Source organism: Ranitomeya variabilis, chromosome 3 (assembly GCF_051348905.1).
Source record: "Ranitomeya variabilis isolate aRanVar5 chromosome 3, aRanVar5.hap1, whole genome shotgun sequence".
NCBI classification, from domain to species: Eukaryota; Metazoa; Chordata; class Amphibia; order Anura; family Dendrobatidae; genus Ranitomeya; species Ranitomeya variabilis.
In genome coordinates this window covers 103,002,050-103,290,407 of record NC_135234.1, presented here as the reverse complement: position 1 = coordinate 103,290,407, position 288,358 = coordinate 103,002,050, and the positions used below count along the sequence as shown (strand labels likewise).

General features: G+C 44.5%; 6 protein-coding genes across 9 annotated transcripts in view; 2 read left to right on the top strand and 4 right to left on the bottom strand.

Annotated features, from left to right (window-relative positions):
• LOC143817983 (uncharacterized) overlaps positions 1-42,185 on the top strand; it is a 64,988-nt gene extending 22,803 nt beyond the window's left edge. Inside the window, exons 2-8 of the mRNA XM_077299442.1 lie at positions 6-66; positions 753-882; positions 2,022-2,105; positions 6,944-7,028; positions 13,390-13,508; positions 40,222-40,379; positions 42,012-42,185. Of these exons, the coding sequence (XP_077155557.1) occupies positions 14-66; positions 753-882; positions 2,022-2,105; positions 6,944-7,028; positions 13,390-13,508; positions 40,222-40,379; positions 42,012-42,159 (777 nt within the window). The 5' untranslated portion in view covers positions 6-13 and the 3' untranslated portion in view covers positions 42,160-42,185. The remainder of the gene's footprint in view (positions 1-5; positions 67-752; positions 883-2,021; positions 2,106-6,943; positions 7,029-13,389; positions 13,509-40,221; positions 40,380-42,011) is intronic.
• A 2,675-nt stretch (positions 42,186-44,860) lies between these two features.
• Positions 44,861-86,337, bottom strand: YWHAE (tyrosine 3-monooxygenase/tryptophan 5-monooxygenase activation protein epsilon). Of its 2 annotated transcripts, XM_077294449.1 has the most exons (7): positions 86,026-86,228; positions 53,486-53,685; positions 52,499-52,605; positions 52,093-52,299; positions 51,154-51,290; positions 50,794-50,836; positions 44,861-45,850 (listed from the first exon to the last, which is right to left on the bottom strand). In XM_077294449.1, exons 1-6 carry the CDS (start codon positions 86,087-86,089, stop codon positions 50,829-50,831), a joined length of 723 nt encoding a protein of 240 aa, XP_077150564.1. In that variant the 5' UTR covers positions 86,090-86,228; the 3' UTR covers positions 44,861-45,850; positions 50,794-50,828. The 2 variants fall into 2 exon arrangements, with proteins under 2 accessions (XP_077150564.1, XP_077150563.1); XM_077294448.1 differs by lacking the exon at positions 50,794-50,836 and having other exon boundaries at positions 86,026-86,337.
• Positions 86,338-158,502: 72,165 nt separating this feature from the next.
• Positions 158,503-179,780, bottom strand: CRK (CRK proto-oncogene, adaptor protein). 2 transcript variants are annotated; one of them, XM_077294445.1, is made up of 3 exons: positions 179,120-179,780; positions 172,123-172,655; positions 158,503-159,537 (listed from the first exon to the last, which is right to left on the bottom strand). In XM_077294445.1, the coding sequence occupies exons 1-3, from the start codon at positions 179,331-179,333 to the stop codon at positions 159,400-159,402; spliced, it is 885 nt and encodes a 294-aa protein (XP_077150560.1). In that variant the 5' UTR covers positions 179,334-179,780; the 3' UTR covers positions 158,503-159,399. The 2 variants fall into 2 exon arrangements, with proteins under 2 accessions (XP_077150560.1, XP_077150562.1); XM_077294447.1 differs by having other exon boundaries at positions 158,541-159,537; positions 172,293-172,655; positions 179,120-179,531.
• Positions 179,781-191,404: 11,624 nt separating this feature from the next.
• Positions 191,405-222,357, bottom strand: NAGPA (N-acetylglucosamine-1-phosphodiester alpha-N-acetylglucosaminidase). Its single transcript, XM_077294444.1, has 11 exons — positions 222,042-222,357; positions 218,043-218,525; positions 216,424-216,563; positions 216,097-216,205; positions 215,772-215,900; positions 207,786-207,991; positions 207,648-207,695; positions 206,639-206,767; positions 200,366-200,497; positions 200,185-200,266; positions 191,405-192,074 (listed from the first exon to the last, which is right to left on the bottom strand). Exons 1-11 carry the CDS (start codon positions 222,245-222,247, stop codon positions 191,843-191,845), a joined length of 1,896 nt encoding a protein of 631 aa, XP_077150559.1. The 5' UTR covers positions 222,248-222,357; the 3' UTR covers positions 191,405-191,842.
• Positions 222,358-232,697: 10,340 nt separating this feature from the next.
• On the bottom strand, positions 232,698-273,790 carry LRWD1 (leucine rich repeats and WD repeat domain containing 1). Of its 2 annotated transcripts, none has more exons than XM_077294441.1 (16): positions 273,487-273,790; positions 266,813-266,901; positions 265,881-266,115; positions 265,683-265,802; positions 265,345-265,497; positions 264,374-264,478; positions 263,534-263,935; positions 263,300-263,426; positions 261,406-261,491; positions 259,506-259,713; positions 258,520-258,592; positions 258,214-258,354; positions 257,292-257,395; positions 242,399-242,560; positions 241,321-241,439; positions 232,698-233,266 (listed from the first exon to the last, which is right to left on the bottom strand). In XM_077294441.1, exons 1-16 carry the CDS (start codon positions 273,748-273,750, stop codon positions 233,126-233,128), a joined length of 2,529 nt encoding a protein of 842 aa, XP_077150556.1. In that variant the 5' UTR covers positions 273,751-273,790; the 3' UTR covers positions 232,698-233,125. The 2 variants fall into 2 exon arrangements, with proteins under 2 accessions (XP_077150556.1, XP_077150557.1); XM_077294442.1 differs by having other exon boundaries at positions 266,813-266,939; positions 273,487-273,588.
• On the top strand, positions 273,582-284,540 carry ALKBH4 (alkB homolog 4, lysine demethylase). Its single transcript, XM_077294443.1, has 4 exons — positions 273,582-273,715; positions 278,889-279,013; positions 280,877-281,071; positions 283,775-284,540. Exons 3-4 carry the CDS (start codon positions 281,012-281,014, stop codon positions 284,426-284,428), a joined length of 714 nt encoding a protein of 237 aa, XP_077150558.1. The 5' UTR covers positions 273,582-273,715; positions 278,889-279,013; positions 280,877-281,011; the 3' UTR covers positions 284,429-284,540.
• The last annotated feature ends 3,818 nt before the right edge of the window (positions 284,541-288,358 follow it).

Below are 288,358 nucleotides of genomic sequence, written 5' to 3'. Positions count from 1 at the left end.
TCTAGGTCATAAAATGGCCCCTGGAAACAAAGCTAAGACCTTCACTGCAAGTTCTCTGTCTAGAAGGTATTGAGAATATGAAAGGAAAAAAGTGTATGTGACATTGACCCTAAAATTGAAAATCTCTTTCAATGGTGGTTCATTATAATAGGCAATTACCATGGTAACTTGGCTCTTGATGGTTGTCATTACCTTGACAAGATAGATAACGTGAACTCTGTAAGAAGAGAATTCTCCATAACACAATGACATTGGGGAAACATTGTAGAAATTACACGATGCATTTGTTGTTACCTAGAGCTGGTAGCATGTGATGATGTTTGTTTCAGCAAAGGAATTTAATTAACCATCAGTGACTTCAATAAATATAACATATTCTTTCACATGTACTGTTAACATGTTTAGGGATTACCTATTGTCCCTTACTCAATTGTTTCATGGATAAAATCAGGTGGTTTATGTAGGAAAAAGAACAAACAAAAAAATAAGTTGTCTTGTTTTGAAAAATGCTCTGAGTTAAGAGGGTCTTGAAGTTCTGAACCTTCATCCTCCATCTATGGCAGTGAGTGGCTACAAAGAGCATCCTATTCTATTTCTGGCAAATTGGTATTATATGGAATACTTTACCCTTTAAGAGACTCAAACTCAATTGTTCACTCAAATGCTGTCAGGATTATCATCTTCTAAAATAGTTGCATATACCAGACTTCCTCCTGCAAAATTGTGAGATTAAATGTCATCCATTACTGTAGGACAGAAATACAAAACTCAAGTTCCGAAGCCAAAAAGAAAAAGAAAAGGTTAAAGAAAAGTGCTCATGGGAAAAAAGTCAACGAACCTGAACCATTGCGTTGCTACAGTCCTCTAGTCTACGATCCAGAGGTAATGATGATAATTTACTTTTCACGCAATGCTGCCTGTGATCATATTGAGATAACCATTTATTAATTGATGGTCTTTGAAATTTTTATTGATACTGAAGTAATTTTTTTTTCAATTACCTCAATATCATTGAGCCACTCTGGGGAGATCTCAAGCTCGCAGTCCATCCTAGACAGCCCAGGAATTTACAGGAACTGGAGGCTTTTTGCTAAGAAGAGTGGGCAGCTTTACCATCTCAAAAAATAAAGAACCTCATCCACAACTACCACAAAAGACTTTAAGCTGTCATTGATGTTATAGGGGGCAATACATGATATTAAGAAATAGGGTATGTGAACTTTTGATCAGGGTCATTTCGATGTTTTGGGTTGTCATTATGATTTAAAAAGAGAAAACACAGTAGTTTGACAATAAATGGCTTCACCCAACCACTAACCGTGAGTGGAGAAAAAGTTTTGGTCTTATCATTCATATCCTCTGAAAAAAATGCCAAGGACGCAAAAATTCTGCTGGGGTATGTTAACTTTTGAGCACAACTGTATATACAGTATATACACTTATACATGATAGGACAAAAATCCATTTAAAATTAAATACTGATTTAAGTCGTATGTCATTTTTTTAATTAAACATTACCTCTAAATCGGGACCACATCAACCACATATAAGAGAGTTGTCTGCCCATGGATATGGCCCTCTCCACTAATATCTAAGTGAGTTGAAGAGACATCTAAGTCACTGACTTTCTTTGACTCAACTTGCAGCCGCCTCTTCTCGGTTAGAACAACAAAATGGTCATAAAAAAGGATGGGTGCTGATGACTATTGGGTTCCAAAGGTGATGACGGCCCACTAGGAATGTGTCTAAAACACAGTCATTCATTCATTCTGGCCTAGTCCATAACTGATTTAAGAGCAATAGCGCAAAAACTGATAATCATTTTCAATGGGACTGTATATCCTATATATCAGTGTGATTATACTGATCCTACATAGTGTAGACTTTTATTAATTACAATGTAAATTGCCTACAAGAAGTATAAATGATTTTTAATTTACCGTAAGTAAATATTAAAGTAGCATACAAAGTTACATCTTCTGGAATCTTAATCATTACATTTGGTAATTATCCATTCTCAGGAGAGTCTACGAGAACTAATGCAGAAATATGCGAAACAACCAATGTCTTATAAGATAAGTGATCTCCAGGAATGTGAGAATAACGTAAGTAAATAAATAAATAATACAAGTTGTTGTCAAATGCATGTGTTTAGGATCGAGTAATGTTACTTTTTTTCCCCCACACAAAAGCCCCCAAAATAACATGGTCTTGCTGCAATCATGCCCTACTTTTGATACACATACCAGTGTAATATGTTCAAGATTTGCCCCAATTTTCATGCTTTAAAAAAATCCTTCCAGAGGCATAACATACGCAAATGCGTGGTAACTTAAAGTGCCTTGAAAAAGTATTCATACCTTGTGAACTTTTCCACATTTTTTCACATCACACCCACAAACTTAAATGTATTCTACTGGGATTTTATGTGATATACCAACACAAAGTAGCAAATATTTGTGAAGTTTAAAGTTAATGATGCATGGCTTTCTAATTATTTTAAAAATATAAATTGGAAAATTGTGAAGTGCATTTAGCCCCCTGTTGTCTGATACCCCTAAATACAATTCTGAGTGACCAATTGCCTCTAAGTCACATAATTGAGTCCATCTGTGGATAATTTATTCTCAGTATAACTATAGCTGCTCTGTGAAAGTGTAAAGGTACCGTCACATTAAGCGACGCTGCAGCGATAGCGACAGCGATGCCGATCGCTGCAGCGTCGCTGTTTGGTCGCTGGAGAGCTGTCACACAGACCGCTCTCCAGCGACCAACGATGCCGAGGTCCCCGGGTAACCAGGGTAAGCATCGGGTTGCTAAGCGCAGGGCCGCGCTTAGTAACCCGATGTTTACCCTGGTTACCAGCGTAAAAGTTAAAAAAACAAACAGCACATACTCACCAGCGCGTCCCCCAGCCTCTGCTTCCTGACACTGACTGAGCTCCGGCCCTAACAGCAGAGCGGTGACGTCACCGCTGTGCTTTCACTTTCAGTTTAGGGCCGGCGCTCAGTCAGTGTCAGGAAGCAGAGGCTGGGGGACGCGCTGGTGAGTATGTGCTGTTTGTTTTTTTAACTTTTACGCTGGTAACCAGGGTAAACATCGGGTTACTAAGCGCGGCCCTGCGCTTAGTAACCCGATGTTTACCCTGGTTACCAGTGTAAAATATCGCTGGTATCCTTGCTTTTGCTGTCAAACACGGCGATACACGGCGACCTAGCGACCAAATAAAGCGCAGACCTTCTAGCAGCGACCAGCAATTTCACAGCGGGATCCAGATCGCTGCTGCGTGTCAAATACAGCTATATCGCTATCCAGGTCGCTGCAACGTCACGGATCGCTGGCGATATCGCCTAGTGTGACGGTACCTTTAGGTTTTTTCCAGAACATTAGGGAACAAACAGAATAATGAAACCCAAGTAACACACCAGACGGGTCAGGGATAAAGTTGTGTAGAAAACTAAATCAGGGTTAGGTTATAAAAAAATAGCCCAAGCTCTGAACAACTGATGGAGCACTGTTCAATCCCTAACCCAAAAATGCACCTATGGCACGACTGTAACCCTACCAAGACATGAATGTCTACTTAAACTGACATCCGAAGCAAGGAACGTACAAATTAGAAACGTAGAAAAGAGGCCCATGGTCACTCTGGAGAAGCTGCAGAGATCCATAGCTCAGGTTGGAGAATCTGTCCACAGGAAAACTATTAGGCCACAGTCACATGTTCAGTATTTGGCCAGAATTTTACATCAGAATTTGTAAGCCAAAACAAGGGTGGGTGCATGTGTTTCTATTATACTTTTCCTCTGATTGTCCCACTCCTGGTTTTGGCTTACAAATATTGATGTAAAATACTGATCAAATGCTGAACACATGAACGTGGCCTTAATCGTATACTCTGCGTTTCTTGCCTTTATGGAAGAGTGTCAAGAAAAAGGCAATTTTTGAAAGCAAGCCATAGGCAGTCCCGCTTGCAGTTTGCAAAAAGCCATGTAGGGGACACTGCTAGCATGTGGAATTAGGTGCTTTTGTCAGATCTGACGAAAGTAGAACTTTTGGAGCTAAATGCAAAACGTTATGTGTGGCTAAAAACTAACACTACTCATCACCTTGAAAACACCATCCTCACAGTCAAACATGGTGGTGGTAGCATCATGTGGGAGATGCTTTTCTTCAGCAGGGACAGGGAAGCTGGTCGGAGTTGATAGGAAGATGTGTGAAGCTAAATGCAGGTCAATCCTAGAGGAAAACCTATTAGAGAATGCAAAAGACTTGAGACTGAGGCATAGGATCACCTTCCAGCATGACAACAACACTAAATATAATGGCGTAGCTATGATGGAATAGTTTGCATTAAAGCATATCCATGTGTTTTCAAATTCCAGACCTATATCCCACTCAGAATCTGTGGCAAGTCTTGAAAATTGCTGTTTACAGACTCTCTCCATCCAATCCTTTGAATGCTTTTTCAAGGCACTGAACTTGCCTGTTCCCAGAAACTTGAACAATTTAATGAGTTGGTTAGGATCAGTCATGATTAAAAGAATGAGACTGAGAGGCCGCCCCCTCCTCCCTATTTCAGATTATAGCCCTGGGATTGACATTTACAGTTAGCCATGATCTTGCTCTCCTTTGCCACTTCTCCAGCGTAGGCTACTCGAGAAAGACATTTCAAAGTCTCCTAACTAATGTATAATAGTATTTTTTGTTAATTATCTTTGCGAATCCTAACTTTTGGAAAGATTTGTTTCCTGAAGAGGAGTCTCCAAGTTCATAAATGCTATAGGTCCTCTTATATCCATGACCCCCTGGAATATTGCATCCTTTTCCTAATCGATGACTATGATTGCACAACAGTTTAGCTGTCTAACCTGTCTTCTAAATACGAATTACAAATAATGCTTTCAATTTCAATTTGTATCCCTTAGAAGGATCTGTTTGATTCCCCCCCAGCGAGATTGGTCATTTTTTAGTGTAGGTCTTCTCTACCATTTTTCTACTGTTTGATTCTATTCACCCAGTCTATTCTTTTACCCAGTGGTGTAACTAGAGTCAGATGGTTCCCCGTGCAAAATTTGGACATAGGCCCCCCACTGCATGTTGGCCAGATGTATGGACCCTTGTTGCGTTCTATGTGGTGCTCTGCTTATATATGCATTTGTATGGCTTTTGACAGGTCCCTGATCCCTCAAAGACTTGCTCACTATTTTACATACTGCATATACTATTGTGTGGTTAAAATAAAAAAAATGAACACTCATGAAAATGGCACCAGCAGTGGTGCATTCGCTGTAGCAAGATACATGCTTAATATGCCTACATTTATCTATGCTTTATTACTATAGTATTGTGGGGAAAAGTTATCTTCATCAAAATGGCGCCCGCGGCGCCTGTGCAGTAGCATCTATTGAGGACCAATAGGTGCTACTTCGCAGGTGCCACCATCACTATCTTGATGGAGCCAATTTTTTTTTATAGCAAAATGGTGTCGGTGGCAGCGCTTGCACAAAAGCATCTATCAGAGCGCGGTAGATGCAGGTGCTGCCGGCACCATTTTGATAAAGCAACAGTAATTTTTTTCCCCACAATACTATAGGACTAAAGCATAAATGTATATAGGCATATTAGGCACAGCCACTAGCGCCATTTTGATGAATGTAAATTTTTTTTGTAACCACACAGTATTCTATGCAGTATGTAAGATAGGGGGCATGTTATTGAAGGTTCAGTGACCTGTCATAAGCCATACAGACTCCGGACTAACTGAAAACTACTAATAAAGATTAAACAACAACCACAAGATGGATTTATTCAACCAAGGTATCATTTTAATCAGTATGTACCACAAGACAAGAGAAAATACCAGCACCAGATCCCCTATTTTCTGCCACTGCAAATTACCTCATCTGTCTGCATGAAATCACCAGTTGGCAAAACGAGTTTGAGTGCACACCAGAAAAAAAGTTTTAAAGAAATGTCCAGAAAGAGAAAAAAAGTGGCACTCGCCCTTCATGTAAAATGTTTCTTTATTTCATTTTATAAAAAAAGTTGCAGCGAGAGAATGGTGGGACACTTTATGGGACAACGGCTGTTTTGCGCTGTCTGCGCTTCAACGGGTCCTGCAACTTTTTATAATATGAAATGAAGATATGTTTTACATGGAGGGTGAGTGCCACCCTTTTTTTGTCTTTCTGGACATTTTAATCAGTATAACGGTGCCGACCTTACACTGTCTGTAGTTTACTGAGCAAAATCCTGCTGACATGTTCCCTATAAGTATGGTCAAGCCCATCGTTGTCCATCATCATTGTGGCTTATTGTTCCTGTATACAACAGACCACAAAAATAACTTGTCCTGGGTAGATTTCTAGACAGAGTGGATGCAGTGGTGTTACCTCAGGATCAGGCAAACCTGCAACAGGCACCCGAGCAAGTGAGGACTGTGCCTATTAGGCCGGGTTACAATTGCGAGTTCAATGCGAAAAAACGTGCGCATCAATTCCCGGCACTGCCACCAGCACTCGGGACCGGAGTTTGCGGCTGCATGTATTTCTCTGCAGCTGAACGCTCCGGTCCGAACCGCCGGCAGCAGTGCCTGGAATTGATGCGCGAGTTTCTCGCATTGAACTTGCAAGTGTGACCCCGGCCTTACAATTAGACTTGCTTGCATGCTACCCCTTTCCTGCATTTTTTTGCAATAAAAGTGTTTTTTTTTGTCTAAAAGAGCAATATGCTGAGAGGAACAAGGTCATGGCAGTCTTAAGGCATCTATGTTCTGAATTGCAAAGCTTTGTAATACAACACATTAAGGTCAAAAGGCTCAAAATGTCTTTAAATAGTGACTACGTGAAGCATTAGCAGTAATATCCTATCAGACGGTATGTTTTATTATGTATATAATAAATTGTAAGTAATAAATCTGATGTGACCCACCCCCATACAGGTGACCCTCTATGGAATAAGCAGGATGGGTGTTTCCAATCACATTAGTCGATTCGAAATACCAATGGATATCAGACAGCTCGAGGGTGAGTGAAGCAGAAATCATGTAAAGTTTATTGACAGATAATGAAGTGGAAAAGCTGCAGATACCAATCTAGTCAATGGTCGTAGAGAGTTCCAAATGTGTATGTATGTGAATGGTGCAACAGTTTTCAGTTCTTTGTATGGGGTCTAAGGGGCAACGTTTCTCCTTATGGAGAGTGACATACCAGCTCTGGCTTGTCAAGGTAAGGAGGCTTATTCGCGGGGTTTAAGTCCTCTTTTTCTCTGAAGAGGCAATTTGCATATTACAGTCCTTTGTAAGCATTTATGGGAAAATTTAAATGTTTCTTGATAGAAATTCCCGCTTTGGCGCTTTGATTCAATTTACATGTCTTCATCTTACAAAAGTCCATATTGCTTGTTATGTCAGAGTATATTTATCGCCCCATTATGTTGTACACACCTGTGGTCTACAGCTAAATATGGGTACAGGTTTACAAAAACACATCAAAAACAGTGAATGTCCAAGTTTTATTTTGATTTTTACACTTCAATTTGTTTGGAGGAACAACTTCAATTCCAAAAAGGTTGGGACACCGTGTGAAATGTAAAAAAAAACAAGAATGCGTTGATTTAGAAATCTCATACAGCCATAGTTTGTTCACAACAGAACATAGGGCACAGATCAGAAATTGAAATTTAGACATTTTATTTGAAAAAAATAACTCATTTGGAAACTCATGGCAGCAAGGGCCACGTCTACCATTGTGTAGCTCCCCTCTTAATTTCCGTCACTCTGTAGACGTCTGGGAAGTGAGAGACAATTGTTTGAGTTTTCAGAGAGGAACGTTGTCCCATTCTTGTCTGATGGAGGATTCTAGCTGTTCACACTCCTGGGTCTTCTTTGACAGATTATTCATTTCATGATGCACCAAATGTTTTCTGTTGGTGAAAGGTCTGGACTGCAGGGGGCCAGGTCATCACCTGAACTCTTCCTATGGGAAGCCATGCTGTAGTGATTGATGCAGTATGTGGTGTAGCATTCTCTTGCCGATATATGCAATTCCATCCCTGAAATTTACATTGATTGATGGGAGTGTATGTTGCTCTTAAACCTCTATGACATGCTCACCATTGATAGTGCCTTTTAAGATGTACAAGCTGTCCAAGCCATAGGCACTATGCTCTTTTCCTTCCTCCCCTGCCCATGAGATGTGATATGATCAGACCACATTCCTGTACGGTCAGACACGGCCATTACACTGTACACAGCAGGGGCACATGTATAAGATTATCTCAGCACAGGAACATTTTTTTTAACTCATCCAATTGTGGAACTTATTATTATTACTACCAGATCTATTGATTAAAATCTTGATTAAAATGAACTTTGTTCATGGGAAAACCTCTTTAAGAAACAGCTAAAATCCACTGACAGCTTACTCAAGTATCAGATTATAGCTACTATTAAACTCTATGAAGCAGTGATGTATACAACTACTGTTAATGGGATTGTCTGGGATAATTGTTGCTTCTGGTTTGGATTCTCTGAAAATAACAAACTCTCCTATATTCACTACTGACAGCAACATCTGAGTGGTTTAACAGCAAAGATCGGTGGCAGCATCACTTAACATCCATTATTATTATTTATTTTTATAGCACCATTGATTCCATGGTGCTGTACATGAGCAGGGGTTACATACATATTACAGATATCACTTACAGTAAGCAAACTAACAATTTCAGACTGATACAGAGGGGCAAGGACCCTGCCCTTGAGGGCTTACATTCTACAGGATGGTGGGGAAGGAGACAGTAGGTTGGGGGTTGCAGGAGCTCCGATGTTGGTGAGGCGGTAGCTCCGGTAGTGATGAGGAGGCAGCGGGGTCAGTGCAGGCTGTAGGCTTTCCTGAAGAGGTGGGCTTTCAGGTTCCGTCTGAAGGATCCGAATGTGGTTGATAGTCGGATATGTTGGGGCAAAGAATTCCAGAGGATGGGGAATATTCTGGAGAAGTCTTGGAGGCGGTTGGGTGAGGAGCGAATAAGTGTGGAGGAGAGAAGGAGGTCTTGGGAGGACCGGGGATTACGTGAGGGAAGATATCAGGAGATTAGTTCAGAGATATATGGAGGAGACAGGTTATGGATGGCTTTGTAGGTCAGTATTAGTAATTTGAACTGGATACGCTGAGGGAATGGGAGCCAGTGAAGAGATTTGCAGAGGGGAGAAGCGGAGGAGTAGCAAGGAGAGAGATGAATTAGTCGAGCAGCAGAGTTAAGGATGGACTGGAGAGGTGCAAGGGTGTTAGAAGGGAGGCCACAGAAAAGGATGTTGCAGTAGTCGAGGCAGGAGATGAGGAGGGCATGCACAAGCATTTTAGTAGATTGACGGTTGAGGAAAGGACGGATTCTGGAGATATTTTTTAGCTGGAGGCGACAGGAGGTGGAAAGGGCTTGGATGTGCGGTTTGAAGGACAGGGCAGAGTCAAGGGTTACTCCGAGGCAGCGGACTTCCAGTATGGGGGAAAGTGTGATGTTGTTAATTGCGATAGATAGGTCAGGTAAGGAAGATCTATGAGATGGAGGAAAGATGATGAGTTCAGATTTGTCCACAATGAGTTTGAGGAAGCGAGAGGAGAAGAAGGATATGGCTGATAGACACTCCGGGATTCTGGACAGCAGAGAGGTGACATCTGGGCCAGAGAGGTAGATCTGAGTGTCATCAGCATAAAGGTGGTACTGGAATCCATGGGACTTTGAGTTGTCCCAGGCCAAGTGTATAGATTTAGAAGAGTAAGGGTCCTAGAACAGAGCCTTAGAGGACTCCAACAGAGAGAGGGTGGGATGAGAAGGTAGTGTGGGAGTGGGAGATGCTGAATGTTCGGCTGGAAAGGTATGAGGAGATCCAGGATAGGGTGATGTCTTTGATGCCAAAGTAGGAGAGGATCTGTAGTAGGAGGCAGTGGTCAACTGTGTCGAAAGCAGAGGACAGGTCTAGAAGGAGGAGTATAGAGTATTGTCCTTTAGCTTTGGCTGTAAGTCGTTAGTCATTTTTGTCAGGGCTGTCTCAGTTGAGTGATGGGGCGGAAACCATATTGTAGATTGTCAAAGAGCAAGTTAGATGAGAGGTGGGAGGAAAGTTCAGCGTGGACGTGCTGCTCCAGGAGTTTGGAAGTGAATGGGAGCAGCGATATTGGGCGATAGCTGGACATAGCAGTTGGATCGAGGGTTGGCTTTTTAAGGATAGGCGTGATTGTCGCATGTTTGAAAGCAGAAGGGAAGGTGGCAGAAGTTAGTGATAGGTTGAAGAGGTGGGTTAGGGATGGGATAAGAGTGGTGGTGAGGTTGGGGAGGAGGTGGTGGGGGATGGCGTCGAGCATACAGGTGGTGAGGTGCGATTTGGAGAGGAGACAATTAAGCTCCCCTTCAGTGATGTTGGATAGGGAGGTCATGGGGTTTGGGCATTGGTCTGGTATACAAAGGGGTTGTGGTGGTTGAACAATGAAGATTTGCCTCGTTTGGTCGATCTTACTTTTAAAGTGTGTGGCAAAGTCCTCAGCAGAGATGAGGGCGGTTGGAGGGAGCATTGGGGGGCGGAGGAGGGAGTTAAAGGTCTTGAATAACTGTTTGGGGTTGTAGGATAGGGAAGATACGAGGGTTGTGAAGTAGGCCTATTTAGCAGTGGTGAGAGCAGATTTGAAAGCGAGTGTTGCCTGTTTGAATGCAGTGAACTCTTGCGAATGTGTTTTCTTCCAACGCCTCTCTGCAATCCTGGACACTTGCCGGAGCTTTTTAGTGGTGTTTTTGTGCCAGGGTTGTTTATTGATACATTGCACTCTGCCATGAACGAGAGGGGCAACCGTGTCAATAGCTGATGCGAGAGTGGCATTGTAGAAAGCAGTGGCAGTGTCTGTGCCGTGGAGTGAGGATATGGATGCCAATGGTAGGATAGAGTCAGAGATAGTGTGGGTGCCTAGGTGTGCAAGGTTTCTGCGGGGGTGCGCATGTTGCTGGACATGGGTGACTGGTGAGGGAGACAGGGATAAGCAAGTGAGTAGATGGTGGTCGGATAGAGGGAGAGGGGAGGTGGTGAAGTTAGATAGAGAGCAGAGATGGGTGAAGACCAAGTCTAATGTGTCTCCGTCTGTGTGGGTGGCTGCGGAGGACCATTGAGTAAGTGCAAAAGATGAAGTAAGGGACAGAAGTATGGAGGCTATTGACTGAAGGGTATCAGTGGGAATGTGAAGAAGCCAGGTGGAGAATTGGTCAATAAAGGCAGTGGCTGGGCCCGGAGGTCGGTATATGACGGCCACTTGGAGGTTGGAGAGAGAGTAGATGCGGACAGAGTGGACTTCAAAAGAGGGGAGGATAAGGGAGGGTAGAGGTGGGATTGGGTTAAAGCTGCAGTTAGAAGAAAGAATACCTACTCCTCCACCATGTCTGTTGCCAGGGAGAAGGGTGTGGGTGAAATGGAGGCCTCCGTAACACAGTGCAGCAGGGGAGGTGGTGGCATAGGGTGTTAGCCATGTTTCTGTGAGGCCGAGGAATGCAAGCCTGTGAGAAAAAGGCTGTGAATCACATGAAGGTTATTGCAGATTGGCTGGCATTCCAGAGTGCTCCAGAGAGAGGGAGCAGGGAGGTGGGAGTCAAGGGCATGGGTTTTATGTTGGAAATATTGCGGTAGTTCATATAAGATAGGGAGCGGTAGGAGGGGGAAGTAATGGGAGGCATGAGCTGTGGGAGTCCAGGGTTGGGAGATATGTCGCCAGCAGGGAGGAGAAGCAGAGAAAGGGAGAGCAGGTGGGAGAAGGAGAGTGGGCGGTTTGTTTTATGTTTTAAAATATATAAAAAATAGAAAAAAAACAGAAAAAATTCCTATAATTGTGCCAAAATAAAGTGCAAATAGTTTTACATTAAGAAAGAAAAATAAAGGGTGGTCTCCATATAGGAGCAATGTGACAAAAACAAGTGAAAAATAAAAAATTAGAGGTCTATACCTTTAAGGTCCGCCTGATCTCTATGGTGTGCGCACCCCGACACGCGTTTTGGAAAGAGTTTTCTTTCTTAATGTGACACTATTTGCACTTTATTTTGGCACAATTATAGGAATTGTTTCCGTTTTTTCTATTTTTTTATGTATTTTTATATATATTTTTTCACCATGGGATCACAATCAATTTGTTGGTCTGGTAGGAGGCACCTTATAAGTGTCCAGAGTGTCATTTTGGTTTAATTATACACATTAAATTCTATTGGTCATTCGTTTGATTGATTTTAATTATGGTATATATCGAAAATGTTCTATGTTGTGTGCACATTTTAATCTATTATCTCTACTGCTATATGTATTAATAAAGAAAACCACAAAAGAAATAGTGTACTAGTCCAAAATCATATAAAGAATAAATTTTTATTAGAAATTTTACATATAGTTGGACTTAAATAACAGCAGAAGCTAAAATTGGCAATCACCTGCAAACTGCAGCGGGAGAACAGAGCGGCACCATTACCCAATCAATCATAATTGAACCCTGTGTAGTACCCAAAAACCAAATGTCATATATTAGATGCATAGCAACAATGCACTATGTCTAAGAAACATTCCACCCCATGCCAGCAACATTATACATTGACCAATGTCAATAGGGCATACATTTGGTATAACAAATCACATACCTAGTAGTAATAAATAGTGAGTAGTGCGCCGTGCTGACTCCCACCCTCCCGACGCGCGTTTCGGATCAACCTTCATTAAGGTTGAGGAAGGTTGATCCGAAACGCACGTCGGGAGGGTGGGAGTCAGCACGGCGCACTACTCACTATTAATTACTACTAGGTATGTGATTTGTTATACCAAATGTATGCCCTATTGACATTGGTCAATGTATAATGTTGCTGGCATGGGGTGGAATGTTTCTTAGACATAGTGCATTGTTGCTATGCATCTAATATATGACATTTGTTTTTTGGGTACTACACAGGGTTCAATTATGATTGATTGGGTAGTTGTGCCGCTCTGTTCTCCCACTGCAGTTTGCAGGTCATTGCCAATTTTAGCTTCTGCTGTTATTTAAGTCCAGTTATATGTAAAATTTCTAATAAAAATGTGTTCTTTATATGATTTTGGTCTAGTACACTATTTCTTTTGTGGTTTTCTAATCCAATTAGTGTGTCCTGCACATGCAGATATTTGGGCTTCAAGAGTCAGTTTGTTGACATTATGTTGATCTGTTATGAACGAAGCCATGTATGTCTTCTATTTTTCAATGTATTAATAAAGGCATATTTTTTATCAGTGTCATCTTGCCTGGTATTTTATGGTCATCCATAGTGTTGGTTCTTTTAATTCTGTGATAGGAAATTATTTTGGTTTAATTTACTATGTTGTTTTTCCCTTATCATTAGATATGACTGTCCATGAATATCTGAGAAGTTACTGCAGGGTCTGTAAGCGGAGGCAGATATACTATAAGAAATTCTTTGATAAATTTGATAAAGATAAAGATGGTCTTCTGTCCATTATGGTATGTATAATAGTTACTGTGTAAAGGAATTGTCTCACAAAGACCATTTATTTTTAAATTAGAATCCAGGTTCCAAATCATGGGAGATCAATGGAGGTTTGCCTCCTCTAACATCTGGTAAACAGCGGTTAGCATTGGAATAAACCAAATTGCAGAACCACTAGCCAGAATCTTTGAAAAATCCTGGAGAACAGGAGAAGTCCCAGAAGATTGGAGAAGGGCAAATGTTGCCCCTATCTTCTAACATGGAAATATATTTGAACAAATTATTAAACAGTATGTATCTAAGTACTTGGATAAGAATACAGTAATTAAGCAGAGCCAGCATGGTTTTGTAGCAAACAAGTCATGCCAGACTAATCTAATTTCCTTTTATAATGGAATCACTGACTGGGTGGATCAGCGAAATACGATAGATATAGTATATCTCGATTTCAGCAAAACATTTGATAAAGTATTTCATACTATCCTTATTGAAAAAAATACCAAGTATGGGATTGACAAGACTACAATGAGGTGGATTCATAACAGGCTCAGTGATTGTACTCAAAGAGTGTTAATAAATAGTTGCACATCCAATTGGAAGAGTGTTTTTCACATGGGGTACCACAAGGCTCAGTCCTGGCCCCAGTGTTGTTCAACATTTTTATCAATTATCTAGATAAGGGAACTAAAGGTAAACTGATCAAATTTGCAAATGATGCAAAGCTAGGAGGGATAGCTAACACTAGAGAAGACAGAGAAAGGATTCACAAGGATCTAGATAAGCTTGAACAATGGGCATCAACTAATAGAATGGTATTTAACAAGGAGAAATGTAAGATTCTACATCTGGGCAACAAAAATGAAAATTATATCTACAGAATTGAAGGAATAGACCTAAGCAACAGCACATGTGAAAAAGACTTGGGCATACTAATAGATCACAGATTGCACATGAGTCAACAGTGTGATGCAGCAGCAAAAAAGGCAAACATAGTTCTAGAATGTATTAAGAGAAGCATAGAGTCTAGATCACATGAAGTAATTATCGCCCTCTACTCCTCCTTGGTCAGGCCTCATCTAGAATACTATCCATTACAGAAATGAATATGCGGCTCCACCCCTATGGGAGGTGGAGCCGCATATTCATGACTGTAATTGGCGGCCCCACGTGACCGCATACAGGAGAAGCTGCGGCCAGGACAGGACACTGCGAGGGAGCCGGGTGAGTATTTTAATAACAGCGGGCGGGCGCACAGGGGGTGGGAGGGGGGTGGGGACAGGGATCTTTATGTTAAACACCAGAAACAAAAAAAAAAAAGGATTATTCATATCTTCTCTACAGCAAACACTGCTGCAGAGAAGATATGAATGGCGGCTTCAGCACCACGTGGGGGGACAGCACTTATCTCTAGCGCTGTCTCTTGCACGGTGCGTGTGGTACCCAGTTGGCACACGTGTGCCGCACGTGTGCCACACTGATGTGCCACAGAAACGCACGTTCACACGGACACGGATAATTCCGGTACCGATTTTTCCGGTACCGGAATTATCTGGACGTGTGAGACTGGCCTTATGCAGGTCATAACTTGGTATGTAATGGTGGTGTGAGATCAGTGGCCCAAAGCCATTTAACCCCTTAAAAACACCAGTTACTTATTAAAATCTGTGAACATTGGCTATTTGCCCACTTCGATGCCAGTTCTCATGCCCAGAACACATTTAGGCCAGGCTGGAGTGTCCTGAATTGGATGTGGGGCATCCTGATCTATGTGTCTGCAGTGTGATATCAGTGGCCCAAAGTCATTTAATCCTTTCAATATTGCCCTTCATTGCCCACTTTGATGCCCATTTTTGTGCCAGTTTTATAACTTTTGTGGCTGCTTTTAAGTGTATTCAGAACAGGGCACCTTGCTGCATTGTTTTTTATTATTGTATTTTTTATTTCTGTCATTAAAGCTGTAAAAAAAAACAGAAAAGAAAAAAAAAGTTGTCTAATAAGAAGCCAACTTCAGCCCCGAATAAGAAACTGGATGAATAAGAAACCAACTTCAGCATCATAACAGATAAAATGACATAGTCCACAATATGAAAATAAGATGTCATAGACAATAAATGCCATTTCTTGATACAATACAGTACCTATAAAGACCAATGAAATGTAAATCAGGGAAACAGTATCACAAAGTAAAAAAATCAATAAGGATCAGAGGAGAATATATAGAGGAGCAATAAGCTCAATGATCTAGATTCTAGAAGCATAACAAGTACAAAATGAGAGTAGTAGTACTGAATATAATGAGGGATACAGACTATAGTAAGCAGCCGCAAAACAAGGGTATGGATGAGAACCTATGGGTACTAAGAAAACCATATTCTGACTCCACACTGCTATCAATATATGTAAATTTAGAGTTAACAGTGTATTTGAACAGTGTTGGGATATAGCCATGATTAGGAGAACTGCTCTTTAAACTGCTTGTGATGTAGGCTATGGGACTGGGATTCTACAAGACTAATAAAATTCTGTCAGTTGAGGCAGAGAGAGGGGGAGGGAGGCACGTATCAATCGGCTGGGAAGGGCTGACTGGGATCTTAAGAGTTAACTCCTCTCCTGGAATGTAACTACTGCTCATACTCAGCCATATTCTGATTAAATGAATATCACAGTACACCCACAGTTGATCATACATCCCCCATATCACATATCAATATATAGAAAAGTGTATATAGAAATAATATAAAATCGACCACCAGGGTGCGCTGTGCAAAACTGCAGTGGAAACCACTGCATAAGAAGAGTTAGAACCAATGCAATACAGTACAGACCAAAATCCAGAAAAATTATATAAGCATGGGAATATTAAAATATAGCTTTATTAATAGGAATGGCAATGATTACAAAATCCCCCCCCCAAAAAAAAAAAAAATTTTATATAAAAACATACAAATTTTGTGTAACAACAGGATTATAAAAGAGTCTATAATTCCCAGCAGAATCCCCACCACAATATCAGGATTTTCAAGTTTCTGCTGTACGTAAAAAAACTGCACTACAAAATTAAAAAGGGGAAGGAGGTGTTACGTATAAAAAACGGTGCAAAAATATATGTAAAAAGCAAATAATTTAGTGCACAAATATAACCATATCACACAATAAAGTGACCAAGTGCACAATATCAGATAATAACTGATTTTGATATATACCACTCAAAATATAAAGTGCAAAAGTGCAGAAACCTATCGAGGTTATTGGATATTGTGTCAGCACACGCTGAAAACATATGACTCAGTGTAAAATAGTACAGCAGGAATACGTTACATATATACCTGGGGGGGCTGAATCCTGTGCCTGCGTACCCGACGCGCGTTTCGGAAAGTATTTATCCTTCGTCAGGGGGTCGTAACTACTGCTCATACTCAGCCATATTCTGGTAACTGAGCTCTTTGGGAAAAAAAAGCTATTTATTATGCAGGATAAAAACTCTAGCAGCAGGAGAATGATACAAAAAGCAAGTCAATTACAAACCTTTTTTTCAGACTGTTTAAATGACTAAATAAATTTAATAACATGAGAACACCGCATTAATTTTATACAGTTATGGCTGAAAGTGTTGGCACCTTTAAAATTGTTCCAGAAAATGAAGTATTTCTCCAGGAAAATTATAGCAGAAACAAATGTTTTGTTATACACAGGTTCTTTTCACTTGTGTGTATTGGAACAACACAAAAAAAAACTGAGAAAAGGACAAATTGGACATAATTTCACACAAAACCCCCAAAAATGGGCCTGCCAAAAGTGTTGGTACCTTACCAAAAATGTCGGTGAACAACCTTGTTTCAAGCATATGACGCGCGATCAAACTCACCTGTGGCAAGTAAAATGTGTGGGCAATATGAAAATCACACCTGAAACCAGATAAAAAGTGGAGACATTGATTCAATCTTTGCATTGTGTGTCTGTATGTGCCACACTAAGCACGGAGAACAGAAAGATGAGGAGAGAACTGTCTGAGGACTTGAGAACTAAAATTATTTAAAAAATATCAACAATCTCAAGGTTACAAGTCCATCTCCAGAGTTCTTGATGTTCCTTTGTCCAAGGTGCGCAACCTAATCAGGACGATAACAACCCATGTACTGTAGATAATCTCCTTGAACGTGGATGGCAGAGAAAAACTGATGAAAGGTTGCAACACAGGATAGTCTGGATGGTGGATAAGCAGCCTAAATCAAGTTCTAAAGAAATTCAACATGTCCTACAGGCTCACAGTGTATCCGTTACAGCGTGAACTATCCACCGACATTTGAATGAAATGAAACACTATAGCAGGAGACCCAGGAAGACCCCACTTTTGACATAAAAATGCTAGACTGCAGTTTGTCAAAATGTACATGAGTAAGCCAAATTCCTTCTGGGAAAGTGTCTTGTAGGCAGATGAGACCAAGTTAGAGCTTTTTGGTAAAGCACAGCATTCTACTGTTTACCGAAAACAAAATGAGGCCTACAATAAAAAGAACACAGTACGTACAGTCAAATATGGTGGAGGTTCAAATATATTTTGGGGTTGTTTTGCTGCCTCTGGCACTGGGTACCTTGACTGTGTACAAGTTATAATGAAATCTGAAGATTACCTGAAGGATTTTGGTTTTGGGTCTTCCACCAGGACAATGACCCTAAACATACCTCAATAAGCACCCATAAATGAATGGAAACAAAGAGCTAGAGAGCTCTGAAGTGGCTAGCAATGAGTCCAACTCTAAATCCCATTAAACACATTAGAGAAACCTTAAAATTGCTGGTGGGAGAAGGCATCCTTCAAATATGAGAGAACTGGAGCAGATTTCAAAGAAGAATGGTCACAAATTCCAGTTAAGAGGCGTAAGAAGCTTGATAATGGTTATAGTATAGGAAGCAATTGATTTCAGTTATTTATTTCAAAGGGTATGCAACCGAATAGTAAGTTGAGGGTGCCAAAAATGTGCCCATTTTTGTGGTTTTGTGTGAAACTATGTCCAATTAACCTTTTTTTCTCTATTTTTTTGTCTTGTTCCAATACACCCAAAGGAAATAAACATAAATAACAAAAAAAAGGTGTAATTGCAATAATTGTCTGGGAGAAATACTCAATTTTCTGAAACAATGTCAAGGGTGCCAACACTATTGGCCATGACTCTACATTCTAATTGTTGAATTTATTCCCATTTATTTATTCCCATAGAAAAATATTTAGAATTGAGAGTCCTCAGTGGTTGATACCTTTTAATGGCTAACTGAAAAGATGGTAACAAATTGCAAGCTTTCGAGGACTCTCAATTCTAAATATTTTTCTATCTACTGGCTAACACGGTACCAAGATATATATCTTTCCTGTATCATATTCCCATATTGAGCTACGGAAGTCATTCCACTACGGTAGGTAAGCTTGTCGCTCCACTGGCAATGATTTATATAGTTTCTAAATATATAAACTACATTTGCAAATTTCTAAAGCACAGTAAAATAAGAAGTAGCTATATGCAAAAATTATATTTGTACCATAATTCTGTAAATACACACAGTAAAAGGAAAGGAGAATTCCTTGTTGTTGTCATTTAAATCAAATATGCCTCACCTTACTTGCTTTCGAGCTCTTTCCATAAACAGGTTTGGCTTTGGTTGTAAGTTTCCCACATTTTCCAACATTTACGATGATTAAATAGCATAAAATGTTATATAAACAGAATAGCTAGATGGTTTGGAATGCGTCACTTCTGGCCTACTGGGCACTTTCCCATGAGAGGAAAAGTAAATCTGGGATATTTAGGGATACAGCTAAGTTTATTTAAAGCTGGTCTCAAAGATTTTACTATTCTGCTCCAACATAGACGTCTATTTATGTTACATTCAGCAAACAGATGCATGCCAAAGTATTTCAGAAAGGCAATCCAGCAAGAAATGCTTGTGGGTTTTTTAGTTTTTTTTTTAGAGGAAGATTTAATAGATGTGTCCTTTTTTTGCAAATTGATTGTTTTTCTTTACTGGAAAAATCTGCTTCAGTAGGTGTCCCAGGAGAACAGCACTGAGCCCCTTCTGCATGTAGTTGTAGGACCACTGGTTGCAGCATGCCCTGTCTGCAATAGGACACAAAGATTGTTAAAGGCTCCCATACACGTTAGATAAAAGTCTGCAGAACCTGTCAATTTTGGAGAGAATGGTCAACGATCTGCTCCGGATTGGGGGGTCTCTTCATTGACAGATGATGAAGGATCGGGCTGTTGAAATTTCAATTCTGGAACCTTTTGTTTTTATGGGAGATGAGCCAGACCTTTCTTATTGTCAGCCTGGTGGTAGGTGTTCTATAATGGCATGATCTTGGGGTACATCTAATATACTGAAAAATTTGAACAACTTTTTCTAGTGGTGGGTGGAAAAAAACAGCATTTTTTCATTTTATTTTTATTGGATGGGGTTAGCTTTCATGGCGTTTACTGCTATGTCAGTGACAAGTTAAACTAAACTGCAGATCAATCCGATTGTGGAAATACCAAATATATATATTTATGTGTTACTGCCTTTGCACTATAAAACTTTATTTTAAAAATAATTTTATGTGTTGCCATATTATGAGGCATAACTTTTTTTTTTTTTAACAATGGAGCTATGGAGCTTTTTTTGCTTTTTGAGTTAAAGGGAACCAGGTCAAAAGTGGACAGTCCTTGTTCCTGTTATCCTGCTGCTCCCAAGTATTCACTTTTTAGTTGTTTGTTATTTTTTTCAAATCCTTGATGCAGTTTCAGAGATATGTGTCTTTTTACTGTGCTTAAAATGCTATTTTTTATGATCCTTACCAAGGGGATAATTACCAAGGTAATTATACAGAGCAAACTAAAGACATGCCCCTGGAGAATCTTGCGAGCAAGGCCCCCTTGTAAAATAGAAATTAGCATACTGAATGTATTAACTTAAAAGGCCCATATGTTTATAACCATATGACAGAAAAAAAAATCCCATTCCCCAGGGGAATAGTCGGTTTAATGTGAACCTGTCAGCAGGATTGTGCTCAGTAACCTACAGACAGTGTCAGGTCGGCGCCGTTATACTGATTACAATGATCCCTGGGTGATGAAATCCGTCTTGTGGTTGTTGACTAATCTTTATTTTGAGTTTTCAGTTAATGAGGTGCTCGTGCTCTGGGGCGGGGCTGAGGTGTGATGTGGGCGGAGCTTTATGTGGTGCTCTGCTTATATATTCATCCTTATGGCTCATGATATGTCACTGATCCTTCACTGACCTGACCCCTGTTGTGCATACTGAATATACTATTGTGGGGTTACAAAAAAAATTAATATTCATGAATATGGCTCTGGCAGCGGCGCCTGCGCTGTAGCATAATACATGCCTAATATGCCTCTATGTATTTATGCTTTATTCGTATACTATCGTGGGAGAAAAATATAATCTTTATCAAAATGGTGCCTGATAGATACTACTGCGCAAGGGCTGCCGGCGCCATTTTGAGAAAAAAATTTGCTCCATCAAAATGGCACTGGTGGCACCTGCACAGTAACATCTATCGGAACGCAATAGATGCTACTGTGCAGGCGCCATTTTGATGAAGATATATATATTTTTTTCCCCCACAATAGTTTATTCAGTATGTAAACTAGGGAGCACGTCAGTGAGGGATCAGTAGCCATATACATGAGCCATATACATGAATACATAAGCAGACCACCACATGAAGACCCCCCACAGGCCGCCCCGGAGCACGAGAATCTCATTAACTGAAAACTTGTAAGGCTGCCGTCACACTAGCAGTATTTGGTCAGTATTTTACATCAGTATTTGTAAGCCAAAACCAGGAGGGGGTGATAAATGCAGAAGTGGTGCATATGTTTCTATTATACTTTTCCTCTATTTGTTCCACTCCTGGTTTTGGCTTACAGATACTGATGTAAAATACTGACCAAATACTGCTAGTGTGACGGCCGCCTAACACTGATTACACAACAAACACAATTTCTTCACCAGGTATCACTGTAATCAGTATAACAGCACCAACCTGACACTGTCTGTAGTTTACTGAGCACAATCCTGCTGACAGGTTCGCTTTAAAGGGAACCTGTCACCACGTTTTTGGAAGATGGGATAAAAATAGCGTTAAATAGGGGCAGAGGTGGGCGTTACATTAGTGTGTTTGTTATGCGTTTATTACCCACCTAAGTTGCCGAAATACCTTTGCAAAGTCTCCGTTTTCGCCTGTCAATCAGGCTGGTCTGGTCAAAAGGGCGTGTTGTCTTCCCCCAGATTTTGCGTAAGTTTTCCGTTGGTGGCGTAGTGGTGTGCGCATGCCCAAGGTCCCGAATCCTCTGCCAGGGGATTTAAAAGAGCGCGCTGTTCGTTATTTCATTGGTGATCGGTGGGCGCGGCCATCTTCCTTTGGCCGCGCGTGCGCAGAAGCGGCGCTCTGCTGGCCGCGGCTTCAGGAAAATGGCCGCGGGATGCCGCGCGTGCGCAGATGGATATCGCGGCGGCCATTTTCCTGAAGCCGCGGCCAGCAGAGCGCTGCTTCTGCGCACGCGCGGCCAAAGGAAGATGGCCACGCCCACTGATCACCGATGAAATAACGAACAGCGCGCTCTTTTAAATCCCCTGGCAGAGGATTCGGGAAATTGGGCATGCGCACACCACTACGCCACCAACGGAAAACTACGCAAAATCTGGGGGAAGACAACACGCCCTTTTGACCAGACCAGCCTGATTGACAGGCGAAAACGGAGACTTTGCAAAGGTATTTCGGCAACTTAGGTGGGTAATAAATGCATAACAAACACACTAATGTAACGCCCACCTCTGCCCCTATTTAACGCTATTTTTATCCCATCTTCCAAAAACGTGGTGACAGGTTCCCTTTAAGGTTTTCACTGGAAAATGTTTAGGGACAATACGACTTTTTAGCACGTTTTTTGCAAATTGTAGGTGGAATAAACAAAAAGAAAAACAGCAATTTTGGCAGCGTATGTACCATGTTCACTGTGTGGGTTAAAGGACAGGGACACATTTGGGGACATTTTTTTTCCTTAATTAAACGCATTTATTTATTTTGTGCTAGCAATCATTTGACAGTTACAGTACCCTGAGTGTCCCTATAATTTAATAATGTCTCTTAATTGTCCACTTAACATTAAATATTGTCCCCAAAGTGTCTCTAAAAATATTAATATCCCCTAAGTGTCCCCTTAGCAATTAATAATGCCGTGACTGCTTCAACAAAAGTAATAATGCCCCCTGAGACCCCATATGTATAGTAATAATGCCATAAAACCCTTCACATATTTAATTAATCTAGAATTCCTGTACACATAGTAATAATGTTGCCCAATGGATAGTAATAATGCCTCGAGTTCCCTCACATATAGTAATTACGTCCTGAGACCCCCACATGCAGTAATAACAGTGCTGTTATACAGTCCCATGAGCCTCCCCAACACACATACTGTAATAATGTCCCTTGAGTCCCCCCACATGCAGTAATAATGTTCTGAGCTCCCTCACATATAGTAATTGCATCCTGAGACCCCACATGCAGTAATAACAGTGCTGTTATACAGTCCCATGAGCCTCCCCAACACACATACTGTAATAATGTCCCTTGAGTCCCCCCACATGCAGTAATAATGTTCTGAGTTCCCTCACATATAGTAATTATGTCCTGAGACCCCCACATGCAGTAATAACAGTGCTGTTATACAGTCCCATGAGCCTCCCCAACACACATACTGTAATAATGTCCCTTGAGTCCCCCCACATGCAGTAATAATGTTCTGAGTTCCCTCACATATAGTAATTACGTCCTGAGACCCCCACATGCAGTAATAACAGTGCTGTTATACAGTCCCATGAGCCTCCCCAACACACATACAGTAATAATGTCCCTTGAGTCCCCCACATGCAGTAATAATGTCCTGAGTTCCCCCACATAGATTAATTACGTCCTGAGACCCCCACATGCAGTAATAACAGTGCCGTTATACAGTCTCATGAGCCTCCCCAACACACATACTGTAATAATGTCCCTTGAATCCCCCCACATGCAGTAATAATGTCCTGAGTTCCCCCAATATCAGGACCCTGTCAGCACCGGCGCACTGCCATGGCTGAGCAGGGTGACTCACCCACACTGCGGGAGAGCACGGGGTCAGATGGCACAAGGAAAGATCAGGCAGACAGGTCCTGCGCAGCGTGCTGAAGGTAGCAGAAAGTAGAAGGACCTACGATCATGTGACCACAGGGGGCGGGGCTTAGAGTCCTGCTACTGGAGATAAGTGCAGGATTCTACAGGCACCCTGAAATAGGGGAAAGGAAAACTCAAGTCGTACAAACGGGGGGTCAGACACGGAGAGGGCGGTGCGGTACAGAAGAGGCGAGCAGAGAATAGTCAGAACGTAAGCCAGTAGTCATACACAGAGATAGCAACACAGTACAAAAGGGACAGACAGAACTCTAAACGGGGACAGAACCAGATCAGAACCAGACAAGCATAAATTAGCGCAGGCACAAAACACAGGCACCACAGGGTCACACACACTCGGCTAAGAGTCAGAGTATAAGCGACAGAGGATGGCTCCACAATGAGGCTATAAAAAGCCTTCCAGAATCCTAGAGCGAGGCCATCCAAGTTAACCCTAAAACCACCTAATCCCAGAAACTCAGCAGACCATGACACCCACATAGAGTAATTACATCCTGAGACCCCCACATGCAGTAATAACAGTGCCGTTATACAGTCTCATGAACTTCCCCCAACACACATACAGTAATAATGTCCCTTGAATCCCCCCACATGCAGTAATAATGTCCTGAGTTCCCCCACATAGAGTAATTACGTCCCAAGACCCGAATATGCAGTAATAACAGTGCCGTTATACAGTCCCTAGTCTCCTCTCCCACACACAGACAGTAATAATGTCCCTTGAGTCCTCCACATGCAGTAATAATGGCTCCAACACATGGTCCCACAGTGAACGATGCGGAGACGTCAGTGCACCAGCTGTCCTGTACATGCTCCTTCTGCTACGTAGGCTGCAGGTCTAAAGTGAACTGCGGATTACAGAGTGGAGAGTAGTCGTGAGGAGAGAACATGGCCTTCTGCTCTACTGCTGAGTTGAAATGTATCGGCAGGCTATATCCACTGATACCGTTGTGTAGCGGTCACTCTGGGTGGGCCCATCTTATGAGCTGGACCAGAGCAACTGCCCACTCTGCTTCCCGGAGAAGAATGTAGCCTGTTTGACTGCTCTTTCCCGATTATAACGTTTGGTGGAAGAAGGCTAATGCCATTAGGTTGATTTTAAGGGTTTGGCCCAGATAAACTTGTTCCAAATAAGATGAATCCTAATGCTTCAGCCTACCAGACATTTTGGACAATAGTTTGCTTCCCACTGTGTTAGAAGAGTTTGAGGAAGGACCTTCTCTATTCCAGCACGACTGTTCGCCAGTAGACAAAGCAAGGAACATAAAGACATGGTTGGAGGAGGTTGTATGGAAGAATTTGACTGTTCGTACAGAGTTTAGACCTCAATCCTATCAAACACCTTTGGGATGAACTAAAGCGGAGATTGAGATCTAGACCATCTCCTCCAACATCAGTGTCTAATCTCACAGATTCTCTTCTGGATGAATGGGCAAATATTCTCAGAGACAAACTCCCAAATCTTGTAGAAAGCCTTCCCAAAGGGTGGAGGCTGATATAGCTGCAAAGTGGGGATCAACTCCATATTAGATCCTGTGGCTTTAGAATGGGATGTCATGAACGTTCTTGTACTTCATGTATAAGGTGGAAGTATCCCAATACTTTTGTCCATTTAGTGGCTATAGATAAACATGACCATTATACATCTTAACAAGCAGACCGAGCAGACATGTAGAGGGAAAGGTTGTTAAGTAAAGGCAGGTCAAGTGAGGCTAGCACGACTAGTATGAATGGAAGCAGTGTGTAACGTTACACGCTGAGGTACATTGAGCACAGTGTAATGGATAAACATTGGACTAAAATAGCTCAGAATTAAATGTAAGAAAATCACAAAGCGTAAAAGTCTGAAATGAAATTAGGCACAAATAATGGAAACATTTGGGATCCGTCTCTGTGTTTTGTTCTCTGTGTTTTAGTGCAGCCATAAAGAAGAAAATTCACATTGTTTTTTTTTTTTTTTTGTGATGCATCATATGTATAACAATACATGGCCTACCATTGCTCTTTTTTTGCATTTTTAAACTTGGGATTAAATTAGGGTACAGCAAAGTAGAGCAAATGCCAGGGTTTACTTTGTTCAATCTCAAGAGCCCATGATCGGCACTCCACGCTGCAGAAAATACACTGAAAATGAAAATATTTCTGCATGTTTCGATGTGGCCTATGGAGAGAGACTGCTGCATTCTGGTTGGGATTGGCGGAGGCCATGCGGATATCGTGCACTGCTCCTTTTGTGATGGAAAGCACCTGGCCATCGTAGGATTATTGCCGAGGTAATAGTACCACCCGGTATGCAGCATATCCCACGTTGTATTGGGCAGAGAGGGACAATAAACAAATCTTTTAAAGTAGGAACGCACAGCTTTTTTTGTATAAAGACCTCATTGTTGGATATTTTTTCTTTAAGCGGCTTCACCAAAACTAAACAAGTGATTTTTTTCAATGCATGTTATAGTAAGAGGGTGACCCATACATGTACTGCTAAGTGAATATGGTGCCTCACTGAAGACCGACTGGTCCATACTGCTGGTCTGTAGTGCAAACCATGGACAAAGAATATGTTTGTTTTTTTGCTGCTTCCTGAGATGTTCAGCAGGATATTTGTCACCCGTCAGTAGTGACTGCTGCTGTATTAGGTATTGTTTGCATTAGGTGTTTACCCATTTTTACAAACATTATATTTAATGATTTATTTCCTTCTACAGTGTCTTTCGTATTCTGTATAGCATGTGCTGCCATCTCCTTTGGCATCTCCTTCAAGACAGTCACATCTAACTTTGGAGCTTTATCCCAAGATGAAGCAGAATCTTCCTCAAAGGGATATCTCTTTTTGAATGATGAAGGAAAAGAACCTGTCCTCGGGTTTCTTCCATTCTCTCATGATAAGGGCTCAGATTTTATTATTTACAGGGAAGGTCTGACGCTTCCTCTGTTCCTGACCCCCAAACATAATATCCTGGACAGATTTTTGGGCTTTAGGATCAACAATGCCCATAGTAGATCTGACTGCCTCAACTAGTCTATCCGTCTCTTCCAATGGAAAGCACTGATGCCCCTCTTTACCTCCATCCAGCGACAAGGCAGAAGAGGATTCCGAGGATATGTATTTCCTTTCCGATCTGACGGATTCATCTGAATCTGGGGATAATGTCCCAGCCTTCTTAGCCTTTCTATATTTATCCTCCTCCCCGTGACTTTGGGATTTTTAGGGAATTCTTAACCTCTGCCCTAATAATGGATCATAGCTCTGAGGCAAAGTTAGGGGATTCGTCATAAACTGCTCAATACAGGAACGGCAAAGTTACTTCTGTCAAGAGCCAGCCCTTTCTTTCGGAGTTCATATTCCCATATTCTATGTTTAGCCTTCATTATACACTTACTAGGTTTTTCTTAACAACAAATGACACCTATTTAAAGTGAACTTTAATGGAGATCACTTTACACTCAGGGGCTAGGTAAGGTACCGGATTTGGAGGTGGAATCATATCTCCCAACAGATCCCCTCTTGAGGCTGTGGATTCATCCATTCTGTCAAGATTCTGTTGGAGCTGTGGCTCTGCTGGCTAGTTCTACTATCACTCCCGATGCCACTCTTCCAATCAGTGTGATTTCCACTGCTGCTGCCATGCCGCCGCTGATGTTTCTGCTCCTGTGGTTGTTCCATTTCCAAACTGGAGGGACTGACAGAGCAAAGGACCCGCTCTGTGGCGGTCTTTACCGCATTTTAAAAGCGGGACCAGCCAGACACAGCACGCCATTTCCCGGACTCTTCTTCCGGCCTCCATCTCCCGAGAGTGAAGAATCACCCTGTGGTTAAATGCCACCAGTGCACTCGTCATCAGCATGCGTCTCTCCTTGGCACGTGTTGACCCGATATGCGCAGTAGCAAGCAAACCAGACAAAATGGTGCCAAACCCCAGCCATGCTGCACATCCAGGGTCCCTGCACAGGCTGCAGCAGCATAGTGACAATATTGATGGTTTATGTTGAGAACAGTGGTCCCTCAATCTCTGTGCCATGTCATGAGGCAGCTACCCATGCATGTACCTGCCTCTCATCATTCAATTCTATGGACATTTCCATTACATGGCAACTGTATTGCACATTGGTGCTAAATGCATTGAGACCATTCACTATCCAATACTGCTCATCCTTATCTACTTAGGCACCAAGGGGGCACTGGTGTTAGGTTTGCCATGGGCAAAGTGGAAATGTCTGACAATTCAGTAAAGAAGGGGAAACTGAACAGAAAGGTTCCAGAGGGGCAATAAATGGATATTTTTCAGAAAAGGCACTAAATGGGCACTGTGCCTACGTGCAATTTTATTGCCACTATAGTTGGCAATTATTTCAATACCCAGGAAGCCCCCTTTAATTACTAGCCTGCTAGTCCCTATTCTACTGCAGCAGGAGATTGATAGAGGAAGAAGATATAGAAAAGCCTCTGGCTCCCTCTCTTCTTTCCTCCTGTTTTACTAATCAGATCAGCTGTCATGTACTGGAAAAGGTGCGGGCTCATCACTGGAGCCAACTTTTTTTTAAAGTGGTTGCTGCTTCATAGGAAGGGGGTGTAGGAAAGCGCGGCCAGGAAATTCAACATCATTTATGCCAAAAATGTGCCTCGAAATAACCCAAGGTGCCCAGGAGATACCAGGCTGTGGATGCCTACCACAGAAGTGAACCCCGGATTGTTATGACCCCAATGGCAGAGGGTCTCAGGAATAAATACCAAGTCTGCAAACACAAAAAACCAGCTCATAGGGCAGTGGTAACTGGGCTGACCATATATCTAATCCTAGCACCACAAATAGCAGCAGCCAGGGAACGTGCCTACGTTGGTTCTGGACGTCTCGCGCCAGCCGGAGAACTAACTAACCCTAGAAGGGAAAAGAAAGACCTTTCTTGCCTCCAGAGAAAAGACCCCAAAAGTTGGATACAAGCCCCCAACAAATAATAACGGTGAGGTAAGAGGAAAAGACAAACAAAAGAATGAGCTAGGTATTTAGCAAAGAGAGGCCCACTAGCTAATAGCAGAATATAGTAAGATGACTTATATGGTCAGCAAAAACCCTATTAAAATATCCACGCTGGATATTCAAGAACCCCCGAACCGACTAACGGCCGGGGGGAGAACACCAGCCCCCTAGAGCTTCCAGCAAGGTCAGAACTCACATTTAGTACAAGCTGGACAAAAATAGAAGCAAAGCAAATAACCCAAAAAACAAAGAAGCAAGACTTAGCTTAATTTTGCAAAAACCAGGACCAGCAGACAGGAGCAACAGAAGGATCTGATTACAACGATGCCAGGCACTGGACTAAGGATCCAGGAAGTTTATATAGCGACACCCCTGGACTAACGACCCAGGTGAGTGCCAAACTGAAGAAAGACAATCCCAGAGTCATATCACTAGTGACCACAAGAGGGAGCCAAAAAGTCTAATTCACAACACCGGATGCAACAGAGGACTGAATAAGGAATTGGGGCCTACAAATCTTATTGTGCACACCCTGGTATGGCCGCCACACGGGAAGCAGTGGCAAGGGTCTGTTGGTGGCCTTTAATGGCTTCAGATATCAAGAAACATGTTGCAGCATGTGGGATATGTGCCCGTTCTAAGTGCTCGAGTTGCTGGCCGGCCGGGGAATTGGTGCCTTTGCCAGTCCCAGGAAGGCCATGGACTCACATGTCCATGGACTTCATCACCAATCTTCCATCATCCCGTGGTAATACGGTTATTTGGGTAGTGGTGGATAGGTTTTCTAAGTTGGCACATTTTGTACCCATGACAAGTTTACCTTCAGCAGAGATGCTGTCTAGATATTTCCTGTCCCAGGTGGTACACTTACACGGGGTCCCCACTAATATTGTGTTTCAGAGGGACTCAGTTTGTGTCTAAATTCTCGGGGGCCTTCTGCAAAAAATTGGGGATATCTCTGTCTTTTTCCTCAGCGTATCAGCCAGAAACCAACGGACAAACTGAATGCACCAACCAGTCGCTTAAACAAATTCTTCGTTGCCTGACTTCTACCCTGCAAAGCGACTGGTCTGATGACTTACCATTAGCAGAATTCGCCTTCAATAACCGGGTAAACCAATCTACCGGTAGGTCACCATTTTTTATTAATAATGGGATGAACCCTCATTTTGGCGAATTTTCTCTAATAGATTCTGGTTGTCTGGGGGGCAGAGGACGGGGTCAATCGTCTCAAGGATCTTTTTTTTTTTTTAAATTCGTTTATTTTCAAACGCAAATAAAGTATAACATACATGTTTGTCCTCATCATTAATCCGCATGGTTACATTTGCAAAGAAAGGTAAAGACAGCACATACATATGCCAATCATTTCACAGGAGGAAAACATATGTATATAATTATTAAAACAATCAAAACATAAAGTTATAAACATAAAACTTTAAACTACAACTAAACTAAGCCTCTGAAACTATTAAGCCGCCATTTAACAATAGCTGAATATTATTTTTCCCCTCCACTGTGCAGTACTTGCAGTACAAAGTCAGAGAAACCATGTTTGTGTCTATCAGTCATGTCACAGGGTGAGATGAGAGGTGTTCCATCTATCCCAGATTTTGTTGAATTTACCCGGGCAACCCCTGTTTTGATAAAGAGTGCGCTCATAGGGAACAACTGCATTCACCAACTCGACCCAGGACCTAATGGAAGGGGGTGAGTTCCCCATCCATCGCAGGGCTATCAACTTCCGTGCCAAAAACAGGGTTTCACGTAGAAAAATCCCCACACAATGGTCCCAAGTCTCCTCGTCCCACACCCCAAACAGGCAGACTAAAGGCTCAAGAGGAATCGGGATTGACAGTATGGAGGCCAATAATGATGTTACCTCCCTCCAATAATTAAGAATAATGGGACACTGCCATACCATATGTACAAAGTCAGCGTCTGGTGAGTGGCAATGCAAACACTCCGACGTCGAGTATCGACCCATCCGAAAGAGTCTCAGTGGAGTCAAATATGACTGGTGAATTATATATAGTTGGGTCATCCGATTATTGACCGACGGGGAGACTTTGAGAGGGGAGTCCAAAATATCCTCCCATTCCTCACTCTGCACATTAGTGATAAGCCCCTCCCATTTGCTTTTCACTGAGTCTATGACAGAATTCGCTCCCGTTGATAGCAGATATGTGTATAGGGACGAGATAAGGCCCTGAGGTCCCTGTGACTTAAGGATACCTATCAAGGGCAAAGATGAAATGTTCCGGTTTGTTCCCACACTCCTAGCAAATGACTGAATGGCAGATCTGAGTTGCAGGTATCGGAAAAATTGAGATCTTGGAAGATCACATCCAACTTGTAGTTGCTCAAAGGATTTAAAGACCCCCTGATCATACAAATCCCCTATTGACAGGACTCCATGGGAAACCCAAAAATTTGCAGACGGGTGATTCATCAGTGCAGGGAAATAATCATTATCCCATAGAGGCATCTCGGCTACAATGTCTCCAAACCCAGTGACCTTTTTAATTTTTTCCCAAGTGGATCGTGCCAATCGTATCATGGGCAACAACCGGGGGGCATTTATTTTTTCCGACTCTAAAAGACCCAGTGGGCACTTAGCCCCAACAGAACTAACTAGGTGGCTTTCAGAATTAGGGAGATAATTATGAGGCATCCACTTACAAAGTGTTTTGGCCTGTCCCGCCAAATAGTATAAAAAGAAATCTGGCAGTGCCGCTCCTCCCCCCTGTTTAGGCCTTTGCAAAGTCGTCAGTTTAAGTTTGGGTCTGCCCTTCCCCCACACGAATGAGGCAACATAAGAGTTTAAGTTAGTAAAAAAGTATTTTGGTACAGTTACCACGCTATGTTGAAGGCAATAGTTGAATTTAGGGAGCAGGATCATTTTTATGAGATTAATACGGCCTGCTACAGACAGTGGAAGTTGTCTCAAGGATCTTTGGACGAAGGTTTGTTTAAATATTTCTAAGGGTCAGGAGAAATATAAACGCTTTGTGGATAGGAAAAGAGACTCTGCTCAGACGCTGCTTTGTGGTAATAAAGTGTGGCTGTCCACACGAAATATAAATCTTTGACTGCCCTCTGCCAAACTAGGGCCTAAATTTATTGGCCCCTATGAAGTCCTCAAAGTAATGAACCCCATAACCTATCACCTCCATCTTCCTCCCTCCTTAAAACTCCATAATGTCTTTCATAGGTCTTTATTTAAACCCTTGGGGGCGGTGAGGGAGGATACTGAAGCTGCTCCTCCTCCAGTCTTGGTTGAGGGACATATGGAGTTTGAGGTACAACATATTGTGGCTTCCAGGCGGGTTTGGGGGTCTTTGCAGTATTTGGTACATTGGAGGGGGTATGGTCCGGAAGATCGATCATGGGTACCAGCCAGATCGGTATACGCTGACCGCCTGGTTCGTGCATTCCATGCCCGGCAGCCTGGGAAACCTGGGGGTCCGGAGGTCCCCCATTGGGAGGGAGGTACTGTCATGATCTGCTTAGTTTGTGGGATTAGGTAGTTCAGAGGTTAATCTGGATGGCCTGTGGGATTCTGGAAGGCTTCTTATAGCCTAATTGTGGGGGTCATTCCCCGTCGCTTATACTGTGACCCTTGGCCGAGTGTGTGTGACCCTGTTGTGCCTGTGTCTGTGCTACTTTATGCTTGTCTAGTTCTGATCTGGTTCTGTCCCGTTTAGAGTTCTGTCTGTCCCTCCTGTACTGCACTGCTATCTCCGTGTATGACTCCTTGTTTACGTTCTATTCTCTGATCGCTCCTCCTGAGTTCCCCTCTCCTCTACTTCAGGGTCCCTGTAGAATGCTGCACTCATCTCCAGCAGCAGGATGCTAAGCCCCGCCCCCTGTGGTCACATGATCACAGGTCCTTGTTTTCTGTCATCCTCAGCACGCTGCTCAGGTCCCGTCTGCCTGAGCTTTCCCTGCGGTATCTGACCCCGGGCTCTCCCGCTGTGTGGGTGAGTCACCCTGTTCAGCGGCGGCAGTGCGGCGGTGCTGACAGGATCCTGATACAACTGCAGTGTTGCTGGGTCAGCTGATATGGTGGTGACCACTCCCACCGTCCTATAAATGGTTTAAATGGTCACCTGATGCATCAGCTGACTGTTGGTGATAGTTTATCTTTGGAGGCCAGCCTAGCAGGAGCAGCTCTCTGGTGTTTGGAGTCCTGTGCTTGTGCTATCTGCAGTGTGGAGCTTGGCAGCAGTGTTTGGAAGCTAAGTGTTGTATTTTCACCTAGTCCCTTTGGTGTTTGTCACTGTCACCTGTGTGGTATTATCTGCAGTGGTGAGGATACTGCCCCTTGCCGGCCAATGCACTAACCAGGGCAGTATTAGGTGACAGCGAGGGACTTAGGTACGTGATGGCAGCAGGCGAATGACCCGCTTTGGGGAGTGCAGAGACAGGCTCAGGTTTGAGCTCAGGTGGTGACCATCTCCCATTTCCCTATCTGTAGGGCCTTCCTCTCCCCAATACCATCCCATTGTGTATTGCGCCGTCCACTGACCGACCACTCGTTGGGTCACAATACATATCGTGACAGTTTGTTATAGGGTCGATATTGACTTTAAGAATTGCTAGTTCCAATAGGTGGTGCTAGAATTCTACAGGGTGGGCCATGTATATGGATACACTTAAATCAAATGGGAATGGTTGGTGATATCAACTTCCTGTTTGTGGCACATTAGTATATGGAAGGGGGAAAACGTTTCAAGATGGGTGGTGACCATGGCGGCCATTTTGAAGTCTGCCATTTTGGATCCAACTTTATTTTTTCCAATGGGAAGAGGGTCATATGACACATCAAACTTATTGAGAACTTCACAAGAAAAACAATGGTGTGCTTCGTTTTAACATACCTTTATTCTTTCATTTCATATTTACAAGTTTCTCTTTGTTTATAGCCATTGACATGTCGCAGAGGTTAAGTGGCTAGAAATTGTGTTGATGTCTGGTGAATGCAGTACCCGGGTCATTGCAGCAGATTTCAAGACACCCTACGCAAGAAAACTGTCACCATTCCCATGTTATGTAGGTGTATCCATATAAATGGCCCACCCAAAAAAGTTTGCCTCATCACTGAACATAATGTTCTGTGTAAACTGAGGATCCTGTTCCAATTTTTGTTTTGCCCATTCTGTAAATTTAGCGCACCAATCTGGCATCAGTCAAACATCCCTTTGGCGGATATTAGCTACTCACAAATGGCACCCTTACAAAATCCAGCTGCTGCAGCATCTCAATGAGAATAACTTTGTTGCAAATCAAATTCCCTTGTAAAATGTGCGCAACTTGGCATGTTCAAATCTTTGCAGCTTTGATCATCTCTATTAACAGATGCATATCTTTCTGTAATGTGCATAAGCTTTTCATCAACTGTTAGTGTCAAAATTGATTTTAAAATGGTTTGTATACTGTATACTTTAGTTTTACTGATACAATAAAAATTTAAGTTGTACTATCCAAGTGTTACAGTTTTCCAGCTACATTGTACCAGTGCTTTTCTGATCCTCTACAAATCCATTTCCAAAGCTGCATAGTCACATAATGTTTAATTATGAGACCATTGAAACATACCAATGGTCATACTGGTGATGTTTCAACCTCACTTACAGTGGCTTGCGAAAGTATTCGTCCCTTGGAATTTTCTGTGTTTTCATACCTCACAACTTTGAATTTAGTTTTTTTTTAAGGGTTTGAATCAGTTCATGTAAAAACATGTCTACAACTGTGAACCTTTGTTTTTTTTATTCTGAAGCACATATAACTGAAAACTTCAGTGTGCATAAGTATTCACCCCCATAAAGTCAGTGCTTTGTAGAACCTACTTTTGTTGCACTTACAGCTGCAAGTCGCTTTGGATAAGTCTGTATGAGCTTTTCACATCTTGCCCCTGAGATTTATGCCCATTCCTCTAGGCAAAACTGCTTGCGCTCCTTCATGTTAGATGGTTTCCTCTGGTGAACAGAAATCTTCAAGTCTAAAGGCCCCGTCTCACATAGCGAGATCGCTGCTGAGTCACTAGTTTTGTGACGCAACAGCGACCTCAGTAGCGATCTCGCTATGTGTGACACGTACCAGCGATCAGGCCCCTGCTGTGAGATCGCTGGTCGTGTCGGAATGGCCTGGACCTTTTTTTGGTCGTTGAGGTCCCGCTGACGTCCCGCTGACAGCGCTGAATCGGTGTGTGTGACACCGATCCAGCGATGTCTTCACTGGTAACCAGGGTAAACATCGGGTTACTAAGCGCAGGGCCGCGCTTAGTAACCCGATGTTTACCCTGGTTACCAGCGTAAATGTAAAAAAAAACAAACAGTACATACTCACCATCTGATGTCCGTCAGGTCCCTTGCCGTCTGCTTCCTGCTCTGACTGACTGCCGGCCGGAAAGTGAGAGCAGATCAGAGCAGTGACGTCACCGCTGCGCTCTGCTCTCACTGTACGGCGGCTCAGTCAGAGCAGGAAGCAGACGGCAAGGGACACCGAAAGGCGAGTAAGTACTGTTTGGTTTTTTTGGTAACCAGGGTAAACATCGGGTTACTAAGCGCGGCCCTGCGCTTAGTAACCCGATGTTTACCCTGGTTACCCGGGTGCTGCAGGGGGACTTCGGCATCGTTGAAGACAGTTTCAACGATGCCGAAGTCGTTCCCCTGATCGTTGGTCGCTGGAGAGAGCTGTCTGTGTGACAGCTCCCCAGCGACCACACAGCGACTTACCAACGATCACGGCCAGGTCGTATCGCTGGTCGTGATCGTTGGTAAATCGCTATGTGAGACGGGGCCTTTACCACAGATTCTCAATGGAGTTAAGGTCTGGGACTTGACTAAGCCACACTAGAACATTTACATATTTCCCCTTAAACCACTCCTTCAGGGTTACCTTTAGTCTCTGCTGCCTCTGATTAATGCCTTCCTTGGTCAGGCTGAGTTTTGGTGGGCGGTCTTGTCTTGGCAGGTTTGTTGTGGTACCAGTTCTTTCCTCTTGATGATATTGCATTTGATGGTGCTCAAGGGGATCATCAGAGATTGGAATATTTTTTATAACCCAACCCTGACTTGTACTTCTCAACAATTTTGTCCCTGACTTGTTTGGAGATCTCCTTGGTCTTCATGGTGTTGTTTTGTTAGTGGTGCCTCTTGCTCAATGGAGTTGTAGCCTCTGTGGCCTTTCATACAGGTGTGAGTATACTGACAGACATGTGACATTTAGATTGCACACAGGTGGACTTCCTTTCACCAGGTGCGCCGAACGTCTGTGGAGAAAATCTAATCTACCCGAAGATTTCATCCATTATAAGTTCATGCTTAAAACATACAACTCTGCCCTTCACCTCTCCAAACAAACCTATTTTAACACCCTCATCACCTCACTGTCCAATAACCCTAAACGTCTCTTTGACACTTTCCATTCCCTACTCAACCCAAGAGTGCAGGCCCCAACCACAGATCTCCGTGCTGACGATCTGGCCAATTACTTCACAGAAAAAATTGACCACATCCGACAGGAAATTATCTCCCAATCCCTTCATACCATGCACTGTCCTCCCTCCCCCACTGCATCTAGTTCACTCTTTGACTTTGAACCAGTTACAGAAGAAGTAATCAAGCTCCTTGCTTCTTCTCGCCCGACCACTTGCACCAGTGACCCCATTCCATCACATCTCCTCTAGTCCCTTTCCCCGGCTGTCACCTCTCACCTAACAAAAATATTCAACCTTTCTCTCTCTTTCGGCATTTTTCCTTCCTCATTTAAGCATGCCATCATACGTCCATTACTTAAAAACCCTCCCTCGACCAAAATTGTGCCGCTAATTATAGACCTGTCTCTAATCTTCCCTTCATCTCTAAACTCCTTGAACGCCTGGTCCACTCCTGTCTTACCCGCTATCTCTCAGATAACTCTCTTCTCGATGCTCTTCAATCTGGTTTCCGCTCTTTACACTCTACTGAAACTGCCCTCAGTAAAGTCTCCAATTACCTACTAACAGCTAAGTCTAAGGGTACTGTCACACAGTGACACTTTGGTCGCTACGACGGTACGATCCGTGACGTTCCAGTGATATCCATACGATATCGCTGTGTCTGACACGCAGCAGCGATCAGGGACCCTGCTGAGAATCGTACGTCGTAGCAGATCGTTTGGAACTTTATTTCGTCGCTGGATCTCCCGCTGTCATCGCTGGATCGTTGTGTGTGACACCGATCCAGCGATGCGTTCGCTTGTAACCAGGGTAAACATCGGGTTACTAAGCGCAGGGCCGCGCTTAGTAACCCGATGTTAACCGTGGTTGCCAGCGTAAAAGTAAAAAAAAAAAACCGTACATACTCACATTCCGGTGTCCTTCAGGTCCCTTGCCGTCTGCTTCCCGCTCTGACTGACTGCCGGCCGGAAAGTGAGAGCAGAGCACAGCGGTGACGTCGCCGCTGTGATCCGCTTTCACTTTACGGCGGCACTCAGTCAGAGCGGGAAGCAGACTGCGAGGGACCTGGCGGACACCGGCATGTGAGTATCTACGGTTTGTTTTTTTTAACTTTTACGCTGGTAACCACGGTAAACATCGGGTTACTAAGCGTGGCCCTGCGCTTAGTAACCCGATGTTTACCCTGGTTACCCGGGGCCTCGGCATCGTTGGTCGCTGGTGAGCGGTCTGTGTGACAGCTCCCCAGCGACCACAACGACTTTCCAACGATCACGGCCAGGTCGTATCGCTGGTCGTGATCGTTGGAAAGTTGCAGAGTGTGACAGTACCCTTATGGTCACTACTCCATGCTAATTCTCTTGGATCTCTCCGCAGCATTCGATACTGTGGATCATCAGCTCCTCCTCCTCACTATGCTACACTCCATCGGCCTCAAGGACACCGTTCTCTCCTGGTTCTCCTATCTCTCTGACCGCTCCTTCACTGTATCTTTTGCTGGTTCCTCTTCCTCTCACCTTCCCCTTACTGTTGGGGTTCCTCAAGGATCAGTCCTAGGTCCCCTCCTCTTCTCTTTGTATACTGCCCCTATTGGACAATCAATCAGTAGATTGGTTTCCAGTACCATCTCTATGCTGACGACACCCAATTATACACTTCTGCTCCTGATATCACGCCTGCCTTTTTGGAAAACACCAGTGATTGTCTAAGGGTATGTGTCCACGTTCAGGATTGCATCAGGATTTGACGTCAGTATTTGTAAGCCAAAACCAGGAGTGGGTGATAAATGCAGAATTGGTGCATGTGTTTCTATTATACTTTTCCTCTAATTGTTCCACTCCTGGTTTTGGCTTACAAATACTGATGGAAAATCCTGACCAAATCCTGATGCAATCCTGAACGTGGACACATACCCTTACCGCTGTCTCTAACATCATGTCCGCCCTCTATCCGAAACTAAACCTGTCGAAAACTGAACTCCTCGTGTTTTCTCCCTCTACTAACCTATCTTTGCCTAACATTGCCATCTCCGTTTGTGGTTCCACCATTACTCCCAAGCAACATGCCCGCTGCCTTGGGGTCATACTTGATTCCGAGCTTTCTTTCACCCCCCACATCCGATCACTGGCTCGCTCTTCTTATCTGCATCTCAAAAACATTTCTAGAATTTGCCCTTTTCTTACTTTTGACTCTGCAAAAACTCTTACTGTTTCACTCATTCTCGTCTGGACTATTGTAACTCTCTACTAATCGGTCTCCCTCTTACCAAACTCTCCCCGCTCCAATCTGTCCTGAATGCTGCTGCCAGGATCCAGTACAAAACTACTAGCCTCATCCACAAAGCACTCCATGGCTCAACACCACCCTACATCTCCTCTCTGGTCTCTGTCTACCACCCTACCCGTGCCCTCCGCTCATGACCTCAGGTTAGCATCCTCAATAATCAGAACCTCCCACTCCCGTCTGAAAGACTTTACACGTGCTGCGCCAGTTCTTTGGAATGCACTACCCAGGTTAATACGATTAATCCCCAATTCCCAGTTTTAAGCATGCCCTAAAAATGCATTTGTTCAGACTGGCCTACCGCCTCAACGCATTAACCTAACTATCCCTGTGTGGCCCATTCAAAAAAGAAAAAAAAAAAAAAACTTAAACCATAATCAGGTTCCTCGCATCATGTTCTCATACACTTTATGCAGTTAATAGCCCTCTGTGTCTGTACTGTTACATACTTAGGCAGTTAACTGGTTCATGCAGCTTTACATGAACACCCGAGCCTTATACTATGGTTGGTCTGAACAATGAAAGCAATTGTTACCATCCACCTCTCGTGTCTCCCCTTTTCCTCATAGTTTGTAAGCTTGCGAGCAGGGCCCTCATTCCTCCTGGTATCTATTTTGAACTGTGATTTTTGTTATGCTGTAATGTCTATTGTCTGTACAAGTCCCCTCTACAATTTGTAAAGCGCTGCGGAATATGTTGGCGCTATATAAATACAATTATTATAAAAGACTGGATAGTTTTTTTTGCTGCTTGACACATTTTTGTCTTATGGAAACAGTATTCAGACATATACATTTTTTTTTGTTTAGCAGAAAAGTGTGTTTTACAGTTAGCAGGAAAAAGTATGCTTTATGTGTATTGCAAAAACATGGTGTGAACCTGGCCTTATGAAGGAGTGACGCATTCTTTTGCTTGACAGTGCCCCATAGATCTTGTGGCAAGGCCTAGGTACACAGCTTAACACCTACAAATCTAATCTTGACTGAATATCTTAATAAGTGAGAACCATTGATCCCCATTTAAAATAAAGCATAAATGGTCTTTGATTAGAGAACTTCATATTTTTAGTGCAGTTTCTAGTTATTTTGGGAATTATCATAGAATCATAGAATGTTAGATTTGGAAGGGACCTCCTGGGTCATCTGGTCCAACCCCCTGCTCAAAGCAGGATTCACTAAACTATCTCAGACGTCTGTCCAGCCTCTGTTTAAAGACTTCCATGGATGAAGAAGTCACCACCTCTTGTGGCAGCCTGTTCCACTCATTGATCACCCTCAAAGTTTTTTCTAATATCTAATCTTTGTCTCCTCCCATTCAGTTTCATCCCATTGCTTCTAGTCTTTCCTTGTACAAATGAGAATAAAGATGATCTTTCTACAATGTGACAGCCCTTGAGATATTTGTGGCCAGCTATTAAGTCTTCTCTCAGTCTTCTTTTTTGCAAGCTAAACATTCCCAAATCCTGTAACCGTTCTTTATAGGACATGGTTTGCAGACCGGTCACCATTCTGGTCGCTCTTCTCTGAACTTGCTCCAGTTTGTTGTCGTCTTTTTTTAAAATGTGGTGCCCAAAACTGGACACAGTATTCCAGATGAGGTCTGACCAAAGAGGAGTAGAGGGTGATAATTACTTCATGTGATCTAGACTCTATCCTTCTCTTAATACATCCCAGAATTGTATTTGCCTTTTTTGATGCTGCATCACATTGTTGACTCAAGTGCAGTCTGTGATACCCAAGACTTTTTCAATTCTACCCATTACGTGCATGTAAAAATAAATCTTAATTTGCGTTTAGGAAATGGAAAGAGCTTTGAACGATGTTTACTTCAATGAAATTGATCCTGGACTTATGGATGAGCTCACGGCTTTGACAAGTGAAGGAAAAATGTTTGATCCCAAGCTCTTCTTCTCAGTGTGTGCACTGTCGGAACGTATGTTTTACTCAAGACTCGTGTAAGTACTTCCAAGTCATGAAATCATGGCACCGTCCATTTTCTCATTCTGTAGTGTGGCAGGTGATCATGTCATTTAGACAGTTCCGCATCACAATTAGATCTACTCCTTACCAGATTGAGATTATCAATATACTTGCTTCCTGCCAGGGAGCATCACCTCCATTCACAGCTTGTATGTTTTGGTGGGCTGTGTTTTCTATGGTAAAACAGCCAAGGTAGACCGTATGTTGTCCAAATAAGTGTAAACCATCAGTGATCCCATTTGTCATTAACAAATCAGCCTTGATCATTGATTACATCTTCATTTTGCTTTTTGACGGTCAACTTCCTTTTGTCCATACCTTGTAACAGATTACTTCAAATAAACAATTTTGTCAGGAAATAGGTCAGTAGGATCATCCATCCTTAGCCATCTATATGGTTATGTAGGTCATAGGAAGCTGAATAAGATGATACCTTGATATCCAATGTCTTCCAGAGAAATCCATGTTTTTCTTATATGTAAATGAGCTCTTCCACACTATGGGGAGGACACCGCCTGGAAGAGAACGTCACCTTTTATTTTAGAGCTCTGCCTCCAGAGGTTAGTGTGACAAGTAACCAACACAGATCAGGAAAAATGTAATTTGTTGCCTTGCAAATACAATACAGCAGGGTTGCAAAAAATGTAACAATAGCACAACCCTGTCTGCCTGTGAGATGGAAGCAGCAGATGTGTCAGGTATAATCAGACAGCTCTGCAGTGAGATCAGCCAATACATATCACACCAGTAACATGCATGTTTACATGCAACACTGGTAATTCCCCTACATGTACAATAATCTCTGGAGGCAGAGTACTCTTCCAGGCAGCATCATCCCCAGAGCCTGGAAGAGGTCATTTAACCAGCGTTCTGTAACCCGTATACCCATATTAATAGTTAGATAGAACATTTGACCTGACAGACCCTTTAACGGGTCTGGTCAAAAGCACATCAAGTCCCAGCCCCATTAATTGACTTTCTAGAGCAAGGGGACAATGATAAACTAAATCTATTTCTTGCAATATGACTTTACTGATCCATAGAACAACTTTACCATAAAAAAGGCAAGACACTACAAACTGGATCAATGGTGTCCCCCCAAAGCTCAGCAGTCTTTTTTTCACATGCAATGGTCTTAAATTCCCTGTCCCATATTTCTCAAAAGCTGAGTTTTTTTTTTTTTTTTTTAAAAGCACCACCTCCAACATTGTTTATTTTCTGCTGGAGTGATGCTTCTAATCCAAGTTCCCTGATCCTGCTCTTATACTTTCACCACTTCTGTTGGTCCAGTTTGTGACCTGCCGGATTGGTCCCAAGTGTCATGGAGCGAGCCGGAGGTCACAACTCAATACAAGTCTATGAATGCCTCATTCTGGCTTCCATAGACTTTCATTCAGAACGTGTGATGCAACTTCTGACTTCCGGTAATTCAGAACTCTGAAGGGTGTATAAGACCAGGGACAGGGACTTTACACTAGAAGCACCACTCCAGCTCTGAAAAAAACCAAAAACCCCAAAACACTTTAGTGGTGCTTTAGAGCAGAATGTGTCATCAGAAAAGGAATAAGATTATGTTTAATGAATAATGTATTATTTTTCTTGAACAGCACAGAAGATATGAGTGAAATAAACGCTGAAAAACAGTGGGTGGAAAATGCAGATTTCGCTACACTCAGTTGGAAATTTGAAGGATGTAACATTAACAAATCGTTAAAAAGACTGTTTAGTGTCCTGTATCCAGATTTGGGAATCTAATATAATGAAAATGACAAGTTTTTGCCTTTAAATTTCAATAGACTTATTAAAATCTTCCTTAGATGAACAAGTGCCAATGATGAGCCGTAGAAGAAGACACTATCACAGTCATGACTACTGTTTAGCAGTTGTCCAAAGTCAACCCAAAGACTTAGGAGGCGTTGTCCAGGTTTGGCCGTAAAGTCTGCAGCCAGGATATGCCCACTCCTGGCCACATTCCAACTAGAAGGGCACAGCCTTGTTCAATACAAGAAAATTGAGCGAGGCCACATGTCTAGTTGGCCAAGTCTCACTGCCAGCATTGGAGAATCCTGGCAGCGTGCCAAGAGAGGATTCACAAGTGACTGCAAACTACTACTAAAATCGAGACAACGCCTGTAAATAAATTAAAGTTATGCTCTACAAAGTGCTAAATACTAGCATTCTCAGGTCTGTAAAGTTTGATCCCCTTTCTGCAGCCATTGTGGATATATTAAATAGTCAATTCTGTTTAAGTTTTATTATGTATACCCCTCCTCACTTGTAAAGCGCCATGGAATAAATGGCGCTATAACAATAAATAATAATAATAAGTTCATAATGACAGCAGCCATCTAGTCATTCAGTAACTGCCCATCTTGTCATATAGGTGGGGTTGGGGTCTGAGAGAAGCAAGTAACTCTTGATTTCACAAGTCGTTCACTTTACCTAACCTGGCACCTGTGATCAGAGCACCAACAAGCCCAGTGATTGGCTGCAGTGCTGTTGGCATAACCTTACCATTGCAGCCTATACAACCACCAACTTCCAGAGCAGCAGAGGTGATGCAGAACTGAACCAAGGGAGGTAATTACTAATGATGAGCGAGCGTGCTTAGATCATTAATGATGAGCGAGCGTGCTTAGATCAGGTGTTCTGCTTTGTTGGCACAAGCATGCACGCTAAAACCTGATCTAAGTACGCTCGATCACTAGTAATTAAGTTTTGATTTTTGTTAAATTATGGCCATGACAAAATAGTGGGAGTTAAAGGGAACCTGTCACCCCGTTTTTTCCGTATGAGATAAAAATACTGTTGTTAAATAGGGCCTGAGCTGAGCATTACAATAATGTATTTTGTGGACCCCGATTCCCCACCTATGCTGCCGAAATACGTTACCAAAGTAGTCGTTTTCGCCTGTCAATCAGGCTGGTCTGGTCAAAAGGGCGTGGTGTCTTCCCCCAGATCTTGCTTAGTTTTCCGTTGGTGGCGTAGTGGTGTGCGCATGCACAAGGTCCCAAATCCACGTCACAGGGGAGTGAAAAGATCGCGATGTGCTGTATTTCATTGGTGATCGGTGGGGGCGGCCATCTTCCTTTGGCCGCGCGTGCGCAGAAGCGGCGCTCTGCTGGCCGCGGCTTCAGGAGAATGGCCGCGGGAAGCCGCGCGTGCACAGATGGTGATCGCGGCGGCCATTTCGCGTTCGCATATCGGCTTCAGGAAAATGGCCGCCGCGATCTCCATCTGCGCACGCGCGGCATCCCGCTGCCATTTTCCTGAAGCCGCGGCCAGCAGAGCGCCGCTTCTGCGCACACGCGGCCAAAGGAAGATGACCGCCCCCACCGATCACCAGGGGAATACAGCACATCGCGATCTTTTCACTCCCCTGTGACGTGGATTTGGGACCTTGGGCATGCGCACACCACTACGCCACCAACGGAAAACTAGGCAAGATCTGGGGGAAGACACCACGCCCTTTTGACCAGACCAGCCTGATTGACAGGCGAAAACGACTACTTTGGTAACGTATTTCGGCAGCATAGGTGGGGAATCGGGGTCCACAAAATACACTATTGCAATGCTCAGCTCAGGCCCTATTTAACAGTATTTTTATCTCATACGGAAAAAACGGGGTGACAGGTGCCCTTTAAACAGGTAAATCCATTTAATGTTGACAACTAAGATTTTAATAATCACCCGTCCTATTAAGCTTGGCACAATAACTTCAGAGCTTTGTCATTTGCACACAATGTACGGACAGCTGCAGTGTAACCTAAATGAACCGGTATCTGTGCGGTGTTCAATGACCCATTAAGGTGTATGGACCAAATCATGTGGTGTTCCAGCAAAATAAAAAGGTAAAATGATCGCTTTATATTATATGGATGCCTTTATTTTAATGAAGCCAATTACACTTGGGCAACATTTTCTCTTGCAAAAGAAAAAAAACAAACAAAAAAAATAAAACAAAAACACACCATTGAGACTAAAAGCTAAACCATTATTATACTGACCAATAGTACCCCAATGCGACAAACTCAAAACTTCAATAAAATTACAGGTTTTGGCAAATCCTCATGATACTTTAAATACCCATATAGCAAGCGGAGTATGTACCTCCAGTTCATGTCTAGCTAATGACACAGCCACACACAAGACTAGTCTTCTGAAGAGTATGGTGGACATAGACCCAGCTCCCGCAACAGTGGAGGATGGACCGTTATAACACTGCAATCTTGTGCAAAAGTGCTAGTGACATCAATGCACCGCGTCAGCCTCACGGACGTCACCGTATCATAGGGAGCAACGGCTTCAGACAAAATGGCTGCCTCCATTTATTCCGGTGACCGGGCCAATCTAATGGCAACTTTTGTATCCTACTAATGGAGAGAAAGCTGGTCCTTAAAGGCTACTTTGACTACCAATAGAATATCCTTACACAGACAAGAAGAGGTCAGGTGAGTAGTATTTGGCATTTTTAATTTAGGTTTTGTTTATTTAAGTTTAATGTTAATTCCATGCTGTGTTTCAGTAAGAACAATGACAGATTCTGTATCTGTGGCTCCAGTCAGATATCCAGTAGTACAAATTAGCTTCAAGTTACACATACTGAACGAAAGATAGGTTGAGCAAGAGAAAAAAAAAAAAGGGCGGAGGAGGGAAAGAGGGAGTGGGGTGGAAGGTAGAAAAACGAAATTTTATTTTTATTTATTTTTTTTTTAACACGCATGCAGGCTATTCAACACCGGCTCCAATGCTAACCTGCTCCGAAGAGGGAAAAAGTAAAAAGGAGGCAAGAATGAATAAACACGGATTGTGACGCGATACCAGCACCAGAGTTTTTCGGCAACATTTTTGCACAGTTTGAAAACACTTTTACAGCAAAACCACTACAAGGACATTCTGAAGAGATCTGCGACGTCAAGCGCTAGCCACATATTAAACAATTCAATTAAGTTCAGTTTCAAAACATTTAAAAATTAAAAGAAAAGGGAAAATAAAGAAAAAGAAAAAAAAAAAAAAGAAAAAAGCCACCACACAAATTCTACAGTGCGATTGACTCTGGTCTGCCCTAAGGAGTAACGTCTTCATTCTACGGGATTCTAAGAGGTTATAGTGCTGGATGGCACGGAGACAAGCTAATGCTGAAAAAGCCTCTATGCAGTCCTGTTAGTGTCTTAAAGAACCTAGGATGGCTGGCAGCAGCAAAATCCACAGTCATTCACTCTTGCCTTTAAGAATTCTTAAACTGTGTAAAAATGATACACCCAATTGGGCAGGAACCTAAATCCTGAGAACCAGTGTAAAAGTCAAATTTTGATGGTCCTCAGAGTGAGACGGGATTTTTGGAGGGAAGGGGCAGTTGGTTAGAGAGGGTCTCTTCTTGGCTTTTAAAGGTCTCACGGATTTTCATCTTCCACATCCTGCAGTGCTTCTTTATTCTGTTCATCACCTGCAAGAGATTTAAAAAATAAAATCATTGCTTGGCCGGGAAACAGGAGGATTTTCTGACTTATGCCTGGGATGTACAGACGGTTGGTTTCTCACGAGAATCGCTTATTTTTTTTTTTTTTTTTTAAAGTGTCACCTGACAAATGGACATTTTTCTTGTTCAAGTGATCGCCAGCCTAATTACATGGCAATGTCATGAAGGCACCTTCACAATAATGTTGTAGGGTAAGTGGACCTTAAAGGACCTTTCTTCCATCATGTAAATAGGGGTGTATACATACACCAGGGGCGTTCCCAGTACACAAGACAAATGTGAAATCATCACTATTTCTATGGAATAAACTGCGATAGTTCTTCCACTCATGCCACCCATGTATCATATAGCCTGGTACCTTCTTCTGAGCTCTTACAGAACTTTGTGGTCATAAATCGGTTGAGAACAAGCTCGCTCGCTAAGGATTCTCTGTGTACTCACTCTGCAGCCAGCAATATAACAGAGGTGCAAACTCACTCTCTCTATAAAAATTATATATATATATATATATATATATAAAAATGGAACAGCACAATGCTCACCAATGGTGGGTGCCTGGCCCCCCCAGACAGAATGGTCCACTCATCTATCCAAGATGTATACAAAAGTAGTAAAAAGAAGGCAGCACTCCAAGACTTTCCAGTAGAAAAACTGTGCAGTTTTAATCGACCCACATCACTGCGCGACGTTTCGGCTCCATGAGGCTTGAAAAAGGCTCATGGAGCCGAAACGTCGCACAGTGATGTGGGTCGATTAAAACTTCACATTTTTTCTACTGGAAAGTCTTGGAGTGCTGCCTTCTTTTTACTACTTTTGTGTATGTGTATATATATATATATATATATATATATATATATATATATATATATATATATATATATATATATATATATATATATATATATATATATTTATTTTAACAAAACCGAATTGCAAGGATGTTTAGCCAAAGGCCTGGGCATAAAAATATATACAGGCCCCAATGTTGTCATTTATAACTGCACACTCCCATAAAGGATGAGGTTTTGGCCTCATCTTATAAAATGATGTTCCATCACCGAGCCCCTGAAATGTACCACTGAATGGGGGCACACCCAGGCGAACCAGCCCCACAGTTCCTCTGAGCATCATTCTCACAATTCCCAACAATGTGCGATGGCGTGTCCTAGCAATACGCCATCACTAGGAGATGGGATTATCCCTATTAATAAGCAGTAGTGAGGAGCGAGCGTGCAGATAAGGTGATAGCAGACCATGCCCGAGTCCCTGCGGTTGCATGTCTCGTGGCTGTTAGGCAATCCTTGCAGGTGTTGCGGATGTCGAACAGATGTGAGACATGCAGGCGCGGGGACCTGGAACAGATTATTTGAGCATGCCGAAGTCACCCAGCACCTGAGCATGGTCATACAAAGCACGCTTGCCATCAACATTCATGAGCCCCCACCGATTGTGTATAGGTAGAAAAGAGCCAGTGAAGAATAGGGTCAATGGTGGTGAGGATAACTAGAACTTATGAATATCAAGGAATACATAAGGAAGGGGAGCAGGAGCTCAATACGAGCACAAGAAAAAACTGCAGGGGAAAAATAAAGTCACGAGTTCAGCAAAAGGCCTAATAAGTGACAGCACCAGATTCCAGGTTTCCCTCAGATTAGAAAGAAATCCTGCAGAGATCATTTTAAACCACACCTTGTAAAAGGCACATCTCAGGATTTTCAGGCAGACAAGAATTAATATCTATCTCCCCCCGATGCAGATTTTAATTCTAAGAAATCTTTATCTAGGTCCAGACTATACTATACTTTGAGAAAAAAAAATAGCCATCGATTGCAAATATCGATCATCTTGGTGCACAACATGCAGTTATTTCTCCAGGTTTAGTAGACAAATTCCAACTTAAAAAGGTTAGTGAATAAAAAAGGGAAAGCGTGAAGGACTAGTAGGAGCTTTATACAAATGTAAGTGTTACTGTTAATGTTAGTAATTACGTTTGAAAAGAATAAAAAGCCAATCCACCACACAAGTAACGTACCCAGTGACTGGTTACACAATACTATGAGCCAGTCCGATATCTGTAAGGTAACCACACATCTACGTGTCCAATAATGGCAGAAGCCACCAGCCAGCCATGCACACCACCCCTGCATCAGCCCATCATCCTGATCTCTAGCATCGTCCATCTCACATGAGAATAATGGAAGTTACGGCACCAAGAGGCCTCGTACAGGACGGACAGCAGTCGGCTACAATGGCTCAGATGACCACCGGCAGCTCTTCTCATGGCGCTACGCTCACATCTCCTAGGCTAATGCGTCGACCCGACGTACATTGTGCAAATTTGGCACAACGTGGGCAGCAGATGCAGTTTTTCAATGCATCCGCTGCCCCATTCTATGTCCCGGGGAGGAGGGGGCGCAGTACGGACCGCACATGCGGTCAGAAATGGTGGACGCAACTTACGAGAAAACGTTACATTGAACGTTTTTTCTCGCCGACGGTCCGCCAAAACACGACACATCCAGTGCATGACGGACGCGACGTATGGCCATACGTCACGATCCGTCGGCAATACAAGTCTATGGGCAAAAAAACGCATCCTGAGGGCACATTTGCAGGATCAGTTTTTTCCCCAAAACGACGCATTGCGACAGATTCCAAACGACGCAAGTGTGAAAGTAGCCTTAGCAAAAAAACCTGGTGACAATTTTTCTTTTTTTTCAAACAAAGGTATTCTAATTGGCAATGTTTCCCTTCATCTTGCCATTTTCACACTAGATACTGGGGCTATTTAAAGGGGTCATCCCATACTAGGGCACTACCTTTTTGATCTGAATGTTTGTCCCGCGTTAAAGAAAAAAAAAAAAAGAAAAAGCTTATACTCGCCCTCCCAGCAGTGTCAGCACTCGCGTTCCTGGGGCTCACATGCCGTTATGATACGTGAGCCCGGTGCCCAATCACCCTGGCGTCTGTCCTCACCTTCGGATAGACAAGTAATCCAGAGACAGCGAGTGCCAGCCACGGCTCCGATGTCCTCTTGATTATACACACATACGTCTGAAGGCAGGACAGCGATGCCAGGGCTGAGTGCAGGACTCCTATATGACCACATGTGCTCACAACGCTGGAACAGCGCCAAGACGGGAGGCGAGGAAGTGTTCATATTGTCACTAGGGAAAGCATTCAGATCCCAGAGGGGTTTTCCTAGTGGTGGGCAACCCCTTCAAACCTTTCAGAAGGTTTTCAGCAACGCCCCTTATTAGCAGAGGCAGGAACACCTGTACACGCAGCTAATTACTAACTGTGAATGGTGGATCCTGTGTAATGTCACAGCTGGCCCTGCTCCATCCTCCCTTCACAATAACCTTGCACACGCTCATTAGACACTTCACTACAAAGCAAAGGATCGGAGCCAGTTCATATTGGCCAATATTCATGCGTTAAAAAAAAAAAAAAAAAAGCCTTAGCCAGTGTGGAGAAAAATTGCAAGTTTTTCTTTCCAGATTGATGGAAAAGGAAAAAAAAAAAAAAAAAATATGAATAAAGCCTGAAATTGAAAACATTTAAAAAGGAAAATGTAAGCGAGCTTTTGTTATGTAACCTTATAGCAGCAGAGCTGAGACTGTCTCTATTGATGCAACACTAAGAATCAACGTTTTCAATGCTGCAGATCTAGCAGTTCTCCGAATGCTGAGCTCTGTATAAGCCCGCCCACACCACTGATTGGCTGCTTTCTTTCTATATACAGTTCACACAGAAAGCTGCCAGGTTGGACCAGAAGGCACTGGGTCACTTGTCCTGTAGTGATAATGCCCTGCTGATAAAACACTGCTTGTATTGAAACAAATAGCCCACTAAGGGACACATCACTGGAATCAGGCTTCTCTCAAATTACATAGCAAATACCTACTGACAGATTCCCTTTAAAGGGGGTTGTCGATTACTATAGCAACCCCTTCTCAAATCCCCACACTTGGCCTCAATAAGAAAAAAGGACAGTGATGCCAGCACTGATTGGGCACTGGGCTCACGTGTCACCATGCATCAAAACCAAGGAAGAGCGGCTACATCGAAGGGGTTCTTTTAGTAGTGGACAAATTATTTACATACATATATATTATTTTTCTGAGTTAAATAGGTGATTTTCTATTGATCACTTCACTTTGTACCCAAGATTTAAAAAATTAAGTTGCACTTTTTAAATGCATGCATTTTGGATAAAAAAAAATTTGGCAAATGGGTGTCAATCAAAATTTTGCACAAGAGGCAACAGGTAAAACTGTACACTCTTTAATGAGACCAATTGCCATAAGTAGTTTCAAAGAAAAAGTGCTCCTGAATGTGCCCGGTCCATTAACTATCGAACAGCCTGCTCACTCTCCCCCACTGCCGTGAAGTTCATAGATGGGGTACTACAATACATATTAGATGGTCAGCTGGTTCTGCCAAAATGTTTGTGTCCGACATTCATCTCATGGGCATTCAGTGACGATTGACAGCAGAGAACATCATTCCTGCTCTAGTTAAAACCCAGCTTCTACCTTTATGGCACATTTCTGCTGCGTCTGCTCGGACATATGGATGGAGCAGCTCTCACAGCTTTAGTGTCCCCAAAGTTGTGGCAATGTTGGCCAAGTGGGATCCACATCAGACAAGTGCACGCTCCCGTCCTCCAACGCTGATCGAGAGATCGCCCAATCAAAGCAACGTTGGGACATCAGATTTCATAGCATGTACAACAAACAGCATTAATGCAGCATTAGAGGAGACCATGCCAAAATATTAGTACAATCAACATCTGCTACTGCGGGGGCCACACAAGTTGTAAAACCACAATGAGCAATCAGATGCAAGGGTTATGATGAACCAGAAACACAAGCCTGCTATGTCAGGCAATCATGACAGCAACTTACAAAGAATATTTAGGAAAGGGACACTTTGGTTTCCTTTAGGAATCTACATAAAAAAGGGAAGAACAGGATCATGAAGTGACACAGTGATGTTAAAAGCAAGAGGGGTAGGAATCAGCCAAAGTTATTAATGTAGTGGACACTGCTTTAAATGAAAAAAATAAATCTGCAATTTTATATAACTCAAGTACATGAGGCCATAGCCTTGAGAAAGTATCAGCCATAGAGTGGCAACCATTGCAAGGAGGTCAAGGATACAAGGACTGTCCGCTGCCTACAGCTACTTGCAGAAATAGTCCACTTGGGTGGGCATCTAATAGGTTAGACTTGTAGTAGTAAAGGGTCCTGAAAGCTTCTACTTACCATCACCTTGCATATCTGAAGTCCATAGTGTCAGATTATCACGTAACAATTGCATGATAAGCGTGGAGTCCTTGTAACTTTCTTCGCTCAGTGTATCCAGTTCTGCAATCGCATCATCGAATGCTGCTTTTGCCAACCTGAAATAAGCAGACATTGGTCAGCCAGGAGGTTGCCATTAGGCTACATTATAATAGCCATTTCATCAATCTTACAAGGGTCAGAAACCGTTCTTTCTACTTGACAGAATGGACAAACTGAGTTCTTGGAAAGTTAGTTCTAGACAATGTTCTTCTGGTATACCACAAGCTTTAAGAGGCCAAGCTAACCTTTAGGGGGAAGCATCAACCAAGGCAGAACAAATCACAGGAGCCCAAAATGTAAAGTAAATCAACCCACTGCAGCCTTCATTAGAAATGTTCATGCATTTCCCTGCTGCAGGATATAGGCACGTCCTTTATCTAGAAGAGTGCCTTTCCATAAATTACAAACCCATCAGAGTTCATGTAGCCAACAGGATTCTCTTATCTCCCACTCCATTCTCTGTATGTGACAAACGAGGGAGTTTTTCCACAACATGGAGGGGTAGAGAATGTACCCAATACAAGGCAGAAAAGAAGCATCATGAGAAATGCACATGGAGAAAATAAGCGCAGGATAGAAGCTGAGCCAATATAGGAGCCAATAACTGCAGCAGCCGACTTTACATTCAGCCTGTATTACAGAGAGGGACACTCCCACAAGGAAAATTTCTATGAGGCTGTAAACTGCCTAGAATATAAGAGTCCTAAAGTGAATGACGAAAGAGTGCATAGCGAAGTTTTATTAACTAAATTAGTAAAATTACCAACATGTATTTTTTTAATTTTAAATGTCAAAGTCCATAGCCATTAACTCATTAAAATGTCCACCTTTGAAGCAAAGAATTTCCCTATAACGTACCTGCATGCACGATCAGGGGAATTAAGAATTTCATAATAGAACACAGAGAAATTGAGAGCGAGACCTAAACGAATGGGATGTGTTGGAGGAAGTTCTGTCATTGCGATATCGCTTGCAGCTTTGTAGGCTACCAGGCTGTTCTCTGCAGCCTCCTTTCGGTCATTGCCTATGGCAAACTCTGCCAGATATCGGTGGTAGTCTCCTTTCCTAAAAATTAAAATATAAATAAATAAAATATACAAAAAATAAAAAAAACAGTAAAAATGAACATTAGGTTATTGCTTTATATGTAAAGTCCATCCCTAGATGAGTTATTGCACTAAACGGTTTACGCCCTTCCCCATCAAGGGTAGATCTTAGCAATTCTCTCTATGGGCAGGAGCGGTGGGCTGAATACGTTACTTACATTTTATAATAGAAAACCTTAGACTCCCCACTGCTTGCAGCTGGAATGAGGTGCTTGTCCAGTACATCCAGAATGTCATTACAGATAGATTTCAGCTCAGTCTCAACCTACAATACAAAGTCATCACATAACGCGTCAGTTGTCATGAAATAAAGGGACACTTCTGCCACATCCAGTCACATAACAGGTGATTAATGAAAACCCTGGAGCGTTACTGCTGAATGCCGGATTCTGTATAGACACATGTGTCATTCATTTCCTGTAAGACTATTCCCTTTTCAGCACCCCATTCCTTCCATGCTTAGTCATTCATGATGGCACACCCCCTTCCAAAAACAGTAGCATATACCAGAACCTAGAGCAAGGACCGCTGCCAGATCGGAATGTCCCCAGGAGAGCAGCGCCTCAATGATACAAGGTCCAAACATACATACTCCTTGTAAGTAATCTAGGGACGGCAAGCAGGATAAAGTAATAAAGACTAAAGCCAGATTAAGATTCTCAGTGGGATGCCTCTGGAGTACAGAGCATATCAAGTGATGGCTAGGTAGGAAGGGGGTCTTACAGAAGTCATATATAGGGGTGTATTTACAGTAGAAGAAAAGATTCACAGGACCCAGAGACTCTTCTGGACCAGGGCAGAGCATCGGATTAGGCCCAGCGTGCTGTAATCATTGATATGTGACACATGACGCCTAGCTGGGTCTATCAATCAGCAAAGGCATCGGGGGTCCCGCAGGAAGGGGCTTCACAGGGCTCTGGTGCGGCAGCCATGGACTAACACCACAGCATCTGCACCAGGGTCCTGATATCTTTTAGTTTATACATAATCTACAAAATGTCTGCATCTGTCACACTCTGAAAACCTTCATGTACGTGAAGGCGATTCTGCAATAAGCACAGATTTCTGCAAGTCCCATTCATGTAAAGTGTAGACTTGTTACCGACGTTCCTGCCAGTCTGGCTATAAAGTCTGAGACGCCTTACCGTTGTCCGATAATCCTTGATCATTTTCAGTTTATCTTCTCCGCCTTTGTTCTCTTCCTTCTGTTCGATGCTGCTGATTATCCTCCAGGACGCTCTTCTAGCTCCAATCACATTCTTATACGCCACAGACAGCAAGTTCCTTTCTTCTACCGTCAATTCCACGTCCATTCCGGCCACTTTCTTCATTGACTCAACCATTTCTAGAAGGGCAGGAACAACATTTCATTAAGAATCAGCAGCGTAATATTCGGTCTTACAGCGTGGGGGATCAGACGACCTGCACACAAACTACATTTTCTTACTAAAATAATCTTCGGCCGAGTTCACATGCCCAGTAATCACTAGTACGAAACGGATTGAATAAAGAAGAAAACTGGATCATTTGCAAATTTATTCATTTATGATGACTTGAGAAACTTTATTGATGGCCTTTTTTTAGGCTAGGCCATCAATATCTGATTGGTGGGGGTGCGACCCAGTCACTCTCGATCAGCGGCAGCTGACCATTCTTGAATACTGTCAAAAGACCACAGCTCCATCTATTATAGTGGCCGGGTGGCACAGATCCAATCGCCTATTCATGTGTATATGGGGTGGGTCTATAGTACCGATCCATGGCAGCTACAGTTCTGATGCAGTAGCAAAGTTATTTTTTAGTCTACATAAAAAGAAAAAACCTGATTAGTGCCTTATGTTAAAGCATAAACTGATCTTTACTGAACATGTGAACTGGGCCTGGAAAGGACTGTCGGCGTCTGCGCACTTCATAGATGGGTATCATTGTGTGCCATGAACCGGCCTTCAGTTTAGCATCTCCCATTCAGAAACCGCTTATCTACACTTGTAGCACAAATGATGAATGGCGGCTTTACAATACTTGCCAGAGTAAACACTGAATCATTCACACGCAGAACCAGCAATCTGGAAGAGATGACTGGCTCGCATCATAGGCATCAAGCACTCGGCTTCGGTGGTCAGCTTTCCAACATACTGATCCCTACAGCCAGCTTGACGCGAAATGCAGCAGTACGCAGATAACTGGTAGAAGGACACGGGCACTAACATGCAGCATTACGCAGATAATTGGTAGAAGGACACGGGCACTAACATGCAGCAGTACGCAGATAACTGGTAGAAGGACACGGGCACTAACATGCAGCATTACGCAGATAATTGGTAGAAGTACACGGGCACTAACATGCAGCAGTACGCAGATAATTGGTAGAAGGACACGGGCACTAACATGCAGCAGTACGCAGATAACTGGTAGAAGGACATGGGCACTAACATGCAGCAGTACGCAGATAACTGGTAGAAGTACACGGGCACCAACATGCAGCACTACGCAGATAACTGGTAGAAGTACACGGGCACTAACATGCAGCACTACGCAGATAACTGGTAGAAGTACACGGGCACTAACATGCAGCACTACGCAGATAACTGGTAGAAGTACATCGGCACTAACATGCAGCACTACGCAGATAACTGGTAGAAGTACATCGGCACTAACATGCAGCACTACGCAGATAACTGGTAGAAGTACACGGGCACTAACATGCAGCACTACGCAGATAACTGGTAGAAGTACATGGGCACCAACATGCAGCACTACGCAGATAACTGGTAGAAGTACATCGGCACTAACATGCAGCACTACGCAGATAACTGGTAGAAGTACACGGGCACTAACATGCAGCACTACGCAGATAACTGGTAGAAGTACATCGGCACTAACATGCAGCACTACGCAGATAACTGGTAGAAGTACATGGGCACCAACATGCAGCAGTACGCAGATAACTGGTAGAAGTACATGGGCACTAACATGCAGCACTACGCAGATAATTGGTAGAAGTACATGGGCACTAGCATGCAGCAGTACGCAGATAATTGGTAGAAGTACATGGGCACTAACATGCAGCACTACGCAGATAACTGGTAGAAGTACACGGGCACTAACATGCAGCACTACGCAGATAACTGGTAGAAGTACACGGGCACTAACATGCAGCACTACGCAGATAACTGGTAGAAGTACATGGGCACCAACATGCAGCAGTACGCAGATAACTGGTAGAAGTACATGGGCACTAACATGCAGCACTACGCAGATAATTGGTAGAAGTACATGGGCACTAGCATGCAGCAGTACGCAGATAATTGGTAGAAGTACATGGGCACTAGCATGCAGCAGTACGCAGATAATTGGTAGAAGTACATGGGCACTAGCATGCAGCTGAAAATTGCACCAAATTACAGTAACACTTGGTCAGTGCACACACTTGTGTGACCTTGTATAACTTTACACACTAATTATTTCACCGGGAAAAACACACTTTAGAGCCCAGCACCTGGACCAACGAATAATAAAATGGTGTAAACTTCAGTAAAACTAGTGTGTAGTGCAATTCTGGGTTCAGACACCAACTTTTCACACGAAAGCCAATCGGCAATTGTTTAAAGGGAATGTGTCGCCATGTTTTTTGCTACTGCATCCGAGAGCAGCATAATGTAGGAAGAAAGACCCCAATTCCAACAATCACTTAGTTTCCAGGGTGCAGCAGTTGAAGAAGTTTTAGATGTAGCCCACACCACAGCTTTCGATATACATTGTCTATTGACAGCAATGTGCTAGACAGTGGCGGGGGCGTGGTCAGACAACTGCTCACAAGAGCATCAGTCCTGCCAGTAATAATGTTCTGGTGATAAAACCTTCATTAAGTGACATTGTTTAAATTTGTCTCAGCCCCATCTCCTACAGTCTTCAGATTACATAGCAAAAAACTGACATTCCCTTTCACAGCCTGGCTTATAATTGTCCAACACATATGCCTTAAAAGGGATTTTCCAGCTTCAAAAAGTTTTAATTTTTTTTTTTTTTAATACACGCCCAGCACAGGTCAGAGTCCTCGTCCCCTAGTGTATTATGGTCTGCAGTACTTGCGTCCCGGACAGCACAATATGCTCAGCATCTCAGGGTATGTGCACACGTCCGGATTTCTTGCAGAAATTTCCTGAAGAAAACCGGAAATTTTCTGCAAGAAATCCGCATTTTTATTTTTTTTTGCGTTTTTTTTTCGCGGTTTTTTTTAGCATTCTGCAAGCATAATTAGCTTGCAGAATGCTAAAGTTTTCCAAGCGATCTGTAGCATCGCTTGGAAAACTGACTGACAGGTTGGTCACACTTGTCAAACATACTGTTTGACAAGTGTGACCAACTTTTTACTATAGATGCAGCTTATGCAGCATCTATAGTAAAAGATAGAATGTTTAAAATTAATAAAAAAAAATAAAAAAAAGGGTTATACTCACCCAGACATCTCCTCAGCGGCGTCCGTTCCTCTTCCTATAGCTGCTGTGCGCGCAGGACCTTCCATGACGTCGCGGTCATGTGAGCGGTCACATGACCGCTCACGACCAATCACAAGACAGTGACGTCATCACAGGTCCTTCACCGCACACCAGCTATGAGAACCGAAGCGGCAGCATGCAGCGGTGAGGCGGGAAGACATCGAGGGTGAGTGAGTATAGGACTATTTTTTATTTTAATTCTTTTTTTTTTTTTACCAATTATATGGTGCCCAGTGCGTGGAGGAGAGTCTCCTCTCCTCCACCCTGGGTACCAACTGCACATAATCTGCTTACTTCCCGCATGGTGTGCACAGCCCCGTGCGGGAAGTAAGCAGATCAATGGACTCCTAGGTGTGCGGAATCCCCGCAATTCCGCATGTTTAATGAACATGTTGCTTTTTTTTCCGCGATGCGATTTTTTCGCGGAAAAAAATCGCAACATTTGCACAAAAAATGCGGAATACACTGTAAATAATGGGAGGCATATGTTAGCGTTTTTTTCGCGTTTTTATAGCGAAAAAAACGCGAAAAATCCTGAACGTGTGCACATGGCCTTACTGTTTGCATGCAGAGATAATGACACCACGTCGGTGCCGGACACAGGGGACTGAACAAAGTAGATAAAAAAATAAAAGTGCAGCCAGGGTTTTAATAAAATTGGAAAACCCCTGTATAAAAATGTAACATTTTTAGTAAAATCTGTCCCATCATATCCAAAACCCATCACATCTACACAATATACAGTACTGTGCAAAAGATAAAGATGTAAAAAAAAAAAAAAAAAATGCTACACAGTAAGAATGCTTTCAAAAACAGAAGCGATAATTTTATGAACAAAATGCAAAGTGAATGAAGAAATCTAAACCACAGCAATATTTGGTGTGACCACCTACAGCATTCAACACAGCATCAATCTTTCAACGTACACTTGTACAAAGTCAGGGACATTGTAGGATTATAGTTGAGTGTATGAGCAATCAATTACATCAAGCACGAGATCGTGATCCTCGCTTTCATATGTAGGCTGAAAGTCATTAACAGCTGTGTAGAAGGGTTAAAACTGGGTGAGGAACATCCAAACTTTGCTACGAAGGTGAGGTTGTGGAAGACAGCTTCATTTTACAAGTCCTTCATCATGGCAAGACTGCACAGAAAGTTGTAATACCAAGTCTCTCCAAGGCAAAGATTTCAAAGCAGACAGGGTTTCACAAAGTGCTGTTCAAGCTCTTCTGAAGAACCAAGACATGGACTAATAGTGAGAATGTTAGATGCAGTCAAGGAAGTTTGGATCTGCAGATGGACACCATGTTTATTCTCCTTTACAATCGGAAGATGACCAGCAGTTCAGAACAGGCAGTAACAATGGGCCCCAGCTCTACTCCTCTACAGCTCAGAAGTATGGCAAGTAGTCTTCACAAGAGAAATGATGCCACACAGTCATTATTGACATGATGAGGCCAAACAGTCATGGAAACCATGCCAAGTGACTCAATTATGCACGAAAAATAGGGAACAATAAAAAAATTGGCAGCAGGGGTCAATATGAAATAAGTTACTGTAGCAGAAGGCAATTTGTTCAATAAATGGGAAGAAGTGTCTGCAGGAACATAGCTGAAGTTCCATACAAGTTTGGGACAGTATTTCAGCAAAAGGAGTGGAAGGGGGAGTTTGGTTACTTTCACACTAGCGTCATTTGTAATACGTCGCAATGCGTCGTTTGTGAGAAAAAAATGCATCCCGCAAAGTTGTCTGCAGGATGCATTTTTCCCCATAGACTTACATTAGCGACGCATTGTGACGTATAGCCACATGTCGCAACCGTCGTGCGACTTGCGTCGTGTTTTGGTGGACCGTCGGCACAAAAAAAGTTACATGTAACGTTTTATTGCACGTCGTGTCCGCCATTTTCGACCGCGCATGTGCGGCCGAAACTCCGCCCCCTCCTCCCCGGACATCACAATGGGGCAGCGGAAGCGTCGTAAGACTGCATCCGCTGCCCACATTGGACATTACTTTCACAATGCACGTCGGGCCGACGCATAGGGACGGCCCCATGCCGACGCTATTGTGAAAGAAGCCTTAGAAAGAATGGTCTCCTCAGTGTCCAGAAATACAGGCAGAAAGGTACCATTATACAATACCATCAGGGAGGCATCTGATTAGCGCCAAATTTATTAGCAAAGGAGCAATGAACCATTTTCAGTGTGTTGACCATTACATCCAGAAAGTGATGATTTGGACCCCCCCCCCCCCCCAGAGAATAAAGATTTAATCAAGTCAGTCTGGGATTACAAGGATAAACGTATTCATGCAGACCTACATCTACCGAAGATCTGTGGTTAGTTCTGAAAGAGGTTTGGAATAATCCTCCCTTTCCATACATAGTTTCTTCAAAAACTGGTCTTCAGAACAGCAACAATTCTTCTAGGTACACTTGCAGGGAGGTCACAACAAATATTGATTTTACTTAGATTTATCTTGTTGATTGTTTACTTTGCAGTTTACCAATTTCTAAAGCCATTTTGTTTTTAAGGCATTCTTCCTTTCAGGCATTTTTTCCACACCTGCCTAAAACCTTTGTAGTATTACACACCAGTATTTGTATGCCAAAACCAGAAGTGGAGCTTGCGGAGAAAAACTGCAACCTGTGCAACCCTCCTAGTTTTTGCATGCAAGTACTGATCAAAATGATCAGGTAACTACCCCGATGATATCCGTATAGTCACTAGTGTCACCATAACTGACTGCATCCCGGACAACTTCCATATTTAGGGGATTTAATCTCACACTACATCGCAATCTCTTGGGAAGCCGGCCGGCTGACTGCCAGTGACAGCGCTCTAATATTCCATTAGTGTAGGCAGACGTCTGCGCCAGCCTGAACTCCTGCCAAGCACACGCAGTACATACTGTGATGTCTGCCTCCTGACAGCATTCTGTAAATATACAGGCAGGGCGATAAGAAGGGGCAGCGGGGCGCCATGTGGAAGGCTAGGCGAAAGGGTCATTGTCGTCTCTGCAAGTTAGGGGACTCATTTATCACTAGGGCTCCAATGCTGGACCCCACGAGTCCAAAAATGGAGGCTGGGAAATACCCAGTTAGAACAAATCATTGCATGTGTACTACAGCTCCAATCACTGTCTATAGGACTGGCAGACATTGCCAAGTACAGATCCACTAACAGTGCATTTGAGAGCCCCCTTCTCTGGATTATTGGAGGGTCGCAAGCACAGAAAAACTTGCTTAGGTAGGAATAATCCTTTTCTGCTACTCTTATTGGAGAAAAATATCAAAAAAAGGGAGTACTACGTCCACAAAATAATCAAAAAAGGTATAATTTTAATTAGATACATACAAAAACATCATAAAAAAATAATCATAATGTAAATAGGTAGGAGAGACACAAAACAGCGAGGGATCAGATATGTGGTGGCTCATGTGTCCCGGCTGAGACAAACAGTGGTATTATAAAGTGCTAGTGCTGATAAGGTTAAGGAGGAATGCAGGGGTTAATCATCAATAGAGCTCCTGCACTCACCACTGACAGCTTTAAGTGTACACTGTGCATAGGCAGAAAGCTGCCTGTGGTGGGAACAGGGTTATACATAGCTCATTATGGAGGTCTATATGGCAGCAGATTTACTAGTCCTTTAGTGATAATCTGCTGATAGGACAGATTTTATAAAAACTACAGCAAGCAGCCCAGTAAGTGACATCTGAAATATTACTGCAATCAGTCTTGTCACTAGGTTATGCTAAAAACCTGGTGACAGATTCCCTTTAATCCACTACTGGACATCAATAGCCCAAACCGATTGGTCTGGTCTCCATAAGAAGCCAGGAGAACTATGAATACAGCTCCAAACTATAGGAAAACATTACCAAAAGGATCTAAAGTGAGTGGTATATACGACAAGGACATTTTTCTTGAAACTTGAAGGCATTTGCCACTTATTTGTGCAGAAAGCGGAACCTACAGGAGAAACTGGCCAACCCTTTTAAAGTACAGAGTGGGCCATGTATATGGATACACCTAAATAAAATGGGAATGGTTGGCGATATCAACTTCCTGTTTGTGGCACATTAGTATATGGGAGGGGGAAACTTTTCAAGATGGGTGGTGACCATGACGGCCGTTTTGAAGTCAGCCATTTTGGATCCAACTTTATTTTTTTTCCAATGGGAAGAGGAGCATGTCACACAAACTTATTGAGAATTGCACAAGAAAAACAATGGTGTGCTTGGTTTTAAAGTAACTTTATTTTTTGAGTTATTTACAAGTTTCTCTTTTTTCAGCCATTGACAAGTCGCAGAGGTTAACACGTGAGGAGCAGATAGAAGTTGTGTTGTCTGGTGAACGCAGCACCCGTGTCATTGCAGCAGATTTCAATGCAAGACACCCTACGAGACCACCCATCTCCCATGCTACAGTTAGCAAACTGCTTGCCAAATTTCATTGAACAGGTTCAGTGTTGGATTTGCCAAAATCTGGACACAAAAAAAACTCACTAATGAAGAAACATCAGTGGCTGTCCTAGCTTCATTCAGCAAGATCCCACAGAGTAGCACTTGCCGCATGTCACTGGAGAGTGGCGTCAAACATCCCGTCAGCGGATATTACCTACTCACAAAATCCAGCCGCTGCAGCATCTCAACGAGGATCACCCAGATCGCCGCGCTCAATTTGCAGAATGGGCAAAACAAAAATTGGAACAGGACCCTCAGTTTACACAGAACGTTATGTTCAGTGATGGGGAAAACTATTTTGTGAATGGTGAAGTTAACAAACAAAACCACCACTATTGGTCTGACACTAACCCACAGTGGATAGATCCCCTCTAAGACTTGGCACACAAAATTTGATGGAATGGTGTGGTATATGGGGTACAAAGATAGTGGGGCCATTCTTCATCAATGGAAACCTCAATGCCACTGGACATCTGAAATTGCTACATTATGTGTTGCCCTCTTTATGCACTGAAGATGGCACGGCACGTTCCCTGAGTTTTTCCAGCAAGATGGTGCACCGCCACATTATGGGTGTCAGGTCCGAGCATTCCTACATGAACAGTTTCTTGGAAAGTGGATTGGTCGTCGTGGGCCAGTTGAATGGCCACCAAGGTCTCCCGATCTGACCCCCTTAGACTTTTATCTTTGGGGTCATCTGAAGGCAATTGTCTATGCTGTGAAGATACGAGATGTGCAGCATCTGAAACAACGGATACTGGCAGCCTGTGCTGGCATTTATTCTGCAGTGTTGCTATCAGTGTGTCAAGAGTGGGAGAAGACGGTTGCATTGACAATCCAACACATGTTTTAAACACATGTTATATGTGGTCACAAACTTGTAATTAACTCATGAAAGAATAAAGCTACGTTAAAACCAAGCACACCATTGTTTTTCTTGTGATATTCTCAAGTTTGCTGTGTCACATGACTCTTCCCATTAGAAAAGATAAAGCTGGATCCAAAATGGCCGACTTCAAAATGGCCGCCATAGTCACCGCCCATCTTGAAAAGTTCCCCCCCTCCCATATACTAATGTGCCACAAACAGGAAGTTGATAACCCCACCTATTCCCATTTTATTTAGGTGTATCCATACATGTGGCCCACCCTGTACACTTGTCATGTCAGAATAACCCTGTGTAAGCAGCATTATTTCTGGCCTATACAAAATATCCTATACTTTTCACCGATTTCCCACCTCCCAGACACTGACATGAGGGATTTCTGCCTCTAGTTTAGAAGCAGCAGCCACATGGAGGACATTATGCAGCAGAACTGAAGTCTGTAGCTGTGAATCCGGCACTGTGCGCAACAAGACGCCAGGAAGGTAAATGTGCAGCTGCACCATCCCAGCTTCCCACTCACCTCCTCCCTCCATACACTTTAGTAGGCAGCGGATAAAATACCCTATACTGGCCTCACAATTCAGGGCCGTTCCAGCAATGTCAGTGCCAGGGTTCACATGGAAGCTTACGCTCATCTGCAGTCTCTATGGGGCAGCAGCATCTTATTTTACAAGGAGGACTACCTAAAAGGGTGTCCAGGTAGTGGCCAACCCCAGTAAGCAAGATGGAGTTTATTAGGATTCCTTGTATAGCGCCATGATATTCTATAGTGCTCCCCCTCCTCCACCCAGCATGAAGGAGTGGGCTGTGGTGGGGAAGAGCAGCTCATGTGACAAAAGGACATTTTAGCAAAACAAAACTTAATCACTAACATTTCATGAGGGGCAGAACAAAACGTTATTAAATGCCGGCAACATTATAGCACCAGGCGTTCCCCGAATGCACATTTCTAGCTCCATCATCCATTTTGCAGGGTAAGATACAATGTGAAGTTGTCAGCAGCAAAGATTATGGAGTTATGGGATGAACAGCACAATCCCACTAATGCAGACAATGGGCGAGACCTCTCCTGGAATGCCCTCTGAGAGGACACAATTACTTCTGTGTAGAAGATCACTGACAGCATTGTTGCGGTCTCCACAAAATTAAAGGGAATGTGTCAGAAAATTAACAGTTTAAAATCGTTTTGGTACATTTTAAAAATGTTGGCAACATTTCCCCCCCCCCCCCCCCACACATCACAATCTGCATTAAAAATGCCATTGAGGCTTTTTTTTTTAGACTAACTTCCAGTATCAGAAAAACATGTACATTAGCGCCAATGGACAGACTGAACCTTTAGATCTGCAGCATGCATGTGGGGAGGGGCAGCTGGGACATCCCCTATTACGATTGGTGGAGCCTGAATAAGCGGTGTTACCCGTCACTGGATTCCCACACATGACAAAAGAAACACGTATGTACGTATATATTTGGAATGATGTCAAATGAACCATCATGTGTCTCATAGGAGACAGGTCAGCCTGTTTAAACCAGGGCTGAGGGGTCGGTAAGCCAAACCTCCGACTCCTCACTTTCCCTGACTCCCAACCTGGGATCTCCGCTAAAAGCCCAGATCCTGAGATCAGGAACAGAACAGACATTTATAGGACATGAAAAAAAATTACATCACATCCTGCATTGTACTAGTTATATGTTGGTTACTTTTGCACACTTGAGCTTGTAAAACACCTATAAATTTGTGCAACTCTGATTTCTACAATTACAGCAGATGATTAGAGCTCAGGAGTCCATCTCCTTGAATGGGGTGTTGAGAGTCTCTGGTAAATGCCAAAAATACTAAAGGCCTTGTATCCTTCCTGTATAATTCCTTGGAGACACTACGGCTGCAGCTAAATCCAGATGGGCAGAGGGATTCACCAGGGAAAGTATTGATCCATACAGCTCACAGACCCAACATATTTCCCATACACAGTGTAAAGAGCTCCAGAAGTGCCACACAGGATGGGCCGCAGGACAAGCCACTGTCACCCATACGCTCTGGTCCTGCTCCCACTTGGTTGGGCTGTGGAAGAAGGTGGGTAGATTGATATATATATTTTTTTTTTAAAGACCTCAAAAATCAAACTTCTCCTAAAATATGTATGTTAGGCCATGTGGGAAACATTGGAAATTCATCCCCACTACAACGGGCTATAGCTAAAAAACTGTAACCAGTAAGTCCATAGCTAAACACTGGCTGGTAAGGTCTCTTTCACACTAGCGTCGTATGACGCACGTCGCAATGCGTCGTTTTGGAGAAAAAAACGCATCCTGCAAAATTGCTTGCAGGATGAGTTTTTTATCTCCATAGACTAACATTAGCGACGCGTCGGACCGTCGGCACAAAAAAACGTTGAGTGTAATGTTTTTTGGTGCGTCGTGTCCAGCATTTCCGACCGTGCATGCGCGGCCGTAACTCCGCCCCCTCCTCCCCGCACATCACAATGGGGCAGCGGATGCGTTGAAAAACTCCATCTGCTGCCCCCGTTGTGCGGCGCTTCCACAGTATGCGTCGGTACGTCGCCACATGGCTAGTGTGAAAGTAGCCTAGGAACTGCTCCGTCCGTGAAGAGGTTGTGAGCGGCCTACAGAGAACCTGTCACCGAACATGCAGGCACCATGTTATACAAGAGATTGATAGATAGCTGTGAGAAAAGATTAAATGTAATATGGGTTTAAATCATTTTACCTTCCGCTCTTTCTGGAATTCTTGGCCCCGTAGGCGGTGCCATCAGTGACTGACAGCTTCCATAGTATAAGTGTGCATACGGACATAGCTGTCAATCACTGATAGCACTGCCTACTGGACCAACATTTCCACAGGTTTAAGTGATGAATACAGGTTATACTAAATCTTCTTTTTTTTTTTTTTAACCCCTTCATGACCCAGCCTATTTTGACTTTAATGACCTGGCCATTTTTTGCAATTCTGACCAGTGTCCCTTTATGAGGTAATAACTCAGGAACGCTTCAACGGATCCTAGCGATTCTGAGATTGTTTTTTCGTGACATATTGGGCTTCATGTTAGTGGTAAATTTAGGTCGATAATTTCTGAGTTTATTTGTGAAAAAAACGGAAATTTGGCAAAAATTTCGCAATTTTCACATTTTGAATTTTTATTCTGTTAAACCAGAGAGTTATGTGACACAAAATAGTTAATAAACAACATTTCCCACATGTCTACTTTACATCAGAACAATTTTGGAAACAAAATTTTTTTTTTTTGCTAGGAAGTTATAAGGGTTAAAATTTGACCAGTGATTTCTCATTTTTACAACAAAATTTACAAAACCATTTTTTTTTAGGGACCACCTCACATTTGAAGACAGTTTGAGGGTTCTATATGGCTGAAAATACCCAAAAGTGACACCATTCTAAAAACTGCACCCCTCAAGGTGCTCAAAACCACATTCAAGAAGTTTATTAACCCTTCAGGTGTTTCACAGCAGCAGAAGCAACATGGAAGGAAAAAATGAACATTTAACTTTTTAGTCACAAAAATGATCTTTTAGCAACAATATTTATTTTCCCAAGGGTAAAAGGAGAAACTGGACCACGAACGTTGTTGTGCAATTTGTCCTGAGTACGCTGATACCTCATATGTGGGGGTAAACCACTGTTTGGGCGCACGGCAGGGCTCGGAAGGGAAGGAGCGCCATTTGACTTTTTGAATGAAAAATTGGCTCCAATCTTTAGCGGACACCATGTTGCGTTTGGAGAGCCCCCGTGTGCCTAAACATTGGACCTCCCCCACAAGTGACCCCATTTTGGAAACTAGACCCCCCAAGGAACTTATCTAGATGCATAGTGAGCACTTTAAACCCCCAGGTGCTTCACAAATTGATCCATAAAAATGAAAAAGTACTTTTTTTTTTTCTCACAAAAAAATTTTTAGCCTCAATTTTTTCATTTTCACATGGGCAACAGGATAAAATGGATCGTAAAATTTGTTGGGCAATTTCTCCTGAGTACGCCGATACCTCATATGTGGGGGTAAACCACTGTTTGGGTGCACGGCAAGGCTCGGAAGGGAAGGCGCGCCATTTGACTTTTTGAATGGAAAATTAGCTCCAATCGTTAGCAGACACCATGTCGCGTTTGGAGAGCCCCTGTGTGCCTAAACATTGGAGCTCCCCTACAAGTGACCCCATTTTGGAAACTAGACCCCCCAAGGAACTTATCTAGATGCATAGTGAGCACTTTAAACCCCCAGGTGCTTCACAGAAGTTTATAACGCAGAGCCGTGAAAATAAAAAATAATTTTTCTTTCCTCAAAAATGATTTTTAGCCCGGATTTTTTTGTTTTCCCAAGGGTAACAGGAGAAATTGGACCCCACATGTTGTCCAGTTTGTCCTGAGTACGATGATACCCCATATGTGGGGGTAAACCACTGTTTGGGCGCACGGCAGGGCTCGGAAGGGAAGGCACGCCATTTGGCTTTTTGAATGGAAAATTAGCTCCAATCATTAGCGGACACCATGTCGCGTTTGGAGAGCCCCTGTGTGCCTAAACATTGGAGCTCCCCCACAAGTGACCCCATTTTGGAAACTAGACCTCCCAAGGAACTTATCTAGATGCATAGTGAGCACTTTGAACCCCCAAGTGCTTCACAGAAGTTTATAACGCAGAGCCATGAAAATAAAAAATAATTTTTCCTTTTCTCAAAAATGATTTTTTAGCCCACAATTTTTTATTTTCCCGAGGGTAACAGGAGAAATTGGACCCCAATAATTGTTGCCCAGTTTGTCCTGAGTACACCGATACCCCATATGTGGGGGTAAACCACTGTTTGGGCACAAGTCGGGGCTCGGAAGGGAAGTAGTGACGTTTTGAAATGCAGACTTTGATGGAGTGGTCTGCGGGCATCACATTCCATTTGCAGAGCCCCTGAAGTGCCTAAACAGTAGAAACCCCCCACAAGTGACCCCATTTTGGAAACTAGACCCCCCCAAGGAACTTATCTAGATGTGTGGTGAGCACTTTGAACCCCCAAGTGCTTCACAGAAGTTTATAACGCAGAGCCGTGAAAATAAAAAATAATTTTTCATTCCTCAAATTATGTTTTAGCAAGCAATTTTTTTATTTTCGCAAGGGTGACAGGAGAAATTGGACCCCAATAATTGTTGCCCAGTTTGTCCTGAGTATGCTGGTACCCCATATGTGGGGGTAAACCACTGTTTGGGCGCACGTCAGGGCTCGGAAGGGAGGGAGCACCATTTGACTTTTCGAACGCAAGATTGGCTGGAATCAATGGTGGCGCCACGTTGCGTTTGGAGACCCCTGATGTGCCTAAACAGTGGAAACCCCTCAATTCTAACTCCAACACTAACCCCAACACACCCCAAACCCTAATTCCAACTCTAGATATAACCCTAACCCCAACACACCCCTAACCACAACCCTAACCCAACACACCCCTAACCCTAATCCCAACCCTAACTACAACCCTAAGGCTAGGTTCACATTGCGTTAGGGCAATCCGTTTAGCGCTAGCGGATTGCGCTAACGCAATGTTTTTTTCGGGGCCGTGTTTAGGGGTCGCGTTAACGTCCCCGCTCTCGCAGATCCCCGATCTGCGAGAGCGGGGAACGGACCTCGGGCGCGCCGCGGATGCTGCAAGCAGCGTCCGCGGCGCGTCACAAAAGAACGGCACATCGCTAGCGCCAGCCGAAAAAGGCACGCGCTAGCGATGCGCTACAGGCGAAATTTACATTGCTGTCAATGGGTGCGCTAACGGACCCGTTGTACGGCGTTAATTGCGACATTTTCGCCGTGCAACGCTGTCCGTTAGCGTGCACACATTAACGCAATGTGAACCTAGCCTTATCCCAACCCTAATCTTAACCCTAGCCCTAATTCCAACTCTAACTCTAACCCTAAGGCTATGTGCCCACATTGCGGATTCGTGTGAGATTTTTCAGCACCATTTTTGAAAAATCCGCAGGTAAAAGGCACTGAGTTTTACCTGCCCATTTACCGCGGATTTCCAGTGTTTTTTGTGTGGATTTCAGCTGCGGATTCCTATTTGAGGAGCAGGTGTAAAACAGAATCCGCACAAAGAATTGACATGCTGCGGAAAATACAACACAGCGTTTCCGCGCTGTATTTTCCGCACCATGGGCACAGCGGATTTGGTTTTCAGTAGGTTTACATTTTACTGTAAACCTGATGGAAAACTGCTACGAATCCGCAGCGGCCAATCTGCTGCGGATCCACAGCCAAATCCGCACCATGTGTGCACAGTCTAATCTAACCCTAACTCTAGTTCTAACCCGAATTCTAACCCTAACCCTAGTGGGGGGGGGGAAGAAAAAAAATATATATATATTTTCTTTATTTTTATTATTGTCCCTACCTATGGGGGTGATAAAGGGGGGGGGGGGGGGGGGTTCATTTACTATTTATTTTTATCACTGTGATGGAACATTTTGATCACTGTGATAAAACCTATCACAGTGATCAAAATAAAAAAAATAGTAAATGAACCCCCCCCCTTTATCACCCCCATAGGTAGGGACAATAATAAAAATAAAGAAAGTATATATATTCTCTTTTTTATTATTGTCCCTACCTATGGGGTGATAAAGGGGGGGGGGGGTTCATTTACTTTTTTTTTATTTTGATCACTGTGATAAAACCTATCACAGTGATCAAAATAAAAAAAATAGTAAATGAACCCCCCCCCTTTATCACCCCCATAGGTAGGGACAATAATAAAAATAAAGAAAGTATATATATTCTCTTTTTTATTATTGTCCCTACCTATGGGGTGATAAAGGGGGGGGGGGGTTCATTTACTTTTTTTTTATTTTGATCACTGTGATAAAACCTATCACAGTGATCAAAATAAAAAAAATAGTAAATGAACCCCCCCCCTTTATCACCCCCATAGGTAGGGACAATAATAAAAATAAAGAAAGTATATATATTCTCTTTTTTATTATTGTCCCTACCTATGGGGTGATAAAGGGGGGGGGGGGTTCATTTACTTTTTTTTTATTTTGATCACTGTGATAGGTTTTATCACAGTGATCAAAATGTTCCCGGAACGAATCTGCCGGCCGATTCGGCGGGCGCACTGCGTATGCGCCTGCCATTTTGGAAGATGGCAGCGCCCATGAAGGAGACGGACACCGCGAGGCTCGGTAAGTATGAGGGGGTGGATCGGAGCACGGGGTGGTGGATCGGAGCACGGGGGGGGGGGGGAAGCGATAGGAGGATGGCGGACAGGAGGACGGAGGGGAGCGGACAGGAGGACGGAGGGGAGAGGAGCACAGAACGTGGCAGAAAGGATGACTGGGGAGGCGATCGGTGGCGGTGGGGGGCAGATCGGGGTCTCCAGCCATGGCAGATGCTATTGCAGCATCGGCCATGGCTGGATTGTAATATTTCACCATTTTTATAGGTGAAATATTACAGATCGCTGATTGGCTGTTGAAAGTGAAACAGCCAATCAGAGCGATCGTAGCCATGGGGGGGGGGGGGGTTGTTGGGGGTGTGAAGCCACCCCCCCTGGGCTGAAGTACCACTCCCCCTGTCCCTGCAGATTGGGTGAAATACTCAAGCTACTTACCAGGTAGCGGTGTTTTTCAGGAGTCCATGACAGCACTAACGAGAGAGGGGATCCGCCCTTCAGGGACAGGAAACCTACAGAGATAAAAGGGCGGCACCTCTCTCCCGCATCAGTTGGATTAGAGCATGAGAGGACCTCCATTGATTAGTAACACATAAATATCTAACACAATTCACCATGTGACTAATATTTTGTAGAAAATTAACTTACATGAGAATATACTTATCGTGATGAAACCTATACCAGTAGAAAGGGAGGGAATATAGGAGTGCTGTCATGGACTCCTGAAAAACACCGCTACCTGGTAAGTAGCTTGAGTATTTATTCAGTCGTCATGACAGCACTAACGAGAGAATTACAGAGAAAAGAGTATTAGGGCGGGACTAGTGCTTCCAGCACCCTTCTACCAAATGTGAGATCGTTGGAGCTACCAAGATCTAATCTATAATGATTAAGGAAAGCAGATGGAGATGACCATGTGGCCGCCTTACATATATCCTCAAATCGACACCTCCGATCTCTCCGCCCAGGAGGTCGCCATGGCACGAGTGGAATGAGCCTTTACGCCTTCCGGGACTTCTAGGCCACCTGCTGAATATGCCAGAGAAATTGCCTCCCTAATCCATCTACCTAAGGTGTTTTTGGATACTCTAAACCCTTTCTTGACTCCCTGATAGGATATAAACAAGGAATTATCCTTTTTCCAAGGATCTGTTAAAGAAATATACTTAAGAAGGCATCTTTTGACATCGTATGGAGTTTGAGTTCCTTTTGGTTTTTAGGATTAGGACAAAAGGTGGGAAGATTTATCTCCTGAAGTCTGTGGAACTTTGACGCTACCTTCGGAAGATAGAGGGGATCAGTTCTTAATACTACTCTATCTTCTCTAATCTGCATATATGGAGTCAGTCTAGAGAGGGCCTGTAAATCACTAACTCTCCTAGCAGACGTAAGAGCAACCAAGAGAGCTGTTTTTAAGGACAGGATCTTTATAGAAGCAGATTCCAAAGGCTCAAAGGGGGGTTCCGTTAACGCTGAGAGGACTAGGTTTAAGTCCCACGGGGCTAGTCTTTTCTTAACGATAGGTCTTGATCTAGCCGCCGCTTTAATAAAACGAGCAATCCAATAATTTTTAGCTAATCCACAATTATACAACGCGCCTAAGGCTGAAACCTGGACTCTAAGGGTGCTTGTAGCTAGCCCCATCTCTAGGCCTCTCTGCAGGAACTCCAAGATTTTTGGAATATTAGCTTTCTGACCCATAACTGATCCTGAAACCGAAAGGAATTTTCTCCAGATTCTAACATATTTGTCGTGGAATCTTTTCTGCTTTTTAATAGGGTATTAATAAGACCATCTGAAAATCCCTTTTTCTTTAGTAATGACCCTTCAAATCCCACGCCGTCAGATGTAAACTGGCCACTCGTGGATGGAAGATTGGACTCTGTGAGAGGAGGTCTGGGAGTTCTGGGAGAATCCACGGTTGAGAAATGCACATTTTCCTCAGCCAAGGAAACCACGGCCTCTTGGGCCAGAACGGCGCTATCAGAATCACATGAGCTTTGTCCTCCCGAATCTTCCTGAGAACAATCGGGATCAAGTTCAACGGGGGAAAGGCGTAGGCTATATCGAAGTGCCAAGGAATTAGGAGGGCATCCACCGCCTCCGGATTGTCTCTGGGGTTTAGGGAACAAAATCGACGACATTTTTTGTCTTCTTTGTTGGCGAAGAGGTCTATCTGTGGGCACCCCCAATGGTGGGTGATCTGATCAAAGATGACCTGATTGAGCACCCAATCTCCTTGCCCGAGCTTTCTGCGACTTAGAAAGTCGGCTACAACGTTGTGTTTCCCTTTTATGTGCAGTGATGTGAGTGACCGTAGATGATTTTCGGCTATCTGTAAAATACGACCCGATACCTCCATTAAAGACCTGGACCGGGTTCCCCCTTGGTGGTTAATGTAAGCTACCGTTACCTGATTGTCTGAGAATAGCCTGACGTGATGGTCCTGTAAGGATATAAGGAAATGTCTCAGAGCTCGTTCTACGGCTAACAACTCTTTAAGGTTAGATGACAAATTTTGTTCGGAGGGTGACCAAACCCCCTGGACCCACATCTCGCCCATATGCGCCCCCCATCCCGTGGGACTAGCATCTGTGGTTATTACTCGCGATACGTGGTTTATTCAGGGAACCCCACTACGTAGGTTTGGAGCGTGTAACCACCAACGTAAGGACTGAATAGTGGAATCAGACAAGGAAAAGGAACTATCCAAGTGACCCTCTAACAGACGAGTGTTGTACAGAACCTCCCACTGTAGGACTCTGGTGTGGTATTGGGCCCAACGTACTGCCGGGATACACGACATGAGTGAGCCTAACAGTGACATTGCTCCCCTCAATGTTATTTTCGGATTATCAATCACTCTAAGAATCTGTCGTTGGATTTTTTCCAACTTAACGTCAGGTAGACGGCATTCTTGTAACCTCGAGTCCAATATGAGACCCAAGAATTCTTGAACCTCTAGAGGCTGCAACCGCGATTTTTTAAAATTAATTATCCACCCCAACCTTTGCAAGGCTGCAATTACTTTGTGTAGTTGGGACGTGCAGTGTGATTCAGTTTCCTATTATTAATAGGTCATCCAGATATGGAACTATGAGAATGTCCTGTTCATGGAGATGTGCCATAACCTCCACCATTATCTTCGTGAACACCCGCAGGGCCACTGCGACACCAAAGGGGAGTGCTTTGTATTGGAAGTGTTTTATCGACTCCCCTAAGAGGACTGCAACTCTTAAATAACACTGGTGGTCTACGTGTATGGGGACGTGATAATATGCGTCTTTAAGATCTAAGACGACCATAAAACACCTGTCAAACAATAACTTTATTGCGGACTTGACCGACTCCATTTTAAATGATGGGATCCACAAAAACTTATTTAGGCCCTTAAGGTTTATAATTGTGCGAAAGGTATTATCTGGCTTTTTAATCAAAAAGAGGGGAGAGTAGAATCCTTTACCCCTTTGTACTTCAGGAACCTCCACCAAAACGCCTTTCTGCTGGAGTTCCTGGACCTCAGTCTCTAATGCCAGCTGTTCTGCGGAAGAACGCACCGGTGTTACTAGGAACCTGTCATTAGAAGTGATCTGAAAGTCAAACTTTAGTCCAGTTTCAACAATGTTCAGGACCCACGGGCTATTGGAAATATTACGCCACGCCGGATAGAAGGCTAGAAGCCTGCCCCCTACCCGGTCCGCCAGTCATTGTGGCTTCCTGTTGTCCCTAAAGGAATTAAACATATAGCCTCTACCTCTCTTTTTATTGGCATCATATCTGGGTTTTTCTCTATTTGGTCTTGTTCGGTCAAACCACCTCCTATTAGTGCCACGTCTGTAATTGGGTCTACCGAGGTATGGAAAACGTTTCTTACTATCCCCCGCTTTTTCTAATTCATCAAGCACTGGACCGAATAAGTGCTCCCCTTCGCACGGAATGTTGCCTAATTTGGATCTGGCCTGCGTGTCTCCTTGCCAACATTTCAGCCAGATTGCTCTACGGGCCGAATTAGAGAGTGCAGCCGACCTGGCTGCCAATTTAACTGAGTCCGCTGAAGCATCGGCAAGATAAGCCGCAGCCCCCTGAATCATAGAGAGGGAGGATAACATTTCATCTCTCGGGGTTTTGTTTTTCAGCTGATCCTCCAGGCTATCCAACCACACCATCATAAAGCGTGCTGTGCAGGTGGCAGCAATTGATGGTCTGAGAGCTCCTGCTGAAGTTTCCCAGGCTCCCTTGAGAAACACATCTGCCCTCCTGTCCAGTGGGTCTTTTAAAGTCCCCAGATCCTCAAACGGTAGGGAAGATCTTTTGGAAGCCTTGGCTACAGCTGCATCGAGCTTCGGGGCTTTATCCCACGTTGCTGATGCGGACTCTTCAAATGGGTACTTCCGCTTGAAGGATGGAGGAAGAGAACCTTTTCTTTCCGTTTTTTTCCATTCCCTGGAAATTAGTGCGTTAACTTTCTCTACCACCGGGAAGCATCGGCGGGATTTACGGTCCAATCCTTTAAACATTACATCCTGCATAGATTTTTCTGGCAGTGTTTGCTCAATTCCGATCGTGTTATTTACCGCCTTTACGAGGCGGTCTATCCGGTCAAATGAAAAACAGGAATGTCCGTACTCGGTGTCCGAAGAAGATACTGATGTATGGGAAGCTTCCGACTTCAGATCTCCTAGGTCACTGTCGTCACGTGAACTTGGGGATCCAGGATCTATTATTTTAGACTCCCTATTATGGGATTGGGATCTTGATGAGCTTCTAATTTCTTGTCTGACAATCTGTCTTAGACTAGCAGCGAAATCTGGTGTCTCCTCCGCTATTAAACGTTGGATACACGGACCACATAGTTTTTTAACGTATTCATCTGGGAGAGGAATACCACATTCCGTGCACTCCTTGTGCTTAGATTTAGAGGACCGCTTTTTTCCCTGATGTAAAGAAAGGGAAATAAGGGGGGACACAAATCACTAAGTGAACTTTCACGATGATCACTTACCCCTATAGTGTCTGAGTGGTACCGAAGATTGCGGGGGGACCCTCTCCACCGAAGCAACATCCATACGGCTTGAGGACTTTCCGGCTTTAGAAGATTGGTCAGCTCTACCACCAGGACGACTACTGCCACTAGAACGTCGCTGGGTGTTCGCTGCATGAGGCTTCTCCAGGGGTTGACACTGTTGCTCAGAAAGCAACGGATCCTGCTCCTGAGACTCCATTGTAACAAATGGGTGTGAAGCATGAGGAAGCCGCCATCGACTCCTTAAGTAGCCGGCCCCCAACAGGGTACCTCCCCCAGATGGGGGTCAGCAGGCCAATCCGGATGAACTGCCTGGTACTTCATTGTATGTGGGAGGCCCTTCCCCCACGAGGTTGACCGATATGGATAATTCCCCCCGCCCCCTCAGGAAAGCGCCGCATCCAGCCTCTACCTTAAAAGAAAAGACCGCCCGGACACTGTCTTCGGCAAAAGCCGGCAGGGCGCCGCCATGTTTTCTCTCCCCGGCGGCTTAGTGCGCATGCGCCGAACGTCATCGCTAGTTGCCGGCCAGGTCTCCCCCATCGCGCGCGTCACTTCCGGTGCGCCCTGCAGTTTCTGAACGCCGCACGCCTGTCACAGGGGAACGCTGGTGCCGCCGGCAGCGCGCCGCAAACGCTCACCCGCCAGCTGATACGAGCACCGCACGCTTGATGCTCCGTGTCCCAAATAGGGCAAGTTTTACACTGCGCACCCCGGCCGGAGAGGACCCCTAACCCCCGCCTACAGCTGGAAGGAGGGCCTCCCACCTAATACTTACCCGTACCTGCGGCGATGGGACATCAAAGAGCGGCTCCCCTTGAAGGCTGCTCCTGCTCTGCTGCTGCCTGCCCCCACAGCCCTCTGTGGTGCGGCACTTCCAGCATCGCGATCTACACCGAGGAAGGGGCCATCCCGCCTCCAGGATCGGTGAGTCGGACCTGGGTCCAAACGTCTTCGCCTTTCTTCCAAAGGCCTCTGCAAGGTCCCCTGTCAGGGACAGGAAACCAACTGATGCGGGAGAGAGGTGCCGCCCTTTTATCTCTGTAGGTTTCCTGTCCCTGAAGGGCGGATCCCCTCTCTCGTTAGTGCTGTCATGACGACTGAATAAATTGGAGTTAACCCTTTCACCCGATCTGCAGGGACGCGAACATTCCATGACGCCACATAGGCGTCATGGGTCGGATTGGCACCGACTTTCATGATGCTTACGTGGCGTCATGGGTCGGGAAGGGGTTAAGGGAACCTGTCACCCCCAAAATCGAAGATGAGCTGAGCCCATCGCGGCATCATGGGCTTATCTACAGCATTCTGGAATGCTGTAGAAAAGCCCCCGATGTAGCCTGAAAGGGGAGAAAAAAAAAAAGGTTTAATTACACTCACCCAGGGGCGGTCCGCTCCGATGGGCGTCGCGGTCCGGGGCCTCGTATCTTCTTACGATGATGTCCTCTTCTTGTGTTCAGGCTCCGGCGCAGGCGTACTTTGTCTGCCCTGTTGAGGTCAGAGCAAAGTACTGCAGTGCGCAGGCGCTGGGCCTCTCTGACCTTTCCCGGCGCCCACACTGCAGTAATTTGCTCTGCCCTCAAAAGGTCAGACAAAGTACGCCTGCGCCGGAGCCTGAAGACAAAAAGAGGACATCGTAAGAAGATGCGGGGCCCCGGACCGCGACACCCATCGGACCGGACCGCCCCTGGGTGAGTATAACCTAACCTCTTTTTATCATCTTTCAGGATACATTGGGGGCGACAGGTTCCCTTTAACAAAACTATTTACCGATCTACTCAGCTTCCCTCGCTCTACAACATGGTGCCTGCAGATTAAACTGCATTTTCACACTGACAGGTTCTCTTTTAACACCACCATACTGATGGAAAAAGATCTACACGCTGAACAAAAATATAAAACAGAACACGTGTTTTTTACTCCCAATTTTCATGAGCTGAACTCAAAGATCCGGGACATTTTCTATGTACACAAAAAGCCTTTTAGTTCAAATATTGTTCACAAATGTGTCCAAATCGGTGTTAGCGAGTACTATGCTGACAATCCAGATTCCGATTAGACCAGAGGATCATTGCACAGATGCGCCTTAGGGTGGCCACAATAAGAGGCCGCCAAAATGTGGCGATTCCCTAAAAGCCGAAAATCATATGCAGCCGCAGGGACTCTAGCATAATATACGAGCACCCCCAGATGCACGGATACCACCCAAGCATGCTCAAATAAGACATTATCCGAGAGCACTAACCTATCATAATTGACCACCATTTGCCTCACAGTGTAACGTCTCCTTCGCAGAATTAATCAGGTTGTCCATGGTGGTCTGTGGCATGTTGGCCCACTATTCAATGGCTTTGCAAAGTTGCTCGATACTGGCAGAAACTGGACCATGAAAGACCACAACATCTGGACCAAGTCTGCACCACTTCCCTACAACATGGCCCATCCTGTATAGCACCTTTGGAGTTCTTTATACTCTCCATGTGTTTATATTTTTGTTCAGTGTACATAAAAAGGGGGACCAAGGCGAGACAGAGGGGGGATTGGGTTAACTGTTCAGCAAGGTATGGGAGGTACTGCCAAGAGATCTCAAATACTGACCTATTTCAGATACAAAACATCTTACTTTGTGACCCTAATGTTTACGTGATTGTACTTGATCTAGTAAGATGCGAGTTCAGATAGGTTGGAGGGCAGGTTGGGTGGGTATTAGGCATTGTATTCTTGTCATGAACACTGACTACTGAATTCATTGTGATTTTATAATATCTTTAGCAACAGTTCTGCAAGTTGTAAACTTTGCTCAAAAATATTTATTAGTTAAATTAAAAAGTCAATATCGGTGGCAGTGGACTACAAGTCCTCTTTCCCTGAAGAGGCAATTTGCATATTCAATTTCCCATAAGAGCATTGCAGGACTTACAAGCCTCCTCACTCTAGTATGCTAGGCGTGTAAATTCAAATGGAGAATTGTTACCCCTTAGTTCCCTTTCATATACTGTTTGGCCCTTGCTGCATTTTGTTAAAAAAATAAATAAAAATGGATCAGTATCCACCTTCCTGGGGTCCGGCACAGACTGTGGAGTTAGATCAGCGGCTCGGAGTCCCGGCCACCCTCGGAGCCGCTGCCCTGACTGAGTACGTACTGGCAGCAGCAGAGACTCGGCGGTGAGCCCAGGGAGGGCAAGTACAGCGTGGTTTTGGGTTTGTTTTTAAAGTGCAGCTATGGACAAATTATAAAAGGGAACATCTGCTTTAAGATTTACTACAATCTATCAAGTGTCTTGATCCCCCAAAGCCCTAGAAAGGCAATGTGTTCACCACAAGTTCTATCACCACCACAGAGAGGTACAAAGTTTGGCAATGTTATCAGGGATATAAAGACAATTTGAAAAGACTAATTGTAAACTTAAGGTCACGTTGTGTAAAAAGGCCATTAAATGACTGCTTTGTATATAGCCAATTGGTGGTTGTTTAGCATGTGTAAATGCACCTTAAGGCAAATCTATATTAACAAAATGTCTACTCTACTCCTGTGCTAGTTGCTAGTATGTGTTTGCACCCAAGGACATGCAAAAGTTACTGATCGTTGGAGATCTAACATGCTAGACCCCCACCAGTATTCCAGATGGTGTTCATTCACCAGTCACTTCATTTCTGGGGTCCCAGTGGTTGAGTAACCCGATGTTTACCCTGGTTACCATCGTAAATGTAAAAAAAAACAAAAACAGTACATACTCACATTCCGGTGTCCGTCAGGTCCCTAGCCGTCTGCTTCCCGCACTGACTGCCGGCCGGAAAGTAAAAGCACAGCACAGCGGTGACGTCACCGCTGTGCTCCGCTTTCACTTTACGGCCGGCAGTCAGTCAGTGCGGGAAGCGGACGGCGAGGGACCTGACGGACACCGGAATGTGAGTATGTACTGTTTTTTTTTTTTTTTTTTTTACATTTACGATGGTAACCAGGGTAAACATCGGGTTACTAAGCGCGGCCCTGCGCTTAGTAACCCGATGTTTACCCTGGGACTTCGGCATCGTTGGTCGCTGGAGAGCTGTCTGTGTCACAGCTCCCCAGCGACCACACAACGACTTACCAACGATCACGGCCAGGTCGTATCGCTGGTCGTGATCGTTGGTAAATCGTTTTGTGTAACGGTACCCTTAAACGGGAACCTGTCACCAGGTTTGGCCAATAAGAGATGCATCCACCGCCTTTCAGGGCTTATCTACAGCACTCTATAATGCGGTATATCTTCCCCCAACCCGACCTGCAAGAGAAGAATAACTCATACTCACCTGCGGGGCAGTCTGGTCCGATGGGTGTCGCAGGTCCTGGTCCAGCACCTCCCATCTTTTTGGGATGTTACCCTCCTGCTTGCTTCACAGGCTCCCCAGCATTGTGCTCCTGCGCAGGCGTACTTATCTGCCCTGTTGAGGCCCAGTGCGCCGCGCACAACAGGAATTTGCTCTGCCCAAATCAGGGTAGGTAGGTACACCTGCGCAGGAGCACAATGCCAGGCAGCCTGCAAAGCAAGCAGGAGGGCGACATCGCAAAAAGATGGGAGAAGCCGGACCACGACACCCATCGGACGAGACCACTCTGCATGCGAGTATATCTTCTCTCGCAGGTCGGTTCGGGGGCTTATATACAGTAATATACAATGCTGTAGATAAGCCCTGAAAGGCGGTGGCCGTAACTCATATTGGCCAGACCTGGCAACAGGTTCCCTTTAAACAAAACATTTCCAGATAATACCCCTAGAAATGCTTTGAATGAGGTCTAAGGGGTAAAACTGCAAAAAGGACTCATTTTGAATGAAGAAAAAAAGAACAATCATTAAAATGTAATAAAGCACATATCCAGAAAACAGAGTAAGTGAAGTTTTCCTGCCGTTCAACTTTTAGCCTTAGATGCCATGTAAAAAACCATATATAGCTGGCTGTTTTACGACAGATTTAGAAAATTTTCACTAAATCAAAGAATATAAGGATTCCTTAAAGACAGTCAATAAGAAAAACAAAAACCAGTAAACGATCATTGCATGGGTAGTTGTACTACAATTTATTCAGAAAACAGACCGACCCCTGCAGGGGGCTACAGGAAATCACTATGGAGTAGTTTTGTCAGACCAAATCCCTCTGGGCCCACTAAGGTATGGGGGGAGGAAGCGTTTCCTTCTAGTGTACTACAATAGCAGGACTGTCATTCAGATCTACGGAAAGCCATATGGTTACGAGAAGGTGGGTGCAAGTGATTGCTCATAGCTGGAGCCTCGGCACGGTGCGGAGTCCCACTGACTCACGCCAACACCAAGCTCTGCATGTTACGCCATATTTGCCTTCAAACTGATGGAAATGTAGAGGGAAATTCAGACCCAAAAGGGATAAGGCCTTCAGCAAGACTGAGGCTACTGCTTTAGACTATGTTCACAGTACTTGGGAGTCTTCGGGGAGTTTATCTGATGGTTTAAAAAAAAAAAAAAAAAAAAAAAAAAAAAAATGCATAAGGTCACAGAACTCAGGCTATTAAAGGGAATCTGTCACCCCAATATTTGCCTATCAACTAGAGGTACCTTCACACTAAGCGACGCTGCAGCGATACTGACAACGATGCCGATCGCTGCAGCGTCGCTGTTTAGTCGTTGTGTGGTCGCTGGAGAGCTGTCACACAGACGGCTCTCCAGCAACCAACGATGCCGAAGTCCCCTGGTAACCAGGGTAAACATCGGGTTACTAAGCGCAGGGCCGCGCTTAGTAACCCGATGTTTACCCTGGTTACCATTGTAAAAGTAAAAAAAAAAAAAAACACATACTCACGTTCCGCTGCCCGGCGCTTGCTTCCCTGCACTCCTCCTGCATCCTGTATCAGCGCCGAACATCTCCGGCATCTCCCACAGAGCAGAGCGGTGACGTCACCGCTCTGCTTTACGGCCGGCACTTACACAGGATGCAGGAGGAGTGCAGGGAAGCGGACGCCGGGCACCGGAATGTGAGTATGTGTTTTTTTTTACTTTTACAATGGTAACCAGGGTAAACATCGGGTTACTAAGCGCGGCCCTGCGCTTAGTAACCCAATGTTTACCCTGGTTACCAGTGAAGACATCGCTGGATCGGTGTCACACACACCGATTCAGCGATGTCAGCGGGAGATCCAGCGACGAAATAAAGTTCTGGACTTTCAGCAACGACCAGCGATCTCACAGCGGGATCCTGATCGCTGCTGCGTGTCAAACACAACGATATCGCTATCCAGGAAGCTGCAACGTCACGGATCGCTATCGTTGTAAAGTCGCTTAGTGTGAAGGTACCTTAAGGCCACCGGCATCAGGGGCTTATCTACAGCATTCCGTAATGCTGCAGAGAAGCCCCCAGATATAACCTGTTTTTCTTGTCTTGCAGGTTACATTATGCTCACCCAGGGGTGGTCCCAATGCGGTCCGATGAGCGTCGCGGTCCAGGGCCTCCCATCTTCTTATGATGATGTCCTCTTCTTGTCTTCACGCTGCAGCTCCGGCGTACTTTATCTACCCTGTTGAGGGCAGAACAAAGTACTGCAGTGCGTAGGCGCCAGGATAGGTCAGAGGCCCAGCACCTGCGCACTGCAGTACTTTGCTCTGCCCTTAACAGGGCAGATAAAGTACGCCGGAGCCGGAGTCGTGGCAGAGAGAAAAGAGGACGTCATTGTATGAAGATGGGAGGTGCCAGACCCAGACACCAATCGGACCCAAACAGAACTGGGACCGCCCCTGGGTGCGTATAATATAGCCCGTTTTTCCTATCTTGCAGGTTACATTGGGGGCTTATCTACAGCATTACAGAATGCTGTAGATAAGCCCCTGATGCCGGTGGCCTTAGTTTATAGGCGAATTTTGGGGTGAAAGATTCCCTTTAAGAATGAAAGCCCAACAGACACCACTGCAAGGCAATAAGGTCCATGACACGGCGGATCTGGTAGAGCACGGCTGCTTCAGTGTCCATTGGGAACAGTGATGCGGATGTGAAGCAAGCACTCGTCTTATGCAGCAGTCAGACCTGGCGATCTGCTAGTCATCCTCCATGCCCGTACCCTGTGCAAGAGTCACATCAGCACTTGTCAACAGGAGCAGAGTTAGGAGACCGATGATGTGCTGATCCGTCACGTGTCCGATACTAACAGCGCCTGATGGGTCCCGACGACTTATAACAGGGTCAGATTGAGTCTTTTTCAGTTATTTAGGTAATGAAAATCACTGTCACAAGCAGTAAAGCTCCCTCCTGTAAGCACTTTATATTCCGCTTCTGCTGTGACTCCATTCACATCTTTGCTCTTAGGTCACAAGGTAAGAGATCAATCTGTGTCATCACTCACATATCTGACATATTTCCAGACCTCCTACTCAGGTGTCCATCATACGGCCATTATTCTCATTGTATGGCCCCAAGTCAGGGCGATTTCAGACGTTCAGCTCTTCTCATACAATACTTGTTGGAGAGGGAATTCTATTATCTGTATCCTAGGAAGTGATTGAACATTGGTTTATGAGTTAGCATCTCTTGAATCTGTGTTTTATAAGGATCGGTCTACTGCCAATTGTTCTACTGTAATGTCTGGATTTTGTTTTCAGTATAAGTTTACAGATTTTTTATTTTTTTTGTAAATAGAAGTATCTAAATGTACTGCCAAAGTGGGACTATAGACACCATAGCCATCCTGCACAATCCAAAGGAGAAACGTTCTATTTACTAAGAGGAGAATAATAAATAAAATGAATTGTTATTCATCACGTGATCAGTGCTCTCACTACCACTGTTCCTCCTACAATGATCTCTGCACATCTATAATGCACAGATGGCACACCCACATGACGCCAGGAGCACTGCAGAGGCCGATGGCCGCCCCAAAGTAAGGCCCCACCTAATAGCCCAATTTCTGGACACTAGGGCCACATTCAGTACTTTATATCAGTATATGCAAGCCAAAACTGAACCCCTTAATACCTCCCCCAATTCCTCGGGGACAAAATACCCTGTAGTTAGTGATTGACTGCAGCAATCACATGAAGGACAGTTGGGCTGGAGGGAGGGCGATAGATATATAGATTATATATATATATATATATAATCTCAGATAGATGACCCGTCTGCTCCCATGTTCTAGTGAATACTTGTATCCCTCAAAACTAATCATATGGAACATCTCTTATAACTGCTGCACCCATTGTCCTATTAGAAATGTATGAATAAATTAACAAATCGGGCGTCACCATTCCTTCTTGGTCAATGGCCATGTACCTTAGAGACTCAGCCCCTCTCCCCCACAAGTTACCAGTTGTCAAATGCCCGATACATTCTCATGGAGTATAACAAGGAGGAGCATGAGGCAGATGATTTTCTACAAGATGTTACAAAATTGCCATTTAGGAAATTCCCCCGTGTCACATGCTGCGCCCATGGTGCGGTTAGGCTAAGTTCACACTAGCGTTGTGCGCCGCTGCGTCGGCGACGCAACGCACAACGCACGCAAAAACGCGGCAAAACGCACGCAAAAACGCTGCGTTTTGCGACGCATGCGTCGTTTTTTGCCGAAAATCGGACGCAAGAAAAATGCAACTTGCTGCGTTTTTTTGGTCCGACGCTTGCGGCAAAAAAGACGCATGTGTGGCACAACGCAACACAAAAAAACGCATGCGTCCCCCATGTTAAGTATAGGGGGCGCATGACGCATGCGTCGCCGCTGCGTCGCCGACGCAAACCCGACGCACATTAGCCAAACGCTAATGTGAACGTAGCCTTACTGCTACTTTTATTTTAAATCGTTACAAACGTAGTCTTTCCTTACAAGTTCCGAAATTATAAAAACACCAAATAAAAAAAAATAAAAATAAAAAAAGACAGCGCAGACGCAGTGTGAACCCACCCCGAGAAACCGGGGCCAGATAGTGGCCATCGCCAGCAGCTCCGCCAACGTCCTGCCATTCCTCCTACTGTAACCAAACGGCTGCTAGGATTTAAACGACCAATCTACGGCTGCGACCCCCAGGTGGAGTGTGGCCTGGTCTCTGCAGGAGGATGGAGCCAGCTCAGCGAGGACCACAAATCCCAGCAGCCAGAACAAGCCGACGTGTACAGACCATTTCAGGTTTATCCATTCCAATTCCAGTTGTCGGGAAACTGCAGGTCTAGAACGTGGCCACTTAAAGGGGCTTCCCTACAAGACAGGCACAAGTCTGGGCTGTGGGCCACCCAGTCATCACAGGATGGTAACGTGTGCGTGAGCAGTGGGCAAGGACTATCCATGAGCTGAGCAGGCTGCCTCCACCAGGGCCATAGAATGAAGAGGCAATGCACGAGGCCTGGCCGCACCACATGTGCATGTAAGAAACAGAATCCGGGACTGTCCGAATAATCAGTGAGGCCTGACGTATATCTATCACATACTGATCACACAGATGGGGTCATTCCTAAGAAAAGCCTTAAAGGGAACCTGCTGAGTTACAATAAGAAGAGGAAGCAGCGACGGATGACAGGTGTGGGGGAGAAGAGAAGGATTTGTATTTCATTGAAATCCCTGGTGTTTGTAGGCACAGGAGACCAGTGGGCGGTGCTGCTGGTGATTGACAGCCATCGCTGCATGCAGTCACATGGGAGTCTAGGACCGCCCGCTGGACCCAAGAGTATAAAACTGCAGGGATTTCAATGAGTAAAATACAAGTTTTATGGAAACTTTCCTACAACAATGCACATTGATCTGCTCTGCGCCTCCAGAAGATCCTACAAGCAGATAAAGAGGGTCCATCTAAAGAGCTATTCCCACACCAGCGAGTTCATCATCATCGATTTGCCTGAAAGAGGGGACAGGGACGCCAGAGCGGATCGGGCACCACAGGAGAGCATGAGCTTGAGGGTATGTGTCCACGTTCAGGATTTGGTCAGGATTTTATGCAGGTAAAATCCTGACCAAATCTGCACCTGAGGTCACTGGCAGGTCACCTGCGCTGTTTCAGCAATGCAAGGACATGCTGTGTTCTTAAAAGACGCGCCGCATGTCCGTTCCCGCGGGTCTGCCGCATGCGTCTTTTACTGCATAGTGTAGACGGGATTTCATGAAATCCCCTCCACTATGCTGTAACATCTGGACGCTGCGGCTGAACGCAGCGTCAAACACGCAGCGTTTCCTGAACGTGGAAACATACCCTTATTGTTTCATGGGGGCCAAACAATTTGATCAATAAGAGGTTATCCTAGCTATGGGTAGAGGGAGGAGGTCGCGCAGAATGAAGCGGCAGGACTGACTGCAGAACCTGTGAAAAGGGGCACAGGACCCTCGGTTCTCCTGACTAATAGTGACAACCCCCTACATGTTCAGGTCGACACCACGGCGCTCTACGGAACAACTTCTCACTGGGTAGGAACTGCCGTATAGAGAACTGACAGTGAAAGGGGTCTAAGAAACAGGAAACACCACATGACGGGGCAGCCGCCCCCCCCCCCGGGTTCACCCCACAACAGGGGGCACCAGCCGGCCTCCCCCGGGTTCACCCCACAACAGGGGGCACCAGCCGGCCTCCCCCGGGTTCACCCCACAACAGGGGGCACCAGCCGGCCTCCCCCGGGTTCACCCCACAATAGGGGGCACCAGCCGCGTCCCTGGGCTCACTCTACCCACCCTCCACCAACGGGTGTCAGCTAGTGACCCCGAGTTCACCCCCCTCCCCCAACAAGGTGTGCCAGACAATACCCCAGTGACCACCCCATTGACAACAAGGGGTATCAGCCAGCTTCCCTGGGGTCACTACTCTCTCCCCCACCAAGCCAGTGTCCTGGGTGTGACTCCTCTCCCGTTAGCTGCCCCCAGGTCCCGGGTATACCTGCAGCCACACATCCCCCCTCCTCCTGGACGGTTACATTGCCCGCGGCCCAGACTATGAATGGTGGCGGATGAGTCCGCAGTGGAAGCCATGATGAGGGCAGGCACAGGACGCCCACACCTGCCACCATTGCAGCGCCATCCCTGGCCGTCTCCTCCCGGCGCTGCAGACAGGCGCAGTGGTCACAGGGACTCATCGTACACGTCCTAGTGGCTGATAACGGGGCAGTAGCTGAGGGGAGATGCGGCAGTGTACACCGCGCACCGATCCGCTCCCTCCGCCCAACAATGGAGGCCGCGCCCTGCGCCCGGGACACGTCCGGCGCCATCACGACCGGTCTGACAACTCCCAGTAATGGCCGCGGCCCGCAGTACGACGTGAGCGCCGCCCCGACAATGAATGAGACTCCCGGGTAGGAGCCGTGCGCTCCGCGGCAGAGCGGGCGCCTGTGCCCGGGGTGTGTGCGCGGAGCCCCCGCCATCACGGCCCGCCGCCCCCGGTGACAGGAGCCCGCACCTCCGCCTCCCGGGGCTCGCCCTGCTCGGCGGTCGCCATTTTGCAGCCGTCTCCCTTCCTGCCCGCCGCCCTCCCGCCTCGCCCCTCTCCCCCCGGCCCGGCTCCTCCGATCACCGGCGCCTCCGCGGTGACAGCCCCGCTCCCGCACCCCCGGAGCGCGCGGCGCCTCTCCTTTGTCCCGTCCGCCCGTCTCCAGCCCAGCCGCCATTTTGTCTCGCCTCCATTCTCTCCGCCCGCCGACCTATGGGAGAAGCCGCACATTCCTCTTACCGTCATATCGCTCAGCCTGCTCGGCCAGCTTAGCCTGGTACACTAGAGCCTCTCGCTCTTCCATGGCTGTAGCTAGCGGGGATTAGAGGCGATCTACTGGGCGGATGGAAGCCGATTGTGTGTCTCTCTCCGTCTCCCAGCGCTTCTGTCTCTCTCTAGCTGAGCCCGGGAAAGATGGCGGCTCCTTGATCCGGGAACTTCCGCCTGCGCACGCGGACAATCGCTCGGCACTATAGTAACGGCTCCCTAGCAACAGCAGCAGGCGCGGCAGGAGAGGGGCGTGTCCGCTAACTTCCTGCGTCAGTAAGAGCTGAGGCGTGGTCTTTAAATGGCGCTCCTTATAAGGCAGCAGAGGGGCGGGGCCTGTGCCTCTTCGTTATAGCTGGGAGTAGTGAGCGATGTGAGAAAGATGGCGGCGCGCAGAGCGAAGGCTCCATTGTATGAGGGCTGTGTGCGAATGTGCTGACGCAGTGGGCCGACGCCGATCAGTATGATGTTATAGTCACAGGAGAGGGGAGCGTGTGCTGAGCGCCGGGGTCTGACCTCTGAGACCCCGCAATCATGAACCAGATTCTGTAAGGTGCGGCAGTGCGCACGCTCGCCCTCCAGCCCATTCATCCTCTATGGCACTGTCGGATCTGCTGTACCTGGCCGTCCAATGGACCATGAATGGGGCAGCACAGTGGCTCAGTGGTTAGCACAGCAGCCTTGCAGCGCTGTCTTAGGTTCAAATCCCACTAAGGACAACATCTGAAAGGAGTTTGTATGTTCTCCCCGTGTTTGCGTTTTGTGTGTGGGTTTCCTCCGGGTTCTCCAGTTTTCTCTCACATTCCAAAGACATACTGATAGGCAGTAGCGTAGCCACTGGGGGGCAGAGGGCGCGGGGGCCCCGTGCTCAGAGGGGGCCCACCCGGAGCTACGCCATCGATCTCCCTGCTCTGCCGCCGGCCGCCATGGGGCCCCCAAGCAGGCGGGGGGCCTGGTGCCAACAGTGGGCCCCCCGCCTCTCACCACAAGGTCAGCTCTACTGGCATTTAGCCACATCATCCCCCTGTCAGCGTCTGACGACGGTGACAGGGGGCGCGATGAGTCACTGCCCGGCGCCCGCTCAGGAGATGAGCTGGAGCTCAGAGCAGCGCAGGAACCAGGAAGAAGAGAGGTGAGTACCGTGTATTTATTTTTTTAAGGGGAGCTGTCTAATGCTACAGGATCTGCCTATGGGGGAGGGAGCTGCCTAATGCTACAGGATCTGCCTATGGGGGAGGGAGCTGCCTAATGCTACAGGATCTGCCTATGGGGGAGGGAGCTGCCTAATGCTACAGGATCTGCCTATGGGGGAGGGAGCTGCCTAATGCTACAGGATCTGCCTATGGGGGAGGGAGCTGCCTAATGCTACAGGATCTGCCTATGGGGGAGGGAGCTGTCTAATGCTACAGGATCTGCCTATGGGGGAGGGAGCTGCCTAATGCTACAGGATCTGCCTATGGGGAGGGAGCTGCCTAATGCTACAGGATCTGCCTATGGGGGAGGGAGCTGCCTAATGCTACAGGATCTGCCTATGGGGGAGGGAGCTGCCTAATGCTACAGGATCTGCCTATGGGGGAGGGAGCTGCCTAATGCTACAGGATCTGCCTATGGGGGAGGGAGCTGCCTAATGCTACAGGATCTGCCTATGGGGGGAGCTGTCTAATGCTACAGGATCTGCCTATGGGGGGAGCTGCCTAATGCTACAGGATCTGCCTATGGGGGGAGCTGCCTTAAGCTACAGGATCTGCCTATGGGGGGAGCTGCCTAATGCTACAGGATCTGCCTATGGGGGGAGCTGCCTAATGCTACAGGATCTGCCTATGGGGGGAGCTGCCTAATGCTACAGGATCTGCCTATGGGGGGAGCTGCCTAATGCTACAGGATCTGCCTATGGGGGGAGCTGCCTAATGCTACAGGATCTGCCTATGGGGGGAGCTGCCTAATGCTACAGGATCTACCTATAGGGGAGCTGCCTAATGCTACAGGATCTGCCTATGGGGGGGTCTGCCTAATAGTACAGGATCTGCCTATGGGGGGGTCTGCCTAATAGTACAGGATCTGCCTATGGGGGGTCTGCCTAATACTACATGATCTGCCTTATACTACAGGGTCTGCCTTATACTACAAGGTCTGCCTTTGGCGGGGTCTGCCTTCTATTACAGGGTCTATCTATGGGGGGTCTGCCTTATACTTCAGGGTCTGCCTATGGGGGTGTGCTGTCTTATAGTACAGGGTCTGCCTATGGGGGCGTTGCCTTAAAGTACAGGGTCTGCCTGCAGGGTGCTACCTTATACTACAGGGTCTGCCTGCGGGGTGCTACCTTATACTACAGGGTCTTCCTATGGGTGCTGCCTTGTGCTATAGAGTAGGCCTATGGGGAGTGCATTATATTGGGGACTATCTGGTGCATTATACTATATTGAGGACGATCTGGTGCATTATACTATATTGAGGACGATCTGGTGCATTATACTATATTGAGGACGATCTGGTGCATTATACTATATTGAGGACGATCTGGTGCATTATACTATATTGGGGACGATCTGGTGCATTATACTATATGGAGGCTATCTAGTGGGGCATCATACAGTGTGGGGATTACAGTGTTGGAGCCATCAAACAGTTTGGAGGCTATTAAGGGGTTAGTATACTGTGTATAAGAGAGCATCATACTGTGTATAGGGGAGCTGTGCAGGGGGGAGACTCGGGACATTATTAAATGTAAAGTGGGCACTTATTGTTATAGGGGAACTCAGGTTACTGTGACTATCAAAGGGGCAAACAGGGCAATATTACTTTCTAGGGGGCAAAATATGGGCACTGTTTTCTAGGGCACTTGCACCCGGCATTACTATATTCTATAGGGCTGCTTTAGAATTTAGAAGGCACAGAGAACCACACTGTAGGTGCAGTAATAGGGTCACATACGGCAGCAGCGGCTCAGTATTGGGGTATCAGGTGCAGTAATAGGGTCACGTACGGCAGCAGCTGCTCAGTATTGGGGTTTCAGGTGCAGTAATAGGGACACATACGGCAGCAGCGGCTCAGTATTGGGGTATCAGGTGCAGTATTAGGGTCACATACGGCAGCAGCGGCTCAGTATTGGGGTATCAGGTGCAGTAATAGGGTCACATACGGCAGCAGCGGCTCAGTATTGGGGTATCAGGTGCAGTAATAGGGTCACATACGGCAGCAGCGGCTCAGTATTGGGGTTTCAGGTGCAGTAATAGGGACACGTACGGCAGCAGCTGCTCAGTATTGGGGTTTCAGGTGCAGTAATAGGGACACATACGGCAGCAGCGGCTCAGTATTAGGGTCACATACGGCAGCAGCGGCTCAGTATTGGGGTATCAGGTGCAGTATTAGGGTCACATACGGCAGCAGCGGCTCAGTATTGGGATATCAGGTGCAGTAATAGGGACACATGCGGCAGCAGCGGCTCAGTATTGGGGTATCAGGTGCAGTAATAGGGACACATACGGCAGCAGCGGCTCAGTATTGGGGTATCAGGGGCAGTAATAGGGACACATACGGCAGCAGCGGCTCAGTATTGGGGTATCAGGAGCAGTAATAGGGATACATACGGCAGCAGCGGCTCAGTATTGGGGTATCAGCAGGATGAGGAGGTTGTGCAGGTTGGGAATAGATGGTGATGTCTGGAATATGAGTAGTGAAATGTGTCTTTGTTGTATTCTCTGCAGACGAATCATGAGTGGAAGAAGTTGTCATGTCGGTCTGGGCCAGATGGAAGAGACGAGATAAGTGAATGATTCCATCAGAAAGAACGTCAGTGGTAAGTCACCATCTGTAACTGTGCTGTGATCTCTATATGTTCTGTAGGGCTGGTATCTACCACTGACCATATGGCAGTAATATCCATGTTGGTCTTTCTATAGAGATTATCTTCAGTAATAGTGCGGTCATCTGCTGAGGTTCTCCTCCACTATTAGGGGGCGTCACCCAGTTGTAATCAAGGTTACCTGGTTAGGGGCCCACTCAGAAGTTTCGCCCCCCTGAACCAAAACCCTAGCTATGCCTCTGCTGATAGGGATTATAGATTGTGAGCCCCATCGGGGTCAGCGAAGATAATGTGTGCAAACTGTAAAGCACTGCGGAATATGATAGCGCTATAAAAAAATTAAAGATTATTATTAGTGGAGCAGAGGACCATCATGTGCACCCCCATCCATGCAGGCTCTGGGGGGACAGCTTCTTGTGGGAGTCCCTCTAATATGATCTCCGCACTCATGTGGAATCTTGTCAGCAGTAAAGCCCTGTTTACACCCGGACATGCGCACTCGCTCTATAATTCCACAGATAAAAGATCCCGATCCTGCCATGCTCACCTGTGGTGATAAATGTGGACCACTGTTCTTCAGTGTGCTTGTTCTGTGTGGGATGGACCATGAAAAAGCTGTGGATGGACCAACACGTGTCCAGCTCACACCAGGGAGCAGGCATGGCAGGCCCGGCTCAGGTCTCTGCAGCAGATACCTTGGAGAAGACAGGCACCGAGGAACCTGTCATGTCTCCTAACACTATCACCCTCCAGAGATGTACACGTGTGTGCGGAGCAGACTGTCGGAGTGCCAGGGAGTGACCGTGCATCCACCACACAGTTCTGCATCGTCCAATGACTGAAAACGAATGGCGGCAGGGTAAATCTACCTTCATTGTGTCTCTGTGGCCACTGCTCCAGTAGCCCAGCTACACAGACTCTAGAGGGAAGCGGTCACCACCATTAGGGCCTCTTTTATGGTCCTTTTTGCGATCGCTGTCCTTCTTCCCTGATGTGGATGACGCGTCCTACATCATCCACACGGAATTCTGGTGTAATATGCCTTGAAATGTTGCAACATTGATCCATCCATTTTGGCCAGCTACACCGAAGTGAGAGGCAAAGCCCTCCCGACAAAGTCATCATATTTTACGCCAGAAATGTACACTAGCCCCTGCAAGGAGAAACAGTAGAGGAATATAGCCATTGTAAGATGTTCCAATTTCGTTAAGAGGCGCCCGCCTAATGAATTTGGGCCCGCCTAATGAATTTGGGCTAAGAGTGAAGACTGTAGACCATGCTGAATGAGGCTGTGGGCACTATTCACCGGGCACACTTGGACTAAACTTGGAGCACACTGAACATTCATGTACAGAGCAGGCACCGACTACTGTGCGCTCATGTCAATCTATGCAGGCCGGCTAAAGAGCAGGAGGACATAGATCCCTAGACATGAAGGCAGGGAGTAGCGACCATGATAATGGAGCGCCACCGTAGGGCTAGGGGTACTCGGTACCGGGTCCTTCGGTTCTCAAGGGGGATGTCACCGTGGCTGACCCGGTCCGTGGCCCTCGGGAGGTCCGTTGTAAATGGGGGAAAGGTCTTTAAAGGGATAATATTCGTGACGCCACCTGTGGTATTCGGTCAGGGTGACCGACGCTGCTGTGAGGGGTCCGCTGGGGTGATGTTATTGCAGCTAGATGGTATACCTTCCCACAGGTGAAGTGTATCCCCAGGGCTTCTCAGAGTGTAGATGGTGTGAAATGCAGTGAAGAACGAGGACACAAGGTTGCAGTCTCATTACCTTTACTGAAGGATTCAGCGTCCACAGTCCAGAGCACCAGATCACAGGGCAAACAGAGTCCGGCCGGTCCGAAGGCAAATCCAGAGTCACCTTATCCAGGTGGAAATCAGTAGCCTTCCTTTAGCGCCTGGGTGTTGTAGTACCTCCCTGCTGAGTGTCTCGGTAAGGTCCTCACAACTGATGTTGGTGTTCTAGATGTTAGGTCTCTCTTTCTGTCCCCCTGATGGTAACGATAGGACAAACCCGTATGACTGATGGCCTGAGGCTTTTTACAGGGACTCTAGCATGCCCCGGCCCTCACAGTTGCCACCATGCCTCCTGGGTATGGGTCGGGCAACTAATATGGAATTAGCTGTCCTGTCGGTCTCTTGAGCAAGGCTTGGAGACGATGACTCCCTCGGTGTTCCGGCTACCGAATCCTGCGCCTCAGAAAGGAGGCAGCCTTTTGCAGGGCAGAACTCCTTCTGGTTTCCTCTCCTTTTGCTATGACTTCGTTTCTCACTCTCTACAATACAATTCCCTTCCAATGTCTCTTTCCTAGGATGCTGTTGCACGTCGGGCAGGCGCAGTTCCGTGGCCTTCTGTCTAGGCCTCTGACAGGATCCCACCCCTGTCAGGGACCCCCTACCTGAGTGGAGCTCAGATAGCAGCTTACTGGGTGAAGCCCAGCTCGCTTCTGCCTGACTTCCTATCCAGACCACCAGTTTTACCTAATTGTGAAGAGTGCCCTAATAGATAGGAGCATAGCTCCCCCTGGTGGACTGGAGTGTGAAGTGTGTTGTGTTGTTTGTGATACCTGGTAAAGAGATCTCCTTTTGTAATAATTATAGGGGATAACTCAGGAGACTCCTTGCGTGGAACAAGACAACTACAGGACACAGTTTTATAAGTGGTAAAGTATATTATCACACGGTGATTCAAACAGGTGCAGAGAGAAACTCAAGTCCACAACACTTGGTGTAAATATTAAACGCAGCTTAGCAGTCTATAGTGAACTTCAGAGGAAAATGCAATCACGCAGAAAGTCTATGAAGCACAGTTATTCTTGAAGATACTTGACACAAATAAGTCCTTGTCTTAGTCCAAACACAGATAGATATGCTTATAAGGCAGTTCAAATAATATCTTAGCTCAACCAGGGAGGCCTGGTTAATAGTCTCAGGTTTTTTCAGAGCAGCAACAGCTTACATGTCCAGCAAATGCAGATGGAGAAAACACAAGCAGCAGATGAAGGAGGATTACTGGAAACTGGTGTATGCAGCAGGAACTCAGAGCAGAGTAGCAGGATCACCACACAGATTCACAGGAGCAGGTATATAGCCAGGGAGTCTCCAGAGTCAGAAGCAGGATGCAAGGCAGAATACTCTAGCACAGACTGAAGGCTGGGGTGGAGTTTTATAGCAGGAAGACACAGTGCACATGAGACCAAAGACGCCATCTTGGAAAAGGGCAGTAATGCACAAAAGGTAATAAAAATGTTCAGAGTCCTGACATTACTCCCTCCTTAGAAGCGGCCTCAGGACGATCCTGGACCTGGTTTCTCAGGGAATCTCTGATGAAAACGAGAAATCTTCTGTTGGGCATTGATGTTTTCCACAGGTTCCCAAGAGTCTTCCTCAGGGGGATATCCCTGACATCTTATCAGATATTGCAGCCGATTCCTGCGAATCCTGGAATCAATAATTTCCTCCACCACAAATTGTTCTTGCCCATCAATCACCACAGGCTGCGGAGGTGGCACAACACGTCCCTGGAAGGTATTAGGAGATACAGGCTTTAGTAAAGATACATGAAAACTGGGTGTACCTTCATAGTCCTAGGGAGCTTCAGCCGGCAGGCCACAGAGCTCACAGTACCGTTGATCTTGAAAGGGCCAATTAATTTCTGTGCAAGTTTTTGTGAAGGAACGTTTAACTTCAGATTCTTAGTTGCTAACCACACGGAATCTCCTACCTTGAACATAGGTGCAGGTTTACGGAATCTATCAGCCGATCTCTTATAACGTTCTTGAGCTGTGGTCAGGGATTCCTTCAGAACCTCCAGATTTTGCCTCATCGCAGTCAGCCTTTCCTCCACTGCCGGAACCGGAGAATTAATTGGAGACCTAGGTAAGATACACAGATGATAACCCAGATTGGCAAAAAAAAGGTGTAAATTTAGTAGAGGCGCTCTGAGAATTGTTAAATGAAAATTCGGCTAACGGCAGCAACTCCAACCAATCATCCTGGAGTTGGCTGACATAGCATCTAAGATATTGTTCCAGCGTCTGGTTGGTCCGCTCAGTCTGACCATTTGTCTGGGGACGGTAAGCGGAAGAGAGACGCATGAATATTGAGTGCAGAGCAAAACCCCTCCCAGAATCTTGAAGTGAACTGAACTCCATGGTCAGAGATGATCTCATCTGGAACCCCATGCAACCGAAAGACATTCTGTATAACCAAGTTCACTGTATCTTTAGCTGAGGGGAGGCCGGTGCACGGAACAAAATGAGCAGCTTTAGTCAGGCGATCAACTACCACCATGATTGTATTCATGCCCCCCGATGTAGGCAGCTCCACAATAAAGTCCATTGATATAGACCCCCAAGGGCGGGACGGAACAGGTAATGGTTGTAGAAGACCCGTAGGTGCCACATGAGGAGTCTTGTAACGAGCACATACCTCGCAAGAGAGAACATAGTCCTTGGTATCCTTCAGGCAAGTTGGCCACCAGAAGAATCGGCTCAGGAACTCGTGTCTTCTGTACCCCCCTGTGACCAGCCAACTTGGAGTCATGTACCAACTTGAGGATCTGCAGACGGACGACCTCAGGGACGTAGATACGTCGATCTCTGAACCACATGCCACCCTTAAAGACAAGATTAATATCCACAGGTGGGTTGGCCAGAAATACATCACCGTCATAAGCCTCCCTGCACTCTTTCCACAAGTCCTGATCATGGATAACTCAGATGAAATTGGCATCAGATAGAATTGTCTTGGACTGGGCTCCAGGTACGGAATCCGCAGCATGGATTCGGGATAAAGCATCAGCCTTCCCATTACGAGAACCTGGACGGTACGAGATAACAAAGTTAAATTGATTTAAAAATAAGTTCCAACGAGCCTGACAAGGAGAAAGACATCTAGCGGATCTAAGGAACTCTAAATTGCGATGGTCAGTTAGCACTATGATCTGTTGTGCAGCTCCTTGCAGATGATGCCTCCATTCTTTGAAAGCCGCAATAATAGTCAGCAATTCCTTGTCTCCCACGTCGTAATTCTTCTCTGCTGAGGTTAGTCTAGGAAAAGAAAGCACAAGGATGTAGCAGACCCTTCTCTCCAGTTCTTTGGGAGAGAATAGCCCCCAAAGCATTATCAGAAGCGTCCACCTCCACAATGAAAGAAAGTGTTGGATCTGGGTGTATCAACAGCGGTGCTGAGGTGAAACAGATCTTAAGCCGATCAAAGGCTTCTTGAGCCTGTGATGACCACTTAAAGGGCTTTTCCTTCTTTGTCAAGGAAGTAATGGGACGGACAATATCAGGAAAATTTAGAATGAAGCGTCTGTAGAAATTTGCAAAACCAATAAAACGTTGGACCTCCTTAACGTTCTTGGGTACCGGCCAGTCAAGGATAGCTTGAATCTTACCAGATTCCATGTTCAGCCCCTGGGGAGAGATAATATAACCTAAGAACTGTATCTCAGAACGATAGAACTCGCATTTCTCCAGCTTAATATACAGATGGTTCTCTTTCAGACGTCTTAAAACAGTTTTGACATGTTCTACATGTTCCTGTAGAGAGTCAGAAAAGATTAGTATATCGTTCAAATAGATCACCACAAACTGGTCCAACAAATCTCTGAAAATGTCATTAGCAAGGTGTTGAAACATTGCAGGGGCGTTACAAAGCCCGAAGGGCATCACAAGATATTCAAAGTGTCCATATCGGCATCTGAATGCTGTCTTCCACTCATCCCCTGGACGAATACTGACCAAATTATAAGCCCCACGAAGATCCAGTTTAGAGAACACCTTAGCATGGCGGACTCTTTCCAGTAATTCGGGAATCAGAGGCAAAGGGTAACGGTTTTGTAAGGTTACCTTATTAAGTTCCCGATAGTCAACACAGGGTCTCAGGGTCCCATCCTTCTTTTTTACAAAAAATATAGGTGCCCCTGCTGGTGAGGAAGAAGGATGTATGAAGCATTTGGCCAGATTTTCATCAATATACTCCTTTAAGGCTTGAAGCTCAGGAGCCGCCAAAGGGTATACGTTACCAAAAGGAATAGCTGCCCCAGGAAGCAGCTCAATGGGACAGTCATAATGCCTGTGTGGAGGAAGCTGATCTGCATTCTTCTTGTCACAGATGTCGGAGAACTCTTTATATGCTGAAGGTAAAGTAAATACCTTAATAAAGTACTGAGCGACGTTAAGTATTATAGGGTTATTACTCCTGCTGCGAATATAACAATCACCACCAATGATTGTAAAAAACAAGAATCAGTCTAAAAAGGATATTGGATATCCGTATTCGCGCTAATAAGAACCCTGAGAGTGGAAAATAAAATCAATCAGTGCACAAGATGCAAAAACAATAAGTTCATATCTTGTAAAAATATCCCCCCATCTGGGTGAATTATGACTGGCCTAATACTGGGTAAAGTAGCTGCAGAGTGATCTAAATGTCATTAAAAGTCTTACCCAGAGAAGACGTTCATATCAGTGGAGGGGCTGCTTGACTGAAGGCTGCAATCCCCAGCAACAGCTGGTACTGTTGTGCTGAAAGCTGTAGTCACCGATTCTGTTCACATGCGGCAGCTGCCCCGGCCGGTGGCAGCGTGACGCTTAGCTGAGCTGACACACGCAGCGGCGTACACTCGTGCAGGCAGGCCGATATCCTCCTAGGTGCGCATAGTGAGAACAGCGCTGGGAAAGGACCTGCGTGCCGGTGTGTGTAACGTGACTGCTCACGTGACTAGAGGTGCAATACGGATGGCGGTAAGGACCAAAAAAGCCGACGCGTTTCAGAGACGTCTGTCTCCTTCCTCAGGGCTGGACCCTACCCCCCTGGTGACAGTCCTTATAAATGCCATCCGCCCAGTAGAATTACTGGAATCCGAATAGTTCCACACCACTGTTCAGTCCTTTAGGGATAACAGTGTCCAAGGTAAAAATCCATCTTGTTTCCGCTCTTGACATGGCCTTAATAAAATTCCCACCCCTCCAATGTGGAGTTATTTTCTCAATGCCTGTAATCTCCGTGCAATGTGTTGATCCATTATGGTGTTCGGCAAAGTGTTTTGAAAGAGGATGACCCCAAAAAATTTTCTTTATATTCTGGATATGCTCCCTGATCCTTACTTTTAGCGGTCTTTTAGTGCGTCCTATATACACCTTTTTACATGGACATGTAATAGCATATATGACCCCTATAGTGGAGCAAGTGATGAATTCCTTAATAGTGAATTCAGCCTCCTCCTTACAAAACTTACTTTGTTTCCTTACTTGGACCTGTTTGCACATAGTACATTTTTGGCATGGAAAAAAACCTTTCAGAAAATCCCGGGATAAGGTGGTTTGTTTAGGATGCACTTTGTTTTGTATTGTGGGGGCTATCAGATTACCTAAATTGCGACATTTTTTATATATAAAACGGGGCTGTTTCGACATTTTATCCCCCAAAATCTTGTCATTTATTAATACGTGCCAGTGTTTTTTTACTATTTTACGCAAGATGTTTGAGTTGGCATTAAATTGGGTGATAATTGGGATGAAATCTAGTTCATCCTTACCTTTAATAGTTTGATTAAAAAACTCCTGACGAGGTTTAGAAAAGGCATCTTTCCTGGCTGCCCCCAACATTTCCTCATTATATCCCTTTTGTAAGAATTTTTTCGTTAGGGTTTCTGACTCCTTGTCAAGATCCAGGGGTTTGGAACAATTTCGATGGATTCTCATGAACTGGCTTTTGGGAATATTTAGCAGCCATTGGGGCAGATGGCAGCTATCTAGAGGAATAAAACTGTTAGAGTCTGTAGGTTTATGAAAAGTGCGTGTATGAATAGTGCCTTCCTCTATAAAAAATATTGAGGTCTAAAAAATTGATTTCACAATTACTAATATGACTGCTAAAATTTAAGAAAAAATCATTTTTATTTAAATCGATTAAAAACTCATTAAGTGCTTCCCTACCACCAGACCAGATGAAAACCACGTCATCTATGAAACATTGCCAGAGGACCAGGTTCGCGCGTAGGACACCTTCAGGATAAATGAAGGACTCTTCCCATCTTCCAACATATAAATTAGCATAACTTGGCGCGAACCTGGTCCCCATAGCAGTACCCCACTGCTGGGAGTAGTAGTCCTCCTGGTAAATAAAATAATTGTGTGTTAGAATAAAATTCATGCACTCCCCTAAAAATTCGATTTGTTCCACAGGAGTATTGGAGTGCTTATTTAAAAAATGTTTAGCAGCATCACACCCTTTATTGTGGTCAATCACCGTATACAAAGAGGTAATATCTAAAGTGCCCAATATAAAATGTTCTTGCCATTTAATACTTTGTAGAATTTTTAGAATGTGGGCACTGTCTTTAAGATATGCTGGAAGATGCGGTATCAATTTTTGAAGGTGACAGTCCACAAATTTGGACATATTAGATGTAAGACACTGGATCCCTGATATAATGGGTCTCCCCGGTGGATTTTGAGTATCTTTGTGTATCTTTGGTAGATAGTAAAAGGCTGCCAACCTTGGGGGCCCATTATTGATGAATTTAAATTCATGTTCGTTAATGAATCCCATATCAAGTCCCCTTTTAGTTAAAATTTTCTTTTCTCTACTGAACTCGTTCGTAGGGTCTTTATTCAGTTTCCTGTACGTTTTAGAGTCACTTAGTAAGCGTAAAGCTTCAGAGTGGTATGCTTCCTTGTTCAGGACCACCACCCCTCCCCCTTTACCATCTGGACGTATAACAAGTTCTTTTTGTTTTTGTAGAGAGATTAAGGCTTGTCTCTCCTTCCATGTGAGATTATATTTAAATTTTCTACACCGGTTCTCATTAATTTTACGTATTTCCTGTATTATATTATTTTGGAAGGTTTCCATTTGTACTGAGTACTCGTTGACCGGATGGAAGTGAGATTTATTTTTAAGATCCGTGTGAACATAGGTGCTAGTAGAAGGCTGGTCCAAGTTGGCACTAATAGGATTTTTGAGAAAATGTCTGCGAATGGCTAATTTTCTCATAAATAATTTTATGCCAACATATGCTTCAAATTTATCAAATCTACTTGCAGGGGCATACTTAAGGCCTTTTTGTAAAAGGGACATTTGGTCCGTATTAAGAGGGTGATTACTTAGATTAAAAATAGTCTTTCCTGTATGGTTTTGAACACTCATTGGCCTTTTCTTTTTTTTGGCGAGTTTCCCGCCTCTGCACCCTCTTTTACGGATTTTTTTGGGTCTGACTGAAAAAAAGGGTGCCTATTTGATTTATTGGGCATATTTTTATGATTACTGCGTCTTGATTCGCCTGTTGTAGTTCTTAATTTAGCATTAGTGTTCCCTTTGCCAGCAGTTGATTTTTTAGAGATAGCTTTACTAGAGATGGCTAGTTGAGTTTGACAAGTGCCCTCTAGGGGTGATTGGGCATTATCCGTCAGGTTTTGAAATCGGTTATTTGTAGTAATAAGTGCTGATATTCTATTTGGTGGTGTGACCATCCCAACATTAGAGTCTACATGCTCTATATTATTTATTTGTACCTCTGAGTAGGAGGGAGAGGGGGTAGTTGGATGTATAGAAAAAATCTCTGAGACTGAAGTCTCTGAAACGCGTCGGCTTTTTTGGTCCTTACCGCCATCCGTATTGCACCTCTAGTCACGTGAGCGGTCACGTTACACACACCGGCACGCAGGTCCTTTCTGAACACAGGATCTTAATAGGGAGAGAACAGCGAGAGTTCTTCTCCTTCAGCTCCTTGGGGGGTGAAGTCATAGAAAGTGAATGGAAAACAGCGTTTAAAGGCAGGCTACATTCAGAGATGTCAGATTCATCATCACAGTTGTCATATTCTCCTACCGCTGCTAGCACCTTGTTAGGCCGCTTGGGACAGTTGATTAAAAAGTGGTCAGACTGACTGCAGTAGAAACATAGACTTTCACGAAGGTGATGCTCCCGGCGCTCATTAATCTCGCGCCTCTGAACGGAATCAATTTGCATGGGCACCTCCTCCACCTCCCGAGAGATTTTACCTGCAGGCTCTTTGGAAGGAAGGGAAAAGTTAGAAATACGGTTATATGCAGCAAACTTCTCCTGCCTACGCTCGGTAAGGTCTATGCGCACACAATGCTGTATAAATGTCTATAGCTCTTGTGGTGACTCAGAGTGAGCTAGTTCATCTTTTACAATACTAGACAGACCCCTTTTAAAAATAGGCAATTGTGCATAACTGTCCCAATTGGTATCTACCGCTAATCTGAATTCAGTGGCATACTCAATAACAGAACGTTTAGCCTGGCGTAAAGACAATAAAGCAGATTCAGCGGTTGCACGACGATTAGGATCATCAAACATTAATGCCATAGCGGCCAAGAAATCATCCAAGTTATTTAACCGTGGGTCAGGAGACTCAATCATCGGATTCGCCCAGCCGAGCGCTCGTGAGGTCAGCAGCATTATTACACACAATACTTTGGATCTATCAGTAGGAAAACAGTCAGCATGCACATCAAAGGATAGCATACATTGATTCACAAAGCCACAAAATTTGTTGCGATCACCATTAAATCTGAATGGGGGCAACTTAGGTGGGCTAGCTGGTGGCGGTTGCCCAGAGGGTAAAGTCGCTTGTGCAGCTATTTGCGTGCTTATGTCCTGAAAAGCCCGTCCATACTGGGACTCTATGCCAGCTAGTTTGTTTTCCTGGGCTGCCATGCAGGTGCTTAAGTCCTGCAAAGTTTGTCCAAACACTTGTTGATTTTGTTCAAAGCTTCCAAATTTCTTTTGCAGACCCTCCACATCTTTCTGCAGTGATCTAATTATGGAAAGCACCTGCTTTCTGCAGTCATTGTTCCAGCAGTCTCCTCTTTTGGGGCTAGAGTATCCTGTAATAATTATAAGGGATAACTCAGAAGACTCTTTGCGTGGAACAAGACAACTACAGGACACAGTTTTATAAGTGGTAAAGTCTATATTATTACACGGTGATTCAAACAGGTGCAGAGAGAAACTCAAGTCCACAACACTTGGTGTAAATATTAAACGCAGCTTAGCAGTCTATAGTGAACTTCAGAGGAAAATGTAATCACGCAGAAAGTCTATGAAGCACAGTTATTCTTGAAGATACTTGACACGAATAAGTCCTTGTCTTAGTCCAAACACAGATAGATATGCTTATAAGGCAGTTCAAATAATATCTTAGCTCAACCAGGGAGGCCTGGTTAATAGTCTCAGGTTTTTTCAGAGCAGCAACAGCTTACATGTCCAGCAAATGCAGATGGAGAAAACACAAGCAGCAGATGAAGGAGGATTACTGGAAACTGGTGTATGCAGCAGGAACTCAGAGCAGAGTAGCAGGATCACCACACAGGTTCACAGGAGCAGGTATATAGCCAGGGAGTCTCCAGAGTCAGAAGCAGGATGCAAGGCAGAATACTCTAGCACAGACTGAAGGCTGGGGTGGAGTTTTATAGCAGGAAGACACAGTGCACATGAGACCAAAGACGCCATCTTGGAAAAGGGCAGTAATGCACAAAAAGGTAATAAAAATGTTCAGAGTCCTGACATTACTCCCTCCTTAGAAGCGGCCTCAGGACGATCCTGGATCTGGCCATTGCGACCGGGCCCAGCAGGTCAGGGGACCGGCAGGTCAGAGCAGGGCCGGACTGGCCATCGGGCACTTCTGGCAAATGCCAAAAGAGCCGGTGCCAGTAGTGGGCTGCTGCACTGTTCCTCCCCTTCCCCCTGCCAGTGCCGCCGCCGCATTTAACTATACCGGCATCTGTGACGCCGGTATAGTTCAAATCAATGGGAGGAGAGAGTGTCACCTGACGCTCCCTCTCCCATCATTCCCCGCTCTGCCTCTGACAGTACACTGCGGGTGCGCGATGACGTCATATCATCGCGCACCTGCTGTGTCCTGGGCAGACTGCAGCCGCCGAGACAGGAGCAGGGGAGCAGCGCGGGCAAAAGGAAAGGTGAGGAGAGTGTGTTTTTTTTTTTTAACTGGACTGTGGGGCCATTATCGGGGGGGGGGGGGGGGAGAGATGAGATGTGGGCTGTGCTCTATATATCCCTGTGTGGGCTGTGCTCTATATATCCCTGTGTGGGCTGTGCTCTATATATCCCTGTGTGGGCTGTGCTGTATATATCCCTGTGTGGGCTGAGCTGTATATATCCCTGTGTGGGCTGTGCTGTATATATCCCCGTGTGGGCTGTGCTGTATATACCCCTGTGTGGGCTGTGCTGTATATACCCCTGTGTGGGCTGTGCTGTATATACCCCTGTGTGGGCTGTGCTGTATATACCCCTGTGTGGGCTGTGCTGTATATACCCCTGTGTGGGCTGTGCTGTATATACCCCTGTGTGGGCTGTGCTGTGTGTACCCCTGTGTGGGCTGTGCTGTATGTACCACTGTGTGGGCTGTGCTGTATGTACCCCTGTGTGGGCTGTGCTGTATGTACCCCTGTGTGGGCTGTGCTGTATGTACCACTGTGTGGGCTGTGCTGTATGTACCACTGTGTGGGCTGTGCTGTATGTACCCCTGTGTGGGCTGTGCTGTATGTACCACTGTGTGGGCTGTGCTGTATGTACCACTGTGTGGGCTGTGCTGTATATACCACTGTGTGGGCTGTGCTGTATATACCCCTGTGTGGGCTGTGCTGTCTTCCTTGCCCCCTTGTGCCCTCTCCCCTGCCCCCTTGTCACCATTTGCTCGTGTCTTTGTCACTGCCCCTGTATGGAGGGGCTGCATTATACTATGAGGGGGGCTGCATTGTATTCTATGGGGGTTACATTGAATTGTATGGCGGGCGGGCGAGGGGGGGGCCACATTTGGAAGTTCGCACCGGGGCCCATAACTTTGTAGTTATGCCACTGTATAGACATACAGTACATATAATATAGAGTACATACTCACCCTCACTTGTCACTTTGATCCCCGAAGCCAGTGTCACCTGTAAAAAAAATTAAAATAACAAACAATATACTCCCTGATCCGCAGAAATCCACGAGTGTCCCACGACGATCTCCCGTGGAGAGCAGCAGCATTAGCTGATGCGACCACTCTCTAGGGGCTCCAGGAATACAATGACGGGAGGAAGGTATCCTTCCGCACTGTATTCCTCCGCCACTGTAAAAAATAGTTCCTAGTCTTACTTTTGCCATTGTTGTGTGAGAAAGTTTCCACGCAGCTTTTGCCATAAAGTGAGACCAGTGAACTAAGGTAACCTCTCAGTGATGCACTGCAGGAGCCATTGTCTCCTGTCAGTGTGTCACTGGAGGTCCTATAGAGCAGTGACATCACCAGATATCAGTGTTCTATAGGGCAGATCCTCGTGGGACACTCGTTATTAATTGGACTGCGTCGGACAGGGAGTATACGGTTTATTATTTTACGTTTTTTGCAGGCGCTGAAGTATGGTAAGTATGGTTAAATTAAGAATAGTAAAATACTTTTTTCTGGCTGTGTCTTTATTTTGTTTTTAACTCTTTCACTACTCTAGGATTAATAATGGATAGGCGTCTTATTGACGCCTCTCCATTATTAACCCAGCTTAACCCCTTTACCCCCAAGGGTGGTTTGCACGTTAATGACCGGGCCAATTTTTACAATTCTGACCACTGTCTCTTTATGAGGTTATAACTCTGGAACGCTTCAACGGATCCTGATGATTCTGACATTGTTTTCTCATGACATATTGTACTTCATGATAGTGGTAAAATTTCTTTGATATTACCTGCGTTTATTTGTGAAAAAAAAAATGGAAATTTGGCGAAAATTTTGAAAATTTCGCAATTTTCCAACTTTGAATTTTTATACAATTAAATCACAGAGATATGTCACATAAAATACTTAATAAGTAACATTTCCCACATGTCTACTTTACATCAGCACAATTTTGGAACCAAAATTTTTTTTTGTTAGGTAGTTATAAGGGTTAAAAGTTGAACAGCAATTTCTAATTTTTACAACACCATTTTTTTTTATGAACCACATCTCATTTGAAGTCATTTTGAAGGGTCTATATGATGCAAAATACCCAAGTGTGACACCATTCTAAAAACTGCACCCCTCAAGGTGCTCAAAACCACATTCAAGAAGTTTATTAACCCTTCAGGTGTTTCACAGGAATTTTTGGAATGTTTAAATAAAAATGAACATTTAACTTTTTTACACAAAAAATTTATTTCAGATCCAATTTGTTTTATTTTACCAAGGGTAACAGGAGAAAATGGACCCCAAAAGTTGTTGTACAATTTGTACTGAGTACGCCGATACCCCATATGTGGGGGTAAACCACTGTTTGGGCGCATGGCAGAGCTTGGAAAGGAAGGAGCGCCATTTGACTTTTCAATGCAAAATTGACTGGAATTGATGATGATGCCTAAACATTGAAACACCCCACAAGTGACATCATTTTGGAAAGTGGACCCCCTAAGGAACTTATCTAGATGTGTGGTGAGCACTTTGACCCATTAAGTGATTCACAGAAGTTTACAATGCAGAGCCGTAAAAATAAAAAATCATATTTTTTCACAAAAATGATCTTTTCGCCCCAAATTTTTTATTTTCAAAAGGGTAAGAGAAGAAATTGGACTGCAAAAGTTGTTGTCCAATTTGTCCTGAGTACGCTGATACCTCATATGTGGGGGTAAACCACTGTTTGGGCGCGTGGCAGAGCTCGGAAGGGAAGGAGCGCCATTTGACTTTTCAATGCAAAATTGACTGGAATTGAGATGGGACGCCATGTTGCGTTTGGAGAGCCACTGATGTTCCTAAACATTGAAACCCCCCACAAGTGACACCATTTTGGAAAGTAGACCCCCTAAGGAACTCATCTAGATGTGTTGTGAGAGCTTTGAACCCCCAAGTGTTTCACTACAGTTTATAACACAAAGCCGTGAAAATAAAAATTATTCTTTTTCCCCACAAAAATTATTTTTTAGCCCCCAGTTTTGTATTTTCCCCAAGGGTAAAAGGAGAAATTGGACCCCAAATGTTGTTGTCCAATTTGTCCTGAGTACGCTGATACCTGATATGTGGGGGGGAACCACAGTTTGGGCGTATGGGAGAGCTCGGAAGGGAAGGAGCGCTATTTGGAATGCAGACTTAGATGGAATGGTCTGCAGGCGTCACGTTGCATTTGCAGAGCCCCTAATGTACCTAAACCATAGAAACCCCCCCCACAAGTTACCCCATATTGGAAACTAGACCCCCCAAGGAACTTATCTAGATGTGTTGTGAGAACTTTGAACCCCCAAGTGTTTCACTACAGTTTATAACGCAGAGCCGTGAAAATAAAAAATCCTTTTTTTTCCACAAAAACTATTTTTTAGCCCCCAGTTTTGTATTTTTCCAAGGGAAACAGTTTAAATTGAACCCCACAAGTTGTTGTCCGATTTATCCTGAGTACGATGATACCCAATATGTGGGGGGGAACCACCATTTGGGCGCATGGCAGAGCTCGAAAGGGAAGGAGCGCCATTTGGAATGCAGACTTAGATGGATTGGTCTGCAGGCGTCACGTTGCATTTGCAGAGCTACTGATGTAACTAAACAGTAGAAACCCCCCACAAGTGACCCCATATTGGAAACTAGACCCCTCAAGGAACTTATCTAGATATGTTGTGAGAACTTTAAACCCCCAACTGTTTCACTACAGTTTATAACGCAGAGCCGTAAAAATAAAAAATATTTTTTTTTACACAAAAATTATTTTTTAGCCCCCAGTTTTGTATTTTCCCAAGGGTAACAGGAGAAATTGGACCCCAAAAGTTGTTGTCCAATGTGTCCTGAGTACGCTGATACCCCATATGTTGGGGTAAACCCCTATTTGTGCGCACGGGAGAGCTCGGAAGGGAAGGAGCACTGTTTTACTTTTTCAATGCAGAATTGGCTGGAATTGAGATCGGACATTTGGAGAGCCCCTGATGTGCCTAAACAGTGGAAACCCCCAATTCTAACTGAAACCCTAATCCAAACATACCCCTAACCCTAATCTCAACTGTAACCCTAACCACACCCCTAACCCTGACACACCCCTAACCCTAATCCCAACCCTATTCCCAACCGTAAATGTAATCCAAACCCTAACCCTAACTTTAGCCCCAACCCTAATTTTAGCCCCAACCCTAAACCTAACTGTAGCCCTAACCCTAGCCCAAACCCTAACCCTAGCCCTAACCCTAACCCTAGCCCTAACCATAACCATAACCATAACCCTAACCATAACCCTAACCCAAGCCCTAACCCTAGCCCTAACCCTAACCCTAATGGGAAAATTGAAATAAATACATTTTTTTAATTTTTTTAATTTTTCGTAACTAAGGGGCTGATGAAGGGGGGTTTGATTTACTATTTATAGCGCGTTTTCTAGCGGATTTTTGATTGGCAGCCGTCACACACTAAAAGACGCTTTTTATTGCAAAAAATGTTTTTTTGCGTTACCACATTTTGAGAGCTATAATTTTTCCATATTTTGTTCCACAGAGTCATGTGAGGTCTTGTTTTTTGCGGGACGAGTTGACATTTTTATTGGTAACATTTTCGGGCATGTGACTTTTTAATCGCTTTTTATTCCGATTTTTGTGAGGCAGAATGACCAAAAACCAGCTATTCATGAATTTCTTTTTGGGGGGACGTTTATACCGTTCCGCGTTTGGTAAAATGGATAAAGCAGTTTTATTCTTCGGGTCAGTACGATTACAGAGACACCTCATTTATATCATTTTTTTATGTTTTGGCGCTTTTATACGATAAAAACTATTTGATAGAAAAAATAATTATTTTTGCATCGCTTTATTCTGAGGACTATAACTTTTTTATTTTTTCGCTGATGATGCTGTATGGCAGCTTGTTTTTTGCGGGACAAGATGACGTTTTCAGCAGTACCATGGTTATTTATATTCGTCTTTGATCGCATGTTATTCCACTTTTTGTTCGGCGGTATGATAATTAATGCGTTGTTTTTTGCCTCGTTTTTTTTTTTTATGGTGTTCACTGAAGGGGTTTACTAGTGGGACAGTTTTATAGGTCGGGTCGTTACGGACGCGGCGATACTAAATATGTGTACTTTTATTGTTTTTTTTTATTATTTAGCTAAAGGAATGTATTTATTGGAACAATTTTTTTTTTATTATTATTATTTATTTAGGAATTTTTTTTAATTTTTTTTTACACATGTGATTTTTTTTTTTTACATTTTTACTTTGCCCCGGGGGGGCATCACAGTAAAGTGACAGATCGCCGATCTGACACTTTGCTGTGCACTGTGTCAGATCGGCGATCTGATGTGCACAACAGGGAGGCTTCCCGGCGCCTGCTCTGAGCAGGCGCTGTGACGTCACCTCCCTGCAGGACCCAGATGCAGCCCCGCGGCCATTTTGGATCCGGGGACTGCAGGGAGGAGACGCTCGGTACAAGGTGAGCACATTGCCTTGTACCGATCATCTCAGGGAAGCACGCAGGCAGCCCCCTCCCTGCGCGATGCTTCTCTATACCGCCGGTACACTGCGATCATGTTTGCCGGGGGTTAATGTGCCGGGGGGGTCCGTGGCCGCTCCTGGCACATAGTGCCGGATGTCAGCTGAGCGCGTGAGCGCAGCTGATCGCGCTGGATGTACTATTCCGTCCTTGGGAATTAGGGCCCACCCCACATGGACGGAATAGTACGTCCAATGGCAGAAAGGGGTTAATGTCACCTTACAATAGCAAGGTGACATTAACCCCTTATTACCCCATATCCCACTGCTACTCGGGAGTGGGAAGAGAGGGGCTAAGTGCCTGAATTGGCACATCTTACAGATGCGCCATTTCTGGGGCGGCTGTGGACTGGTATTTGTTGCCGGGGGGGGGGGGGCAATATCCATAACTAGAGTTTAGAGTCTCACTTTATGGCAAAAGCTGCGTGGGAACTTTCTCACACAGCAATGCCAAAAGTGAGACTAGGGACTATTTTTTACAGTGGCGGAGGAATACAGTGCGGAAGGATACCTTCCTCCCTTCATTGTATTCCTGAAGCCCCTAGAGAGCGGTTGCATCAGCTGATGCTGCTCTCCACGGGAGATCGTCGTGGGACACTCGTGGATTTCTGCGGATCAGGGAGTATATTGTTTGTTATTTTAATATTTTTTACAGATGACACTGGCTTTCGGGAACAAACCAAAAAGCACTTATTGAGCGGGCACCATCTGCACATATAGTATATTTAAGGGGATCACTACCTGCATACTATGTATAAGTAGAACCAAACAAAGCAAAGTGTATGCATACAAATTGGGATCACCACAACAATTAAGAATTTATCAAAAAAACATCTTTATTAAGGGAACACCATACAGAAAACATGTAAAAACATTTAAAAACCCCTCAATAAGACCTGGGGTAACGGGTCCATACAAATGACAGGTAAATACCATAACACAACACACAACATTGTACAGCCAATATGCATAAATACACGAGTTACAAAAACCAGTGTCCTTCACATGTGGACATAATACAATATGATATAATCCACCAGCAACAACCCAAAAAAATTATATATATACCCTTATTTAAAGCCAGGCACACAATACCGTGCCCTATAGAGAAGGATCCAAAAAGAAAAAATATATACAGTAATATAATGAATGGTAAGCGTGAAGGTGCTAAGCACCATCCGGATCCCTAGACCATAATATTTAGTGTCCTGTGTTCTTACCCTACCTAACAGGCAGTAATAGGGCTCCTGGCAGGGTGGATTAAGCGAGGTAGATTAAGCGAGGTTCTGGCAGGCTGTGCAGTTGTTTGAGACCCACGTGTATCGACGCCTGTAGCGTCTTCCTCAAGGTCAATGTTTTTACATGTTTTCTGTATGGTGTTCCCTTAATAAAGATGTTTTTTTTGATAAATTCTTAATTGTTGTGGCTTTCGGGAACAAAGTGACAAGTGATGGTGAGTATGTACTCTATGTTATATGTACTGTATGTCTATATGTATGTATTGTTATGTAATGTATGTATGTAGTATGTATGTAGTATGTATGTAGTATGTATGTATGTATGTAGTATGTTGTATGCATGTTGTATGTATGATGTATGTATATGTATGTAGTATGTTGTATGTATGTAGTATGTATGTAGTGTGTTGTATGTATGTAGTATGTATGTTGTATGTAGTATGTATGTTTGTGTTTGTTTGTTTTTTTACATTCAACACATTAGCCGGATGATGGGACTACTACTGTCCCATTATTGGCTAATGTGTCAATCACTGTCATTGTAGCAGGCATAGCCCGATGGGACTTGTAGTCCCATCGGATGATGCCTGCACACAGACACAAAGACCCCCGGCAGGCCCGCACAGACTCCCGAGAGGCCCATACAGACCCCCGGCAGGCCCGCACAGACCCCCGAGAGGCCCATACAGACCCCCGGCAGGCCCGTACAGACCCCCGGCAGGCCCGCACAGACCCCCGACGGTCACGCACAGACCCCCGACGGTCACGCACAGACACGCAGTCTCCGCCCATGCACCGCCCACACTCACTCCATCATGACATCATTTGAGCAGCCAATCACAGCCATGCCATTAGTTAACATGGCTAACATGCCTAACAGGATGTGCCCACACTTCTTAGGATCCTCATTGGCTGAATAGAATAAAACTGGCTCATTGCATCATGGGAACTTCCGATTCCGGTATTCGATATTGTAAAAGTATCGGAACTCAATATCGGAACTCCGATACAGCGAATATCGGCGGATACCCGATATTGCAGTATCGGAATGCTAAACACTAGTGGTAGTGCCACCTTGCTTGGCACAGCAGGTTTTACCCACCCCTCTCCTTCATCATCCTCAAGTATTGGTGGTGCAGGGTTCCTCTGTTCTTATGGAGACACCATTACTCTCTCCCCATCAGACACACAAGGACAAAGCATATTGTGGTGTAGCACTCTTCCTGGTGCATCATCTCCCTAGGGTCAGACCTCATACACCGGGATTCTCTGAGTGTTCTTTCTTTGTCACTCTCCTCCCATCTGTAATCCAACTTTCCCCTAGGGGCTTTGCCCATATCAGGACTCAATCTCCAAATTGTAATGGCGCCTCCTGCACCAGGGTCACATCAGGATGGTTCATCTCTTGAAATCTTTGTCCAACTAGCCGCCTCAGCATCTGCAACCAATACCGGTGTACCCACACCCAGGTGCACGTCCTCATTCTGGTGTACTCTAGTGATGAGCCAATATACTCGTTACTCGCGATTTCCCGAGCATGCTCGGGGGTCCTCCGAGTATTTTTTAGTGCTCAGAGATTTAGTTTTCCTCACCTCAGCTGAATGATTTACAGCTACTAGCCAGCCTGAGTACATGTGGGAGTTGCCTGGTGGCTAGGGAATCCCCACATATAATCAAGCTGGCTAACAGATGTAAATCATTCAGCTGAGGTGAGGAAAACTAAATCTCCGAGCACTAAAAAATACTCGGAGAACACCCGAGCGTGCTCAGGAAATCTCGAGTAACGAGTATATTCGCTCATCACTAGTGTACTCTTCTTCTGAGTCAAGTTTACCTAATTTATTTTGCAGTCATTATGGCCAAACAACAACATGTAGAGCGTGTACCCAGTTGTGGCATGAGCTCAATTGTATACCCATGCCAGTGCAGTGCCCCAGAGTCCTGGTCGTTGCAGTATTGCCGCTCTTCCACAAGGGGGAGTGATGGTACGTCTGATGGCACTAAAGGAGTTCACCTGACCAGATATCACAGTCACACATTACACTTCACACTCTGGCCACCAGGGGGAGCAAAAGGTTCTATGTATTAGGCCACTCCTCACACTCTGGTAAAACTGGGGGTCGGATAGGAAGTTAGGGAGAAGCTGACTGGGTTTTGCCCAGGTAACATCTAGTGAGAGGAGAGCGTTGCTTGGGAAGATTCAGGGAGGTCCCTGTCAGGGGTGGGATCCTGGCAGAGGCCTAGCACGAGACAGATCGTTACGGAGCCGCGCCTGCACCTCATTGCGGCAGCATCCTAAGAAAGGACACGAAGCGAAGTATATTGTGGAGAAGTGAGAAACGAGATCACAGCACAAAGGAGATAGAACCAGAAGGAGTCGTGCCCCAAGATCGGCAACATCCTTCTGAGGCGCGTAGCCGGCGGCCAGAACGCCGAGGGAGTAATAGGCTCTACGCATTACTTCAAACCAACGGCAGGGCAGTTAATTTTAGGTTGGCTGCCTCACCTTTACACCTAATGAAGACAACGGAGGCAATTGTGGGAGAGGGGCGTCTCTAGGGTCCCTATAAAATAACTCCAGGCCTACCCCGTCATACGGGTGCATCCTATCCAAACCATCTGGGGGACGGAAAGAACAGAAACATACACGACAGTTGTGAGGACTATCCCGTAGTGCTCAGCAGGGAAGTACTACAACACCCAGGCGCTAGTAGGTAGGCACTGATTTCCACCTGCAAAGGGAACTCTGGATGTGCCTTCGGACCGGCCGGTCTCAGCCAGCCCTGTTAGCAGTGCTCTGGATTGTGGATGCCGAAGCCTTCAGTAAAAAGGTAAAGAGACTGCAACCCTGTGTCCTCGTCATTTACTGCGACCTACACCATCACCATCTACTCATCAAGGGAAGCCCTGGGGACATACTTCACCTGTGGGAAGTTACACCATCTAGCTGCCATTCCATCACCCCAGCGGACCCCTAGCAGCGTCGGTCACCCTGACTGAATACCACAGGTGGCGTCACGAACACTTGACAAACTCTCACCTACACCTTTAATTGGGCGCTCCTTAGCAGGGCCACAGACCGGGTCGGGCCACCGTGACATCCCCAGAACCGAGACAGAAGGACCCGGTACCGAGTACCCCGCTGCCCTGCGTTTGGGGGCCGCTCCACCAACTCCGGAACAAATTCAGGCCACTTCATATTTCGATCGTCTTCCAATGTCCTTAGGACAACGTTCTTTTGAAACTTTTGCAAGCCCAATTTCCTTGAGGGTGATAGGGCGTTGTCTTGTACTTCTCAATGCCATAGAGTAGGTGCAGTTTGTCCATGACCCTCCCTTAGAAACACACTTTTTGGTCAGAGTGAATCCTCTTCAGGGACCTGTATACCATGATGAAGTCACGACAGATGACTCTGACTCTGTCCCTGGTAGTCATGAATATTGCCTGGGTCATGACTGCGAACTGGGTGAAATGGTCTGTCATCACCAGGCAATATTCACAACCATTATGGGACGGGTCAATCATCAAGTAGTCCACCATTAACATTTGCAGTGGCTCAGGGTACCCTCTGTTCTGAAGGCTTAGCCAATTCACACTGGCAGCACTTACAACAAACGTCTTCCACCATTAAATGAATGTAGTTGAGGCCAATACACGAGCTGTTGCAACCATTTTAAAATACTTTCCATTTTGAAGTGCATGCCCTTTTCATGGGCTTTCTTTGCCACACTAGGCACCATCCCTTCTGGAATCACTACTTGTCGTGTAGTCCCAAACTCTCTGGGTAACTGTATAACAGGCAATTCTATCGGTTAATCTATCAGCGGTTGGAAGTACCGCATTTTTCAGACTATAGGTCACACTTTTTTCATCCAAAATTTTGGAGGAAAGTGGGGGTGCATCTTATAGTCTGGATGTACCTTACCTTATAGTCCGGCTGTGGATGGGGGGAGGGGCAGCGACGGTGGGGAGAGTCACAGGAGTCAGTGGCTGCAGCTAACACATATGCCCATTGTTAAAGAGTATGAGCATTCACTGGTCCCCACACCCATAGTCCATCCCACCTCTATGAACTGCAGCCAGCGTTGAGAAGTGGAAGGAACTATGGGAGTGGAGAGCAGTGAATATTCATCTGTAATAGCTGGTACACGTGTTCACCCAACAGCTGCAGGAGCCTGTAGCTAGCAATGTGTCTGCTATTAAAGAAGATGAATATTCCCTGCCCTCCACTCCCATAAACCCGGCCGTGGGGAGCATTGAATATTCTGGTAGCTGACCTTGGCATCTGGGAGTGCATGGCAGGGACGTCATGCACTGTTCCACACGGAAATCAGCTGCTGGCATCAATACAGGACGCCGCGCTGCGAGGGAGCGGGGGAAGGTAAAAGGTAAGCAGAATAGTTTATTTTTTTATGTGTGCAGCATGATGTGGGCCATATATTCCAGGATGGGGATGGGGGCCATGTGTACCAAGATGGGAATGAGGGGGCCATGTATACTAGGATGGGGATGGGAAGCCATGTATACCAGGATGGGGAGCCATGTATACCAGGATGGGGAGCCATGTATACCAGGAAGGGGGGTCATATATACCTGGATGGGGGAGTCATGTATACCTGGATGGGGAACCATGTATAGCAGGATGTGGTGTCATGTATACCAGGAAGGGGGGTCATGTATAAATGGATGGGGGAGTCATGTATACCTGGATGGGGGAGACATGTTATACCAGGATGGGGGGCCATGTATACCAGGAAGAGGGGCCATATATACCAGCCAGGATAGGGGACCATATATACAAGGATGAAGGGCCATGTATAGCAGGATGGAGGGGACATATATACCTATATGGGGACATATACCGGGATGGTGGATATTAGCACAGAATTGGGGGATATTACCCCTTCAACAGTGTCAGCAGCTCATACTCCCCCCATAACAGTGTGTCATAACCACATTATTTTCCTCTTTTAAAACCTGGGTGCCTCTAATAGTCCGAAAAATACGGTAGTTAAAAAACATGGGCAGTGTTTATGTAGCGACACTCATCAGCCAATAATCAGGTTCTGACATATACAAATCTACTATATAATTGTCTAAGGGTACTTCCGTCTTTCTGTCTGTCCTTCTGTCTGTCGCGGTTATTCGTTCACTGATTGGTCTCGCCAGCTGCCTGTCATGGCTGCCGCGACCAATCAGCGACGAGCACAGTCCGGAAAAAAATGGCCGCTCCTTACTCCCCGCACTCAGTGCCTGGTGCCCACATACACCCCTCCGGTCACCGCTCACACAGGGTTAATGCCGGCGGTAACGGACCGCGTTATGCCGCGGGTAACGCACTCCGTTACCGCCGCTATTAACCCTGTGTGTCCCCAACTTTGCACTATTGATGCTGCCTATGCGGCATCAATAGTACAAAATGTAATGTTAAAATTAATAAATTTAAAAAAAAACCTGCTATACTCACCCTCTGTAGTCCGCTGAGCCGCTCGCGCAGCCCTCCATCTTCTGTTGCAGGTTGCGGTGGCAAAGATGGTATGGCAGAAGGACCTGCCATGACGTCACGGTCATGTGACCGCGACGTCATCACAAGTCCTGCGCGCCTGCGTGGAAAGGACCTGACGTGACGTCACGGTCATGTGACCGCTACACGGTCATGTGACCGCGACATCATCACAGGTCCTGCGCTCAGACCAACCCTGGGACCGGAAGCTGCCGTGGACTACAAGGGGCCCTCGGAAAGGTGAGTATATGTTTATTTTTTATTTTTTAACCTGTGACAAACGTGGCTGGCCAATATACTACGTGACTGGCCAATATACTACGTGGCTCTGTGCTGTATACTACTTCGCTGTGCAATATACTACGTGGCTCTGTGCTGTATACTACATCGCTGGGCAATATACTACGTAACTGGGCAATATACTATGGCGCTGGGCAATATACTACATGCCTGGACAATATACTACGTGGCTGGGCAAAATACTAAATACTACGTGGCTGGGCAATATACTACGTGGCTAGGCAATATACTACGTGACTGGGCAATATACTACGTGACTGGGCAATATACTACGTGGCTGGGCAATATACTACGTGGACATGCATATTCTAGAATACCCGATCTAGTAAAGAATAACAATGGAAAAACAAAACCTAAGTACCAAGTATATAAAATTTACCAAAATCTTTTATTAGTCATAATTAAAAAAAAAAATCAAATCTCAAAACACATACAAAAATGCCACATTAGAGGCTGCAAGAAACCCAAAAAGCAGTCTAGGGAGACCTGTAAGATTCATCCTAAACACACATGTAAGTTCAAAATTGGCATATTAAAAGTGCAAAAAGTGCTTAATGCTGGCAAGAAAAAAATGCCTGTTGATCCAATAGAGTGCTAAATAAATTTATACAGTATGTAAAGTGCTTCAAATCGAATCCATAATGCAAGCATAAATTTCAATATAAAGCAACCAGTGTTGCAATCATAAAGTGCTCATGTATACAGAATCATAACAAAAGAAAACTTACATGTGAGTAGCGTCTGATGCAGGTGCTCCCGCCGCCCCAATGCACGTTTCAGGAAAGTCACTTCCTCAGGAGGCGTGTTCCTCAGCTGCATATTAATATACAAATAAAGGTCACATTATAATGTCAGAGATTGAAGGCGGTATTTAACCCCTTGTGAGGCAGTGACCCCTGTTGCAGCTAGGGGGTGCTGTTTGTGCTCTCTAGAATGCGCACAGAGGCCTATGAAGTCCATAGGTGTGCATGGCAGTCACAGGTGTAGCTGTGATTGCAATGTGAGTTAGTGACTCGTGTCACATGTTGGGGTCGCTGTGTCTTCTCCCCAGGTTGTGCATGCAGACAGATTAAGTCCATAGGTGTGCATGAGAGTTACGGATTTCCGATCCTGGTTTTCCATGTGGCTGAAGGCCACAGGTTTGTGTGTGTTAACAGCCCTGCAGTAAGGGGTATGGGTGTGTCAGGTGTAGGGCAAGTCAGAGTCAGTCTGGTGTGTGCTAGCAGTGGCGTATCCAGGGGGGGGCAGCCGGGGCATGTGCCCTGGGCACAGCCGACAGGGGGGCGCCAGCGGGCCGCCTGATGATGCGGCGGTCCAAGGAGGCTCCTCGTCCTGTACTGAGCGGTCACATGGTACCACTCATTACAGTAATGAATATGCGGCTCCACCTCCCATAGGGGTGGAGCCGCATATTCATTACTGTAATGAGCGGTAACGGTGACCGCTCAGTACAGGAAGAAGCTGCCGGCGCCGGGGAAGCAGGGACTGCACCGCGCCAGGAGCAGGTGAGTATAACGGGGAAGGGAGTGCAGCGCGATATTCACCTGCTCCTCGTTCCGGCGCCGCTCCGTTTTCAGCAGTCACGCTGAGGTCAGAGGGCGCGGTGATGTAGTTAGTGCGCGCCCTCTGCCTGAACGTCAGTGCTGAAGATGGAGCGGTGGCTGGAACGAGGAGCAGGTGAATATTGAGCGATGGAGAGGTGAGTATGTGATTTTTTTTATTTATCGCAGCAACAGCAAATGGGGCAAGTGTCTGTATGGGGCATCTTATGGGGCCATAATGTTTGTGCAGTACTATATGGGGCAAGTGTCTGTATAGAGCATCTTATGAGGCCGTAACGTTTGTGCAGTACTATATGGGGCAAGTGTCTGTATGGAGCATCTTATGGGGCCATAAAGTTTGTGCAGCACTATAATGGGGCAAGTGTCTGTATAGAGCATCTTATGGGGCCATAACGTTTGTGCAGCACTATAATGGGGCAAGTGTCTGTATAGAGCATCTTATGGGGCCATAACGTTTGTGCAGCAGTATATGGGGCAAGTGTCTGTATGGAGTATCTTTTGGGGCCATAACGTTTGTGCAGCATTATATGGGGCAAGTGTCTGTATGGAGCATCTTATGGGGCCATAACGTTTGTGCAGCACTATATGGGGCAAGAGTCTGTATAGAGCATCTTATGGGGCCATAACGTTTGTGCAGCACTATAATGGGGCAAGTGTCTGTATAGAGCATCTTATGGGGCCATAACATTTGTGCAGTACTATATGGGGCAAGTGTCTGTATGGAGCATCTTATAGGGCCATAACGTTTGTGCAGCATTATAACAGGGCAAGTGTCTGTATGGAGCATCTTATGGGGCCATAACATTTGTGCAGCACTATAATGGGGCAAGTGTCGGTATAGAGCATCTTATGGGGCCATAACGTTTGTGCAGCACTATAATGGGGCAAGTGTCTGTATGGAGCATCTTATGGGGCCATAACGTTTGTGCAGCACTATATAGGGCAAGTGTCTGTATGGAGCATCTTATGGGGCCATAATTAACGTTTGTGCAGCACTATATGGGGCAAATATCTTTATGGAGCATCTTATGGGGCCATAATCAACGTTTCTGCAGCACTATATGGCGCAAATATCTTTATGGAGCATCTTATGGGGCCATTATTAACCTTTATGCAGGATTATATAGGGCTCCTGATTCAATATGGATATTCAAAAACACTTAACCTACTGATGTCTCAATTAATTTTACTTTTATTGGTATCTATTTTAACATTATGGGGATTCAGGAATGTACCTTGCCTTGGTCATACAGTTTCAATAGAGTTAAGGTTCAAATGGGGGAGGTTTGGGGGGGGGGTTGGGGGGGCGCCAAACTGATCCTTTGCCCTGGGTGCAGGAAAGGCTAGATACACCTCTGTGTCCTAGTGTGCAGAGCAGAGGCCTGCAGAGCGCTGGCTGAGTGCATTGAGGCACAGGCCAGTGGAGCCAGCACCCAGGGCAGCTGAATAGCCTGGCACCCGCAGTGTATACAGTGATGCAAGTCATCCATGGTACTGGTCTTGTATGTGGTCAGTCCTGTGCCTGGAGGTGGATGTCCTGTGCCCAAAGGAGTCGGATGTGGACAGTCCTGTGCTCGGAGGTGGATGTCCTGTGCCCGAAAGAGGACTAGCATGTGTAACGATTGCAAACAGGTGGATATGGTGCCCGGCTGCTATCCAGAGGATATCCTGGACTGTGTTCTCCTGGACTGTGTGAGTAAATAGACTGTAAGAGACTGTATTGCAGGGCACCCACAGGAACTAGTCGGAGGGGGCTGGCGTGTGTAGTGTCTGCAACATGAGGCTGTGTATATGGAGACTGTAATATGGTGTGCGGCTGCCCAAGGAAATTGGACAAGGGAAGTCTGGCCTGTTTAGGGACTGTAAATCTAAAGCCATATGATATGTATTGCTATGAACTGGTGTGAACTGAACACTGATAATATACACTGAAGTTACAGTACAGACCAAAAGTTTGGACACACCTTCTCATTTAAAGATTTTTCTGTATTTTCATGACTACGAAAATTGTACATTCACACTGAAAGCATCAAAACTATGAATTAACACATGTGGAATTATATACTTAACAAAAAAGTGTGAAACAACTGAAAATATGTCTTATATTCTAGGTTCTTCAAAGTAGCCACCTTTTGCTTTGATGACTGCTTTGCACACTCTTGGCATTCTCTTGATGAGCTTCAAGAGGTACCGTATATACTCGAGTATAAGCTGAGATTTTCAGCCCACTTTTTTGGGCTGAAAGTGACCCTCTTGGCTTATACTCGAGCCAGTGTCGGTGTGGGGTCGGCGGGTGAGGGGGAGCGGCGGCTGTGATATACTCACCTGTTCCTGGCGTGGTCCCTGCATGTCCGATGGTCTCCGGGCAGCTCTTCCTGTGTTCAGCGGTCACGTGGTACCGCTCATTACAGTAATGAATATGCACGCATATTCATTACTGTAATGAGCGGTACGTGACCGCTGAACACAGGAAGATGCCGCCGGCTCCCAGAGACCATCTGACAGTGAGACACTGCCAGGGACCGTGCCAGGAGCAGGTGAGTATATCAGGGGAGGGGGAGCATTGCGCGATAGTCACCTTCCTCGTTCCATCGCTGCACGCTGCTCTGTCTTCCATACTCTGGCTGTGACTGTTCAGGTCAGAGGGCGCGATGACGCGATTAGTGTGCGCGCCGCCCTCTGACTGAACAGTCAGTGCAGAGGATGGAAGACAGAGCAGCGCGCAGCGATGGAACGTGGAAGGTGACTATTGCAAGTGCCGGGGGCCTGAGCTAAGAGAGGTGAGTATGTGATTTTTTTTTATTTTAATCGCAGCAACAGCAAATGGGGCAAAGGTATGGAGCATCTTATGGGGCATATATGAGGAGCATCTTATGGGGCATGTATGAGGAGCATCTTATGGGGCATATATGAGGAGCATCTTGGGGCAAATATGAGGAGCATCTTATGGGGCATATATGAGGAGCATCTTATGGGGCATATATGAGGAGCATCTTATGGGGCATATATGAGGAGCATCTTATGGGGCATATATGAGGAGCATCTTATGGGGCATATATGAGGAGCATCTTATGGGGCATAATGTGTGGAGCATCTTATGGGGCCATAATGTGTGGAGCATCTTATGGGGCCATCAACCTTTATGCAGCATTGTATGGGGCAAATGTTTCTATGGAGCATCTTATGGGGCCATTATTAACCCTTGTGCAGCATTATATGGGGTATATTTTAATATGGAGCATCTTATGGGACCCATCATGAACTGTATGGAGCATTATATGGGGCTCCTGATTCAATATGGATATTCAAAAACACTTAACCTACTGATGTCTCAATTAATTTTACTTTTATTGGTATCTATTTTTATTTTTGACATTAATCGGTAGCTGCTGCATTTCCCACCCTAGGCTTATACTCGAGTCAATAAGTTTTCCCAGTTTTTTGTGGCAAAATTAGGGGGTCGGCTTATACTCGGGTCGGCTTATACTCAAGTATATACGGTAGTCACCGGAAATGGTTTTCACTTCACAGGTGTGCCTTGTCAGGTTTAATAAGTGAGATTTCTTGCCTAATAAATGGGGTTGGGACCATCAGTTGTGTTGAGCAGAAGTCTGGTGGATACACAGCTGATAGTCCTACTGAATAGACTGTTAGAATTTGTATTATGGCAAGAAAAAAGCAGCTAAGTAAAGAAAAAATTAGTGGCCATCATTACTTTAAGAAATGAATGTCAGTCAGTCCGAAAAATTGGGAAAATTTTGAAAGTGTCCCCAAGTGCAGTTGCAAAAACCATCAAGCACTACAAAGAAACTGGCTCACATGAGGACCGCCCAAGGAAAGGAAGACCAAGAGTCACCTCTGCTTCTGAGGATAAGTTTATCCGAGTCACCAGCCTCAGAAATCGCGGGTTAACAGCAGCTCAGATTAGAGACCAGGTCAATGCCACACAGAGTTCTAGCAGCAGACACATCTCTATAACAACTGTTAAGAGGAGACTTTGTGCAGCAGGCCTTCATGGTAAAATAGCTGCTAGGAAACCACTGCTAAGGACAGGCAACAAGCAGAAGTGACTTGTTTGGGCTAAAGAACACAAGGAATGGACATTAGTCCAGTGGAAATCTGTGCTTTGGTCTGATGAGTCCAAATTTGAGATCTTTGGTTCCAACCACCGTGTCTTTGTGCGACGCAGAAAAGGTGAACCGATGGATTCTACATGCCTGGTTCCCACCGTGAAGCGAGGAGGAGGTGAGATGGTGTGGTGGTGCTTTGTTGGTGACACTGTTGGGGATTTATTCAAAATTGAAGGCATACTGAACCAGCATGGCTACCACAGCATCTTGCAGCGGCATGCTATTCCCTCCGGTTTGCGTTTAGTTGGACCATCATTTATTTTTCAACAGGACAATGACCCCAAACACACCTCCAGGCTGTGTAAGGGCTATTTGACCAAGAAGGAGAGTGATGGGATGCTACGCCAGATGACCTGGCCTCCACAGTCACCAGACCTGAAACCAATCGAGATGGTTTGGGGTGAGCTGGACCGCAGAGTGAAGGCAAAAGGGCCAACAAGTGCTAAGCATTTCTGGGAACTCCTTCAAGATTGTTTGAAGACTATTTCCGGTGGCTACCTCTTGAAGCTCATCAAGAGAATGCCAAGAGTGTGCAAAGCAGTAATCAAAGCAAAAGGTGGCTACTTTGAAGAACCTAGACTATAAGACATATTTTCAGTTGTTTCACACTTTTTTGTTAAGTATATAATTCCACGTGTGTTAATTCATAGTTTTGATGCCTTCAGTGTGAATTTACAATTTTCATAGCCATGAAAATACAGAAAAATCTTTAAATGAAAAGGTGTGTCCAAACATGTGGTCTCTCTGTACTGTATATGCATTTGTGTAAATTGGACTTTAATGCTGTGAAGAAACACATTAAAGAGACTTTTTGTGTTAGAACTTTGTGGGTCACTGCCTCTTCACTGCTTACGATGCTACTGTAGCCTTACACCCTTTACCGTCAAAACCTGTTTTCACCTTCCTGACCAGGCCAAATTTTTCAATTCTGACCAGTGTCATTTTATGAGATAATAACTCTGGAACACTTCAATGGATCCAACTGATTCTGAGAAAGTTTTTTCTTGATATATTGTACTTCATGGCAGTGGTAACATTTGTTCGATATGACTTGTGTTTATGAAAAATCGGAAATTTGGCGAAAATTATGTGATTTCAAACTTTAAATTTTTATGCACTTAAACCAGAGAGTCAAGTCATTCAAAATACTTAATAAATAACTTTTTCCACATATCTACTTTACATCAGCACAATTGTTGAAAATATGTCTCATCGGTACTGTGGTTGCTGTGTTGTTTGCGGTCTGATGATGACTAGTAACAACAACTCCCAGTATCTCCTTACCATTGTTAAAGACATAAAGGGAGTTGTAGGTTTATGCAATACACAGGAATAAGGTAAGAGCTGATTTGATATTGCAGTTGATCGCTGTATTAAAGCACTTGTCCCCTTTTAGAAAATTCAGGTTCCAAGCGCAGTTTGTCATAAAAATACAAACTCCTCTTTACTGACCATCACGGGTCCAGTGCTGAATCTCCAGCACCAGTGTCTCGAATTAGCTACTGCACTGATATAATGTCGATAACACGACAACCAATCAGTGAGCTCAACAGCTATGAGCTGGCATTCAGTCTATAATGTCATGCTGTGACTGGTGATGTATTCGTGCAGCGATGTGTTTCTGGTAATGTATTCATGTATCGATGGTGGTTCACTTGTGTAGCGATGGTCGTTCTGGTGATGCATTTGTGTAGAGATTATGGTTCTAGTGATGTCTTCATGTAGTGATGTTGGTTCTGCTGATGTACTAGTGTTGCAGTGGGGATTCTGGTGATGTATTTGTGTAGCAATGGAAGTTCTGGTGATGTATTTGTGTAGTGATGTATTCATGTAGCGATGGTGGTTGTGGTGATGTACTTGTGTAGCAATGGTGGTTCTCGTGATGCATTTGTGTAGCAATAGTGCTTCTGGTGATGTATTTGTGTAGTGATGATCAGTGACGACGTTAGGGGCAGACAGACTAGGCAGCTGCCTAGGGCCCCTGCTGCTCCCAGCCAGTGATGTCGGTAATAGCGGCACACCACGCAGCCGCTATGGGGCCATGAGTCACGGGGGCCCACCCGGCACCGGTTGACCAGCGGGTGACAGGAGGTAGGACCCGGCTGCTGCTTCTAAAGAGAAATGAATATTGACTGCTCCCCATGCCCATAGTCCTGCCCACCTTTATACACTGGTCGGCGTGGAGAGGTGGGAGGGACTTTGGGCATGGGGAGCAGTGAATATTAATTTCACTTTAATAGAGGGCACAGTAGCTGTGGCCGCAGGCTTCCTGCTGCTGGGAGATCACGTGTGCCCACTACTAAAGTGCGCCCGCCGAGATCTGCCAGCCAGCAACAAGCAAAAATAGAAAGTATAGAGCTTACACATAATGAGGTGACGGGACCCCACATACAGCCATTAGTACCTCGACACGCGTTTCACTGTTACGCTTTCTCAAGGGATGTGCACTTGCACCTTTATGTACTTGATTTTATCCCCTTTTGAATCCTCTTAAATGTCCTATTTACTCTCTGGTTCATGTATTTTTTTTACATTTAATCAATGATTAAATAAAATATATTTTATACTCTTTTGAGTGGTGTTTTTCTGGGTACTTTGTACCATGACTTTGGCTGTCAAAAGAGATTTCTTGTCCTCATTCCTGCTGCTCGACCTCCAGCCACTTCATCTAATTTACCTGGCTTGCCTCCCGCGTAATAAACTTATGTGGATATCATTTATAAAATTGAGGTGGAGACGCTATCATCACATAGGCCATACAATTACCCTATAGACCTCCTTCTTGGATCTTCTCCTCCACAAGGCATATCTACCTTCTGTCCCAGGCTGAGACGCGAGACATTCCCGAATAAATCAAAGAGAACCTAGCAGGGAATTTATCCAGAAGTCATACTCCCCAGCTGGAGCAGGATTCTTCATTGTAAAGAAAAAGGATGACTCACTTTGACTACAGGGGCCTCGAATAGATAATGAATGATCAAAAATAAATATCCTCTGCCCCTCATATCAGAGCTATTTGATCGTCTCATAGGTTTCAGAGTCTTTACTAAACTTGATCTGCAGGGGTGTATGACCTTATCCAAATACACCAGAGGGACGAGTGAAAGACTGGAATGGTCATTATGAGTATAGCGTAATGCTGTTTGGGCTCTGTAATGCCCCATTAGTCTTCCAAGAAGTGGTGAACGATATCTTCTGGGACCTTCTCTACTCATGGGTGGTGGTCTACCTGGACGACATACTGGTGTTCTCTCGCGATCTGCCCACACACAGGAGGAATGTTTGTCAGGTTCTATAGACACTGATGAAGAACCTTTTGTACGCCAAGTTTGAAAAGCGTGTCTTCGAGCAAACCTCTCTTCCATTCCTAGGGTACATCATCTCTGAGACTGGCCTGAGTAAGGATCTCGAAAAGGTGTCCACTGTCCTGAAGTGGCCTCGTCCTGATGGTCTGAAAGCAATCCAGCAGTTCCTTAGATTCGCTAATTACTACCTCCAGTTCATTCTGAATTTCTCCTCTTGGACCGCCTCAATCTCTGCCCTGACCCGCAAGGAGCTAACCCTGGGGTGTGGACTCCAGAGGCTTAAAATGCCTTTGTCTCCTTAAAACAGGCCTTCTACTCCCCTCTAGTGCTCCACGGACCTGACAACAATAAACAATTTTCTTTGGAGGCGGAAGCTTCTGCCGCAGGGCCGTCCTCACCCATGTCTTCTTCTGCCCATATGTTGACCTGCGGTTTCTTCTCCAAAGTCTTCTCGGCTTCAGAATACAACTCCTTGATAGGCGATCGAGTACACTGCCCCTCTCCATACTAACCTCCACATTCTGCCCTTCTTCATACTGTCACCTATATACTGCCCCTTTCCATATTGGCCTCCACATGCTCCCCTTCTTCATAATGTCGCTCACATGTTGCCCCCTCACCATACTGCCCCACTCACATTTCTCCTGTCCATACTGTCACTTATATATTGTCCCTCTCCGTATTGTACTTCCATAATATATCCTACACAGTGCCCCTCTTCGTACTGTCCACACACATGCTGTCTCCTCTCCATACTGTTGACAACATGCTACCCTTCTCCATACTGTGATCCTGCATGTTTCCTCCTGTCCAAACTGTCTCTAGCACACTGTACCTTTCAAAACTGCCCCCCACACACTGCCTCTCTCCATATTGTCCCACACACAGTGCCCCTCTTCATACTGTCCCCCATATAGGACCCCTCTCCATACTGTCCCTTCATAGAGTCCCCCAAATGTAAAAATGGATCTGAAAATTTATCATATTTTTCCCCCATTCCAGAATAAGGCATGCAGTGGTTTTATCTTGGATTGAGCAAATGGGTCTGTGATAAAAAAGATCTGTGAATAACCTTACTGACTTGTATGGGTCTGTGGGCACACGGGCGAGAAAAACTTTTGGGTGAATAAGCCTTTTTTATCATTATTATTAGAACAAGAAACATTTCAGGAGAGAGAAAGCTGGGAGGACGGCTTCCACTACTGTCACACAAGCTGGCTGCATTCGCGGCATTAAAAATAGAACGTGGATAACTTATCCCAACCTCAGCACACCTCCCCTGTTAAATTACTAGGCACAGTGAGAATGGGCTCAGTGCCAGTGAAAAAGCTCTAGTATGATAAGCATTCATCTGCTGCTGCTCTAGTTGACCTCCACCTCCATAATCCTTGTAAAATTGTTGTCTACATTGCTCAGACTGTACATTCACAGGAACCCACTGTTTACAATACCAGCAACTTTCCAGTACACCTCATATCCATTACATAATCTACCAGTAAATGCATCCCCAATCTGTATATTACAGAGCATGGGGAGCTGAGAAGATTCATATAGAGACTGAAGATAAGGCCACATTCACATGTTCAGTATTAGGTCAGTATTTTACATCAGTATTTCTAAGCCAAAACCAAGTATAATAGAAACACGTCACCACTTCCGCATTTTTCACCCACTCCTGATTTTCGCTTCCAAATACTAATGTAAAATACTGACCAAATACTGAACGTGTGAATGTGGTCCTAGAGTAGAACTTGGAATATTTATTTAATTCTCAATTTAATATTCTGTATTGCGAAGTCATTTTTTGATTGACAGTCTTCCACAAATTGAACCAAAGTAGGATGTCTCTATGTTTTAGTATGGACAAATGGTCTGAAAAAAACAAACAAACAAAAATTGACAAATCGCCCATAGAATATAATGTATCAGTGTGCTGTCAGAGAAAGACACTGACAGTACACATACGAGACATGTGAATCAGCTCCTAGTGGGTAGGGACAATATTTCAGATCATAACTAACAGTATTTGCATAATTATAAAACAGATCTAATGAGGTTGAGTGGGTGTAGTGTGGATATGGTTACAAAACTCTATACAGATGTTTTTTCTATTTCCGGATGCACATCAGACATATTTCCTTAGCATGTGTACACCCAGGTTGTATGCGCTGAGGAATTTCTGCAGCTGAAAATTTGCAGTATCAACATCAGCAGTAAAAATGAGAATTTAACAACATACAAATATGTTTTGTATGATGTTTACATGCCATGCTAGCAGTCTACAGAACATTGGGGGCTAGCCTTATTGCCAAGTCTTAGGCCTCATTCAGATGTCAGTACTTTCCATGTACGAGAAAAACGGACTGATTATTTTGATTAGAGTTTGATCAGAGTGTGATCACAGTGACATCAGTTTTTCTCATACGTGGAGAAGAAAAAGTTTCCCCTCCTTCTCCTTTCTAACAGTCTATGAAAATCGGAGGGCACTAGGATATCATGCGAGTACAGTCCGATTTTTTCACGGACCCATACACTTGCATTGCTGATTTTTATCCAACCCTTGGATCAAAATCAGACATGTCTCCTTTTTTTAAATAGACTATTTGGTCCGAGGAAAAAATACCATAGGTACAAGTGTTATTGGAGCGCCCCCAGTGCCGCAGGGCCGAGGGGCACCCGGTACCGGGCCTCTGCGTCTCAGTCCTGGGGTTGTCACAGTGGCTAGGCCCGGTCCGTGACCCTGCTGAGGGGCGTCCAGTGAAAGTTGAGAATGTTATGATGTTGTGGTGCGGTGTGGGTCGCGGTGAATAACGAGGACACCAGGTTGCAGTCTCTTTACCTCTTTACTGAAGGCTTCAGGATCCTCAGTCCGGAATACGGTTAACCGGGCTACCTGAGTCCGGCCGGTCCGATGGCACCTCCAGAGTTCCCTTTGCAGGTGGAAATCTGTGCCTACCTTCTAGCGCTTGTGTGTTGTAGTCCTTCCCTGCTGTGCTTACGGGATAGTCCTCTGTTATGACCTGGTGGTTACGGAGCGGTACTGAGATGACCTGGTGGGAAAAAACAATCATGGACAAGCTCAGAGGAGGTGGCAGCTCCACAGACAGAAATCACTGATATGACCTAGTGATTACGAAGCAGCACTGAAATGACCTGGTGGGTAAAACAAATAATGTACAAGCTCTGAGGAGGTGGTAGCTTTACTGACCGCAATCCCTACTCCTAACACCAACGCTAGAAATAGCCGTGGAGCGTTCCTATCTCTGCCTAGACGCCTCTTCACAGCCTAAGAACTAGCTACCCCTGAAGATGGAAACGGAAAACTATCTCGCCTCAGAGAAACCCCCAAAGGAAGATAGCCCCCCACAAATATTGATGGTGAGTGGAGAGGGAAATGACAAACTCAGAAATGAAACTAGATTTTAGCAAAGGAGGCCAATACTATCTAAATAGACAGAGATAGAAAAGGCTACTGTGCGGTCAGTATAAAAAGTAAATGTCCACGCAGAGTTTACAAAAATAACCTCCACACCGATTCACGGTGTGGAGGGGCAAATCTGCGACCCCAGAGCTTCCAACTAGCCAGAATATTTCATAATGACAAGCTGGACAAAAGAGACATAACTTAAACTGAACAGAAGGTCATAAGCAGGGAAACACCCAAAAACTAGCAGAACTTATCTTAAGCTGAAATGGACTGGCCAACAGAGAACTTCCAGGAAAGAACTGAATCCACAGGAAAAACATTAACAGCTGGCATCAACTACAGCCAAAAGCCCAGTTAAATAACAAGGCCAGGGAACCGATTAGTGAAAGCAGCTGCTAAGTTCCACTCGAAACCACCAGAGGGAGCCCAAGAGCAGAACTCCCAAAAATACCATTCGTAACCACAGGATGGAGCCCAAGAACGGAATTCACAACAGTACCCCCCCCTTGAGGAGGGGTCACCGAACCCTCACCAGAGCCCCCAGGCCGATCGGGACGAGCCAAATGAAAAGCACGTACCAAATCGGCAGCATGGACATCGGAGGCAAAAACCCAAGAGTTATCCTCCTGGCCATAACCCTTCCACTTGACCAGATACTGAAGTTTCCGCCTTGAAAGACGAGAATCCAAAATCTTCTCCACCACATATTCCAGCTCCCCCTCAACCAACACCGGAGCAGGAGGGTCAACAGAGGGAACCATGGGCACCACATATCTCCGCAACAAAGATCTATGGAACACATTATGAATGGAAAAGGAAGCTGGAAGGGCCAAACGAAAAGACACCGGATTGATAATTTCCGAAATCCTATAAGGACCAATAAAACGAGGTTTGAACTTAGGGGAAGAGACCTTCATAGGAACATGACGAGAAGACAACCAGACCAAATCCCTAACCCGAAGCCGGGGACCAACGCACCGACGGCGGTTATCAAAACGTTGAGCCTTTTCCTGAGACAATGTTAAATTGTCCACCACATGAGTCCAAATCCGCTGCAACCTGTCCACCACAGAATCTACCCCAGGACAGTCCGAAGGCTCAACCTGTCCTGAAGAAAAGCAAGGATGAAAACCGAAGTTACAAAAAAAAGGTGAAACCAAAGTAGCCGAACTAGCCCGATTATTAAGGGCAAACTCGGCCAACGGCAAGAAGGTAACCCAATCATCCTGATCAGCAGACACAAAGCATCTCAAATAGGTTTCCAAGGTCTGATTGGTTCGCTCTGTCTGTCCATTTGTCTGAGGGTGAAACGCCGAAGAAAAAGACAAATTAATGCCCATTCTAACACAAAAGGACCGCCAAAACCTAGAAACAAACTGGGTACCTCTGTCAGACACAATATTCTCCGGAATACCATGCAAACGAACCACATGCTGGAAAAACAAAGGAACCAAATCAGAGGAGGAAGGCAACTTAGGCAAAGGTACCAAATGGACCATTTTAGAAAACCGGTCACAAACCACCCAGATGACAGACATCTTCTGAGAAACAGGAAGATCAGAAATAAAATCCATGGAAATATGCGTCCAGGGCCTCTCAGGGATAGGCAAAGGCAAAAGCAACCCACTAGCACGAGAACAGCAGGGCTTAGCCCGGGCACAGATCCCACAGGACTGCACGAAGGAACGCACATCCCGTGACAAAGAAGGCCACCAAAAGGACCTGGCAACCAAATCTCTGGTACCAAAGATCCCAGGATGACCAGCCAACACCGAACAATGAATCTCAGAAATCACCTTACTAGTCCATCTATCAGGAACAAACAATTTCCCCACAGGACAGCGGTCGGGTCTATCAGCCTGAAACTCCTGAAGCACCCGCCGCAAATCAGGGGAGATAGCAGAAAGAATCACCCCCTCCTTGAGAATACCAGCTGGCTCACGGACTCCCGGAGAATCAGGCAAAAAACTCCTAGACAGGGCATCAGCCTTCACATTCTTAGATCCCGGAAGATACGAGACCACAAAATCAAAACGGGAGAAAAATAAAGACCACCGAGCCTGTCTAGGATTCAACCGCTTGGCTGACTCAAGGTAAACCAAATTCTTATGATCGGTCAAGACCACAACACGATGCTTGGCTCCCTCAAGCCAATGTCGCCACTCCTAGAATGCCCACTTCATAGCCAACAACTCCCGATTGCCGACATCATAATTACGCTCAGCAGGCGAAAACTTTCTAGAGAAGAAAGCACACGGCTTCAACACAGAGCCATCAGAACTTCTCTGAGACAGAACAGCTCCTGCCCCAATCTCAGAAGCGTCAACCTCAACCTGAAAAGGGAGAGAAACATCTGGCTGACGTAACACAGGGGCAGAAGTAAAACAACGCTTAAGCTCCTGAAAGGCCTCCACAGCCGCAGAGGACCAATTCACCACATCTGCACCTTTCTTGGTCAAATCGGTCAGAGGTTTAACCACAGTAGAAAAATTAGCAATGAAGCGGCGATAAAAATTAGCAAAGCCCAAAAATTTCTGAAGGCTCTTCACAGATGTGGGTTGAGTCCAATCATAAATAGCCTGGACCTTAACAGGGTCCATTTCAATAGCCGAGGGAGAAAAAATTAACCCCAGAAAAGAAACCTTCTGAACTCAAAAAAGGCACTTAGACCCCTTCACAAACAGAGTATTAGCACGAAGAATCTGAAATACCATCCTGACCTGCTTCACATGAGACTCCCAATCATCGGAAAAAAACAAAATATCATCCAAATATACAATCATAAATTTATCCAGATACTCCCGGAAAATATCATGCATAAAGGACTGAAACACAGATGGAGCATTAGAGAGCCCGAAAGGCATCACAAGATATTCAAAATGGCCTTCGGGCGTATTAAATGCTGTTTTCCATTCATCACCCTGTTTGATGCGGACCAGATTATACGCCCCTCGAAGGTCAATCTTGGTAAACCAGCTAGCGCCTTTAATCCGAGCAAACAAATCAGAGAGCAAAGGCAAAGGGTACTGGAATTTGACCGTGATCTTATTGAGAAGGCGATAATCTATACAGGGCCTCAAGGAGCCATCCTTCTTGGCAACAAAAAAGAACCCCGCTCCAAACGGTGACGAAGACGGGCGAATATGCCCCTTCTCCAAGGACTCCTGTTGTGAACTCTATTTTTGGGCTCCCTCTAGTGGTCACGAGCGGTACTGTGTAGTGTTGTCTTTCTGCAGGTTGGCAGCATCAGCTGGTTCGTTATCCTTGGCTGGTTTCCTATTTAGCTCACCTGGATACTCAGTTCCTTGCCTGCTATCAATGTATTCAGTGCTCTTCAGATTCCTTGTGACTACCTTGCTCCCAGTCTCTCCAAGACAAGCTAAGTTTTTGTTTGTTCATTTTTTGATTATCAGCATTCATCATGTTTCTTGTCCAGCTTGCTAAAATGTGATTTCCTCGCTTGCTGGTTGCTCTAGGGGACTGAGTTTCTCCCCCCACACCGTTAGTTGGTGCGGGGGTTCTGGAAATCTCAGTGTGGATATTTTGTAAGGGTTTTTTACTGACCGCACAGACCCCTTTTCTATTTTCTGCTATCTAGTATTAGTGGGCCTCATTTGCTGAATCTGCTTTCACCCCTGTGTATATGCCTTCCTCTTACCTCACCGTTATTATTTGTTGGGGGCTTCTATATCTTTGGGGATTATTTCTCTGGAGGCAAGTGAGGTCTTTCTCTCTCTCTAGGGGTAGTTAGTTCCTCAGGCTGGCTCGAGACGTCTAGGGTTTTAGACACGTTCACCGGCTACTTCTAGTGTGTTTGGATAGGTTCAGATTTGCGGTCAGTCCAGTTTGCCACCTCCCTAGAGCTTGTCCTATGTTTGTTACTTAGCTGGAGTAATTTGTGATCCTCAACCACTAAGGATCATAACAGTATAGCAGGCCAAAAAGTGTTTAATGCATAGCAGAAGTGGGATAAAAAGAAGACCTAAGTACATTTTTTTTTTTTCCTCCCGCTTTTCCTTGCTGCAGTCTGTTTAGCTTCTTTCATCCCCTTGAACTCTGGGTGGTTTTGAGCTCAGCTGCAGACATGAATGTTCAGACTCTGACTTCTAGTGTGGATCATCTTACTGCACGGGTGCAAAGTATTCAGGATTTTGTTATTCATAGCCCTATGTCAGAACCAAAGATACCCATTCCTGAGTTCTTTTCTGGAGATAGATCTAGGTTTCTAAATTTTAAGAATAATTGTAAGTTATTTCTATCTCTGAGACCTCGTTCCTCTGGTGATTCCGCTCAGCAAGTTAAAATTGTTATCTCCTTGTTGCGTGGCGACCCTCAAGATTGGGCTTTCTCTCTGGCGCCAGGAGACCCTGCATTGCTTAATGTAGATGCATTTTTTCTGGCTCTTGGATTGCTTTATGAGGAGCCTAATCTTGAGAATCAGGCAGAAAAAGCGTTGCTGGCTATCTCTCAAGGTCAGGATGAAGCAGAGGTGTATTGTCAAAAATTTCGGAAATGGTCGGTGCTTACTCAATGGAATGAGTGTGCCCTGGCTGCAAATTTCAGAGAAAGTCTTTCTGAGGCCGTTAAGAATGTTATGGTGGGGTTTCCCACCCCTACAAGTTTGAGTGATTCTATGGCTTTAGCCATTCAGGTTGATCGGCGTTTGCGGGAGCGCAAATCTGCTCATCCTTTGGCGGTATTTTCCGAACAGAGACCTGAGTCTATGCAATGTGACCGAACTCTGACCAGAATTGAGCGACAAAGTCATAGACGTCAAAATGGGTTGTGCTTTTACTGTGGTGATTCTACTCATGTTATCTCAGCATGCTCTAAACGCTTAAAAAAATTTGCTAAACCTGTCACCATTGGTACTATACAGCCTAAATTTATTTTGTCTGTTACTTTGATTTGTTCTTTGTCGTCCTACCCGGTTATGGCTTTTGTGGATTTGGGTGCTGCCCTGAATCTGATGGATTTGTCGTTTGCCAGGCGCTGTGGTTTTGTCCTGGAGCCTTTGGAATTTCCTATTCCTCTGAGGGGAATAGATGCTACGCCATTGGCTGAGAATAAGCCTCAGTATTGGACGCAAATGACCATGTGCATGACTCCCGTACATCAGGAGGTGATTCGCTTTCTTGTTTTGTATAATTTGCATGATGTTGTCGTTTTGGGTCTGCCATGGCTGCAGGCTCATAATCCAGTTTTAGATTGGAAAGCTATGTCTGTGTCAAGTTGGGGTTGTCAGGGAATTCATGGCGATACTCCGTTGGTGTCTATTGCTTCTTCCACTCCTTCTGAGGTCCCTGAGTTTTTGTCTGACTACCAGGATATATTTGATGAGCCCAGGTCCAGTGCCCTGCCCCCTCATAGGGATTGTGACTGTGCTATAAATTTAATTCCTGGTAGTAAATTTCCTAAGGGACGACTTTTTAATTTGTCTATACCAGAGCATGCCGCGATGCGGAGTTATATAAAGGAGTCTTTGGAGAAGGGACATATTCGCCCATCCTCTTCCCCTCTTGGTGCAGGATTTTTTTTTGTGGCCAAGAAGGACGGTTCTTTGAGACCTTGTATAGATTATCGTCTTCTGAATAAAATCACAGTCAAATTTCAGTATCCTTTGCCACTATTGTCTGATTTGTTTGCTCGGATTAAGGGTGCCAGTTGGTTCACCAAGATAGATCTCCGTGGTGCGTATAACCTTGTGCGCATTAAGCAGGGAGATGAATGGAAAACAGCATTTAATACGCCCGAAGGCCATTTTGAGTACTTGGTGATGCCTTTTGGACTCTCTAATGCTCCTTCTGTGTTTCAGTCCTTCATGCATGACATCTTCCGAGAATATCTGGATAAATTTATGATTGTTTATCTGGATGACATTTTGGTCTTTTCTGATGATTGGGAGTTCCATGTGAAGCAGGTCAGGATGGTGTTTCAGGTCTTGCGTGCTAATGCTTTATTTGTGAAGGGCTCAAAATGTCTCTTCGGAGTACAGAAGGTCTCCTTTTTGGGTTTTATTTTTTCTCCTTCTACTGTGGAGATGGACCCAGTCAAGGTCCAGGCTATTCATGACTGGACTCAGCCCACGTCTGTTAAGAGTCTTCAGAAGTTCTTGGGTTTTGCTAATTTTTACCGTCGTTTCATCGCTAATTTTTCTAGCGTGGTTAAACCTTTGACGGATTTGACCAAGAAGGGTTCTGATGTGACTAATTGGTCTCCTGCGGCCGTGGAGGCCTTTCGGGAGCTGAAGCACCGGTTTTCTTCAGCTCCAGTCTTATGTCAGCCAGATGTCTCTCTCCCCTTCCAGGTCGAGGTTGATGCTTCTGAGATTGGAGCAGGGGCTGTTTTGTCGCAGAGAAGCTCTGATGGCTCTGTGATGAAGCCATGTGCTTTCTTTTCAAGAAAGTTTTCGCCTGCCGAGCGGAATTATGATGTTGGTAATCGGGAGTTGTTGGCTATGAAGTGGGCATTTGAGGAGTGGCGACATTGGCTCGAAGGAGCTAAACATCGTGTGGTGGTCTTGATTGATCACAAAAATCTGATTTATCTTGAATCTGCCAAGCGCCTGAATCCTAGACAGGCTCGTTGGTCGTTGTTTTTCTCCCGTTTCAACTTCGTGGTCTCATACCTGCCTGGTTCGAAGAACGTGAAAGCTGATGCACTTTCTAGGAGTTTTGTGCCTGACTCTCCGGGAGTTTCTGAGCCGGCTGGTATTCTCAGAGAGGGAGTGATTTTGTCTGCCATTTCCCCAGATTTGCGACGAGTGCTGCAGAAATTTCAGGCGGATAGACCTGACCGTTGTCCACCAGAGAGACTGTTTGTCCCGGATAGATGGACCAGCAGAGTTATTTCCGAGGTCCATTCTTCGGTGTTGGCGGGTCATCCTGGGATTTTAGGTACCAGAGATTTGGTGGCTAGGTCCTTCTGGTGGCCTTCCTTGTCGCGGGATGTGCGTTCCTTTGTGCAGTCTTGTGGGATTTGTGCTCGGGCTAAGCCTTGCTGTTCTCGTGCCAGCGGTTTGCTTTTGCCTTTGCCTATTCCGAAAAGGCCTTGGACGCACATTTCCATGGATTTTATTTCGGATCTTCCAGTATCTCAGAAAATATCTGTCATCTGTGTGGTGTGTGATCGTTTTTCCAAGATGGTCCATTTGGTGCCCTTGCCTAAGTTGCCTTCTTCCTCCGATTTGGTTCCTCTATTTTTTCAGAATGTGGTTCGCTTGCACGGCATTCCTGAAAATATTGTGTTTGATAGAGGATCCCAGTTTGTGTCCAGGTTTTGGCGGACTTTTTGTGCTAAGATGGGCATTGATTTGTCTTTTTCGTCAGCCTTCCATCCTCAGACTAATGGCCAAACCGAGCGAACTAATCAGACGTTGGAAACTTATTTGAGATGTTTTGTTTCTGCTGATCAGGATGATTGGGTGACTTTTTTGCCATTGGCCGAGTTTGCCCTTAATAATCGGGCTAGTTCTGCTACTTTGGTTTCGCCTTTTTTCTGCAATTCTGGTTTCCATCCTCGTTTTTCCTCGGGTCAGGTTGAGTCTTCTGACTGTCCTGGGGTGGATTCTGTGGTGGATAGGTTGCAGCAGATTTGGAACCATGTGGTGGACAATTTGAGGTTGTCACAGGAGAAGGCTCAGCGCTTTGCCAACCGCCGCCGCGGTGTGGGTCCCCGACTTCGTGTTGGGGATTTGGTGTGGCTGTCTTCTCGGTATGTTCCTATGAAGGTCTCCTCTCCTAAATTCAAGCCTCGCTTCATCGGTCCTTATAAGATCTTGGAAATCCTTAACCCGGTGTCTTTTCGTTTGGATCTCCCAGCATCGTTTGCCATTCATAATGTGTTCCATAGGTCTTTGTTGCGGAGGTATGTGGTACCTGTGGTTCCTTCTATTGAGCCTCCTGCTCCGGTGCTGGTCGAGGGCGAATTGGAGTACGTGGTGGAGAAGATTTTGGATTCTCGTATCTCTAGACGGAGGCTTCAGTATTTGGTTAAGTGGAAGTGCTATGGTCAGGAAGATAATTCCTGGGTTGTCGCCTCTGATGTTCATGCGGCCGATTTGGTTCGTGCCTTCCACGCGGCTCATCTTGATCGCCCTGGGAGTCTTGATGAGGGTTCGGTGACCCCTCCTCAAGGGGGGGGTACTGTTGTGAACTCTATTTTTGGGCTCCCTCTAGTGGTCACGAGCGGTACTGTGTAGTGTTGTCTTTCTGCAGGTTGGCAGCATCAGCTGGTTCGTTATCCTTGGCTGGTTTCCTATTTAGCTCACCTGGATACTCAGTTCCTTGCCTGCTATCAATGTATTCAGTGCTCTTCAGATTCCTTGTGACTACCTTGCTCCCAGTCTCTCCAAGACAAGCTAAGTTTTTGTTTGTTCATTTTTTGATTATCAGCATTCATCATGTTTCTTGTCCAGCTTGCTAAAATGTGATTTCCTCACTTGCTGGTTGCTCTAGGGGACTGAGTTTCTCCCCCCACACCGTTAGTTGGTGCGGGGGTTCTGGAAATCTCAGTGTGGATATTTTGTAAGGGTTTTTTACTGACCGCACAGACCCCTTTTCTATTTTCTGCTATCTAGTATTAGTGGGCCTCATTTGCCGAATCTGCTTTCACCCCTGTGTATGTGCCATCCTCTTACCTCACCGTTATTATTTGTTGGGGGCTTCTATATCTTTGGGGATTATTTCTCTGGAGGCAAGTGATGTCTTTCTCTCTCTCTAGGGGTAGTTAGTTCCTCAGGCTGGCTCGAGACGTCTAGGATTTTAGACACGTTCACCGGCTACTTCTAGTGTGTTTGGATAGGTTCAGATTTGCGGTCAGTCCAGTTTGCCACCTCCCTAGAGCTTGTCCTATGTTTGTTACTTAGCTGGAGTAATTTGTGATCCTCAACCACTAAGGATCATAACAGACTCCTTTACATAAGTCCGCATAGTGGCATGCTCTGGCACTGACAGATTGAAAAGTCGACCCTTAGGGAACTTACAGCCAGGAATCAAATTAATAGCGCAATCACAGTCCCTATGAGGAGGCAGAGGACTGGATTTAGGCTCCTCAAATATATCCTGGAAATCCGACAAAAACTCAGGAACTTCAGAAGAAGGGGACGAGGAAATTGACATCAGAGGAATGTCACTATGTATCCCCTGACAACCCCAACTAGTCACAGACATAGATTTCCAATCCAGCACTGGATTATGTACCTGTAACCATGGAAACCCCAGCACAACCACATCATGCAAATTATGCAACACCAAAAAGCGAATATTTTCCTGATGTGCTGGAGCCATGTTCATGGCTAACTGTGTCCAGTACTGAGGTTTATTCTTGGCCAATGGCGTAGCATCAATCCCCCTCAAGGGAATCGGACTCTGCAAAGGCTCCAAGGAAAAACCACAGCGCTTGGCAAATTCTAAGTCCATTAAGTTCAGGGCAGCACCAGAATCCACAAATGCCATTACAGAAAAGGACGACAATGAGCAAATCAGGGTAATAGACAAGAGAAATTTAGGCTGTACAGTACCGATGGTAACCGACCCAGCAACCCTCCTAGTTCGCCTCGGGCAGTCAGAGATAGCATGAGTAGCGTCACCACAGTAAAAACACAGCCCATTCTGACGTCTGAACTCCTGCCGTTCTGCTCTCGTCAAAATTCTATCACATTGCATAGGCTCAGAACTCTGCCCAGAGGACACCGCCATATGGTGCACTACCTTACGTTCACGTAGGCGCCGATCAATCTGAATGGCCAGAGACATTGATTCGTTCAAACCAGCAGGCGTGGGAAACCCCACCATAACATCTTTAAGGGCTTCAGAAAGACCCTTTCTGAAATTAGCCGCCAGGGCATCCTCATTCCATTTTGTAAGCACAGACCACTTTCTAAATTTCTGGCAATATATCTCTGCCGCTTCCTGACCCTGACACAGAGCCAGCAAAATTTTTACTGCCTGATCCACAGAATTGGGTTCGTCATAAAGCAATCCAAGTGCTTGAAAAAATGAATCTACATTGAGCAATGCAGGATTCCCTGGCTCAAGGGAGAATGCCCAATCCTGCGGGTTGCCACGCAGCAGAGAAATAACAATCTTCACCTGCTGAATGGGGTCACCAGAGGAACGGGGTCTCAGAGCAAAAAACAATCTGCAATTATTTTTAAAGTTCAAGAACTTAGATCTATCCCCAGAAAACAAATCAGGGATAGGAATTCTAGGCTCAGAAACAGGAGTTTGAACAACATAGTCTTGGATACTCTGTACCCTTGCAGCGAGATGATCAACACGCGCAGACAGACCCTGAACCTCCATATCAGCACCAAGCTCCTGCACCATCCAAAAATCAAGGGGAAGAAAAAAGACGAAACAAGCAACAAAAAAAACAAACAATGACTCAGAACTTTCTCTTCCCTCTTTTGAGATGCATTTAACACATTGTGGGCCAGCTGTACTGTTATGACCTGGTGGTTACGGAGCGGTACTGAGATGACCTGGTGGGAAAAACCAATCATGGACAAGCTCAGAAGAGGTGGCAGCTCCACAGACAGAAATCACTGATATGACCTAGTGATTACGAAGCAGCACTGAAATGACCTGGTGGGTAAAACAAATAATGTACAAGCTCTGAGGAGGTGGTAGCTTTACTGACCGCAATCCCTACTCCTAACACCAACACTAGAAATAGCCGTGGAGCGTTCCTATCTCTGCCTAGACGCCTCTTCACAGCCTAAGAACTAGCTACCCCTGAAGATGGAAACGGAAAACTATCTCGCCTCAGAGAAACCCCCAAAGGAAGATAGCCCCCCACAAATATTGACGGTGAGTGGAGAGGGAAATGACAAACTCAGAAATGAAACTAGATTTTAGCAAAGGAGGCCAATACTATCTAAATAGACAGAGATAGAAAAGGCTACTGTGCGGTCAGTATAAAAACTAAATGTCCACGCAGAGTTTACAAAAATAACCTCCACACCGACTCACGGTGTGGAGGGGCAAATCTGCGACCCCAGAGCTTCCAACTAGCCGGAATATTTCATAATGACAAGCTGGACAAAAGAGACATAACTTAAACTGAACAGAAGGCCATAAGCAGGGAAACACCCAAAAACTAGCAGAACTTATCTTAAGCTGAAATTGACTGGCCAACAGAGAACTTCCAGGAAAGAACTGAATCCACAGGAAAAACATTGACAGCTGGCATCAACTACAGCCAAAAGCCCAGTTAAATAACAAGGCCAGGGAACCGATTAGTGAAAGCAGCTGCTAAGTTCCACTCGAAACCACCAGAGGGAGCCCAAGAGCAGAACTCCCAAAAATACCATTCGTAACCACAGGATGGAGCCCAAGAACGGAATTCACAACAGTCCTCACAACTGTTGTGTCTGTTTCTGAAGTTCCCTCACAACTCGATTATGATGTTCTTCTTCGTCCTCCCAGATGATATGGCTAGGACGCACCCGTATGACGGGTGGGCTTGGAGTTCTTCCGGGACCCTAGAGTCGCCCCTCTCCCAATGTTGCCCCCTGTGTCTGCTTAGGTGATTTTGGGTGAGACAGCCCGCCTAGAACTGACTGTCCTGCCGTAGGTTTGAAGTAAGGCCTGGAGCTCAATACTTCCTCGGCGTTTCTGGCCACCGGCTGTGCGCCTCAGTAGGATGTTGCCTCGTCTTACAGCACGACTCCTACTGGTGTTTCTCCTTGTTGCGTTGATCTTGTTTCTCACTCAGCACAATAAACCTCGCTTCTTGTCCTTTCTTGGGGTACCGCCGCAATGAAGTGCAGGCGCGGTCCCGTAACGTTCTTTCTGTTCGCTAGGCCTCTGTCAGGATCCCACCCCTGACAGGGACCCCCCTGAATCTTCCCCTGCAACACCCTCTGCCACAGGATGTTGCCTGGTTCCAACCCAGTCAGCTTCTCTCTAACTTCCTATCTAACCCCCAGTTTTACCAGATTGTGAGGAGTGGCCTAATACATAGTACCCTTAGCTCCCCCTGGAGGCCAGACTGTGAAGTGTATCGGTGTCTGTGATACCTGGTCAGGTGAACTCCTTCAGTGCCATCAGACGTACCATAGCCCCCCTTAGCGGCAGAGCATCAGTACTGCAACGACCAGGACTCTGGGGCGCTGCACTCCCCCCCGGTTAAATCCAGTACTCCTGGACTGGGAAGAAAACAACAATACATGTCAGCAAAAAGACATACAATTTTTGAAATGCAACAATAAGTAAATTTGAACAGAGCTTCCCTTTATGGGAGGTGAGGACACTTGAACGTTACAAACATGGTTAAATATTTGAAATAACATACTATAAATAACTTCTCTTACCCAAGCGGGTATTCTACTTAGTGCAATTTCTGAACAATAATTTAACATTGCCTTTAAGGACGTATACGCTGAATCCACTAAAGACCTTCTTATAAAACACTATAAGGCTAATCAACTTTTCTTCATTTTCCACCTTTACATCTGCAGGACCGCCTGTCTATCTGCCCCAGGCCTACTGCCTCTCGCTCTGTTGCAGGACCGCCCCATTCCTCATCCGGGCCTACTGCCTTTCTGCTACTATACACAGTATAGAACTTATCAACCTTCTCTCAGTTTAGGATCGCTGAGCCATCTCTGTACGGCTCCTAGGAGGACTCACCGACTAACCCTGTACGGGTTCACTTCCTGTCCTCATTCTCTAACACATTATTAAACATTTCTTACAATTAACTAGCTAACTACATATAACTTCGACATGTAAGCATTATTCGACTTTAAGTGCTATTGGTGAACGTCCCCTTTAAGAAGGGACCAAGTCTCTCGGAGGTAGTGCAACTTCTCAAGCTGCAAGTTTGTATACAGCAAGGACTCCGGTGCTGTTTCTAAGAACAGTTTCTTCGCAAAGAGTCCTTTTCTTTGTAAAACCAGTAGAGGGCACCTTTAAGAAGGTGCAAACTATTTACAATAAGTTTGTAATCATGCAGTGTTCATGATCCAGCAGTTCTTTTCAACAATGATGAACGAGAAACAAAAGCAAAAAGGCAAGAATAGGGATCCCGGGTAAACTAAGGGATCCCTTTAAGAGTTAACCCTAGTCGGGTTTAAAGCAGCAAAAAGCAGGGAAACAAACAGTTAACTATTTACATGTTCAGGTTTCCGAGGTTTAGTTGGATGGCTTCCAGGGCTGCACCTGGCACTTAACCCCTCTTGGCCTGGGAAAAGTGAGGTCCAGGGTTACACCCAGTGCTGGACAAACGCCGTTAATCCGTCTTTCAAGTACGGTGAAATCATGCGCAGCGATGGAGGTCTGCGCAGCTTGAGTATGGGCATTTGCTGCAGCAGAGGTAGCGGCTGCTGCAAGATCAGTCACTGGAATGGAGTCAGCAGCTGTGGCACTAGCAGTCACTGGAGTGGTGTCGGTCATCAGGGCAGGGTCGTCCTTCATATCTGCTTCAGATGTGGTCCCTCCGGTGCCGGTCTGCTCCGTCTCCGCTGGGGTCTGGAACACTGGTTGCGGGGCCTTGTGCGGCGATGTTGTCATCTCTGCTTGCAGCATCCCGCTTTCCGGCAGGGCCTTGCTTTCTGGCTTCAGAGCGCTGGAACTTCTTTCTTGCTCCGGACCAGACGAGGCTGCCGACAGGCATCTGGTGAGGCTCCCGATGAAGGTCTTCTTCCACCCGGCCTCAGTGCTCAGCTGCGTCCGCAGGAGTTGGTCGCTGAGCTCATCCACTCCAGCCTGCAGGAAGTCAGAGCCAACAGGTGATGCCTGGCCGCGGTATCTCTCTGGGTAGCTGGGGGAGTTCTCTGCTCCGACCCCACGCTCCGGCTCCGGGCGGCTGGCCATGGCGTCTCCCACGCGGCTCACTTCTTCTTCCTCGTCCTTTTCCCGCTCTCTCCTTCGTGGGCGGTTCCGTTTTCTTTGTCTCTGCCCACCATTGAGGATCAGGAGGCGGATCTCGGCTGCTGACGGACACGTCCTCAAGGGGCCGAAATATTTAGACTGGGCGGCCATTGTCTTTCGCGCTCTTCAGCTTGTTCATGCCCACTTCCACGCCCTTCTTCTTCTCCTGCGCTCCTCGTGACGCTGTAATGGCGGCGGTTTTGGCGGGAATCGGCAATGCACAGTCTTTGCAATAAGTCACAGTCCAAGCACAATAAATCACAGTTCCAAGGCACACATGACCTGATTCTTCAGGCTTAAGTAGATCCTGTTCGTGACGCCAAGTTGGAGCGCCCCCACTGCCACAGGGCCGAGGGGCACCCGGTACCGGGCCTCTGCGTCTCAGTCCTGGGGTTGTCATGGTGGCTAGGCCCGGTCCGTGACCCTGCTGAGGGGCGTCCAGTGAAAGTTGAGAATGTGATGATGTTGTGTTGCGGTGTAGGTCGCGGTGAATAACGAGGACACCAGGTTGCAGTCTCTTTACCTCTTTACTGAAGGCTTCAGGATCCTCAGTCCGGAATACGGTTAACCGGGCTACCTGAGTCCGGCCGGTCCGATGGCACCTCCAGAGTTCCCTTTGCAGGTGGAAATCTGTGCCTACCTTCTAGCGCTTGTGTGTTGTAATCCTTCCCTGCTGTGCTTACGGGATAGTCCTCACAACTGTTGTGTCTGTTTCTGAAGTTCCCTCACAACTCGATTATGATGTTCTTCTTCGTCCCCCCAGATGATATGGCTAGGACACACCCGTATGACGGGTGGGCTTGGAGTTCTTCCGGGACCCTAGAGTCGCCCCTCTCCCAATGTTACCCCCGGTGTCTGCTTAGGTGATTTTGGGTGAGACAGCCCGCCTAGAACTGACTGTCCTGCCGTAGGTTTGAAGTAAGGCCTGGAGCTCAATACTTCCTCGGCGTTTCCGGCCACCGGCTGCGCGCCTCAGTAGGATGTTGCCTCGTCTTACAGCACGACTCCTACTGGTGTTTCTCCTTGTTGCGTTGATCTCGTTTCTCACTCAGCACAATAAACCTCGCTTCTTGTCCTTTCTTGGGGTACAGCCGCAATGAAGTGCAGGTGCGGTCCCGTAACGTTCTTTCTGTTTGCTAGGCCTCTGTCAGGATCCCACCCGACAGGGACCCCCCTGAATCTTCCCCTGCAACACCCTCTGACACAGGATGTTGCCTGGTTCCAACCCAGTCAGCTTCTCTCTAACTTCCTATCTAACCTCCAGTTTTACCAGATTGTGAGGAGTGGCCTAATACATAGCACCCTTAGCTCCCCCTGGAGGCCAGACTGTGAAGTGTATTGGTGTCTGTGATACCTGGTCAGGTGAACTCCTTCAGTGCCATCAGACGTACCATAGCCCCCCTTAGCGGCGGAGCATCAGTACTGCAACGACCAGGACTCTGGGGCGCTGCACTATCAGTGAAAAACACAGAAAGCACTCTTACAACAAAAACCTGATGTCTGAATCAGCCCTTAGGATATGTGCACACAGCATTTTTTTTTCCGCCATGGACACCCCCTGAAAAAAAATATCAGTAAATGATCAAAAGATCAGCGGTTTGTTCAGTATTCACTGGAGAGAAAAAAAAACATCTGGAAAATTATATTTAAAAAGGCATCAGAAAAACCCTCCAAAAAAAACACTGTGAATCAAAACCATTGGAAAATCGCTCAGTAAACAACCAAAGGATGATACAGCAGACGTTTCAGGAAAAAAACGCTAGAGTTTTCTGCTGTTTTCAGTTCGTCTGAGTTTAATCCCTTCCTGACATCCGCCATACGCCATACATGCACGGAGCAACTCAGGAGTGGGGGTATGAAGGGGCTCACAGGCTGAGCCCCCCAATACCCAACAGGTAATGGATCTGAAAAACAGCTCGTATTTGCCTCTAGCATCCATGGGTGAAGCAGAGCTCTGCCCATGACTGTTAACCTGTTATATGCAGCTGTAAATCTCTGACAGTGGTATTAACATTGCACAGGCATGGGTGTGCATAATTCCATGTGCCCATCAGCACCCCTGTAGCATTATTGTGGGGAGCTGATAGGTTGCTATAGTAGACAGGGGTCTGCTGAAGACCTCCATCACAAAGCTCATTGAAACACAGACTGTGGCTGGGGTCCAAAAAAGAGTGCACAATGTACAAACAATGTTGGAATCTTTAAGGACCATTATCCTTGCTAGGTCGTAATTGTGAGGTATCACTCTAGAATCTTTGTTTTTATTAAAAAAAAAAGCACGATCTATGAGTAGAGTCTGCAATATCTATACACACCTTCATGCCCTTCTACACAGCGTATTTAACCAACTCTATCATATGATTAAACATAGATCTGTACATAAACAGTGGCCAATCAGAAAAGCTGGCTCATTACTCTTACATATCTTTATATATCATCCAAAAGTGGTTGGCAATCAGTACATCCAATCCAACAGTGGTTGGTAATCAACACATCCAATCCAACAGTGGTTGGCAATCAGTACATCCAATCCAACAGTGGTTGGCAATCAGTACATCCAATCCAACAGTGGTTGGCAATCAGTACATCCAATCCAACAGTGGTTGGCGATCAGTACATCCAATCCAACAGTGGTTGGCAATCAGTACATCCAATCCAACAGTGGTTGGCAATCAGTACATCCAATCCAACAGTGGTTGGCAATCAGTACATCCAATCCAACAGTGGTTGGCAATCAGTACATCCAATGCAACAGTGGTTGGCAATCAGTACATCCAATGCAACAGTGGTTGGCGATCAGTACATCCAATCCAACAGTGGTTGGCGATCAGTACATCCAATCCAACAATGGTTGGTGATCAGTACATCCAATCCAACAGTAGTTGGTAATCAATACATCAGTGGTTGGCAATCAGTACATCCAATCCAACAGTGGTTGGCAATCAGTACATCCAATCCAACAGTGGTTGGCGATCAGTACATCCAATCCAACAGTGGTTGGTAATCAATACATCCAATACAACAGTGGTTAGCAATCAGTACATCCAATCCAACAGTGGTTGGTAATCAATACATCCAATACAACAGTGGTTGGCAATCAGTACATCCAATCCAACAGTGGTTGGCAATTAGTACATCCAATCCAACAGTGGTTGGCAATCAGTACATCCAATCCAACAGTGGTTGGCAATCAGTACATCCAATCCAACAGTGGTTGGCAATCAGTACATCCAATCCAACAGTGGTTGGCAATCAGTACATCCAATCCAACAGTGGTTGGCAATCAGTACATCCAATCCAACAGTGGTTGGCAATCAGTACATCCAATCCAACAGTGGTTGGCAATCAGTACATCCAATCCAACAGTGGTTGGCAATCAGTACATCCAATCCAACAGTGGTTGGCAATCAATACATCCAATCCAACAGTGGTTGGTAATCAATATATCCAATCCAACAGTGGTTGGTAATCAGTACATCCAATCCAACAGTGGTTGGCAATCAGTACATCCAATCCAACAGTGGTTGGTAATCAATACATCCAATCCAACAGTGGTTGGCAATCAGTACATCCAATCCAAGCCAGGAGAGGCAGAATCCGCACCAGAAATTCCTAAGGCTAATCGGCAAAGTGTGTACATAGCCTTAGTCTTTTATTAGGGCCCGCAGCTTCTCTCAGTAAGTCTCTCATTGGGGCCAGCAGCGTCTCTCAGTAAGTCTCTCATTAGGGCCCACACCGTCTCTCAGTAGGGCCCACAGCCTCTGTCAGCAAGTCTCTCATTAGAGCCCGCAATCTGTCAGTAAGTCTCTCATTAGGTTCCGCAGTGTCTCTAAGTAAGTCTCTCATTAGGGCCCGCAGTGTCTCTCAGTAAGTCTCTCATTAGGGCCCGCAGTGTCTCTCAGTAAGTCTCTCATTAGGGCCCTCAGCATCTCTCAGTTAGGGTATGTGTCCACGTTCAGGATTGCATCAGGATTTGGTCAGGATTTTCCATCAGTATTTGTAAGCCAAAACCAGGAGTGGAACAATTAAAGGAAAAGTATAAAAGAAACATATGCGCCACTTCTGTATTTATCACTCCCTCCTGGTTTTGGCTTACAAATACTGATGGAAAATCCTGACCAAATCCTGATGCAATCCTGAACGTGGACACATACCCTAAGTCTCTCATTAGGGCCCACAGCGTCTCTCAGTAAGTCTCTCATTAGGGCCTGCAGTGTCTCTCAGTAAGTCTCTCATTAGGTTCCGCAGTGTCTCTCAGTAAGTCTCTCATTAGGTTCCGCAGTGTCTCTCAGTAAGTCTCTCATTAGGCTCCGCAGTGTCTCTCAGTAAGTCTCTCATTAGGGCCCACAGCGTCTCTCAGTAAGTCTCTCATTAGGTTCCGCAGTGTCTCTCAGTAAGTCTCTCATTAGGGCCCACAGCGTCTCTCAGTAAGTCTCTCATTAGGGCCCACAGCGTCTCTTAGTAAGTCTCTCATTAGGGCCCGCAGCGTCTCTCAGTAAGTCTCTCATTAGGCTCCGCAGTGTCTCTCAGTAAGTCTCTCATTAGGGCCCACAGCATCTCTCAGTAAGTCTCTCATTAGGCTCCGCAGCGTCTCTTAGTAAGTCTCTCATTAGGGCCCGCAGCGTCTCTCAGTAAGTCTCTCATTAGGGCCCACAGCGTCTCTCAGTAAGTCTCTCATTAGGGCCCGCAGTGTCTCTCAGTAAGTCTCTCATTAGGGCCCGCAGCGTCTCTCAGTAAGTCTCTCATTAGGGCCCGCAGTGTCTCTCAGTAAGTCTCTCATTAGGGCCCACAGCGTCTCTCAGTAAGTCTCTCATTAGGTTCCGCAGTGTCTCTCAGTAAGTCTCTCATTAGGGCCCACAGCGTCTCTCAGTAAGTCTCTCATTAGGGCCCACAGCGTCTCTTAGTAAGTCTCTCATTAGGGCCCGCAGCGTCTCTCAGTAAGTCTCTCATTAGGCTCCGCAGTGTCTCTCAGTAAGTCTCTCATTAGGCTCCGCAGCGTCTCTCAGTAAGTCTCTCATTAGGGCCCGCAGCGTCTCTCAGTAAGTCTCTCATTAGGGCCCACAGCGTCTCTCAGTAAGTCTCTCATTAGGGCCCGCAGTGTCTCTCAGTAAGTCTCTCATTAGGGCCCGCAGCGTCTCTCAGTAAGTCTCTCATTAGGGCCCGCAGTGTCTCTCAGTAAGTCTCTCATTAGGGCCCACAGCGTCTCTCATTAGGCTCCGCAGTGTCTCTCAGTAAGTCTCTCATTAGGGCCCACAGCGTCTCTCATTAGGCTCCGCAGTGTCTCTCAGTAAGTCTCTCATTAGGTTCCGCAGTGTCTCTCAGTAAGTCTCTCATTAGGGCCCACAGCGTCTCTCATTAGGCTCCGCAGTGTCTCTCAGTAAGTCTCTCATTAGGGCCAACAGCATCTCTCAGTAAGTCTCTCATTAGGCTCCGCAGCGTCTCTTAGTAAGTCTCTCATTAGGGCCCGCAGCGTCTCTCAGTAAGTCTCTCATTAGGGCCCGCAGCGTCTCTCAGTAAGTCTCTCATTAGGGCCCGCAGCGTCTCTCAGTAAGTCTCTCATTAGGGCCCGCAGTGTCTCTCAGTAAGTCTCTCATTAGGGCCCGCAGCGTCTCTCAGTAAGTCTCTCATTAGGGCCCGCAGTGTCTCTCAGTAAGTCTCTCATTAGGGCCCACAGCTTCTCTCAGTATGTCTCTCATTAGGGCCCGCAGTGTCTCTCAGTAAGTCTCTCATTAGGCTCCGCAGTGTCTCTCAGCAAGTCTCTCATTAGGGCCCGCAGTGTCTCTCAGTAAATCTCTCATTAAGGCCCACAGTGTCTCTCAGTAAGTCTCTCACTAGGGCCTGCAGTGTCTCAGTAAGTCTCTCATTAGGGCCTGCAGTGTCTCTCATTAGGCTCCGCAGTGTCTCTCAGTAAGTCTCTCATTAGGGCCCACAGCATCTCTCAGTAAGTCTCTCATTAGGCTCCGCAGTGTCTCTCAGTAAGTCTCTCATTAGGCTCCGCAGCGTCTCTCAGTAAGTCTCTCATTAGGGCCCACAGCGTCTCTCAGTAAGTCTCTCATTAGGCTCCGCAGTGTCTCTCAGTAAGTCTCTCATTAGGGCCCACAGCATCTCTCAGTAAGTCTCATTAGGGCCCGCAGTGTCTCTCAGTAAGTCTCTCATTAGGCTCCGCAGTGTCTCTCAGTAAGTCTCTCATTAGGGCCCACACCGTCTCTCAGTAAGTCTCTCATTAGGGCCTGCAGTGTCTCAGTAAGTCTCTCATTAGGCTCCGCAGTGTCTCTCAGTAAGTCTCTCATTAGGCTCCGCAGTGTCTCTCAGTAAGTCTCTCATTAGGCTCCGCAGTGTCTCTCAATAAGTCTCTCATTAGGCTCCGCAGTGTCTCTCAGTAAGTCTCTCATTAGGGCCCACAGCGTCTCTCAGTAAGCAGGGTACCTGACAATAAACTTGTCTCTGCTGTTCCTGGTGTTAACCATTCCTCTAACTCTTCTGAATCAGGGTACCTGATCAAGTACTCATGTCTGCTATTCCTGGTGATGACCACCCTTTCAACTGCTGCTTCAAGCTTACCTTAGGCTACGTTCACATTTGCGTTGTGCGCCGCAGCATCAGCGACGCAACACACAACGCAAGCAAAAACGCAACAAAACGCTGCGTTTTGCGACACATGCGTCCTTTTTTGCCGAAAGTTGGACGCAAAAAAAAAATGCAACTTGCTGCGTTGTCTGCGCCCAACGCTTGCGGCCAAAAAAACGCATGCGTCGCAAAACGCATGTCCATGCGCCATGTTAAATATAGGGGCGCATGACGCTGCGGCGCCGAACGCTAATGTGAACGTAGACTTATAGCCAAATTGTCCTGGATATTCCTGTGTGCTTCTGTGCTCCTATAAGGTACTTTATTGCCTATACAAGTCTACTGTTGCTGTCTGTAATTGCACTCCTGCTGCAAGTTACCTGCACACCTCTGCTGTTCCTGTGTGTACATATGGCTCCATTTCTTGCAGCTTTGCTTATCCACCTGCTACACTGCATTTCCAGCTGTACATAGCTGGTTCACATGTCGTTTGCCAAGTCCAGAGTCATCGCTTCCAATCCGTGCCGCTCACCTTATGGTTAGAGAATCTACCTCACCACGTGAGCCCATAACAGGAAAAGGTACAATGTAGCATTTTAAACCAGATTTATCCACTTGGTGTATAAGGCTAGGTTCACATTGCGTTAGCGCAATCCGCTAGCGCTAAACGGATTGCCCTAACGAAATGTTTATTTAGGGGCCGCGTTAGGGGTCGCGCTAACGTCCCCGCTCTCGCAGATCCCCGATCTGCGAGAGCGGGGAACGGACCTCGGGCGCGCCGCGGACGCTGCAAGCAGCGTCCGAGGCGCGCTACAAAAGAACGGCACATCGCTAGCGCGAGCCGAAAAAGGCACGCGCTAGCGATGCGCTTCAGGCAAAAAGAACATTGCTGTCAATGGGTGCGCTAACGGACCCGTTGCACGGCGTTAATTGCGACATTTTCGCCGTGCAATGCTGTCCGTTAGCGATCACCCAAAAACGAAATGTGAACCTAGCCTAATCTGTGAATTTCTGTGAACATGCACGTCTTTTTGCTGGATTGTTTTTTTTTCTGTAACAATTGGAAATAAACTAAAATAATTTTAAAAAGTGTTGGCATGTACAGCACGTGTAGCGGTCATGTTAATGATGAATGTAATGTAATTACAGGGCAAGGCATTGAATAAGGATGCTAATATTATAACACATTACTAGCAGTTTTCCTGCTTTGTTAGATTTCTTGGACACTCCCTTTTAAAAATAAATACATGTTATCTTGACGTTCTCATCAATGGTATTATTGAGCCTTATTGCAAAAATTAGTTTTTGGCAAATCTCTTGCTACACACATATAACCCAATCAAGCCAAAGCTGGCAGGAAAGGAACAGCCCAATACACATTTCAACTTGTACTCTATCTTGAAACTGTACTTTCCCCCAAATTCTGTCACGTTTTAATGCAACACAGTTTACGGAGGTGAGGTATCCTGCCAATATCTCATTTCTCCCACTGAGAAAGCAGTATAGAAATGTTGACTGGTTGAACCGTGCGGATTTATTGCTTCCAATTAACTTCTAGTGATGTAATTTCTCTTGCAGAGATTAGTGTCTCTGCAAGAAAAATTGACATGCTGCAGCCTGGAAAGACGCACCGCATGTCAGTATCCGCAGGTGACTCTGCACACAGAGTGGACCTGGGATTTCTAGAAATCCCATCCACTATGCTGGCACAGCTGGCGGTTGCGGTTTTTGACGCTGCATAAATATGCTGCTGCAAACCCACAGCAATTCTTGACCCTAAAAGACGGTTTAAAATATATCAAGTCTGTGGTGTACAAAAGCTTTTCTTTCCTAACCCCAAACAAGTGAAAGTACATTAGGTTTGTGGAAGCAGCAGATTTCACATCTAGGGTGTAATTTATTCTCACGGAATGAGAAGCGAGAGCAATAGTTAGTTAACACCCTGGAATAACATCTACACTGAACATGGCCTGACGTAACTGTCACACCAAGCAGACAAGGGCTGGGTCCACATTAATTTAGATATATGGCAGTGTATCCATAGACTAAAATGGACAGTTAATTTTTTTTTCTTACAGTGGGTTGGGAAGCACTGCACTTCAATGTCTAAAACGTATAAGTGTCTGTACCATGTCATGATCGTTGGCGAAAAAAATAAAAAGAAGCATCTCAACAGACATAGTTCGACATATGGCACCTGACTGCATAGAGGGCTCTCAATCTTAAAAGGGAACCTGTTACCTGGGAGAAAAAAAAAAAAAACACAATTAATCTGTAAATATAGGGCTGAGCTGCAGGTTAATTGAGTTACTAACCTGCCTGGCGGATGCACTTGGTCAAACGCTGCAGGGAGAAAATGAACTTTATCTCCCCCAGGTAGCATTCGGGTTTGTCACGGGGCTGGACCAGGCACGGGTAAGTATAGAGAGGCGGCGGTAACCGCACACCTGGCCATGACTGACCATCCCTCTGCACTGGAGCTCACTGTCAGTCATGGCTGGGTGCGGTTACAGCCGCCTCTCTACACTTACTGGTGCCTGATCCAGCACTACCCAGTGACATACCCAATTAATTTCCTCCCTGCAGTGTTCGGCCATTACAGCTTCCGGGCAGATTAGAAACTCCATTAGCCTGCAGATTGACCCCATATCTGCAAGTCCATAGCATTTTTTTTGTAGTGACAGGTTCCCTTTAAATTCCCTATGGGGAAAGTGATGACGTCTAAAGCACTGTGGAAATGAATGGCTTTGTTATAAGCGAGTAAAAGAAATAGATTTGTCACGCTTTACACTCAAGTAAAAAACACAAAGGTTTCTCCATATCTTTATTTACTAAGCATATTATGAATATACATACGTGCTATAAAAAGTTTTGTACTGGTGGAAAAGTGTATAGTGTTAATATACAATGGCACATTTTACATTTTTTTTCTTTACTTCACATTGCCCCTTCCAATTGACAAAAAAAAATTGTTAGAGATGCAAGGATTTTCTTTATCATAATTAGAACTGAAATTTGAAAAAAGGTTTACAGAGATTACTGCACCCCAGACACTGTAGCATACAATATTGGTGATGACATGCCGGAGTACTGAAATTAGTGAGGAATGCAGCAGCTAAGGTCGATCCATTGATTTTAACAAACACAATGTTAAAAAAAAAAAGTAAACTAGATTCTGTCAGTCATTTCTTTGTTATTTTCCCTATCAAATATTGCAAAAATTAACAGTTTTTCAGTCGTGGCTATTTCTTCTGGGTCCTTTCCTAGGCAAACATGTATAGAAACATCAAACAGAACAGTTAACCAGGAAAAGCTAGCCTAAAAGTAAGAGCATTAAATGCTTATGTGATTAAGATTAGCAATTGTGTCTGTTAAATAATAAATACGGTGTTCTCCCTGGAATTACAAGCAGAACCTATGGCTCTACAAGGCTGGCACCTTATCTACTCATGGGGGGGGGACATGTCTACGCGTTAGCATGTGAAATGCTCATTTTAAGTTAATTCCAACATTAAAAGTGATCACATATTCCAGATTAGTAGGTGCCCCAGTGAATGGAAACCAACTAATCCACAGTAGGTAATAACTTTTGGGAATATCCCTATAATGGGGTTATCTGGGACTTTTAACATTGATGGCCTATCCTTAGGACAGGGGATCAATTTCTGATCGGTGGGGGTGCGACACTTGGCTCCCCTGCCAATCATCCATCAGCCAGAACTGCTCAGTTATGGAGCTATACAGCACAGCCGCCTCCTATTGATTTGAATAGGGAGTGAATGTACAGTACTCAACCACTATTCCGTTGACAGTGCGGTGAAGCACAGTAACTGAGCGGTTCTGGCCGCCGTTGATACCGGGAACAGATGATCGGTCGTGGTGCCGCACCCCCGATCAAACATTGTTGACCTATCATAAGCATGGGCCATCAATGTTAAGTCCCACACAACCCCTTTTAAGTTGCAAGATGTAACTATTAAACACCTTAAAAGGCTAGTTGTGTCAAGAGTATGTGCCCAACACATTATAAGGCCTCATGCAGAAGTCTGAGGTTCATGCGAATGTTCAGTATTTCATGGATAGAAAAAGTTAACCATTATTGCCTATGGGGCTTTTGACCTGCCCATATATATTTTTTGCAGACTGAGTTATGGATCAAAATAGCACATTTCAGTCCATGGATGCACAAAAAAGCTGAAAAAGCACACGGTGTTTTATTTTTCTACTGTTTACTATGTAGGAGTAGCTTAGAAAGAATGTCCTTTTTTAAGATGACCCCCCCCCCCAAAAAAAAAAAAAAAAAAAAAAAAAATTGAAAAAATTCAGATGCTACATTGATTAAAATTGACAAACCAAAAATTAAGGAAAAAGAAACAAACAAAAACTTCAAAACTGATCTGTTTTGATCCTCATACAGATGTCTGAGGCCTCTGAATGTCAAATTTCCTCAAAAGGTACTTTATTGGTGCTATACTAATCAGGAGGTAAATGTGCCGAGCAAGTTGCACCAAATATATTACACCACTTGATCTGTGTGGCTTTTCACAGACTCCTAGATTCATGCATCCAACATTAATACAATCACACTTTGCATTAAAAAAAGAAAAACAACTACAGGCTTTAAATGCACAAACATATTCCCAAACTGTTTAAATACCGCAGCACATTTTCGTCAGAAAACATGGAGGGTCTGGAAACAGACAGCTAAAGTAAAGGCAAAACTGTGCTGATAATTGACCCAAATCCACATTGTCAAATTTAATATGATTATTTTTTTTACATCTACCATTCTGTCTAAACAAGAAATGCACTATTGTGTGAACAACTTTAAGGCGAGGGAAAGGAGAAAGCACCCTAAAATTAAAAAGCTCTGTGATTCCACTGCTGAATGACAGCCTGTACAGAAATGCAGCATTAAGGCAGAACTCATACATTAGAAAAGTTTGACACCTGAGAAGAGTTTGAAACCTACAGGTAAACCCTGCATCGTCCTCAATGCTACACAACCAGTCTGGGCTCCTTCCTGAAACATACAGAACATTTTTTTGGAAGACATCACCAGGGTGGAGGACAAAAAAAAATGGTTAAACATCCACTTCCACCATGAAACTAAGTACGACACTGGGCTGTCCTGCCCATACACCAATATAGTGGGCATGAGAAGGGTGTCAAATCACTGCTACAGGCTAAGCCCTATACAAATGAGTACTGCAACTGATAATGTAACCAAGTTTCAGGATAAAAAAAAAAAAAAGTTTACACATACAATAAATTGTTAAAGTGATTGAGAAATACTTAAAGCGCCACTCCAGTGTTTTTTTTTTTATTGCTGTATTGGAGTGGTGCTTTAAATGCAAGTCCCCTTCCCGTCTCATACTCACCTGCTGCCGCCTTTATCGTTTTCCAGTGTCGCTCCCATTGCTATTAAGCGAAAAGTGACCTGCCGGATCGCTACAATGTTTCATGGAGTCACTTTTCAATACAAGACTATGAGCGTCTTGTTTTGGCTCTCACAGACTTGCAATGAGCTCTGGTGACATAACTTCTGACTTACGGCCAGTCAGATGTTATGGGCACAAGTTGGTGCTGTGGGACCGTAGCGGCATCGGTAAAAGGTGAACCCATAGGAAAGGGTATAATTGGGACAGGGGCCTTACATTTAAAGCACCACTCCAGCACTGAAAAAAAGAAAACCGCTGGGGTGGTGCTTTGTAATTGAACAGGAACCACATAAAAGATGTTCTACAAAGAGCTCAAATGATATTATAATCTGCAGTCCATTGAAATATGGCCCCCAGGAGTGACTGTGAGACCATAGGTAAGAAGGGCCATCCTTACAAAGCTGCCTATAGAGACAGTAGGGAGAATTAAGCTCTGAAAATTTGCCATTGCAGACCTAGGGGATCCACTTGGGAGGAGAGGGAATAAAATTTAGCTGCATATTATCACCTGAATGTAGTGCTTCATTAGGAACTATATTTGGTAAAAGTATAGGTCACCTTTAAAAGGCTGTGGGCTTAACACTTGTCAGATGGGAGGTATGGCCATCACCAGTCAGTACTTCCATATACATAAAAGGAACCGTTTGTAGTGTTCGATACACACTTCGTGTTTCTGGATAGTACGTTTTTGCACGCTCAAGATTTTTTTTTTTAATGCAGTTTAAGAGGAAAGCCAGGAATGGATCCTAAACGGAAAACACATAGTAAAACACAAAGAAAAGGCAGTTTTTTTTTTTTTTTTTAAATACACTCTCTGCTTCCTCATAAACCTGTTTGAGGACACATACTCTAAGGGTACAAATCCATAGCATTTTGTAGCAGAAAGTGACAATTTGCTGCACATTTTACCCTTCACATTGCATAACTTTCAAATCCTTAGCAATGGTCAGTTTGGCAGATTTCCCCAGGATATATGAAATTTAATAGTCTAATTCACAATGCTGTAAACAGTATTGTGCAGCAGTTTTTCTACATGAGTATGTATCTTAAAACTAGTTTGTTTTTTTAAACTCTCTTTCTAATGAAAGCAAGTTTCCATTTTGGAAAAAAAAAATGCAGATGACATAAAAGGCAAACTAATGAACACACCCAAAGTATGTGCTCATACCAAGGCAGTGTTATGGTATCCCATCCCACAATAAGGGAAGATTACAGCTCAGAAGTAAAGTGTACATTTCCAAATTTTATATGAAGTCTTGCAACTTTGCAGAATTTCTCCTCACCATTAGGGCGCTTTCTCACATCTTATTACAATGCCGTTTTTGAAGCCACATCAAGGAATTTAAATAAAGGATCAAATCTTTTCCATTTACAGCCCCTCCTGTAAAGAGGTTGTCCATTATTTTATTATTGGAGCTGCTCCGACTTGGGATAGGGGCTGCAGCCTCCTACCGATTTGAATAGGAGGCAGAAGTGCAATCACTGCCACCATCAGAACACTAAGCAGCTCCGGACGACAGCAGCCAACACCGAGAGGTGACCGTTGGGTGTCAGATCCTGACTGATCAGACATTAATGACCTGGCGAATAGCTTCGGATAACTACTTATCCAAATAGCTGCATCGGGAACCTGGAGCGCTCCCGATGATGAGCTGTTCAGGGCCGCAGCTGCATGGGTCGCGGCTGTGTGACAGTCACAACACATGCATGGAGAGACCAACAAACAGGTGCTTCATGCATGTGTTGTGACTGTCACACAGCCACGACACATGCAGCTGCAGCACCGAACACCCGATCATCGGGAGCGCTCCAGGTATCCGGATAAGGCATTGTCCAAAGCTATTGGCTCATTCCTTGTCATCAATTATAAATGAGTGGACAACCTCTAAAGATACAACCTTGAAATTGGCTTTAAAAACAAAAACCTGAGAGAATATGCTTAAGGCTTCTTCAGGCATTTCAGCATTAGACTTTGCAACCACTTGCTATATGAAAAACAAATAAAAACGTTAAAGGGAATCTGTCACCCCATTTTTGGCCTATAAGCTAAGGCCACCGCCATCAGGGGCTTATCTACAGCATTCTGTAATGCAGTAGCTAAGCCCCCCGATGTAACCTGAAAGAAAAACAAGTTAGATTATGCTCACCTAGGTGCGGTCCAGTCCGATGGGTGTCGCGGTCCGGATCCAGCGCCTCCCATCTTCATATGATGACGTCCTCTTTGCTTTCTGTCGCGGCTCCTGCGCAGATGTACTTTATCTGCCCTGGGAAAGGTCAGAGAGGCCCGGCGCCTGCACACTGCAGTACTTTGCTCTGCCCTCAACATGGCAAATCAGTACGCCTCACTGATTTGCCATGTTGAGGGCAGAGCAAAGTACTGCAGTGTGCAGGCGCCGGGCCTCTCTGACCTTTCCCAGGGCAGATAAAAAACAAAACATAAAGTTGTAGCATACATAGTACATATAGGGAAAATCATGGTATGCAATATATACAGATAATATACTCTCCCAAATATGTATGTCACGGACTTAATAGGGACAACTGCCAAAACAGAAATCCTAAATCACCACAAAAACGCAGTTCTATCCCATAAAAAATCACTTTTATTAATATACCTTTTAAAAACAATATCAATATAAAGGCACAAAGGACATAGGTAATGGTGGTGGGACACTAAACCACAGTACATTGTAAACATAGGGGCCTGTGATACCCCCCATAGCTGACACACACAATAGTGCTCAATAAGTAATGAGATACCGGCCCATATAAATAGAAAGAATAGTAAATAGAGTATTATAGGCCTGATATCAAACACCTAAAAAGGTGCAAATAAAGGTATATATACCATACCTGATGTGTGCGGCAGCTGGGGGACACAGGACCCCAATAAAAATACCTTTATTTGCACCTTTTTAGGTGTTTGATATCAGGCCTATAATACTCTATTTACTATTCTTTCTATTTATATGGGCCGGTATCTCATTACTTATTGAGCACTATTGTGTGTGTCAGCTATGGGGGGTATCACAGGCCCCTATGTTTACAATGTACTGTGGTTTAGTGTCCCACCACCATTACCTATGTCCTTTGTGCCTTTATATTGATATTGTTTTTAAAAGGTATATTAATAAAAGTGATTTTTTATGGGATAGAACTGCGTTTTTGTGGTGATTTACCAGGGCAGATAAAGTACATCTGCGCAGGAGCCGCGACAGGAAGCAAAGAAGAGGGCGTCACCGTATGAAGATTGGAGGTGCTGGACCCGGACCGCGACGCCCATCGGACCGGATCGGGACCGCCCTTGAGTGAGTATAATCCAACTTGCTTTTCTTATCTTATTTTCTACAGAATGCTGTAGATAAGCCCCTGATGGCAGTGGCCTTAGCTTATAGGCGAAAAATGGAGTGACAAGATTCCCTTTAAAATGCAGCAAAGTCCAGTGTGTGAATCCAGCCTTGGTGAATGGATCCTTTGTGTCTTTTAGCTTCTGCATGTAAGCACAATGTTTAGTCTAGAGATGAGTGGATAGACTTGTACTCCAGGCTGATACATTGTAGCAGACTGTCAGTTTCACACTTCTGTCATTGCAAGTCTGAGAACAGATCGAATTGTCTGGTCCAACTCAATAGCCTCATCGGCATGTACCAGGCTTTGGAGTTTGGGGTCTGGACCTGCCACAAGTTTCGCAACTCAAAGTCCGTACGCCGTGAATGTAGGAAGTGTGAAACCAGCTTTACCACCCATCAATATCGTAAAGATTAGGTGAGTACAGGTTTTGAGCTTCTGGATTTAAACCATGATGTTCCCATTCACTGGCAGCAAAGAAATCATGAAAATTCACATGAACTGGAAGTTACAGAACTTAACATACAAATATGCTGTACAAAAAAGTATAAAAACAAACAACCCCATCTAGGTTCAATGCACATGGAACAATTTGCAGACTTTCCATAAGAAAAGCTGTATCAAGAGTAACATTAATATCTGGGCATTTTATAGTGTGGATTTGTTACAAAGGATGAAATCCACAATAAAAGAAAGACCATGCAATAGATTTCAAAATCTGCAACGCAAATCAATTTATGCACAGAAAATGTCTGCAATGTGTAGATGAGTTTCTTAAAGTCTTATTTCCTTATCTAGCTTCAGACGTGCATTCATCTTTAATGGTTATTGGAAGAGATGGATAAGGAGAGATATGCATACACACATATTAATCAAGAAAAAAAAAAACAAAACTGCATTTTGGTTATTACCGTAAGTTAATTTATCTGTTACTGACAGGAGCACCAGTTTATTTTAGTTATATACAATAGTGTTCTACAATGCAGGTTAGTGTTCAGCGTCTCTAATCCTTTACTCAGGAGGAGTTTGGTCTAGCAAAAAAATAATCTTACCTTATAGAGTGGTTTTTCACCTTCAGAAAATCCCACTTCATGATTAGTTTGGTTTACATACAATAAATGATGCTTTTTCACTCTCCACAGGTCCAGCGCCTTCTCATTCGGCTCCAGATGTCTGATCGTCTGCAGCCTTGTGTCATCTACTCAGGCAGAATGACAGCGCTCTCCGATTGTTATTTTCTGCATGTGGACAGGGCTGCAGCCAGATACCACGACTAGCAGCAGAGAATCAGCGCGGGACCTGGGAAGGGCAAGTTTAGTTTAGTTTTTTGGGAGGGTGAAAAACTGCACCTGTACTATGGTTTTTTTTCTAAAGGAGGAAAACCTTTTCAACAGTCAATACCAGGCATAAGACTTACTGAAACCCTAGTATATATGACATTACATCTATATGTCACGTTGGTTTAGCATTTCCTGTATTTTAGTTGGAAGAACACATGCTCATGCTATGTATAATCAGATTTTGGCATCCAGTTTTATGTTTTTCTACAGGTATTGCTGGATAAGTCAAAATGGTCTCCACAGTGATCAGACCAGCTCCAAAAGCCTACAGTACTGTCCATGGCCAACAAAAATTGTGAGAAGTTGCGCGTCCCGAAATATCCGAAACTGCAGAACATTAATAAAATCGTTCAGTATCATTAGGACAACAGCAAAGCAACAAGATTTACGTAACTGGTCTAATAATCGCTCCTCTGAGGAAAGTGCTGCAAAATGGTCCCACAAAACTGGAAACTTGAAATGTAATGGGAGTCTTAAATTACACACTACAGCAAACGAGATTAAAAAGGTAACACTGGAAAATCTCCTAAACAAGGCAACACTAACGAGTTGAAGCCAATATGCAGCACATAAGGAGTGCCATGAACCTTGGAACTGACAATCCCGAAAGCACAATCTGAAAATCCCTGCCAGAACACTCTGCAGGTACAATCTAATACCCTTGGCTTTTCCATACACACAGCGGCACACCAAAGAGCGCTCAGTCAGGGGGTAAATCTATCAGGAACCAGTGTGCTTCCAACTCTCTGGTGCGGAACATTTTTGGGTTCTTGTCTATTGATGTCTATGAAGGTTCTTATTGCCAGACAAGTATATATATATAAAAAAAAATAATAAAAAAAAAATCCAAAGTGCCTCCTGTAGCGCCAAATAAAAATCAGCGGTATTCAGTCTGTTCTCCAGGCACATGATGGACTAATTTTAATCAAAACTACCCAATTCTATTAGACTAGTCATATAAAAAACAAACAAAAAAACAAAAAACCCACACTCCTTATGTTATGATACATTCTAAGGAAAAATCTCTTAATTCCATCTACATGCCTCTTAAGAGCTCAGATAAAAGCACCGAAGCCATTCAGGAGAGACTTCTAAAATACATTGAGGTTTTAGGTCAAAGCAATACAAAGGCAGAAATACCACAGTGATTTAATTATCCTTTTCACCCCCTTTCATTAAATTGTCTTTATTTTAGTAGTTTCTACATATCAACATAAAATACATCATTTCCATATTTAACAATTAGTGTGTTCTTACTTGTTCCCCATAGGAAAAAAAAAATTATATATATTTCTAAAAAAATGTATGCAGGGGACGCGCTACAGGGGGGCAAATTATTACAGAGCTTATGTTATATATATATATATATATAAAAAAGTCCTTATTGGCAACATAAGATGCATGTAAATATGCAATAATCCAAGGATTCAGGCACGTGATGGAATTATAAGGTCGCACATTAAACGCAGTTTTTACTCTTCCGTCAAGCGTTCTGACATGACGTGTTACTTAGTATTGAACATTCATAGGGAAAAGGAAAATGAGGGTGTTGGTCCAAGCCGTCAGGAACTGGGCTGAAAACCACAGCTCGGACCTTCAAAAACTAAAGCAATTATACTGGGACTGGCAGAATGGAAGACGAGCTCTTCTTTAGGAGAATGAACACCTACACTGACTTATTAGCCTCAATGACCAGACCCGATTAGAGACCGTAATAGATGTGAGAATCCAGAATACAAATTGGCGACATCCAATCTCAGAAAGATCAAGGAAGATACAAGAAAGGCCCTAGAAAAAGTCTTGTGTTCAAATAAGATTCCTTCCTACAAGCGACCGTGCAGCTGGCTGTGTCTGTGGGACGGCATTCATATTCTGCCGAATCTCATAGGAACTGAACCATTGCAATTGAGAGGGATTCTGGGGTACTACTACTTTCATTGGTTAAATAACCTGTGGAAGGCAGTCTAGATGGCAGCTGGAAAGAGGGAAACAGCAAGATTGTTCGAATTTTAGAAAGGGCTCCAGGTCACACTCAGCTGAAGTCTTCATCCGGGTTTTGTTGGTCCAGCAGACGCACGTGTGTGAAAGGAAAATGACCATATTTTCCATTGCATTCTCCCTCCCATTGACCACTGACGTTAATCTTTGTTACCTTTACTAGGTCACCAACCTGTTGAAGAGAAAACAAAATTAGCACTGAAAAAAAGGAAGAGGCTTAACATTTACTAGTGAAAGCTGCACAGCGACAGTACTGACAGATAAAGATAATTCCGGTAGTGTGCACACCCAACCTGAAGGCTAATGAAAAAGATACTCATTACATAAGCCACATGTAAAAAAGTAATGAAAATAAAAATACGAGCAGCTTTTTCTTTAGCACTCAGCATCCATCTGTATCACACAGTACTCACACTTTGGACAAGAAAATGCTCTGGCTCAGCTAAAATGTGACAACTGCAAACAATCAGCGGTTACTGTTTGGCTGCAGCGTTCACATAACATGCATTGAGGTTCATCCAAGCAAACAGGTGGGGTATGCGGAGATGATGGAGGAGCAACACAGATCTGGGAAGTGAGCAGAGACTTTTTCCCTGCTCCCTATGCCGATTATGAGGGAGCTGTAAAGCAGAGAACAACCCCATTAAGTGGTTAGAAAACCACCATTGTACTTACACGCATTTCATTTATTTTTAATATCAATCTGAAGCTTGTAGAAGCATAAAGCTACTTGATATTACCTGTTTGATTTCTATATCATTTACTTCTGGGTTAAAAAAAAAAAATATACCATATATACTTGAGTATAAGCCGAGATTTTCAGCCCACTTTTTTGGGCTGAAAGTCCCCCTCTTGGCTTATACTCGAGTCATACCCAGGGGTCGGCAGGGGAGGGGGGTCGGGGGCTGTCTAATTATGCTCACCTACTCCTGGCGCGGTCCCTGGCTTCCCCGGCGCTGCAGCTTCTTACTGTAGTGAGTAGTCACAGTTACCGCTTATTACAGTAATGAATATGCGGCTCCACCTCCCATAGAGGTGGAGCCGCATATTCATTACTGTAATGAGCGGTATCGGTGACCGCTCACTCCAGGAAGAAAATGCGGTGCCGGGAAACAGACGTGCAGCGACGGCGCCAGGAGCAGGTAAGTATGACGGGGGCAGTGCACGATATTCATCTGGTCCTCGTTCCACCGTCGGCCCCGCTGTGTCTTCCGCAGTGACGCTCAGGTCAGAGGGCGCGGTGACGCGATTACTGCGCGCCGCCCTCTTCCTGAACGTCGGTGCAGAGGATGGGAAGAGACAGCGGCGGTCAGCGTTGGAACGGGGAGCAGGTGACTATAGCAAGTGCCGGAGAGGTGAGTATGTCATTTTTTTATTTTTTTAATCGCAGCAACAGCATATGGGGCAAATAACTGTATGGAGCATCTTATGTGGCCATGTGCAGCATGATATGGGGGCAAATATCTGTATGGGGCCATGTGCAGCATGATATGGGGGCAAATATCTGTATGGAGCATCTTATGGGGCCATGTGCAGCATGATATGGGGGCAAATATCTGTATGGAGCATCTTATGGGGCCATGTGCAGCATGATATGGGGGCAAATATCTGTATGGGGCATCTGTATGGGGCCATGTGCAGCATTATATGGGGCCATGTGCAGCATGATATGGGGCAAATATCTATGGGGCATCTGTATGGGGCCATGTGCAGCATGATATGGGGGCAAATATCTGTATGGGGCCATGTGCAGCATGATATGGGGGCAAATATCTGTATGGGGCCATGTGCAGCATGATATGGGGGCAAATATCTGTATGGGGCATCTGTATGGGGCCATGTGCAGCATTATATGGGGCAAATATCTTTATGGAGCATCTTATGGGGCCACAATCCTCATTTGTGGAGCATTATATTGGGCAAATGTCTGTATGGAGCATCTTATGGGGTCATAATCAACATTTGTGCAGCATTATATGGGGCCTATTTTAATATGGAGCATCTTATGGAGCCCATCATAAACTGTATGGAGCATTATATGGGGCTCCTGATTCAATATGGATATTCAAAAACACTTAACCTACTGATGTCTCAATTAATTTTACTTTTATTGGTATCTATTTTTATTTTTGAAATTTACCAGTAGCTGCTGCATTTTCCACCCTAGGCTTATACTCGAGTCATTAAGTTTTCCCAGTTTTTTGTGGCAAAATTAGGGGGGCGGGGGTCGACTTATAGTCGGGTCGGCTTATACTCAAGTATATACGGTAATATATATATTATATAAATTTTGTATCACAAGCTGCCTCAATAATTGCAGCATGTAAAAAAAAAATAAAGTAGATGTAGATGTGTAAACGTTATTGCTTTGCTGCCCGATTTTAGAAATAGAATTATTAATATGCCATATTCCAAAGATACTGGATTGCTACCATGTGTTAAACAGGCCAATGCTTAGATTCTCAGTTTTCATTCAGTTCATGTAAATGCAATTATTTCTAAGGTTTCTACATCTCTTAATCAATCTGATAAATTTTTCTGCATCCAAATATTTTTTTGCCCCCAAACAAAAGTTTTGAATGATGAAAAATAACCTGAGTAATATGGAGCTTCTGATGTCAGCAACTGGCAGGAGCAGTCACGAATCCATGTGACAATGTCATTGCTGGAAGCCAGGAAATGGTGGTGATAAAGGTAAGAATGACCTAACTGGTCTTACAGAAGGCCACAGGAGCAGTACCACTGAGTAGATTACCTAGCATTGTTATTTTAGAACTATCCCATCTCTATGACATTTTCTAACCTTGTGGGTAACACTTAGATTTGAGAAAAGAGTCACAAAACTCTGGTCCAGGAGCCACATCGGTAGTCCGTTACCACTGAATCAGACCCCTGCAAATCTTTTATGCTTAACTTAATCATTTTAACCCCTTCACCCCAAAGCCTGTTTTCACCTAAGTGACACGGCCAATTTTTACAATTCTGACCACTGTCAATTTATGACATCATAACTCTAAAACGCTTCAACGGATCCTGGTGATTCTGACATTGTTTTCTCGTGACATATTGTACTTCATGATAGTGGTAAAACTTCTTCGATATGACTTGCATTTATTTGTGAAAAAAACAAAAATTTGTCGAAAATTATGAAAATTTAGCAATTTTCAAACTTTTAGTTTTTATGCCCTTAAATTAGAGAGTTATATCTCATAATATAGTTAATAAACAACATTTCCCACATGTCTGCTTTACATCAGCACAATTTTGGAAACAATTTTTTTTTGTTAGGGAGTTATAAGGGTTAAAAGTTGACCAGCGATTTCTCATTTTTGCAAGAAAATTTGCAAAACCATTTTTTTTACGGACCACCTCACACTTGAAGTGACTTTGAGGGGTCTATATGACAGAAAATGCCCAAAAGTGACACCATTCTAAAAACTGCACCCCTCAAGGTACTCAAAACCATATTCAAAAAGTTTATTAACCCTTCAGGTGCTTCACAGGAATTTTTGGAATGTTTAAAAAAAATTGAACATTCAACTTTTTTTTCACAAAATTTTTACTTCAGATCCAATTTGTTTTATTTTACCAAGGGTAACAGGAGAAATTGGACCAAAAAAGTCGTTGTACAATTTGTCCTGAGTACGCCGATACCCCACATGTTGGGGTAAACCATTGATTGGGCACATGGCAGAGCTCGGAAGGGAAGGAGCGCCATTTGACTTTTCAATGCAAGATTTGCTGGAATTGAGATCGGAACCCATGTCGCGATTGGAGAGCCCCTGACGTGCCTAAACAGTGGAAACCCCCACAAGTGACACCATTTTGGAAAGTAGACCCTCTAAGGAACTAATCTAGATGTGTGGTGAGCACTTTGAACCTCCAAGTGCTTCACAGAAGTTTATAATGTAGAGCCGTAAAAAAAAATTCATATTCATTTTCACAAAAAATGATCTTTGCCCCAAATTTTTTATTTTCCCAAGGGTAACAGGATAAATTGGACCCCAAAAGTTGTTGTGCAATTTGTCCTGAGTACGCTGATACTTCATATATGGGGATAAACCACTGTTTGGGCGCATGGCAGAGCTCGGAAGGGAAGGAGCGCCATTTGACTTTTCAATGCAAAATTGGCTGGAATTGAGATCGGAACCCATGTCGTGTTTGGAGAGCCCCTGACGTGCCTAAACAGTGGAAACCCCCACAAGTGACACCATTTTGGAAAGAAGACCCCCTAAGGAACTTATCTAGATGCGTGGTGAGCACTTTTAACCCCCAATTGTTTCACTAAAGTTTAGAATGTAGCGCTGTGAAAATTAAAAAATCATTTTTTCTTTCCACAAAATGACGTTTTAGCCCGCAATTTTTTTTCCCCAAGGGTAACAGGAGAAATTGGACCACAAAAGTTATTGTCCAATTTGTCCCGAGTACGCTGAAACCCCATACATTGGGGGGAACCACTGTTTGGATGCACGGCAGAGCTCGGAAGGGAAGGAGCGCCGTTTGAAATGCAGACTTAGATGGATTGGTCTGCAGGTGTCATGTTGCATTTGCAGAGCCCCTGATGTACCTAAACAGTAGAAACCCCCCACAAGTGACCCCATATTGGAAACTAGACCCCCCGAAGAACTTATCTAGATGTGTTGTGAGAACTTTGAACCAACTAGTGTTTCACTACAGTTTATCACGCAGAGCCGCGAAAATAAAAAATATTTTTTTTTCCACGAAAATGATATTTTAGCCCCCACGTTTTTATTTTCCCAAGGGTAACAGGAGAAATTGGACAACAAAAGTTGTTGTCCAATTTGTCCTGAGAACGCTGATACCCCATATGTTGCAGGGAACCACTGTTTGGGCGCACAGGAGAACTCGGAAGGGAAGGAGCACTGTTTTAGTTTTTCAAAGCAGAATTGGCTGGAATTGAGATCGGACGCCATGTCGCGTTTGGAGAGCCCCTGATGTGCCTAAACAGTGAAAACTCCCCAATTCTAACTGAAACCCTAACCCCAACCCTAACCCCAGCCCTAACCCCAGCCCTAACCCCAGCCCTAACCCCAGCCCTAACCCTAACCCCAACCCTAGCGCTAATTTCACACTAGCGTTTTTTTGCATACGTCGCAATGCGTCGTTTTGGCGAAAAAACGCATCCTGCAAAGTCATCTGCAGGATGCGTTTTTTCCCCATAGACTAACATTAGCGACGCATTGCGACGTATTGACACACGTCGCAACCGTCGTGCGACGGTTGCGTCGTGTTGTGGCGGACCGCCGGCAGCAAAAAATGTTACATGTAACTTTTTTTGTGCCGACGGTCCACCATTTCCGACCGCGCATGCGCGGCTGGAACTCCGCCCCCACCTCCCCGCACCTCACAATGGGGCAGCGGATGCGTGGAAAAACAGCATCCGCTGCCCCCGTTGTGCGGCGCTTGCACAGCATGCGTCGGTACGTCGGGCCGACGCAGCGCGACGGCCCCGTACCGACGCTAGTGTGAAAGTAGCCTAACGGGAAAATGGAAATAAATATATTTTTTAAAATTGTATTATTTTTCCCTAACTAAGGGGGTGATGAAGGGGGATTTGATTTACTTTTATAGCGTTTTTTAGCGGATTTTTATGGTTGGCAGCCATCACACACTAAAAGACGCTTTTTATTGCAAAAAATAGTTTTTGCATCACCACATTTTGAGAGCTATAATTTTTCCATATTTTGGTCCAGAGTCATGTGAGATCTTGTTTTTTGCGGGACGAGTTGACGTTTTTATTGGTACCATTTTTGGGCACATGACATTTTTTGATCGCTTTTTATTCCGATTTTTGGGAGGCGGAATGAACAAAAACCAGCAATTCCTGAAATTCTTTTAGGGGGGTCGTTTATACCGTTCCGCGTTTGGTAAAAAGGATAAAGCAGTTTTATTCTTCGGGTCAGTACGATTACAGCGATACCTCATTTATGTAATTTTTTTATGTTTTGGCGCTTTTACACAATAAAAACTATTTTATATAAAAAAATAATTGTTTTTGCATCGCTTTATTGTGAGAGCTATAACTTATTTTTCTGCTGATGATGCTGTATGGCGGCTTTTTTTTTTTGCGGGACAAGATGACGTTTTCAGCGGTACCATGGTTATTTATATCCGTCTTTTTGATCGCGTGTTATTCCACTTTTTGTTTGGCGGTATGAGAATAAAGCGTTGTTTTTTGCCTCTTTTTTTACGGTGTTCACTGAAGGGGTTAACTAGTGATATAGTTTTATAGGTGGGGTCATTACGGACGTGGCGATACCAAATATGTGTACTTTTATTGTGTGATTTTTTTTTTTATTTAGATAAAGAAATGTATTTATGGGAATATTTTTTTTTTTTTCTTTATTTAGGAATTTTTTTTTTTTTTTTTTTTTTTACACATGTTGAAATTTTTTTTTAAACTTTTTTACTTTGTCCCAGGGGGGGACATCACAGATCAGTGATCTGACAGTGTGCACAGCACTCTGTCAGATCACCGATCTGACAGACAAGGGCAGAGGCTTGCCGGCGCCTGCCATTAGGAACTCTCTGCAGGCGCCGGCAAGCTAGGGCATCTCATGACCCGGAAGGAGTTCCGCGGCCATCTTGGATCCGGGAACTCCTTCCAGGTCACCGGAGCAGCGCGATCTCATCGCGCTGCTCCGGTGGGAGAGCGCAGGGAGCCCCCGTCCCTGCGCGATCCCCCTCTATGCCGCTGTCACTATTGACAGCGGCATCAGAGGGGTTAAATGCCCGCGATCGGCGATAGCGCCGATCGTGGGCATTGCTGCGGGGTGTCAGCTGTCATATACAGCTGACACCCGCACCCGATCACCGCGGCGCTCAGCGTGAGACCGCGGCGCTGTACTAGTACTGCGGCTGGCACTAATGCAGTGTCGGCAGCGCAGTACTAGTACGGCGCATGTCGGGAAGGGGTTAAGTAGGTTCCTAACACAAGGTATCAGAAAAATTTGGTAGAACAAACCACTGTAAAGGTTGGCAAAAGATGTAATGGGAACCAGGGCATCCAGCGTCTCCTGTGGTCACAAATATCAAGAAAGATGGGTTGGGCGACACGAGGCTTTCCCCACATTGATATAAGCAAGCATGGACCAGTGTTTGGTTAAACACACCGACATTATGGGGGTTCATTTTTAATTTTAGATGCCACAAAAAAAAAAAATAATTGACATTTGTAATTGCAAATGTGGACATCCTAATTAATAAACAACTTTACAGAGTATGCATTCACAGACATGAAGCTTTACAGAGCACTGTTGGGCACTTCCTACTGAAGAGGTTATTGCCAGACTACAACTCCCCCCCCCCCCCCCCCCAAAGGATTGATTTATTTATATATCCGTCTGATAAAATCCACAATCATCAACCTTTGTGTTAAAGGGGTTGTCTAGTACATGGATACTCAAGCCTTATCCCCTTATCCTATCCCTAGGATACATAATTTATGTAGGATAGTGGTGATCAGACAGCGGAAGCACCCCCCAAACCGGTTATGTTACCAGCTTCAGAAGGATGTAACCAGTGTACTATGTGGACCGGCACATCTCTGGACACCGATTAGTGGCTGGTGCTCAGCTCCTATTCAACGGACGCTCACCAACCTGATCTTGATGACGTATTCTTAGGATACATCACCAATATTAATAAGTGGATGACCCCCCTTTAAATAGGACAATTTAATTCTTGTACAACCTGACATTGGGAAAGTTTATAAAAAAAAAAAAAAAAAAAAAAAAAAGAGTACATGTTCAATTCCCCTGTAGCTCCCCCACCAGTACTTTGATGGTACCCACCAGTGTTCACAGGATAGCTGCAGTCAATCACTAGTCTCAGCTGTCACTAGCCTACATGCATTTCGCACTGCCCAGGTCATTGATTGGCTGCAGCCTCATGTTGATGTAAATGACAATCGCTGCCAAGACTGACAGGAAACCACTGGGACATCAGTACTGGAGCCATCGGGAAGGCTAATATATATATATTTTTTTTTTAATATACCAGAAAACTACTTTAATGCTGTGGCGGTGAGTAACTTTAAAGGGCCACAATGGCTCCTGTAGTCATCTACCTGGACAATGCATTAAATTGCCCGATGCGTTTCCGTTCCCATGCACTTTTCTAAGATAATAAAGCCATTTTGAAGGAATGAACCAAGCTTGGAAGGGATGATTGGTAAGATCAGTAAGTACACCCTCATGTGAAGCCCCAGCTGTTTCCTAACTGAAAAGGAAAGGGGGGACCCAACTAAAGGTACCTTCACATGAAACGACTTTGTAACGATATCCGCTAGCGATCCGTGACGTTGCAGCGTCCTGGCTAGCGATATCGTTTAGTTTGACACGCAGCAGCGATCAGGATCCTGCTGTGATGTCGCTGGTCGCTGAATAAAGTCCAGAACTTTATTTGGTCGTCCGATCGCCGTGTATCGTTGTGTTTGACAGCAAAAGCAACGATACCAGCGATGTTTTACACTGGTAACCAGGGTAAACATCGGGTTACCAAGCGCAGGGCCGCGCTTAGTAACCCGATGTTTACCCTGGTTACCAGCGTAAAAGTAAAAAAAACAAACAGTACATACTCACCTGCACGTCCCCCAGCGTCTGCTTCCTGACACTGACTGAGCGCCGGCCCTAAAGTGAAAGTGAAAGCACAGCGGTGACGTCACCGCTGTGCTGTTAGGGCCGGAGCTCAGTCAGTGTCAGGAAGCAGACGCTGGGGGACGCGCAGGTGAGTATGTACTGTTTGTTTTTTTTACTTTTACGCTGGTAACCAGGGTAAACATCGGGTTACTAAGCGCGGCCCTGCGCTTAGTAACCCGATGTTTACCCTGGTTACCCGGGGACCTCGGCATCGTTGGTCGCTGGAGAGCGGTCTGTGTGACAGCTCCCCAGCGATCAAACAGCGACGCTGCAGCGATCGGCATCGTTGTCGCTATCGCTACAGCGTCGCTTCGTGTGAAGGTACCTTAAGCCTGCTCACATGAGAGCACGGCTAATCCCACTGGAATAGTAGGAGATAAAGTGACGTAAGCAAGCAGATTTTAATAAAATTAAATCCGCAATCAGAGAACTTCATCAGTACATAATGTAGTGAGAGCTGACCGACGCAAGTCTGTAGCAAAATTAATCCGAATCCCCCCTACAGAGCATGTAAGGTTTATTATATGAGCAAAAGCACTGCAGCAGATAACAAGAATACCCCTGTAAGGAGAAAGAGCTCTAAGCAGCATGTCATCCAAACAAAAGCCTGCAATATAATGGTGTCCTACACTTATAGAAAATGTAAAGACTTTAGGCAGAAAATACCAGTTTTAAGTTATATGAATAGTTATTAACGGGCCATAAAAGTAAATCGGGCCCTATTGACCCTCTGCACAGCTCCAATTATATAGGAAGGTATATAGTAGGTCTACATTTTTTGGATTCATTCGTTATCTGAGAAAAAAAAAAAAAAATTGCTGGCATGTTCCTCTTCAATCAGATGCTGGAGAGGCTACATCCAGCAGCACACGGAGCTATGTCCGACCCTAAAAGATCTGTACACAACCCTATCGCATTACTAGTCGGGGTCACCAGAAGCATGGAGACATTGCTCGTGTGTGTAGAAGGCCCATCACGAATGCGGTTGTTGGGAGGGGAATGAGGAGTTACACATTCCCAATTGCCCAGCGTGCTGGGTATATGAACACCAATTAACTGGCGCAACCTGCCGACAATCACTGACCGACGCTGGCAACAGGGTCCAATCAATGGCTATTGCCAGACTGACAGGTCGGCATGTGATTCACTAGGGATCTGGATGCCAGCTCCATCCTAGCTTCCTGACCAGCACAGCCAAAAGGATTAAATAAGATCCGCTCCGTATTTTTACCGGACGTTTAATTTGACCACCAGATCTGCAAAATAATAGGTTTCCAGGTTTAGCAAAGCGCGAATCATAATATAGTTGGAAATTGTCGTCATTTTCTAATATTTACAGTCATTTTATGGGATCCTTTAGGCTATTTGCACATGTTCAGGATTTTTAGCGTTCTTTCAGCTGTTTTCCATCGAAAAAACGCTTACATAAGCATACCATCATTTTTAATGCATTCCGCATATTTTGTGCACATGCTGCGCTTTTTTCCGGGACAGAATCGCATTCCGGAAAAAAAACGCAGCATGCTCATTCTTTGTACGGAATCACGGCGATTCCACACACATAGGAGTGCATTGATCCGCTTACTTCCAGCATGGGGCAATGCCCACCATGTGGTTAGTTCATGTGCGGTTGGGTACCCAGGGTGGAGGAGAGGAGACTCTCCTCCAGGCCCTGGGAACCATATACCTGTTAAAAAAAAAACAAAAAAACGTGATATTCTCACCTTCCGGCGGCCCCCGCAGCCTTCCCGCTCCTCCCGTGTCCAGTAATGCCTTGCGACAATGACCTGTAATGGCCTAGAAGTCTCCCGAGACCGCTACGTCATCTGGGATCATTGCCGCAAGGCATTACGAGGAGCGTGAAGGCTGCAGGGGCCGTCAGAAGGTGAGAATATCACGATTTTTTATTATTTATTTATTTTTTTAACATATCTTTTTACTATTGATGCTGCATAGGCAGCATCAATAGTAAAAAGTTGGTCACACTTGTCAAAAACTGTTTCACAAGTGTGACCAACCTGTCAATCAGTTTTCCAAGCGATGCTACAGATCGCTTGGGAAACGCGAGCATTCTGCAAGCTAATTACGCTTGAAAACGCTAGTGTTTAGCGGGAACATGCATGCCAATTCTGCATGCGTATTTCCCATGGCAGGGAGTTGCAGAATTGCCGCGGAAATTTCCACGGCAATTCTGCAATGTGTGCACATAGTAATGTTAATGTTAGTCTGCTCATGTGACTTACGCCAGGCTCAGAGGTGAAGCCTGGAGGTGGAAAATCTGAGAATTTTGAAATTTTTATAAAGATGAATCTACTTGAGGAAACATTCCTTTATTTTTCCCCCCCAAAGGTGGTTTTGAATAGGTTTTTGAATCATTTTCTCTCTCCCTATTGGATTTTCCACTGAATTGAACAGGAATAGTATTTGAAGAGGTTTGTTGCAGCAGACCTGCGCACCATGTTACTATGCCTTTACACAGGGGGATCATTGGCTACAGTGCAGGTATAACGAGCTGGGTTTCTATATGACAAATGTTAATGGGCAGCTGCAATTTGCCATGTGTAATAGAATATAGTACTGAAGCATGTGTGTGAACGTTAAAGAGTGAGGTCTCATCCCAACAGCGGCTTTCCATAAGGATCTTATAAACGGGGATCCCCAGTTCAGATATTATATTGATATAGGGCCATTAATTCCATGGTGCTGTACATGAGAAGGGGTTACATAAAAATATAAATATCACTTACAGTAAATAAACTAACCATGACAAACTGGTACAGAGGGAAGAGGACCCTGCCCTTGCGGGTTTACATTCTACAGGATTATGAAGAAGGATACAGCAGGTCGGGGGTTGCAGGAGCTCCGATGGTGTTGAGGTGGCCGAGATATGACTCAACATGGAATCAATTCTGAGCTTCTGCTTCCAGAGTTTCCAATGTTAACACAGATGAATGACTAAAAAGTCCCCTTCATACAATAAACATTTGCACTTCCTTCCTACTAGCTTCTTAAAATGCAAGTCAACAATGAGATCTGATATAGTCAAAGCGGTTATCTGACATGTATATTGAAAAAAATAGGTGATAAGTGTAAGAATTGCTGAGGGTCTGAATGTTTGCACCCTGACAAATCACAAGAACAGGAGTCCCACAGTCTGGTGTAAGAGAAGTAGTGAGCATATACGACCACTACATGCAGAAACTCACTGATGCAGCTACAGGGTATTCTGCGCGAGATCTGTGGGGGTCTTAGCAGCCAAACTTCAGCAATCATACCCATCACCTATCCACAGAATAAATGGGAAAACTGTTGATTATAAGAATCTGCTTAAAAACGTATCCATTATTGGAGGAGACCGACAAGAACATTTACTAGTTTAAGAATGGAAACATCGGCTAGTCAGTAGTCAAATATGCATGTGCAAGGGCAAAAAAATTAACCATACACCCCAATATACAGTAGTGAGAATCAGTCAATGGGAAGAAGAGGAGGCACTGTGCCTGTCATCCAGCTGAAAATGACATTTGGGGAAAGTAGTCAGCTTCATTAGCCACTAATAGCCCCATCAGTGTGATACACTGCTGACTTCACTTTCCCCAAATCTACATAACAGCCAGATGGCATTCCCAGTATGCACCCCCTAAACTCTGGGATCTGTGTGATAAGGGGCTATAACCATCGCATTAAAGCTCCTCTGGTGACAATGACATGAGCTCCCTTCGTAAAGGTGGATTTGTGGGACCTTACACAGAAAACGTACTCATAATTAGAAGCTCAGAATCAGGCCAGATTCAGGTGTCTGAGAAACATGGTCCATGTACTGACCATGATGTACAGACCGGCGGCAGATCTCTTGGCCCAAACTCCACAGCTTCTTAGGTGGAATCCAGGCGTTCGAGTTTAGATCAGGAGATCAGGGGCAGTCCATAAACGGATTCCTGAATTAGGCCTAATGAGAATCTGAGCTTCTTTCACCACGCAGGAGGGTAACTAGTTTGTAATACTGGAATTATAAATTGTAATTTAGACTAAAGACTGGACTTGAAAGGAAAATTCATTGGAGATGATTTTCCTTCACAGCTGCACCCATTATATACCTCCAAAGCCAAGGCTGTCTTGTCGTAGGCATTGGGCACTCGCTTCTGGATAACCCTGGCAAAAATGGGCCCATTCTGGAGGTTAGGCAGCGGTGTGTTGACACTGGGCTGGGCATAGGGCCCTGGCTCCGGCCCGCCCAGTTGCTGCGGATGCGAATTTTCCTGGTTACCTCCAATCAGAGCGGACCCGGGAGTTGAGGGAGGCCTGTACTTTTCCACATAGGGGACAGGTATCATGCCCCGTCTTCCTTCGCTGTCCTCCGCATTCCACCACTGCTCTTCAGGTTTATCCCGGATTCTTAGGATGTCTCCCTTCTTAAATGGAAGATCCTCATCATCATTACCGTTAAAGTCAAAGAGAGCCCGGACATACTCCGCTTCTTCTTGTCTCTGGATCACTCCGGATTGCTTAGACTTGGAAACAGGCTCTATTAAAGTGGTAGTGTCCAGGTAATGAATTTTGTAAAATTCCAACAACGCAGGTAACGATTCAAACTCTTGATCCCCTATCCTGAATCGCGACTGATTCACCCCTGAAAAGAAACCGGAAATAATGAGCACATTTCTACAGGACAGTAATCACACCTGTAACATGTAAAACAAGATGCAGTAACTTTACCAATAACTCTCCCACTAGCCATATAATGACAGAGGCAGGGGATCGAAGGGGACGTCATCGTAAGATGGGAGGCCCCAGACCGGACCGCGACCCCCATCGGACCGGACCGCCCCTGGGTGAGTATAATCTAACCTCTTATTCTCAGCTTTCAGGATACATCGGGAGCTTATCTACAGCATTCCAGAATGCTGTAGATAAGCCCCTGATGCTGGTGGGCTTAGCTCACCTTCGATTTTGGGGGTGACAGGTTTAAGCATCTTTAAAGGAGTGGCTCACTTTATTTGGTAGAAGGGTCCCGGTGACTAATAGCTGGATCAAAGAGCTTCTTCCTAACGGGACCCCCAGCGATGAACTACAACCGACAGTAAAGCCTCATTCAAACACCGGACGCCTGTTTTTCAGATAGAAAATGTACCCATTACAGTTTCTGAAGCCATTCACGTGGCTTTAATTTACGCAGAGCAATTGTTTGCAAAAGCAAGGAATGAAAAAAAAAATGATATGTAAAGTACATGTCTGGTTTTGATCCGACTCACAGATCAATCTCTGCACTCAAATGGAGAAAAAAAAAAAAAGCAGATGGTACCCCACATGCCATTAGTGTGTCTTCCAAAAAACAGATGACACACTGACGGTAAAAAGGACACCAAAAATGGATTCACCACTGATGGAAATCGATCCTTTTTATTCCACAGACACCTAGGACAGGAAACCACTAAGGAATGTCGGGAGGCTCCATCTTTATGCAGCCATAGGTTTCCTGTCCTGGGAGAGGACCCTCGCTCCCTCATGCGGTCGTCTATAATAATGATGGAAAAAAGAAACATCTATGAAAACTTCCTAACGAATCTTAAAGAGCTTCTCTGGATTTTGGTAACTTTCATTCTTAGAATAAGACTGCCGTCACACTAGCAGTATTTGGTCAGTATTTTACATCCGTATTTGTAAGCCAAAACCAAGAGGGGGTGATAAATGCAGAAGTGGTGACATGTTTCTATTATACTTTTCCTCTAATTGTTCCACTCCTGGTTTTGGCTTACAAATACTGATGTAAAATACTGACCAAATACTGCTAGTGTGACGGCAGTCTAAAACATAATGCACTCTGCCAATTTCGTAGTTATTGCCATCTCTGCTTGCAGTTGCTTAATAGGAACCTTCAGAGTTTTCAGCCAATGAATACCCCCCTGCCCCGGCCATGTGATGGGTGCGTGGAAGAACAATACAACTTCCTACTGCAAACAGTTGCTGAAACTGGATACAGAAAAATATATAGGAAAAACATTTAAGTGTCCAAGATTTTGGATCCATGGGGGGGGGGGTCTGGCAGCCGACACTGATTGGAGCTCACCAATGTTACTTCCAGCCACCAGAGGTCGGGGTTGGGGGGGGGAATCAATCTCACTGATCTAATACTGATGACAAATACGAAGGAAAAGTCATCAATACTAGATGTTCCATGAGGGGCGGGGGAAGGACACACAGGCTCTCCCTCTGCTGTGGCCATGGGGTTTAATGACACACAGGCTCTCCCTCCGCTGTGTACAGGGGAGAAAGGGACCCATAGGCGCTCCCTCTGCTGTGGACACGGGGGTTATGGACACGCAGGCTCTCCCTCTGCTGTGGACACGGGGGGTTATGGACACGCAGGCTCTCCCTCTGCTGTGGACACGGGGGGGGGGGTTATGGACACGCAGGCTCTCCCTCTGCTGTGGACATGGGGGGTTATGGACACGCAGGCTCTCCCTCTGCTGTGGACATGGGGGGTTATGGACACGCAGGCTCTCCCTCTGCTGTGGACACGGGGGGTTATGGACACGCAGGCTCTCCCTCTGCTGTGGACACGGGGGTGTTATGGACACGGGGGGGGTTATGGACACGCAGGCGCTCCCTCTGCTGTGGACACAGGGATTATGGACACGCAGGAGCTCCCTCTGCTGTGGACACGGGGGGCTTATGGACACGCAGGCGCTCCCTCTGCTGTGGACACGGGGGGGTTATGGACACGCAGGCTCTCTTCCTCTGCTGTGGACACGGGGGTTATGGACACGCAGGCTCTCCTCTGCTGTGGACACGGGGGGTTATGGACACGCAGACTCTCCCTCTGCTGTGGACACGGGGGTTATGGACACGCAGGCTCTCCCTCTGCTGTGGACACGGGGGGTTATGGACACGCAGGCTCTCCTCTGCTGTGGACACGGGGGGTTATGGACACGCAGGCTCTCCCTCTGCTGTGGACACGGGGGTTATGGACACGCAGGCTCTCCCTCTGCTGTGGACACGGGGGGTTATGGACACGCAGGCTCTCCTCTGCTGTGGACACGGGGGGTTATGGACACGCAGGCTCTCCCTCTGCTGTGGACACGGGGGTTATGGACACGCAGGCGCTCCCTCTGCTGTGGACACGGGGGGTTATGGACACGGGGGGTTATGGACACGCAGGCTCTCCCTCTGCTGTGGACACGGGGGTTATGGACACGCAGGCTCTCCCTCTGCAGTGGACACAGGGGTTATGGACACGCAGGCTCTCCCTCTGCAGTGGACACGGGGGTTATGGACACGCAGGCGCTCCCTCTGCTGTGGACACGGGGGTTATAGACACGCAGGCGCTCCCTCTGCTGTGGACACGGGGAGGTTATGGACACGCAGGCGCTCCCTCTGCTGTGGACACGGGGGTTATGGACACGCAGGCGCTCCCTCTGCTGTGGACACAGGGGGGTTATGGACACGCAGGCGCTCCCTCTGCTGTGGACACAGGGGGGTTATGGACACGCAGGCTCTCCCTCAGCTGTGGACACAGGGGTTATGGACACGCAGGCTCTCCCTCTGCAGTGGACACAGGGGTTATGGACACGCAGGCTCTCCCTCTGCTGTGGACACGGGGGGTTATGGACACGCAGGCTCTCCCTCTGCTGTGGACACGGGGGTTATGGACATGCAGGCTCTCCCTCTGCTGTGGACACGGGGGTTATGGACACGCAGGCGCTCCCTCTGCTGTGGACACGGGGGTGTTATGGACACGCAGGCGCTCCCTCTGCTGTGGACACGGGGGGGGGGTTATGGACACGCAGGCGCTCCCTCTGCTGTGGACACAGGGATTATGGACACGCAGGCGCTCCCTCTGCTGTGGACACGGGGGGCTTATGGACACGGGGGGGTTATGGACACGCAGGCTCTCCCTCTGCTGTGGACACGGGGGTTATGGACACACAGCCTCTCCCTCTGCAGTGGACACGGGGGTTATGGACACGCAGGCTCTCCCTCTGCTGTGGACACGGGGGTTATGGACACGCAGGCTCTCCCTCTGCTGTGGACACGGGGGTTATGGACACGCAGGCTCTCCCTCTGCTGTGGACACGGGGGGTTATGGACACGCAGGCTCTCCCTCTGCTGTGGACACGGGGGGTTATGGACACGGGGGGTTATGGACACGCAGGCTCTCCCTCTGCTGTGGACACGGGGGGTTATGGACACGCAGGCTCTCCCTCTGCTGTGGACACGGGGGGTTATGGACACGCAGGCTCTCCCTCTGCTGTGGACACGGGGGGTTATGGACACGCAGGCTCTCCCTCTGCTGTGGACACGGGGGGTTATGGACACGCAGGCTCTCCCTCTGCTGTGGACACGGGGGGTTATGGACACGCAGGCTCTCCCTCTGCTGTGGACACGGGGGGTTATGGACACGCAGGCTCTCCCTCTGCTGTGGACACGGGGGGTTATGGACACGCAGGCTCTCCCTCTGCTGTGGACACGGGGGGTTATGGACACGCAGGCTCTCCCTCTGCTGTGGACACGGGGGGTTATGGACACGCAGGCTCTCCCTCTGCTGTGGACACGGGGGGTTATGGACACGCAGGCTCTCCCTCTGCTGTGGACACGGGGGGTTATGGACACGCAGGCTCTCCCTCTGCTGTGGACACGGGGGGTTATGGACACGCAGGCTCTCCCTCTGCTGTGGACACGGGGGTTATGGACACGCAGGCTCTCCCTCTGCAGTGGACACAGGGGTTATGGACACGCAGGCTCTCCCTCTGCAGTGGACACGGGGGTTATGGACACGCAGGCGCTCCCTCTGCTGTGGACACGGGGGTTATAGACACGCAGGCGCTCCCTCTGCTGTGGACACGGGGAGGTTATGGACACGCAGGCGCTCCCTCTGCTGTGGACACGGGGGTTATGGACACGCAGGCGCTCCCTCTGCTGTGGACACAGGGGGGTTATGGACACGCAGGCGCTCCCTCTGCTGTGGACACAGGGGGGTTATGGACACGCAGGCTCTCCCTCAGCTGTGGACACAGGGGTTATGGACACGCAGGCTCTCCCTCTGCAGTGGACACAGGGGTTATGGACACGCAGGCTCTCCCTCTGCAGTGGACACAGGGGTTATGGACACGCAGGCGCTCCCTCTGCTGTGGACACGGGGGTGTTATGGACACGCAGGCGCTCCCTCTGCTGTGGACACGGGGGGGGGGGTTATGGACACGCAGGCGCTCCCTCTGCTGTGGACACAGGGATTATGGACACGCAGGCGCTCCCTCTGCTGTGGACACGGGGGGCTTATGGACACGGGGGGGTTATGGACACGCAGGCTCTCCCTCTGCTGTGGACACGGGGGTTATGGACACACAGCCTCTCCCTCTGCAGTGGACACGGGGGTTATGGACACGCAGGCTCTCCCTCTGCTGTGGACACGGGGGTTATGGACACGCAGGCTCTCCCTCTGCTGTGGACACGGGGGTTATGGACACGCAGGCTCTCCCTCTGCTGTGGACACGGGGGGTTATGGACACGCAGGCTCTCCCTCTGCTGTGGACACGGGGGGTTATGGACACGGGGGGTTATGGACACGCAGGCTCTCCCTCTGCTGTGGACACGGGGGGTTATGGACACGGGGGGTTATGGACACGCAGGCTCTCCCTCTGCTGTGGACACGGGGGGTTATGGACACGCAGGCTCTCCCTCTGCTGTGGACACGGGGGGTTATGGACACGCAGGCTCTCCCTCTGCTGTGGACACGGGGGGTTATGGACACGCAGGCTCTCCCTCTGCTGTGGACACGGGGGGTTATGGACACGCAGGCTCTCCCTCTGCTGTGGACACGGGGGGTTATGGACACGCAGGCTCTCCCTCTGCTGTGGACACGGGGGGTTATGGACACGCAGGCTCTCCCTCTGCTGTGGACACGGGGGGTTATGGACACGCAGGCTCTCCCTCTGCTGTGGACACGGGGGGTTATGGACACGCAGGCTCTCCCTCTGCTGTGGACACGGGGGGTTATGGACACGCAGGCTCTCCCTCTGCTGTGGACACGGGGGGTTATGGACACGCAGGCTCTCCCTCTGCTGTGGACACGGGGGGTTATGGACACGCAGGCTCTCCCTCTGCTGTGGACACGGGGGGTTATGGACACGCAGGCTCTCCCTCTGCTGTGGACACGGGGGGTTATGGACACGCAGGCTCTCCCTCTGCTGTGGACACGGGGGGTTATGGACACGCAGGCTCTCCCTCTGCTGTGGACACGGGGGGTTATGGACACGCAGGCTCTCCCTCTGCTGTGGACACGGGGGGTTATGGACACGCAGGCTCTCCCTCTGCTGTGGACACGGGGGGTTATGGACACGCAGGCTCTCCCTCTGCTGTGGACACGGGGGGTTATGGACACGCAGGCTCTCCCTCTGCTGTGGACACGGGGGTTATGGACACGCAGGCTCTCCCTCTGCTGTGGACACGGGGGTTATGGACACGCAGGCTCTCCCTCTGCTGTGGACACGGGGGGTTATGGACACGCAGGCTCTCCCTCTGCTGTGGACACGGGGGGTTATGGACACGCAGGCTCTGCCTCTGCTGTGGACACGGGGGTTATGGACACGCAGGCTCTCCCTCTGCTGTGGACACGGGGGGTTATGGACACGGGGGGTTATGGACACGCAGGCTCTCCCTCTGCTGTGGACACGGGGGGTTATGGACACGCAGGCTCTCCCTCTGCTGTGGACACGGGGGTTATGGACACGCAGGCTCTCCCTCTGCTGTGGACACGGGGGTTATGGACACGCAGGCTCTCCCTCTGCTGTGGACACGGGGGTTATGGACACGCAGGCTCTCCCTCTGCTGTGGACACGGGGGGTTATGGACACGGGGGTTATGGACACGCAGGCTCTCCCTCTGCTGTGGACACGGGGGGTTATGGACACGCAGGCTCTCCCTCTGCTGTGGACACGGGGGTTATGGACACGCAGGCTCTCCCTCTGCTGTGGACACGGGGGTGGGGGAAGAACACCCTCGGGTCCAGCCTCTGCTGTGTAAGGGGGCTCACGCACTGCGGTGCACGGCCGGACACTGCGCCGCCGCCTCCTCCCCAGTCCCGGCCGCCGCACTCACCAGACTGCCGGTTGTTGCTGACGCTGTTGATGATGTAGTGGGAGACCTTGGAGTTCTCGCTGACGGAGAGCACGTAGTCCCCGGGGATGGTGGCGGAGTCCCGCACCAGGAACACCCCGTGCCTCTGACCCTGCAGCAGATTCACCGCCTCCTGCCGGTTCTGCCTCCCCCAGTACCAGCTCGCTCGGTCTTCGGAATCGAAGTTGCCGGCCATGGCCTCTGCTCGCTCCCCGGTGCGCTTTCCTCCGCCTTCTTAGGCGCCTACCGACGCCCCCCGCAACAGACACGACAAGCGGGCACTTGCATCCAAGCCCGTCCTCACCAAACCCGAAATGGCGGCACAGGAAAGGTCTGACCTCACCTTCCGGAAATGCGTCATCAGCGAGCGCCGGGGCCTTGTCACCGCGCCGCCATCTCACCGAGGGCAGCCGGAGTATAAAGCGCGTGTTGTGGGCGCACAGCTCGTGTCCTCCCCCGCGGGCACGGCACCCTGTAACGTGCGGGATGTGAAGCCTGCGCTGCTTCATGAGTGGAACGTTCCAGTGTGGAAATGACCACGTGACCCCTGCTTCTCGGTTTTCTGTGGGTCCGTTTCTCGCACGGGAATATCCAGCGATCACCGAGCAGACATGGTCGCAGCCCGAGATCACCCGGGGCCGGTATTTCCACATTGGCCTGATCACATACATAGGCTGTTAGTGGCGGGGTCTGAGGAGAATCTGCCGGGCAGTCGGACACCGGAGCTCCAGCCTGTGTGCCAGCGCACGAGTTGTCGCTCTCTAGCCTTATTCAGACGTCTGATTCTTGCATGCGATTGTTATTTGTGATTTTCACAATCAGCCCTCCTGCCTGTGATAGTCTATGGGAATCAGAAAGACGTGTCCGATGTTGATTCAAAAGTGGGATCAAAATCGACAATGCAAATCAGTCTGTGCAATTTAGACAGCACTTAGATGCCATCCGAGTGCAGTCTGATTTATACGACTATCAGAATGGAGAAGATGGAGGATTGTTTTTTAATTTCTCCATGTACGAGAACATTTGATGACACTTGGATCCTTTTTTATCATATGTGCAAAAACCGGATGTCTGAATGAGCCCTAAAGCAAATGGGCTATAAAAAAGATAACCGTGACTTGTAATCACGTCCACGCCGAGGTGACTTCTAAGAAAACTAATGCATTCTGGAAGAGTAAATTGATGAATACTGACAACCGTGATTTATTCAACATATGCGCCAATAGGGGTTGTCAGGACCCCGCAGGTGAAATCTTTACTTCTGCAGGGCATTCTGCGGCGCTACTGGGACAAGGTCACTTTAAAGGGAATCTGTCACTCCAAAAACCGTATATGAGCTAAGGCTACCAGCATCTGGCTTATCTACAGCATTCTGTAATGCATTCTGTAATGCTGTAACTAAGCCCCCCCCCCCCCCGATGTAACCTGCAAGATAAGAAAAACAGGTTAGATTATACTCACCCAGGGGCGGTCCCGCTCCTGCTCCAGTCCGGCGCCTCCCGTCTTCATTCGATGACATCTTCTTGTCTTCCTGCCGCGGCTCCGGCACAGGCGTACTTTGCCATGTTGAGGGCAGAGTAAAGTACTGCAGTGCGCAGGCGCCGGGAAAGGTCAGAGAGGCCCAGCACCTGCGCACTGCTGTACTTTGCTCTGCCCTCAACATGGCAAAGTACGCCTGTGCCGGAGCCGCGGCAGGAAGACAAGAAGAGGACGTCATCATAAGAAGATAGGAGGCCCCGGACTGCGACACCCATCAGACCCGAAACGGACCGGACCGCTCCTGGGTGAGTATAATCTAAACTTGTTTTTCTCATCTTTCAGGATACATCGGGGGCTTATCTACAGCATTCCAGAATGCTGTAGATAAGCCCCTGATGCCGGTGGCCTTAGCTCATATACGATTTTTGGGGTGATAGGTTCCCTTTAAGCAACCACAGGATAGATTAGAACGTTCTGATCACTGAGGTTCCCAACAATCCCAAGAATGGGACTCTGAAACATCGCCTTGTTTGGTGGAAGTGATTACCACACGTCATTTGTCTCCATTGATTGTCTCTGGGTCTGCTGTATGTCTTGCTGGGTACAGCATTGGACTAGGTTCTGAAATGCCATACACAATCAATAGAAGATTGGCATTCATGGTCATCACTCCGGTCAAAACAGGGAACTTCTGAGTCCCATTGTCGAGATTAGTGAGACCCCCAGTGATCAGGCAGTTATAACTTAACAAGTTAGCACAATTCCCTTAAGCTGAATTCATAGAACGCTAGCGTTGGAAGGGACCTCCAGGGTCATTGTGTCCAACCCCCTGCTCAATGCAGGATTCACCAAACCATCTCCCACAGATGTCTGTCTAACCTCTGTGTTAAGACTTCCATTGAAGGAGAACTCACCACCTCACGCGGCAGCCTGTTCCACTCATTGATCACCATAACTGTCAAAACGTTTTTTCTAATATCTAATCTGTCTCCTTCCATTCAGTTTCATCCCATTACTTCTAGTCTTTCCTTGTGCAAATGAGAATAAAGATGATCCTTCTATAATGTGACAGCCCTTGAGATATTTGTAGACAGCTATTAAGTCTCCTCTCAGTCTTCTTTTCTGCAAGCTAAACATTCCCTAATCCTTTAACCGTTCCTCATAGAACATGGTTTGCTGGCCGGTCACCATTCTGGTCGCTCTTCTCTGAACTTGCTCCAGTTTGTTGATGTCTTTTTTAAAATGTGGTGCCCAAAACTGGACCCAGTATTCCAGATGAGGTCTGACCAAGGAAAAGTAGAGGGGGATAATTACTTCACGTGATCTAAACTGTTCTTCTCTTAATACATACCAGAACTGTCTTTGCCTTTTTTGCTGCTGCATCACACTGTTGACTCATGTGCAGTCTGTGATCTATTAGTATACCCAAGTCTTTTTCACATTGTCCATAAAATACAATCTGAGTATGGACCACAGTGCCACCCGACCCAACTTCGTATACACTTATCAGGCTGCTGTTTTGGATCATGTTGCACTAATGACTGTTCTTGGCCTTACATGATGCAGTGGCACTAAATTCACTTTTACCTTGAATATGAACCCATCTCTATTGGGCAGGATTCATACATACCTCGAAACGGGGCAAAGAAACGGACAACCATGAAAAATGTGTTTGCTGTCTGCGAAGCAGGCCAATAACTGCGGCAGAAACACCACCGACCCAAACAAATTGGCAAAATCCAAAATTCTCTGTATGTATAGTGCACAATATCTTACTATAGGCTGTAATCAGGTTATAGTGCAAAAGCCAGAAATACATTTAAAAGGAATAGGATGTAGAGAGGGAGAACTCCTACTTGGCAGAAAAAAATGCAGCATTTCAGAGAAAACATTCTTTTAAAAGCCATTCAGGGATAATGTGATAAATCCACGAGTCAAGTCCTTAGCGACTTCCCCACGCCCCGCTCTCCTTATGGAGGACCTGTCAGTCATGGGGGGCAGACGGAGACCTGCTTCTATGACTTGTTCTAATTGCACCTTTTACCGGGAACGTTTATAAGTCCGTTTTCTATGAAGTGTTTCAAAGTAAAATATACGTGGCTAGGACTCGCTTTTGCCTAATACGCAGAGAAGAATTGCGTTCCTCCATCAGCCAGGCTGCCGATATTCCTAAAGCTCAGCGCCGTCTCATAGATCAGCCTCCTAACTTTCATAACCCAGGAGTTACAGGTCACAGAGGGAATAGGGCTGCTGTAAGGCAACACCGGCCAAGGGTTTTATGAGCGGCTCCGCTGCATGAATGATGGCGCGGGGGTGAGCCTGTCTCCCTCTACAAAATATTAATTTCTTGTTACTTATACGGCACCTGCAGATTCTAAAGATGCAATTACTGACATCTGGGTCCTCTCAAAATAATGACAGATTGCGGGCTATGCCATAAAACCTGCACACGGATTTTACCGTGAGTCAGCAGCACAATCTGTAGGAGTTAGGGATTCTGCTGTTTATTGCACCCTGTGCTTAGCAGAGAGCAACATGTGAAAAGTCACAGCAACAAATGACATTCGGCAAACTAGAATTCTACAGATCAAATTCCGTCACTGTTTTTCCGAAGTTACTGGATGACATTGGGTGAATCTTATCCACTTTGCTTCTACAGTAGTGTGTTTTGCGCTGCCACTTTTCTTCAGCAGTTGGATCCTGACTGATGAGATCCGGCCAGTGTATCTAAATATATGCAGTGTGCACAGACTCCTTTGGTAACCTAAAACTCATGGATGTGTTGAGAAGATATTTTGTTCCTTGCTTCTATTAGCAGTGGCACAATGTAGCAGATGAGCGCCATCTAGTGGACAGAGTCATTTTTGTTTTTAAATTTAAACATTTTTTATTATTATAGCGCCATTCATTCCATGGCTCTTTACATGTGAAAAGGGGTATACATAATAAAAAAACAAGTACAATACAAGTCACCGACTGGTACCAGACAAGAGGGGACCCAGCCTGCAAGGGCCACAGTCTACAAGGGATGGGTGAGCATAGTCCTTATTCATTCATTCATGCTTCTCACACATAGAACAGTTAACCATTGTAGTCAATGAACATTTGTCTTTTCCTTGGACCGATTATTCACAAAAAAGCACCCAAACTTCCAATGTTTTAAACGGATTTCCAGATCAAACTCTTCCATTCAAATTCAGAACTTTAAAGAGCCCAATCTTGAGTGGAGCAGGGGGTGTGCATGCTCGACCCCCATTGTCTATGGGACTGATAGAAATAGCCAAGCACTGTAGTCATATGTGGCAGCACCACAGACAATGTGCACCTCTGCTTAATTTAACCCCTTAACGACTGCCGATACGCCTTCTAAGGGTAAGTCTCCACGTTCAGGATTGCATCAGGATTTGGTCAGGATTTGCCATCAGTTTTTGTAAGCCAAAACCAGGAGTGGAACAATCAGAGGAAAAGTATAATAGAAACATATGCACCACTTCTGTATTCATCACCCACTCCTGGTTTTGGCTTACAAAAACTGATGGAAAATCCTGACCAAATCCTGATGCAATCCTGAACGTGGAGACTTACCCTAACAGCGGCAGTTAAGGGGCCTTATTCCTTAGTGCCGCTTTTTAACGGCACTGAAAAATAAGGATATAGCGCCCCCCAGCGTCAGAAAATCTCCGGGGTCCCGGAGAACATGATTCGGGTCGGTTTTTACTGTCCCTAGTGTTGTGATTGTCGTTATTCACCAAATAACGGCGATCGCAAAAAAAAAGTCCAATTTCCCATTTATTTCTCTCTCCTCTAATATGATCTAGCATACCAAGTATCTTGGAAATCAGAACTCAGCATATATCGCATTCACACGCTGCAGATGTATTGCACACATTACAACAAAAATCCCCACCACTGATCTGTGTGAGGTTTGTGCAGTAATCACATGGATTTCAGTGACCCATTTCAGATGAAAGTGACAGTCGTAGAAATGTCTGCAGCAAATTGACCCTAAGGCCTCGCTCACACTGACATATAACACGGCCCAGTGCTATGCGGTGTATTATCGGAGAGCATTCGGCCCAATGTTATACTAAAGGGCTGTGCAGATCTGCTAGACCCTAAGGACTCGCTCACACTGACATAACACGGCCCAGTGCTATGCGGTGTATTATCAGAGAGCATTCGGCCCAATGTTATACTATAGGGCTGTGCAGATCTGCTAGACCCTAAGGACTCGCTCACACTGACATATAACACGGTCCAGTGCTATGCGGTGTATTATCGGAGAGCATTCGGCCCAATGTTATACTAAAGGGCTGTGCAGATCTGCTAGACCCTAAGGACTCGCTCACACTGACATATAACACGGCCCAGTGCTATGCGGTGTATTATCAGAGAGCATTCGGCCCAATGTTATACTATAGGGCTGTGCAGATCTGCTAGACCCTAAGGACTCGCTCACACTGACATATAACACGGTCCAGTGCTATGCGGTGTATTATCGGAGAGCATTCGGCCCAATGTTATACTATAGGGCTGTGCAGATCTGCTAGACCCTAAGGACTCGCTCACACTGACATATAACACGGCCCAGTGCTATGCGGTGTATTATCAGAGAGCATTCGGCCCAATGTTATACTATAGGGCTGTGCAGATCTGCTAGACCCTAAGGACTCGCTCACACTGACATAACACGGCCCAGTGCTATGCGGTGTATTATCAGAGAGCATTCGGCCCAATGTTATACTATAGGGCTGTGCAGATCTGCTAGACCCTAAGGACTCGCTCACACTGACATATAACACGGTCCAGTGTAATGCGGTGTATTATCGGAGAGCATTCGGCCCAATGTTATACTATAGGGCTGTGCAGATCTGCTATTTTTTTAATGAGAAAAAAACAAATAAATTACAGCATGCTGCGAGTGGCTCTGGAATTTGGATGATTCATAACCATTCAAGTCTATGGGTGCGTGTGAAACATCAGACTCCACTCCCATGTCATCCAAATGCAGTCCGACATCTGCAGACTCATACAATGGAGAAGATGGAGAAATTAAGTTCTCCATCTTCTCCACTCCTGTGTTGTGATTCTCATCTTTCATCTGAAAGTGGGAGAATCATAAGAAAAAGCGAAAAAGCGCCTATAGCAATCAATCAGGTATCAGTTTTCAATTTCCAACACGAGCCTGAAAAATAAAAGCTGGAATCTGATTGGTTGTGAGGCACAGGTCTACCATTCAACTAATGAACTAAAAAATATAAATTCTAATAAAGAATTCAATGACTGTAGAGCAAAGAAAAGTAAAAGTCATCATCCAAACAAAAAGCACGCGTGGCTTCATCGTGTGCCATGTCACCTTTTTATTCAAGCTTTCGGAAAAGACAAGCAAAAAATTTTCATACTGACGTACAAGTTCTGTGTTATCACACGGTGATACGGTGCGCACATGGCTGTGTGCATTAGTGCAAGTTTGTTTCTCTTTTTGTCATTCTGAAAAATAAAATGCACTTAAAAAAAAAATAGTCTAACTTTAAACACTGAAGTTAAAAATATCCAAAAGGGCCTATTCTCATAATAGAGTCCTTATAATGTAATAAACAATTTAATATTGCATTATTCCCATTCCCGACAAGTATAAAAGTATAGTGTAAAAATGTGCTGGACGTTTAAATAGCATTACCCAAAAATATTTCATTCTCTTATTGCTTTATTACCTATGCAGCAGCATCACATTTTTAGGTAGTTGGTCCCCCCCCCTACGTCTTTATGGAGGCCATGTCCACAGTCTGGTTGCCCATTTCTTTCTCAATGTTTAAAATGGCTCCGTTGCGTAACTGATGCAAATGTAAGCAGGGGGTACCATTAATTAATATGGGGTTCGTCTGACTTACATGACATGTCTGCATCTAGAAAGGAAGAAAAAGCACATCAAGCAGAGCTCGGTTTCTCAATTCTAAAAAAACTGTCAGACCCAATAATAACTAGTGGGGTCCTTCTGCTTCTGTTTGCATCAGTTATTAAAAGGATATTTTTTGGAAATTAATTTCTCAAACCGGGAACAGACAAATGGAATTAGGACATGGAAGTGTGAACATATCCCAAGTGCACACATCCGCAGCAATTATGTGGCAAATTACTTGCAGAATGTTTAACCCTATGTACAGAAAATCTTTTAGATCTGTGGGATTTGCCATTTCTAAAGATTTTGTTCCCCCCCCATCGTGTGGTTGAGGGTTTGAAAACCCTATTCACATGTATTGTACTTCCAACTGCTGCAGATGTGGGAGCAGAATCCACACCACACATCCGTCATTATTCCAGCAAGTCTGAGCAAACCCACATATCACTCAGAATAAGGGCTTGTTCACACGATCCTTTTTTCACTGCGGATTTTTCAGGTCCTTTTTTGGGAAAATCCGCAGTGAAAACCCGCGGTGCTTTTCTCCGCGGATTTGTGTCCTTTTTCTACTGCGGATTCCACTGCGGGTTTCCAACTGCAGTTTCCTATTGGTGCTGTTGGAAACCCGCAGCGGAATCCGCAGAAAGAATTGACATGGTACTTCTTTTTTTCTGCAGGCAAATCCGCGCGGATTTGCCTGCGAAAAAAAGGATAGTCGGCACAGCGGATTTTGTTTTCCATAGGGTAACATTGTACTGTACCCTGCATGGAAAACTGCTGCGGATCCGCAGCTGCAAATCCGCTGCAGATCCGCAGCAAAAACCGCATCGTGTGAACATAGCCTAAGTCTTCAGACATCGCAGTATTTCCTTATAAAAAAAAACCAAGAGTTTCCGAATGGTGTGAAGAGGGTTTTAAGATACTGTGTACAAAAAAAAACCCATCGACCTGCGGCATCATTTAAAGGGCCACTGAAAGCGAAAATAGACTTAAAAGGGGTTGTCCAGCCCAGATCGATAAGTCTGCAGCCTCTCTCTGTGACTGCAAACTTATGAATCCCCCAGTGTACATGCTGCGGGGATTCGCTGGTTCCTGAACCGGGACCGGAGGGTATGAATGCGTTATACATACTCCCGGCCACAGCCCGTCTAGATGGCTGCGTCACTAGATGGGCACGACCTTGCTCAATACATAAGTATGGAGTGTGATTGCGCCCACTAGATGGGTTCTGGCCGGGAGTATGTATCACACATACATACCCTCCGGTCCTGGTTCAGAAACTGGTGAATCCTCGCAGAGCAGAGTGTCAGCTGGGGGGATTCAAAAGTCTGCAGTCACACAGAGGACCCCTGTTCTCGTCACCAGCTGGCATCCCTGTAGTCAGACCCCTAATGATCAAATAAAAAAATGTGTTCCTGAAAACCACTTCTAAGACCATTCAGAAAACTGCCTGCAAAACTGTTTGAAAGTATTGAACTGCTAAGCTAAAAATACAGAATATATTACACAGCTGCTTTCTGAAATACAGTGGGTACAGAAAGTATTCAGACCCCTTTAAATTTTTCACTCCATTTCATTGCAGCCAAAAAAAGTTCATTTTTTCACATTAATGAACACTCTGCACCCCATCTTGACTGAAAAAAACAGAAACGCAGAAAGGTTTGCAAATTTATTAAAAAAGAAAAAACAAAATATCACATGGTCATAAGTATTCAGACCCTTTGCTCAGACACTCATATTTAAGTCACATGCCGTCCATTTCCTTGTGATCCTCCTTGAGATGGTTCTACTCCTTCATTGGAGACCAGCTGTGTTTAATTAAACTGATAGGACTTGATTTGGAAAGGCACACACCTGTCTATATAAGACCTCACAGTTCACAGTGCATGTCAGACCAAATGAGAATCGTGGGGTCAAAGGAACTGGCCAAGGAGCTCAGAGATAGAATTATTGGCAAGGCACAGATCTGGTCAAGGTTACAACAGAATTTCTGCAGTACTCAAAGTTAAAGAGCACAGTGGCCTCCATAATCCTTAAATGGAAGAACCTTGGGACCACCAGAAGACTTCCTAGACCTGGCCATCAAGCCAAACTGAGCAATCGCGGGAGAAAAGCCTTGGTGAGAATGGTAAAGAAGAACTCCAAGATCACTGTGGCCGAGCTCCAGAGATGCAGCAGGGAGATGGGAGAAAGTTCCACAAAGTCAACTATCACTGCACCAGTCGGGCCTTTATGGCAGAGTGGCCTGACGGAAGCCTCTCCTCAGTGTAAGACATATGAAAGCCTGCATAGAGTTTGCTAAAAAACACATGAAGGACTCCCAGACTATGAGAAATAAGATTCTCTGGTCTGATGAGACGAAGATAGACCTTTTTGGTGATAATTCTAAGCGGTATGTGTAGAGAAAACCAGGCACTGCTCATCACCTGCCCAATACAATCCCAACAGTGAAACATGGTGGTGGCAGCATTATACTATGAGGGTGTTTTTCAGCTGCAGGGACAGGATGACTGGTTGTCATTGAAGGAAACATGAATGCGGCCAAGTACAGAGATATCCTGGATGAAAAACTTTTCTAGAGTGCTCTGGACCTCAGGCTTGGCCGAGGGTTCATCTTCCAACAAGACAATGACCCTAAGCACACAGCTAAAATAACAAAGGAGTGGCTTCAGAACAACTCTGTGACCATACTTTACTGGCCCAGCCACAGCCCTGAAATAATCCCAATTGACCATCTCTGGAGAGAAATAGAAAAAATTGGAGTCCGGCTCAACAGGACTGGATTTTCCTTTTTTTTTTTAAGTTTTCAAAAGAAAATCTATTGCATACAAAAGAAAAATTTACATGGTCGACATGACCCAGTCAACGTGTTTCGACTGCTCTAGGCAGTCTTACTCATGAGTTATTACTCATGAGTAAGACTGCCTAGTGCAGTAGAAACGCGTCGACTGGGTCATGTCGACCACGTAAATTTTTCTTTTGTATGCAATAGATTTTCTTTTGAAAACTTTAAAAAAAAAAAAAAGGAAAATCCAGTCCTGTTGAGCCAGACTTTAATTTTTCCTATTTTCCTTGATGCGAGGCCAAGGCAAGGCCGGTGTATGAGCCCCAGGTGGGTGAGCATAGAGCAACTGTGTGAAAAGGAATCAAGTTTCTATCTCTGGAGAGACCAGAAAATGGCTGTCCACCAACATTCACGATTCAACCTGACGGAACTAGAGAGGATCTGAAAGGAAGAATGGCAGAGGATCCCCAAATCCAGGTGTGAAAACTTGTTGCATCATACCCAAGAAGACTCATGGCTGTACTAGCTCAAAAGGGGGCTTCTACTCAATACTGAGCAAAGGATCTGAATACTTATGACCATGTGATATTTCAGTTTTTCCTTTTTGAATAAATTTGCAAAAATTTCTACATTTGTTTTTTTTTTTTCGGTCAAGATGGGGTGCAGAGTGTACGTTAATGAGGAAAAAATGAACTTTTTTTGAATTTACCAAATGGCTGCAATGAAACAGAGTAAAAAAACTTATAGGGGGTCTGAATACTTTCCGTAAATAAATAAATTATATATATATATTTATATATATATATATATATTTATTATTACATAATTTTATTTTTCCTCACCTGGTTGTGTAACAGGTATTTCCTGGTCAATTTCCCATAATAATATCACATTGTACACTCCAGAAGAAACAAGTGTGAATATATCTACAATGGAGTAACACACAGCAAAACACAAGAAACCAGCAGATTGAGGGCAGCGCAGGGATTTTTACAAGGTAGTTAACGCAACTTTTTTGAGCAAGTGACATGTCCTCTTTAAATGGGTGAGATGGTAGTAAAAGCATTCAAGTGTCGACCTCAGGAGTTAGAAAAATTGCATAGCTGGAACGCAGTTATTCAAGTCGTAGCTGAATGAAGAGGATTCTTCCGGATGCGTTTACATGCTGACAACGCTGCATTATAAGACAGACTGTGTTAAACGAATGCAAAGCCACTCAATGGGGACATATCTCCTTAAGGGAAAAATGGCAAAGGTGAACATATCCTTACTAATACTTAAATATAACGTGAATGGTCACAATCGCATGTCGCCTGCTAGTTATACAGACCAGAGATGCCTTTGATCATGTACATTATTTTAGCACATACAAGATAATACGAATGTTCACAAACACAAAATGGCAAGAGCAATCTGGGTGCGCTACAATGTATATAAAGCCATAGACGGTGCCAGGTGGCATACGCCATTTGATCAGAATGATCCAAAATTAATACATTGAAAAATAATGCATTACATGATGTCAATATTTCTAGCTACCTGTATGTTGGCTGCTCCTGTAAGGTTGTGCTCGTATGGCTTGGCACTTGGGTCACTACTCTGGAGCACCCGTCTAGACATATTTTGGAAAAGCAGAACAACCTTTTTGTATTTTGTATATGACCAATCTGACAAGTTTTTATGTACAAACAAAACCTGTTCTGCTTTAATTACTCATAGTTCATGGTCAGCAAATTCAGAAAGTTGTCCACTATAGGTTATTGTATTTAAAATGCACCCAAAAAGGATATTCATACAAGGAACATGTACACATGACCCTTGTCTCTCCTCTGCCCACCGGTCTCATTTCCTCTTCCGGGTGGGAGAGGGGTGATGCTAAGTTACCACTGCAGTCAGTTAGTGGTCACTGATTAGCTGCAGCCTTGATGTTCCATCTGAAGCAGTAGTAACAGTATCCTAGCTCTCACAGCGCTGTGCAGGAGCGACAGTGGTTCGGCAGGTGAGTGAGTATATATATATATATATATATATATATATATATATATATATATATATATATATATATATATATATATATATATATATAATTTTTTTTTTTTCTTTTATGCCCTCTGGATCCATTTTTCAATATAATACATAGTGAACAACCCTTTAACCTGGGATATTCCCAACAATAACCAGAAGCTTAGAATTAAGACAATACTACGTATCCGTACCTTCATATAAAAAATTTGGCCCTTAGACATATGGAAACGAGAACATTTTTTAAAAAACACAAGTAATCCAGTGTTGAAAAACCACAGTCCAAAGATATAATAAAATAAGGCAATGTGAATATTGAACAATTTAAAAAAAAATAAAAAAAAATCAAGAAATACTTTTTTGAATACTATACACCGCAGTAAATGTACTGCTAATGTGCGTATTCATTTCCTTCAAGTTTTACCCTCAAATTGCTTGGTGTGTACAAGGCACTAGACTGCTGCATAGCACAGCACGCATGGCTGGATCTGACTAATCCCAGCTGGATTTGCAGTGACCTTTAACTCCTGATCTCATCATGTGTGGTGTCCACATCAGGATCCGGATGATACAAGTCACAGGTCTCGTACATATCTGGCACGTCCACGTTTCCATTCATCTCTCGTAGTTGATGGTAGGAATAGGTCCAGTCATTATGGTTTCTTCTGCAGGACCAGACCTGTCTAATATTGAATACAGCACTAATGACTAGTAGAACCAGAAGGGTACAGCTCAATCCTGCCCACACATTCCTGCAAAACACAAATATAGGGTCTCATTAAAATACAAGGCAATGAACTGTAGACAAACAAGGTAATTTACATGGAAGCAGTTATGTGATCTGTAAGTAGGATGTCATAGAGCAGGGGAGTTGATCAGATTCATACATTTTTGTGGGAAAACTTTCAGGAAAACTTGCATTCAGTGACTGACAAGTCTTTATATGACCATGTGTGCAGAGATTGCTGTCAATCACTGCATAGGACCGCCCACTGGACTCCTGCAGTGCTTCAGAGTGAAGCATAGATCAGTATAGTCAGGGAGTCAGTTATTTCATGCTGCCATTGAATAATTTACAATTGAAACCTCAAGTTTACATACGCTATATAAAGACACATCTGCATGTTTGTCTCAATATCTGACATGAAAATCAGAATAAATCTTTCCCGTTTTCGGTCAATTAGGATTACCATAATTATTAATATTTGCCAAATGCCAGAATAATAAGAGAATGTTTTAAAGCATTTTCATTACTTACTGCAAAGTCAAAGGCTTACATACATTTCATTAATATTTGGTACCATTGCCCTTGAACTGAATGACTTGGGTCAACGTTTGGGATTTCCTTCCACGAGCTTCTCACAGTAGTTGGTCAGAATTTGTGCCCATTCCTCCTGACAAAACTGGTGTAACTGATCCAGGTTTGTAGATCGCCTTGCTCGCACCTGCCTCTTCAGCTTTGCCCGTAAATTTTCAATAGGATTGAGATCAGGGCTTTGTGATGGCCGCTCCAAAAAATTGACTTTGTTATCCTTTGTTGCCATTTTGGCAGTATGTCCATTTGGAAGACAGATTTCCGTCCAAGCTTTAACTTCCTGGCTGATGTGTTGAGATGTTGCTTCAGTATTGCCACATAATCTTCTTTTCTCATGATGCCACCTATTTTGTGAAGTGCACCAGTCCCTCCTGCAGCAAAACAACCCCACAACATGATGCTGCTACCCCCGTGTTTCAGAGTTGGGATGGTGTTCTTAGGCTTCCAAACTTCTCACTTTTTCCTCCAAACGTAACGACGGTCATTATGCCCAAAAAGTTACATTTTAGTTTCAGCAGACCACAGGACTAGTCTCCAAAATAAGGTCTTTGTTCCTGTATGCAATTGCAAACATTAATCTGGGTTTATGTTTCTTTTGGAGTAATGGCTTCTTCCTGGTAGAGTGGCCTTTCAGCCCATGTTGATACAATACTCATTTCACTGTGGATATTGACACAATCTTACCTGATTCCGCCATCATCTTCACAAGGTCTTTTGCTTTTGTCCTTGGGTAGATATGCACATGTCGGACCAAGCACGTTTATCTCTGGGACACAGAACCCGTCTCCTTCCTGAGCGGTATGATGGCTGGACATTCCCATCTTGTTTGTACTTGTGTGTAATTGTTTGTACAGATGAAAGAGGCACCTTCGGGTATCCAGAAATTGTACTAAAGGATTAGGCTGCTTTCACACATCAGGTTTTTTGTTTCAGGCTAAATCCGGCGAGTGTTGGAAAAACTGGATCTGGCGCAGATTGTGAAAAACTGAGGCGACGGATCCGTTTTTTTGACGGATCCAGCTAGCCTATCTAGAGTATTGGCTAAAAAAAAAAATTTGGAGCATGCTCCGTTTAAAAAACCGGATCAGGCCGCCGGATCTGCCTTTTTCCGGATCCAGCACCTTCCGGCTCCCATAGGCTTTCATTGTAGCAAACAGCCGGAAGCGCCGGATCCGGCGCTTCAGGCTTTTTCGCCGGAGACAAAAAACGTTGCAGTAGATGTTTTTTTCAGGAGCCGGAATCGGAATTTTAGCCGGATCCGTAAAAAAACGGAAGGAACGCTGGGCCATGCGGCACGATCCGGCGCTAATACAAGTCAATGGGGAAAAAAACGGTTCCGGTTTTTATTTTTTCCGGTTCTTCTCGAAAGAGCCGGATTTAGCCTGAAACAAAAAACCTCATGTGTGAAAGCAGCCTAAGCCAGACTTGTGCAAGTCCACAATTCTCTTCCTGATATATCTTGGCTGATTTCTTTAGACAATCCCATCAGAAGCTTCCAAACACATGACATCATCATATAGGCAGTCCAGAATTGTTTAAAGGCATAGTAATCTTAATGTATGCAAACTTGGACTTTGCAGCAAGTCATAAAATGACTTAAATTATTCTCTCTCATTATTCTGGCATTTGGCAAATATTAATAATTATGGTAATCCTAGTTGACCTAAAATGGGAAAGGTTTATTCTGATTTCATGTCAGATATTGAGAAAAAAAAGTACCGTATATACTCGAGTAAAAGCCGAGATTCTTCAGCCCACTTTTTTGGGCTGAAAGTAACCCTCTCGGCTTATACTCGAGTCATACCCAGGGGTTGGCAGGGGAGGGGGAGCAGAGCTGTGTATTAATACTCACCTGCTCCTGGCGCGGTCCCTGCACATCTTTTCCCCGTCAGCTTCTTCCTGTAGTGAGCGGTCACATGGTACCGCTCATTACAGTAATGAATATGGACCCGACTCCACTCCCCTAGGGGTGGAGCCGCATATTCATTACTGTAATGAGCGGTACCATGTGACCGCTCACTACAGGAAGAAGCTGCTGGGGAATAGATGTGCAGGGACCTCGACAGGAGCAGGTGAGTATGGGGGCAGTGCGCGATATTCACCTGTCCCACGTTCCACCGTCGGCGCCGCTGCGTCTTCTCTGTCCTCTGCAGTGACGCACAGGTCAGAGGGCACGATGACGCGATTAGTGCGCGCCACCCTGACTGAACGTCAGTGGCAGTGCAGAGGACGGGAAGACACAGCGGCGCCGACGGTGGAACGGGAAAGGCGAGTATAGCAAGTGCCGGGGGCCTGAGAGGTGAGTATGTGATTTTTTTAATCGCAGCAACAGCATATGGGGCAAATATCTGTATGAAGCATCTTAGGCTACTTTCACACTGGCGTTAACTGCATTACGCCGCAAATGCGTTGTTTTGCCGAAAAAACGCATCCTGCAAAAGTGCTTGCAGGATGCGTTTTTTCAGCATTGACTAACATTAGCGACGCATTTGCGACGCAATGACACATGTCGCAACCGTCCTGCGACGGTTGTGCCGTGCTGTTGCGGACCGTCGGGAGCAAAAAACGTTACATGTAACGTTTTTTGCTCCCGACGGTCCGCTTTTTCCGACCGCGCATGCGCGGCCGGAACTCCGCCCCCACCTCCCCGCACCTCACAATGGGGCAGCGGATGCGCTGGAAAAATGCATCCGCTGCCCCCGTTGTGCGGCGGGGACAACGCTAGCGTCGGGGACCTCGGCCCGACGCACGGCGACGGGCCGAGCCCGACGCTAGTGTGAAAGAAGCCTTATGTGGCCATGTGCAGCGTTATATGGGACAAATATCTGTATGGAGCATCTTATGGGGCCATGTGCAGCATTATATGGGACAATTATCTGCACAAAAGCTGTTCCACTCAGCGTGTCCACATGGACATTTCCTCTCTGAACCCTGTTCACACAGGTAATATACAGATGATCAGGTTTTTAAATACATCAGCTAGGACTGCTCTATATGGGTATACCTTGACGTTTGGTGGAGCAGCTTAGTATACATTTGTTGCAAAAAAACGTATCAACCAAATACCCTGTTTTTTACATCTTTTTACTAGCACTTGAGGATTACTGTGATTTTTTAAACTGAGTGTTTTTGGTTTTACTATGCTCTTTTGTGTCTTCAGGTTTCTTGGTGGTGTGTGAACATGTTCCTACAGACTTGTTCACTGTGCAAGTAGCCCATGTGTTCCTGTTTCCAGCATTATATGGGGCAATTATCTGTATGGAGCATCTTATGGGGCCATGTGCAGCATTATATGGGGCAAATATCTGTATGGAGCAACTTATGGGGCTATGTGCAGCATTATATGGAGCAAATATCTGTATGGGGCCATGTGCAGCATTATACGAGGCAAATGTGTCTATGGAGCATCTTATGGGGCCATAATCAGCATTTGTGCAGCATTATATGGGGCAAATGTCTGTATGGAGCATCTTATGGGGTCATAATCAACATTTGTGCAGCATTATATGGGGCATATTTTAATATGGAGCATCTTATGGGGCCAATCATAAAATGTATGGAGCATTATATGGGGCGTATTTTGTATGGAGCATCTTATGGGCCCATCATGAACTGTATGGACCCATCATGAACTGTATGGACAATTATATGGGGCTCCTGTTTCAATATGGATATTCAAAAACACTTAACCTACTGATGTCTCAATTAATTCTACTTTTATTGGTATCTATTTTTATTTTTGAAATTTACCGGTAGCTGCTGCATTTTCCACCCTAGGCTTATACTTGAGTCATTAAGTTTTCCCAGTTTTTTTGTGGCAAAATTAGGGGGGGGTCGGCTTATAATCAGGTCATCTTATACTCGAGTATATACGGTATATGTGTCTTTATATAGTGTATGTGAACTTCTGGTTTCAACTGTATGTATGTGATTGAATCTGGTCTTAAAGTAATTGAGACTTCATCTGACTGTGCCGAGTTGATACTCGACAACTGGGAACAGAGGTGTATTTTAATTTTTGTATGTGATACTATGTTTGTTTTATAGTCATTATTATTAAAAGTTAAGTTTTAGTATACGCACCATTGCTGGAATCACAAAGTTTGACCAAGTGAAGTATATAGGAGATGGAATATGCATTTAGGGCTGGGTGTCTGGTCTATATGTGCTATTTATTGCTGTTTTCCTAAGCGAGGAGAGTACCAATTGTACTTTACCTTTAATAACATATAGTTAAAAAAAAAAAAAAAGAGTCCTGCTCAGAGCCACACGTTTGGAAACACCAAAATAAATACACATATGTATGTTGGGTATGGTCCAGAATTAAAGTTCCCAAAATGACGACCAGTGCAAGTAAAAAATGGAAAGGTCACAAGTAGCAGAGCTGAGTTTGTGCTTCAGTCCAACAACAGATTGTCACACTATGATCTCACAATATTTCAACTGCAGCAAACAACTCTGCTACATCTGTGTACTCTGGTATTAAGATTTTGTCAGTGGTTTTACATAAGACTGAAACACAAACTCAGCGCTACATAAAGTTATAGATAATATTGTAAAATTATAGCGTGCAGAGATGCAGTAAAGTCATTTTTATGCTAAACTCCTAAGTGAAACCACAAATACTGTGAAATAGTAAATAGTTGACAAGCTCGACACTACTACATCTGTGCACACTATGTGTCAAGTTAGGATAGGTTTATGGGGAATTTTCACAGTCCTATGTAAAGTCACAAATGTCCATCTCGTATAGAGTATATGTACAGTACGAGCCAAAAGTTTGGACACCTGTTCACGTATGGTTTTCCTTGCTTTTATTGGAATGTGCACATTGTAAATTCAGACTGACAACAGAAAAAGCACAAAGGAACACATGAAAACAAAGTAAAGAAACATGTGAGACAAAGCAGAATTTGTGTTATATTGTAGAGCCCTCAAAATCACTACTTTAAATGACAGCTTCACACACCCGCTCTTGGCATTTTCACAGTTTCATCAAGTTGTCATCTGAAATTTATTTCCAACAGTGTTGAAGAAGTTTCAGGGATGCTGAGCACTTTTGGGGGCTTTGCCTACACTCTGCATCCAACTCATCTCAACGTTCTCAATTATGTTGAGGTCAGTGACTGTGGAGGCCAGGTTACCTGACACCGCACTCTGTCCCTCTCCATTTTGATCCCCTATCCCTGAGGGTGGGTTTTGGGTCATTGTCCAGGTGCAAGACAAATGATGGTTGCGTACCAGATGGTAGGTCATTGCGGGAGGCTATGGTTCCCATGCTGGGTAAGTGTACCTCGCATTTGAACTAAATCACAAAATAGTGTCACAAGCAAAACAACCCCATACCTCTCCCATTCATGCTGCATGGTGGGCACCACACATGCAGAAACCATCGGCACACCTTTTCTGCATCTCAAAGGCAAGGCAATTGGTATACAAAAAATGTCAAATTTTCATTCACCAGACTACAGTACAGATCTCCACCAATGTAAGGTTCAGTTCTTATGTTGCTTGGCCCAATGACTTTTCTGGTTTGTGGTCCTCAGTAGTAGCATTTTTGCCTCTTGTAGTCTGCTCTGGCCAGCTGATTTTGAGATGTGTCCGTCACGTTATGTCTGTGAATGATTTATGAGGACTTAACTGAGGTGCTGTCATTTTGCGGGTTGTGAGGCTGGAAACTCTGAAGAACTTCTCCTCTGCAGCAGAGGTAATTTATTGGTCTTCCTTTTCTGGGGAGATGCTCATGAAAGCCAGTTTCATCATGGCAAATTATTTTTTTCAGACACCTATAATGTTCTAGCAATTTTTCTGATTGCTTGACCTTCATATCTTAAAGAAATGATGGTCTGTTTTTCTTTACTTAGCTGAGTGTTTATTGCCGTATACTGGCTTAGAACAGTTGTCGAATAGGGCTCAGCACTGTGTGTAACTGTGTGCGACTGTATACCAGCAGTGCCTCTGCAAAATACACCTGATGGACGCATACACTTCCTGAAGGCAAGTGATTCCACAAATTAACTCTTGACAAGCCATATCTTTTCAATGAAAACAATTGCAGTTGACAATTTGATGAATCTGCTTGAAAGATTACTAATGGGCTGTAAAACTGTCAGAGTAAAAGGAGGGGACTTTGAGAAATATTTCGGTATGTGCACAGGTTTTTTTTTTTTTTTTTTCAGCAAGATTCCTCCTGTAACCCACCTGAAAAAAATGCTAAAAAAGAATTAAATTATGCGTAGCAATGTAAAAACAACTTGCTGTGCATATGTTTAAATCTTCTTGAGCTATTTAGTTTTTACCAGTTTCAGGCTTAGAATGCCACGAAGAGGCTAAAAGAAGTGACCCGACTATTCTTCACTGCTCACTAGTTTATATAAAGATTAAAAAATAAATAAATAAAAAGCTGACGGAAAGCCACTGCAAGGAAGGGCAGGTAGAACACCGACCTAGGAAGGAACTTTTTTTTAAATCAGAATCTTTATTGAACAACAAATTTCATTACATTTTCCATAACATAAAACACAACTACTAAAAAGGAACACAGTAATACTTACACTACCCATCTAACGCAATATGAAGATTACATACTTCTGTGTCCACCATGAAACAAGCGTACCCTCTAACCGGACGCCTAGATAAAAGTGTAAAGGAAAACTTCACAAAAAACACTGCTGGCGTTTTTCTGAAGTGCCTTTTGCTTCAAAAAACCTAGCGGGTACTAACATACGCAGTGTGCACATACCCCATGTTTAAACACATATTCTGGTTTGCCCCACAAGTGTTTTTTTTATTTTTAACTTGTTTACATATTTATTCATTTGTGTTTCGCTGTCGTCAGTCTGAATCTAAATTGTGCAAATTCCAATAAGAACAAGGAAACAATTACATGAACAAAGGACGGCAAATTTCTATATTTACATACATGTATGAAGAGTATAATCTGTGGCGATGTAGCAGAGCTGAATTGGCAGAACAAAGACCATATGTTTCCTCAGCAGTTTTATATAGGATGGCAGGTGATGTATAAAACAAAATGCCGCCACAGAATTAAATGCCATGCTCAGCTTTCTTACATTGGTACACTCAATGCAATCTCCATGACTGGACTTCGCTCTAATCCAGCAATTTGCCGGTTGCTGTGGGTCAGGTCGGTGGGGTCCCCAGCGATCTATAGATTGCGGCTTTGGACTCCTAACAGGCTCTGTAGCCTCTTCCTGAATGATGTGGCGGTGTGCATGCTCAGCCTTCACTACATTGTCTATGGGACTGCCAGAAATAGCCGAGCGCTGTACTCTGCAGTCCCACAGACAATGAATGGAGCAGAAGCTGAGCTCTATCATATGGATAGAGAACAACTTTTTTTCCCTTTGGGAGAAAAACCCTTTAATGCTCCCGTACACATTAGCTAAAAGTTGTCCGTATATGCTGATCTCAATGGGATCGGCCCACCATCTGATGTGTATGGGTGGTGTTCTCTTCCTTTACTTTGTATACTTGAAAATGTGAATAATATGGTTAAAAAAAATTTAATGGAGGCAAATTCTTACTCAGCAAGGTAGGTCACTTTGGCATCAGAGGGGACAGCGTTCCACCAGGACGTATGCAAGACGGAGACCATACAGGTGCCAACTGAAATATCAGAAGAGATGTCACTAACAAATCTCAGGGCATCAGGAAGTCCCAATATGTGCGCACGAGGGTCTGGAAACAAACCATACAAGAACAAACCTTCTGATAAAAGCGCAAGTGCCCTGGGCTCACTGGTAAAGCTGCAGTCTCCTGTTGCAGGATGGCAGTAACACTGTTTCTCACAACGGCAAACCTTCTGGCATCCTACACCATAAAAACCAAACGGGCATACTGGAATATAAAAAGAATATCCAGTGTAAGATACAAAATACACTACATAAAACATGTAAGACTTCACAGAGGCGTGCGCCCCGTGTGTGCGGGAGTCGGGAGAGATCATGAGGTCAACAATTATCTACTGGGTATGTGGCCCCTAGTGTTTATTAGCCCTATACAGTGAAATCGCTGTGCATTAGCCTTTACTGTGACACAATGGTTTACTATTTCACCACCGTGATATTACTGTTTATTATCTACTTACTAAGACAACACATTGGGCTTCCACCTAGCCTGTGATATCACTGTGCGCATTATCCATGTACTGGAATATTACAATGTGCATTGCACAGACCCCAGTAATCACTTTTCACGTGCTAACTTTGCTGCTGAAAGTGGCCATGTTGGAATGGGGCTCCAGTACAAGTTAAATATGGAGCCCAATTGTCTTGGGCCCCTGTGAGGCTGAACAGATTGCACCACCAATGGTATGTCCGCCACTACATGTTATACCAATATTATAATCAGCTACTTAATTGTCTGGTAGAGATAAGCAAATTTTCAATATTCAGTTTCAATTACGATTGCCGAATTTGCAATATTCGCCAAACACCAATGGAGTCAATGGGAGTAGAGATGAGCAAATATGCTCGAAAATGATTGCCAAACATAAATTTGGCACGACTGACACGAATATGGCACATTCAGATTTAGTGACTGTTTTTCCGAACATATTCGCTCATCACGGTAAAAGGTGAAGATGCCGGAGGGTGACTAAGAAAGGATGAATGAGGCTTGCATTTAAAGTGCCACTCCAGCCCTGAAAAAATAAAAATAAAAAAAATGCTGAAACGGTGCTTAATGGGACTTCTGAAGGACAGAGACGCACACCAATCCTGAAAACGGGGCCCATGTGAACGGAGCGGTAGTCAATCATGCACACTTAAGCTCTATTAATTCTCAATTTGGAACTCCAAAAATAGCCGAGCACATGGATCATCTGTTCTTCAGAAGTCCCATTAAAGCACCGCTCCAGCATTTTTTTTTTTCAGGGCTGGAGTGGCGCTTTAAATGTAAGCCTCCTGCACCCATTCTTATACTCACCCTCCGGCCTCTTCACCTTTTACGTACGCCGCTCCAGTCCCGCAGCATCACCTCTTGACGGTAGCTTCTCACTGCAAGTCTATGAGAGCCAGATCAAGGCTCTCAGAGACTTATATTGAAAAGTGACCTCCAAAGTGCTCCGGGAGACACTGGAGCTGCTGGCAGGTCACTTTTCGCCAGAGACGGATCGAGCAATGCTGGAAAAGAATGAATGAAGGGGACTGACAGATGAGTAAGAGACATGGAACTTAAAATTTAAAGCATCACTCCAACCATGCAATTAAAAAACAAAACAAAACAAAAACAAACAAAAAACCACAATACGTTGACGTGGTGCTTTAAGAATTGAGTGGAGTTGTTCATGATTGAACTACATTCACATGGAACTCTCAGCCATCCAGCAATTGGGAAGTTATCCCCCATACTTTGGATGAGGAAGAACTTCAAAACTTGGTACAACTCCTTTAAATATGGCATAGAATGTAGCACATTATTATTTGTTGGTATATACAGCACAATGTGAGCCAACCTATAATAGGTCTATAATAATGTTTTCAGGGAGGGGAAAACAGTACAGTCATCAGTTTCACAATGAGGACAGTGATGAGGAGCATCAGGAGTCATATCCTTTCCCCTCTATTGAAGTTAGCACACAAGTAAAATATAAGGACTAAAGATATTTGGGGTCAGCATTTTTTTCTGCAATGAAAATACGAAGTTACTTACCAGTAACTGAAATTTTTCAGAACCCATAACAGAACCATGAGAGGGGGTGGGAGGGACAGGAAACCTTCAGGATAAAAAGAGGCGGCACATCTCTCCCGCATCATTGGACCTTCAATAGTTAATTACACACATTACATACAAGTTCTTTGCTTTCACGCATCAAGTACTACCCACCAAACTGGAAAGTGAAAACAACTTAGTAACCGGAAGGAATATAAAGGGTGCTGTCCTGGGTTCCAAAAAAAACACATTACCAGTAAGTAACTTCACATTTTTCTGTCACCCACGACAGCACCACGAGATTTAGAGATTAATTACTCCGAGGGAGGGACCACATCCTGTAGAACACTTCTCACAAATGTAAGGTCAGCAGGGGAAGACGGATACAGCTTATAGTGCTTATAAATGGTTAAAGGATAAGCCCACGTTGTCACCTTACAGATGGACACATCCGACCTCTCTGACCAGGATACTGCCATCACATTTGTAGAGTGGGCCTTCAGACCTTCCGAAACATCCCATTCTGCCGCCACATTGGCTATCTTAATGGCATCTCTGATCCATCTCTCTAAAGTATCTTTTGATATTTTTAATCCATTTCAAGGTCCCTGAAAGGAGTCCTATCATTTCTCCAAGGTTCTGTGACAGACAAATATTGTAATACATACCTTCTGACATCTACAGTATGTAGCCTTTCCTCTTTAGGATCAGAACAAAAGGATGGCAAAACTCTCTAATGATCTATGGAATTTAGAAACTACCTTTGGGAGATAAGCCAGGTCAGGGTAATTCTAAAACCAATCTTCCAGACCCTGGATAAAGGGGGGGGGGGGGGGGGGAAAGAGATGCGTCGACAAGGCTTGGATGTCACTCGCCCTACAAGCTGACATCAAGGCTACCAACAGGTCTGTTGTCAGGGAGATTATTTTCTCCGAACAGAATTGACAGATTTGGAGGGTGGTTTCTGTTAACGTCTGAACCGCGACTGGTCTGGACCTAGTGCATGCTTTAGAGACCAACTTGTTGCCTGCTAGATCATAACTATACAGCAACCCTGGGCCTGAAATCTGAACTTTAAGCGGTACCTCCCTGCCTAGGATAGCCCCTGTAGAGAACAGGAATTTTTTTCAGGTACTACCATATATTCTTGTGGTAATCAGTTCTCTTTACCGAGCAAGTTAGAAACTAAATTAGAGGAAAAACCTTTACCTTCTAGTACAAACCTTTCAAGCTCCAGGCTGTTAAATGTAGCATGGTCACTTGGGGATGATGCATCGGCCCTTGAGAGAGAAGGTCCGGATCTTCTGGATGAAACCAGGGGTCTGTGATTGACATTGTCCTCGGCCAAAAAAAACAACAACTCTTTGGCCAGAAGGGGAAGGAAGTATAATCTTTCTTTGTCCTCCCTGATCTTCTTTAAAACTGATGGAATCAGACATACTGGAGGAAACACATATGCCAGACTGAAGTTCCAATTTATCAGGAAAGCATTTACCATCTAAGGGCTCGCTTTCATATTCAGGGAACAGAATTTCTCAACTTTTCTGTTTTGCTTGCTTACAAAAAGATTTTTGAAAGACCCCACATTCCTACAATCTGGTCGAACATTGACTTCATTAGTGACCACTCTCCTTGTCGCAGCTGTTTGTGGATCAAGAAATCTGCCTTGTAATTTTCTTTCCCTCGGATATGCAGGGCTGATAAGAGGAAATATTCATCCACCAGCATAAATATTCGCCTTGCAATTGACATCAGGGACCTGGAGTGAGTGCCTCCCTGCTGATTTATGTAGGTTACTGTGACCTGGTTGTGCGAGAGAACTCTCACATGGTGACCTTGCAGGAGAAGCAGTAACCTGTTTAGTGCATACTCTACTGCGGGTAACTTTTCTTCATCTGATATGTCAACTCGACCAGATGGTTTTCCAGATGAGCCACCCATCCTCTGGGGCTCGCACCCATGGGGACTACTCTGGAAATGTTGCATACCCAGAGTACTCCCTTTAGAAACTACCCTATATTCTTAACCAAAGGAGAGAGTGTATTATCGCTTGGTAAAGTGTTAATTTGCCTTCTAGCCGTCCTAGCAAGGCTACTTTGTTTTCTAGGATGTTTCACTGCAACCCTCTTGTATGGAATTGAGCAAATCTGACCTCCGGAATACAGGAGGTGAGAGAACCTAGCAGGGACATTGCAGGATTTCTATAAATACGGAGACCAGGTGACTATCTTTTCCATTTTTCCTTTGCAAGACGGTAATCTTGAAGATTGGAGTCTATTATGAGACCGAGGTAGATCAGTGCTTTCAATGGCCCTAACTTGATTTTTCCAGATTTAAACACCATCTTAAACTCATTAGGGTGTTGCACACTTTTACCTGTCTCTGACAGTGGCGAATCGAGGTGCCTACTATCGGAAAGTCATTCAGATATGGAATTATCAATTTGTATTTAAGGGGCATTTATGAAAATATCAGAAGTCACAGCCCACCTTTGGGAGAAGGACAAATTGATAAGTCTAATGCACAAGACATTCTACCTTGAAAAGTCAGGTTATCCAGACACTCACCACACCCTAATATAAATAAACTTGAATAATTAAATATATGTAAAAATATACCTTTTATTTTTCTTTTATTCTTTCATTGCCTGAAAAAAGTTTGTTTTATTCTTTGTCACTTTGCTATTTAGTTTGTCCTCCAGATCATTTAACCAGATCATCAGGGCCTCAGCTATACATGTCGCCGCTATGGCAGGTTTTAAGGCTCTTGTTGAAGTCTCCCATGCTCCCTTAAGGAAACTATCAACTTTCCTAACCCCATATAGTCAAAAGGGAAGTGAAGACTTTCTTGAGGCCTTCAAAATTGCTTTCTCTAGTTTAGGAGCTTTGTCTCAGGATGCTGTAGCCTCTTCCTCAAATAAAAATTTCCTTTTGAAACATGAAGGAAATGGACCCCTCTTCTCCATGCTCTATAATAAATAAGGCCCTGAATTTTCTCATTAATGGGGAAGGTTTTACGTTTTTTCTGTTCCAGACCCCCGAACATTATTTCCTAAACAGATTTTCACTAACCCCATTGTTGATCTTACCGCTTTCACGTAATTATCATTTTTCTTCTAGTGCAAAGCAATGTCCACTCCCCGTGTCACGCTCAGATGAGGTGGAATTCAACGAATACTCATACTGAAACTTTCCTTCTGACGCAGTAGAATTATCAGACAAATGGGATGACCTCCTGGCTTTTTTAACTTTTAGATCTTACTTCGTCTTGAGTGTGATATTGACTTAAGCTATAGGTAAAATTGGGGGGACTTCTCAAATTGTTTGTTCAATACTGGACTGACAATTTTTTTGGCCAAGTCCTAGCCAATCCCTGTCCACAGAGAGACCATTCTCTGTGGTTGGATTTTGATGTTACATCTTTTTTTGGAGCCTCCTAGTCAGAAAAAGAAAAGAAAAAAACTCATTAACAGGCTGGACTTTCACAAAGACCACTCACTCAGAAGATATCAAGGTTACCGGATCAGGAGGCAGAATCACATCCTCTGGAGACAGCAGATTCCTCCATTCTGCTGAAGCTGTGCCAACTCTACCTGGAATTTCCAGCTTCACGTACTCCGCCTGACTGACTCCCACTGCTGATGCCCCGTCGTCCTGTACATGGTTGCTGGTGTACTTGCTTTTTCTGACTCAGGGGCTGCTTCTGTCACTGTGGCTGGAGATGCTGAAGCTGATGCTCGACATCCAACTGCTGCTGTACTTGCTGCACTGGACACTATTCAAGCTGCTGTGTATCCATGTTGGAGCACAGGAGCCCAGTCTGGCCAGCAACCAACCCTTATATGGGAAAAGGGTATCAGTTGGACAGCGCCTTACCTGCAGCTTCCGGTACCCACCTGCAGAAGTACTTTCTGACTCCGTGGATCGCGTCCTGGTAATGGTGCAGTTGCTAGAACCCATGCGATGGATGAGAACCCCTTGGGCCCCCTGCGGCGCTCCCAAGTCCCCGACACTGGCTGCAGCAGAGACGATGCCTGCCAGAAAACTGACTGGCCCAGGTCTCGGAATAATCTCCTCTTTCTTTTTCCGCCATCCTAACAAGGTTGCTCCCCCCCCCCCCCCCATCAAGGACAGGAAACCAACTGATGCGGGGAGAGGTGCCACCCCTTTTTATCCTAAATGTTTCTTGTCCTTGAAGGGCAGATCCATTCTCATGGTGCTGTCATGGGTGAAAGAAAAATGTCAATTTTTTGAAGCTCTCAATGGACAAAACGTGCTATTATTAATTTCAGGTTTACAAGCAATGTGACAAAATCTAATAAAGTACCTTCTTCACAGCTTAGTCCTGTAAATCCTGCTGGGCAATCACAAGTCCCATTAACATGGTCACATGTCCCATTGTTCTGGCAGCGACACACACTGGTACATCCATCTCCGTAGTACCCACTGTTACAGGCTGGAAAGGAAAATACATACACTCCTGAAAACTAATCATTCAGGTGAATATGGCAGATCCGCAATACCAGACATTACATGTTTTCCATGAAAAATAAGGTGTGTTTTTTCATAAGCCATTTGTCAACATACATAATATGAATCTGCGATATGGCTGCATTTAGATATCATATAGCATCTGTATGACAGTACAACTAGCATGAAGAAGGTTATCCAGCTCCATGGAATACTATATTTTTTATTGGTTAATGTATTTTAGTTAGTGAAATTAAAAACATTATGGATAAATACAGAAAAGTATATGTAGAATTATAGATAAAATAAAAATCATCAAATAGATGTATAAAGTACAGCAAATAGCGCAAGTATATATTCCCTGATAATATCCTGTGTGCACACAGGAAAAAAAAAAATGTTCTTTTGGAAATATATTTAGGTTATATACAATACCCATGCAGGCCATAGAATAAATTAAAGACGCCATATCCCGTGATACGCTGATATGATGTAATAATGATAAAAAAACAACCCATAATTCTAAGGTAAATGGTAATATGTACGGCACAAACATTAAGTGTTATATTCATATACGGTATACCATGTATTTCTCTGCATACACATATGCAGTTATAGTGTGGGTAGATGCAGACAATGTGGAGGATATTCTTGCATTGCAACCCAAGGGTGAAATGTGCATCTGTATGTCATTTATGGCATTAAAGGTAATTTGTCAGAACATCCCTTTAGGTTTCCAGCTTAGTAATGGCTTGTTCGACTTTTTGTCCATACGCTTCCTATATTCACCTAAATGTTCTTTTCTCACTGTTAGGAGACTTATTATACAAAAGCTTTTTAATTCTGACAAATGGAGTAAAGTTTACCACTGCTGCAGTTCTTGTCCATCCAGCCAGAGTCACAAACACATCCGCCTGTAGATGACAAAGAACAAGAAGCCATTCCAAAATCCTGTGCAGGGATGTGACTCCTACAGTAAGTCTACATTGTACAGAGATACGTACCTGGGGTGCAGGTCCCACAAGAGCTGCAGTTGGACACTCCACAGTTTAGAACTTCACAAGAACTTCCCGTCCAATACTCCGCACAATGACACGCTCCTGCGACACACTGTCCGTGGCCTCGGCAGTCTGGGGGATCGCAGAAGGGTTCATGGACACATACAACTGTGGACACGCTCCGCGGGCAACGCCACATTGGATTATCCGAACTGTGGACAAATCAAAAATATATTAATTGGCAAATGAAATATAGAAATATTCAAGGTTTAGAAAACTTGTAGCTATAGTGTGTTTAAAAAAAAAGGAAAAAAAAACACTAACTGCTGACATGGAAGATACGAAATGGAGAGTTCTCGAGAGTAGATTTTCATTAAGCCATAGCGTTTGATTACCGTATTTTGATTGGCTATGCATTTAATTGGTGGTGGTTAAATTCCCTAGTTATTTCATTTTGGCAGCACCACAGATGTACATGTACAATGCAACTTCCCTGATGAACCCGAATGGAGGAAAAGCATCAAGTGGCATATAGGGATAAGGGTATCCTTTCTGTTAGGGCAGGAGTTCTGGGGTAACCAGAACCTGGATAGTCTGAACAGTGCCAGTACTGGACCTCTGCTTACTGGGAACAGGAACTATGGAGACATCAACGGGCTTACTATATGACTCTTTTTGACCTAGAGAGGAGAAAGATTGTTCTATTATATCTCCGTATCATCTTTTGATCTCTATATTGGTATATGGATCCAATAGAAGACACTGGCGCTGCACTGCTTCGGCAATGGGACAACAAGGGATAGGGAAAGAAAAGGAAATAATAGCTGCTGGTGAGGTGGCAAAGTCTGTGCTATACCTTGTCTGAATAAGTATAAAAATTCTAAAAATTCCACACCTGCGCTCTAGTTGGTGACAAAAGTAAAATAACGAAGCTGTACACAAAAGAGAGACCTAGCAATATCACACCTGCATGTGCGGTAATGTATATGTGTTCGGCAGATTGTGTGTGTTATATAGCTGCTTACGGCATGAACTGCCTATAGAACATTGCCTGTATATACATATACACTTACTCGTATTGGTGATGTAGGTGGTTGTGAAGAACGGAGAATGTCCAAAGGAGTCCTTCTTACTGAGCGCACTGTGTTACAGTGTGCAGCTGAGGAGAAGTGTCCACGTCTGCTATCCCCAGATAGATGGCTCACCGATAGGTATCCGGATGGGCAAATGCCGCCAACTCCTAGCGTGCCCCGGCCGGAAGCAACGCCGGAGCAGTAGCGGTGTGTGCGGGGGGCGTGGCTAAAAAAAGTGACGTCACAGGGTGGGCGGGCGCGTGTCAGGGGAACCAATCCAACGCGTTTCGAAGGAGGTACTCCTTCTTCGTCAGGGCTGGGATTCCCTGATGGGCCCGTCCTAATATAGCCACTGCCCCCTGATTTGGACCTACCCCTATGGTGAGCGGAAGGTGCCGTTGTTATGATCACTTATAATAAAGCTTCCACTATAATGTATATTAGGTATTATAAAGTGGTATCCGCAAGGCTAATAGACAAGTCTGAAATAAAAGGGGGCACGCCCCCCGCACACACCGCTACTGCTCCGGCGTTGCTTCCGGCCGGGGCACGCTAGGAGTTGGCGGCATTTGCCCATCCGGATACCTATCGGTGAGCCATCTATCTGGGGATAGCAGACGTGGACACTTCTCCTCCTCAGCTGCACGCTGTAACACAGTGCGCTCAGTAAGAAGGACTCCTTTGGACATTCTCCGTTCTTCACAACCACCTACATCACCAATACGAGTAAGTGTATATGTATATACAGGCAATGTTCTATAGGCAGTTCATGCCGTAAGCAGCTATATAACACACACAATCTGCCGAACACATATACATTACCGCACATGCAGGTGTGATATTGCTAGGTCTCTCTTTTGTGTACAGCTTCGTTATTTTACTTTTGTCACCAACTAGAGCGCAGGTGTGGAATTTTTAGAATTTTTATACTTATTCAGACAAGGTATAGCACAGACTTTGCCACCTCACCAGCAGCTATTATTTCCTTTTCTTTCCCTATCCCTTGTTGTCCCATTGCCGAAGCAGTGCAGCGCCAGTGTCTTCTATTGTTTCATTCTCTATTTTTCTGTGCCATTACACTAGGGCAGCTGCGCCATGGCTTTGGATGCACTAAGAACGGACAGGGATTTTAGACGGAAATTTATTCAGACTCAATTTTCTCAACACAAATTACCGATAAATGAACTAGACCAGGTCAAACCCCTTTTGAGATCACTGGAAAAACAACTAGTTAATGAAATGCGCAATCTGTGGGAGATTGCATCATTAGAAAGGTATGCAGAAGCAGATATCGTCCCTAAAGGGCTGGTGATCCAGAAGACCCTCGCAGGCGATTTTGGAGATCCCGTAATTCAGAACGAGTGGGATGCTTTGTTTAAATCTTTTTCTAACAAAGCTCTCCAATTTATAATAGAAAAACGACGTATAAACCTTTCTAAAATTAATCAATCCATTACAGAATTATTTGATCAATTAAATGTATACAATCATATTGAGGATCTTCATGACCTCATTCCTAGAATTATGTATAGAATAAAGGAAAAGGAAAAGGATATTATTAATAAAAAAATGAAAAAATTTGCCAGGGATAATTTACCATTTGAAAATATTGTGCCCAACAGAAATGAACCCATGTCCAGTCCTAGGAATGAATTCGTAACAGTAGATGAATATAATTCATCTCCAATCAATCATTTGGAAGATGTATCCTTAGTATTCTCTACTTACACCAATACAAATTCAACGCAGTACACCCCAATGTCAATTCGGACCAACACCAATGGGGGAGCAACATGTAGAGAATCCCCAAGTATCATTGATTCTCCAGACATACTTACCGAGGAGGTCAGTCCCCCACCTGGGGACCTCAATATTGGGGAAAACATTCAAATCTCTACCTCGAATCGGTTTTCCCATTTCTCCCTGATGGGGGAGGACGTGGAAACCACTTCAGAATGGGATGAACCCACTCCCACCACAAGTACAAACATTCATCTACCACACCAATTGCCAGCAAGTAAACCTAAAAGCAAACCCACCAACCAAGCTAGTTTGATAAACAAACAAATAGGAGGCACAAATCCCAGTACCAACCAGAGGGGGATCCTAAATAAGGTTTTTAGTAAAAACTATGCAACAAACAAAAACTATACAGCTAAAATAAAAAGTATAAAACCTACTGTGCACTCCACTATTAAGCGGGATTTTTTCCACCCTCAAAGCCAAAAGAGGTAAGAGGGGGGGGAAACTCGCCCAAAAGAAAAACAAAAACATAAACAGAAGTAATAAATCACAAACCCATATTCAAAAAATTTTTAACCTTAGTTCACATCAACTCACCCAAAGTGAGGAGAATCTTTTACAAAAAGGTTTGAAATTTGCTCCTACAGTTAAAGCGAACCCATTTAATTTATTTATTAGTATAAAGAAATTCATGCGGAATTTGGCCCTAAAAAAACATTTTTTAAAGAAGGGCACTAACATAAACGATACTCATTCTATCACTACTACGGAATACATTCATACTAATCTGGCACTGCAATCCACATTCAATCCTATGAATGAACATTCAAATGCCTTCCGGTCTTTTGAGACCTTAGTCATCACAGATATCAAAAAGCTCAAAACAAGTCACTCTAAATATACCCCTCATAATCTAAGTGCTAGTGAAAAGAAAGCCATTTTAGATCTACAAGCCAACCACAACATTGTCATCCGCCCTGCTGACAAGGGGGGTGGTATCGTTGTATTAGATCGCACGATGTACCATAATGAGGCATTGAGGCTCCTCAATGACACAATAACATACAAAAAATTGACTTCTAATCCTACTACCAATTATATTCACAAACTCAACAGCCTTGCCTCAAAAGGAAAAACATTGGGGATTCTAAACCGAAAGGAATTCAATTTCATTAATAACCGCACCCCAACAATAGCCATTTTCTATCATATACCAAAAATTCACAAGAACACGGTAAACCCACCAGGTCGCCCCATCATCTCAGGCATCAATTGTCTCACTGCCAATCTTTCAAAATATGTAGACGTACATCTCCAAAAATGCATGCCACTAATTCCGGCTTACCTCAAGGACACCACTCACACTATACAAATTTTGGAACCCATTATTTGGCAAAATCACTTTATCTTAGGAACCTTGGATATTAGGTCCTTATACACGGTAATAAACCACGAAAAGGGCTGTGAGTCAGCACATCTATTCTTATGCTCCCTAGGCATTTATAAGGAACCCCAAATTAAATTTCTTTTGGAGAGCATAGAGTTCATACTCAAACACAATTATTTCCAGTATGAGAACCAGTATTATTTGCAAACGTGGGGCACCGCAATGGGCACGCGTTTTGCGCCCAGTTATGCCAATCTATATGTAGGCAACTGGGAACAACAATATATCTTTAAGGATGGTTGTCTACACACTGGTTTAAAACTCTGGCGTCGCTTCATCGACGATATTTTGTTTATCTGGGAGGGTACAACCACCGAACTTAATTCTTTCATTTCTAATCTAAATAATAATCAATTTGGCTTGGAATTCACACCTACCATAAGCAGTTCCGAAATCAATTTTCTAGATTTAACAATTTATGTGGAAAACAACATACTAAAAACTAAATGTTTCCACAAGGAGGTTGATTCAAATAGTTATATACATATTAACAGCTGTCACCTCCCAGTTTGGCTCACGAACATCCCAAAGGGCCAATATACTCGCATTAGAAGGAACTGCACTGACTTGAAAGATTATGTTGACGAAACGACACACATTACTAAACAGTTCGAAGCTAAGGGGTACAACTTGCAATTTTTGAATAAGGCCAGGCAGGAAGTTAGCCAAATATCCAGGGAGAGTTTGGTTCACAAAGGAGGTAAAAATAACCCTCCCCAAGATATACGGCAACAAATCCATAGTTTGCCAATAGTAACTCAGTTTCATTCAGGGTATAAGAGATTTACCAATATAGTTAGGAAGCACTGGCCCATCCTACAAACAGATAAGATTATCGGAGATCTCTTATCTGAGCATCCAAGATTTGTATATACAAAGGCACAAAATCTGGGTCTCATGGTAGCACCTACTACAAAACCGATCATGGTGAAAAAACAAGCACCCACATCAACGGCTGATCGCCGCCCTATGGGGTTCACATCGTGTGGACAGTGTTCCTGTTGCATTCGTACATCCCGCAAAAGATGTACCCAAACCATATTTCCAAATTCAAGTGGCACCAGGAGTTTTTCTATTAAAAACATCATTTCCTGCGAAACAGCTGGGGTTATTTACATACTCACTTGCCCGTGTAATAAAATATACGTTGGCAGAACTAAAAGGCCCCTAAAGGTCAGAATTAAAGAACACCTGGATAACATTCAGAAAGGTTTTAAAGGTCACCCCCTTTCTCGCCACTTTCTTGAGCAGCATAACCGATCTTACAAAAATGTCCGTTTTTGCGGCATTCAAACAGTTAAACAAAATTCCAGGGGAGGGGATTTTTTAAAAATGATGTCTAGAGTTGAATCCAAGTGGATTTTCACACTGGACACTCTGGCCCCTAAGGGGCTCAATCAAGAAATAGAGTTATATGCGTTTCAATAGTTTATTATATTATATATTTATTATATATTTATACAATTTTAATTCTCTCCTTTTTATAATAGATTAGTCAAGTACAGGATGTTTCATATAAGTCAAATAGAGGTACAAGGATATATGCCAGTACCTTATGGGGTTCTTAGTTGATAAACCATGACTTTTTTAAATTTATTCTTTTTAAAACATGTTAACCTTTTTTATTATTTATTTTGGATATGTATGTTTTAGCCTAATTAAAATAAAATAAAGTAGTGTTTTAATCTCCATGTATCGGATCCATGCACAGCTTCCCCCTCCCTCTGTCCCTCCTAGCCCTTTTCTCTCCTGTTCTGGTCCCATGTGTTAGTTTTTGTCCATAAGTGTACAGCACATAGGTTATCTAAACTACTAATGCCCCATCAAGTGCCCCCTTTTATTTCAGACTTGTCTATTAGCCTTGCGGATACCACTTTATAATACCTAATATACATTATAGTGGAAGCTTTATTATAAGTGATCATAACAACGGCACCTTCCGCTCACCATAGGGGTAGGTCCAAATCAGGGGGCAGTGGCTATATTAGGACGGGCCCATCAGGGAATCCCAGCCCTGACGAAGAAGGAGTACCTCCTTCGAAACGCGTTGGATTGGTTCCCCTGACACGCGCCCGCCCACCCTGTGACGTCACTTTTTTTAGCCACGCCCCCCGCACACACCGCTACTGCTCCGGCGTTGCTTCCGGCCGGGGCACGCTAGGAGTTGGCGGCATTTGCCCATCCGGATACCTATCGGTGAGCCATCTATCTGGGGATAGCAGACGTGGACACTTCTCCTCCTCAGCTGCACGCTGTAACACAGTGCGCTCAGTAAGAAGGACTCCTTTGGACATTCTCCGTTCTTCACAACCACCTACATCACCAATACGAGTAAGTGTATATGTATATACAGGCAATGTTCTATAGGCAGTTCATGCCGTAAGCAGCTATATAACACACACAATCTGCCGAACACATATACATTACCGCACATGCAGGTGTGATATTGCTAGGTCTCTCTTTTGTGTACAGCTTCGTTATTTTACTTTTGTCACCAACTAGAGCGCAGGTGTGGAATTTTTAGAATTGGTATATGGATCCATTTTGTGTAGGATATAATCTTTCCTATTTATCACAGGCTAGTGTTTTTTCAAGGACCGCCTTTTACAACAGACGACTGTCAGAAGTATTCATGATCCATTTATAGTAGTGTAGATACAATTTGTATTTTGTTTGTTACAAAAAATTCTACACAGTGATTTTTTTTTTGTCTATATTATAGGCGGTTTTATATTCATTGAAAACTGCAGTGCGATTATTTTAACCATATAATAAAAGTGGTTTTACGTTTTGCTAACAGTGTTAAACTTTAGTGAGAAGCTTTCAATTTTGATAGGACTTGGATTTAGATTCTTCCTCCTTGTCCTCTTTTTGTGCTCCGGACTAAAACACAAACTGTGCCTTGCTCATTGTCCTTGGGTCCAATGTAGTTTCTTCCTCTGATCCCGATGTCTGCAGTGCTGCAAAGGCTATGTGCACACGTTGCGGATTTTGCTGTGGATCCGCAGCGGATTTGACACGGTTTTCCATGCGTTGTACAGTACCATGTAAAAGTATGGAAAACAAAATCCGCAGTGCACATGCAAAAACGTGCGGAAACGCAGTGGTGTTCTTTTCGCAGCATGTCAATTCTTTGTGCCCATTCCGCAGGGGTTTACACCTGCTCCTCAATAAAAATCCGCAGGGGTAAAACCGCAGGTGGAATCTGTACAAAAACAGCAGTAAATCCGCAGTGCAGTTTACCTGCAGATTTTGCAAAAACAGTTTGTACAGCTATTATAGACAATCAGTACATCACTACTAACTGGAAACATCAGCATGATGACTGACCTGTCATGTATCTTTATGTAGTACTTTGAATGTATATGCATATTATTATGGACATGATATTGGCACAATCTGACCGATTATCACCTTCAAAATGCCTCCTATTGCTTTCAGTAGGCAATACCTGTTGCTGGACTTTTGCACTGAGGATTTATCAACTGCTTTAATAAGCTACATGTCAATTATTGAGGAGGTTTTTAGGCACATTTTCCTAGAAGCGGTGGCTGGTAGCTACAAGCTTATTAGTGCCATGCTCGTTATGATTTGCAGAAAGATAAATTACAAGTAGCTAGTGGATAATAGGTGTAAGTGCAGACTGAATAATGCCGACAGTGATGATGCAGACTACAGCGTGCAAATATGAAAAAGTTCTCCTTTCTTAATTCAAATATTCATACACACCAGTGATCGGACGGATAGCTGTCAAGTGATCCATTAGTCACCAGAGTAGCAGATCCTCCTCCATCCAGGTTTATAGCATTAATGACTCCTTGCTGCTTTAGAAAATCAGCAACTTCCCACAAGCTCATGCTAAAGAATAAAAAAAAAGAAAGTTCATGTGACAGTATAATATAAATTACAGATAGAATATTTATATTATGATATAAAAGCGCTAAATAAAGAAGCGCTGGATTGAGGAGGCGAGTATAGGGTTTGTTTTGTTTTATTTCCTGCTCTTGGCTAATTCATTACAAATCTTATAAACCGCTTTACACCAAAGGCTTACCCTCTGTCTCCAGTCTGGCCATCTACATGGAACAGAATAAGGCGCCCATCTTTATCATGTCCAACAGCTGTCCGAGCAGAGATCACATTCACAAAGTATTCAAAAGTACCTAAGCAAAAAAAAAAAATAATCAAAAGAATATAAGAAGTTTCTTAAATACACACATTCTGAAATATGTTATTTTAGATATTAGATTTGTTTAAAAAAAAATTGCCCAAAACCTATCCTTTTACCCATGTGGGATGTGACTTTTTACGCTGACAGTTCTCTTACAAGCAGAGGGCAAAGTGTGAACAGATGAGGTTCGTTGCTCCCGTTTCCACCTACCTGTGTTCTGGGTCTTGTCACACTCCACATCTTTGCTGTGTTCAATGTACACTTCTCCATTGCGCAGCAGCCACACAACTCCGCTCACCAGCTGCACAAAGGGGTTCTCCGTACTCAGCACCTCCTCTTCTGATAAATATCTACAGGACAGGCAGGTACAACATGAGTGGGGATTATTCCTTCCTAAACATGGGCTCATAATATTCACTATACAGGGAGATACCTAAAACCGTGCAAAAGAGAAGCGAATACCATCTTAGGGTATGTGCACACGTAGAAAGGAGCTCTGCGGATTTTTAGAAATCCGCAGGTAAAAGGCACTGTGTTTTACCTGCAGATTTACCGCGGTTTTTACGAGGATTTTGTGCGGATTCCACCTGCGGATTCCTATTATGGAGCAGGTGTAAACTGCTGCGGAATCCGCACAAAGTATTGACATGATGCGGAATGTAAACCTCAGCGTTTCCGCGTGTTTTTTCCGCAGCATGGGCACTGCAGATTGCGTTTTCCATAGGTTTACATTGTACTGTAAATGCATGGAAAGCTGCTGGGAATCCGCAGCTGCAGATCCGCTGAAAATCCGCAACGTGTGCACAAAGCCTAACAGGTAAAATGCAACTACGGCAATGTTACTTTGCACAGTTTATTCTAACTCTCCCCTGTAGATCTTACATTATGATTACATGGCCACGCAAAATCCTGCATGTTGCATGTAATCTATATTATCTCTTAATGGAGAAAGAAATTACAAGCAATGGACACCTATATAAGGAACTCTACGTATTGGATATTCCTGTATTTTTCATGATGTTCTCGAATGCAACATGCAACTCACATGACAGCGATAGAGAAGAAGTGGCTCTAGAGCAATTAGTGCTGTCAAGGACATATGGGCCCAAAGTGGCCATAGCCAAAGCATGGCTCTAGAAACCTCCGGGCTAAATATCCAATTCACAGCGGTCATACTCTTCTGTTCAACCATTTCACATTCCACTATTTGTTCAAATTCAGTATGAAATCAACAGTGGAATGAAGGATAAAAAACAAACAAAATGCAGCTCCATCAGATGCACCAGCACTATCCACACCGAAAATCCCCGAGTACGTAGCAAGGAGAAGCAGGGACTCTGCATCGCTCTGACAAGGTTTTCCCAAGCACATGCATGAATTTGACAAAGAGGGGAATGCCATTTAATTTGGTCTTTATCGGAACTAAGAAAATTGCTTGTACCGTTAAAATATTGAATGTACCCCTACCATTATTATAAAAAACAATTTGATGCAATATCACAAGGAAAGAAAATAAATAATAGGTGAACACATGTAAACTAGACTTGAAAATAGAAGGAAAATTTGAATAATAATAAGCCTAAAACATCTAGAACTGGACAAAAACACAAACGCAATAGTGCATTGGGTCCTTTATGTTTATTCGGTGCTGGCACAGGACTGGTAGCCTGTACTTCCCATAGACTGGAAAGGGAAAACTGGAGCCATCTGCAGCCAGATTCCAACTCTCCGTTTTTTGGAGGAGCATTGGAAAATTAAAACAGTAATCTGAATTTCCCTCCTACAGGCAAAATGTATGACCCTTTAAAGGCATTTCAATCAGTACTCACCCAAAAACCATGGTACCATCCGCCCTTATGCCAAACTGTGCATTTTGAACCCCTCCAGAGCTCTGCACCAGTCTGCCATTACTTACAATATTCCCAAGACATGCTCTAGTGTCAGTGTTGAAAAACCCTCCATTTTGGGCGACTATGCATGTGCCATACTTCACAGTTTCCTCAACCGTCGCTGTAATGTTTTTATTGCAATTTCCGGGCCCCGCAGGCTCCAGCACTGACACAGTCCTCAGTGGATCGTTTATAAAAGTAAAGTGGCCATAAACCGTCTTTTTCACGCCATCAGTAAGGATTGACACAAACGTCCTGGTCGTGGCCACAGGGCTTATGGTGTCATTATTACTGGGCCACGTCTCATGTGTTGTATTCCCATGTAGAAGAGGCAGACAGCTCCTGGTCTCACGATGACTTCGGCTAGGACCGTGCTTATTAGAAACGCCATAGGGCAGGAGCAAATCATCCATCATGGAGGTCCTAATGAGGGACAAATACAAGTTAAAGCTTTTTTTTTTTTTTTTTACTTTGCAAGGTGTACACATTCATTAAAGTCTTGAAATGACAGAAAAATGGCTGTCAAGAGGGGTGCAGCCTTATGAAAGATGTACATAGGCTGGAAGGGAATTACAAACACATCACTGAAAGATTTAGTCTAGATCAGGTCTAATCAAAGAGTGTTTCCAAGACTCATCAAAATTGGGGAAAGCAGTGGGTTTGTCATAAATAATGGTGACCTAAAACATAAATCTCTCGCTGCTCCAGTTGTTTCCTCAAGGAGCAAAAGCCATTCTGTGAGCGCCGAGAAGTCATCACTAGCGGTGCCGTCGGCGGCCCCAGGAGTGTTGTTGGACCGGAGAAGTAAGTAACACCCAGGCTAGGTGCACACTCAGGTTTTGCAATGTTCAAAGAAACACGTTTTTCAAGCAGAAATCGCTTCAGGACAAGCTCCTCATTTTGGGGGAGTTCTTGGCAGTGTTTTTTTTTTCTATGTCTGGAGAAAGAAAGGTTCAATCTCCTGAGGAGACAAGATTTCTTTACCACCAAAACTATTAATCTCTAGGTAGGTTCACGTGACCATATATATAAAAAAAAATAATCAGCGTTTCATCCTGAAAACTCGGATAATTTTTTTCTCACTTCTCATCCGTGTGCAATCTGTTATTTTATTATTATTTATTATTTTTTACAGCAGCTGCTACTAATAATGTACAAGACCATGTACAGTTTCCTATGTTACAGGACTGCAATGTATCTGTAAGGCCCGCTTCACACGTTTGTTTGTTTTTTTCACACGTATTGCAAACACTGACACCGGCACACCCATTTTACTCTATGGTGCTGCACAGTTGTTTTCACAAAGATCGTGCTTCCGTGTGGAAAACCCATAGACATGTCTTTTTTTTGCTTCGGAAGATTAAATGCGTGCCACACGGATGGCAAGTACTGGAATAGAAATAAAAGTTTTTGGTTGTTAAAGATATGCAAAGATAGAGATAGTTAGCCATGAGGTAGATAGGTAGAGAGAGATAGCCGTCAGATATTTAACAAGCTCTGTGGAGCTTATCTGGCAGCTTTTTAGGAATAAATGAAAAAAGAAAAAAAAAATTTTTTAATAACCAGCTAAGGGAAAGCAGACAGTTGTGAGCTGGTATTATTAGGGTATGTGTCCACGTTCAGGATTGCATCAGGATTTTTCATCAGTATTTGTAGCCAAAACCAGGAGTGGGTGATAAATGCAAGAGTGGAGCATATGTTTCTGTTATATTTTTCCTCTAATTGTTCCACTCCTGGTTTTGACTACAAATACTGATGAAAAATCCTGATGCAATCCTGAACGTGGACACATGCCCTTAGGCTGGGAAGTGAACATCAACCATGGACCTTCGCAGCCTATCATTAACAACTCACAGCTGTCTACTTTGCTTTTGTTGTAATAAAAAATATGGGTGTGACCCACAAACAAAATGACGTGGGCTACTACTAATGTCAGGGCTTGATGTCTGCCACCTGCCGACATCAACCGCACAATCTCATTATTCCAATTGCCACTGCACCAGGGCAAAAGAGAAGAGCTGACGCCAAGCGCCAATATTGGCGCATCTAATGTGATGCGCCATTTCTGTGTTGGTTGGGGTCTGGTATTATGAGACTGGGAAGGGCCAGATAATAACGAATATTCCCATCAATACACAGCTATCTGCTTTCCCTTAGCTGGCGATTAAAAATAGAGGGACCTCACGTCATTGTTTCCATTTCAAGCACAGTAAATTAAAGTACAGTAAATTAAACAAGGACAGCACTAATTATATATCTCACGGATATCTATTTTTCGATCTACCCTATCTCTGTCTTGGCAAATCTAACACCTAAACATCTGCCATTGCTATCCTGCATTCAATTCTAGAATGTGTCACACAGTACATGCACAGCACCGGTACTGGTTTCTCCAGCACGAAAAATATCAGCACGTGTGAAGGGGTCTAAAACTGGATACTATACAGTGGATTCATTTAGAATCCGTTTTTTTTCTGCACACGCCTAGACTTGAATGGGCGAGTTTCATCCTGCACACAGAAGAAACTAGAGCATACTGTTATTTTCTCACCATGCAGATTCAGTCAATGAAGAAAAAAAAAAAAAAAAGTGCTCCATTCAATAACATTGCTCAGTGTCATCAGCGTGTGGACAGTTTAAGAAAACCATTTGGAATGAAAATATGTGTGAATGAGCCCTATAGAATAGTCAATATAAGAAGCTGGTGACAGCAGGAAGAGTTGATTGTCTCAAAAGAGGCTCAGGGGCAGATTCATTAAGGCTTGTGCAACGCCATTCTTGGCAAAGTACATGGCGCCATTAAGAGGCCCAACGTAATCAGCAAGTGGCGTGCACCTATGTGCGCTGCACCAGAAATGCCACGTAGCGCCATTTCTGGTGTAAAGAATGTCTGCAGATTTGATGAATTTGACAGTGGTGTAGCTGCGCCCCATCCCGCCTCCTCCCAGCTCTGCCAGTTTAGTCTGAGCTGATCCAAAATCTTATGAAAACTCCAAAAGTCACAAATTCTCAAAGCCTTTATGCCCCTTTTTTGGTGTAAAAGCTTTAAAGGAATTGGCAACTTAGACATTTTTTTTTAAAAAGAAAATACTTATGTAAATGTATAAAATTCTTGCCCTGAATGTTGATCCAGTCGTTCAGTACTCGAGATCAGGAGGGAAAGATCTGCCCTGTGCTGTATGAGAGGCTGGATCACGCGTTATGGTTACAAGTGTTGTCTCGTTATCTCCCAACTCTCTGTTGAACATGTGTCTTTCAGCTAGAATTATATATATATATATATATATACACACACACATACACTAAAAAAAAAACTCCCGATATGTACAGCACAGTAATCCCAGCATATATTTTTTTTTTAGATCTGTTCAGTAAAAAAAAAACAAAAAAAAAAAAAAACACCCCCGTGTGTGAACCTGCCTCTTGGGCAACTTTATAATTCCCTTGTCACTTTTCTGTAATCAAAAGTAACTAAAGTTGGTGTGAGTTTTATTTGCACAAATTGTAACTTTTTTTGCGCCGGTGGCCATTCTTCCTGACAGTGGTTGGTGCGGAGCAGCTGGGAGGGCGGCCGATGCCACGCTCATGTAGTCTTCCATACAGAAGTGGCGCGCTGTGGCGGTCATCCCCGCCATCCCACCATCGGTGCAGATTTTAATTTTTTTGAGCATGAACAACCTCTACACAAATTTGGTGCCACTTTCTCCAATCACTCCTGGGATTCTGATAAATTCAACCTTATTTTTTACATTCCCTTTTCTTTTTTTTTTTACATTTTAAGAAGTTTTGAAAACCCCCTTTAAGGTCAGGCGTTTGGTGGGCTCCCAATAATGGGGGATTGTGCTGTCCCCCCGTGTAGTGGCCAGGACCTGCGCACCACCCAGGGCAGGAAGCCTTGCGATATGTCCGCTCATTCAGCGCCGCCTGCTCCTCACTCACCAGGCGCTAACATGAAGCCAGCAGTGCAGAAACAGCGCGATCTGCAGCGTCCGTCCATACCGTAGCCGGTACCGAGTCATGCACGTGTGCAACGCCGGGATCCACCGCGGACATGACCGAGCAACCAGAATCCCCTCTCCTCTCCTCCCGGGCGCCGACATGTTACTCTCACAGCGGTCACATGACTGCTTCCTGGATGACGTCATCAGGCTGTGGAGACAGCTGCCCCGCAGTCAGGAGCGCGGCTGCCAGAACTAAGAGCAGAATTGCCTTAGGAGGCAGTAGCAACCAATCAGCGGGCAGCTTTTATTTGAGCACTGCTCTTGAAATAAAACCTGAGCTGTGATTGGTTGCTGTGGGTAACTAAGACAGTTTTGCTAGATAACTCTCGCTTGTCATATTAATATCAGAGACTAATTTCCTAATGTAATGGCGGCTCACATGGCCGATCAGCCGCTGGATGTTCTCAGCCATAAGTATCCGCCCAACCACAGGTCTTGTTGTGAGGAAAACTAACGGCCCATGTGAACTGGCCCAAATTCGTGTGAAGGCCGGATAGTTAGATGTCAGCTGTTGTCGTCCATGTGTTCAATTTTACAAAGGATCGCACAGAAATATTTATTACTAGATGGTGGCCTGATTCTAACGCATCGGGTATTCTGTATGTAGTTTATTTATGAAGATTTAAGAATAATGCAATGAATACACAGGATTCAGCCGGCCGCGACCAATCAGCGAAGCGTTGTTTAAATCCCGCACCAATTCGAGGCCGGACTGCGCCTGACGCTGATTGATTGGTCGCGCCCGGCCGGGCACGACCAATCAGTGAAGTCAGGGCCAGCTCCAGGTTTTTGAGGGCCCCGGGCGAAAGAGTCTTAGTGCCCCCCCCCCCCCTTTAACACATACCACGATTCATGATGCACAGATACAGCAGAGAAATATAGCACAGCAAAATAGCCTATAACACAGCCCACAACACAGCCCACGTAGCCCATAACACAGCCCACGTAGCCCATAACACAGCCCACGTAGCCCATAACACAGCCCACGTAGCCCATAACACAGCCCACGTAGCCCACAACACAGCCCACGTAGCATATAACACAGCCATGTAGTATATAGCAATGTGTGCACCATATCCCTGTTAAAAAAAAGAAAATAAAAAATAGTTATATACTCACCTTCCGGCGGCCCCCGGATCCAGGCCAGGCCTTTAGCAATGCTCCCGCCAGGTCCGTTCCCAGTGATGCTTTGCGGCAATAACCCGTGATGATGTAGCGGTCTCGCGAGACCGCTACGTCATCTGTGGTCATTACCGCAAAGCATTACTGGGACCGGAGCATTGCAAGGAGCATTGTCGGGGATGCCGAAAGGTGAGAATATCATGATTTTTTTTTATTATTATTATTTTTAACATTATGTTTTTACTATTGATGCTGCATAAGCAGCATCAATAGTAAAAAGTTGGTCACACTTCTCAAAAGCAGTGACGGACCCAGAAATACTGCAGGCAGCGTTTCCAGGTCCATCACAGAATGACGGCACATCGCTAGCGCATGCCCAGTATGGCATGCGTTGGCGATGCGCCCGGTAACAGGGTTAATGGCAGCATTAACCGACTGCGTTACACCGCGTTATGCCTCAGTGTAACGCAGTCCGTTTAATGGACTGCTAAAACGCTATGTGGGCGCTGACTGGAGGGGAGTATTGAGGGGGCACTGACTGGAGGGGAGCAGGGAGGGGCCAATTCGCGCCCCGACTGTGCCTGTCGCTGATTGGTTGCGGCCGGCTGGGTGTGACCAATCAGCGGCGCGGGACTTCCGTGACAGACAAACACGGAAGTGGACCTTAGACAATTATATATATAGATGGGGCTTTACTTACTTTTTTTTTTATTTTGCAGACGGGTCCACATAGTAAAAACAGACGTCCTACATTGGTCTGTTTGAGGGCAGGTTTGACCCATCCACATAACTGATGATTGGGACAGAGGGGACAGTAAGCATACAACATCCAGGTGTGGACATTCTTTATGGGCCGGTTGCTGGGAAATGCATAGGAAACCTCAACTATACATAAAAAAGTAGGAAAACCAGATAGAAAACTAGACATGGACCATAGATGATAAACAGAGGACTGCGGGGTGCAGAATGGACACACAGTTTTGCCCAAGGCCTCTGTTGTGCGGTGCACAGTGATTAATGACATGTCGTATAGAGGACGGGTCATGGCAGCTGTGTCTCTGCCAATGTATTGACTTGTATTTGAGAACAGATGAGTGGCCGGAGAGGTGACCATGGGAGAGGAGCAAAGAGGGAGCAGGGGGCAAATGGACACGTGATATGATGAGGGCATGTTGACTTAAGACTGACGAATATGGAGTCAGTATGTATATGCAGCTTTACCTGATGTCTACAGCACCACCTTTACGCTGTGCCCACGTTGCATTTTTTAAGCATTTTTTTCGCTGCGGAAACGCTTACAGAATGCATCCCATTATTTTTAATGGAATTCCGTATTGTTGTGCCCATGCTGTGTTTTTTACCACAGCGGAAATGCATCGCGGAAAAAAACGCAGCATGTTCATTAATTTTGCAGAATTGCGGCGATTTTGCCGCTATATAATTGTTTTGGGACGCATGGAAATAAACGCATGAAAAAGCGATAAAAACGCCAAAAAAAAAACCCGCAAGAAAAACACATGCAGATTTCCTGCAAGGGAGTCCGGTTTTGATGAGGAAAATTCTACTGAGCTTCTATCTCTCTTCCTCCTTCAGCCTCACTCAATGGTCTTCTACAGCCAACCACAAAGATGGCCACACACTGGACCTCATCTTCACCGGCCTCTGCTCCCTATCTAACCTCTCTAACTCACCTCTTCCTCTTTCTGACCACAACCAGGGCCGTATTTGCCACTAGGCACTTGAGGGCACGTGCCTAGGGCGGGACGATGCGGGGGGCGGCACCTGAGCAAGGTTTTTTTTAAATCAAAGTCCGGGGGTCACCTCCCGACCGCCTGCCTCCTTGAAGACGACATACTCACCTACTCCAGCGATGCCTGGTCTCTGCGCCGGCAGCTCGTCCTGTGTGAGCGGTCACGTGATACTGCTCATTAAGGTGATGGATATGGACGCATATTCATGACCTTAATGAGCGGTACCACTTGACAGCTCACTCAGGGAGAAGGTGCTGCGCCCACGCCGGGACAGAGCTGGAGGAATGTTCGGCGCCGTGTAGAAAAGGTGAGTATGCCAGCCAGGGAGGACGGGGAGATGGGAGCAGGGAGCCGATGAGCCATGCATACAGGGAGGGGGGAGAGATGAGCCATGCAAGATGGGAGCGGGGAGCCGATGAGCCATGCATACAGGGAGGGTGGGGGGGAGATGAGCCATGCAAGATGGGAGCGGGGAGCCGATGAGCCATGCCTACAGGGAGGGGGGGATGAGCATTGCAAGACGGGAGCGGGAAGCCGATGAGCCATGCATACAGGGGGGGAGAGAGATGAGCCATGCAAGATGGGAGCGGGGAACCGATGAGCCATGCATACGGGGAGGGGGGGAGATGAGCCATGCAAGATGGGAGCGGGGAGCCGATGAGCCATGCATACAGGGGGGGGGAGAGAGATGAGCCATGCAAGATGGTAGCGGGGAGCCGATAAGCTGTGCATACAGAGAGTGGGGTGGGGGAGAGATGAGCCATGCAAGATGGGAGAGGGGAGCCGATGAGCCATGCATACAGGGCATCATGAGCATCATGTGGGGCCATTCTACAGTATGGAGCATCATGTGTGGCCATTATACAGTATGGAGCATCATGTGTGGCCATTATACAGTATGGAGCATCATGTGTGGCCATTATATAGTATTGAGCATCATGTGGGGCCATTCTACAGTATGGAGCATCATGTGTGGCCATTATACAGTATGGAGCATCATGTGTGGCCATTATACAGTATGGAGCATCATGTGTGGCCATTATATAGTATTGAGCATCATGTGGGGCCATTCTACAGTATTGAGCATCATGTGTGGCCATTATACAGTATGAAGCATCATGTGTGGCCATTATACAGTATGAAGCATCATGTGTGGCCACTATACAGTATGGATCACTGTGTGGCCATTATACAGTATGGAGCATCATGTGTGGCCAATTTTTTGTTTATAATTATTGTCTATGTCTATTGTCTAACAGTGTGATCAGAAGTGCTAAGTGTGGTTGGGACGTGGATATGGGTGTGACTAGTTGTGAAATGGGTGTGGTTAGAGGTGTGGCCTAAAATTTGCCGCGTGGCGCGCCACAAACTTTATTCCTCTTACACCTCCTTTACAAGTTGGGAGGTATGGTACCGCATTTGCGGGATCACAGCAAGTGCCGCAAATGTCCGCAAATCCCATAGGGAATGAATGAGGCCAAACGTAGTATTGCCATAAGTGATGTTACGCGGCAGATGCGGAAAAACTGCCGGATCTGCTGCAAAAGGCTACTTTCACATCAGCGATTTTGGCCAAAAGTCACTGCCGATAGTGTCATGCTCACCAATGGTGGAGGCAGCACTAAAAGTGCCTAGGGCAGCATAAACTCTAAATACGGCCCTGACCACAATCTACTCACATTCTCTTCCCTCTCCACTCCTTCTATCCAATCCCCAACCCACAAACTTTCACACCCTTACAGAAATCTTAAACACCTCGATCTACACTCTCTCTGAATCCCTTCTCCCTCTTAAAGAAATAAGTTCCCTACACAATGCGGATGCCGCTCTATATAAAACCACAATAGCTGTAACTTTGGAATCTGTCGCCCCTCTCACACATACCAAAGCTCGCAAAATCAACAGACAGCCCTGGCACACCAGCCTGACCAAAGAACTGAGGCGAGCTTCCAGGGCCGCTGAGCAGAAATGGAAAAGATCCCACTCCAACGAGCACTTCATCGCATTCAAACAGTCCCTCACTACTTTCAAGGCCACACTCGCCACAGCTAAACAAACCTACTTCTCATCTCTCACATCCTCCTCCCTGTCTCACAACCCTAAACAGTTATTCAACACCTTCAATTCTCTCCTCCGTCCCCCAGCACCTCCTCCCTCCCCACTCATCTCAGCTGAAGACTTTGCCTCATTTTTCAAGCAGAAGATTGATAACATCAGAGACAGTTTGGTCGACAACCCTCAGAGCCCTTCCTCCCAACTGCCCAGCCCTCCACCTCCAAAACCAACTTCTCCATCATTACAGAAGACAGACTCTCCACTCTACTCTCAAGATCGCATCTCACCACCCGTGCACTTGACCAGATCCCATCCCACTTCATCCCAAACCTCGCCAGTCTTAATCCCAACCCTAACCCATCTCTTCAACCTATCACTAACAACTGGTGTTTTCCCCTCAAGCTTTAAACATGCCTCAATCACACCTATCCTCAAAAAGCCCTCTCTTGACCCATCCTCTGTATCTAGCTATCGCCCTACGTCACTTCTCCCCTATGCCTCAAAACTACGGGAACAGCACGTCCATCTTGAACTGTCCTCCCATCTCTCTTCTTACTCCTTCGACCGCTTACAATCTGGCTTCCGGTCACACCACTCCACTAAAACTGCCCTAAGGTGACCAATGACCTATTAACCGCCAAGAGCAAGCGACACTACTCTGTCCTCCTCCTCCTGGACCTGTCCTCTGCCTTTGACACAGTGGACCATTCCCTATTACTACAGACCCTCTCATCCCTTGGCATCACAGACTTGGCCCTATCCTGGATCTTGTCATACCTAACAGACCGGACATTCAGCGTCTCCCACTCACACACCACCTCCTCACCTCACCCCCTATCTGTCAGAGTCCCGCAAGGTTCAGTCCTAGGGCCACTGCTCTTCTCCACTTACACCTTTGGCCTGGGACAGCTCAAAGAACCTCACGGCTTTCAGTATCACCTCTATGCTGATGACACACAGATCTACATCTCTGGACCAGATACCAGATATCACCACCTAACTAACCAGAATACCTCAATGTCTGTCCTATATTTCATCCTTCTCCGCTGGATTTCTAAAACTTAGCAGACTTCATCCTCTTTCCCCATCTCACGCAACCCCCCCCCCACGAACCTATCCATTACAGTAAACAGCTGCCCACTCTTCCCCAGTCCCACAAGCTAGCTGCCTCGGGGTAATCCTTGACACTGATCTCTCCTTCAAACCACATATCCAAGCCCTTTCCGCTTCCTGCCAACTTCAACTCAAAAATATTTCACGGATCCGTACATTCCTAAACCTAGAATCTGCAAAAACCCTAGTCCATGCCCTCATCATGTCCCGCCTTGACTACGGCAACCTCCTGCTTTGTGGCCTCCCCTTGAACACTCTTGCACCCCTCCAATCTGTTCTAAACTCTGCTGCCCGACTAATCCACCTGTCCCTCTGCTATTCCCCAGCCTCTCCCCTCTGTCAATCCCTGCACTGGCTCCCCATTACCCAGAGACTCCAGTTCAAAACCCTAACCATGGCATACAAAACCATCCACAACCTGTCTCCTCCATACATCTGTGACCTCGTCTCCCGGTACTTACCTACACGCAACCTGCGATCCTCACAAGAGCTCCTTCTCTACTCCCCTCTTATCTCCTCTTCTCACAATCACATACAAGATTTCTCTCGCGCATCACCCGTACTCTGGAACTCTACCACAACATATCAGACTCTCGCCTACCATCGAAACCTTCAAAAAGAACCTGAAGACCCACCTCTTCCGACAAGCCTACAACCTGCAGTAACCACCGATCGACCAAACCGCTGCACAACCAGCTCTACCCTCACCCATCCCTTGTAGATTATGAGCCCTCACGGGCAGGGTCCTCTCTCCTACTGTAACAGTCATGACTTGTATTGTTTAAGATTATTGTACTTGTATTTATTATGTATACCCCTCCTCACATGTAAAGCGCCATGGAATAATTGGCGCTATAAAAATAATAATAATTCTGCAACGTGAGCACATAGCCTTACAATGAACTGTCAGCCAAACCGACATATATCGATGGGTTTGAGTCTAATGAGTATGGGAGGTGGGGACAATATCAATCCAGCAGGTATGAATTTTGGACAGATGATCATACAGTCTCCCAAACATAAGCCACCACCGGGCAGGTCTGTAACAGCTCTATTACAGTCAACACAGGACCATTCGGCTGAACAAACGCTCCTGTGTAAGGGATTGCTGGCCACGATGGTGGGCAGCCGAACAATGCGTATGGCAGTTTTAAGATTAGTTTCAGGCCGATGTCCACGTTCTTACAAAAAAAAATAAAAAGTTTGCACCTCTTCTATTCTACGGAATTGAATTTTTATCACTTTATTTTGCATGTAACTTTGTGTCAGTAGAACTATGAAGCGGTCTAAGGGCTGTAACATGAACAGTAAAATATATTTGTATCGTATTTAACGCATATTCCCAACATAGAAATTTATGACATCCATAGAAGCATGGAGCGTTTGGCTCTTTTTCCATACTCTTACAGAAGTGAATTTACAGAAGTACAGCCACAAGAACGGAATCCTAACACATAGAATTACTATAACTTTAATCAGCCTAACAAAAGAAAGTAAAAAAAAAAAGTACATTGTATAGTTTGTATAATACACTCACATATTTATTACACCCCCACCCATCAAGTTCAATTGAGGGATGAAAGAGGTTAAAAGGGAAGGGGGCACGAGCATAATGCATTAACCAATCAGTTTACCTTCAAAGAGCAAATATTTCCCCTCCTCATTTCAGAGACTCAATCAACAATTAGTACAAAAATGTTGTACTAATCACACACCAAGTTTTTCAAGAGTACGGTGCTTCAGGAAACAGCAGCATATTTTTTCAGGTGATTCTGTAACGTTATCTCCTTGCGGTTTCCTGAGCCTTTTTCAGTTATTAAATACCAAAGATTTTTTTTCAGCATTTCACCAGCATTTTTTTTCTTTAACACTAGCATTTTAATTTTTGAATGGCAAATAATGAAAAAAAAAAAACCCCACTGTCAGGATTTTCCGGTATTGGTACCGAGAGCAGACGTTAATGTGACGTGCATGCTTCTGTCCACATTCCGACTAGACATGCTCGACCTTGCTCAGTACACGCGAATAGCGCATAGCACAGGTCCGTCCCTTCAACCTTGTAATTTATTTTACTGGATCCTCCTATTCTGTCATTGGTCCAAACATGGACCACAACAGCTGGGTCACCACCAGCCCCACGCAGGAATTTATCAATCTTTACCATCACATGCCAAACCCTGGCATGAGGAAAACCACAAACCATTGGGTTTAGGTGGTCTTGGCAAACAATTATTCTGTCTATAGAATCCACCATAAATACAAACGCTCTTGCCCTACCTATATTACCATCACCCGTACGGCTACTAATTGGGCTATCATCTCAGCCATTGGGAAAAGCAAGACATTAATAATATTGAAATGTGTCTGACAAGCTAGAAAAAGCTCAATGCCTTTCACTCTAGGGCCTAGAGTCCTGGATGCAGAATTTCTCTGTTTCTTATGCCAAGTTCCCACAAAGGGTATTCACTGCATTTTTTACACTGCATATTTTTTCAGCAAAGAGTGGGATTTATAGACTTCTCATGACCACATTTTTTAATGCAGTGTGAATTGATCTGCGGTCCATTTTTTAAAATCAGATGTCTTTTTTTTTCTTGCAGTAAATATGATTTTTATAGACTTGAATGAGATGAGGAAAATCTGCAGGTAGAAAAAAAATAAACGCATATGCAATTTTCTACAGCAGAAATTAACTAAAAGCACAAGCAATCCACACAGGTTCTATCAATAAAGTAACACAAATCTAGGTAATGGGAAATTTCCAAAACAAAGCAGCTATCAGAAAAAAAAATGCAATAAAAAACAAATTAAACACAAAAAAGCAATGAAAAAATGCAAGTAACAATGTAGTTAATTGGTGCAGAAAATCTGCAACATCGGAAAACGCACAAAATACTCATCCTGGGAACTTGGTCTTGGTGAACAAACTCACAACATACTATATCATAGATCAGGAGTATACAGGACCCCAAGGCTACAGGGTTCTAGGGAGAGTGGAGGGAAACAAGAGATCGGGGCGCAGATCTAAGTGTAAATAATTTCGTTCACCTCAAATATGTAGGTTCAAAATGCTCACCTTGTGTGTAGCTTGTATCATAGCATATCGACCTAAAAGGTCCGAACAGGATGCCTGGTTTCCCTGGTATGCAGCATATGTAGGGTATCCAGACTGGTCTTCATATCATAGATCAGGGATGTCAAACAAATACACAGAGGACCAAAATTAAAAACAAAGTCCGGGACCAACCTTGACATTTATTAAAAAGATGTCTACAATTGAGGAAGTTTTTCCTTATGAAAACTAATGATGAACCTTCTCAAATGGAAACATGTGGAAAGTACCTTTTAATTAATAGATTTTAGAATATAATAAGCATATAGTAAAAAGCACATGGCTTAATGGCCTAATTTAAATATGTAATAAAGGATAAAAAAATATTTAATAAATACAGATAAAGTATGATGCCAAAAGTGCCCCCCAAACACAGTATGATACCTCCACACGCATGGTATGATGACCCTACTGTACCCACCCAGTAAAGTATGGTGACCCATTATACATAAGAGATAGACCAGACTGGGGGAACCCCTCTTGCACCGGTTCCGGAACAGTCGGGCTGTTGCCATTGTTGCCGGGTGGATTGCTTTCCAACCCTGACCGACCTTTGCACTTGACAGCAGGGGGCGTGACGATGATAAAAGGCCCTGTGAGTGGGTAAAGAGGGGGCAGACTTGGCGGGAAGACAGAGCAGCAGAGGAAGGTTGGTGCTCCGTCCTCTGAGAATCGTGTTAGCGCAGGCTCGTGCTGTAGATTCCCTGTGTCCAGGTACACTGACTGTGGACAGACATCTGCCGTGTACCTGTTGTCCCCCGTGACCGAAAGTTACAGATGCTCCAGGAAGGCGGTTACTGAAGTCGTGGTGGCTAAGACAGACCGGGTGACAACCACAACTATGTCATTCCTCACCCGCATACTACTGCCGAGCTGAGTCACGCTCCGGCGGTGTTACAGACTGTGCTGCACCCCGTACGACGAACCGTGGATCCAGGACTCACCGCCATCGCCAGGAACCAGACCCCCAGCTTCTACAGGACGAAACCGGAGTCATCATGCGCCAGTTGCGTATGCGCCACCGTTGGAACTTAAGGCTCTGCAGCCAGGAAGGCGGCGGACTGATAAGTTAACTATTTTCATGAACAGTTGCTTTAGCTGTTACCTCACCCCGCTTTCATATCGTGCTAATATCAACCCCCCATACCCCCTGCCTAACCCATTACCTCCCTGCGTGGCGTATACCCCTGTTAATAAACCTGTTCACTCTTGGTCTGCCTCCTATCCGTTACTGCATCCTGGCACCTGCTCACACCATCACAGAATGATGTTCCAACTATGATCCCCACACAGACTTTCACACAGTATAATGGGCCCCACATAGTGCTCCATACAGTATAATGGACCAACACAGTCCCCCTGCCTTCATGGGCCAAATATAATCACCCTAAGGGCCAGCGTGAAAAAATAAGGAAAGAAAATTAACTCCATTATGAGTAACCATGGTAAATGTGAACCTTTAATGTTTCCTGTGGTGTCTTGGTACAACACATTGATCTTTGTAATTAATTCCATAAAAGGTAAAACACATTTAGCATCTTCCTTTCTGTTCTTGGCATGCAGTGAACAAAATGAAAACAAGGTTACCAGAATAACAACCCTCACATTTTCTGCAACTGTTTACAATGATAAAAAAAAATTAACCAAGATTTTTAAAAATGTTCTTAAAGGATTATCACACATATACAAACATCTAACATGTACAAATCATTTCCGGTGTGAAAATTGTTAACTGCAATACAATATATAAAATATAAAAAAATATATGTAAAAAAGAAAAAAAATCCGTAAAAAAAAAATCAAAACAGTAAAATTAAGTCTTTTTACTGTGAAATTCCTTGTACAATTATATAAGTTTTTGTTTTCAAATCACAGTATTTTCCATATAGCAATAATATTTTTGTCTGTTAAAGCCACTAAGTATTCCATGCCGGGGTCCACAAGCACGGTGTTAATCACACTTTCTCCCACCTTCTCTTTTCTTGCAACAGGGTATGGCCAGTCTATAATCTGTCAGGATAGAAAGAAAATATTGTATAATGGTAAGATACATTACCAATGATTGTTAAATTGTATCTTACAACTGTATGTCTAGTACAGACGCGATGGCACCTTACTGCATTCTTATATTACTGTGACCGTGTACCCAGGGCCATAACTGCAGTTCAATGGCCTCTGGTGCAAAAATTTGACCTGGGCTACCACCTGCGTGGATAGATGCATGAGACCTTACAGCATTCTAGAGAGAAAATTATATATATATATATATATATATATATATATATATATATATATATATATATATATATATATATATATACATATATATATATATATATATATATATATATATAGATAGATAGATAGATAGATAGATAGATAGAGAGAGAGATTGATTCAAAAAAGAGGCAGCACTCCATAGCCTCAAGGCTTGAGAAAGGCTCAGTTTGAGCTGAAACGTCGCCCGGCTATGTGGGTCGATTAAACCAACCACATGTTTTCACCTTACTATGGAGTGCTGCCTCTTTTTTGAATCTCTGTGAATCTGGTGCAATCAATTGGACTGGTTGCCTGGGGCCTTGCACCCGAAGATAAGTATCAGTGTAGTGCTGTTCCTCTTTTTTTCAAAATATATATATATATATATATATATATATATATATATATATATATATATATATATATATATATATATATATATAGCGCAAGATAGCAAGAAATCCCACTTATTAAACCTGACAGGGCACACCTGTAAAGTGAAAACCATTCCCGGTGACTACCTCTTGACGCTCATCAAGAGAATGCCAAGAGTGTGCTAAGTAATCATCAAAGCAAATGGTGGCTACTTTGAAGAACCTAGAATATAAGATAATTAAAGTTGTTTCACACTTTTTTTGTTAAGTATATAATTCCACATGTGTTAATTCATAGTTTTGATGCCTTCAGTGTGAATTTAAAATTTTCATAGTCATGAAAATACAGAAAAATCTTTAAATGAGAAGGTGTGTCCAAACTTTTGGTCTGTACTGTGTGTGTGTGTGTATATATATATATATATATATATATATATATATAGATAGATAGATAGATAGATAGATAGATAGATAGATAGATAGATAGATAGATAGATAGATAGATAGATACATATACATACACACAGTACAGACCAAAAGTTTGGACACACCTTCTCATTTAAAGATTTTTCTGTATTTTCATGACTATGAAAATTGTACATTCACACTGAAGGCATCAAGACTATGAATTAACACATGTGGAATTATATACTTAACAAAAAAGTGTAAAACAACTGAAAATATGTCTTATATTCTAGGTTCTTCAAAGTAGCCACCTTTTGCTTTGATGGCTGCTTTGCACACTCTTAGCATTCTCTTGATGAGCTTCAAGAGGTAGTCAACGGGAGCGGTTTTCACTTTACAGGTGTGTCCTGTCAGGTTTAATAAAAGGGATTTCTTGCCTTAGAAATGGGGTTGGGACCATCAGTTGTGTTGTGCAGATGTCTGGTAGATACACAGCTGATAGTCCTACTGAATAGACTGTTAGAATTTGTATTATGGCAAGAAAAAAGCAGCTAAGTAAAGAAAAACGAGTGGCCATCATTACTTTAAGAAATGAAGGTCAGTCAGTCCAAAGTGCAGTGGCAAAAACCATCAAGAGCTAAAAAGAAACTGGCTCACATGAGGACCATCCCAGGAAAGGAAGACCAAGAGTCACCTCTGCTTTTAAGGATAAGTTTATCCGAGTCACCAGCCTCAGAAATTGCAGGATAACAGTAGCTCAGATTAGAGACCAGGTCAATGCCACACAGAGTTCTAGCAGCAGACACATCTCTACAACAACTGTTAAGAGGAGACTTTGTGCAGCAGGCCTTCATGGTAAAATAGCTGCTAGGAAACCACTGCTAAGGACAGGCAACAAGCAGAAGAGACTTGTTTGGGCTAAAAAACACAAGGGACATTAGACCAGTGGAAATCTGTGCTTTGGTCTGATGAGTCCAAATTTGAGATATTTGGTTCCAACCACCGTGTCTTTGTGCGACATAGAAAAGGTGAACGGATGGACTCTACATGCCTGGGTCCCACCGTGAAGCATGGAGGAGGAGGTGTGATGGTGTGGGGGTGCTTTGCTGGTGACACTGTTGGGGATTTATTCAAAATTGAAGGCATACTGAACCAGCATGGCTACCACAGCGTATTGCAGCGGCATGCTATTCCATCCGATTTGCGTTAAGTTGGACCATCATTTATTTTTCAACAGGACAATGACCCCAAACACACCTCCAGGCTGTTTAAGGGCTATTTGACCAAGAAAGAGAGTGATGGGGTGCTATGCCAGATGACCTGGCCTCCACAGTCACCAGACCTGAACCCAATCAAGATGGTTTGGGGTGAGCTGGACCGCAATGTAAAGGCAAAAGGGCCAACAAATGCTAAGCATCTCTGGGAACTCCAAGATTGTTGGAAGACCATTCCCAGTGACTACCTCTTGAAGCTCATCAAGAGAATGCCAAGAGTGTGCAAAGCAGTCATCAAAGCAAAAAGTGGCTACTTTGAAGAACCTAGAATATAAGACATATATTATCAGTTGTTTCACACTTTTTTGTTAAGTATATAATTCCACGTGTTAATTCATAGTTTTGATGCCTTCAGTGTGAATGTACTATTTTCATAGTCATGTAAATACAGAAAAATATTTATATATATATTTTCGCCCCCCCCCCCCCACGATGTAATAATGTCCTCTTCCCAGGCCCCTTCCTATAATCATCTTCCTATTGTAATGTACCCCTTTCTGCTGCTTTTTTTTTTTTCCTGACATGGGACCAGTCATGGTCGCACCCTAAGACCATGATAGTTATGATTAGAGTTGAGCGAATTTGATCGGGTCAGGGCTTATTCGGCAAGCGATCGCGTTTACCAAATAAGCTGCAGAGGGAACTCGGACACATGGATCGCGCCGGCTAATCAGCTGTTCGGCTCTGCAGTTGCATGTGTCGCTGCTGTGTGACAGTCACAAACAGGCTCTCCATGCATGTATTTTGACAGTCACACAGCAGAGACACATGTAGCTGCGGAGCCGAACAGCTGATCGGTCGGCCCGATCCAGGAAGCCGGGTTCCTTCTGCAGCTTATTCGGAAGTGTTAAAGCTTGCCGAATAAGTCCTGACCCGATCAAATTTGCTCATCTCTGGTTATGCCCCATGCGTGTACCATATCTTAAGAGTAGAAGTACTTATAAAAATGACTGACTGATCAAGCAGTCACTATGGCTTCCATTATATTAACGCCTACAGCAGATTGCTACAAATTTATGCCTTCAGGATTTTACTCCACAAACTATAAAAACACAGCATACTAAAGGTTACTTCATAGTTAACGAAAGAGGGCCGGGCTCATGGTACTGTGCCCACAATGGCATATGTTCAGCGAGCATTGATGTAACAAGAAGCAATAGGCACCGATCCAAGGGAATATATGTCGGCGGGCAGTCAGAACCCTTACTGTGCTCTGCAAATCTCAATCTTACTTCATTGCAGAAGTGCAGACAGAATAGATGAAAGAACCAAATTCGTTCCTATGCTTCAAAACACACAATGAGAAGGATAATGATATTTACTTTGATTTTCAGCTTGTTTGCTTTATGACAGGTGACTGCATTGTTCAGGCATCCTGCAGTAAAACCTTGTAGGAAAACATAGTACCAGCTGTAATGACCAATTACTAATGATGAGGGAATGTGCTGGGATAACGTGTATCCGGGCATGCTCGGGTGTCAGCTGAGTGTCTTGGGTGCGTTCGGATACTATATTCGAGTTTGGAGCTGCTACACAGCCTGACCACATGTGGGGATTGCCTGTTTGTTTGGGAATCCCCGCATGTGTTGGTGCGACATAAAACATGCAGCTGCAGGGACTCATACTATCCGAACGCGCCCAAGACACTCAGATAACACCTTATCAGAGCACGTTCGCTCATCACTACCAATTACATTTGTGTTTTAATTCCACAGTGGATTTAATGGCTATGGAAACATTTTTACAGATTAGTGGCTACTTTTAGTAAAAGGTAATCTGCCACCCAGTTTTTGCTATGTTGTCTTAGAGCAGCATAAAGTAAGGGCAGAGACCATGATTCCGGCAATAGATCACTTACTGGGCTGCTTAGTGCAGTTTTGATAAAATCCCTGTTTTTTCTGCTGCACATCTAGCAGTACTCCGAATGCTGAGTTCTGTATAACCCTGCCCTCAGTGATTGGCAGCTCTCTGTGTACACTGTGCATCAACAGAAAGCTGCCAATCAGTGATGGGGCGGGTGACATACAGCAGGGCGGACTACACTGCACGAGACAACTAGTCCTCTAGTGATAATCTCCTGCCGATAAAACACGGATTTTCAGCAACAAGTAGCCAAGTAGGTGACATTGCTGGAATCGGGGGGGGGGGCTTTGTCTCTATATCATGCTGATTTCAGAGCAAAAACCTGCAATATATTCCCTTCAGTAAACTTGCACTGAGGGCGCCCGCAGACCAGAGTATGAAAAATTGTCCGTGTTTCATCTAGAAAACGTGGATGATTTTTAACTACTTTTCATCCATGTGTCAGGTTTATTTTTACGTCCATGTGCTACCCATTTTCATACATCTACATTAAAAAAATGTACATAATCAAATAGTTTCCTAGATTAATAGAAATGTATCCGTACAACTCAGATGCCACTCAAATGATGTGTGGAATCAGGTTTTTATTTTGTTATTATCGAACATAACTGGAATGTTCTGCTTTCTTATCAATGTTGATAAAACCCAATAAAAATATTTTTTTAAAAATTAGTTTATTAAAACAACAACAAAAACAAATGGACATACATAGTTTACATATATCCAGGTCAAATACACTCATCATAGTAGTCATAAAAACACAGTAAGAGTATATAAAGAGTTTGCATTAATGTGTTTCAATACATAGACTGGATCATATAGGTTCAGGAAATTACAGTATGCCTACAGTACTTAAAACCTTATAACTATTTTACTGCCAAAACAATCCCCATCTCATCTATAAAATAATACTGAAGCACAGCGCGAACCAAGCATATTTTGCCTTAGGCTCTATCACATTGGAACCAGACCATCAACCATGTGATGACATAGCAAAGTACAATGAGTTCCATACATCCCAGATTTTATTAAATTTCTCTAAACAGCCCCTATTCTGGTATAAGGTACGCTCGTATGGTATGATTGAATTTACCAGCTCAATCCATGCCCTGAGAGATGGATACGTATTGCCCATCCAGCGCAAGGCTATTAGTTTCCTTGCAAAGAAAAGTCTCTCTTAAGAAAATTTGAACATTGTGTCCCCACGTCTCTACCTCTAGTACCCCAAATAGACTAATGGATTCAGAGGAATAGGAATATGTACAAGAGAGGTCAGCAATGAAGTTACCCCATTCCAAAAAGATAGGATGACTGGACATCCCCATATCATGTGTATAAAGTCCGCCTCTCCTGTGTGGCATCTAAGGCCCCAATAAAAATATTTAAAAGTTAAAAAAATAAAAAATAAAAATAAAATATCGGACAGCGTCTATGTACACGTCTGCAGTCTACATTCATTTTCAGATCCCTGATATGGAGTATGCAGCCTGAGCTAAGTTTCATGTCCTCCTTTTGCGGGAGCGTTTCTTTCTGTAATATAGGCTGAATGTGAGGTGTGTGGGCATCCAGAGTGCCACCTGTCATCATTAGATATATGAGGCATACATTGTTATTGTTAGCTAATATATAAAGCTGAGTGTGTGTGTGTGTGTGTGTGTGTGTGTGTGTGTGTGTGTGTGTGTGTGTGTGTGTGTGTGTGTGTGTGTGTGTGTGTGTGTGTGTGTGTCAGTCACACGTCTGGACCCCGAGAGCGTCATAGGCTATGTTGTGAGGCGAAATTTTAACCCCGCGCGTTCCAATTCACCAAACAATTTTGCCCCTATCTACATAATGGGGAAAAAGTGAAAGGAAAAGTGTTGGAGGCGAATTGACAGCTGCCAGATGTGAACAAGGGGGACTTAAAGAGTGAGAGCGATGGCGCCAAAGAGTATATACCGTACAGTTGCTAATGTGGGGCCCCAACATGGGATACTCACCACACACGGGGATATGAACACACACACAAAATTCGCCACACACTACCACGTGCTCGAACACATATACCACCCTCAGCACACATTTCACCACACATACACCAACCTCGCCACATCAAAGTCAAAACACAAAAGTCGGCACACAAAACTCGCCACGCGCAAAACTTGCCACATGCAAAACTATGCTCACGCAAAACTCGCCACACGTGCAAAACTCACCTCATGGAAAACGCCACACGCAAAACTTGCACAAGCGGAAAAATTGCCACATGCACAAAAGTTGCAACACATGCAAAAGTTGCCTCGCACAAAACTTGCACATACTCAAAACGCACCACACGTAAAACTCGCCATGCGCAAAACTTGCTGCACACAACTTGCTACACTAACCTGTCACATGCAACTCGACACACAAAAAGTTGCTACACGCATGTCGCCACACAAAACTCATCTCACAAAAGTCGCTACATGCATGTCGCCACACGCAACTCAACACACACAACGTGACACATGAAACTCGCCCTAAAACACACACAAGTCTGGTATTATCCTTCAAAAATAAAAATCTGATTAATAAGCAGACAAACTACAAGAGCAACAACTGTACCATATAGGAAATACGGCAGCTGTCAGTCACATGACCTGTCTATTATGTGTATGTGTGAGCTAATATATACAGCCAGGGGGTGGGCTTACTGTTGGCTGGGGATTTATCAGGCTGCCAATTTAGCTTACAAATACTGAGGTAAAAATACTGACCAAATAACGTGTGAACGAGGTCTAATACAGGAGGAGATGACATACAGATATATACTATATACAGGAGGAGATGACACACAGGTATATACTATTTACAGGGGAGATGACACACAGGTATATACTATATGCAGGAGGAGATGACACACAGATATATACTATATACAGGAGAGATGACACACAGGTATATACTATATAGAGGAGGAGATGACATACAGGTACATACTACATACAGCAGGAGATGACATACAGGTATATACTATATACAGGAGCAGATGACTCACAGGTATATACTATATACAGGAGGAGAGGACTTACAGGTATATACTATATAGGAGGAGATGACATATAGGTATATACTATATACAGTACAGGAGGAAATGACACACGTATATACTATATACAGGAGATGACATACAGGTATATACTATATAAAAGAGGAGATGACTCATAGGTATATAGAGGAGATGACATACAGCAGGTATATACTATATACAGGGGAGATGACATACAGGTATATACTATATACAGGAGATGACATACAGGTATTACTATATATAGGAGGAGATGACATACAGCTATATACAGAAGAGATGACATACAGGTATATACTATATACAGAAGAGATGACATACAGGTATATACTATATACAGGAGGAGATGACACATAGGTATATACAATATACAGGAGGAGATGACATACAGCAGGTATATACTATTTACAGGGGAGATGACATATAGGTATATACTATATACAGGAGATGACATACAGGTGTATACTATATATAAGGGAGATGACAAACATGTATATACTGAGGGGAAAATGAGAGGTGTGAGGTGAAAATGAAAAGGTGTGAGTGCAAAATGAGAGGAGTGAGGGAAAATAGTGGAGTGATCGGAAAATGACAGATGTGAGGTCGAAATGACAAGTGTTAGGGGGGAATGAGAGGAGTGAGGGGGAAAATAAGAGGAGTGAAGGGGAAAATGAGAGGTGTGAGGGAGAAAATGAGAGATGTGAGGGGGAAAATGAGAGGCGTGATGGGAAAATAAGAGAAGTGAGGTGCTATAACTAACCACAGATATTTACTATGCCCAGGAAACGCCGAGCTAGTACACTATAAACGTCAACATGGCAGAAGCATGCACTGCAGCATACGCACCTTTGTTGGCTCCTTCAATGCCTTGCATGGCACGCCTTTTTCTAATTCAGCCTTGCAAGACTGAAGATCATATATCCATATCTTTCCAGCTTCATCACCACACATGACACAGTGTCCATCTGTAAAAGGAATAGAATAAGTTGTATCACTCATTCATCAATACAAACATTCAGGAATGTTTCACTTTTAATAAACATTTCGATTCATGACTGAATTTAATGGCTAAATAAATGAAGAGTACTGTATAAAAACAGGCATGTAGATAAAAAGGCAGGTAAAGAGGGTCTTCCAACTTAAAAGTAATGGTACATCCTAGAGAAAGGCTAGGATGATCCTACCCTCTGGAACACCCAAGAATCCTGAGAATAAAGGGATTACTGCACTAATGTAACGCTTCATCCCGTTCTAAGTTTTCCCTGCTCAGCGACTCTCCGGACATCTCACCGTGCAGGTAACTACAGCTTGCTGCCGATGGGCAGAGAACTAAACCACCACTTCTGCCCTTCTTTCAGGATTCCTGAGGCCGGATCTCCAGTAAACACAAATTGATAAATCCCAGTGATGTGATCATTTTTTAGCTATGTGCCGAGGTCACGTTAATACGTTTTTGATCATTGTTTTAATTGTTTCATTTATTAGTTTAATTTTTTTTTGTTTGTCTCCTTTCACACATCTGATTGTCTCCTGTATTCTTATAGATGGAACACATACCCATCAGTGTGAGTTTGTTCATGTGTCCTTTTACGTTTTTGCAGACTGATTCTCAGTCCTCCACAAAAAAAAAAAAAAAAATATATATATATATATATATATATATATATATATATATATATATATATATATATACACCCCCATTTGTCTGCAGAGAATACAGAAACAAAATAAACCGTACAGCACAGATACAATCTGTGAATCAGTTTACTGTTCACAGTTTTATCTTTTATTTTTTGCACACGAGAAAAATGCCAGTGTGTCAAATGAGAATCAATTTGTTTGTTTTTTTTATTGCATATGCGGAAAAACTAAAACAAATGGACACATGAAACGGTCCTCAGTCTGTAGTAAATGTGCACCTTACCTATAGAGGTCGTTGGGGCAAGGTAAGGCAGATCTGTCTCAGACCACTTCAGTTCTGCCAGTATGTGGGCTTCTGCTTTCCTACTGCTTTTAGACTTTGGTTTCTGAAAAGATTTCTTCCAGCTCCATATGTATATTGATCCTTGCATTGCACTTTTAGAAACTGGAAAAAAAAAAAAAGTTATTACAGCACATTACCAGCTCATTCATGTATTTGTGTGTTGAATCTGTTACATTGACAACTAAAATACATGAATGTGTGACTTTATGGGGTATTTCTAGCTTAATCAGCTTATAGGAATTCTCCATTTAAACAGCATTGTTTTACATTTTTTTCAGTTTAATGTTTAAGACAGAAGATAATTTTTGATCAGAAACCAAAAATTACCAGCGAGTAATAAAAGTAATGGCTTCCAGTTTATAGCAGTGTAATAAATACTGTACAATTACAGTGACAATTACAAGTGACAATTGTATCGGATCTAGCCCCATGGGACTCAACTATCCCCAAAAAGGATTGAGAAAACCCTGTCTGGATCTCCCATCAAAGGCACCAAGTATACAGTCATGTACATAAGGCTACTCTATGGATCACATCAAATATACAATGGTCACCAAATAGTGTAATGCATTTTTTCTGTAAGAAGCCTTTTCAGTCTGACGAGAGGCCAACTGTAGCGGGCTTTAGTGATCACTGGGGTAGACTGAGTTTTCTGTTAATGCAATTTCTGTGCCATATTGGAACACAAACACGGTGATATAAACAGCTGTGAAGCTGTAGATTTCATGCAAAACGATCCATGAGTTTATATTATATCCAAAAAAGATAATTAAAAGGGTTTTCCAGTCTAAAGAGAAAAGTCTGCATACACTATGCGTCTGCTGGATCTCAGTCATGAATCCCCCCTGATGAAGCTGCATGAGAAACACGCGTCGGGGTACGGGGCCATGTGGTTTGATACACAATGGTATATGGTTAGTATGGTTTACTCCTAACTTCTTTTGTTATATTGTATATGTCTTCCTTATGTCTTTTTAATAAAGATCAAGATAAATTTGATATATTTTGCTTGATATGATTCAGTATTCTACTTGGTGGTAATAGTTGTAAAGGATTCCCCTAAATTGCCTGTGCAATTTGCATACTAGCGGTCACGTGCAGACTTGTCTCATCCGGCCTCTCTCAACAAAAGAGAAATACCAAATGAGACTGCATACATGCAGTGACTGCTAATCACACAAGGAATTCAGGGTAATCATGACAGTGCGAGCATTACACTCACGATTCAGGTGTCCGAGATTGCAGACTTTTCTTAGAATTGAAAACCCCTTTAACTAATTTTGATTTTAAACCTCATTAGAAATCCAATAAAAATCAATTTAAAAATATATTCCAAATATCATAATATGGTCTCAGATTTCTGTATATACAAAATTGCTCATGTGTGCCAATACAACATACATTTTTAAATCTGCACTGATGATTTGCATCCACAACTGACCAAATAATGACCCCCCTCCCATTCTCTAAAGCTTTTGTTACCCTGTCCTTGCAATGGAATTTGTCTTCCTGTAATTTACTGCTTTTGTCTGAGCATGCTCAGATGCACCCAATGACCCCGACTAAAAACATTTGACAGCCAGGTTGCAAGCACAGCTCAGCCACACTATGTGGAAGATCTCACTGATACCAGCTCCATTGTACTTACTGACCCTGTACAATTTATGACAAACAGATGCACCTAGCTAGTAAAACATCCCTATGGTCACCATATTCATAATAAAACAATTGTACATGTTGAGATCTATCAGAAAGCACACAAGAGAGCAGAGGAAGGGGCCTGCAGCACTGAAAAAGTAGGGTGCAGCTGGGAAACATAGTATCAGCAGATAAGACTAGAACTGCCCATTCATCTGTGTAGTGGGATGCACATGGGGCAGAAGGAGATGGAAGAAAATAGACAAACTTACAAGGAACGAACCTACTGTATATTAGCAATAGTCATGCAGATATCATGCTTTGTAAAACATTGCCACTTTAGGAATAAGCCTTCAATTACATATTTCCCAAATATCCAGTGGGTGTGAAAATTTTACAGTTATGCCAAGCATGCTGTACAAAACAGCAGCTCATTTTCTACAGCACTCCATATCAGAACCAACAAGGACATATGACAAGATAGCCAAAGCTGCCTTTTTGGAGAAGAGCATAACTACTGACCAAGGTCCTTGATTCATTAAGGATAATTATACTTTCAAGTAACTTTTCAGAATAAGCAGTCAAACGTCTTTCCAGGAATAACACAATTTCTGCCCATTATATGACCTGATTAGCCACTATGATTTCTCCTATTGCAATCTTAAATTGTATGGATGTGAATCAAACGGGGAGGAGTGAGGCAAAATACTTGTTAGAAGGCACAGCACGATCTTTCTGTGTCTCCCTCTGCTTTTCACTCCACCTTCCCTCTAGAAAGAGGCATTACCCGACACCTCGCTGTGCTGGTTGTAGAGTTGAGCGAATTTGTTTGGATTCGGACGCCGAATCTGAATTTGCTATATTTGTGCCATATTGTTACGCTATTCGTGCCGAATGTTGTTTGTTGTTCGGTTCTGAACATATTCGGTAATTTCTACACCCATTGATTCTAATGACTTTTGGATGTGTTCGGCGAATATATTGCAAAAACAATATTCGCTGCCGATCGTATTCAGAACCGAATCCGAACAAATTCAATCAACTCTACTGGTAAGTCACTCGTCTCAAAGACGACAGATTTAAGTGTTTGATTTGTTTTTTTTCTCCCACAGTAAATGAGGAGTCAAGGGGAACCTGTCAGCAGATTTCGCCGCTATAAGATGCAGCCGCTGCCTTTCAGGGCTTATTTACAGGGTTCTATAATGCTGTAGATAAGCCCCCCGGTCCGACCTGCAAGTGAAGAACAATAAATTATATTATACTCACCAAGGGGGGGCGTTGCGGGGGCGCGTTCCTGTGCGGTCCGGTCCGATGGGTGTCGCAGGTCCGGGTTTGGCGCCTCCCATCTTCTTACGACGATGCCCTCCTGCTTCTTCATCGCTCCCCGGCACCTGCGCTTCTGCCCGGCACCTGCGCTTCTGCCCGGCACCTGCGCACTGCAGTACTCAACAGGGCAGAGAAGCAGGAGGGCAGCGAGAATAAGGAGAATGGAGGCGCTGGACCCGGACCTGCGACACCCATCGGACCGGACAGGATCGCACTTCCCCCGGGTGAGTATAATATAACAGTTTTCTTCACTTGCAGGTCGGACCGGGGGCATATCTACAGCAGTATAGAATGCTGTAGATAAGCCCTGAAAGGCAGTGGCTGCATCTTATAGTGGCAAAATCTGCTGACAGGTTCCCTTTAAAGAAGTCAGGGGACAAAAGCGGCTCCTGAGTGGAGAAAGATTTCTCTGAATAAAAAAAAAAGAAAAAAAAAAAAAAGTATTTTAGTAATTTTCTCCTAACGGCTTTTACCATAATGGTTAATTAGTTTCATAATTTTGATCGATTTAGACTTTTATAGAGACAGCGATACCAAATATGTACACTGCTCAAAAAATAAATAAAGGGAACACTCAAATAACACATTCTAGATATCACTGAATGAAATATTCCAGTTGCAAACCTTTATTCATTACATAGTGGAATGTGTTGAGAACAATAAAACATAAAAATTATCAATGTAAATCAAAATTATTATCACATGGAGGTCTGGATTTGAAATGATACTCAAAAACAAAGTGGAAAATCAAACTACAGGCTGATCCAACTTCAGTGGAAATACCTCAAGACAATGGAATCATGCTCAGTAGTGTGTGTGTGGCCTCCGTGTTCCTGCATGACCTCCCTACAATGCCTGGGCATAGTTCTGATGAGGCGGTGGATGGTCTCCTGAGGGATCTCCTCCCTTACTTGGACTAAAGCATCTGCCAACTCCTGGACAGTCTGTGGTGCAACGTGACGTTAGTGGATGGTGTGAGACATGATGTCCCAGATGGGTTCAATCGGATTCAGGTCTGGGGAATGGGCGGGCCAGTCCATAGCTTCAATGCCTTTATCTTGCAGGAACTGCTGACACACTCCAGCCACATGAGGTCTGGCATTGTCCTGCATTAGGAGGAACCCAGGGCCAACCGCACCAGCATATGGTCTCACAAGGGGTCTGAGGATCTCATCTCGGTACCTAATGGCAGTCAGCCTACCTCTGGCGAGCACATGGAGGGCTGTGCGGCCCCTCTAAAGAAATGCCACCCCACACCATTACTGACTGACCCACTGCCAAACCAGTCATGCTGAATGATGTTGCAGACAGCAGATCGCTCTCCACGGCATCTCCAGACTCTGTCATGTCTGTCACATGTGCTCAGTGTGAACCTGCTTTCATCTGTGAAGAGCACAGGGCGCCAGTGGCGAATTTGCCAATCCTGGTGTTCTGTGGCAAATGCCAAGCGTCCTGCACGGTGTTGGGCTGTGAGCACAACCCCCATCTGTGGACGTCGGGCACTCAGACCATCTTCATGGAGTCGGTTTCTAACCGTTTGTGCAGACATGTGCATTTGTGGCCTGCTGGAGGTCATTTTGCAGGGCTCTGGCAGTGCTCCTCCTGTTCCTCCTTGCACAAATGCTGAGGTAGCGGTCCTGCTGCTGGGTTGTTGCCCTCCTATGGCCCCCTCCACGTCTCCTGGTGTACTGGCCTGTCTCCTGGTAGCGCCTCCAGCCTCTGGACGCTACGCTGACAGACACAGCAAACCTTCTTGCCACAGCTCACATTGATGTGCCATCCTGGATGAGCTGCACTACCTGAGCCACTTGTGTGGGTTGTAGAGTCCATCTCATGCTGCCATGAGAGTGAAAGCACAACCAACATTCAAAAGTGACCAAAACATCAGCCAGAAAGCATTGGTACTGAGATGTGGTCTGTGGTCCCCACCTGCAGAACCACTCCTTTATTGAGTGGGTCTTGATAATTGCCAATAATTTCCATCTGTTGTCTATTCCATTTGCACAACAGCAGGTGAAATTGATTGTCAAACAGTGCTGCTTCCTAAGTGGACAGTTTGATTTCACAGAAGTTTGATTTACTTGGAATTATATTGTTTAAGGGTTCCTTTTATTTTTTTGAGCAGTGTAGGGTTCCCTTTATTTTTTTGAGCAGTGTATATTTAGTTTTTGGGTTTTTTTCATAATTTTTAATGGAGTAAAAGGGGACATGATTTGAATTTTAGCATTTAAAAAAAAATCTTTTAGGTTTTACTTACCTTGGGGAACTTGAATCTGCAATAATCTAATCTCTTGTTCTATATATTTCAATAATGTAGCTTTGCAAAGTGTATATAATGGTTCCTATGAAGCCCAGTCGCAGGCTTCACAAGAGTACAGTTATGCCAGGCGTGGGGACCTTCAAGCACTCTGATGACATGGTTAGCCATCAACACAATGTTACAGGAGTACCACTGGGCGTATGAACAGCACATCCCCCCCAGGATTTACTGCAGTGGATGATTACTGCTGTTAAGGTACCTTCACACGAAACGACTTTACAACGAGAACGACAACGATCCGTGACGTTGCAGCGTCCTGGATAGCGATATCGTTGTGTTTGACACGCAGCAGCGATCTGGATCCTGCTGTGATATCGCTGGTCGGAGCTAGAAGTCCAGAACTTTATTTGGTCGTCAGATCGGCGTGTATCGTCGTGTTTGACAGCAAAAGCAACGATGCCAGCAATGTTAAACATGGAGCTAACGACCTGTGAGAACGATAAGTGCGTCACCGCTACGTCACAGGATCGCTCCTGCATCGTTCTGGAGCTGCTGTGTTTGACATCTCTACAGCGATGTAAACAGCGACGCTGCAGCGATCAGATCGTTGTCGTTCTCGTTGTAGAGTCGTTTCGTGTGAAGGTACCTTTAGAGGCAGATAATGGTTTCACCATACATGGAGAGAAGCGGGGTCAACATTGGACGAACCAGTATGTCCAAGGAAGGAATTAAAGGGACTGTCACTACAGAATGAAATCCAGTACATGAAGCACCGAGAACCTGTACTTGGTTTGGTCATTCTGTTCTGATAGAGTTCTTAAGTATGTAGGACTAAACTGCAATCCTAAGGTCATCCACTGCAGTGCCTAGTAAACCGTGAAAGGGACATGGTGCTTCCTAGTATAACATGGCCCTTTTATTAGCTAATGGTAAAATAGTTACATAACAACCCCCCTTATTGTACTTTTTCTTGGACACATACATCACTCCAATGATGAGCTTTGCTCATGGTAATTTTTCCATCATCCATTTGTGTGCTGACTGCAAGTGTGAACAGATCCATATTTAGCAAGCTTTGCTCATGGTAATTTTTCAATCGCTCCTGTGTTTTGTGTTTTTTTTCTCTGCTTTTGGTCTTTGATTCAAAGTGTTCAAAGCTATCTTTTTTTTTCTTTTCCCCACTGTTTTATGGCCTTGCTCCGCATTGGTTGTTTACCCTGCATACTAATGCCTGCCCTGGCCTTAAGGCCCCGTCTCACTAAGCGATTTACCAACGATCACGACCAGCGATACGACCTGGCCGTGATCGTTGGTAAGTCGCTGTGTGGTCGCTGGGGAGCTGTCACACAGACCGCTCTCTCCAGCGACCAACGATCAGGGGAACGACTTCGGCATCGTTGAAACTGTCTTCAACGATGCCGAAGTCCCCCTGCAGCACCCGGGTAACCAGGGTAAACATCGGGTTACTAAGCGCAGGGCCGCGCTTAGTAACCCGATGTTTACCCTGGTTACCAAAAAAAACAAACACTACATACTCGCCTTTTGATGTCCGTCAGGTCCCTTGCCGTCTGCTTCCTGCTCTGACTGAGCCGCCGTACAGCGAGAGCAGAGCGCAGCGGTGACGTCACTGCTGTGCTCTCACTTCTCACTGTACGGCCGGCAGTCAGTGAGAGCAGGAAGCAGACGGCAAGGGACCTGACGGACATCAGAAGGCGAGTATGTAGTGTTTGTTTTTTTTTACATTTACGCTGGTAACCAGGGTAAACATCGGGTTACTAAGCGCGGCCCTGCGCTTAGTAACCCGATGTTTACCCTGGTTACCAGTGAAGACATCGCTGGATCGGTGTCACACACACCGATTCAGCGATGTCAGCGGGGCCTCAACGACCAAAAAAAGGTCCAGGCCATTCCGACACGACCAGCGATCTCGCAGCAGGGGCCTGATCGCTGGTACGTGTCACACATAGCGAGATCGCTATGGAGGTCGCTGTTGCGTCACAAAACTTGTGACTCAGCAGCGATCTCGCTAGCGATCTCGCTATGTGAGACGGGGCCTTTATGCTAATTGGTTAATTGCTGATTGTGGCCATTTGGTTTCTGATGCTAGCAGTCACTTCATTTCATATATATTTAGTCTGGCTGGGATAGTACGCGTGCAGGTTCGCGTGTGCAACAGATATTAAGTGCAACGGTATAAAGTGCATGGCAGTTAAACAATGGCAGTTAAACAATGGCAGTTAAACAATGGCAGTTAAACAATGGCAGTTAAACAATGGCAGTTAAACAATGGCAGTTAAACAATGGCAGTTAAACAATGGCAGTTAACCCCTTTCTGCCATTGGACGTACTATTCCGTCCATGTGGGGTGGGCCCTAATTCCCAAGGACGGTATAGTACGTCCAGCACGATCGGCCGCGCTCACGGGGGGAGCGCGGCCGATCGCGGCCGGGTGTCAGCTGCCTATCGCAGCTGACATCCGGCACTATGTGCCAGGAGCGGTCACGGACCACCCCCGGCACATTAACCCCCGGCACACCACGATCAAACATGATCGCGGTGTGCCGGCAGTACAGGGAAGCATCGCGCAGGGAGGGGGCTCCCTGCGTGCTTCCCTGAGACCCCCGCAGCAACGCGATGTGATCGCGTTGCTGCGAGGGTCTCTTACCTTCTATTCCTGCAGGCCCCAGATCCAAAATGGCCGCGGGGCTGCATCCGGGTCCTGCAGGGATTACTTCCGGTTGCCGTGCAGGCTGCAGATGAAAGCTGCAGCCTGCACGGCTGTAAGTGAGATCGGTGATCTGACAGAGTGCTGTGCACACTGTCAGATCAACGATCTGTAATGACCCCTCCTGGGACAAAGTAAAAAAAAAAAAATTCCCACATGTGTAAAAAAAAAAAAAGAAAAAAAATAAATTCCTAAATAAAGAAAAAAAAAAAATTATTATTCCCATAAATACATTCCTTTAAATAAAAAAAATCAAACAATAAAAGTACACATATTTAGTATCGCCACGTCCGTAATGACCCCACCTATAAAACTATATCACTAGTTAACCCTTTCAGTGAACACCGTAAAAAAAAAAAAAAAAAAAAAAAAAAAACGAGGCAAAAAACAACGCTTTATTATCATACCGCCAAACAAAAAGTGGAATAACACGCGATCAAAAAGACGGATATAAATAACCATGGTACCGCTGCAAACGTCATCTTGTCCCGCAAAAAACGAGCCCCCATACAGCATCATCAGCGAAAAAATAAAAAAGTTATAGTCCTCAGAATAAAGCGATGCCAAAATAATTATTTTTTCTATAAAATAGTTATCGTATAAAAGCGCCAAAACATAAAAAAAATGATAGAAATGAGGTATCGCTGTAATCGTACTGACCCGAAGAATAAAACTGCTTTATCAATTTTACCAAACGCGGAACGGTATAAATGCCTCCCCCAAAAGAAATTCATGAATAGCTGGTTTTTGGTCATTCTGCCTCACAAAAATCGGAATAAAAAGCGATCAAAAAATCTCCCGTGCCCGAGCATGTTACCAATAAAAACGTCAACTCGTTCCGCAAAAAACAAGACCTCACATGACTCTGTGGACTCAAATATGGAAAAATTATAGCTCTCAAAATGTGGTAACGCAAAAAATATTTTTTGCAATAAAAAGCTTCTTTCAGTGTGTGACGGCTGCCAATCATAAAAATCAGCTAAAAAACCCGCTATAAAAGTAAATCAAACCCCCCTTCATCACCCCCTTAGTTAGGGAAAAATAAAAAAAATTTAAAAATGTATTTATTTCCATTTTACCATTAGGGTTAGGGCTAGGGTTAGGGTTATGGTTGGGGTTAGGGCTAGGGTTAGGGCTAGGGTTGGGGCTAGGGTTAGGGTTGGGGCTAGGGTTAGGGTTGGGGCTAAAGTTAGGGTTTGGATTACATCTACGGTTGGGAATAGGGTTGGGATTAGGGTTAGGGGTGTGTCTGGGTTAGAGGTGTGGTTAGGGTTACCGTTGGGATTAGGGTTAGGGGTGTGTTTGGATTAGGGTTTCAGTTATAATTGGGGGGTTTCCACTGTTTAGGCACATCAGGGGCTCTCCAAATAATTTTGGGGGGAATTTTTATTTTTTTTATTTTCACGGCTATGCGTTATAAACTGTAGTGAAACACTTGAGGGTTCAAAACTCTCACAACACATCTAGATGAGTTGCTTAGGGGGTCTAGTTTCCAAAATGGTGTCACTTGTGTTTTTTTTTTACTGTTTAGGTACATTAGGGCTCTGCAAACGCAATGTGACGCCTGCAGACCATTCCATCTAAGTCTGCATTCAAAATGGCGCTCCATCCCTTCCGAGCCCTCCCATGCGCCCAAACAGTGGTTCCCCCCCACATATTGGGCATCAGCGTACTCAGGACAAATTGGACAACAACTTTTGGGGTCCAATTTCTCCTGTTACCCTCGGGAAAATACAAAACTGGGGGCTAAAAAATAATTTTTGTGGAAAAAAATATTTTTTATTTGCATGGCTCTGCGTTATAAACTGTAGTGAAACAATTGGGGGTTCAAAGCTCTCACAACACATCTAGATGAGTTCCTTAGGGGGTCTACTTTCCAAAATGGTGTCACTTGTGGGGGGTTTCTACTGTTTAGGTACATTAGGGCCTCTGCAAACGCAATGTGACGCCTGCAGACCATTCCATCTAAGTCTGCATTCAAAATGGCGCTCCATCCCTTCCGAGCCCTCCCATGCGCCCAAACAGTGGTTCCCACCCACATATGGGGTATCAGCGTACTCAGGACAAATTGGACAACAACTTTTGGGGTCCAATTTCTCCTGTTACCCTCGGGAAAATACAAAACTGGGGGCTAAAAAATAATTTTTGTGGGAAAAAAAATGTTTGTTTTATTTTTACAGCTCTGCATTATAAACTTCTGTGAAGCAGTAAGTGGGTCAAAGTGCTCACTACACCTCTAGATAAGCTCCTTAGGGGGTCTACTTTCCAAAATGGTGTCACTTGTGGGGGGGATTCAATTGTTTAGGCACATCAGTGGCTCTCCAAACGCAACATGGCGTCCCATCTCAATTCCTGTCAATTTTGCAGTGAAAAGTCAAACGGCGCTCCTTCCCTTCGGAGCTCTCCTATGCGCCCAAACAGTGCTTTACCCCCACATATGGGGTATCAGCGTACTCAGGACAAATTGTACAACAACTTTTGGGGTCCAATTTCTTCTCTTACCCTTGGGAAAATAAAAAATTGGGGGCGAAAAGATCATTTTTGTGAAAAAATATGATTTTTTATTTTTACGGTTCTGCATTATAAACTTCTGTGAAGCACTTGGTGAGTCAAAGTGCTCACCACACCTCTAGATAAGCTCCTTAGGGGGTCTACTTTCCAAAATGGTGTCACTTGTGGGGGGTTTCAATGTTTAGGCATATCAAGGGCTCTCCAAACGCAACATGGCGTCCCATCTCAATTCCAGTCAATTTTGCATTGAAAAGTAAAATGGCGCTCCTTCGCTTCCGAGCTCTGTCATGCGCCCAAACAGTGGTTTACCCCCACATATGGGGTATCGGCGTACTCAGGACAAATTGTACAACATCTTTTGGGGTCCATTTTCTCCTGTTACCCTTGGTAAAATAAAACAAATTGGAGCTGAAGTAAATTTTGTGTGAAAAAAAAGTTAAATGCTCATTTTTACTTAAACATTCCAAAAATTCCTGTGAAACACCTAAAGGGTTAATAAACTTCTTGAATGTGGTTTTGAGCACCTTGAGGGGTGCAGTTTTTAGAATGGTGTCACACTTGGGTATTTTCTATCATATAGACCCCTCAAAATGACTTCAAATGAGATGTGGTCCCTAAAAAAAAATGGTGTTGTAAAAATGAGAAATTGCTGGTCAACTTTTAACCCTTATAACTCCCTAACAAAAAAAAAATTTGGTTCCAAAATTGTGCTGATGTAAAGTAGACATGTGGGAAATGTTACTTATTAAGTATTTTGTGTGACATATCACTGTGATTTAATTGCATAAAAATTCAAAGTTGGAAAATTGCAAAATTTTCCAAATTTTCGCCAAATTTCCCTTTTTTTCCACAAATAAACGCAGGTAATATCAAATAAATTTTACCACTGTCATGAAGTACAATATGTCACGAGAAAACAGTGTCAGAATCACCGGGATCCGTTGAAGCGTTCCAGAGTTATAACCTCATAAATGGACAGTGGTCAGAATTGTAAGAATTGGCCCGGTCCATAACGTGCAAACCACCCTTGGGGGTGAAGGGGTTAAACAATGGCAGTTAAACAATGGCAGTTGGACAGGGCAGGAGACAGGTAAGGTGCATAAGTTTAACAAACAATCAGTCTTGGTCAGTCATAATACATTATGCATTGATCATATCAATCTGCTTCTTATTGGTTTTTACTTCTGCCTACTCATAACTCGCCCGCCCTTCAACACATTATGGGCACTCTCTCTATATCCACCCCTCCCTTCTCCCCTCTCCCATGTATAACTCTGAGGCTCTACTGACATTTCTTACCCACTCCAAACCAGCCACTACCGCCATGCAGCACTCAAAACGTTCATACAAATCATCCCACCACCTGCTCTTTCTGTTTTTTCTCCTTCTACTAGTTGCAGGTGACATCTCCCCGAACCCTGGCCCCCCCTCCACCAGCTTACTTTACTCTCCTCCAGCTGCATATAGAAACCTTGCTAATCTTATTAACATTCAGTGCATGCCTTCTCCTATAGCTTTCCAATGTGCACTCTGGAATGCTCGGTCTGTGTGTAACAAACTAACTTACATTCACAAACTTTTCCTCTCTAATTCCCTTAACCTTCTGGCTATTACAGAAACCTGGATCCAGCATTCAGACACCACCGCTGCTGCCGCGCTCTCGTTTGGTGGGCTGAAATTTTCACATACCACCAGACCTGAAAACAGACAGGGTGGGGGTGTTGGTTTGCTCCTTTCAGCACAATGTGCTTTCCAGGTCATCCCCCCGGTTCCCTCACTTACATTTCCTTCCTTTGAAGTCCACACCGTCAGACTCTTTAAGCCCTTCTCCTTGCGGGTGGCGGTTGTTTACCGCCCTCCAGGCTCCTCCCGCCTGTTTCTAGACCACTTTGCCACCTGGCTTACTCACTTTCTATCTTGTGACAGCCCCACCCTCATCATGGGAGACTTTAACATCCCCATCAATGATCCCCTCTCCCAATCTGCCGCTCAACTTCTTTCTCTAACTTCTTCATTCGGCCTCTCACAGTTTACTAATTCTCCTACACATGAGGACGGGAATACTCTGGACCTGGTTTTCTCCCGTCCTGGATCGCTGCACGACTTTACTAACTCCCCTCTCCCGCTTTCGGACCACAACCTTCTTTCCTTCTCTGTCAAGAATTGTCTCCTCACTCGGGACACCCCCACTTACCACACTTATCGGAATACACGTTCCATTAATACCCAGCAGCTTATGGACAATCTCCACACATCTTTAGCCCCCATCTCCTCCCTCTCCTGCCCAGACTTAGCATTGTCACACTTCAATAATACACTGAAGAATGCCCTAGATGAAGCAGCACCTTCTACACGCAGAAAGACCCGACACAGACAACGGCAGCCCTGGCACACTAAGCAAACACGCTTTCTTCAGCGTTGTTCAAGGTGTGCAGAGCGGCAGTGGAGAAAGTCTCTCTTAGCAGAAGACTTCATCCACTATAAGTTCATGCTCAAAACCTATAACTCTGCCCTTTATGTGGCCAAACAATCCTACTTCACCACCCTCATCACCTCACTATCCAACAACCCAAAACGACTTTTTGAAACCTTAAACTCCCTCCTGAAACCTAAAGTACAGGCCCCCATCACCAATCTCAGTGGTGAGGATCTGGCCACTTAATTCCTAGAAAAAATCAACCACATCCATCTGGATATCTCAGCGCAATCTCCTCAGTGCCTGGATCCCCTTCCCTGCCGCACCTCAAGCTCACTAGACATCTTTGAGCCTGTCTCAGAAGAAGAAGTTTCCAAGCTCCTCGCTTCTGCTCGGCCTACAACCTGCAAGTGACCCCATTCCTTCACCTCTCCTGCAGTCTCTCTCACCAGTGGTCACCACTCACCTGACTAAAATATTTAACCTCTCTCTTTCTTCAGGTATCTTTCCCTCCTCATTTAAACATGCCATCATAACCCCTTTACTTAAAAAGCCATCCCTGGACCAGAACTGCACTGCTAACTACAGACCTGTATCTAACCTTTCCTTCATCTCTAAACTCCTGGAACGCTTGGTCCACTCCCGTCTAATCCGCTATCTCTCGAAAAAACTCTCTTCTTGACCCCTTACAATCTGATTTCCGCTCTTTACATTCCACTGAAACTGCCCTCACTAAAGTCTCTAATGACCTACCAACAGCTAAATCCAAAGGTCATTGCTCTCTGCTGATTCTCCTGGATCTCTCTGCCGCATTTGACACTGTGGATCACCAGCTCCTTCTCACTATGCTCCGCTCCATAGGCCTCAAGGACACAGCCCTCTCCTGGTTCTCCTCCTACCTCTCTGACCGCTCCTTCACTGTATCTTTCGCTGGCTCCTCTTCCTCTCCTCGTCCCCTTACTATCGGGGTTCTGCAGGGCTCAGTCCTAGGCCCCCTCCTCTTCTCTCTATACACGGCCCCTATTGGACAAACAATCAGCAGATTTGGGTTCCAGTATCATCTCTATGCTGATGACACCCAATTATACACTTCTTCCCCTGTCATCACCCCTACCCTAATTCAAAATACCAAGGATTGTTTATGTTAATGCGGCAGCCAGGGTCATATTTCTGTCTAACCGCTTCACCGATGCCTCCATCTTGTGCCAGTCATTACACTGGCTACCCATTCGCTACAGGGTCCAGTATAAACTCATCTCTCTCACCCACAAAGCCCTCCACAGTGCTGCACTGCCTTATATCTCCTCTCTCATCTCTGTCTATCGCCCTACACGTGCCCTCCGTTCTACAATCGACCTAAGGCTAACATCCCCCGTAATCCGAACCTCGCACCTCCGTCTACAAGACTTCTCTCGTGCTGCGCCAGCTCTCTGGAATGCACTTCCCCAGACGATCAGACTGATACCTAGCCCCGACCTATTCAAGCGCGCTCTAAAAACCCATCTCTTCAAACAAGCCTACCACATCAACTACTCAGTAAACTAACTTTGCCCTGTTCCCTCCTTCCAAATATTACTCTGAATCTGCACCCTACTATTCATCTGTCTCCACACCCTCCATGCACATGATAACTGTACTTCATACTTGACTATTGCACTTAAACACACGGGCTGATGACCGGATCATGCAGCTTTGTATGAAAATCCCTATGTATTATAATTGCCAGACCTGAAATAACAAGCACTTTGCACCTATTGTGTCCCCCCATTTCCTTGTAGATTGTAAGCTCGCGAGCAGGGACCTCACCCCTAATGTCACTGTTTAAATTGTCTTAACTTGTATTGAATTTGTCTGTATAAATCCCCGCTTAATTGTAAAGTGCTGCGGAATATGTCGGCGCTATATAAATAAAGATTATTATTATTATTAATGTTTACATAAGTCTTGTAAAACTTACCTACAAGATCATCGCTCAGAAACGACAAGCCATCCACAATGTGGAAATCTGAATCTTTGGATTCCTTATTGTATATGGGGAAATTAAACTCTACTTCATACGAGCTGGTGTAAAATAAAATGGTGACACTTCAGACATAATTGAATTACTACACATGTTTTTTTTTCACCCCTTTCAAAAACATTTTTCTATGACAATTCTATAAGCATCTATTTAACTGGCTATTCACACAGCGATTTGCAGGGAGTCTGTGTGAGTCTTTGTAAAACAGGCTTCAGACAGGACCCTGACGGAGCCATAGAGTTACATACCGTAAGTCAAGGAGTCTAGTATGAAAAAGCAACATACTACTGCCAGTCTGAGAAATAAAAATGGACACTACCGGAAAAATAGCAAGAAGAGTCCTCCCTTACTTACTTTGGATTCCATTTGCCTTATTTCACTCAATGGCTCTAAGATCAGCATTTAGACAGAAGCCCCAGACCGGCAAGAACGCAAAATGCAGTGTGATCTGGGCCATAGAATCATAATTTAATATTTTATTCTTTTTCATTTATTTCTAATTTCTGGATTTGTTATCATTCAAAGGCAGAAAAACTCCTAATCATGGAAGAATTAAAGTTGTGTTCTGTACTTCTGAGTTCTGACTGTTGAGCATTTATACAGTAAGGCTGTGTTCATATCTGTCTTGGTGGCTCTACAGCAAAATGGACAATACAGTATTTTTTTCCCCCTTAAAATAATGGACACCTTAAAGAAACCAGCTTATGGGGTCTATTGGGCAGTAATCGTGTCTACTGTGCAATAGATGAATTGCTGATGTGAACAGAGCGAACAAGGGGAATGCCAACGTAGCTGATATATTTATAAACCTAGAAAACATTTACTAAAACATTTATGGAACAGAAAACAGAATTATTACCGTTTTCCTTGTTGCTTGTTTAGTGTTATGTCCCAAACAAAGCAACCATCTTCACAAGCGGCCATCAAGTACTGATCTGGGCTTGCAGGGACTGGACTTAGACGCAGGGGAGTAGACGTAGTATCCAGGGTGAGCAACTGGCTGAAAACCAGATAGAGGGTGATAAAATGAGACGTCAAACAAGAGTAGATGGCTTTAGCTTAGAACTATGGGATTGGTAAAAGGATCATCTGGTATATATTAGATATTTCTCAATTGTCTTACATAATGTAGCTATACACACACAGCCATATATACACTCCATACCTGGCTCTAAAGGTGTATTCGTGATCAGGCACACCTATGTCCCATAAGATAATTCTCTTGTCATAAGATCCAGCTAATGAGAAAAAAATACATGAATATAACTGGAATATATCAATGTTCACGAATAAGGAAACATATGCATGAAAAAATTATACATTAAAGGGAACCTGTCACCAGGTTTTACATATTTAAACTAAATCCACTGCCCTTAAGTCATCATGAACAGCACTCCAGCAACCTGTTCATGAGTTCCCATCACATCTGAGAAAACACGCCAAATAATCCTCCCGTGTTGTAGCCTAATTGGTGCAGTCTGGTCCAGTGGCACAACAGATTTGCTGAAAGTCTCCGCCAGCTCCCAGAATACGTAGAGACACTATACAGCATGGAAGATATAGAATGTTCGAATTGGAAGGGACCACCAGTGTCATCGTTTCCAACCCCCTGCTCAATGCAGGATTCACTAAACCATCTCAGACAGATGTCTGTCCACCCATCAGAGCAGAAAGCTTGAAAATAGTCGCAGAGACCAAAGTGCTGCAGGGAAAAACTTTGATAAAGTACTACTGGTGATGGGCAGTAAAGTGGCAAAGAAAACTCGTTTAACGAAGTAAAGCAATGTCCAAAGCAGGAATGGGTACATTACCTTTCCCTTTACAGTCTCTTGGCGCTAAGCAGTAAGAACTTACAAATTATCAAAAGATCTTGCTGCTTAGTGAAAAATAATATACAGGCTGCTGCCTGGGATATAACAGTTTTCCTTGCCGCTTCACCATCAGAAGTATCTTATGAGAAATAGGTACTTTATCGACCTCTCTGCCGCTCCACAGCTTCAGTCTCCACACAATTACATATTTTAAGTTTTAAATAAGTTGATTTTTGCAGATTGGCCAATTTAAAAAAAAAAAGAAAGAAAAAAAAATGAAAAACAAGGGAAGGTCTCCCATACACTCCCCTGCCACCACCACTACTGGCCTTCTACTTACTGAATAGGAAGGTGTCCTGCGTTGGGCTGAAACACATGATGGAGATGGCCTTTTTATGCGCTTTTATCTCTCCATAGCATAATCCAACTTTAGGCTCCATTAGTTTTATAACACCAAATCTTCCACCAGCAGCTAGAACATTAATTTTTCTTTTCTGTCCTTCTTTGCAAATCATTGTTAGAGTTGTCCATGCCAGAGCGAAGAACTCCTACATTTTATAAAGAAAATAAGATACTGGCATCCTAATAAACTAATGTTTTAAAATAAGATTAAAAAAAACCAAAAACACAAACAACACGCCTGCACACAATGCATATCTTCCGGGACCTGGTGTGGAAAAAGGGAGACCCTAGAATAAAGCTGGGAAAACTACATTTGCCCAAGGATCAGGGCTGTTAACCCCTTCCTAATGCATGGGGGTATTTTCTGGCCTCTCAGAGCCAACACTTCAAGGGGTGGGCATTGGAGAATACTATGGATTCATGGGCTGTGGTACTTATACATCTGGAGGGAAAGGATAATATTTTGCAACTCTCAGAGTCAAATATTCTTAAAGCCAAATCCAGTAATGCCCCAACCCTCGCTCTTCTGCATAAAGTGTGGCGAACCTGTAAAAAGCTGTGGGGTATAGGAGACTATTCTACATATACTCCTATATGGAAGAATCCAGGCTTCAGTAAGCTCTGTCATCTGGAAGGGTTTGTAGAATGGAGGAAACAAGGGCTGAAATATTTCTATCAGTTATATTTGGACAGACGCTTCTGTACATTTGATCACCTAAAACAGACGTTCCAGTTACAAAACTCTGACTTCTACAAATATCTACAGTTAAGGCACATAAGGGTCCAGGAAAGCATATCCAATCTCACCATTTGTTCCAACAGGCTTCTAGACTATAATATATTGTACAAGCGAAAGCAACTGCCTGATTTCTTTAATGTACAAATCTTTGCTATCCAATATTTTAGGGGATCTTATGGTTTTGATCAGGTCTAGATGGGAAAGGGATATAGGGACTATTTCCCAGGAATAATGGGAAGATATTTCAGAATCCCCTGGTTAGGTGTCTATTAATGTGTCCAGAAAAGATCCCAATCATTTATCCATGGAGTACATAGAACTCCAAAAATTATACTAAAAGTGAACCTCAGATAGGATGACCAGTGTCCAAAATGTATGGAAGGGGCAAATTTGGTCCAGCGACAGGGGTGAAGCGGGGTCACCGCAGCAGGAAGCCGTTGGCGACAGGAATGGGGAGGTGCGAGGCAGGAGCCAATGATCTCCCAGCGGTGGGCTTTTCAGTAAACGCCGGTGGTGTCAGACAGGAGCAAAGTTCCCGCTGCACATATTGACCTCTCGGCGGTGGTTTCAGGAAAATGGTGCTGGAGGCGGCGTATGCGCAGATTGAGATCTCAGCTCATCAAGTAGAAATCTTAATCTACACATGCGCCGACATCAGCTCCATTTTCCTGCAGCCTATGTGTGCACCGGGCACTACGCTCCTGCCTCACACTGGCGACATTTTCTTTAAGCCCACCGATGGGAGATCAATGGCTCTTGACAAGAACCTCCAGAACACTCGCTCCTCCCAGCCAAGGGCCAGCAGCATCGCCCCATTCCGGCTGTTGCCGGGATCTTGCAGCGACGACCCTGCATCCGTAAGCTACATTCAGGCTAAAAGACGCACCACCATTTTACCTCCCAAGTTTGGTGGAAAAAAGGGAGTCTTCTTGTCCAAAAAATGCTTTTTTTCCATATGCTGTATGATAATTAATGTGTCTTTACTTTTTGTAAAAATCACTGTACTCATGTGATTTGGTACCTTCTATATGGTTATTTATGTTTATACCTCGATAAAACTTTCTTTTTTTTTAAATCAAAAAAAGGTCACAAAGGTTACCTCTCCGGGTACTTTATACTTTTTCAGAACTTTCCCAGTCTCGCAATCGATAACACAGACCGATCCTCCACCACATGTGGCAATAACTGAAAAAGAAAGCATCCATTAGAATATCTTCTAGTGCAACCTGTGGATCAAGAACACTGGAAGATATCAACTGGGTTTTCCCAGAATCAAAATGTATTCACTGTCTACAGAACAGCACTGAACCAACCAATAAGCACGAGATTGAGGGTGGGCTCCTGTGTTTCTATGTGGATGGAGTGGTGGTCAAATTGTCAAAGTCTATGAGACTGACAGTATAGCCCAGCACATAATTTTTTCTAATCTTTTCTGATTTTATATTTCTAGTTATTCTATTTTCTGTATAAGATTAAGAGAGACAACCATTGCTACCTTTTCCTTCTTTGCTCTAAGCGATATCTATGAACTGCTGCTAACAGAACAGCAACATAAGTAACTGTAATTAACTTCAATAAAAAGAGTGTTTTGGTCATGATCTGTAACCAGTGCAGGGGTCATTGTGCAGAGAGGACAACATGGGCTGTTAAAGGGGATGTCCGGGACATAGTGGTGTCATGCTGATGGTCAGCCAACTTCCTGCAATCAGGCAGCAGAGCTGGCTGTCAATCAGCATGACACCAGTAGTCCCACCCTGTTAAGAGTTAAAGAAACTGCTGATCTGATGACGTGACATTAGCAGAGAAGTCTGTGACCACTGTGCTGGCAGAGAATGGCGCCTGGCACAACAGGCAGGTAGGTAGCAACTTACTGCCTACTATTGCATTTTTTTTTTAAGGAGTTGCTGTGCTTGATTTTCTTTGGTACAAAGTTGTATGAATGTAATGAAGTGTAAGATGCTGGATGACAATTTCCATAATATGCCAGGTCTCTTTAAAAAAAAAAATAAAAAAAAATACTTAGGTGTTAGGGGTAATTGGGTTATAAGTTTGTGAGAATAATTCATTTTTCTGTTAACACAGGGTTACATCATGGACTGTGACTTTCTCTCGCCTCCTCCCCCTTCCTGTGTTACAATCTTTGCACAGGCCATAGAGCAGTGATGACGAACCTTTTAGAGAACAAGTGACCAAACTGCAACCCAAAACCCACTTATTTATCTTAAAGTGCCAACGCGGCAATTTAATCTGAATACTGAGGTTTTAGTTTAGAAAGAACAACTCATGCACAGAGCAGCCACAGACAGGAGCAGGGGTACCAGACTGCAGAAATAAGGGAATAGGCTTCCTATCCTGGTATATGCTCCCCCAATCCATGTATATGCCCTTCATCCTGGTATATATGCCCCAACGCATAGAAAGAAAAAAAACAAAAAAAAACACTGCTACTCCGCTTCCTTCCTCTCCCCCGGGGCGCCGAGTTATCTTCTGAAGCTGGCAGCTGACTTCAGAGTCCAAGTGACGCAGGGGCGCATGATGTCACTTCCATGCGCTCAGTCTTGTGTAAGCCGGTGTCAGCTGCTGGCCTCTGATTGGCCAGCAGCATGTACTGTGGCGTATGGACCTGGCAGATCCAGCTAAAGGGCTGGCATTGCCAGGCTCCTCACCCACCGGCCCCAGTCCACTGATGGCGATGAACGGCGATGGCTTCTGCCCACAAGGAGGGCTCTCCGTGCCCCTCTGGCACCCGTGCCATAGGTTTCCCACCACTGCCATAGAGCATGCCTCATACTTGTCAATCAGCCACTACCACACCCATGAGGCACCATTCAAAGAAAGATGCCTGCACCCATAATCATGTATAGAAAATAATGAAATACATAAATCAGCCAACGAAAACAAATGAGAAGAAAGGAAATGGTTTGTTATCTGTTTTGTGTTAGTAAGATGAAGATCTAGGTGGTACATTCCCTTTTCAATTGATATTTCCTCACCTTTGCTTGAAGTAGAATCGAGACTAGGTTCAAAGGCACAAGACCATAACTGAGTGCGGAAATCATCACTCTCATTATTTTTGCTATGAGTCTGAAGAAAATGGAGGGGTTCCAAATTAAATGGTTTCTAACAGAAAAAACAAACGGTTAAGATCTGTTAAATTTAGTTTTTTGTTTGGTTTTTTTTTTTTGGGGGGGGGGGGAATAAACTTTTTAAATGTAATATAAACTCACTTTCTTTTTTTCTTTCCCACTAGTCACCGTTCGGCCCACTGTCGGTTTGGTTGCTGTGCTCCTTGAAGACACTTTTGTAGGTGTTAATAATCCCCGTGTGGCTTGTGCCTTATCAGGTGTACTATACATTTTACATGAGTCTGGAGTCGATTTGAGTGGGCTTTCTTGTAATTTTCTTAACCTCTTTGGTGACAGTACAATAGGAAGCAGTTCACTTGACCTAAGTCTTTTAGTTGGAGATGCCACCTCACGGTCAGTCCCAGCTCTGGTCCCGAGTCTCTTGGGTGGAGTTCTTGCTACGCAATTGGTTTCTGCATTTGATCGGAGCCTCTTAGACAGAGATTGGACCTCAGAATCCTTTTCTGTGTTTTGTCTTTGTTTCTTACTAGGCGTTACCGGAGCCTGTAGAACAGTAAAAGTAAATTGTTGCTTGCCTCGGTGTGTCTATAAATTTGTATCTGAAGACCAAGTAAGTATCATATACACATTTTTATGTGTATACACATATACACAATTATTAAAAAAAAAAACAACACCCCCCCCCCCCACACCTGTTTTTCAGAGCACTTTGTGGTAAAAATCAAAGTGTAATTTCAAAGTTTACCTCATTCTGCAAAGAAACAAGCCCTCATACATATTTGTGTACACAGGGAAAAAAAAAAAAAAAAAAAGTTATGGCTCCTGGATGAAGGGAAGAAGAAAAACGAAAATGCAAGAGCGGAAATTGGCCATGTCAGGAAGAGCTTAGATAGCATTTACATGGTAGTTTCCCCATCCTTTACCTTACATGTATGTTACTTTAACAGCTTGCAGAATGTTAGACACCAGAATGAAGCCCACCTCTGTACTGTCACTATCTGAAGACGCTTCCTCACACGGGGGCTCTTTGTGACTGTTCTCTTCACCCAACAAAGATGATATTAAATGGTCAGCAATAATTTGCACCTATATTAAGAATTAAAAAAAAAAACAACTGTAGAAAACTTTATCATTGTAAAACTAAGGCCCTAGATTCATCTTGTCACATGCTGTTTTTTCCCCACCAAATTCTTCAATTCAATTCTTCAGAGCTCTTCATTCGTTAATTTTTGCACACACACACAAAAAAAAACAACCGCTTTTATTTTTGCAATAAGGGGCAACAAGAACAACAACAGAAGAAAGGTACGAATCCTCATCGTCATAAAACGAAAAGTCACCAATTAAGAATAAGTCACTGATGAATTGGGCCCTAAATTCGCTGCTGATTTTGATGCAACTTTTTTTTAGGACAAAACAAGGAATCAATAAAAGAATCAGGAGATTCACCCTCCTTTATAAAGGGGTCATCACCTTTAAAAGTTTAACAGCCTAAAGACTCTGGGAGGAAAAAAAAAAACTTTTACATTGTCCCTTTCCAGTCTTTGTTGATTGGCTGCAAAGGTATCATAATGCCAAAATCACTTCAGTCAATCACTGAGCTTAGCTACTTGTGCCATCTACATCTGGAGGGCTGCTGAGCTAATAGATTGGTTGTAGCATGTTCAATATAATGGCACCGCTGCAGCCGATCAACAGAGACCGGAGAAGCAGTGCTGGGCACTGGGAGGATGTTAAAGCTCTTTTTGCGAGTTTGTTTTTGCCTCCTTGAGGCATTGGAGCAATAATCCTTGAAAAGGAGAAGAGCCTTCTAAGATTCTCCTAGCTTTAGATAAAAAAAAAAAAAAATCTGCAACATACTGCGTTGTGTGAATCTGGCCTAAAGGCTTCTCAATCAATAATGGAAGCCAAGACACTGCAGAGTACAATAAATATACGGAGTGAAATCTTACTTTCCACTTGGTGAAGTCTCTGAGTGAACTTGGTCCATACTTTACATGATTCCCCACAGATTTTAGAAATTCCTTGCTGATAGATTTGATCATTGCTGGAGTCGGCTCATCAGGTATTTTGTCCTTGTAGTTCTTTTCCCAGTACGATTCAACCTACAGAGCAGATGCCGATGGAAGCGCTTTACATTACACTGAAAATCCTCATGAAACAACATTTGTGACTATGATTCTTTGCATTGTACATACGCTTTATACAATGCGCTGCAGTAATAATATGTGTATGTCTGGTTAATATGACACATTTCAGATAAATAACCAGCAACGTCCTGTGTACTCACCCGGCTGCTCAGCTCCCTGTGGTTGACAAACCTAACATGATTAGCTAGGGATGTGATATCTTTATTATTCAGCCTCCGAAGCTTAGGGAGAAGACAGCAAACTTTGTAATTGTCGCTCACCTGAGTGCACAAAGAGAAGAAGATGAAGTTCTTCAGGTCTAACTATGGCTACAAACACAATGTGATGTGGCTACTAACCGTCAGGTAGAGATTCTCCTCGTACATCACCTCTTCCAGACTGGGAAACTGCTGTAGAATGGTGACATCTTCCACCTGATTGTCACTGAAGTTTAGAACCTTGAGCTTGGGGAGATTCAGCTTTCCAGGGAGGTCACACAGGTTGTTTTGGGAGATATCTAGCAACTCAAGATTTAGCATTTGGGAGAAGAGTTGGGAATCGATGTCCTTTGTTTCCAGTTGCATTTTCGATAAACTGTACAAAATAGGAATGATATATTTACTCTTAATTAAAAGGCAATATATTTATAATCAATTACATATACGAAAACCATAATCAATAGCATCTTCCATTCTCTGCACAAGAGCGCAGTCAGACGCCCATCCACGGATTTTCGGTGGGTCTCCCGACCCGAGCACTGTGGTACGATCTCTGACAGATTTATACGGATGTTAGTTAGGCCGGCTGCACATGTTCACATTTCACGATCCGTGTATCTATCTTATGGTGGGGGTTATGCAGATGGGACCCTCACTTATCACAAAAGAAAACAACATTGGGTTCCTTTTCCAGTTTGAATGGAAAAGCAGTTGCACATGTACAGTACCACGTCATTCCAAGGCTATAAAACCTACCGATAACGAATGCGGCACTTTATATATTTCACTCCCATAGACATTGAAAGGATTGGAATTGAGCGCCACTTCATTCAAATAGGAGAAAGGGGAGCACCTTTTTCATGATCAATGGAGATCTCTGGGGTCAGACACTTACTAGTCCAAAAGGACAATATTTTGGCATATGTCAGCTAATTAGGCCAAATAAATACCCCTCCTGTTTGTGTTAGACGCTTACCCCATGCATGCGCCGGACATATTGTAATTAAAAAATGACTAGTACTGGTAATGGTAGTTATCTACACAAGAATGCAGTGTTTTATAAATCCACATACTTCAGGGTCTTTACATTCTTCAGATGGTTTGATTTTGGCAGGCCTTTCTTCAGTAGGATGTCTTTTGTTAGCTTGGTCATCATGGAAGCCTGAGAGTTTTCATTAAAAAAAAATAAAATCTTTGGACCTTCAATAAAAAATAAATTAATGTTAGTTAGGTATATTAAGGATAAAGGCATATTTATCTCAATTAGTGTACAGAATTTAACGAAAACCAGCATTTTGTATGACAGACGTCACTGCAATCTTCGAATCTGGCCAACAATCATCTAATGTGTATGCCCAGTTTGTAGACTCTGAGCTTCCCGGTATCCCCCTTAGGGCCCAATCCTCACTTAACTGTAATACCTGGCTACAATAAGCTGTGTATAACTATGAGAAAGCGAACCTGACCGCAGATCCTTGCTGCATAAACTACTGGCATCACAGACCAGCTCTGCTGCTGCAACCATTTAAGTTGTACTTGAAAATGATTAAGCTTAACTGTTGGCCAATAAAGATGTGTCTTCGAAGATTAGTCCAAGGCCGATCCCGTCTGATGGAGCTCTGCAGCCACCGATGGGCACACGACAATACTTGCTGAGCACCGGGAGGCAGCACATAAATGGCACCAGTGCAGGAGGTATGTGTTTTTTCTTATTATACAGCGGATACAACATAGTGACCAAACCCAATTTCTCAATTCCGACATGTGTCACTTTATGTAGCAATAACTCTGGAATGTTTCAACATATTGCAGGGATGCTGGGACTGTTCCCTCGTGACACATTGGCAAGATTCATCGAGACTGGTGTTGCTCACGCCAGTCCCGATAAGACCACTAGTCCTATTCCACTCAGTGACAGGAGGAGGATGTTTGGTATAAGGTGCACCATAGATCATCATGATCATTGTGTTTGTCCTGATGAAAAAGTATAAATACTTCAAAAGGCGCTGAAAAATAAAAACAGAATCTAGAGTTTCTTGGTCTCCTATCGCATGTTGGACCTTTGGCAGCAGAAATTTACATCCACTTTCCCTCTAAGGCCGGCATCACACTCGGCGTAAGACAATACGGTCTGTATTTTACGGCCGTAATCCGGCCGAAATACGGTGAAATGTTCCCAAAATAGTGATCCGTAGTCAGGGTGTGTCAGCGTATTTTGCGCATGGCATCCTCCGTATGTAATCCGTATGGCATCCGTACTGCGAGATTTTCGCGCAGGCTTGCAAAACCGACATCTAATGGATTTATGTGCTCAAATGTTCGGGAAAACATATATACAGTATATATATATATATGTCATTGAGACACATATATATATATATATATTCTGTATTTAGATTTCATTCAGCGCGATATCTGTGAACAGCCGGTAATTCAATTACCGGCTTTTCATTTCTCCTGCACAAACCCGACAGGATATGAGACATGGTTTACATACAGTAAACCATCTCATATCCCCTTTTTTTTTGCATATTTGCATATTCCACACTACTAATGTTAGTAGTGTGTATGTGCAAAATTTCAGCGCTGTAGCTGCTGAAATAAAGGGTTAAATGGCGGAAAAAATTGGCGTGGGCTCCCGCGCAATTTTCTCCGCCAGAATGGTAAAGCCAGTGACTGAGGGCAGATATTAATAGCCAGGAGAGGGTCCATGGTTATTGGCCCCCCCGTGGCTAAAAACATCTGCCCCCAGCCACCCCAGAAAAGGCACATCTGGAAGATGCGCCTATTCTGGCACTTGGCCACTCTCTTCCCACTCCCTGTAGCGGTGGGATATGGGGTAATGAAGGGTTAATGCCACCTTGCTATTGTAAGGTGACATTAAGCCAGATTAATGATGGAGAGGCGTCAATTATGACACCTATCCATTATTAATCCAATTGTAGGAAAGGGTTAAAAAACACACACACACATGATTGAAAAGTATTTTAATGAAATAAACACAGCGGTTGTTGTAATAATTTATTGCTCTCTCAAATCCATTTGCAGTCCCTCGCTTGGCAACATAATAAACGCACAAAATACATACCTTCTGATGTACTGTCAGGTCCAACGATGTAATCCATCTGAAGGGGTTAACTAATATTACAAGCAGGAGCCCTGCAATAATGCAGCTGTGCTCCGTGCTTGTAATTCCCCTGCGAATGAATGAAATGTAGGTCATTGACCTACATTTCATTCATTCGCGGTGAGGCGCCCTCTGGTGGATGTTCTCATGAACTGCAGCCTGGGAACTTTTTCCCACGCTCCAGGTCATATGAGGACATCCACCAGGGGGCGCATCACCGCGACTGAAGGAAATGTAGGTCAATGACCTACATTTCATTCATTCGCAGGGGAATTACAAGCACGGAGCACAGCTGCATTATTGCAGGGCTCCTGCTTGTAATATTAGTTAACCCCTTCAGATGGATTACATCGTTGGACCTGACAGTACATCAGAAGGTATGTATTTTGTGCGTTTATTATGTTGCCAAGCGAGGTCCTGGAAATGGAATGAGAGAGCAATAAATTATTACAACAACCGCTGTGTTTATTTCATTAAAATACTTTTCAATCATGTGTGTGTGTGTGTTTTTTAACCCTTTCCTACAATTGGATTAATAATGGATAGGTGTCAGAATTGACGCCTCTCCATTATTAATCTGGCTTAATGTCACCTTCCAATAGCAAGGTGGCATTAACCCTTCATTACCCCATATCCCACCGCTACAGGGAGTGGGAAGAGAGTGGCCAAGTGCCAGAACAGGCGCATCTTCCAGATGTGCCTTTTCTGGGGTGGCTGGGGGCAGATGTTTTTAGCCACGGGGGGGCCAATAACCATGGACCCTCTCCTGGCTATTAATATCTGCCCTCAGTCACTGGCTTTACCGCTCTGGCGGAGAAAATTGCGCGGGAGCCCACGCCAATTTTTTCCGCCATTTAACCCTTTATTTAAGCAGCTACAGCGCTAAAATTTTGCACATACACACTACTAACATTAGTAGTGTGGAATATGCAAAAAAAAAGGGGATATGAGATGGTTTACTTTATGTAAACCATGTCTCATATCCTGTCGGGTTTGTGCAGGAGAAATGAAAAGCCGGCAATTGAATTACCGACTTTTCACTAACAGCGCTGCGTATTTCTCGCAAGTCACACTGCAGGTCCGTGTGGAATCCGTATTTTTCTCGCCCCCATAGACTTTCATTGGCGATTTTTTTGCGCAGTACGCTGACAAACGCAGCATGCTGCGATTTTGTACGGCCGTAGAAAGCCGTATAATACTGAACCGTAATATACGGCTAATAGGAGCAGCCCCATTGAGAATCATTGTGCCGTATGTTATGCGAGTTTTACGGACGTAGTTTCTGCGCTCTTACGTCCGTAAAACTCGCCAGTGTGACGCCGGCCTAAGATTGTATCTTATCACATCTCGTGGAAGCTAATACGGAAGTTGTGTGTCACAACCTCACCAGGTGAGCACAATCTATTATTTATTATTTTTAAAACTGATAAGACCCTATTGCGCTCACTGTCGTTCCAGCTTTTACTTCACCTAATTCATCATGAATTATTCAATTGGACATCGCCCCCCCCGTTTTGGTGGAGCTGCGGAAACTGGAGTGAAAAAGCGAGAAAGTTGCAAAATTTGCGTGTGCAACCTTGCAGTGCGCAGAAATCTTGCGATTTTTCACATTTCTGGCATAAACACTTTAAAGAATTGGGGTCATCATACTTTGTGTTAGTGGTAAATTGAGATAGATACCGTAGGTTTTATTTGTTAAAATATCAAATTTGACAAATCTGTTTGCACTGAAAGTTTACTATACGATTGATGTAGTCATTGCTGTAATTTTACTGTACATATTTTTGCCTACAGTATATCAAACAATAAAGAGACTCAACGTGGGGACAAGCAACCAAGTGTCTGCCTCTAATCTCTTTAGCTTAAAGGGGTTGTCCAGGTTTGTCACAAGTCTTTAGCCATTGTGACTGCAGAGTTGTGAATCCTCACTATGCACACTGTCAGGATTCTCCGCTACCAGTGGCGAGACCGGGTAGTCATGTGACCACAAGTATGATATTTGCATACTTCTGGACACATTCCGACTGGTTGTGCGCAGCTTCGCTCACTTTGCTTGTACTGCACAAGGTCACGCATGTCTAGATGGAATGTGGCCGGGAGTTTGCATATCACATACTTGCTGTCTGATGACTGCCGGCTCCAGGAGAATCCAGATATTCACAGCGCGCACTTACAAATCTGCAGTCACATACATTGACTGCAGAGTTTCGTGCAAAACCTATATACGAGCGGACACATACTCTAGTTATTGTTTCAATAAAACAAGGGAAGGTGGCTGAGAAGATACTGTGTGTCTGCAAACCGTGTATGGACCGCAACCTGATGGCTGCTCCAACAGGATAGCCATGACGATGTTTTAAGAGCTTGATGACATGTAGCTTCTTTGCTGCATTTTTTCAGATCTTTTTCGTACAGGAAATTGTAGGCTTTTTACAGTAGTAACATAAATGTGATTTTTTTTTACCTGCAGTATGTGGTTTGTTTTTTTTTAAACCTCAGCATGTCAATTCTATCTGCATTTTTGCAATTTTATTGATTGAATACATAGAAAAGTGTAAAAAATATGCAATGTTTTTCTGCCAACACTCCCTTTTTAAGGGTACGTGCCCACGACCAGGAATAGCAGCGCTTTGATTTGGACACAGCTGACTTGCACATTTGTACAGTACTAAGACAGTGGATGGGATTTATAGACATCCCATGGCCACTGTGCTTCCATTTGACGCTGTGTAAACTCACCCACGGTGAGGGTTTACAAGCCGAAGTATGTCAATTTCTATTTCTGACTAGCGTCTCCACAACAGAAATTTCCACGCTTGAATGTATTGGACGCGGTAAATCTGTATTGTTCAGTGAACGGATGCAGATTTACCTGTGTGATTAAAACACAGCACTTTGGACGCAGCAAACATACACCGCATCCAAAGCACTGCTGCTTCCTAATCATGGGAACAGAGTCTTATGTGGAGAAAAAAAAAAACTCCGCAAAAAAAAAAAAAAAAAAAGCACTGTATAAACACACTGCTAGGCCCAGGGCTACGGAGTCAGTAAGCCAAACCTCAGACTCCTCATTTTCCCTGATTCTTGAATCCACAGCACTGATCACTACTGAGCATGTGCATAAAGTGCAGCACAGATTCATTTCATCTATGACCCCCACAGCACTGATCACTACTGAGCATGTGCATAAAGTGCAGCACAGATTCATCTCATCTATGACCCCACAGCACTGGCCATTACTGAGCATGTACATAAAGTGCAGCGCAGATTCATCTCATCTATGACCCCACAGCACTGGTCACTACTGAGCATGTACATAAAGTGCAGCACAGATTCATTTCAGCTAAAAGCCCAGATCCTTAGATCAGGAATAGAACAGACATTTATAGGACATTTCAGAACTTTCCCAAATTATGAAAACATTTACACCACATCCTGCCTTGTACTGTACCCAATGTATTATATATTTAGGAGTCAGAGTTGGTCCATTTAATACCGACTCCACAGCCCTGTTTATTAGGCCTCTTTAATACATCCAATATTGTTGAATGAGCGCTGTCTGCGGTTTTCATGGATATCACTGATACTTGTAATAGTCTATGGGGCCATTAACACTTTCATGATTTTTCACAGACCGAAGGGTCCACAGAAAATTGCAGTGACATCACCTATGCTGATCTGAGGGTCAGAGTCAGATTAAAATTAAAAATGAATGTCTAAGGGTCCAAGTAGGGGGAGGGGGATCCACACACTTGGATAATATCAAGAGTGCGGTCAGATTTTCACAAACTGACAGAAAGGAGAAGGTGGAGAAACTTCAGTTTCTCTCATACGCGGAGGAAGGAAAAAAAAAAAAAAAGTATGACACTTGGACGACATTCTAATCAGAATACGAGCTTGTGGAGATGAGTGTATTTATTCTGAGTGTGAACTGACAAAACACCACATTGCACTCAGACTAATGCATGGGGCCGTGCACATGTCCGATTTTTCCGTCAGACAAAGCATCTGAAGAAAATAGAGATGGCTGAATGCCCAAGTTTCATCTGATATTAGATTTGCACTCGTCCATGCTAGTCACCGAGTGTGTGGGAAACATCGAACTGCACTCAGATGACATCTGAGTGCAGTCCGATTTCCACAGACTGTTGGAATGGAAAAGACTGGGGCATTTGTTTCCCCATCTGAGAAAATCTAATCGGATCCCACTATGCTCACACCCTGATCAGTGTCATTTGTATAAGAGGCTCGATTCTCTGAGATGCCTTCATGGCACCCGCCAATCACTGTGTATTATTGGTGTATACAGTATTATGTATCACACACACGCCAGAAGTGGGGGAAGTTACCAAACCAAAAAAAGAAATGGAGACATCGCTCATATCTACTAGATGACGGCATATAGTAAGACCACACGAGGATGTGATTGGCGGTCACGGCCCTACACCTTCGCTCTCCATTTGCATGCATGCAGGGAGGCAATGTCCCGTATAGGTCATTGTACACACTGATCACTATAGTGCGGCATTTCCAGGTAGGACACGTGCATGTTGTGCTCAGCCACAGCCGTGTGTATCCTGTCCGTGCCCGGCTCTGTGCACGCCTCTGCCCCGCACTCACCGCCTCCTCCGTAGCGTCCGCACTCTCCGCTTTTACAGCTGAGCTACGTTCTATTTCCCGCCAGGATGACGTCACTTCCGGATGACGTGTTTGCACCGGAAGTGTCGCTGCCCTGTGCGCTCTCCTTATGGCTGACAGCAGCGCCCCACCGGCGTGTGGCTGTAAGGGCGTCCGGTCCTGCTTAGTGTGCGAGTCTCCGGCCGGGGGGCTGCGACAGGGGCTGCTAAAGGTGACGGCTGATTGTGGGTGACCCCCACCGAACATATCGCCCCTCCTGTGTACAGGAGAGCAGCAGCAGCTGCTCTCTGCTGATTGGCTGCTATTTATCTGTTACTTAAAGGGATGGTCGGAAGGCCAAAATAAATGTCCCCTTAAATCCCTATATCTTTAGTGCCAAGAACTAGTAGGAAAAACGGGAGCTCAGTGTGTGGTGTAATGTCTCCTGGGTGCGGCCATACCCTACATGTGAGGGGGAACTACTTACAGGCCCAGTGCACAGCTCAGGAGGGAAGGAAGGGGCGCCATCATTTATGCAGATGTTACTGTTATGGTATGAGGGGGCCATAGTCCTCTGTGTGAGCTCCTGAGGTGCCAGAGCAGCAGAACCCCCCATAAAGTGACCCCATTTTACAAACTACACCTCTCAATTAATTTACAACAAAAATTAGTCCCAGATTTTACATTTTCACACTGAAAATGTGTAAAAATTGCACAAAAATTTGTCCCACAATTTCTGCTGAACGCGGCAATACCCCGTATGTGGCTGTATAGTACTGCTTAGCCATATGGAGACTCAGGAGGGACGGAGCGCAGATTTTCCTACAACAGTTTGCAGACTCCATATACAGAGCCTCTAATTGCTAGAAAGGCAGAATCCCCCTCAAGTGACCCCATTTTGGAAATTATACCCCTTTGGGAATTTATCTACAGGTGTAGTGATGATTTTGACTCCATAGGTGTTTTCCAGAAACAGGCACAAGTGGATGTTGCTGAGTGAAAATTGCAAACTGCCGTAGTAGTGACGAGTACGGTGTAGTGACCATTGCATTATGCCTGTGCTTCTGGAGACACGCACCTGTAAAATAGGCGAGCTCTCATCACTACACAAATGCCAAACATGTGGGCGCTAACACTGACGTTTTTTGATCGCCATCTATTCCAGTTTTTGGGAGGCAGAAGGAACGAAAATGAGCAATTCAGAATTTTATTTTTTTTGAATGCCGTTCCCCGTGTAGTAATATTAATAAGGCAGCTTTATTCTTCTGGTCAGTATCATTACAGTAATACCATATATATATATATATATATATATATATATATATATATATATATATATACACACATTTTCAGCGATATCATTTTTCTTTTACATTCGTCTCTTTGATTACGTTTTATTCCATCCTTTGTTCGGCAGTATGAGGATAAAGCATAGTTTTTTGCCTTGTTTTTTTATTTATTTTTTTGCAGTGTTCACTGAACGAGTTAATTAGTGGGACAGTTTTATAGGTCCTGTATGTGTACTCTTATTTTCTGTAAAAATACTTATTTGTAAGTACAAATATACAGTACAGACCAAAAGTTTGGACACAGCTTCTCATTTAAAGATTTTTCTGTATTTAAGACTATGAAAATTTAACATTCACACTGAAGGCATCACAACTATGAAATAACACATGTGGAATTATATACTTAACAAAAAAGTGTGAAACAACTGAAATTATGTCTTCTATTCTAGGTTCTTCAAAGTAGCCACCTTTTGGTTTGATGACTGCTTTGCACACTCTTGGCATTCTCTTGATGAGCTTCAAGAGGTAGTCACTGGGAATGATTTTCACTTCATAGGTGTGTCCTGTCAGGTTTAATAAGTGGGATTTCTTGCCTTCTAAATGGGGTTGGGACCATCAGTTGTGTTGAGCAGAAGTCTGATGGATACACAGCTGATAGTCCTACTGAATAGACTGTTAGAATTTGTATTATGGCAAGAAAAAAGCAGCTAAGTAAAGAAAAACGAGTGGCCATCATTTCTTTAAGAAATGAAGGCCAGTCAGTCTGAAAAATTGGGAAAACTTTGAAGTGTCCCCAAGTGCAGTGCCAAAGACCATCAAGCGCTACAAAGCTACTGGCTCACATCAGGACCGCCCCAGGAAAGGAAGATCAAGAGTCACCTCTGCTTCTGAGGATAAGTTTATCCGAGTCACCAGCCTCAGAAATTGCAGGTTAGCAGCAGCTCAGATTAGAGACCAGGTCAATGCCACACAGAGTTCTAGCAGCAGACACATCTCTACAACAACTGTTAAGAGGAGACTTTGTGCAGCAGGCCTTCATGGTAAAATAGCTGCTAGGAAACCACTGCTAAGGACAAGCAACAAGCAGAAGAGACTTGTTTGGGCTAAAGAACACAAGGAATGGACATTAGACCAGTGGAAATCTGTGCTTTGGTCTGATGAGTCCAAATTTGAGATCTTTGTGCGACGCAGAAAAGGTGAACGGATGGACTCTACATGCCTGGTTCCCACCGTGAAGCATGGAGGAGGAGGTGTGATGGTGTGGGGGTGCTTTGCTGGTGACACTGTTGGGGATTTATTAAAAATTGAAGGCATACTGAACCAGTATGGCTACCACAGCATCTTGCAGCGGCATGCTATTCCATCCAATTTGCGTTTAGTTGGACCATCATTTATTTTTCAACCGGACAATGACCCCAAACACACCTCCAGGCTGTGTAAGGGCTATTTGACCAAGAAGGAGAGTGATGGGATGCTACGCCAGATGACCTGGCCTCCACAGTCAGACCTGAACCCAATCGAGATGGTTTGGGGTGAGCTGGACCGCAGAGTGAAGGCAAAAGGGCCAACAAGCGCTAAGCATCTCTGGGAACACCTTCAAGATTGTTGGAAGACCATTCCCGGTGACTACCTCTTGAAGCTCATCAAGAGAATGCCAAGAGTGTGCAAAGCAGTCATCAAAGCAAAAGGTGGCTACTTTGAAGAACCTAGAATATAAGACATAATTTCAGTTGTTTCACACTTTTTTGTTAAGCATATAATGCCACATGTGTTAATTCATAGTTTTGATGCCTTCAGTGTGAATGTACAATTTTCATAGTCATGAAAATACAGAAAAATGAGAAGGTGTGTCCAAACTTTTGGTCTGTACTGTATATAACTGGACTACCCCTTTAAAGGGTTACTCTGACTATACATATTTAAATTTATAAAACATTGATTTCAGAAGCTCTTATTTATATGAGAAAATACTTTTTTTTTAACATGTTTAAAATTAAAGCTACCGTAGTTTAAAAACAACCACACTGGACTAAGAGGCACCATGGCGGAGAAGCTAAATACAGGCAATATAGTACAATATGCAGTACTAATATTTTATAGGAATGGGATATAAATGCACAATGATTTGATAGAAGTACATGCATATTGATAATACATAAATGAGTCCAGCTCACCGTAACAGACATCCTTAGTTGTTCGGAGCACAGGAAACACTGTGTCTAGGCGTGGAGCAGTCACAAAACAGAAGGAAATCCAGCTCAACGAACTTGTGACAAGTAGTTGTATGTAGAAGAATTGTACACTGGCGCTCCACGCTAGGGTTTGAAAGAAAATTGGAGAAAAAAAAAAAGCTACTGGTGTTTAAAACGCATACCCATAGAAATCTACACATTCACGCACCTGGGGCCTTTTAGGCCTATTTACAATTATCATGGAATAACTCAAATAAAAATACTTTTCAAAATTTATTTTACAATTGCAAGGTAAGGATGCATTCCAACTAGCGCTGGGGTCCGCCAGGAGGGGATCCGTAATGGATCTGACCTGGTGACCCCAGCTAAGGCCATGTTCACACTTTGCGGTTTTTACCGCGGAACCGCGGCGATTTTGATGCTGCGGGTCCGCAGCAGTTTCCATAGCGTTTACATTAACATGTAAACCCTATGGAAACCGCAAACCGCAGTGCACATGCTGCGGGAAAAACCGCGCAGAAACGCAGCGGTTTACAACCCGCAGCATGTCACTTCTTTGTGCAGAATCGCTGCGATTCTGCACCCATAGGAATGCATTGAACCGCTTACTTCCCGCATGGGGCTGTGCCCACGTTGCGGGAAGTAAGCGGTTAATGTGCGGGTGGTTGCTCGGGGTGGAGGAGAGGAGACTCTCCTCCAGGCCCTGGGAACCATATTTGGGTGTAAAAAAAAGAATTAAAATAAAAAATAATGCTATACTCACCTCTCAGCGCTGCCCGCGGTCACATGACCGTGATGACGCCGCGGTCACATGACCGTGACGTCACGAAGGTCCTTGTCGGCACAGCCGCTTGCAGCGCCGGGGAGATCGCGACGTCAGAGGGTGAGTATAGCCAATTTTTATTATTTTTACATTACTATTGATGCTGCATATTGCTGCATATGCAGCATCAATAGTACAGGAGTAATCCCGCAGCGGAAACAGCGGAACAAACCGCGATAAATCTGCAGGGATAACCGCAGCGGTTTTGCCCTGCAGATTTTCAATTCCGCTGCGGGATTAACCCGCAGAGGAACCCGCAGCGTGTGAACGTGGCCTAAGGCTGGCGGAATCCTGGAGTTACCAGGAGGTCAGATCCATTATGGATCCCCTTCTGGCGAACCCCAGTGCTACTGGGAACACAGCCTAAGATGTGTATATTTCAAAACATAATTATGTGCATAAAACAACAAAAAAGTAAGTAAACGGGCACGCCAAATATAGGCATTCTATATGCAATTTTTTTATGAAAACATTTTTTGGTTGTAGCAAACTTGGTGCAGGAATATTTATTTGTAACTTTACATATTCCCCCGACAATTCTCGCATATTATTTTTTCGGCTGAATGTTCCTTGCATACATTTTGTCCGCAAGTAGAACAGAAATGCTCCGATTTTCTTTCCTTCTTTGCTGGACAAATATAGCAGCGCTTTCTTTTTTTTTCTCTTTGCTCTGGATGTTCCAGAAAGCGTATTCCACATCGGATCGTTGCCTCCGTAATTTGCCTTGATAAGCAAATCTGTGTATCACATGTAAACCTAGTACAGGCCTAAAAGGCCCCAGGTGCATGAATATGGGGTAGTCCCAAAAAAAGGTTGTTATACCGAAATGTCTGTAACATAAAAATATATGAATAACTGGAAATTACTAACCACTATATACCTGAGGATTACCTAGATTTTCAAAATTCTATCTAAAGTACTTTTACAGAAAATAGAAAACAAGTAACCTGGCAGGCCTGCGAGGCACCAGGTATGCGTTCTAGGGTTAAAACAGGTTCTGTGTGTAACCTGTTAGTGGGAAAAGCTGCTTAATAATAATTAAGGATAATCAGTGCGCTAATTATAACAACTTGTGAACAAACTTCTTTCTTTTTTCACCAGAAAGTGCTCAGCAGAGGATAAAACCGCATCAGCGTTGTAAGTTACATGCTATGCGACCAACGCGTTACAGGTGACCGCATCCTCAATCATGTTATGGTGAATAAAGAAAGAAGTTTGTTCCCAAGGTTCGTTGAGCTGGATTTCCTTCTGTTTTGTGATGTTGACAATACACCAGGGGTTATGGTGGATGAGCGAGTGTCAGTGTAACACATATCATACATTACTTGGATAGAAACGTGTGGATGTCATTGTAATGATACAGGCGCATTCTGGTATGGGTCCACTTTGCACTTTATATAATCATGTTAATGCTACATGGCACTAGGCACTTTTTTCTTCTTTTAACAAGCTGTGGATAGAGATGAGCAAACCCAAACTTAAACGATCGGTGTTTGTACCGGACAGTCAGTGTGTGGTGCTAAACGCCGAACACGGACCTCTGGTAGTCCATTGTAATATTCAGAGTTCCAGGGGACGTTTGTTGCAGAGACAGTTTTTCCAGATCCAGAGTTCAAGTCTCCATTGTTTTTAAGGGGTTCGGGTTCTTGTTCAAGTTTAGGTACCTGAACCACACTTTGGACTAAATTTCGGTTCAGATACCAGAACCCGAACTTCCACGGGTCCGCTCATCCCTAGTTGTGGATGATTACTATAGTTATGCACTTTGCGTCTTGTACCCTGATCAACATGTTTCTATCCTAGTAATGTATTATGCGTGTTACACTGACACTTGCTCATCCACATACCACCTTGTGCATTATCAATATTCATGTACTTATATCTTGTAATTAATCCGATCACTTCTAGTGATGATACTATGACTTGTACAAGCCCCAGTGTACTCATTGCGGCGTCGTACCATTACGTCACCTGTTGGATTCATCTGCACTGAAAGCGTACCTAAGTAGAGCTAACCTACTCCCCTGGTGTATGAAGTCAGCACTACCTTGCCAGGCAGGACATCAGTCATGGCAGAGTGGGCATGCCAACGGCTAGGAGACTGCGCCCGTTACCATTGCCTCACCGCCCAAATGACCGCAGAGCGCAGCGGATGGCAGATGTATAACTTCAATTCTAAAGCCACAGGCGCTTTTTACTAAATTGCTGCAGATTTTAGCTGCACAGATTGTGCACTTGTAGTGCCTGGTTTTGATCTGCTTCACCTGTACTAGCTATTAAGCTGAATGCCACATTGCAAAACTGCAGAAATTTGTCCACACTAACCCTGTGACTGTTGTCAGTTCTGTAACCTCTCAGGCTTTGTTCATACTTTGCAGTAGTTTTAAATTATTTAAAAAAAAAACCATTGCAAATATATAGTTTTACTGCAGTTGTGGCATTAGAAAAGAAAACCCACTGTAATTTTGACATTTTGTTTTAGGTAACCCCTTGATAATTGATGGGCATGTGATCACTTTAATGGTTAAAATTGCACCAAGCAACTTTATGATTTATTTAAAAAATCCTTTCCATTCGGAAGAATAAAGGGGTTCTTCATTGTGTTTATGGCTCGTTGCCTAGATTACCGGCCGCCCCTGCAGTCTTTCATCAGCAGCCAATCTCCTAGACGAGGAGTGAGGAGCTTGTAAGCACTGCGCTGGATTTGGTGTCTTCAGTGCCTGCACTCCTCCCATTCAGAAGAAACAAAGCTGCCTCTGCTTGCAGAATGGCAGCGCACAGGGTGGTCCATCCCCTCGAAGATACTGCTGATCTGATCGGTCAATCCTTCAGTGCTCCTAATCTGCAATCATGAGACAATCCCTATTAAGTTTTCCATTGATTATCAGGTAATTGTTTTAATGCTAAGTAGTGATTGTCTGCACATAGTGCCAGGCGATATTCTGCCACTAGGCGTGACTGATCCCTGCAGGGCAGCAATGATCGCTATGAGTGAGTACTTTCAATGGACTTGCTGGTGTTTTTTTTTTGTCTTTACCCATATATGATTTTTTTTTCTTCTTCTTTACTTTTCCTACATTTTTCTATAGACTTTATCATTTGTGTACATCCCTGAGGAAGGTATCAGTAAAGGAGCAGAGCAGACCGAGGCAGCTGGCTGGTGGTTCCCATTCCCAGGGGTGACTTTGATAGAAGAGTTTGTTACTGAAAATGAGGAACGGGATATGGTGCATGTCATGGATCAGGATAAATGGAGACCTTCCCAGTCTGGGCGAAGAAAACAGGTATGTATTTTGTCTTAAATACATGAAAATGAATAATAATAATAATTGTAGCTGTGTGTCTTTTTTTCTGAATTTAGTACTTCAGAGCTGGAAATCCTATTCTGTAGAGCAACTAGAGAGATTCTCCCTTGCAGCCAGGTCTTGCTAGTAGCCCTGATTGTGTTCATCAACTTGAAACTTTACCCGCTGCTGTAGTTACATCACTGAGTCCTGTTCACTTATGAGAATCTATGCATTTTACTTTAGGGTTTGGTAAAGTATTTAGGACATTCTCATGTCCAGTGCCACCACTGTAGTGCTAATACAATCAGTATTTTATCAGCAGGAGATTATCACTACAGAACTACATCTCACTTGCAGACCAGTCCAGCTAATCTGTGTACCGTATTTTTTGGACTACAAGACGCACTTTTTCCCCCCCCAAAAAAAGGGGGGAAAATGGGGGGTGCGTCTAATAGTCGCAATACAGGCTTACCGTGACGGCAGAGGTGTGGCGGCAGAGGTGTGGCGGCAGAGGGGGCAGAGTGAGCGGGGTCCCTTTCACCGGTGAGGTGATGCATCAGCCCGGTAAGCAGCAGAGCCGGGTGAATCCTGTTGTTATCGGTGGTGGCGGCCATCTTCCTGAGGCCACGCGTGCACAGATGGGGCGCTCTGCTTCCCGGGGCTTCAGGAAAATGGCCGCGGGAGGCCGCGCGTGCGCAGATGGAGATCGCGCGTGCGCAGATGGAGATCGCGCGTGCGCAGATGGAGATCGCGCGTGCGCAGATGGAGATCGCGCGTGCGCAGATGGAGATCGCGCGTGCGCAGATGGAGATCGCGCGTGCGCAGATGGAGATCGCGCGTGCGCAGATGGAGATCGCGCTGGCCATTTTCCTGAAGCCGAGTTTGCAGATTTAGATCTTGGCTTCAGGAAAATGGCCGCCGCGATCTCCATCTGCGCACGCGCTGCCTCCCGTGGCCATTTTCCTGAAGCCCCGGGAAGCAGAGCGCTTCATCTGCACACGCGCGGCCCCCGGAAGATGGCCGCCACCACCGATAACAACAGGATTCACCCGGCTCTGCTGCTTACCGGGCTGCTGCATCACCTCACCGGGGAAAGGGACCCCTCTCACGCCATACCTCTCACTGCGCCTCCTCATCCCAGCACCTCTGCCGGTAACCACTGCTGCAACCCTCCCATGGACACCAGGCCGTGGCGTCGCCCACCTAAGCAGGAAGGGACCCTGCTCAGATGCATGCCGTACCGCATCACCCCACCGCTGCCGACACCATGCCTCCTGTGACCCTGCTCTGCCACCGCCAGCCCTCAGGTAAGATACTGTAAATTCGGACAATAAGACGGACCCCCATCTTATAAAAAATCTTTTTTTCTGCAATTTTCACCCCAAATTTGGGGTGCGTCTTATGGTCCGGTGCGTCTTATAGTCCGAAAAATACGGTAATCCCGCCCCCACCACTGATTGGAAGCTTCCTGCCTATGCACAGTGTACAGAGGAAGCTGCTAGTCAGGGGTGTGGGCTGGGTTATACACAGCACAGAAGTTTAGGTCTGCTACATGTACAGCAGAGAAACAAGGATTCTATCAAAACTGCATTAAGTAGTCCAGTAAGTGATACATTGCTGGGCTCAGGCTTTCTAGCCCTACATTATGCTTCTCTCAAATTATATAGTCAAAACCTGCTGACAGATTCCCTTGAAATGACATGACGTTTCTTCTCTGCTTGCTTTTGTATGCAAGTAGTGTTCCTAAAAAATATGATCTAAATAAACTGTCACAATATTATATCTATATTATGATTCCTCTGTATATGGGGATATTTAGGAAGTACAGAGATCAGGCCTGTGATACCCTGACTCACACGGCCCTATCAGCTCCATCATGGCGAATTCATCAATTGTTCTGCAATAGTTTTAGCCATAAATTGCTGCAGAAGTTGTTGCAAATTGTGGACTGTGCCAAAAGTCTGGGTATATGTGGAAGTAATGCAATTGAGAACTCATATATATACTTTCCCACTGTCATACTGCATTTGTGTCTGTTGTTTAATTTTGGTGCAGACAACAACATACATTTTCTCTGTTTACCACACTTGGATTCTTCTGTTTTTTTAGGGGAAGCTTTTTTATATTGGATGCCTGATGACTTTTCATCTCTTGGCATACTCCATGAAGTGAAAAGAGGCAAAAATATAGAGCATTTCTCAAAAAGATATAATTAAGAATGCTAAAAATGCCATGCCTAATTTAGAGATGAAGGTTCTAACCCCTTATGAGAGATTGAAGCCTGGCTTTCCACCGTCTCACTGTTTTGACATTTGAATGGTGTTTTATGCTTCTGAGCGGGAAGATATAATTGTGTGGGGAGAGACTGGGAGTGCGCAGCTTGCAAACACAGTGGAGATCTGTGCTGGTGTCTTATCTCACCAGATCAATCAAAAATCAAATTAAAACCTGCATCCTTGTAACACAAATGGGATCATCTGTTTTGCTAATGACACATATTTGAGAAAAGCCTTATAATTTCATCTACTGCCATTTGTTATGTTTTGCTTATAATGGCTGTGTCTTTTTTAAATCCAGTCCCTATTCTTAATCCTTTACCAAATGCGTTTATACATATGGTGGGAATCTACAGTAGAAAAATGGGCATCCAGGTCACGTGTTTGGCTTGTGCTGAATTATCTGTATCCTTTATGTCCACAGGATTTTGGTCCAAAGGTGAACTTTAAGAAGCAAAAAATCAAAATTGCCAATTTCAATGGTCTTCCGAGTTTTAGCAAAATCCTCTGGGAAAGGATGAAGAATCACTCTGTCCTGAAAGGTTTCCTGCCTGTTGAGCAATGTAATCTGGATTACAATTCTGACAGAGGGTCTGCCATTGACCCACACTTTGATGACTCTTGGCTTTGGGGAGAAAGACTAGTAAGTCTGAATCTTCTTACAGATACTGTGCTCACGATGACAAGTTCTTCTGTAGACAATCTGCTGCTGATTTCTACCTCTTATCAACATAGTGAACAGAATGGAAGCCGTCTACAACCTGGGATCAGTAGCGATGTGGTTAATATGCAGCCTGACCTCCCGGCCTGCGCGGGCGTTCACACATCAAAGTCTGCCTTGGTTCCCTATAGTGATGTGAAAGTAGCTATACATCTACCGCGAAGGTCGTTGATGGTTTTATATGGAGATGCGCGTTATAACTGGATGCATGCGATTCACCGTGAACACATCAAGCAGCGCAGAGTGTGCAGTACATTTAGAGAACTGTCAGCAGAGTTTAGTGCCGGTGGCAAGGAAGAGTCACAGGGACAAATGCTGCTGGATATAGCTCTTGGATTTGAAGGAAAATCAGTTTAAAGATTCATCATTTACATGTCCTTTCTATTTATGGGGCTGCTCACACTACTTTCTGCAGTGGGTACCTTCCTTCGTGTTTGGCTTCTGCCTGAATCCTCAAAAAAAAATAAAAATTCAGATCTGCCCCTTACAGAGGCATTGAGTTGTGTAAGGAAAGTAGGAGCCCCAAGCAAAAAACTTATAGCTCTAACTGTACTCCTAACTTGTGAAGCACCAAAAGTATAAAGTGAAAATCAATAAAATAAAATAATATATATATAAACATTTAAAGGGAATCTGTTAGTAGGATCACCCCTCCTAAGCCATGTATATGAGCATGTAGGTCATAGGAGGCTGAATAACATGATACCTTGATAGCTGCGATCCAATGTCTTATTCCAGAAAATTCCATGTTTTTCTTATATGTGACTGAGCTGTTTAGGACACTGGGTCGGACACTGATCTGCATGAGAATCTGCCTCCAGAGATTATTTTATATGGAGTTACCACTGTGAGACAAGTAAATTAGAGAAATTACATTTGTCTTCTTGCAAACACATTTTTGCAGCTCTCTGAGCTCTGCTGTATTGCAATAATATTACAACCCTGTCTGCCTGTGAGATTGAAGCTGAGAGGAACCTGCAAATGTGTCTGCTCTACAGTGAGATCAGGAGAGCAGACAGCGGCCATTAAACATCACACTGGTAACCATTACATATCCCACTGGTATCTCCCCTTCATGTAGAATAATCTCTGGAGGTAGAGTTATCTACCAGGCAGCGTCCTCCCCAGAGCCTGGAAGAGGTCATTTATATAAAGTGATAAAAGATGATTTCTCAACAATATGAGACACAAGGTAGGACTGTTTTCAGTATTCTATAACCTGTATTCCCATATTAATAGTCTAGATAGGTCAAATGTGTTGACAGATTCCCTTTAAATTATATCCCTTGTCATATTTCAAATATAATGAGACGTAAAAAAATATATTTATTCGATATTGCCATGTTTGTAAAAGTCTGAGCATAGAAAATATGAAGAGAACCCATACAGTAAGTGCTATCAAGAAAAAAGTATCTAAAGACACCTCCCCCCAAAAATAGATCAAAATGTGGCATGTTCCTCTAGGTGGGATCAATAAAAACTGCAGCTCAGAACGGGAAAAAAAACCAAGCCCTCCTACAGCTGCATCGACATATGTAGGGATAAGTTATAGATTTCAGGAAAAATAATGGGACAAAACAAGTGGTTGTGACGGGTGGACATATCCTTTAAAGGGGTACTCTGGTCACAAACTTATCAACTATTTAGATCCATCAACTGTACTGTGACTGCTTTAATTCTATACATAGTGTCTTGTCATAGACATTGTCGGTTTTGTATCTCAATCCCAAAAGATGTTTTTGTGTTTTTTAAAGAAAAATGGTAAATGGAATAGAAAGTGTTTTGAATTTATGAAATCAAGTTTAAAGGGTTTCTGTCAGCAGGATTTCACCCTCCAAACTATTTATATGCACATGTAGATCTTTCATAGACAAGTCCAGCAATATTTTAACATGGCCAGTTTGTTCCTCCCTTACTGACAAATTGGCATTTGAATTGATATGTAAATGAAAGTGCAGATCTGAAGCCTCTGTCACTCCAGCTCTATTCCCTGCCTGAAGACACAAAACATAGAGGCTCTCAGTCAAGCAGCAGGAGGCGGTAGTGGTGCTGGACGAGAAACAGAGCTGGAATGACAGAGGCTTCAGATCTATTTTAGCTCTTCAGCCGTATTTTCATATAAATTCAAACGCCGAATTCTTAATAACGGAGGAACGGACTGGCCATATAATGGTATTGCTGGACTTGTCTTTGAAAGAGCTATATGCACATGTAAACAGAGAGGTGAAATCCTGTTCAGATTCCCTTTAAAAAAAAATGATATTTTCCAAATTCTGAGTTTTTTAATTAATAAACATTAAATGTTTCTACTCTCCTGTCTCCTCTCTGAGTACACTATCTGGTTGATTAATACGTATGCGTTACATGTTTTCAAAATCTTTTTATGATCTTAGAGCTGCACATAGATATTCATTATAGTTTTTGGTAAATACTGCCCATTTTGAAGAAACCCACTGACAAACTAATGTGTATAAAGCGGGGATTGACTGCCCCAGACTTCTCTGCTTGGCTATAAGTAGGTTGGATTCAATCTTTCGCTTCTCAGGGATGTAAGTGACCAAGAATTGACTATTGTCTATCTTAAAAACTAAAAGCACCACTTCATTTTTTTTCTTGCAGTACTGTAGTGGTATGCGTTCCCTGCCCCTAGCACTCTGCTTATCAGCTGTCACATTCTTCTGTTATTGATGCCGCCCTGGTCGTCGTCTGCATTGATGCCGGATTGCTCCAGTGTTTGCTACCGTGCTAGAAGTCAATACTCAATGAAAGTCTATGAGAGCCAGAACGAGGATCTCATAGACTTACACAGAGAGCTTGTGCTGTTTCCTCTGATTGCTGGTTTGTCAGAAATTGCGGTCACAAGATGGCGCATTGGGACCGGAGCGGCGCAGGGAAGAGCTGAAAACAGCGGCTGGTGAGTATAAGACTAAGGGCAGGGAACCACTCCAGTGCTGAAAAGAAACATGCTGGAGTGGTTCTTTAACCTGGTGTTCAGCAGTGCCGGAGTAGGAAGGTCTGGGATGGCGATCCACCTCCCCTACATGGATTCCAATTTTCTCAGGCATTTCCTCTTTAGGATAAGTTCCCATGACAAGCTTTTAATGCTGCCTTTTTTCGTTGAGCAAAAAATGGAGCATCTTATAGTTCCAGCAAAGTAGACAGGATTTATAGGAATCTCCTGCCCACTGGACTTTTTATTTAAACCGTGTAAACTGACCTGCGGTGCGGGTCTGAAATCCACAACATGTCAGGTTCTCCTGTGGGTACGCTGAGATTTACGTGAGGCTTTTCCCCATAGACTTGCATTAGACGCGGGAAATCCGCAGCTAAAAAAATGCATGTAATCCACACCTGACTGAATAAAGTTTTGTCACAGCAAAATACCAGGAAGTATCATAAACAACACAGCTTTATTTCAAACATGACAAACCAACAAGAGACAAAAAAAAAGCAACATCAAAAACACAGTAAGGCCACGTTCACACGTTCGGTATTTGGTCAGTATTTTACCTCAGTATTTGTAAGCGAAAACTAAGAGATGAACAATCAGAGGAAAAGTACAATAGAAACACGTCACCACTTCTGTATTTAACACCCACTCCTGGTTTTTACTGGCATAAAATACTGACTGTGGCCTAAAAACACAATGAAGAAACAAAAGTGACCTAATTTACCAAATATGTGCAGAAATGCTGCAGAGAATCTGCAATATTAAAACCTCACCAAATACTCATCATGGAAACGTAGTCTTCTGTATATCCACCTTTCCTCACAATTCCTTTCAGTTTAGGGCAGGTGCAGACGACTGTATTTTTTCTCATACGAGAAAATCTGGTTGATAATCCAAATCAAACTCTGATAAGCGTTTGATCAATGTGTTCATAGTGTGATCCGATTCTCTCGGATAAGGAGAAGATGGAGAAAAAAACATATTTCTCCCATCTTCTCCATTCTGTGATGCTGCAGAAATCACACCGCATCTGAGTGCAGTCTGATGATTTCCACGTACTCGTTGACTTGCATGGCCAAGGGCGATCCAAATATTGTCTCTGTCGGGCATGCAGTGATTTATTTATTTTTCTCCTTCGCCTCATTGGGGGACACAGACCGTGGGTGTAGCTGCTGCCACTAGGAGGCTGACACTAAGTGATACAAAGACAGTTGTCTCCTTCCCTGCAGTATACACCCTCCTGCTGGCTCTCAGCTAACCAGTTCTTGCTTAGCGTCCGTAGGAGGCACACGGGCGGGTCTGCTATTCAGACCCAAAACTCTTTATTATTTTATTTT

Bases quoted from the DNA above. Each gene is read 5' to 3' on its own strand.
- YWHAE (XM_077294448.1), bottom strand. From the start codon at position 86,089: ATGGAAGAGCGAGAGGCTCTAGTGTACCAGGCTAAGCTGGCCGAGCAG. The intron at 53,686-86,025 runs GTAAGAGGAATG...CTGCCCTTCTAG, and splicing joins GCAGGCTGAGCGATATGACG to AAATGGTTGAGTCAATGAAG. The intron at 52,606-53,485 runs GTAAGGCGTCTC...TTTGTATTGTAG, and splicing joins TCAAGGATTATCGGACAACG to GTTGAGACTGAGCTGAAATC.
- CRK (XM_077294445.1), bottom strand. From the start codon at position 179,333: ATGGCCGGCAACTTCGATTCCGAAGACCGAGCGAGCTGGTACTGGGGG. The intron at 172,656-179,119 runs GTGAGTGCGGCG...GTTTCTTTTCAG, and splicing joins CAGCAACAACCGGCAGTCTG to GGGTGAATCAGTCGCGATTC. The intron at 159,538-172,122 runs GTATATAATGGG...TCTCTTCAACAG, and splicing joins AGACAGCCTTGGCTTTGGAG to GTTGGTGACCTAGTAAAGGT.
- NAGPA (XM_077294444.1), bottom strand. From the start codon at position 222,247: ATGACGTCATCCAGGAAGCAGTCATGTGACCGCTGTGAGAGTAACATG. The intron at 207,992-215,771 runs GTGTGTATGAAT...ATTTGTCCACAG, and splicing joins AGCTATCCGTCCGATCACTG to TTCGGATAATCCAATGTGGC. The intron at 207,696-207,785 runs GTACGTATCTCT...TGTCATCTACAG, and splicing joins TTGTGGGACCTGCACCCCAG to GCGGATGTGTTTGTGACTCT.
- LRWD1 (XM_077294441.1), bottom strand. From the start codon at position 273,750: ATGTTCGGTGGGGGTCACCCACAATCAGCCGTCACCTTTAGCAGCCCC. The intron at 258,593-259,505 runs GTAAGTAGAAGG...TTTTCTCATTAG, and splicing joins GCAGGACACCTTCCTATTCA to CTGGATCTTATGACAAGAGA. The intron at 258,355-258,519 runs GTATGGAGTGTA...TCTGGTTTTCAG, and splicing joins GAATACACCTTTAGAGCCAG to CCAGTTGCTCACCCTGGATA.
- ALKBH4 (XM_077294443.1), top strand. From the start codon at position 281,012: ATGGTGCATGTCATGGATCAGGATAAATGGAGACCTTCCCAGTCTGGG. The intron at 281,072-283,774 runs GTATGTATTTTG...TTATGTCCACAG, and splicing joins AGTCTGGGCGAAGAAAACAG to GATTTTGGTCCAAAGGTGAA.